Source organism: Leucoraja erinacea, chromosome 14 (genome assembly GCF_028641065.1).
Source record: "Leucoraja erinacea ecotype New England chromosome 14, Leri_hhj_1, whole genome shotgun sequence".
Taxonomy (NCBI): Eukaryota; Metazoa; Chordata; class Chondrichthyes; order Rajiformes; family Rajidae; genus Leucoraja; species Leucoraja erinaceus.
Window position 1 is genome coordinate 50,906,550 of NC_073390.1, and position 288,358 is coordinate 51,194,907.

At 44.6% G+C, this 288,358-nt stretch overlaps 1 protein-coding gene across 1 annotated transcript; it reads left to right on the forward strand.

Moving 5' to 3' along the window:
- The first annotated feature begins 95,179 nt into the window (after nt 1–95,179).
- Nucleotides 95,180–233,832, forward strand: epha4a (eph receptor A4a). The gene is made up of 18 exons (XM_055646415.1): nt 95,180–95,451; nt 97,691–97,758; nt 103,233–103,896; nt 155,990–156,145; nt 165,982–166,317; nt 193,862–193,986; nt 195,182–195,341; nt 197,379–197,490; nt 203,853–203,917; nt 209,126–209,239; nt 213,374–213,559; nt 216,740–216,801; nt 216,930–217,139; nt 217,464–217,613; nt 218,467–218,663; nt 222,501–222,656; nt 226,657–227,496; nt 232,775–233,832. The coding sequence occupies exons 1-17, from the start codon at nt 95,358–95,360 to the stop codon at nt 226,769–226,771; spliced, it is 2,970 nt and encodes a 989-aa protein (XP_055502390.1). The 5' UTR covers nt 95,180–95,357; the 3' UTR covers nt 226,772–227,496; nt 232,775–233,832.
- The last annotated feature ends 54,526 nt before the right edge of the window (nt 233,833–288,358 follow it).

A 288,358-nucleotide genomic window follows, 5' to 3' on the forward strand; every position in this document is an offset into this window, starting at 1 on the left:
CTCCAAACTGTGTCATTCTGACCAAATAGCCACCTCTTTACCAAGACCATCGATTTTCATCCCCGTCAAGATATTATGCACGACATTGTCTTTGCCTTCTCCTCAATCTGTTGCTTGTAACTTTCTGGATAGATTTAAATTGTTATGTCTGAAATTAGTAGATGGCTGCAAAACAGACTTGTTCAGTGTGGCAACAAGATGGATTTTGGGCCTGGAGATCCCGACCGAGTCCTAACATCAGAAAATGTGAATGCAGCAGTGAATACAAACCATGTTCAACCTGAAGAAGAGTCTCGACCTGAAACGTCGCCCATTCCTTCTCTCCAGAGATGCTGCCTCACCCGCTGAATTACTCCAGCATTTTGTGACAACCCATGTTTCTTTAGCCTGTCCACAGAATTTAACCCGTTGAAATTCCATTAAAGTTACACAATACTCAAGGGACATTGCACTCGTTTCACCTTGAATCAGACCCCAAACCATATGCTCAGTCATCGACCAAAAATCAGCATCCCGTTACTTTGGGCTTTGGGTTATTTACAGGCATTACATTAAACAACTGCACCTTGAATGATTTGTTCAGTATTGAGAATGCCGCACGGTGTAATTCCATTAGCAAATGCAATGGAAGTGCCGCCAAGAACCTCATTATTCAATCCTTTCATCAGTTCAATTACACACCTCTCCAGCCAAGGAAGATAGATGGGGCTCATTTGGGACTTGTAAAGCACAATCAATTGAATACAAATCTATTATGGTCTTAGACTAATTTACACTTGTACTCCGCCTTTCTTAAGGAAGAGACTCCAAATTGAAATGCAAGACCAATGAATGAGAAACCCTTTCCAGTCTCCTTCCTCTTACCAAGATTTTAAGTACAGTACTGATTAAATAACCTGTAAAGACCATAATAAATAATAATAATAATAATAATTTTATTTATAGAGCACTTTAAAAACATTACTGCTGCAACAAAGTGCTGTTCATCAAAGATGACAAAAAATTTATGACAACACACCAAATGGATACAATCAAAAGAAATAGTGGTGAGAAACACCTGGAAAATATTGCGTACATCAAAAACCCCACAAACAGAGCAAAGCCTCAGGCATTGCCATAGCCAGGGAGTACAAATGCGTTTTACCAGACTGGATTTGAAGATGGACAGTGAGGGGGCCTGTCTGATGTGAAAGACTGGATAGACTTGGGGTTTCCAGAGTGCCTAGAGCAGCAAGATTGAGAAGGCTCTATCCCCTCTGAGCCTTACAAAAGACTTAAGGGGTTGGACAGGCTAGATGCAGAAGATTGTTCCCGACCTAAGGAAGTCCCGGACAGGAGTCACAGCTTAAGGAGCAGCTCAGATCCTTTAAGGCGGGGCGAGCCCATTCAGAGATTTAAAAACAAATAACAGTACCTTAAAATGAACTCGAAAGTGCACCAGAGGCCAGTTGAGGCCAGGCCATTGGAATTTAAGAGGGTGTTCTCTTTCGAGTCCCTGTTAAAAGGCCATAGGGATACAACCCATGTAAAAGCAATGGGGAAACCATCACATTACTGTTGGGAAAAGCTTCTGAAAGATGACAAGAATTTATGACAACAATGAAAATGGATATCTTCAAAGAGATAATAGGAGCTGTGGAAGACCAGTTGGCTCCTCAAGCCTGCTTCATCATTCAACAAAATCATTGCTGATGTTTTCCGAAACAGTCTTTTCCTTTTCCATCCCCTATCCCTTGACTTGTCTAACATCTAAAAAACTAGGGACATCACTTTTCTATAGAATCAATGAACCACCCTTTGTAATCTTGAGAGGTATTTCTATGGTTAAGGCATGGTTCCTAATAAACTTGAAGAAAACTGGCATGAAGTTCCAGTGGCTTTGGTGATAAAGACTCACCATTTTCTCTCGTCTCCCATCAGTAGAGGTCTTGGTGTCCAACAGTGATGATGTAATTGAGTTGGCTGAGCAGCTGATGGCATTAAGAGGTCTTGGTCTCCAACAGTGATGATGTCATCAAGTTGGCTGAGCAGCTGATGGCATTAAATATTTCTTAAAGTTTGCAAACCAGGAAGGAAGATACACAATATGCATTTCCTATTTATTACAAAACACAACATTTAAAAAAAAACTTTAAAATTGCACAGATGAAGGAGAAATTGAAAGATTTAAATGTTTTAATTTTATAAGGTCTAACACTAAGCCATAGTTGCTGCTTAGCAGATTGCCCAGAAACAAAGACAATAGTTTGTGCTTGTAGATTTTCATTTTCTGATATAAATATCTGAAACAAACAGAGAATGCTTGGTAATCTTAGCAAAGTTATAAAGCACAATCAATCTAATATCAATCTATTATGGTCTTGTGGTCTAATCCACATTTGTTCTTTGCCCTTCTCCAGGAAGAGACTCTAATTTAAATGTAAGGTCAATTAATGAAACACCCATTCCGGTCATCTCCCGATTACCAAGATATTAAGCAGAGTACCGATGAAATAACCTTGCAACGGCAGAGTTGTATGTTCTCTCTGTGACTGCGTGGGTTTTCTCCAGGAGCCCCTGTTTCCTTCGACATTCCAAAGATATACAGGTTTGCAGGTTAATTGACTTTGGTAAGAATTGTAAATTATCCCTAGTGTGTAGGATGGTGCTAGTGTACGGGTGATCAGTGGTCAGTGCGGACTCAGTGGGCCGAAGGGCCTGTTTCCTCATTGTATCTCTAAACTAAACTAAACTAAATTAAACAAATGTTCTTCCTTAGCATTCAGATTTTATATGTTTTTAATATATGTCAATATATATACATGCTAATTAAAGCAAGAAATACCTTTAATGAGATGACATTGTACCAGTAAGGAGTTAACTCTGGGCAATGGCTTTGTCTGAGGTATGAGAATGTGGCTATCCCACTGAATACTGTGTGAGACTCAGGGGAATGCACTATTTGAACAGCCAGCAATCCCCACAATACATATCAATGAACATAAGAAATAGGAGCTGTGGAAGACCAATTGGCTCCTCAAGCCTGCTTCATCATTCAACAAAATCATTGCTGACATTCCCCTAAACACTTTTTTCCTCTTCCATCCCCCATTCCTTGACTTGTCTAACATCTAAAAAGCTCGGCACGTACGTTTTCTACAGAATCAATGAACCGCTGAGTTCTCCTGAGTTCTAGAGATTCAGAGTGAAGAAATCACATCTCATTTCAGTCCTCAATGGTCTACCCTGTATATTGAAGCTGTGGTCCATGATTTTAGACTCCTCAGCTTGATGGGCTTTCATCCGCTATCCATCCTGTTGAGAGATCTGATTTTATGTATTTCGATGTGATCCCTTTTCATTCTTCTAAATTAAAGAATGTAGGACTAGTGAATCCTAGGTTCTATAGCCACCCCTGCCACCCCAGGAACTAGAGAATGTAGAAACAAGAAAATGCAGATGCTGGTTTACATAAAAAAGCTCAAAGTGCTGGAGTAACTCAGTGGGTCAGGCAGCATCTCTGGAGGACATGGACCGGTGACGTTTCTGGTTGGACCCCGCCTCTAGATTGATTGTTATGGAGGGGTTGGGGGAGAGACCAGGATGAGTGGAGGGGCAGGACAAAGCACACGAGACACAAGAAAGGGCAGATGCTGGTATCATGAGCAAAATCGTGAGGAACTCAGTGGGACAGGCAGCATCTGGCGAGGGAGTGGACAGTCTGACAAAGAGGTCGTCTGTCCGTTCCTTCCCATATGCTGAGTACAGTACAGGAACAGGCCCTTAGGCCCAACATGTCTGCATAAATTTAAATTAATCCAATCTGCCTGCATATGGTCCTTATAACTCGATTCCTTGCCAGTTTAAGTGTCTGTCCAAATACATAGTTAAACATTGTTATTGCACACAAGCCTTTTATTCCAAATTACAGAATTAATTGAGTTTACATTTCAGGCAGATCAGTAACGTAGACCTGCAGATACTGCTCCAGTAATGTAAACACAATACTTCAAACCCCTTGTGGAAAGTACCAACACTATGCATTGTATAGGATTCGGTGTTAGCCCAATGCATGATTCTAACATAGAGCCATAGAGTGATACAGTGTGGAAATAGGCCCTTCCCACACCGGCCAACATGTCCCAGCTACATAAGCCCCACCTGCCCGTGTTTGATCCATATTACACCAAACTTGTCCTATCCATGTACCTGTCTAACTGTTTCATGAATGTTGGGTTAGCCCCTGCCTCAACTACCTCCTCTGGCAGCTTGTTCCATGCACCCACCACCCTTTGTGTGAAAAAGTAATGCCCCTGTCTCACTTAGGAAACCTGAACGGAAACCTCTGGAGACTTTGTGCCCCAGGTTTCCGTGCGGTTCCCGGAGGTTCCCGGAGGTTTTTGTCAGTCTCCCTACCTGCTTCCACGACCTGCAACCTCCGGCAACCACCTGCAACCTCCGGGAACTGCACGGAAACCTTGGGTGAGGCGCAAAGTCTCCAGAGGTTTCCGTTCAGGTTTCCTAAGTGGGACAGGGGCATTACCCCTCAGATTCCTATTAAATCTTTTCACCTTCACCTTAAACCTATGTCCTCTGGTCCTCGATTCACCTACTCTGGGCAAGAGACTGTGCATCTAATAAAATCTGGGCTTTGAGACTTTATGCATGTGTGAATTTTCTAAACCACGGGCAAATCTGGGGAGATATGAGAATCCCAGCTGTATATATTTAATGGGGTTGTGTTTTGGTCAATCTCTCGGCTTCATCAAGAAATGTTTTGTATTAATTTGCATATGGAAAATAAATGGCAAGAAAACCTAGGGCAAGGGAGGAACTTAGTGGATTTAAACTATTAAAACATTTAACTGCAAAGATAAAGGAGCCAAGGCAAATATTCACATCATGACCTTAAAGTAATTGGTGCAGAAGCTGCAGATGCATTAGTCACAATTTTCCAAATAAATCTCACTTCTGGAGCTCTACACTGGTCGGAAAATTTGAAATATTGCGTTAAAAAAGCAGCTGAAAAGCTGAAAGCCAATGTTAACTTTTGGAAAGCTGCACAGAAGACCCACAAGAGACAGAATGACTGAGAACTTGCACAGGAACACCCCATCAGAGATTCTGCGTGAATTTGTGCAAAGATAGCTCCCGTCTGATTTCCATAGTTCCATAGTTTTTATTTTGAGGAGGGTTCTTAGCTTGGGAGACACAAAAGTCTCCATGGTTGTTACATGTGTGCAGCTGCAAAAGACGATCGATAAGGTTCTGCCTGAGAGAATACCAGCAAAATGACTGGCACTTATATCCAAGTCTGGTTATCAATATAATTTAAGAGGCACAATGTGTTTATGGAAGCCAACAGTCACAGAGGCACATGGAGAGACAAGGTGCATCAACAACATTGGATTAAACAAAGATCATTCGGGGGAGTGAGATAACAAGGTGGGTGAGTGTGAGTTGTTTACAAAACCCAAATGTCCCTCATCAAAAAATAATAATTTGGAGGAGAGGATGAAAGATATATTTTCAGATTTGTTGGTAATACAAAGCTGGATGATAGTATTGGTTATTGTAGAGTAGGAATATTTATTTATCAGGAATATTCGCTGGCGTTCAGAAAGATGAGGGGAGAATCTCATTGAAACTTACCTAATAGTGAAAGGCCTGGATAGAGTGGATGTGGAGAGGATGTTTCCATTAGCAGGAGAGGATAGAACCAGAGGCCATAGGCTCAGAATAAAAGGACGTAGAAAGGAGATGAGTAGGAATTTCTTTAGTCAGAGGGTGGTGAATCTGTTGACAGATTCTGATTAGTACGTGTGTCAGGGGTTATGGGAAGAAGGAACAAGAATGGGATTGAGAGGGAAAGATAGATTACCCATGATTGAATGGCAGAGTAGACTTGATGGGCCAAATGGCCTAATTCTGCTCCTGTAACGTATGAATTTAGGAAGTTATATCCAAGTTATTTTCAGATTGGAAGGTTGGGAAAAGTGCGATGTGACTGTGGTTGGAGCTAAGGACCCATCAGTAGTTTAGACTAGGGGATAAGTGTACATTTTTTTACAAATCTGTTGATTAAACAAAGCTAAGTGGCATTGTTGCCCGAGAGGGAGATGCAGAGAGATGTCAGAGGGGATATATACAAATCAATGGAAAAGCAGAATGGAATACATAAAGGAGAAGAAGGTTCAAGATTCAAGAGAGTTTATTGTCATGTGTCCCTGATAGGACAATGAAATTCTTGCTTTGCTTCAGCACAACAGAACATAGTAGGCATTGACTCCAGAACAGATCAGTGTGTCCATGTTAATTTATCTACTTTGATAGAAAAAATAGAAAGACTGGGTATTTTTTAAGTGGTCGTTGGATCTTACAGCGTGAAAATAGGTCCTACAGCCCAACTTATAATAATAATAATCTTATTTATATAGCACATTTTCAGTCAACTTGCATTGACCCCAAAGTGCTTCACATAATTACATTACATTACACACAGGCAAAGGGAGGGTGAAGTGTCTTGCCCCAAGGACACAACGACAGTATGCACTCCAAGCGGGATTCGAACCGGCTACCTTCCGGTCTCCGGTCGAACACTTAGCCCATTGTGCCATCTGTCGTCCCACTTTGACCACTTTGACTTGACCCCATTGACCAACATGCACCATCTACAATAGTCCCACCTGCTGGCAGTTTTCTTATATCTGTCTGAACCTATCCTATCCATGTACCTGTCTTAATGTTTCTTAAACGTTGTGATCATGCCTACCTCAACTACCTTCTCCAGCAGCTCATTCCACATGCCTACTACCCTTTGTGTAAAAAAAAGTTACCCCTCAGTTTCCTAAAAGTTGCTCCACAGGTTCCGTGGCGTTAGATTGAAAGGCATTAAGGGCCTGTCCCACGGCGATTTTTTTTGGGCGAACATTTCAAAATCCAGCGGCGACAAAAAATAAGTCGCCACGGCGCATCACACGCAAATTTTACGTTTACCTGATATGTCAGGCAGTGATGCCGGCAGTCGCCGAAAAAGTCGCCAAGTGGGATAGGCCCTTTAGTGTGTCGAGGATGTCACTGAAAAGCAACACGCGGGTACACCAAGCGATTAGGAAGGCAACTTGTACATTGGCCTTTATTGTGACAGGATTTGACTATGCGACTAGATATTTCTTGTTCCAATTATGTCGAGCCCCAGTGAAATTGCATCTGAGGTATTATTTCCCAGTCTGATCTCCCTACACGAGGAAGCATATACTTTTAATAGCAGGAGTGCAGCAACAATTCACCAAGTTGTGTCCTGGGATGATCGGTTTGTCATATGAGGCCAGATTAAGCAGACTGTGTCCACTGTGTATCTCTTCAGCGTGGATTCCAATGAAGCATCTAAGATTCTTATGGAGTTTGACAAGGTTGAAGTAGAATAGACATTGCTCCTGCATTGAGGATTAGAACCAAGGTCAGAGTCACAAAATGAGGGGTCACTAATTTAGAACAGCAATGTGGAGACAGTTCTTCACTCAGTGAGTAATGAAGTTTTGGAATGTTCTACCCAAGAGGGTTGTCGAGACAGTCACTGGGAGTATTCGAGAAAGAGATTGACAGATTTTTAAATGTTAAGGCATTTCAGGGGATATGGGGTTAGTGTAGGAGAGTTGCACTGGGACAAATAATCAGCTATTATCTTATTATGAAGGAGAAGAGCAAAAGGGCTCACCCTACTTCTAACCCATATGTTTCCTATAATTTGCCTGAATGCAGCTAATGATGCTCCATTGTTAACTGCACAGCTCCAGATTCAGAGACAGTTTCTTCCCAGCTGTTATCAGGCTGAACCATCGTATCAACATCTAGAGAGCAGTCCCGAACTACTATCTATCTCATTGGAGACCCTCGGACTATCTTTAATCGGACATTCCCAGCTTTATCTTGCACTAAACGTTATTCCCTTTATCATGTATCTGTACACTATGGGTGGCTCGAATGTAATCATGTACTGTATTGTCTTTCTTTCTGTTGACTGGTTAGCATGTTGCAAAAACTTTTCACTGTACCTCGGAACACATGACAATAAACTAAACTCAACACATGATATCTGTCATGATAGAAAGGCCAGCTCAAAATAAGATTCCTTCATGTTGTATACCTTTCTGGCTTTTTGCTCAAATATAAACATGAATTAAAATGCAATATCATTAATATTCTAATTCTAATCCATATTGCCAATCTTCTAACAATAATTTTGCCATACAATATTGCAAGTAGACTTTTCATGTCACGTAATTGTCACTTCATCTGGAACAGAGTGTTGGTGTAAATAACTACTTTTGGTTGAAGATAGAACATAGAAAATAGAAAATTGGGCGGCACAGCGGTAGAGTTGATGCCTTACAGCGCCAGAGACCCGGGTTCCATCCTGACTACGGGTGCAGTCGGTACAGAGTTTGGATGTTGGCCCTTTGACTGTGTGGGTTTTCTCCGGGTGCTGCTCCAGTTTCCTCCTACACTCCAAATACGTACTGGTTTGTAGGTTAATTGGCTTGCGTGACTTGTAACTTGTCCCAAGTGTGTATGATAGTGCTAGTGTACGAGGTGATCGCTGGTCAGCACGGACTCGGTGGACCGAAGGGCCTCTTTCCACGCTGTATCTCTAAAAACAGGCCCTTCAGCCCACAATGTTTGTGTCAAACATGATCCCCAGCTGAACTGTTGTCATCTGCCTGTACATGATACATATCCCTCGATTCCCTACACTTCCATGTGCCTATCTAAAAGCCCCTTGAACACCACTCACCACTTTTGTTTTTGAGGTCACCACTTCCCCCAGGCAATGCATTCCACCACTTCCCCCACTCTTCTCCATTATACTTTCCCCCTCTCACCCTAAAGCATTGAATATCTAATTGGATCGAAGCGAATTCTATTGCAAAATACATTTTATTATCTATTTAAATAAAGGCTATGAGACAAGCCTGACTTTCTATATTGTTTTTACTCCCAACTAATGGTTACAAAGTCCATCTTATTTATGAGCTATTTGATTATTTGTAAAATGTAGGGTTGCTAAGGATATTTGGAAACATTTTAGAGTTTGGCTCTGTGCCTGAAGAATTCCGAGCTGAAATTCCAGAGCTACCCATTACTCAACTGCGCTTTGCTTAGACATACACTACTTGTCAAGCAGGGCAGCTGCCTGAGGGAATTTTATCTCAGGAGGTTGGGTTGGTGTTGGAGAGAGGTGGTTAGGGAGAGATTGTATTTTACTTGACGTTTATCATCATCGGGATTATCCCAATGAATAAGACTTATGGCATTTACCATGGTTGAACAAGGCCCGCAGTACATATGCTGTATTATCATGCACTGTAGTTTAGTTTAGTTTGGAGATACAGTGCAGAAACAGGCCCTTCGGCCCACCGAGTCCCCACCGCCCAGCGATCCACGCACCCTAACACTGTCGTACACGCACTAGTCACAATTTAACCTACAAACTTGTACGTCTTTGGAATGTGGGAGGAAAGTGAAAATCTCAGTGAAAACCCACACTGACACAGGGAGAACGTGCAAACTCCACACAGACAGCACCCATAGTCGGGATCGAATCCGTGTCTCTGGCACTGTAATAGACAATAGACAATAGGTGCAGGAGTAGGCCATTCGGCCCTTCGAGCCGGCACTGCCATTCAATGTGATCGTGGCTGATCATCCCCAATCAGTACCCCATCCCTGCCTTCTCCCCATATCCCCTGACTCCGCTACTTTTTAAGAGCCCTATCTAGCTCTCTCTTGAACGCATCCAGAGAACCTGCCTTCACCATCCTCTGAGGCAGAGAATTCCACAGACTCACCACTCTCTGTGATAAAAAGTGTTTCCTCGTCTCGGTTCTAAATGGCTTACTCCTTATTCGTAAACTGTGGCTCCTGGTTCTGGACTCTCCCAACATCGGGAACATGTTTACTGCCTCGAGCGTGTCCAAGCTCTTAACAATCTTATATGTGTCAATGAGATCCCCTCTCATCCTTCTAAACTCCAGAGTGTACAAGCCCAACTGCTCCATTCTCTCAGCATATGACAGTCCCGCCATCCCGGGAATTAACCTTGTAAACCTACGCTGCACTCCCTCAATAGCAAGAAGGTCCTTCCTCAAATTAGGGGACCAAAACTGCACGCAGTACTCTAGGTGTGGTTTCACTAGGGCTCTGTAAGGCAGTAACTCTACCACTGCGCCACCCAACTGTAGTTGAATAATAAAAGATCATGAGAAATCATGTCTTCAGCTCAGTCTGGCTCCTGTTTCCCTACATTGTCACACTCCCCTTGAACTGGAAGAAGGGAGGTTGCTGCATATTTCTCTCCATTTCAGTGAGAATGTCATCCATCAAAAGATGACATGTGGATGATACAGGATAAAATCATGTACATTAGATCTCACCTTCCATGTTTTGAAGAATGTTTTCCACTTTCCAAATGTTCTCCATTCATGGCATCTTCTCAATAGAGAGGAGCTTTTGAAAGAAACGACTGGCGAGGAAAAATAGAGGGAAGTGTAGCCAAATCTGAGGAAGGACATTATTGCCATAGAGGGAGTGCAGAGACGGTTCACCAGACTGATTCCTGGGATGTCAGGACTGTCTTATGAAGAAAGACTGGATAGACTTGGTTTATACTCTCTGGAATTTAGGAGATTGAGAGGGGATCTTATAGAAACTTACAAAATTCTTAAGGGGTTGGACAGGCTAGATGCAGGAAGATTGTTCCCGATGTTAGGGAAGTCCAGGACAAGGGGTCACAGCTTAAGGATAAGGGGGAAATCCTTTAAAACCGAGATGAGAAGAACTTTTTTCACACAGAGAGTGGTGAATCTCTGGAACTCTCTGCCACAGAGGGTAGTTGAGGCCAGTTCATTGGCTATATTTAAGAGGGAGTTAGATGTGGCCCTTGTGGCCAAGGGGATCAGAGGGTATGGAGAGAAGGCAGGTACGGGATACTGAGTTGGATGATCAGCCATGATCATATTGAATGGCGGTGCAGGCTCGAAGGGCCGAATGGCCTACTCCTGCACCTAATTTCTATGTTTCTATGTTTCTATGTTTCCCACCAAAGATAGACACACAGTGCTGGTGTATCTCAGCGGGTCAGGCAGCATCTTTGGGGGAAAGGATGGGTCAGGGCCCTCTTAAATATAGCCAATGAACTGGCCTCAACTACCCTCTGTGGCAGAGAGTTCCAGAGGCTGAAGACCCTTCCAGACTGGAGGCGGCGTCCCGACCCAAAATATCATCCATACCTTTCAGCGGATATTTTTAAGGCAGAGATAGATAGATTCTTGATTAGTACAGGTGTCAGATGGTATGGGAACAAGACAGGAGAATGGGGTTAGGAGGGAGAGATACATCAGCCATGATTGAATGGCGGAGTAGACTTGATAGAAACATGGAAACATAGAAATTAGGTGCAGGAGTAGGCCATTCGGCCCTTCGAGCCTGCACCGCCATTCAATATGATCATGGCTGGTCATCCAACTCAGTATCCCGTACCTGCCTTCTCTCCATACCATCTGATCCCCTTAGCCACAAGGGCCACATCTAACTCCCTCTTAAATATAACCAATGAACTGGCCTCGACTACCCTCTGCGGCAGAGAGTTCCAGAGATTCACCACTCTCTGTGTGAAAAACGTTCTTTGATGGGCCGAATGGCCTAATTCTACTCCTAACCCTTATGACCAGCAGTCTGTGTCCATCTTTGGTACAAAACCAACATCTGCAATTCTTTGTTTCTCATTTTCTCTCATTGTGGTTTTCTAGATTTCGTGTGATCTTGTAATTTTCCGCTAACATCTGGATGTTGAGGTATATGCTGCACGATCAAAATGCAATTGTGTTGAGTAAACATTGGTTTCTTGCATTGTGCAATAGTACATTTGCAAGCCCTTTAATTACCCCAAAATAAATGTTGTTCCCATGTTAGAACTCACAATGTTTATGGTCGTTAGGCTCCAATTACCTGTTCTTTTCAAAGAATAGACATCAGAATAAACCTGGTGTTTATGATAAGCTTCGTAAAATTTTATTGCACTCCTTGATTAAACTGCAAACCTTATTTTGCAGTTCTTCTGACATCAAAGTGCTTCCAATCTTAACTTATTGATCTGGCGACAAAGAGGTCGATCAATCCATCAAGATATGTGTCCTAATAAAAAGAGAAAATTGTGGAAATTCGCACCAAGTTAGTCAGTTGAGAGTAAAGCTGAAATGAAGGCAGAAAGTGCTGGAGTAACTCAACGGGTCAGGCAGCATGTATGGAGAACTTGGGCAGCTGACTTTTTGAGTTTGGACCCTACGAGGGTCGCAACCCAAAACATCACCAATCAATGTTATCCCGCTGAGTTACTCCAGCATTTTATGTCTTTTTTATTTGTAGACCAGAACTTACAGTTCCTTGTATCTAGGAGAGAAAAGCAGATTTAAGTTTCAGGTCACCGATCCATCACTGGCCCAGGAACCTCCAGCACTTTTGATTTTTACTTTAGATTTCCAGCATATGCAACGTTATGCAACTTAATCTCTGTGCTATTCTCTCCCATTATGTAATTGATATAGGGTTAGGGCCACATGGTTGAGCAGCTGCCACACAGTGTGAGAAGCTCTAATTAATCCTGACCTCCGATGCTGTTTATGTGGAGTTTGCATGGTCTCCTTCAACTGCATGGGCTTCCTTCCGCGTGCTCCTGTTTCCTCCCACTCGCCAAAGACGGCAGGTCGATAGATTAAATGACCTGCTCTTGCATTTGAGCAGAATGACAATTGGAATCAATATAAAATGAGTGCAATTGGTGGTTTGAAGTGGACTCAATGGCCGACCCACCTGCTTGTATGCTCTATTTCCCTTTAATTAATTGAATTCAATGTTGCAGCAGCTGAAAATGTTCACAAATCCACCGTCCATATAACCATATAACCATATAACAATTACAGCATGGAAACAGGCCATCTCGGCCCTACAAGTCCATGCCGAACAAATTTTTTTTTTTCCCCTTAGTCCCACCTGCCTGCACTCATACCATAACCCTCCATTCCCTTCTCATCCATATGCCTATCCAATTTATTTTTAAATGATACCAACGAACCTGCCTCCACCACTTCCACTGGGAGCTCATTCCACACCGCCACCACTCTCTGCGTAAAGAAGTTCCCCCTCATATTACCCCTAAACTTCTGTCCCTTAATTCTGAAGTCATGTCCTCTTGTTTGAATCTTCCCTATTCTCAAAGGGTAAAGCTTGTCCACATCAACTCTGTCTATCCCTCTCATCATTTTAAAGACCTCTATCAGTCCTTTGATTTATATTCTGTACTATTACTAAATTTAAGTTTAGTCTTAGTTTTGAGATGCAGTACGGATAAAAGGCCCTTCGGTGACCATAAATCCCCGTTACCCTATCACTATCCTACCCACGAGGGACAATTTACAATATTTACCAAAGTCAATTAACCTCCAAACCTGTACGCCTTCGGAATGTGGGAGGAAACCGGAGCACCCAGGGAAAACCCATGCTGTCGTGTAATGCGCAAACTCCGTATAAACAGTACCATCGCCAGGATCGAACCTGGGTCTCTGGCGCTGTAAGGCAGCAACTCTACCGTTGTTCCAACTGTGCTGCCACAAAGAAAGAGAAATAATTGTTGACTAATTTCTTGCTCTTTATTTCGTGATTGCAGCTGGAAGAAAAAAAACACAGCCTTTGTGCAACGAAGGACAAAAGAGCTGGATTCCAGTGGGGAGGTGGGATGGGCCACGTCAAGGCATCAGATGACTAACTCACAGAGGCCTTGTAAAACAATAAATAAAAGTTGTCATAGAGTCACTCAGCACAGAAGCCCCATGGCCCATGTTGTCCATGTCCACCAGGTATTATAGTCAATAGTCAATCAATAGTCAATAGTCAATTTAATTGTCATTTGGACCCCTTGAGGTCCAAACGAAATGCCGTTTCTGCAGCCATACATTACAAACAAATAGACCCCAGACACAACATAATTTACATTTTACATAAACATCCATCACATCGCTGTGATGGAAGGCCAAAAAAAACTTCTCTCCACTGCACTCTCCCCCCCCCCGATGTCAGAGTCAAAGTCAAAGCCCCCGGCTGGCGATGGCGATTGTCCCGCGGCCATTAAAGCCACGCCGGGTGGTGCGAGGTCGCACACCGGGTCTTGGTGTTAGAGCCCCCGGCGTGCGCTCGCAAAGTCCCGCGGCCATTCCAAGCCGCGCGGGGCGGTGATGTTAGGCCCCGCTCCAGGAGCTCTTCGACCCCGCAACTCGGGCGGGAGAAATCGCAGTTGCAGAAGCCCTGAAAAGCGGTCTCCCTCCAGGGACCCGCGGGCTCCCGGTGCTGCCGTCCGCAGACCCGCAGTAGCAGCCTCCTAATCTCCGGAGGTCGGGCTGGGCCGCAGCAGTGGCGCTTCACCACCGCTCCACCCGCTCCGGACTCGGCCAGCTCCACGACGGTGACGGTGAGGTGAGTCGGCACCAGAGTCCCTGGCTTCTTCTGTTGCAGGCCGCTCCTCGTTGCAGCCCCAACGACAACGGAGACCCGACAAGAAAAGGTCGGGTCTCCCGTGCAGGGAGAGATTTAAAAGTTGCCCCCTCCCTCCCACCCCCCCCACACACACACCCCAACATAAAATAACAAAAACTACATAGAAACATAGACAGAAAATAATAAAAACGCGGACGGGCTGCAGAGGCCGCTGCTGACCAGAGTCGCGCCGCCTACCGGGAGTATTATAGTTGAGCTAGTCCCATCTGCCCACGTTGGGCCCATATTCCTTTCCTATTCATGAACGGCCTCAATGTCCTTATCTTAAATATCTTAAATGGTGTAATTGCTCTCACCACCACAGTGTTCTCTGGAAGCTCGTTCCATATAGGCATCACCTCCCTAGAGACAATATTGCCCCCTCAGGGTCTCTTTGAAATCTTTGGGAAGTCGGACTTGGTATTGGAGAGAGGGGATGTCCATATTTGATATGACATGGAAGGAGGCTATTTCAGCAATCCTATTCCCAACTAATTTTCCTGTAAGTTTTTCGGCCCACATTCCCGACACCTTCTTCTCGGATTCTACCACTCACATACACGATGATGCAGTGGAAGAGATTCTGCCTTATAGCACTTGCAGCGCCGAAGACCCGGGTTCAATCCCGACTATGAGTGCTGTCTGTACGGAGTTTGCACGTTCTCCCCGCGACCCATGTGGGTTTTCTCCGAGATCTTCGGTTTCCTCACACACTCCAAAGACGTGCAGGTTTGTAGGTTAATTGGTTTGTTTAAAGTGTAACTTGTCTCTAGTGCATGTAGGATGGTGTTAATGTGCGGGGATCGCTGGTCGGCGCGGACCCGCTGGGCCAAAGGGCCTCTTTCCGCAGTATCTCTAAACTAAAACTAAACTGTACAACAGTGGCAATTTAGAGTCAATTAGTCCATCAACTCATGCAACTGGAATGTAGGCAGAGACAGGAGTAGCTGGGGAATCACATGTGATCCCAGGGTGAACATGCAAACTCCTCACAGACAGCACAGGAGGTCAGGACTGAATCTGGATCGCTCGAGCTATGAGACAGCAGGTTTACTAGCTGCACGACTGTGCAATTTATATTTTAATAGATCCACGAACTGACTAGAATTATCAATGAACAGGTCATTTTAACATAGAAACATAAAAACATAGAAAATAGGTGCAGGAGTAGGCCATTCGGCCCTTCAAGCCTGCACCGCCATTCAATATGATCATGGCTGATCATCCAACTCAGTATCCTGTACCTGCCTTCTCTCCATATCCCCTGATCCCTTTAGCCACAAGGGCTACATCTAACTCCCTCTTAAATATAGCCAATGAACTGGCCTCAACTACATTCTGTGGCAGAGAATTCCGGAGATTCACCACTCTCTGTGCAAAAAATGTTTTTCTCATCTCAGTCCTAAAAGATTTCCCCCTTATCCTTAAACTGTGACCCCTTGTTCTGGACTTCCACAACATCGGGAACAATCTTCCTGCATCTAGCCTGTCCAACCCCTTAAGAATTTTGTAAGTTTCTATAAGATCCCCCCTCAATCTTCTAAATTCCAGCGAGTACAAGCTTTTTAACACTAAAGAGCACACCATGGGTGACTGACCAGGTAATTCAATAAAATAGAATTTAGAGATGACGGTTTACCTCTAAAAGCATTGTTGAAAGGGCACATCGTACATTTCCAGGCCAACCAGACCCCTAAATACTTGGTGTAAAAATACTGTATGTTTTAGGCTGAAGGAGCTACTGTTTCGAACACACTCGTGAATGAAAATTACCAGGCACTGTAGTCTCTTCCTGTGGAACATAGAATGTTCTGTTCAAGGGGGTGCGTGAATAAATAATGTACAGTATATCACCATCACGCTGCCGAGAGGAGAGAAATTTGCATTGCATATTGAACAATGGAGGGAGATCCAGAATAATGCCAAATTAAATTGTTTTAGAAGCACAGAGTAATAAATAAACCTCTTACATACAGATAGTTTGCTTTTAGTACTTCATCCAGGCAGGTTGCATGCTTTATTTTTTCAAAGCGAGAGTCTTTGCAATTGCTTAGCGTTAGTGTAGCAGTGAACATCTTTCTGCAGGAGCCCAGACGCCCTGAGGCAACAAAGACAGATTTAGCAGTGCATTCAATTTCTTTCTCCTGTTAATTAATAACTTTTAAATGCAGCATTTAAGGCTTTCTTTGCAACACTTGTACACCAGTTGGAGGTTATTTCAAGAACTGACTGTCTTACACTTAGGGTAATAAATCTTTGTCCTCATCCAGCAGAATAGATTCATACATTGCAGCTCGTGTAATGCGTTCAAGCATGCACATGTGGTTCTCATCAGTTCACCACCAAACTAGAGGTCACGAAAATGAAACCGGTGAGCCATATCCAGTCACCAGAAAATAAGCGGTGTGGCTCCAATTATGGTAACATTTTATGGTAAACAGTTTCACTGCATGGTATCTTTTTCATGCAGTGCTGTTCTCTCAGGGAAATCGTAGGTAGACAGTACATCCTATGGCCTAGATTTTGCAGTCAGTGATGAAGTAATGGGATATCTCACTGACCTTGAAGAAGTTAGCACTAATATATCTTGTGATGAGCTCAGTGCAGCTTTCCTCCTAAAGGACACAAAGTGCTGGCGTAACTCAGAGATTCAGCCAGCATCTCTGGAAAACATGGTTGGGTGACGTTTTGGGTCAGGACCCTTCTTCAGAAGAAGTCTGGAGAAGGGTCCCGACCTGAAACGTCACCTATCCACGTTCTTTCCCGACATGCCACCTGACCCGCTGAGTTACTCCAGCACGTTGTGTTCTTCCGTGTCAACCACCATCTGCTGTCGATTGTCTCTGCAGATTTCACCCTACTTGACAATAGTCCTGTTCGCCATTGGTTCTCCTATCCATTAGCAGAGCTGCCATGAAACAGGAAGATAGACACAAAAAGCTGGAGTAACTCAGCAGGTCAGATAGCAGCTCTGGAGAAAAGGACTAGAAACATAGAAAATAGGTGCAGCAGTAGGCCATTCGGCCCCTCGAGCCTGCACCGCCATTCATTATGATCATCCAACTCAGTATCCTGTACCTGCCTTCTCTCCATACCCCCTGATCCCTTTAGCCACAAGGGCCACATCTAACTCCCTCTTAAATATAGCCAATGAACTGGCCTCAACTACATTCTGTGGCAGAGAATTCCACAGATTCACCACTCTCTGTGTAAAAAATGTTTTTCTCATCTCAGTCCTAAAAGATTTCCCCTTTATTCATAAACTGTGACCCCTTGTTCTGGACTTCCCCAACATCGGGAACAATCTTCCTGCATCTAGCCTGTCCAACCCCTTAAGAATTTTGTAAGTTTCTATAAGATCCCCCCTCAATCGTCTAAATTTTAACGAGTACAAGCCCAAGCCAAGTACAAGACGAGTACGAGTACAAGCCAGTATCCAGTCTCTCTTCATATGAAAGTCCTGACATCCCAGGAATCAGTCTGGTGAACCTTCTCTGTACTCCCTCTATGGCAAGAATGCCCTTCCTCAGATTAGGAGACCAAAACTGTACGCCATACTCCAGGTGTGGTCTCACCAAGACCCTGTACAACTGCAGTAGAACCTCCCTGCTCCTATACTCAAATCCTTTTGCTATGACTAGGTGACCTTTTACTAGGTGACCTTTCGGATGGAGACCCTTGTTCAGACTGAGAAAGTGTGTGCGAGTGGCACACTTTCACAGCTCATATAGCCACTGCGTCACAGTGCTAGAGACCCGAGTTTAATCCTGACCTCGGGAGCTGCCTGTGTGGAATTTGCACATACTCCCTGTAATCACTTGGATTTGCTCCAGGTGCTCCTGTTTCCTCCCACACCCCAAAACGTGTGGGATTCCAGATTAATTGGCCTTTGTAAATTGCTCCTAGGGAGTGAGAAAGAAAGTGAGATAACATAGAACTTGTATGATTGGGTGATTGATGGCCAGCATGGACTCGATGGGCTGAAGGGCCTATTTCCATGCTACATCTCTAAACTAAAGTCGACTAAACAGCTAATCCCATTGAAGACTCCTGACAGGCAGCAAACAATGTACACACCGTTAACTGATATTTTAACAGTTTACAGGAATGAAGTTAAAAACAGAATCACACACCTGAAGTTGTAGAAGTTAAAATGTTACAATTTGACACGATGATAACATTAAATAATTTGTGAATAACTGTGGAAGTTAAAATTGTGTGCAAAAAGAATAACAATCTCCAAATGGAAAATTCAATTTTTGAGGTCACAGAGGTTGTTATGCAATAATTCTGATTTACCATGGCATTAGAAATTAGTTACACCCTCTGCAAGAACATAAGAAATAGAAGCCAGCATATGTTGTAAGACTCCTTGATCTGATATCATGACTTAAATCAAGTTTGCGGCATGATCCTCATTTCTTATATTGCCCTAGGTATATAAAACTCCAGCAGTCTCAGGACTGAATACACTCACTAAATATGCACCCACCGTCCACTGAAATAGAGGCTTTGGAAGATTTACAACCCTTTGCATGAAGACATTTCTCCTGATGTCAACACTGAAGCATCAACTGAAGAAAGGTCTCAACCCAAAGCGTCGCCTATTTCCTTCCATCCATAGATGCTGCCTCACCCACTGAGTTTTTGCCAACCCTTATCTTGAGACTACTTTCACTAATTCTACCTTCTTCACAAAGATGAAGCCGCTTCTTGGTATCAAATCTATTTCTCAGAACATTGCATACCTCAATGTTCACTTTTAGTGTGTGGCCACTCTTATTCAATCTCCCATGAAAGGACCTTTTAAGGTTTCGTTTATTATCATTGACACGTCTACCGAGGTACAGTGAAAATCATTTAGTTGCGTGAAAAGACTTTGGGGTCAAGGAAATGTTCAATAGGTGCTGGAGTAGGCCATTCGGCCCTTCGAGCCAGCACAGCCATTCGATGTGATCATGGCTGATCATCCCCAATCAGGTTGAGACCACCAATCATTCCACCACCATGCACAAGAATCACAAGAAGCACAAGGCAGACACCGTTGTATGCAGATGCAGTGTGTGGACCCGATCAGAAGAAGACTGTACATGATTACAATCAAGCTTTCCACATTGTACAGATACAGGATAAGTGTATTACATTTAGTGCAAGATAAAGTCCAGTAAAATCCAGTTAACGATAGTTCTAAGGTCTCCAATCAGGTAGATGGGAGCTCCAGCTGGTTAGAGATTGTTCAGTTGCCTGAATAACAAAACAATACAATACAGTTTATTGTCATTTGAACCTCAAACAAAATTTGGTTTCTGCAGTCATACAACAAGAATAGTCGGTTTGTACTCGTTAGAATTTAGAAGATTGAGGGGGGGATCTTATAGAAACTTACAAAATTATTTTAGGACCGAGATGAGGAAAACATTTTTCACACAGAAATTGGTGAATTTCTGGAATTCTCTGCCACAGAGGGTTGTTGAGGCCAGTTCATTGGCTATATTTAAGAGGGAGTTAGCCCTTGGGGCTAAAAGGATCAGGTGGTATGGAGAGAAGGCAGGTACAGGATACTGAGTTGGATGATCAGCCATGATCATATTGAATGGCGGTGCAGGCTCGAAGGGCCGAATGGCCTACTCCTATTTTCTATGTATCTATAAAGTAGCTGTGTGTAGGAAGGAACTGCCTCAACTTAAGAAAGACACAAAATGTTCAAATAACTCATCGGGACAAGCAGCATCTCTGGAGAGAAGGAATGGGTGATGTTTCGGGTCGTGACCCTTCTTGAGAGATGTTTCTATATCTCTCCCCTGCTTTCCATTCTTCTCCCGATGGCAAAGCCCCCGGCGGTCGATGGCAAGTCCATTAAGTCCGCGCCGGGCGATGTAAGGCCCCGCTCTGGGTTGTTTTCAACCCCACAACTCGGGCGGGAGAAGTTGCCGTTGAGGGAGCTCCGAAAAGCGGTCTCCCACCGGGGACCCGCGAGCTTCCAACGTCACCGTCCACCGGACCTGCGGCTGGAGCCTCCGAAGCTCCTAAGTCGGGTCCAGCCGCATGCTCCACCACAGCTCTCCACGCTCCGACGCCGGCCAGCCCACGATGGTGAGTCCACAGGTCCTCCCAGGTCGTTCCGGTTGGAGGCCGTTCCACGGTGCTAGGCCCCAACGACAACGGAGACCCGGCAGGGAAAAGGTCAACTGGGAAGAAACTGTCTGAATCTGGAGATATGTGCTTGTTGCCTCTTCCCTGATGAGAGAAGGGAGAAGAGAGGCTGACGGGGTGGGACTGGTCCCTAATTACGCTTACATTTGGATGTAATACTCTTTCCCAAGATAACAACTACAACATATTATTCAGGTTCATCATGAAGCAAATCAGCAAGAGCAAAGATCTCTAAAATGACCAATGGGCAGGAAAATACCAAAATCAAATTAATATCCTTGTGCAGGAAGGAACTGCAGATGCTGGTTTACAATGAAGATAGACACAAAGTGCTGGAGTAACTCAGCGGGACAGCTGGAGAGAAGGAATGGGTGATGTTTTTGGGTCGAAACCCTTCTTCAGACTGAGAGTCAGGGGAGAGGGAAACTGGAGATATGGAAGGGCAAGGTGTGAAAATGGCAGACGATGGTCTAGGAAATGTAGAATGGTTCACTGTTGGCTGAGGGGATGATGACAACGAGGCACACTATCTTAAAATTAATGTCCTTGCTTAATTTGACCAACTATTAAAATGTTCCGCAAATTTCCGTAATTGATCCTAAAATCATATGTGATTGGAATTGAATTAGGCCATTCAGCCCATCAAGTCCCCGCCATTCAATCATGGCTGATTCATCTCTCCCTCCTAACACCATTCTCTTGCCTTCTCCCCATAACCTCTGGCACCCATATTAGTCAAGAATCTATCTATCTCTGCCTTAAATATATCCACTGACTTTGCCTCCACCGCCTTCTTTGGCAAAGAATTCCACTGATTCACCACCCTCTGACTAAATAAATTTCTCCTCATCTTCATAAAATAACTTCTTTTAATTGACGATTGATCCCTCTCCTCTCTTCCTTCCCCGTGTCCTTCCTTTCATTCTATATTCATATTCATTTGATTGCTTAAAACACTTATTTTATAACATAAAATGCCTCAACTCCAAAACATTATTCTTTTTTCTAAAATGGAATATGACACTATTGACTACAGATTAATGCTCTTCTCCGTGGATTGTCACCTTGTCGTGGTGGAGAAGCTTGTGTGGTCCTGAGGTCCTGAGAGCGATGCCGTCTGGAGCTACGCTGCTGGTAGGGCCACCCATGGCGGTAAGGTCGAGGGAGAGGTCTAGTCTCTGACAAAGAGCAATCCAACCAAGACCTCAACGGTGGAACAGGTGGAGGATGATGGCTGACCCTAGTGGAGCGTCACAACGGCTGGGAAGGCGGATGAAGGCTGCAGCAGAAAAGGGTCTCCGGTCGTCTTGGACTCCATGCTGCTGGATCCTGACCCAGATCTGTCAAGGACCGTGGGGTGGCTGTCTGTGCACCAGTCTCCCCACATTAAACAAAGTCACACACAGGCGTCCACCAACCCTGGAGACACCCATGGTCAGCCATGACCTAAGAAGAAGAATCCTAGAATAAAGTAATGGAAAAACTATCATTTTTGGTTTTGACACAAACAATTCACGTTAAAAACACCTCATAGACTTGCCTTTGTGGAGACATTCATAGAAACATAGAAAATAGAAATTAGGTGCAGGAGTAGGCCATTCGGCCCTTCGAGCCTGCACCGCCATTCAATATGATCATGGCTGATCATCCAACTCAGTATCCCGTACCTGCCTTCTCTCCATACCCCCTGATCCCCTTAGCCACAGGGGCCACGTCTAACTCCCTCTTAAATATAGCCAATGAACTGGCCTCAACCACCCTCTGTGGCAGAGAGTTCCAGAGATTCACCACTCTCTGTGTGAAAAAAGTTCTTCTCATCTCGGTTTTAAAGGATTTCCCCCTTATCCTTAAGCTGTGACCCCTTGTCCTGGACTTCCCCAACATCGGGAACAATCTTCCTGCATCTAGCCTGTCCAACCCCTTAAGAATTTTGTAAGTTTCTATAAGATCCCCTCTCAATCTCCTAAATTCTAGAGAGTATAAACCAAGTCTATCCAGTCTTTCTTCATAAGACAGTCCTGACATCCCAGGAATCAGTCTGGTGAACCGTCTCTGCACTCCCTCTATGGCAATAATGTCCTTCCTCAGATTTGGAGACCAAAACTGTACGCAATTCCTCTGTTTTCATTATATGCTTTCAATGATGTTCTATTTTGACAGCATGTGATGAACATGCTGGACAGTATAATTAAATCACACCCACCTCCACCACATAGACAAAACCTCATTTACACTGAGCAATCCACACCAAATATTCATGCAATGGTTGTGTTCACTATAGCCTTGATGTTCCCCATGCACAATAATGAAACTCAATTACATCTATTTTTCATCAGTTGCCCAGTGTAACCTCCGATGTTGTTTTAGCAAGAACTATTTTTTAGGTGAATGGGATAATGGAAATAAATTAAAAACAGAAGATGTGCATACTTTCATAACGTGTCTGTTTTGGGTTTCTCAGCCGAAAACAGCAGGAGGGAGATGAAAATGATCTGAGTAAGTGAGGTCTAAATGAAGGATTTGAAGAAACTCAGCAGCACTTTCTCATTCCGAGCCTTCTTATATTCTGATAATAAAAGGCATGTTTGCAATAAACCTGATTTAATCATTAAGGAGTTATGTTATTTATCTTTGCATTTAGTTGCAGAACACAAAACCAGAGCAATAGTTTAGTTTAGTTTAGAGATACAGTGTGGACACAGGCTCTTCTGCCAACCGAGTCCTCGCTGGCCAGCGATCCCCGCAACCTAAAGGGGCTGTCCCACAGTACGAGCTAATTCAAGAGTTCTCCCGAGTTTCCCCTGATTCGGATTTGGAGAATTACGGTAATAGACGCTCGTCGGTACTCGGGGCTCTCGTGGACATTTTTCAACGTGTTGAAAAATCTTCACGCGTCTTCACCAGTTTACCGCGTTTCCCGAGTACCTACCGTTAGTGTTACGAGCCGCTGTGAGCTGTCCCCGAGCTCCGACGTAAACCGCTACGTACATTCTACGTGCTTACCATGAGTTTGATTTTTTTTTTTAAACTCGGGAGAGCTCTTGAATTACCTTGTATAGTGGAACAGGCCCTTTACACTTACCAAGCCAATTAACCTACAAACCTGTACGTCTTTGGAGTGTGGGAGGAAACTGAAGATCTCGGAAAAAACCCACGCAGGTCACGGGGAGAACGTACAAGCTCCGTATAGACAGCACCCGTAGTCAGGATCAAACCCGGGTCTCTGGCGCTGTAAGGCAGCAACTCTACCGCCACCTCACAGTGCTGCCCCCCAAACAATACATTATATGTAATGGGACTGTAGTGAGGGTAGACACAAAATGCTGGAGTAACTCAGTTGGGACGGGTCTGCATGGACCTGATGGGCCTGTTTCTGTGCTGTATCGCTAAAACTAAAAATCTGGAGCAACTAAGCAGGTCAGGTAGCATTTCTGGAAAAAGGAATAGGTGACATTTCGTGTCAAGACCCTTTGTTTTATTGCCTGCTTGACTATTATCCAAGTCGTTCTGTGACACAGGGAAGGCTTGCTTGATTTACTGTGGAGTCATGATTGAAATAGAACCTTGTGCAGTCGCGAGGGAACATCTAGTAAGTAAGTAAGTAAGTTTTATTTATATAGCACGTTTTACTACAACTCGCATTGACACCAAAGTGCTTTACATAAACTAAATAATAAGTTCCATTACAAACCATAGAAAAAGGTTAAAAATAAAAATGAATAAAATGGACACAACACGTTATAGAGTTCAACACAAACGTCCCCCCACAGCAGAATCAAACTTTCCACTGTGGGGAAAGGCATCAGAAAGTTAAGTCCTCTTCCTCTGTGAAACACCCGAGGTCGGGGCCCATTTGTGGCCGTGCAGCCAGTCCGATGGTTTTCAGGGCCCTCTTGCCGTGAAGATGGAACTTCGGCGTCGGGTGAAACATTCCTCAGCGGCTTGGAAAAGTCTGGAGCGGCTGCCTCCTCCCTGGAGACCGCGGCACTCGTAGTCCTCAGCCGCGCCAGTTGGAGCTCCGACCCCGGTGAACTCGATCCCTGGCTCTGTGGCGCTCCAAATCCAGCGCCGCCCGCGGCCGGACGCCCGCAGCCCCAGCTCCGCGATGTTGGGAGTCGGCAGCCACAGCGCTCCGGAGCCTACCGCACGGCGACCCGGCAAGGCATCGCCCCGCTCCGTGTTGGTATCCCAGCGCTGCGCCACCGCCGCCGAAGCTGTAGTCCCAGCCGGTCCCGACAGGAAACGCCGCTCCATTCTCGATGGTATGCCGTGAGGACGGGGCAAAGACGGGGCATCTTGGAGGGATGCTGCCTCTCCGACCAGGTAGGTGACTAAGAAATAAAGTTTCCCCCTTCCCCTCCTCCACCCCCCACAAGACCTCCACTAACATTTTTTAACAGGACTTAAAATAAAAAAAGGTGTAGAGACGGACCGCCATTCACAGACGGCACCCACTCCCGCACATCCGCCATCTCCACTTTGTCTTAACCGGAACTCAATTTTGGCCTCCCTTCACTGGCTCCCAGTGCACTTTCGAGTTCATTTTAAAATTCTTTTATTTGTTTTTAAATCGTTGAATGGGCTCGCCCCGCCTTACCTCTCTGAGCTGCTCCACCCATATGCTCCTGCCCGGTGCCTCAGGTCAGCTGATCAGCTGCTCCTTGAGGCACCAAGGTCTAAGCGAAAGCTCAGAGGGGATAGAGCCTTTTCTGTTGCTGCTCCGGCACTCTGGAACACCCTTGCCGTTGCACATCAGACAGGCCCCCTCACTGTCCATCTTCAAATCCACCCTGAAAACTCATTTTTATTCTCTGGCTTTCGACACTGGCTGAGACATTGCTCCTGTTTTTAGTGCTTTTAATGTCTTTTAATTTCTACTGTTTTATAGTCCTTTGTTTTACGGTTTTTAATGGTTTGTAATAACTTCTTGTCCATGAGTTCTCATGTACAGCACTTTGTGGCAACTGCAGTTGTTTAAAGTGCTTTATAAATAAAGTTATTATTATTATTATTATTATTATACTATATATTGTGATGTAAGGGAGGTCCACATTTAACCAGCAGTAGATGCCAGTCTATACCTGAGCAAGCCCTGCAGTGGGGACTGGAATGATTGTGCCATTCTTATGTGCCAATCTTGACTCCAACCACTCAAGTGTTTTCCTTTCCATGTTCACTGACATCTATTTTACGAGGTCACCCGAATGCGGCATTTAGTCATCGGGTGCCTTGACATGGTCCACCCACCTCACCACTGGAATCGAGTTATTTTGTTCATCTTAATACATAAGCTGTATTCATTCTTCCAGCCACAACCATGCAAAAAAAAAGGAAGACATTTGTCAAAATTATTTTATCTTTCTTTGGGATGGCACGGTGGCACAGCAGTGGAGTTGCTGCCTTAGACCCAGATTAGGTCCGTGCTGTCTGTACGGAGGTTTGTACTTTCTCCACGTGACCATATGGATTTACCCCGCGTGCTCTGGTTTCCTCCCACACTCAAAAGATTACAGTACAGATTTGTAGGTTAATTTGACTTCGGTAAAAATGGTGCACTGTCCCCAGTGTGTGTAGGACAGTGCTAGTGTTTGGGGATTGCTGGTCGGTGCGGACATTGTGGGCCGAAGAGGTTGTTTCCGCGCTGTATCTCAAAACTAAACTAAATCAATTTCTCTACTATTTTCTATTATTACTTTCCAAGTGTTCTGGTAACATTTCCTTCACAATATTTTCTGTAAAGCTGATGTCAGGCTAGTTGGGCTATAGTTCTTGATTTTCTCTCTCTCTCAAATATCCTATTTGAATTATTTCCTCCTTTGTACCTTGGTTTAGATCTGACGTTTGCCAAATCAAAATGATACAATGAGTCATGAATTTAATGGGCAGAATCGCCCTGTGCCATTAGCAACTGCGCATGGAACAATTTCAAACAAGTATTTGAGATATATTTTCCTCTCGTTCATTTTCCACCTAAGTAAAGAATGTAGATTCTGGAGTTGTTTGCTGCTGGGTCTGTATCAGTATATAAGTAAATACCCAGGAACTGAACACCCAGGAATGGAGGAGATGACTGAGGGTGGTAGATACTGCCTGGCCCATTACAGGAACTGATCTCCCGACCGTTTAAAGGATCTACAGGACGCACTGCCTCAAAAATTGCCAATATCTTCAAAAACCATGTCTGCTCATTCCACGTACCATCTTTAAGAAGGTACAGGAGTCTGAAAACTGTGACTGACAGGTTCAAGAACCGCTTCTTACCAATAAGTAAGTAAGTAAGTTTATTGGCCAAGTATTCACATACAAGGAATGTGCCTTGGTGCTCCACCCACAAGTAACAACATAACCATCAAGCTCTTGACAACTGTCTATGGAGCGTCTTTGGTTGCACTAAAGACTGCAGGGGTGGCACGGTGGCGCAGCAGTAGAGTTATTGCTTCACAGTGCCAGAGACCCAGGTTTAATTCTGACTACTGGTACCATCTCTACGGAGTTTGTACTCTCTCCCCATGACCGCGTGGGTTTTCCCCGGGTGCTCCGATTTACTCCAAAGCCGTAACAGTTTGTAGGTTAATTGGCATCAGCAAAGTTTGCAAATTGCCCCTAGTGTGTAGGATAGTGCTAGTATATGGGAATCGTTGGTCTGCACGGGCTCGGTGCACCAAAGGGCCTGTTTCCATGCTGTATCGCTAAACTAAACTAAACTACAGGTTATTTACACTGGTTATTATTTTATTGAATTTTTCATGATATGTTGAGTATAGAAGCTGGGATATAATGTTAAAATTGTACAAGGCATTGGTGAGACCAAATCTGGAGTATGGTGTACAATTTTGGTCGCCCAATTATAGGAAGGATGTCAACAAAATAGAGAGAGTACAGAGGAAATTTACTAGAATGTTGCCTGGGTTTCAACAACTAAGTTACAGAGATAGGTTGAATAAGTTAGGTCTTTATTCCCTGGAGCGCAGAAGGTTAAGGGGGGACTTGATAGAGGTCTTTAAAATGATGAGAGGGATAGACAGAGTTGATGTGGACAACCTTTTCCCTTTGAGAATAGGGAAGATTCAAACAAGAGGACATGACTTCAGAATTAAGGGACAGAAGTTTAGGGGTAACATGAGGGGGAACTTCTTTACTCAGAGAGTGGTAGCGGTGTGGAATGAGCTCCCAGTGGAAGTGGTGGAGGCAGGTTCGTTGGTATCATTTAAATTAAATTGGATAGGCATATGGATGAGAAGGGAATGGAGGGTTATGGTATGAGTGCAGGCAGGTGGGACTAAGGGAAAAAAAGTTGTGTCGGCACGGACTTGTAGGGCCGAGATGGCCTGTTTCTGTGCTGTAATTGTTATATGGTTATTATATGTTATAATGTGCATAAAGGGCCTGTCCCACGAGCATGCGACTGCATGCGGCAAGCGCGACCAAACCAGAAGCGGAGGCCGCGAGGAGGGCGAGTGAGTGGCATGAAGTGCGAACAAAGTCCGCTGGAAGTTCGCGCGTGACGTACGGCGTTGAGGCGGCTGCGGGCCGGCAGGCCGTTGCCGCGCGGAATATTTGAACATGGTCAGTTTTTCGGAGCCCCGCGCGATGTCGGGACCAGCTCCGCACAACTCCATACGGCTCCGGCGATCGAAGTGGGACCAGCTCCGCGAGACCGTACGGCTCAAGCGACCACGTTAGGTCGCGCTTCCCGCATGTAGTCGCTTGTTCGTGGGACAGGACCTTAAGTCCACTCTCCGCCATTCAATTATGGCTGATCTATCTTTCCCTCTCAGCCCCATTCTCCTGCCTTCTCCCATAACCTCTGACACCCGTACTAATCAAGAATCTATCAATCTCTGCCTTAAAAATATCCATTGACTTCTGTGGCAATGAATTCCACTGAAGAAATTCTTCCTCATCTCCTTTCCAAAGGTACGTCCTTTTATTCTGAGGCAGACCTCTGATCCTAGACTCTCTCACGAGTGGAAGCATCCTCTCCACATCCACTCTATCCAGGCCTTTCACTATTGGATTCAATCTTTCTTTCTGTAAAATAATGTTCTTTTTTTTTTAAACCAATGTGATTATGAACCCAGGAATTCATACAGAATAATCAGGTCAAAACTTACTGCACTCCAGTTCACACTTTTATGCCCAATCGACAAAAACATTTAGAATTTTCAGTATTGTACTGACTGTATTGGAAAAAGCTTACAGCTTCTGTATTCATCTTATAATGAATGTTTTTGAAGTGAAGTGAAGTGTGGTAAAGGGTCTCCCCTGATGCTACCACTGCAGATAAATTGCTCTTGGGCATACGAAAAAAAAAGCTGAAATTATATATTCCCATCCCTGTGGAAATTCCCAAACAGACCTGGAAGATAACTTTAAAGAGATGGCCTAAAACTTAAACAATAGCCAGGATCTCGCAAAGCTTTGAAATGGTAAAGTGTGTTTGGAGGGTGTTTTGAAGATTTATATCAGGTTTAAGTCTCCATCCCCAACAACAGGCTCAAACAAGAGAGTTGGGGAAGTGGGGAATTGAAGAGAAGATATGGGGAAAATTGAAGACAACAGAGATGAAAAAAATAATTAAAATTGAAGATATTAAAGTTGGGGAATTAGTGTTTAGAGTTTATTTTTTGCTAAAACATACCATATAACCATATAACCATATAACAATTACAGCATGGAAACAGGCCATCTCGACCCTTCTAGTCCGTGCCGAACACATAATCTCCCCTAGTCCCATATACCTGCGCTCAGACCATAACCCTCCATTCCCTTCCCATCCATATAACTATCCATTGATATTTTTAAGGCAGAGATTGATAGATGCTCGTGAACACATCATCAGTGATGTAACCTGGGGTCATTGGGTGTTTCGGGTCATCAACATCAGACACCCGCACCCAGGCGACCCAGCCGTGGTTGATCAGACCACGACTTGTGTTCAGATGGCATTCGCTCCTCCCCATGGACCTTCTCTCCAGCGGCCTTCTCCGCTGCCTCTTGATGGCCCTTCTCCTCGCCACTCCGTTGATGCCCAGCGCACTCAAGGCTTTGTAGAGCGATTGCCCTGCAAAACCTCTGCAGCCAACCTCGATGGGCGTACACCTTGCCTTCCAGCCCTGCTTGCGGCAGTCTATGACCAGCTCTTCATACTTGGCCATCTTCCTCTCGTGGGCCTCCTCCAGACGGTCCTCCCACGACACTGTCAGTTCCAATCAGACGTTTAGAGATACAGCGGTGGCCCTTCAGCACACCGAGTCTGCACCGACCAACACCAGTGTGTAGGATGGAACTGCAGATGCTGCTTTACACCGAAGATAGACACAAAATGCTGGAGTAACACAGCAGGACAGGCAACATCTCTGGAGAGAAGGAATGGGTGACGTTTCGTGTCGAGACCCTTCTTCAGACACCCTTAAGGCCCTGTCCCATGAGCATGCAACTGCATGCAGCAAGCGTGACCTAACGTGGTCGCTTGAGCCGTACGGCCTCGCGGGGCCGGTCCCACTTCGATCGCTGGAGCCGTATGGAGTTGTGCGGAGCTGGTCCCGACATCGCACGGGGCTCCGAAAAACTGACACTGTCCAAAAATTCTGCGCGGACTTCGCGGACTTCGCTCGAACTTTCCGTCAACTCGTACGGGATCACTCGACCTCGGCGCGGCCCCCGCTTCCGGTTTGGTCGCGCTTGCCGCATGCAGTCGCATGCTCGTTGGACAGGCTCTCAACACCAGTTTTATTCTATACACAAGGGACAATTTACCAAAGCCAATCAACCTGCATGTCTTGGGATGTGGGAAGAAACCGGAATAGGCGGACAAAACCCACGCCGTCACAGGGAGAACGTGCAGCAACTGAGGTCAGGATAAAACCTTGATCACATGAGGCAACAGTTCTACCAGCTATGCCACTGTAACGCCCAGATTGCGGACACTATTTTAATCTCAATTGTATTCTCCATTGCAAAATTGGATTCATGATATTTTGGTCTTATTACTGGTAGGAATCGAACTATCAAAAGGTTATGAAAACGGTTTTGTAGTTGACTTCAGTGTTTAATTCTTAGCTAAATTCTCAGGGAAACACACGATTGTAAAATATTCATACACAGCAATGAGGCCATGCGTTTCCACCATATTTACCCATCGTACAGTGTATGTATCGAGTAACAAAATAAATAGTGGCTGTGCTCTGAGGAGCATAACTAAACCTTGAAGTTTATTGTCAGGAGCTGAATAAATAAGAAACATTATGATTTTATTGCTGGGTGTGTGAAACGCAGCAGCACTCTGTGGTGGAAATTACTTGCAGAAAAATGCCATCACCTTTAAGTTTAGGTTCGTTTAATTTAATTTGAAGACACAACAAGGAAACAGGCCTTTCGGCCTCCCGAGACCGCATCGACCAGCGATCCCGGCTCACTAACGAAGGCCAATTTACAATTGTACCGACCTACAAACTTTTGGAGCGTCGGAGATCCTGGAGAAAACCCATGCAGGTCAAGGGGAGAAAGTAAAAAACTCGGTCCACCAGTAGTCAGGATTGAGCCCGGGTCTCTGCGCTGTAAGGCAGCAACTCTACTGCTGCGCCACTGTGCCACACCTTATTTACAAGAGGACAACAACAGAACAATAATGATTTCTATGTATATACAGTTACATGACTTTTCTGTGTCTGGATTGCAGTGCGCTAGAACAAAGCATATTTTGTTTCAATTTAATGGCATTTATTGCTGTTAAAAATGTTATTTATGTATTTGCACTCGTAAGATGTCCATGCACTGCACATTATTCTGTGGTCAGGAGGGCAGGATTTGGGAAATATTCCCAAATGTGTGCCTGTACTAGTTATGAACTATAAACAGCTTGCCAAAATGTCTTTAGGCCACTTGTTCTCTAATTCATCATTGATCCTTCTGGAGATGTGCCAAGATTTGCTCTGCATTTTATTCTTGACAGCTTGGCTGTGATTAGAAGCTGTCATGGAGCGAACATGTTCTACTATCTACTGTTTGGCTTACTCAGATAGCATGGATTGAATTTCATACCATTGTAAATCACAGCATGAAAATAGAGAATTTATAATGGGAAGCAAAGAAATCACAGAGCAACTCAACAAATAGTTTGAGTTTGTCTTTGTGAAACAGGACAAAGAAACAAATTCTCAGATATTTTGGGAAGCAACATCGGGGAGTGTGGTGGCGTAGTGGTAGAGTTGCTGCCTTACAGCTCCACAGACCCGGGTTCAATCCTGAATACGGGCATGGGCGGAAATCCGGGGGGGGACATGTTTTGAGAGGTGGGGGACAATCCCCCTCCATGTTTTGTAATCCGGATTTTAAAACTTGGTGAAAAAATCTCCGCCTTCCCGCGAGACGGTGGGGGGGTTGGGCCTGATGATCGAGGGCGCCGATTGGACGAGGGAGACGTTGGTCAGCAGGCAATGGGGGCGGGACATGATGAATCAGCGCAGTGATTGGAGGAGGGAAGGGTCGGTCAGAGGCAGAAGTAGGTGGGTGGGACTGAGGATAGAGCGCGGTGATTGGAGGAGGGAGTAAAGACCACAGAGCGGAGCTTGAGTCGGCCCGTTCGCGGGGCTTTTCATCGCCCGGCCCGGCCCAGGCGCAACTTAAAATCGGCCGCGGGATCTTCCAACCCCCCCCCGCGGTCAAATTGCTGCCTCGCGGCGATTGAGGCTCCTGATATTGAAGTCCCCGCCGGTTGATGAAAGGCGCCATTGAAGTCCCACGATTCGGGGTGGATGAAGCTGCTGTTGCTGGAGTTCGGAGTCGGTCACCAACCAGGTCAGATCCCGATGTTACCGTCCACAGGGTCAACGGCTGAAGCCTCCAAAGCCTCGCGCACGTGTTTATGCGCACGCGGCACTAAGAAATTGTGTCAACCACCATGTTTTGATAGCGATTTCCACCCCTGACTATGGGCGCTGTCTGTACGGAGTTTGTACGTTCTTCCCGTGACCTGCGTGGGTTTACTCCAGGATCTCCGCTTCACTCCCGCACTAATTGACTTGGTGAAATTGTAAATCGGCCCTAGTGTGTGTAGGACTGTGTTAGTGTACGAGAGAGGGGTGGAGGCAGGGTGGAGGGGGGGGAGGGGGATAAATCACTGGCCGGCCCCCGACAGAAACTGTAGCCCCCCCCTCCTCTGCCCAGAGTACTAAAGAGGTCACTATGCGAATAGTGGACGCAATGATTCTTCCAGATATCTTCCAAAACTTCCAAAGGAATGGAGGGATATGGATCATGTGCAGGCAAAGTGAATCAGTTTAATATTGCAACATGTAGCACATGGATACTGTGGGGTGAAGGGCCCTTCACTGTGAAGTGTGGTTCTATGTTTCATGTACTACATCTTGTAGATCAGTTTCTGCAGGGTGATGGGTGGCAGTTGTAACTCTTCTGGTTAAAAAGGGAGGGAGAGAGAAAACAGTAAACAGAAAACTGCTTAACAACGGGATCGGGGAAATCGTCAGTCTATTGTAAAAGATAAGACAAGAGGACATTTATGAATTGTCAATGGGATTAGACAAAGTGAACATGGATTTATGAAAGAGAGATCATCTCTGACAAGGTAGACAAAAGTGTTGGAGAAACTCAGCGGGTGCAGCAGCATCTATGGAGCGAAGGAAATAGGCAACGTTTCGGGTTGAAACCCTTCTTCAGACATCTTTGACAATCTTGCCAGAGGTTTTTGATGGGGCGACTGCTGGAATAGATGAGGGAGTATGCGTGGATGAGGTGAATTTGATTTTCAGAAGGACTTTGATAAAATACTGAGTTAGAGATCAAATTCCTTATATTGCTTCTTCAGTTATTTTAACTCACTGCAAGTATTATCAATTTTTTGAGAAATTCTCTCCATACTCTGCCTATTACCCTTCATATTAGACTCCATACTCTGCATCTTTTCCAGTGTAATATTAATTGTAGCAGTCAAATCTAAAAGCATTTGCTTTACCTCCTTCTCCTTCTTGTCTGAGCCGCTGTCTGAAAAAAGCTCAGAGAATTGCTAAGGACAAACTGCACCCCCTCCACATACACCTGGATCTCCTGCCATCAGGCAAGAGATATCGAAGCATCAAAGCCCGGACTACAAGACTGCTAAACAGCTTCCTACCACAGGCTGTGAGGCTGCTAAACAGTCACTCTGTACTCACAGTCACTTGATTCTGCGGCTGGCACGGACACTTTAATAACTGGCACTGGCCACTCAAATCAGCGGCCCCGGACATTTTTTTTATGATTGGTTTATTGTATTTTAACATTGTGTTTTACCTGCTTTTAACTATTTATACTGTTCCATCAGGAACTGGATTGTTTTTTAGTGTTATTATGTGTGGAATGTTTTAAATTTCATGTGCGATGCTCCGCTATTCACTGGGAAACGTCTTTTCATTTTGCACTGTACAACTGTTGCTTGCAAGATGACAATAAAGGTTGATTGATTGATTGATTGATTGTCTCCTTTTGTAGCCATTTCAAGCAGAGACCCTTGGCTGTAAGATTCTTCTTCTTCTGAGCCTTCTTCTGTCGTTTGCAGAGTATCCAATACTTTCTCGAGCTGGAGACTTATGGTGTTCTTCTTTGATGCCCGTGAGCTCATTTGAAACTCCCGATTTTTACCGTTAAACTCCCGATTTCCGTGTCGCCTTCTGATGATGTCACCTTTACGTGACGCCAAGCAGCTCCGGTGAGTTTTAAAAAAAATCGGTACTGACTTTAAAACGGCTTTTTTGCGATTTTTGCAGGAGAGGAGCTCAAAGCTGCGCCTTAGTGCTCTATGGCGCCACCGGAAGTCCTCCGTGTTAGAGATTAGTGAGGAGAATTAAAGCGCCAAATAGAGGGATAACGTACTCAGACTGTGGTAAAAGTAGGCGGAAAGTGTTGGAGTTACTCAGCGGGTCAGGCAGCATCTCTGGAGAAAAAGGATAGGCGACGTTTCATGTGTTGAGACCCTTCTTCAGACGGGAGTCTGGAGTCCGAAGAAGGGTCCCGACTTGAAACGTCACCCATCTATGTTCTCCAGGGATGCTGGCTGACCCGCTGAGCTACTCCAGCATTTTGTGACTTTCCTATATATATGTACCACTACAAAAATATAGGGATTAAAATCCCCCCCAAAAAACAGCAGATGTTAGAAATTTGAATGTAAACCAGAAAATGTTGCTAACACTCAGTGAGGCCGGCAGCTTCTGTGGAGAAAGAAATAGAATTAACACTGCAGGTAACAAATCCTTTATTGGGACAGGCAACTTCTGATGACCTGAAATATGAATTCTGTTTTTCTTTCCACAGATGCTGCCGAACCTGCCGAGTGTTTCCACCATTTTTTACTTTGAAAAAAATGAATAGATTTTTTTTTTGAAACTAGACCTGGCTTTCCCCTTACACTTGCCTGCTTAGTGCCAATATTCCAAAAGATCTCATCGAAACTAAAATGATTTGCATGGGTGATAAATAAAGAAGCATGTTGAAGTCACAGAGTCATAGTCGTACAGCGTGGAAACAAGTCCTTTGGCCCAACTTACCCACACCGACCAACATGTACCATCTACACTAGTCCCACCTGCCTGAGTTTGGCCCATGTCACTCTAAACCTGTCCTATCCACGTACCTGTCTAATTGCTTCTTAAACGGTGCGATCGTTCTTACCTCAACTACCCCCTCTAGCAGCTCGTACTATACATCCACCACCCTTTGCGTGAAAAAGGTGAGTCCTCAAGTTCCTCTAAACATTTTCTCCATTCACCTTAAACCTATGTCCTCTGGTTCTCGATTCCCCACTCTGGACATGAGACATGTGTGTCCACCAATACTATTCCTCATATTCCGCCTGGGGACCTTGCGTCCGGATGACATTAACATTGAATTCTCCCAATTTTGCTAGCCCTTACTGCCTCCTCCCCTTCCTTAACCCTCTAGCTGTCTCCTCCCACCCTCCCATCCGCCCGCCCTCGGGCTCCTCCTCCTCCCCTTTTCCTTCCTTCTCCCCCCCCCCCACCCCCCATCAGTCTGAAGAAGGGTTTCGGCCCGAAACGTCGCCTATTTCCTACGCTCCATAGATGCTGCTGCACCCGCTGAGTTTCTCCAGCAATTTTGTGTACCTTCGATCTTCCAGCATCTGCAGTTCCTTCTTGAACACAATACTATTCCTCTCATGATTTTATACACCTCAATAGATCAACCCCTCATCCTCCTGCGTTCCAGGGAATAGAGTCCCATCCTATTCAACCTTTACCTATAGCTCAGACTCTTTGAGTCCCAGCAACATCCTCGTAAATCTTATCTGCACCCTTTCCAGCTTGGCAACATCAAAGTCCTAACATCGTTCCGCGCTGCGAATGCACTGTCTCATGGCTGGAGAATGCATCTAACCTTTGTGATTACCGGTTTATTATTAAAAAAAATAAAGTTGTCCTCTTAATTTAAGATGTTGGTAAACCCTTTGAAAATAAACAGGGATAACATCAAACTTGTATCAGCTGATTTATCTGGGAAGACTTGTACTTGGATCAAAGGAAAATGCTTTTGTGATTTATATTTTTGTCTGGTTATATTCTTACTTGTATTTCATTTGTTCCAGATTGATCGTCCTTCCCAAGCTTGGACTCGTCATCGAGTGTGCCCGGTCTTTCTAAACAACTTATTGTTTGGCGAAATGTTCACAAGAGCCACAACAGTGTTAAATGCAAGAAACAGATTCACTGGCACAATCCGGTGTGAATTATCTTACTTGGGCATGTTTATGAATAAATGAGGAGAGGCAGCCCTACTTCAAGTTCCTGAATGATAACTAAAATCATAATTAACACAATATCATTATTTCAGGATTTGGCTTGCATCCCACTTTGAAATCTTGCCAAGGCTCATCATGAACTGAAGACATGGCTACCCACTGCCAAATAATTCCCACTTATGAATTACGAATTATGATGTTATTTTAGACTACTTGATTGAGGATGCAGTGGGGGGGGGGGGGGGGAGGGTTGGGGGGGGGGGGGGGGGGGGGGGGGCAAATTCATCTTCCAAATGAATGCTTGAAGCCTCACAATATGTCTCCCATTTACACACTTGCTTATCAATCAAAGGTAGACACAAAATGCTGGAGTAACTCGTGGGTGATAAGGTCATAAGTGATAGGAGCAGATTTGGCCCATCAAGTCTACTCTGCCATTCAATCATAACTGATCTATCTCTCCCTTCTAACCCCGTTCTCCTGCCTTCTCCCCATAACCCCAGACACCAGTACTAACCAAGAAGCTACCTATCCCTGCTTTAAAAATATCTATTGACTTGGCCTCCATAGCGGTCTGTGGCAAGGAATTCCACATATTCACCACTAAAGAAATTCCTTCTCATCTCCTTAAAGGAATGCCCTTTAATTCTGATGCTATGACTCCACCAGTGGAAACATCCTCTCCACATCCACTCTATCCAAGCCTCTTACTATTCGCAACTATTTCAATGAGGTCCCCACACGGTCTCATGGAGAATGTACAAACTCCATGCAGAGAGCACCTGTAGTCAGGATCGAACTCGGGTCTCTGGCACTGTACGGCAGCAACTACTGCTGCCCCGCTGATGTGGGAAAAGGGGGAAATAGTAAAATGATCTCCATTGTTGAAGTCTTCTTTGTCCTTTCCTGATTTGCTAAGGTGACAATCCACACAACTGCCACCACCACCAGCTCTCTGAGCTGATGGTCCCTCTGTCCCGGCCTTCCTGTAGGATATCAAGGTCAGCAAAATAAGTTTTTATACATCTGTGGATTGACACAAAGTGCTGGAGTAACCCAACGGGATGGGCAGCATCTCTATAGAGAAACATAGAAACATAGAAATTAGGTGCAGGAGTAGGCCATTCGGCCCTTCGAGCCTGCACCGCCATTCAATATGATCATGGCTGATCATCCAACTCAGTATCCCGTACCTGCCTTCTCTCCATACCCCCTGATCCCCTTAGCCACAAGGGCCACATCTAACTCCCTCTTAAATATAGCCAATGAACTGGCCTCAACTACCCTCTGTGGCTGAGAGTTCCAGAGATTCACCACTCTCTGTGAAAAAAGTTCTTCTCATCTCGGTTTTAAAGGATTTCCCCCTTATCCTTAAGCTGTGACCCCTTGTCCTGGACTTCCCCAACATCGGGAACAATCTTCCTGCATCTAACCTGTCCAACCCCTTAAGAATTTTGTAAGTTTCTATAAGATCCCCTCTCAATCTTCTAAATTCTAGAGAGTATAAACCAAGTCTATCCAGTCTTTCTTCATAAGACAGTCCTGACATCCCAGGAATCAGTCTGGTGAACCGTCTCTGCACTCCCTCTATGGCAATAATGTCCTTCCTCAGATTTGGAGACCAAAACTGTACGCAATACTCCAGGTGTGGTCTCACCAAGACCCTGTACAACTGCAATGGGTGACGTTCCGGGTCCAGCCCCTTCTTCAGACTGAGCGTCAGGGGAAAGGGAGTCTAGAGATATGGAGGGGTAAGTTATCAAAGCAGATGATGATTAAGTAGAATGGTTCACTGTTCGCTGAGGGGAAGGTGACAATTGGCATGCAATCAGGAACATTAATCAGGACAGTGAAACTAGTTGGAGAACTAGGGTGGGGGGAGGGATGGAGAGAAAGGGAAAGCAAGGGTTACTTGAAGTTAGAGATATCTAACTTTGTACCGCTGTGTCGTAAGCTGCCCAAATGAAATATAACACTGCGACTTATGTTTACACTGCTCACACAGATTGGTTCTCTAATGAGCAAGGGTACTACTGTCGACGGTGTCTGTCATCTAGATCAGAAGATCCTAGGTTTGCACCTTGTCTTGTCTGATGCCTCAGCTGAGATGCAGTTCGAATATTATAACAAAACTTCAACATCAAGGTTCCCGCTCCTAATTGCTCTTCAGTATCCCAGAAACGTGTCTGGATGTAAGAACATCACGTTAGGTCTCTTGTGTATTGTCACCTATAATCAAATAGTTTACCAAACCAGTGTCTGTATTTCTCAGTGTTACACAGGGATCATCATGCAAAATGTTATGCTCAACATGTGTGATTTGAGAAAAACAAAGACATTTCATGTTATTATGTAGATTATGTTTTTAAGAAGGAACTGCAGATGCTGGAAAATCGAAGGTACACAAAAACGCTGGAGAAACTCAGCGGGTGCAGCAACATCTATGGAGCGAAGGAGTTTCGGGCCGAAGGGTCTGGAGAAGGGTTTCGGCCCGAAACGTTGCCTATTATCCTTCGCTCCATAGATGCTGCTGCACCCACTGAGTTTCTCCAGCATTTTTGCCTACCTTCATGTTATTATGTCATAGGTTTAAAAAAAAATGAAAGGAGAGGGTGAGGTTATCAAGTTGGCCTAATATTGTGTAGGAAGGAACTGCAGATGCTGGTTTAAACCGAAGGTGGACACAAAATCCTGGTGTAACTCAGAGGTACAGGCAGAATCTCTGGAGCGAAGGAAATAGGCAACGTTTCGGGCCAAACCCTTCTTCAGACTGGTTCGATAAACGGGTCAAACGACCTGTTGTACAGGCCGACTAACTCTATGCCTTGAGTGCCATGCACAACGAGACAATTACATCCTTACAAGTGTTTTGTTTCCTCTTTAAATAATTGTAATTCAGGTTCATTTAGGCCACAGGGATGCAACCAGCCAAAACCGGCACCAAGCCACGTTGTTGATTCAAGCAAACAATGGATGAGTCAAAGAGATATGTTGAGAGGAGAAGCTTAAAGGAGGGGCGAGGAAAGTGGTAACAATGTTTGGATGTTGTAGCTGAAGGAACAGCCTTCAATGAAGGGTTATAGAGGCACGTGAGACTTGAATGGACTAGTCTGACGCAGCAAGGTTGGTCTGAGGAAGGGCATCAACCTGAAACGTCACCTATTCCTTTTCTCTGGGGATGCTGCCTGACCCACTGAGTTATTCCAGCATGTTGTGTCGATTTTAAGAGAAACCTATGGTTCACCACTGTGTAAGTGTCGATTTCCACTACTCATTCCAAATCTTCCCCTAACTCTGGGGAACTCATTGTCAGCTAAATGTTATGCCCCTGTCCCACTTAGGAAACCTGAACGGAAACCTCTGGAGACTTTGTGCCCCACCCAAGGTTTCCGTGCGGTTCCTGGAGGTTCCCGGAGGTTTTTGTCAATCTCCCTACCTGCTACCACTACCTGCAACCTCCGGCAACCACCGGCAACCTCCGGGAACCGCACGGAAACCTTGGGTGGGGCGCAAATTCTCCAGAGGTTTCCGTTATGGTTTCCTAAGTGGGACAAGGGGCATAAGCTAATAAGAATAGTTAGCAACTGTTTAATCCACCATGAACTTTGACTTGGTGACAACCTGGCACAATCTCAGACAAAAATTAAACATATGTGTAACGATTTTTGTTTTTCTTTAATAATGCAACACAGTGATTATTTTAAAGAGAAATGTATGTTTTTCTCAGTGGGTCCGGCTGCTGTTTCCAATGCCAATTTTGAACTTAACTGAAAGGAAGTTTGGATTATTGTTTAAATCTTTGTTCATTGGTGATCATCTTCACATAGGCCAAGTTTATACTCCCAGCACTGGTTTTTGCAGTCTATCGTGTACAGATTTTATCCAACAGCTGGGATTGCCATAGATCCATGATTTGCTATCTCCTGCATCTTCTCCCTTGCGATGAAAAGGAAGCCTTCAACCCATAAGATCGGATGAAACCAGGGACTCATATGGATGATGGAGAGATGATCCATTCTCCCAAAGAGATAGTGCAATTCGAAAGAAATTGAAAATTTATACTCATAATAAATAATGCACAAAACCTTTTACCTAGGGTAAAGGAATCAAGAACCAGGGGACATAGGTTTAGAAACATAGAAACATAGAAAATAGGTGCAGGAGTAGGCCATTCGGCCTTTTGAGCCTGCACCGCCATTCAATATGATCATGGCTGATCATCCAACTCAGTATCCTGTACCTGCCTTCTCTCCATACCTCCTGATCCCTTTAGCCACAAGGGCCACATCTAACTCCCTCTTAAATATAGCCAATGAACTGGCCTCAACTACCTTCTGCGGGAGAGAATTCCAGAGATTCACCACTCTCTGTGTGAAAAAAGTTTTCCTCATCTCGGTCCTAAAAGATTTCTTCCTTATCCTTAAACTGTGCCCCTTGTTCTGGACTTCCCCAACATCGGGAACAATCTTCCTGCATCTAGCCTGTCCAACCCCGTAAGAATTTTGTAAGTTTCTATAAGATCCCCCCTCAATCTTCTAAATTCTAACGAGTGGAAACCGAGTCTATCCAGTCTTTCTTCATATGAAAGTCCTGACATCCCAGGAATCAGTTTGGTGAACCTTCTCCGTACTCCCTCTTTGGCAAGAATGTCTTTCCTCAGATTAGGAGACCAAAACTGTACGCAATACTCCAGGTGTAGTCTCACCAAGACCCTGTACAACTGCAGTAGAACCTCCCTGCTCCTATACTCAAATCTTAAAGTGAGGGGGGGGGGGCGAAGATTTAATAGGGATCTGAGGGGACAACTTTATTTTTGCACAAAGGGCTGTAGGTATATGCAATGAGCCACCAGAGGAAGTAGTTGGGGCAGGTACTGAAACAACATTTAAAAATGTTTGGACAGGTACATGTATAGGATAGGTTGAAAGGGCTATGGGCCAAATTCATGTAGGTGGGACTTGTGTAGATGGGGAATGCTGGTTGGCGTGCGCTAGTTGGGCTGAAGGGCCTGCTTCAAGGCTGTTTGACTCTCTGTCTCTCTATGACTCTAATAGAAACTTATTCTTCCGCACTTGTTTAGTTGAGTTGAGAGATGTAGCGCGGACACAGGCCCTTGTCCCAGCGAGTCCGTGCCGACCAGCGATTCCCGCACATTAACACTACCCCGCACACACTAGGGACAATTTTACATCGATACCAAGCCCATTAACCTACAAACCTGTACGCCTTTGGAGTGTGGGAGGAAACCGAAGATCTCGGAGAAAACCCATTTGATTTCAACACTTTCGCCAAAGGCTTAAAACATGCTGTTTATTTACCAGCCTATTGAACGGCATTGTGTCTTTACATGGCGAGGACACAACACCACACATCGATGCAAATTCTAAGTTAAACTCTGATATGATTCCCCTACAGAATTATTTTCATATTCTTTCTTTCGACTTGATTTGGTTTGACAGCCGAGAGGCTGAAATTTGTCATTTAATCTCATGACTCACTGAGCCCAGTGTACTAGATGAATGACTCTCTTCAGGAGATGATGAGAATGAATTAGGCCATTTCACAGTAAATGAGTTACTCAGTTTTCAACAAAACCTCTCAACTAAATTGGATGTCAATGGAAGGCAATTGCTAATGGAGGAAATAATGATCAATTCTTCAAATTCAGAACAGAATAGATTTCTTTATTTGTTCCCAATGCCGTGGCTGACAATAAATAAACTATAGTTAGTTTAGTTTAGAGATACAGAGCGGAAACATGTGTCCCCTCACCTCCTCCCCTCCCCCGAGTCCACGCCGACCAGCGATCCCCGTACACTCGCACTATCCCACACACTAGGGACAATTTACAATTCTTACTCAAGCCAAATGACCTACAAACCTGTACGCCTTTGGAATGTGGAAGGAAACCAGCGCTCCCGGAGAAATCCCACGCGGTCACGGGGAGAACGTACAAAGTCCGTACAGGTAGCACCCGTAGTCAGGATTGAACCCTGGTCTCTGGCGCTGTAAGGCAGCAACTCCGCCATTGATAATAATAATAATATACTTTATTGTCAGTGTAAATACACGCAACAAAATTTCAGGCGCACTGCCCGAGCGGAGCTCCAACGTATCTGATAAATAAATAACAACAATGAAAACAGAAAAAACGGCAAGAAAAACGTCGTCAAGTCAGAATGCGTCATATTTCTCAGTGTAGTGTTATAGCAGTACAAAATATTGGCTATGGGGGGTGTGTGTTCAGTGCAGTTCAGAGTGGTGATGGCCTTGGGGTAGAAACTGTTTGTTAATCTTGTGGTGTGTAACTTGATGGACCTGTAGCGCTTTCCTGAGGGCAGAAGGACAAACAAGTGATGTGTGGGATGAGATGAGATGAGTCCTTTAGGATGCGTGATGCCGTCCATAGACAACGAGAGCTGTAGATCTGTCACCACCGAGTAAATTGTTACAATGCAAAATATGAGCAAACTCTTGGTAATCTCAAATTATTCATCAGTACTGTTTTAACCATATAACCATATAACAATTGCAGCACGGAAACAGGCCATCTCGGCCCTACAAGTCCGTGCCGAACAACTTTTTCCCCCCCTTAGTCCCACCTGCCTGCACTCATACCATAACCCTCCATTCCCTTCTCATCCATATGCCTATCCAATTTATTTTTAAATGATACCAACGAACCTGCCTCCACCACTTCCACTGGGAGCTCATTCCACACCGCTACCACTCTCTGAGTAAAGAAGTTCCCCCTCATGTTACCCCTAAACTTCTGTCCCTTAATTCTGAAGTCATGTCCTCTAGTTTGAATCTTCCCTATTCTCAAATGGAAAAGCTTGTCCACATCAACTCTGTCTATCCCTCTCATCATTTTAAAGACCTCTATCAAGTCCCCCCTTAACCTTCTGCGCTCCAGAGAATAAAGACCTAACTTATTCAACCTATCTCTGTAACTTAGTTGCTGAAACCCACGCAACATTCTAGTAAATCTCCTCTGTACTCTTTCTATTTTGTTGACATCCTTCCTATAATTGGGCGACCAAAATTGTACACCATACTCCAGATTTGGTCTCACCATTGCCTTGTACAATTTTAACATTACATCCCAGCTTCTATACTCAATGCTCTGATTTATAAAGGCTGGCATACCAAAAGCTTTCTTTACCACCCTGTCTATATGTTTTATTTTGCTACTGTTTACAACTCTGCTGCCCTTTATTGGACATGAACTCAGTGTTAGTGGAAGACTCAGACCTTCGTATTTTTCAGGTGGGAAGAAATAGCAAAGGCCATTAAAGTCTCTTCCAGCAAGTCCAACTGCATGGAGATCCAGTTGACCTTGATGGCAGCAGCTTCGAGTAGTGTATATAATTCTGTAATTATATCAGTCCTGTGGACTGAGCTGACTGCAGCAAACAATGAGCCTTTGGTGCAGTTTCTGAGATGTCTTTACAAATATCCATGACACCAGGTTAGACGGATATCTGAAGGAGGGTCCCGACAGGATATGTCACCTATCCATTCCCCCAGAGATGTGTCGAAAGGAACTGCAGATGCTGGTTTAAACCGAAGATAAGACACAAAACGCTGGAGTAACTCAGCGGGTCAGGCAGCATCGCTGGAGAAAAGGAATAGTGAGTTACTCCAGCACGTTGTGTTTTGCACGAGGTCCCTGCATCTGCAATTACTATTGTTTATATAAAGATAACCTAAACGCCGTTGGTAGACAAAAGTGCTGGAGAAACTCAGCGGGTGCAGCAGCATCTATGGAGCGAAGGAAATAGGCAATGTTTCGGGACGAAACGTTGCCTATTTCCATCGCTCCATAGATGCTGCTGCACCTGCTGACTTTCTCAAGCTTTTTTGTGTACCTTCGATTATCCAGCATCTGCAGTTCCTTCTCGAACATCTTGTTAAAGGGTCACTGATCTCACCTGTATTCGACAGCAAAACTTACTATTGTTTGACCAATAATCAGATCTAATATTAATGTTGCTTTTCTTTCTGCCTGAGAACCAAACAACCTGACCCCAGCACTCCCCTGAATTTCAGCCTGAAGAAGGGTCTCGACCTGGAACGGCACCTATTACTCTTGTCCTGAGATGCTGCCTGACTCGCTGAGTTACTCCAGCATTTTGTGTCTATCTTCGGTGTAAACCAGCGACTGTCGTTGCTTCCTACACAATGTGACAATCTTCCTGGGTGCTGCTGGCAGAGGTTATGGGGAGAAGGCAGGAGAATGGGGTTAGGAGGGAGAGAAATAGATCAGCCATGATTGAAACATAGAAACATAGAAACATAGAAATTATGTGCAGGAGTAGGCCATTTGGCCCTTCGAGCCTGCACCGCCATTCAATATGATCATGGGCTGATCATCCAACTCAGTATCCCGTACCTGCCTTCTCTCCATACCCTCTGATCCCCTTAGCCACAAGGGCCACATCTAACTCCCTCTTAAATATAGCCAATGAACTGGCCTCGACTACCCTCTGTGGCAGAGAGTTCCAGAGATTCACCACTCTCTCTGTGAAAAATGTTCTTCTCATCTCGGTTTTAAAGGATTACCCCCTCATCCTTAAGCTGTGACCCCTTGTCCTGGACTTCCCCAACATCGGGAACAATCTTTCTGCATCTAGCCTGTCCAACCCCTTAAGAATGTTGTAATGGTGGAGTAGATCTAATGGGTCAAATGGCCTAATTCTACTCCTATTCCTTATGATTTTATGACTAACCTTAGTCCAATGTCCATGGTTTAACAGGGTGGCATGTCATTGAATGACCTGGCTCCCATTGAGTGCTGCAATGTCATTCCAATCATCCTTCCATATCTGAAAGCTCACAAAGCATAGAATGTAAAAACAGTCAACTGCAGATGCTGGTTTATACCAAAGATAGACACAAAGTGATGGAGTAACACCGTGGATCTGAAGAAGGGTCCCGACCCTAAACGTCATCTGTCCTTTTTCTCCAGAGATGCTGCTTAACCCCCTTGGTTACTCGGTTGTTCTATCTTAGCTCATAAACTATGGTGTCTGCGTCCAATCACTGGCTGTATTCCCAAGAAATCCGCTCATTGAACCCGTGTCAGAATAGACTTCATTGGTGACTCCATTCCAAGTCAAAGGAGAGGAGATGGAATGGAATCACTAAGTATGCACCATGTCTAACCTGGAATGGCAGTGAGAGTCGCCAAGCTTCTCCCTGGAGGCTCCGGACATCCCTATGATTTGGGTTGTCCCCATGTGCAGGAAGGAACTGCAGATGCTGGTTAAAACCGAAGAAAGATGCAAAATGCTGGAGTAACTCAGCGGCACAGGCAGCATCTCTGGGGAGAAGGAACGGGAGATGTTTCGGGTCGGGAACTTCTTCCGACTGAGAGCCATGGGGAGAGGGAGTCTGGAGATATGGAAAGGTAAGATGTGAAAACGACAGATCAAAGCAGATGATGACAAGGAAATGTAGAATATTTGTTAAAGTTAATGGTTTAATTTAGTTTGCAGTCACATGTATCAGGATACAGTGAAAAGCTTTCTTGTTGCGTGCTATCCAGTCAGTGGAAAGACTACACATGATTGTACAATCTAGCTGATCACAGTGTTCAGATACAGGATAAAGGGAATAACGTTTAATGCAAGAAAGAGTCGAGTAAAGTCCGATTAAAGGTAGTGAAAAATGCTGGAGAAACTCAGCGGGTGCAGCAGCATCTATGGAGCGAAGTAAATAGGCAACGTTTCGGGCCGAAACCCTTCTTCAGACTGGCTCAAGTCCGATTAAAGATCGTCCGAGGGTCTCCAATGAGGTGGATGGTAGGTCAGGCCCACTCTCCATTTGGTGATGACAGCTGGGAAGAAATTTCCCAGAGAAAAAGATGTGTGTGGTAATCCAAAGAGATGAATGCATTATTAATAAAAGATGGAACAGTCAAATATTTATGATCTAGGCAATAAAAATGGAATGTTCTTGTCTTTTCCTGCACAATGTGTACAGATGACAGCAGGGGAATCGGAGTTCGATTTCCATTGACCTGTGAGAATCAGATATCTTTCTTCATCTTCATAAACATGTCAAGCACAGAGCTGACAAAGTGAACTGACAGTTGTGACTGCAAGTGGAGACAATGGGAATCTGCCGAAATTGTCACAAATCCTTGCTGTGTTGAATTCGCTGGCACATAGTATCTGCTGGGGCCACTGCCCAAATGACACCGCTCAGAGTATCTGACGTTGCTATCTGCCCAGGGATGTTTAGCTGGCTGGGAAGAAAGATTAGGGCTGACAAAACACAGGCTAGATACAAAAGGAAAACGCTCTGTAAAAAGGTGAAGTGGAAATCAGCCCTGGGGGGTTTTAGTGTGCAAGATGTCAGTGAATCCAACATACAAAACATACAGATTAGGATCAGGAGAAAGACACTCACTTATCTCCTAAAGACTGCCTGCTCTTCCATTTAATAAAATAAATTGCTGATCGCATAAGACATAGGTGCAGAAGAAGTCCGTGTGGCCCAGGGATACTGTTCCAACATTTGAACGTTGATGGCTGATCTTTTCCATTCAACTACTTACTGAAAGTAAGCATGCAGGCACAACAGGCAGTGAAGAAAGCTAATGGCATGTTGGCCTTTATAGGGAGAGGATTTGAGTATAGGAGCAAAGAGGTTGTGCCTCAGTTGTACATCGCCCTGGTGAGACCGCACTTGGAGTATTGTGTGCAGTTTTGGTCCCCTAATTTTAGGAAGGACATTCGTGAGGGAGTGCAGCGTAAGCTCACCAGGTTAATTCCCGGGATGGCAAGACTGACATATGATGAAAGAATGGATCGACTGGGCGTATATTCACTGGAATTTAGATGAGAGGGGGTTTTATGGACGTATATAATATTCTTAAGGGTTTGGACAGGCTAGATGCAAGAAAAATGTTCCCCATGTTGGGGGAGTCCAGAACCAGGGGTCACAGTTTAAGAATAAGGCCATTTAGGACTGAGATGAGGAAAAATGTTTTCGAGTTATGAATCGGTGGAATTCACCTGCCGCAGAAGGCAGTGGAGGCCAATTCACTGGATGTATTCAATAGTGAGTTAGGGTTAACAGAAGCAAGGGTTATGGGGAGGAAGCAGGAACAGGGTACTGATTCTGGATGATCAGTCAGGATCATATTGAATGATGGTGCAGACACCAATTTTCTATGTTTCTATGTTTCTAAACCCATTCTCCCTACTTCTCCCTGTAATCTTTGATACCCTTAATAATTAAGAACCTATCAACCTCCACATTGAAAATACCCAATGACGTCCTCCACTGTCCCCTGTCACAATGAATTCCACAGATCCTCCACCCTCTGGCTAAATAAATTCCTTCTCATCGCTTTTCTAAAGGTACATCCTTTTACTCTGAGTGTGACCTCTTGTTTTAGACTCTTCCACTGCTGAAAACATCTTCTCCACATGGACTTTTTCCATGACTTTCAATGTTCAGTGAGTCTCAATGAGATCCCCCCCAAGGGCAGGGCTGTCAAATGTGTGCTCCCCATAATCATCCCTGGGATCATTCTGGTAAACCTCCTCTGCACCACACCAGCACCAACACATCCTTCCTCAGATATGGGGCTCAAATTGAATTCCAATTCCATTGTAGGTAGCATGAGAGTAAAACAAAACTACAATATTGACAAAGCAACAAAGGAAGATGAAAGGAGACACACGAGATTGCATATGGTGGAATCTTAAGCAAAATGCTAGAAGAACTCAATGGGTCTGTGGAGTTAAATGGATAGATGATGTTTTGGGTCGGTACCCTTCAATAGACAATAGACAATAGACAAAAGGTGCAGGAGTGGGCCATTTGGCCCTTTGAGCCAGCACTGCCATTCAACGTGATCATGGCTGATCATCCCCAATCAGTTCCCCGTTCCTGCCTTCTCCCCATATCCCCTGACTCCGCTATTTTTAAGAGCCCTATCTAGCTCTCTCTTGAAAACATCCAGAGAACCTGCCTCCACCGCCCTCTGATACTACTCTCAATCTTTTAGGAATCCTGCACTCGCACTCCAAAGTTCCTTTGCACCTCCGATTTCTGAATCCTCTTCCCATTTAGAAAATAGTCTATGTCTGTATTCAGACATGAGTCTGGGATGAGCATTTCATGGTCAGATAACCAGTCATCATTCAATCTTATATTACCATAGATGGTACAGGGGTAATATGAGGGGGAACTTCTTTACTCAGAGAGTGGTAGCGGTGTGGAATGAGCTTCCAGTGGAAGTGGTGGAGGCAGGTTCATTGGTATCATTTAAAAATAAATTGGATAGGCATATGGATGAGAAGGGAATGGAGGGTTATGGTATGAGTGCAGGCAGGTGGGACTAAGGGGGAAAAAAGTTGTTCGGCACGGACTTGTTGGGCCGAGATGGCCTGTTTCCGTGCTGTAATTGTTATATGGTTATATGGTTATATGGTTACCATATGGAATGTGTAGCTGGATCAATGCAGCTTTCAAACAGTACATTTGCTTTGTTTGCCAAATAAAGAATTGAAATAATTAGTGGGTGGTTGATGGGAGATAACCACACAGAATAAATGTAATTAAAATGTTTGGATTTACACCAACTTCACATTGAAAAACAATCTTGCAAAGTGAGTAAAAATGAACCTGTTCAATTTAGCCAAATGTTTCTTAATGAATTGAGATTCGAGTTTAGAGATACAATGTGGCAACTGGCCCTTCGGCCCACTGAGTCCATGCCGATCACCCATGCACTAGTTCTATTCTACACACCAAGGACAAGTTACAGAAGCCAATTAACCTGCAAACCTGCATGTTGTTGGAGTGTGGGAGGAAACCGGAGCACCCGGAGAAAACCCATGTGGTCACAGGTTCAACGTGAAAACTCCGTAGAGAGAGCACCCTTAGTCAAGATTGAACCCGGGTTTCTGGCACTTCAAGGCAGCAACGCTACCGCTGCGACACTCTGCCACCTAAATAATTATGCATAGAAATGGATGGAGCCATATTACTCTTGAGTATGATAAATAAAATGATTTCAACATTGTAGGCAACTTATTGGTTTCTGTTCAAATTATACCTCAGTCATCTGATCTATTAGCTCAGCATTCTGAGTTTAACCTGAAGATAGACATATAAAGCTGGAGTAACTCGGTGGGACAGGCAACATCTCTGGAGAGAAGGAATGGGTGACATTTTGGATCGAGTTGTGTCTTGACCCGAAATATCGCCCATTTCTTCTCTCCAGCGATGCTGCCTGTCCCACTGAGTTACTCCAGCGTTTTGTGTCTTACCGTGAGCCCACGTGTTTCCCTATTTATCTTCCACTTCTCTTCATTCCCTGACTGCTGGCATCTTCTTTGAACCCTTCTTCCTGCTCTCTCATGCCTATTTCCACTGAGGTGCAGATCACCCTGGTTCAATATAGTTGCTGCTGTTAACAGTTCCTTTCTCTTAGATGTCGATACCCTTCTGTCAAATATGATGCCTTCTCCTCTCCTTAGAAGGTGATAGTTGGTCAATGCATCCTTAAAAAAACACAGTATTTTGGCTTTGAGGATGGCACCAAGGCACAACGCTTGTTCCACAGCCCCAATGTTCCAGGTTTAATCCTAACTGTTGCTGCTGTCTGTGTGGAGTATGTACATTTCCCCTGCAAATCTAGTGGATTTCCTTTTAGTGCTATGGTTTCCTCCCACATCTCAAAGGTGTGCTGGTATATTCATTAGCTACTGAAAATGTTCCCTTATGTAGGTGAAAAGCAGTAGACATGGGGATGTTTAGAGATACAGCACAGAAACAGGCCATTTGGTCCGTCAAGTCGGTGCTGACCAACAAACCCCACACACCGACACCATCCTACACACTTGGGACAATTTACAATGTTTCGTTCCGTGGCCAATTGAGCTGCACATCTCTGGAGCGTGGGAGGAAACCGGATCACCCGGAGAAAACCCACTCGGACATGGGGAGAATGTACAAACTCCGCACAGACAGTAACCATGGCCAGGATTGAACCAGGGTCTCTTCCGCTGTAAGGCAGCAACTCTACTCCTGCGCCATCATGCCGCTCAAGTTGACGGGCAACTAAGGGAGAGTTGCCAAGAAAATGAGAGTGTATACTCTCATTGGTTTATACTCTCTAGAATTTAGGAGATTGAGGGGGGATCTTATAGAAACTTACAAAATTCTTAAGGGGTTGGACAGGCTAGATGCAGGAAGATTGCTCCCGATGTTGGGGAAGTCCAGGACAAGGGGTCACAGCTTAAGGATAAGGGGGAAATCCTTTAAAACCGAGATGAGAAGAACTTTTTTCACACAGAGGGTGGTGAATCTTTGGAACTCTCTGCCGCAGAGGGTAGTTGAGGCCACAGTTCATTGGCTATATTTAAGAGGGAGTTAGATGTGGCCCTTGTGGCTAAGGGGATCAGAGGGTATGGAGAGAAGGCAGGTACGGGATACTGAGTTTGGATGATCAGCCATGATCATATTGAATGGCGGTGCAGGCTCGAAGGGCCGAATGGCCTACTCCTGCACCTAATTTCTATGTTTCTATGTTTCTATGAGAGTGGGTATGGGATTGTTGCTAATACTCTGGAAGCCTGTATACACGATGGTCTAAATGTTCTGTAGTAAGAATATATGTGCATGCATGGCTTTGATTGGATCCAAGTGTTGTTTGCCTTTATATCAAGGTCTGCTGGAGAAGTGCCCTAAAGGATCTCAAAAGCATATGAAGGGTTCGGTGGCAGATGGACTGAGCTAGATTTGGTGCTGAATTATATATTATATTCTGGTGGTGTGCAGTCCCTTAATGGTGTTGACACCTAATTTGGCAACCAATAGAATGGTAAGGTTGTGGCCATATTAACTCAGCTTAAGATGGTCTTTTGAGACTAACAGTGAGTTGTTCACATGTGACTTCATCCAATTCTGGACAATGATGCTACAAATGTTTTTAAGTCCTTGCAGGAAATATAGGGGTAAATTACAAGAATGGATCTGGGGATGAGGAAATATGATCACATGGGAACCTGGATAAGCTGTGTATGATCACATTTAAAGATAGTAGGCTTAGAGAAGAACTGATTTTAAAGTCAAATAGTTTTACATGGAATAGAAACATAGAAACATAGAAACATAGAAATTAGGTGCAGGAGTAGGCCATTCGGCCCTTCGAGCCTGCACCGCCATTCAATATGATCATGGCTGATCATCCAACTCAGTATCCCGTATCTGCCTTCTCTCCATACCCTCTGATCCTCTTAGCCACAAGGGCCACATCTAAATCCCTCTTAAATATAGCCAATGAACTGGCCTCGACTACCCTCTGCGGCAGAGAGTTCCAGAGACTCACCACTCTCTGTGTGAAAAAAGTTCTTCTCATGTCGGTTTTAAATAGAATAAATAGAGAAAGAATGTTTCTTGTCAGTAACCACTAGTTGACCAGGGCTTAAAGATTCACATATATTGGCTGAATTGTTAGATGTACCAGAAGTGATAATGAGAAAGAAACAATGTACCGAGTGATTTGAATTGGAAGGTGCAGTGGACGCTCGTTATAAAGGACCTTAGAGGGTAGGGGGGAGAATGGTGTCTGTTATTGCTGATTGTCCGCTATAACAGAGTTATTGCTGTACACAGTCAACAGCTGTCTGAAGAAGGGTCTCGACCCGAAACGTCACCCATTCTTTCTCTCCAGAGATGCTGCCTGTCCCGCTGAGTTACTCCAGTATTTTGTGTCTGCAACAGAGTAAGGGATTCCTTCCAGCCTAGCGGACACTCCGTGAAACAATGAGTTGTTCTCAAATACCAAGTTCCTTTTAACTGCTAAAAAGTTATTTTTGTTACTGCAAGCTAAAATACTAACAGCTGTTTGTTACATTGTTTAATAGAGTTAAGTGTCAATTGATGCAATCGCTTGTCAATTTCAATGCCTTGTCAATTTTAATAGCCACCACAGTGTAACTCGCAGCCTGTCTTCTTAAAGAGACAGTCCGCTATAACCAAAATTCAATATAAAGAGGTCTGTGAAGAGGTTGTCTTATGAAGAGGTTAATACAGAATCATTGCTAAACTTCAGAAGGGAATTCGAGGAAATACATCTACAGGAATAAATGGTAAGTTATTGGTTCTGATTAGATTACTATCCAACAGACATGACTCAATGTTGTGGAATTGTCTCCTTCTGTGGGGAGCGATTCAACAATCCTCAAAGGAGTTGGTAGTTAGGTGCCAGGCTACAGAGATTGCTCGGGAAGAGGTACGTGGATGCAATGATAACAGTTGTTTAAGATGTTCTTCTGTTTTGCTGAAATAAATAAGAAACAAGCACTTAGATATTGACTGGGAAAGGTTGACATGAAAAATTCAGTGATAAAATTGAGCGTCCGCAGTATAGATAGTGATAACTCTGAAGGGCCATTAAATTATGGTCAATGACTTGCTAAAATGTTTTCATCTAAATCCAAAAATAATCTTCCGATCAACTTCATAGAATCCACTTCCAAGTTTTCTGCAGACCAGAAGAAATGTTTGGAGAAAAAAGGAACTGCAGATGCTGGTTTACAAAAAAACAAAAAAATACTCAAAGTGCTGGAGTAATTCAGCAGGTCAGGCACCATCTCTGGAGAACATGGATAGGTGACGTTTCAAGTCTGGACCCTTCAGCCTGAAAGACAAAGCGTTACCTATCCATGTTCTCCAGCCTCCGTTGCCATGCGGTGAGAACGGAGAGGTTGAGAAGGAGTTTCTTCCCAGAGGCAATTCGGACTGTAAACGCCTATCTCACCAGGGACAAACTCTACTGAACGTTTTTCCTTCCATTATTTATTATGTAAAAGAATATGTGTGATTGTGTTTATAATTTATTTGGTTGTTTTGTTGTTTGTCTTTTGCACAAAAGTCCGCGAGCATTGCCACTTTCATTTCACTGCACATCTCGTATGTGTATGTGACAAATAAACTTGACTTGACTTGACTTGACTCCATGTTCCTCAGAGATGCTGCCTGACCCACTGAATTACTCCAGCAGTTTGCATCTTCAGAAGAAATGTTTGATATTTTAAATCTTTTTCATATTCCAAGCTGCGCAGAGGAACCCCCTACAGTCTGTTGATAAGCAGCAGGTTGCATCTAAAATGGATTGAGCCAAGATTGTTTTCATATTTTTATTTATATGTTTTATGTATGGAAGTAAAATAGAGAGACAGCTTGTAGCAAAACCTTTTCAGCAATTCATACATGCAAGTGTGTTGGCTGGAAGGAGAGATTTGTGTTATCCAGGTGAAATTCATATTCCTTGCTGTTGAAATGCATGATGATCTATAGAACATGCTGATTGATATCCGTCAGCTGTGGGCTTTTTATCTGCACACATTAGATTGAGAACATCCGAATTCCGGATGTTTTGAGTCGGAGAACAAAATCAATGCATAGATTCTCCACCTCATATATCACCTCATTCAGAGTGCTGCCCTGTAGTCAGTTTTATTTAAAGGCTGCCAGGCCTAAAACAAATTGTTTGGGGCATCTATATATTTTTTTAAAATAGTCACAGCAGACGATCAAACTGGCGGCAGAGAAAATGGAATACCAAAATGTTTCAGACCAGGAATATAAAGCAAACAGAAACAGTTGCTGAGTTGGCCCCACTAGATTCATGGACTTGGCAACCAAGTCCTTCTGCAAACAGAGCCGACTCCAGATGCACGATTATCTGATTGAAACATAACTTGATCCAAGTACGGCATTTCAACATCAAATCACTCCCATTCCTCTCATCATATGCAATTCCTAATTCAGACATAACAATGATTTCTAGACAATTCACGTTTGTGATGTTTGATGCAAAGCAGTTCCCCCACTCCAATAAACGACGCTTGCTTTGATCAGACAAATAGCTTCTTGCAAGTTACTTACAATGAGTTTCTCTTTTTTAGTTTTTATTCTCATATTTTCTTCACATGGTGGCTAAATGGGGAACTGTTTCCCTTGCCCCAAATCCAATTGACCAGGTATGTCCACTGATGGGAATATTGCAGCAGGTTACACAACTCTCCATTAAACTTGTTGAAACAAGGAACTGCCGAAGCTGCAGTACCAGAAAAAGACACAAGGTGCTGGAGTAACTCAGCGGGTCAGGCAGCATTTCGGGAGAAAAGGAAAAACAGAAATTTTCAGGTCGAGACCCTTCTTCAGACTGAGTCGGGGGAGAGGGAAACTAGAGGTATGAGGAGGTACAAAGAACAAAAGAATGAAAAGGCATGAAAAGAACAGGTGGAGCCCACAATGGTACATTGTTGGCTGTGGAAGAGCAGCATCATCCGTGGAGAACATGGAAAGGTAACGCTTCAGATTGGGTTTGGGAAACCCTTCTTCAGATTGATTGTCAAAGAAAGGTCCAAACCCAGAATGTCAGCTATCTATGTTCTCCAGAGATGCTGCCTGACCCAGTGTGTTACTCCAGTACGTTGTGCCTCCATTATCCTTGCTCTGTGACAGCTGCTAGATGATATGCTATTGGATGAAACTTCTATCCTACCCCTGTTATAATGTTATAGGGGCGGCACAGAGGCGCAGCGGTAGAGTTGCTGCCTTACAGCACCAGAGACCCGGGTTCGATCCTGACTACAGGCGCTGTCTGTACAGCGTTTGTGCATTCTCCACATGGGTTTTCTCCGGGTGCTCCAAAGACGTACAGTTCATTTGGCTTCTACAATTGCAAGTTGTCACTAGTATGTATGTGAACATGATGCCCCTCTGCCTGCATGTAATCCACAGTCCTATCTGTCTGTGGCAACCTTTCAGCTCCCTATTTATCGAGAGGATTGCTATCACTACCTTAAAAATATATTCATAGATTCTGCTTCCACCACTTCCTGAGATCAAGTGTCCCAAAGTTACGCGACTGTCAGATAGCAAAAAAAAACCCTCATTTCTACCTTAAATGGGAAATTCCTTTTGTTTGTGATCTTGTCGTTCAAGGAGGAAAATTTATTGTGAAAACGCCCACCACCAGATTCAGGCACAGTTTCTTCCCAGCTGATATCAGGCAACTTCGTGTCAAGATCCCGCAGGATCATTTATGTTTCTATCAAATTTTCTCTCACTCTTCCAAACTCCAGCGGATAAATGTTGATGCTGTCTGGCTCTTTTCGCACAGGTCAACCCAACCATTCCAGGTTTAGTTGCATAAATCATCTCTGAACGACCTTCCAATGGATTTCCTAAAATGGGATCAACACTGCCCCTAGTATTCCAGATGGTTACAGTTTAGTTCATTGTCATGTGTACCGAGCTACATTGAAAAGCTTTTGTTGCGTGCTATCCAGTCAGCGGAAAGGCAATACATGATTCCAATCGAGCCATTTACTGTGTATAGATACATGATAAGGGAATAAAGTTTAGTACAAGGTAAAGCCAGCAAAGTCTGATCAAGGATAGTCCAAGGGTCACCAGTGACGTAGTTAGCAGTTCAGCACTGCTCTCTGGTCGTGGTAGGATGATTCAGTTGCCTGATATCAGCTGGGAAGAAACTGTCCCTGAATCTGATGGTGGGCGTTTTCACACTTCTAGTGTAACCTACCCACTTCTGTATTCAATTCCCCCAGCAATGAACAATAACTTTCATGTTATTCTTCCTAATTACATGCAGTACATGCAAGGGGAAGGATCAGGGGACTGCGTAAAAATAACAAACTTTGGAAAATTGACCAGCAAAAAATATGTCCGTACTTTTTATTCTGACTGTTGTATTAATGTGCAACCTTCTCCGTCCCCTACAGAGGTTCCCAGTGCCTGTTGAGAGGTTGTAGCTGCTGCATTATGTTATAACCATCGAACATAGAAAAGTACATCACAGGAACAAGCCCTTTGGCCACAATGACAATGCTGAACATTGCTAAAAATAAAACCAAGATAAAGGAATCTTATCTGTCTACACATGATCCACATCCCTCCATTCACTGCATACCCATGCGCCTGTTGTGGCATCAGGGTTCAACAGTGACCCCACCAACATTCACAGTAGGGTGAACACACGTGATAGATTTCATTTCCAGTGGTAAGGGAAGTCCAGGACTACATGAGACTGACTGTTGTCGCTCACGATCAGGGTGCAAGTGTGGTGGAGCTGGCAATCGCAGGCTTGTCCTGGCAGCTTGGTCCTGGTCTTCAACAGAGGAGATGAGTTGATCTCAGGCTTCTCCCCGCAGTTCATCCTTGCCTTGAGAGGAGGCGCTGGCCATCTGGCGATTGTTCTGGCGATTTTACAATTATGCGGCAACTCAGCTTTGGGCTTGAAGAGGCCACGTCGGCGATTCCTGGATTATCCTGGTGGCTCAGTCTTTGCTTCTGTGTGTGGCCACAGTCCCTTGTTGTCTGTGGGCAGAAAGAAGTGCTGGCGTCTCAGGCTTTGGTTATCCAGGGCTTCTCCCCAGCAGCTGAGTCTTTACCACACAGTGGCTTTGGTGGTCCCAGATTTATCCCTGTGGCCTTGAACTTCTTCTTCTTTCGTGTGGGGTGCACAGCCTAAAGTTGTTGGACAACTTGTTCTATTTGATCTTCCGTTTGCGCACGTCGAATTGATTGCATTAGTCGAAACAGGGCGGACCACGTGAAGGTTGCAATCTTCCACCCCACCTTGAACCTGCGACAGGGGAACACGGCTAGCAGGGTGGCGCCCCACTCTGTCTACCTTCTTCTCTCTTTTCTTTCTCCTTTCTTCCTTCCGCTTTCTCTCCTGCTTCTTCCCTCACCCTCTCCCTTCTCTCTCCCCCTCTCTCTCTCTGAACAGAATGCCTGGGTTTTATAGAGAGTAGGCAGACAAGTGGCCAGCCAACATCAACTAATTGGACCCAGCTATTACCAGTGATGCTGGGGATTGGCCTTTGTAAAGATTGGCCTCTATGGCTGTAAGAATTAATTATTCACTTAGACAATATAGACAATAGACAATAGGTGCAGGAGTAGGCCATTCGGCCCTTCGAGCCAGCACCGCCATTCAATGTGATCATGGCTGATCGTCCCCAATCAGTGCCCCGTTCCTGCCTTCTCCCCATATCCCCTAACTGCTATTTTTAAGAGGTCTATCTAGCTCTCTCTTGAAAGCATCCAGAGAACCCGCCTCCACCGCCCTCTGAGGCAGAGAATTCCACAGAGAAAATGTGTTTCCTCGTCTCCGTTCTAAATGGCTTACTCCTTATTCTTAAACTGTGGCCCCTGGTTCTGGACTCCCCCAACATCGGGAACATGTTTCCTGCCTCTAGCGTGTCCAAGCCCTTAACGATCTTATATGTTTAGCTGAGAAATAAGTAGGTTTGCTTATAAATAGTATAATATCTTTAAACTAATGAGAGTAGGCGGTGTACTGGGAAATCGCTGATCGGCATGGACTGCCGAACGACTTATTTCTGAGCTGTATCTCCAATGTTTGAAGCATTCCTTGGAGATTCTACAATGGCTGTACATATTCTGTGGTTTTCATATTTTAACTATATTCAACTCTGTGCCACCCTAATTTCTTGGAGAGGAATACATGGACATAAATAGAGACGGAATACTTCTGTGATGACTGCTGTGCACTTCTTACTCACGTTCCAGCCGGGAACAACAGCTCTTGTCTCACAATGTAGACAGACGTTGCTGTGATTTCCCTTCTGCCTTTCAGGAAACAAAACTTTACTTGTGCAGACCTTCACCCCCAAGGGGTACTTGTTAAATATTTCGAGACTGCAGGTGAGACCATCTGGCTTTTGCGCTGATTAGAAAAAAAACCCCTACTTAAAATAGATCACACTTAAAAATGTGCCAAGCAAGTCCAACATGGTGCGTTTTCATGTTTTAAGGCGTGTTTAATTCTGCACAAGGGTTGTACACCATGCTTAGTCAAGGCTGAGTGTGTTAGACAGCCTGCCTGAAAGGTGCTCACATCACTGTTTTCTGCAGTCATATCAGAGGATGAATCAGGCAGTTTGGGAACTTGGCAACATGTTTCACCCCCCTGAGCTGCGTTTTTGACAAGATCTTTTCCACCATCCACCTTTGCCCCGTTTCATTTCAACCGCTGCTAAAAATCTTTTGGTACATTTTACGATGCTTCTAAATTTGTCAATTGTAATCACATGGCTCGCCACAATGCACACTCAATACAACTTAATAATGGTCCAATGGTGCTTTTAATAGTGCCTGTATGAAGTGCAAATGAACAGTGGAATGATTTTCTTACAGTCAAGTAGAGCTTACAGTCAAGTAGAGCATTGCCATACCGAAGCACATCCCCGATTTGCAAAGTTGTACAGAAATTGTCGACTTATCCTGCGAGCGAGGGACACCATGTTTTGACACAATTTTCTTAGCTCTGAGGGCTAACGGAATCAAGGGATATGGGGAGAAAGCAGGAACGGGGTACTGATTTTGGATGATCAGCCATGATTATATTGAATTCCGGTGCTAGCTCGAAGGGCCGAATGGCCTACTCCCGCACCTAATTTCTATTTGTTCTATTTTTGAAGTCCAGTTCACTCTCTAGGTATTGTAAGCAGTGCCACTTCCAGGCAAGCCCCAGGCTACATAGAAACATAGAAACATAGAAATTAGGTGCTGGAGTAGGCCATTCGGCCCTTCGAGCCTGCACCGCCATTCAATATGATCATGGCTGATCATCCAACTCAGTATCCCGTACCTGCCTTCTCTCCATACCCCCTGATCCCCTTAGCCACAAGGGCCACATCTAACTCCCTCTTAAATATAGCCAATGAACTGGCCTCAACTACCCTCTGTGGCAGAGAGTTCCAGAGATTCACCACTCTCTGCGTGAAAAAAGTTCTCCTCATCTCGGTTTTAAAGGATTTCCCTCTTATCCTTAAGCTGTGACCCCTTGTCCTGGACTTCCCCAACATCGGGAACAATCTTCCTGCATCTAGCCTGTCCAACCCCTTAAGAATTTTGTAAGTTTCTATAAGATCCCCTCTCAATCTTCTCAATTCTAGAGAGTATAAACCAAGTCTATCCAGTCTTTCTTCATAAGACAGTCCTGACATCCCAGGAATCAGTCTGGTGAACCGTCTCTGCACTCCCTCTATGGCTACTGTGGGCCTCCAGCCATTGCCTTCCCTTGCAGTTGCGGGTCGATCTGTGAACCGACGTCCCTCTCCTCACCCGTTCACCTTTGTTACATAGAAACATAGAAACATAGACAATAGTTGCAGGAGTAGGCCATTCGGCCCTTCGAGCCTGCACCGCCATTCAATATGATCATGGCTGATCATCCAACTCAGTATCCCGTACCTGCCTTCTCTCCATACCCTCTGATCCCTTTAGCCCACACGGGCCACATCTTTGTTGCCCCGGGGCGCCTCCCACAGCTGACTTGGAGGGCACAGTTACACACAGTTACACACAGAGAGTGGTGAATCTCTGGAACTCTCTGCTGCAGAGGGTAGTCGATGCCAGTTCATTGGCTATATTTAAGAGGGAGTTAGATGCGGCCCTTGTGGCTAAGGGGATCAGAGGGTATGGAGAGAAGGCAGGTACGGGATACTGAGTTGGATGATCAGCCATGATCATATTGAATGGCGGTGCAGGCTGGATGGGCCGAATGGCCTACTCCTGCACCTAATTTCTATGTTTCTATGTTAGCCAGACACGGGTTCGCTCTCCTCTCCTACCCGCCTTGCTCCTCGCCAGTCAACTCCGTCGTTGTCACTGCTTCCATCCGCCTGCTCTCTGCGGACATGAACGGATCGGTTCGGTGGGCTCCCCCTTCCAAAGTCCGTGGAACGCCAGGTTGTCCGAGCATAGGGGCTCGGTGGCTCCCCCTGCAGGTCACGGTCTGTCGAGTCGTGCGTTCGGCCGCAAGAAACCGGCTCGGCGCTACCCCAGCGGCACTCTTTCCAAAATCCATCCAAAACTCTGTACCTGTTTCCGAACTGATCTAAATTTCACCTCCACTCATCACTTTTGGTGCCTAAGCTAATGGTACTTTGGGACAGAAATTTGTACCCCCTTATATACACAAAAGATGTGATATAGAAGTGTCTGTGATTTCAACTCCAGATCTGGAATCCCACTAAAGTTAGTATTATTAACATGCAGCACCATATCGTGCATTTAGCAAATGCATTTGAATCTTCATACTGATTGTCCCCTCTCCCTGCATCCATTGCTCTGATATCCGCCTTTTTCTGTAATGCATTGGCTCTCAGTTTCATTTGTTCCACTTTGAGAACCATTCCTTCAGCTGCCTGCCCCAAACACTTTATCAAACTCTCTGTCTCTCCATTGTCCTTATTCAAACCAATTCCGTAAAAACTACCTCAATGACAAAGCCATTTGTCATCTGATCTAACATGGGAAAGACACAAAATGCTGGAGTATCTCAGCGGGACAGGCAGCATCTCTGGATAGAAGGAATGGGTGATGTTTCGTGTCGAGACCCTCCTTCAGACTGGGCCTTGATATCAAATGTAGTCTCATTTAATCTTGTGGAGAACATTAATGCCCCGTCCCACTTAGGAAACCTGAACGGAAACCTCTGGAGACTCTGCGCCCCACCCAAGGTTTCCGTTCAGGTTTCCTAAGTGGGACAGGGGCATAAGATGCTTTACTACATTGGAGGAGATAAGTGAATGCCACTTGATATTCCACTGTCATTCTGAATTATTCCCAAGTACAACTAGAAAATTACTGAATATTTGTAATATATTGACAAATTCAGCCAGAAAGACTTAAACATTGGGAAATCGCTGCAAATGTATATGTAAAGCATTATTATTGGGGAACTTAAAAAAAATATGATGTTTACTTTACACTGTGAATGTTGACAGATGGCTTAGATAATTCCCCCTAGTCTCGAGATCTGTCTAGTTTGCTTAATACTAAATACTTTTTATAAATTGACAAAGACATCAGTTTGAAAGGGAGAAGGCATTTGAGTGCAAAAGCCTTGTTTTCTGCAAATTATTAAACATAGAAACATAGAAAATAGGTGCAGGAGTGGGCAATTCGACCCTTCGAGCATGCACCGCAATTCAATATGTTCATGGCTGATCATCCAACTCAGTATCCTGCACCTGCCTTCTCTCCATACCCCCTGATCCCTTTAGCCACAAGGGCCACATCTAACTCCCTCTTAAATATAGCCAATGAACTGGCCTCAACTACCTTCTGTGGCAGAGAGTTCCAGAGGTTCACCACTCTCTGTGTGAAAAATGTTTTTCTCATCTCGGGCCCTAAAGGATTTCCCCCTTATCCTTAAACTGTAACCCCTTGTTCTGGACTTCCCCAACATCGGGAACAGTCTTCCTGCATCTAGCCTGTCCAACCGCTTAAGAATTTTGTAACTTTCTATAAGATCCACCCTCAATCTTCTAAATTCTAGTGAGTACATAGAAACATAGAAATTACGTGCAGGAGTAGGCCATTCGGCCCTTCGAGCCTGCACCGCCATTCAATATGATCATGGCTGATCATCCAACTCAGTATCTTGTACCTGCCTTCTCTCCATACCCTCTGATCCCTTTAGCCACATGGGCCACATCTAACTCCCTCTTAAATATAGCCAATGAACTGGCCTCGACTACCCTCTGCAGCAGAGAGTTCCGGAGATTCACCACTCTCTGTGTGAAAAAAGTTCTTCTCATCTCTTACAAGCCAAGTCTATCCAGTCTTTCTTCATATGAAAGTCCTGACATCCCAGGAATCAGTCTGGTGAACCTTCTCTGTACTCCCTCTATGGCAAGAATGTCTTTCCTCAGATGAGGAGACCAAAATTGTACGCAATACTCCAGGTGTGGTCTCACCAAGACCCTGTACAACTGCAGTAGAACTACCCTGCTCCAAGACGCAAATCCTTTTGCTATGAATGCTAACATGCCATTCGCTTTCTTCACTGCCTGCTGCACCTGCATTTGCAGGAACAGAGAGATGTCCCACATCGCATGCTTTGACTTCCGTGAGAGTGAACTGAATGTAGATCAGGACCGTCCCTTCAACAAATATGAATTTGATGGGTTTACGGAATGTATTGTGCCATTGAATGTTCACCACAGACGGAATGAACATATCTATTATGTAGTCATCTAGAAAGTTTAGTTTATTGTCGCGTGTACCGAGGTGCAGTGAAAAGCTTTTGTTGCGTGCTAACCAGTCAGCGGAAAGACAAGACATGATTACAATTGAGCCATTCACTATAAAGGGAATAACGTTGAATAACTTTGGATATATATATACTGGAGTATATTGCAGATGCTGGTTTAAACCAAAGATAGACACAAAAAGATGGATTAACTCAGCGGGACAGGCAGCATCTCTGGAGAGAAGGAATGGGTGACGTTTCAGGTTGAGACCCTTCTTCAGTCTGAGGAAGTGTCTTTCTCAGCGTGCTCCAGTTTCAAAGACGTACCCACAGTCCAAAGACGTACAGGTTTGTAGGTTAATTGGCTTTGGTAAAATTGCATATTGTCCCTACTGTGAAGATAGTGCTCGTGTACTGGGATCTCTGGCCAGCATGGTCTTGGTGGGCCGAAGGGCCTGTTTCCGCGCCATATCGCTAAAGTCTAAAGTCTAATTGTTCCCAGATTGAATCCATTTAAAGAAGGGTCACGACCTGAAACCTCACCTATCCATGTTCTCCAGAGGTGCTGCTTGGCCCGCGGAGTTACTGCAGCACTTGGGTCTTTTTTTCCCCAGATTGAATGTTTTTTCCCCCCATGCATTGCTGAGTTATGTAGAATAATAAAGTTCTGGGTGTGATCGTTGGGTAATGGTGAGTTAGTCGACTGTGGCAGGCTGGCCGGATGACGAGCGTATCACAGTTGCAGTCACAGCCCTTCAATGCAGGATTTGGAAATCACCAGCCTCTGAGTCTGATGTTCATGAGTTTGAGTCAATCCCCAGAGACCTAAACACGGAATCTAGACTGACAACGCACCGCTGATAAAGCGCTGCTGTGTAGGAGGTAATGTCATTTGGATGAGATACTAAACAGCTTGGCATCTCAACAGAACGCAAAGAAGCTCATGAAACTATTCAGAGGAGTGGAATTCTTCCCACCGTCCAGACTGAAATTAGCCACTCAACAAACATCACTAAATGTGGATTAACTTGCCATTATCTCATTGTTGGATGCGTGCAAGTTAGATGCTGCATTTTCTACAACATATAGAGTCATAGTCTTACAGAGTGGAAATAGGCCCTTTGGCCCAACTTGCCCACTCTGACCAACATGTCCCATCTACGCTAGTCTCATCTGCCTGCATTTGGAGCATATCCCTCCCAACTAGTCCTATGTGTACCTGTCTAAATGCTTCTTAATCATTGTGATAGCACCTGCCTCACTACCTCCTCCGGCAGCTTGCTCCATGCACCTACCACCCTTTGCCTGACAAAGTTACCCCTCAGGTTCCTATTAACTCTTTCCCCTCTCACCTTTAACCCAGGTCCTCTAGTTTTCGATTCCCCTACTCTGGGCAATAGGTCTTCTTGATCAATTCCTCTCATATCGATGCCTGTGTTTTGTCAAAATATATCATTGGCTGTAAAGCATTTAAAGCATGTTGAGGTTGTGAAAGGTGCTGTATAAATAGACTCTTCATTGTAATCAACTGCAGTAGGAACCCTTGCCAAACTAGTCCTGTTGCCAAGTATCTACATGTGAACAGAGGCCAGAGAATACCAGCAACAAGCTACTGAAAGGAAATGTTCCAATACTGAGCAAGAAGATGCATGAACAATGAACTTTTCCAGAATTTCAAAAAGGGGTAGGAAGTAACTGCAGATGCTGGTTTACACCGAAGATAGACACAACATGCTGGAGTAACCCAGCTGGCCAAGCAACTTCTCTGGAGAAAAGGAATAGGTGACGTTTCAGGTCGAGCCCCTTCTTCACGGATTCTCTCAAACGTACCTTCAGGAGAGGGTAAGTGAAGTAATATTGGTGCAGGGAAACAAAACCTTGGCACAATAACTGAGAGGATGAGAGAATATTCCAACTCTAATAGTTAGTTTTTTTTTTTGTTTAGGCTAATTGGCCTCTGTAAATTGTCCCCAGTGCGTAGGTTAGAACTAGTGTACGGGTGATCGCTGGTCAGCACCGACTCAGTGGGCCGAAGGGCTCATTTCCATGCTGTATCTCTATTTAGCCTCTCTCTCTCCTCCCAAGAATTAGCCCAGTGAATCTCCTTTAAGCAATCCCCAATGCTAGGATACCGAGTTGGATGATAAGCCATGATCATATTGAATGGCGGTGCAGGCTCGAAGGGCCGAATGGCCTACTCCTGCACCTATTATCTATGTTTCTACTATATCCTTTAATTAATAGCGCAGAATAGAATACTCAATGGTTCGTTACTTTGCAAACAATTTTCAATTTAATTTAACCTCTTTCTAAAGGAAAAAGACTTACTAAGCATGTAACGTTCTCTCCCGGCCTTAGAATCAGTCATCTATCACTTATCTAGCGTGTGCAGGGAAATATCAAGAACAGCAAACAAAAACTAGATTAAAAATTGTGTTTTTCTGCAGAGAAATCCATCACAAATGGTGCTCCAGTTGTAACCTGCATATAGAATGAGTTGTTTTGAGGATGCTAATACTACAGGGAAAAACCCCGACCACTCTTCGCCGCAGACTCCCATTGAATAATGCATTTCCGACTTCATTTTCTCTGTAACAAAAGCTTCCATTTAACAGGGAGAAATAATCACGGACCACATGTTCTTATTTATATATAAATTTAATAAAAAAACATTGCCCGTGTCACAAAGCCTTTGCTGCCATCATTGCTGAAAGAATAACAGCCACAAATATGGCAACAGATGCTTGGGCGAATGGAAAAATTGCCTCTCCGACACAATGGAGCGGTTTACCAATGAAGCTTTCTTCCGCTGCACTGTGTTGTTGAATAGGTCTGACAGCTGCCAAGGAGCGTAGCGACACCTTAGCTGTGCCACCAACATTTTAATCAAGTTATTTTGCCGGCTGGAATATAAACATTCATTTTCAGGGTTCGTTTTTGTGTTTTATCCCAGGGTTTGTCTGAAGCTTTCACTTTTTCAGCAGCTCTTTTCAGGGAATTGTCATCTCGGTCCCTAGCAACCTGCTAATTAGACTGCGGAACAGTACAGCGCGGGAACAGGCCCTTCGGCCCATCGTGTCTGTGCCGAACGTGACACCAAGACGGACTCTTTTCTGTAAAAACAAGGAACTGCAGATGCTGGTTTACAGGAGAAAAAACGCACAAAGTGCTGGAGCGACTCAGCGGGTCAGGCAGCATCTCTGGAGAACGTGGATGGATGATGCTTACCTGCCTGCACATAATTCATATCCCTTCATTCCCATGTCCTTATCTAAAAGTCTCGTAAAGGTCGCTATTTTATCTGCTTCCACCGTCACCCCTGGCAGCTGGAACCCCTGTTCCAGACGTTCATCATTCTTGGTGTAAACACTTGTGCCCCTGTCCCACTTAGGAGACCTGAACGGAAACCTCTGGAGACTTTGCGCCCCACCCAAGGTTTCCGTGCGTTTCCCGGAGGTTTTTGTCAGTCTCTCTACCTGCTTCCACTACCTGCAACCTCCAGCAACCACCTGCAACCTCCGGGAACCGCACGGAAACCTTGGGTGGGGCGCAAAGTCTCCAGATGTTTCCGTTCAGGTTTCCTAAGTGGGACAGGGGCATTACTCTACGCAAACCTTACCTCTAACATCTTCAAACTACTATAGTAATTCTCTAGGGTTTGATATTTCCATCTCGGAAAGAAAGATTCTGACCATCAAGTCTCCTCTCAATCTCCTGTGCTCCCGAGAAAACAATTGCCAAAGAAACTTGGTAACGTCATACAGCGCGGAAGCAGGCGCTCCGGCACACCGAGTCCACGCTGACTCGCGATCACCCCATGCACTAGCACTATCCTGCACACCAGGGACAATTTTTACAATGTAAAATTAACCTACAAAACCTGCACGCCTTTGGAGTGTGGGAGGAAACCGGAGCACCCGGAGAAAACTCACGCAGTCACAGGGAGAACGTACAAACATCGGATAGTCAGGATCAAACCGGGGCCTCTGGCGGGCCTGGATGTCTTTTCCTCACAGGGATATTGTGGAATATCCATCATCCTTGACAATGTTGACACTTGGTTAGACATGGAAGTGTGGTTTGGGCAGGTTGTTGATGCAGTTTTCATCCATGGGAATGGGTTTTGTTTCCTTGCCAACTGGGGGAGAGTTACACATGTATGAGCACTATTAACATGCCTTTTTGTTAGTAAAATAGTGAAAGTGATAATGTTTGACCACTTTCTGGGCAGTCAATTGGCTTGGTATGAATGTAAAAAATTGTTCCTAGTGTGTGTGTGTGTGTGTTGGATACTCTTAATGTCAGGGGATCGCTGGTTGGTGCAGACCCGATGGGCCAAAGGGCCTGTTTCCGCGCAGTATCTCTAAACTAATCTAAACTAACAATGAAAAGGTTAATGAAATACCTGGTTTTAAAAATGATGAAAATATAAAGATATATAGTTAAATATGAAGACCATTAAGCAAGCTCAACTAATTACATGATGTAAATTACCTTTCACACATCCTTCTCTTTCACAGCTGTTCCTCGCTATTTAAATAAATGGCCTTGCTATTTCTGTGCTAGGTTTAACCTCACACGGGCTCATTTGGTAGATTCACAGCCAAAATCCTATGGAAGTACATCAAGTTCAGGCTGCACTGCTGGGTCAGAGTCCAGCATCGAATTATAATATAAAATCACCAGTGAGAGGTTCAGCCAACAAGTTAAAGATTTGTGCATTACATGGATAGGACAGGCTTAGAGGGATATAGGCCAAACGCAGGCAAATGGAACTAGAGAAGATGGGGTATGTTGGTCAGTGTGGGCAAGTTGGGTTTCCCCATTGTATGACTATGACTCTAAGACAGGGGTTCCCAGTCTTTTTCGTCCCGTTTAGCCCTGGCAATTTTAATAGCACAATGTTATTTCACTTATTTATGAACAACTAATGATGAACAGAACCAAACACAGTCAGTCAATGAGAAAAAATATGTACAAATCCAGAATCAACACATTTACCCCCTGGGTAAGTGAAATTTACCCCCAGGGGCTAAATGTACTCCAGGTTGGGAAAACCTTGCTCTAAGGGGATCCTCCGTACCTCGATAAATGTTTTGCTGGATAACACAAACAGTTGATCACAAATATGCTGACATTTCCCGCTGACTCCAATCTCATAGTGTTATAAACTGGTTCATTTTAGAATTACACAGGAAAAAAAGACTCTGAGGATGACCAGTATTTTCATTTCCTGAATCAATTTGAGCCTGTTCTGCAAGGACAAACAGATTGGATTTATGAGCAGACCCTAAAATGCAATTTTGCTGGGACCATTGAAGAACTCAAATCAATAGAAAAAATAAGCAACGATGACAATTCTTATTTATTGCTCGTGTTATTCTCAAACGGCACGGATCTGTCCGTTTTATTTATCATTTTGCGGGACGAAGATGGTATTGGCAAGGCCAACACTTATTGCATATCCCCAATGGGGCTTGGAAAGTTGGTGGTAAGCCATTTTCGTGAAACATTACAATGCTTGTGTTGAAGATTTATGCATGGTCATATTCAGCAGTAAACTAGTTCTGAAAAATGTTTTAATTTTTAAAGTGACATTGGGTCCAATCTAAACTCTCAATTGCAATTTTATATTATAAAGCCTTGACACAAAAAATACAAGATTAAAAGAGGCCAATTATATAGTTTATACTATTCATCTGCAGCTCAGAAAAGTCCATTGATGTCAAAAACCACCAATGGTATATGTTGATGAAAATTAATGCTTAGCACTAACATTATTTTGATCTTTGGAAATGCAATCTGAATCATTACAATTTCACTGAGAAATATGATTCTTTTATAATGTATATTTCTCAAATGTATATATTTAAATATTTGTACAATGAAATAGTTGCAATATTTTTTTTTTCCTGTAGAAAGCAGACCCCTGTACCTTAAGGAAGGAAGTGCAGATGCTGGTTTAAACCGAAAATAGACACAAAATGCTGGTGTAACTCAGTGGGACAGGCAGCATCTCTGGAGAGAAGGAATGGGTAAAGCTTCGGGCATCGACCCTTCTTCACACCTGCCTTGACCTGAAACGTCACCCATTCCTTCTCTCCGGAGATGCTGCCTGTCCCGCTGAGTTACTCCAGCATTTTGTGTTCATCTCCTGTTTCTTTAGTTTAGTTTAGTTTAGAGATACATCTCGGAAACAGGCCCTTCGGCCCACCGCATCCATGCCGACCAGTGATCCGTACATACTAGTACTTTCCTACACACACTGGGGATCATTAACAATTATACCAAGCCAATTGACCCACAGAACTGTATAGGAAAGAACTGCAGATGTTGGTTGAAATCCAATAACTCCTAAGATGCTGCCTGGACCCACAAAACTGTACGTCTTTGGTGTGTGGGAAGAAATCAGAGATCCCGGGGGAAACCCACACAGGTCACGGGGAGAACATACAGTCAGGATCAAACCTGAGTCACTGGCGCTGAAAGGCCGCTACTCTACCGCTGCGCCTCCGTGCAGCCATAAATCTAGTGACCCAGCATGCACACAAGCTTTTATTTGGCTTTAAGAAGTAGTCCAAAATATTACATTGAAATTCTACTCAGTTTGGAATTAAAAAATGCTACATTGGCCCCTGTGCATGAAGGAACCAGAATGAAACTGAAAACCTATCGTTCTTTACCGGTTTAGTTTTCCAAAGCCTTTTGCAATGTTTTAGAAGTGGGTTAAAAGAAACCTTCTCACAGAGAGTAATGGAAATCAAATGGGCTCAGGGTACAATCACACCAGGAGCTAATGTGTAGGAGAATCAATAGAGATTGGGTGCAGATAATCTGCTTGCCACCTCAGACAGGAATAATGCATCATGTATGATGAATGAGGGAGATAAAACAAAGTCTAAAAACAACCAACACAAACACTTTACCTCGCATTAGTTTGATATTATATCATCAAAAAAAAAGGAAAACAGGGAGAAAAACAATTCCCCCTGCATCAACTAGCTCACAACGCTGACTGTGTGGTACTGTAGACATTATTTTCCTGTGCTTTACCAAAGGTCTTGTTCAATTTATTCAGTGAGATGTTTGTTGAATAATTGTAAATCTGTGCGTAAATGAGTTGTTCGTCCCAGGTTCATTCCCTTCGGTGTGTGTGGTAGATACTCAGCTGAGTTCACAGTCCTGACATCCCAGGAATCAGTCTGGTGAACCTTCTCTGGCAATAATGTCCTTCCTCAGATTTGGAGACCAAAACTGTACGCAATACTCCAGGTGTGGTCTCACCAAGACCCTGTACAACTGCAGTAGAACCTCCCTGCTCCTATACTCAAATCCTTTTGCTATGAAAGATCTTCAGTTTCCTCCCACACTCCAAAGATGTATAGGTTTGTAGGTTAATTGGCTTGGTATAAATGTAAATTGTGTGTAGGGTAGTGTTGATGTGCGGGGATTGCTGGTCGGTGTGGATTCGGTGGGCTGTAGGGCCTTTTTCCGCGCAGTATCTCTAAACAAAAGCATAAATCAACCAATCAACCGAGGCAAACCGATAATTACCGATATTGATGCTCAGCCTGTATCATGTCTCAATGTATTTGACAGAGACAGAGACTTTAAGATTTTGCCTTCCACCACAGTGAGGAGGTGTTTGGTGAACTCACTGTGGTGGATGCTAAATTTGTGTTGATTGTGTGTTTTTGTCATTTTTTTAATTATATGTATGACTGCAGGGAAACAAAATTTCGTTCAGACCGAAAGGTCTGAATGACAATAAACAAATCGAATCTAATCTAATCTAATCTAATTTGTAGCATAATACTTTCTTTACGATGTACACATTTACGATTGTCCCAAACACAGCATGTTTACCAGACCACAGGTAGGCTTGTCAGGGATCCCAAACAAATATGAATTTCCAAAGTCATATAGATTAGGTAAATGAAAATGGGGGAAAAAAATGCTAATTATGGAAATATTAATTAAAATAGAAAATTCTAGAAACTTTCAGCTTGTCAGGCAGTATTTGTGGGAAGAGAAACAATTAACTTGTAGACATTAAGGAGCTGCAGATGCTGGTTTACCAAATAAAACTCAACGGGTCAGGCAGCATCTCGGGAGGACATGGATAGGTGACGTTTCGGGTCGAGACTCTTTGTCTGAAGATGGGTCCTGACCCAAAATGTCACCAAACAATGAAGTTTTCAGGTTGAGGACCCATTGTCATATTTCCTGCCATTGACAGAAATGTCATCACTTCTGCTGCCAATTTCCATCTTGCTCGTTACTCCTCATGGTCCTTGCCTGAATCTTCCCCTTCCTTTCCCGAACTTTACCTCTCCATCTCAGGGGAAAGCCCAGCCACAAACATCCTTTCCAGATTCTGATTTGTCTTGAATATTCTTCCTCCTCCCACCTGCCTCCTGTAAGGTAGACACGGAAAACTGGAGTAACTCAGCGCGTCAGGCAGCATCTGTGGTGAGAAGGAATGGCTGACATTTCGGGGAGAGGCCATGTCACCCATTCATAGAAACATAGAAACATAGAAATTAGGTGCAGGAGTAGGTCATTCGGCCCTTCGAGCCTGCACCGCCATCCCCTTAGCCACAAGGGCCACATCTAACTCCCTCTTAAATATAGCCAATGAACTGGCCTCAACTACCCTCTGTGGCAGAGAGTTCCAGAGATTCACCACTCTCTGTGTAAAAAAAGTTCTTCGCATCTCGGTTTTAAAGGAATTCCCCCTTATCCTTAAGCTATGACCCCTTGTCCTGGACTTCCCCAACATCGGGAACAATCTTCCTGCATCTAGCCTGTCCAACCCCTTAAGAATTTTGTAAGTTTCTATAAGATCCCCTCACAATCTCCTACATTCTAGAGAGTATAAACCAAGTCTATCCAGTCTTTCTTCATAAGACAGTCCTGACATCCCAGGAATCAGTCTGGTGAACCTTCTCGGCACTCCCTCTATGGCAATAATGTCCTTCCTCAGATTTGGAGACCAAAACTGTACGCAATACTCCAGGTGTGGTCTCACCAAGACCCTGTACAACTGCAGTAGAGCCTCCCTGCTCCTATACTCAAATCCTTTTGCAATGAAAGCTAACATACCATTCGCTTTCTTTACTGCCTGCTGCACCTGCATCCCTACCTTCAATGACTGGTGTTCCATGACACCCAGGTCTCGCTGCATCTCCCCCTTTCCCAATCGGCCACCAGTCCTGAGATACTGCCTGACCCGCTGAGTTACTCCAGCTTTTCCTGTCTATCTTCGGTGTGAATCTGCATCTGCAGTTCCTTCCTACACCTGCCTCCTCTCAGGAAACATTTAAAAAAAAAACGCGCTCACATTCAGTTTCATGGGCAGTTTCTTCCCGGCTGTTATCAGACAACCAAATCATCCTACCACAACTAGAGAGCAGTCCTGAACTACTATCTACCTCATTGGAAACCCTCAGGCTTTGATGGCCTTTACTGGCTTTACCTTGCACTAAACGTTATCCCTTATCATGTATACCGTGAGTGGCTGGATTGTAATCTTGTATTGTCTTTCTGCTGACTGGTTAGCACGCCACAAAAGCTTTTGTATTGCATTGTATTGTATTCAAATTTATTGTCATTGTCTCAATTTGAGACAACGAAATGAATTTCCCTTACAGGCAGTATCATAAAAAAAAAATTAAAAAAAAATCATTAAAAAAATAAATAAATAAAATAATAATAATAAATAAATAATAAAACATGTTAAAAATAAAATTGAAATTGAATTAAAAAAAAACACAAACACAGAAAGTCCACGACACAACATAACATAAGTGGCACCAAGGTGAGGATGGCACCATAGTCCAGCCAGCCTCCCCTCCGTGTTCATCCGTGGTCGGGGGCCTTCCGAGCACCCGCAGTCGCCGCCCCGGGTGGCCCGATGTTCAGGCCCCCACGCCGGGCTGGTGGAACGCCGACGCCGAACCCCGACGGTGAGCATCCTCCTCCTCAGCGGCCCGGACCTCCTGATCAGCCGCCTCCCGCTGCCGGAGTCTGCAGCTCCTGAGTCCTACAGGCCGAGCCGGGCAGAGTCACAGAACCCCGCGCTGTCCATCAGCGCCGCCCGCGTTGGGAGCTCCGCAAACCGTTGTACCTTTGTACCTCGGTGCACCTGACAATAAACTAACCTGAAACTGAAATTGAACTGAACTGAAACTGAGATCATTGAATTGGTAGGCTGAGAGGCTCACTTACATTGAAACATAGTGTTTAAGAAGGAACTGCAGATGCTGGACAATCGAAGGTACACAAAAATGCTGGAGAAACTCAGCGGGTGCAGTAGCATCTATGGAGCGAAGGAAATAGGTAACATTTCGGGCCGAAACCCGGAAGGGTTTCGGCCCGAAATGTTGCCAATTTCCTTCCAGGTTTCGGCCCAAAACGTTGCCTATTTCCTTCGCTCCATAGATGCTGCTGCACCCGCTGAGTTTCTCCAGCATTTTTGTGTACCTTACATTGAAACATAAATTGATCAGCAGATGGAGAATAACAAGAGTTAGTAACAGGAGTCTGGATTGTCTTAGACTGCTCATTTTCTGCTGTGATTTCCACAGGCCAGAGTACTACGTACAAGACCACAACCCCACTCCAAAACTTCTCATTCAAATCACAATCTGGGCAAATCAATACGAAATAGAATCATGGAAAGACATGCAACTTTTTGTTGTTTCCTGTGACTGCTTCCCTTCAATTCCAATTCAATTACACACAGACATATCTTAAACCAATACATATTGGCTCTATTGCTCTATTTAATCATTAATAGTTGGACACTACCAAGCATACATCTTATGTTAACAAAAATCTCCTTCTGAAGTGTTTATTGCTTTAATACTTTTAATTGAAATGGGCAGCACAGTTGTGCAATGGTGGAACTGTAGAGTTGCTATCCCACAGTGCCAGTGACCCAGGTTCGATCCTGACTACGGGTGCAGTCTGTACGGAGTTTGTACACTCGCCCCCCCCTGCAGGAACTATACATCAGAAGGTGCAAGTCCAGAGCCAATAAGATCATGGGAGACCCCCTTCCACCCCAGCAACGGACTGTTCCAGCTGCTACGGTCAAGCAAACGCCTCCGTTGCCATGCTGTGAGAACGGAGAGGATGAGAAGGAGTTTCTTTCCAGAGGCCATTAGCACTGTAAACTCCTATCTCTCCAGGGACTAACTTTACTGAACCTTTTTACTGTTGTGTGGTATCTTTTTTAAATTGCTGTTTTTTCCTTTTTCTTCCCTCCCCCCCACAAATATGTAATATGTGAATATGTGATTCTGTTCCATTCTGTTTGTAGTTTGTTTGTTGGGTTTTTTTTGCACAATCGCGAGCATTTGCCACTTTTCATTTCACTGCACATCTCGTATGTGTATGTGACAAATAAACTTGACTCGACTTACATCTAATCGAAGGTACACAAAAATGCTGGAGAAACTCAACGGGTGCAGCAGCATCTATGGAGCGAAGGAAATAGGTAACATTTCGGGCCGAAACCCTTCCGGGTTTCGGCCCGAAATGTTGCCAATTTCCCGAAGGTTTTCCCTGTGACCGAGTGGGGTTTTCTCCAGGTGTTCCGCTTTCCTCCCACATCCCAAAGACGTGCAGGTTTGTAGGTTAAATTGGCTACTACAAATTATCCCTAGTGCGTAGGATAGAATTAGTGCCCCGTGTGCTCAGGGAGCGGATACGAAATTGGAATAGCATAGAACCAGCGTGAATGGGTGACCGTTGGTTGCCATGGTCTCGATGGGCCGAAGGGCCAGTTTCCACGCAGTATCTAAATATGTTTCTCTATATTGTAGGTAGACATGCATGATTATACACTTTAACAACACAAAGGACTGTTGATGCTGGAGTGTAGAGCTCAAAACAAAGTTCTGGAGGAACTCTGCGGGTCAGGCACCATCTCTTGAGGGAAATGGAGTGTCAAAGTTTCAGGTCAAAATCCTTAATTTGAACTGCCCATATGAAGGGTGTTGACCCAAAATGTCGACAGCCCAGTTCCCTCCACATATGCTGTCTGATCCATTGAATTCCTCCAGCAGTTTGTTTAAATTGTTACTCTTTGACTTATCACAAATCATGTCTAAAGCATGCTTGAAACATTAAAAGCCCTGTCCCACGGTACGAGTTCATTCCAAGAATTCTCCCGAGTTTGCCCTGATTCGAACTCTGAGATTTACGGTAATGGCCACTCGTCGATACTCGGGGCTCTCGTGGACATTTTTCATCATGTTGAAAAATCTTCAAGAGTCTTCCTGTGCTTACCTGCCGTTAGCGAGTCATCCCGAGTACCTGCCGTTAGTGCTAAGAGACGTCCCGAGCTCCGACGTACCCGCTACGTTCATTCTCCGTGCTTAATACTAGTGTGATTTTTTTTAAACTCGAGAGAGCTCTTGGAATTAACTCGTACCGTGAGGCAGTGCTTTAACTCCTATGTTCGATGAAGGATCAATGATTTAAGGAAACAATTTAAAAAAAATTGAACTACTCGTAAAAGCAGAATATCTGTGTGACAAAATGCAACATGCAGTCTTTCAATTATCTGAATGAATATTGATCAGTAAACAAACATATGGTGAGGTTTTGCTGAAATCTTGAATAATGACCAAAATGATCTTAAATGATCTTAAAACCACATACAATTTGCAAATATATAACCTGTATTTAGCACGTGCATTTTCAACTGTGGACTCACCACAAATATCTATGTAATGGTTTTCATTTTTAAAGATTTTTCAACTTAACTTAACCTCTTAGTTAGCATCCCCTGGTGACATCAGGCGCAAGTTCCAAAGTCTTGGGGATTTTGAGTTGCAAGACTGAAACTTGTCTACAGGGGTTTGCTAGTAGAGTATTGATCACAAAGTAAAAGATCAACTAATTCCCTCTTAAAGCCACTGTGCACAATTGTTTTAAGGTGGGCTTTGATTGCATACTTTTGAGATGTGTCGGCTAATTTGAACAGCAGAGAAGTTAAGGGTCTTTGGAAACCTGCTGAGACCGATCGGAGCTCGAGGGGGCTGACAAACGGCTATGTGGGATGCAAACAATGCAGATGTGTGGGCAGATGCCATCTTGAGCACAGAGGCAAAAGTGGAACAAAAAAGGTGGAGGAAGAAGGGAATTTCTCAGAGAAATAATATAATAGTGAAGGACTGAAGAGTCATCAATCAGAAGGGCGACACAAATGGTGAAATACAACAGTGCCAATGCGGCCAGCGTCCCAGATGTCAGTATCACCCGCGGCGTGTCAGTCCACGGGACACCTTGGCTTTATGTGTTGTCCGCCCGATACGAAGCAAAGTTCACTTCCATTGGCCCACGCAACAGAGCATTGCTGCCTTCTCTTGCGCCTCCTAACACGATCTTTATCATTGCGCAGCCTTGTGTGCTTGGCGACATTTATCCTTTGACCGATCGTGACAGTCGCTTGTGAGGAGTATTCCGGCTCCACCAGATGTTGTGCGGTCCCACAATTACGTAGGGATTATTTCAACGGGGCAACAGCCCCTTGACAATGCCAATGCATTGTCCGGACAATGGAACATCTGAGAACTCAGGCAACTTGCACAATGCGTATTCTCCACAAATCTGCCCCAATCGCTTCTCCCTGACTACAGTTTTTATTTCTGACCCTTTTTTTTTATCTCCCTGGGAAATACAATCGCGGAATAATTTGAACGAAGACAATGCAATGCAAACCAAAAACTATCCAAGCCATTCTTCAGCCATAGTGTTTGCCTGACACTCTCCTTAGAATATGTTTGTGAGCTTTTAAACGCAATGAAGAATGCAAAGCTTGAATCCTTCCTTTTCAACATCTTAAAGGGATTTATCTTTGAAGGAAAATAATAGGGATAACGTCTGGGAGAAGAGAAATATCACATTTGATCTGAATATTTACCTTCAAATCAAGGAGTCAAGTAGATGTCCTAATCATCCTACAGGCACTACAATGAAATCGCAAATAATATTGAGTCCGTAGACAAGGACATGTGGAATTAAATACAAGAAACTGCTGTTTTTATATTTTGCCGGAGAACGGAAAACCAGTATTTTAAAGAGTTAAAAAATCTTCAATTTTTCAATCTAATTTTGGGCGAGTTTGTATCAATTACAGCACGGAAACAGGCCATCTCGACCCTTGTAGTCCGTGCCGAACACATAATCTCCCCTAGTCCCATATACCTGCTATCCTGGTATCTTTCATCAGTTTCTCCACTCAATAAGCTCTTTATCCAACTCAGTGTCCTGCAAGCACCTTGTACTTGGTGTGTACAACTGTATATCAATCTTAAAATGAAGACACTATTAACTGTGATGCAGTGTAATTGTGAGGAAGCTAGTAAATAGATTAACACAGCAAAGTGTAACAACATTAAATAGATCATTTTACTTATCGTGTAAATATAATAGTCGAATGTAGAAGCGATTTCAGTCAATACTTGTCAATTCCCTTGGTTGTTATCTGGCCACTGAGCAAAATCGCATGTCACTATGCTGAATTTTTTTCTAAGATTAGGCTGATAATCTAAAGCATAACCGAAACCTCATGGGCCAACTCCAGCCTGTGAAAGATATCGAGTCAATCTGAACTCATCACGGTCATAGGCCACCCAACTGGCTCACTCACATCGCTGGGACCTTCCTCCATGGTATTTCAATGCCGATTTGTCGAGGCAGGATTCTGACTTAGAGGTATTCAGTCACAACCCTGCAGATGGTAGCTTTGCCCATTGCAACGGCGGGCTTTACGAGCATCCCGGTGCCAGTCTCATGCCATGCCAAGCCTGACTAGGGGCCAGATTGAGCCTGGGGTTGAGGATGTCCGGCACAGTGGAGCAATGGTAGAGTTGCTGCCTTATGCCCCTGTCCCAATTAGGAAACCTGAACGGAAACCTCTGGAGACTTTGCGCCCCACCCAAGTTTCCGTGCGGTTCCCGGAGGTTGCAGGTGGTTGCCGGAGGTTGCAGGTAGTGGAAGCAGGTAGGGAGACTGACAAAAAACCTCCGGGAACCGCACAGAAACCTTGGGTGGGGCACAAAGTCTCCAGAGGTTTCCGTTCAGGTTTCCTAAGTGGGACAGGGGCATTACTCCAGCACTTTGTGTCTTTTTTGGTAAAACAGCATCTGCCCTTCCTTCTTTCATTATAACCAGTTCATTCATTATAACCACAACAGAAACAGCTATCACTGTGCCAGAGGGACTATCCTTTGTCACACTACTGTTAGCCCAAAAGTCCAATGTTGAGGCCTCTATAAGGCGCTGGTCAGGCCACATTTGGAGTACTGTCAGCAAATTCGGGCCCCGTATCTGAGGAAGGATGTGCTGGCTCTGGAGAGGGTCGAGAGGAGGTTTACAAGAATGATTCCATTAATGAGTGGGTTAGCATATGATGAGCGTTTGACAGCACTGGGCCTGGACTCGCTGGAATTTAAAAGGTTGAGGAGGACCTAACCTAACATTAAACTAACAGAATAATGAAAGGCAAAGGAAAGGATGTTTCCACTGGTGGGAAAGTCTAGGACCAGAGGTCACAGCCTCAGAATTAAATAATTTACTAGACTAAGTGGGACCCGTTGGGTCCCAGCATCACACAGGAGGGCTGGTCATCCAACGCAATATTCCACCTCTCCACCAATTCTAATATTGGTGGCCAGTTGGGGAGGGGGGCTTTCTGGAGCGCTAGTATGGGTGTTGTGGGCTGAAGGGACTGGTTTCCAGAGGGCTAGTATGCAAATTGTGCGCCAAATGGATTCTTGGGCTGGCGTCTCAGTCAATCAAGCCTGTTGTGCTGGCAACTCACTCACTCACGGCTGGTGGGCTGGTAGTTGACTCACGGCTAATCCCTGAAATTCTATTTCAAGCAGGGTATAAGGCCACCAAATTCAAGTGCAGTTTCATACCATTTGAAGTAGGGTGCAAAGCCACTAAAGACAGCGAGTCGTGACCTCTCCCTCCTCCATCTTGCAGAGACTGAGCCACACCCACATTTCCGGGTTTTATAACCCCTCCCCCCCACCGGAAAAGGTGTGGCTTTCATGGAGTGATTGACAGGAGAGAGATTCTCAACATTTTTTAAAAAAACTAATAACATTTTTATTTTTCATTAATGGGAAGAATTCTCTGCACCTGCTCAGCGGAGGGGGACTGAGTAAGATGGCCAAAAATCACAGCCGTAAGTGGTAGCATTTTATCTAAAATCAATATACAGTGCAAACAAGAAGTAAGTGCATTTACAGTAGTGCCTTTTAACTTCAAGCCAAACCACCCAAGCCACCATTTGCAGTAGGTAGTGCCTTTCAACTTCAAGCCAATGCACCCACACCCCCATTGGCAGTAAGTAGTGCCTTTCAACTTCAAGCCACACCCAAGCCATCATTTGCAGTAAGTAGTGCCTTTCAACTTCAAGCAAACCCCCCAAACCAGCATTTACAGTAAATAGTGCCTTTCAACTTCATGCACCCAACCATTTGCAGTAAGTGGTGTCTTTCAACTTCAAGCCACACCCAAGCCTCCATTTGCAGAAATTAGTGCCTTTCAACTCCGTCAAAGCTCCCAAGCCACCATTTGAAGTGCCTTTCAACCATGCCACCATTTGCAGTAAGTAGTGTCTTTCAACTTCCAGCCAAAGCGCCCACGCCTCCATTTGCAGAAAGTAGTGCCTTTCAACTTCGCCAAAGCTCCCAAGCCATCATTTGCAGTTAGTGCCTTTCAACTTCAAGCCACCATTTGCAGTGAGTAATGCCTTTCAACTTCAAGCCATTGCACCCGCCACCATTTGCAGTAAGTAGTGTCTTTCAACTGCAAGCCAAAGCACTCAAGCCACCATTTGCAGTAAGTAGTGCCTTTCCACTTCAAGCCAATGTACCCACGCCCCCCATTTGCAGTAAGTAGTACCTTTCAACTTCAAGCCACACCCAAGCCATCATTTGCAGAAGGAGTGCCTTTCAACTTCAAGTCAAAGCTCCCAAGCCACCATTTGCAATAAGTAGTGCCTTTCAACTTCATGCCACCATTTGCAGTAAGTGGTGTCTTTCAACTTCAAGCCACACCCAAGCCTCCATTTGCAGAAATTAGTGCCTTTCAACTCCGTCAAAGCTCCCAAGCCACCATTTGAAGTGCCTTTCAACTTCATGCCACCATTTGCAGTAAGTGGTGTCTTTCAACTTCAAGCCACACCCAAGCCACACCCAAGCCTCCATTTGCAGAAAGTAGTGCCTTTCAACTTCGCCAAAGCTCCCAAGCCATCATTTGCAGTTAGTGCCTTTCAACTTCAAGCCACCATTTGCAGTGAGTAATGCCTTTCAACTTCAAGCCATTGCACCCGCCACCATTTGCAGTAAGTAGTGTCTTTCAACTGCAAGCCAAAGCACTCAAGCCACCATTTGCAGTAAGTAGTGCCTTTCCACTTCAAGCCAATGTACCCACGCCCCCCATTTGCAGTAAGTAGTACCTTTCAACTTCAAGCCACACCCAAGCCATCATTTGCAGAAGGAGTGCCTTTCAACTTCAAGTCAAAGCTCCCAAGCCACCATTTGCAATAAGTAGTGCCTTTCAACTTCATGCCACCATTTGCAGTAAGTGGTGTCTTTCAACTTCAAGCCACACCCAAGCCACCATTTACAGTAAGTAGTGCCTTTCAACTTCAAGCCAAAGCAACCAAGCCACCATTTGCAGTAAGTAGTGCCTTTCAACTTCAAGCCAAAGCAAACCAAGCCACCATTTGCAGTAAGTAGTGCCTTTCAACTTTGTGCCACCATTTGCAGTAAGTAGTGCCTTTCAACTTTGTGCCACCATTTGCAGTAAGTAGTGCCTTTCAATTTCAAGACACACCCAAGCTAAGCCAACCAGGGGAGGAGGGGGAGTGTGCTTTCTGGAGCGCTAGTATGAACCATTTTAGAACCAATAGACATTTTTGCAAGTTTTAGAACCAATAGACATTTTTTGCAAGTTTTAGAACCAATAGAGACATTTTTTTGCAAGCTTTAGAACCAATAGACATTTTTTTGCAAGCTTTAGAACCAATAGACATTTTTTGCAAGCTTTAAAACCAATAGACATTTTTTTGCAAGCTTTAGAACCAATAGACATTTTTTTGCAAGCTTTAGAACCAATAGACATTGTTATGCAAGCTTTAGAACCAATGGACATTTTTTGCAAGCTTTAGAACCAATAGACATTTTTTGCAAGCTTTAGAACCAATAGACCTTTTTTTGCAAGCTTTAGAACCAATAGACACTTTTTTTGCAAGCTTTAGAACCAATAGAGACATTTTTTGCAAGCTTTAGAACCAATAGACATATTTTTGCAAGCTTTAGAACCAATAGACATTTTTTTGCAAGCTTTAGAACCAATAGACATTTTTTGCAAGCTTTAGAACCAATAGAGACACTTTTTGCAAGCTTTAGAACCAATAGACATTTTTTGCAAGCTTTAGAACCAATAGATTTTTTTTTGCAAGCTTTAGAACCAATAGACATTTTTTTGCAAGCTTTAGAACCAATAGAGACACTTTTTGCAAGCTTTAGAACCAATAGATACACTTTTTGCAAGCTTTAGAAGACATTTTTTTGCAAGCTTTAGAACATAGACACATTTTTTGCAAGCTTTAGAACCAATAGACATTTTTTGCAAGCTTTAGAACCAATAGACATTTTTTGCAAGCTTTAGAACCAATAGAGACACTTTTTGCAAGCTTTAGAACCAATAGACATTTTTTGAAAGCTTTAGAACCAATAGACACATTCTGCAAACATTTTAGAACCATTAAGGGCACTTACATTTGAGTTCAGTGTTATTCACAGCTCAGAGAAACGTGACCATCTGCCTTCCTCCATCTTGAAGAGACTGTGTGGCACACCACTTCCTGGTTTTATAGTCCCTCCCCCCTGCCGCCAGTGGGGGCAGCAGAGAGAATGGGGAATTTTGTAAAAATATTAATATCTCTGTCATTTTTAATCGACGGGAAAAATCCTCGGCACACAGGTGGCGGAGGGGGGTTCTGAGCAAGGTGGCCAAAAATGACGGCCGTAGGTGGCAGCGTTCTCTCGGAAATCGCAGCACAGATGGCCAAAACCGGTCAAGAACAGACTTTTAGTAATATATAGATTGTAGAAAGGAGGTGAGGAGGAACATCTTTAGTCAGAGGGTAGTTAATCTGTGGAACTCATTCCCACAGAGGGCTGTGAAGGCCAAGTCGGTAAATATTTTAATGCCAGAGATAGACAAATTCTTGATTAGAATGGGTGTCAATGGTTATGGGGAGAAGGCTGGAAAATGGGATTAGGAGGCAGAGATCAGCTATGATTGAATGGCGGAGTTGAATGAGTCAATGGGCCGAATGGCCTAATTCTACTCTTATAACTCGTGATTCCTTCTATTATCAAATTTTTAAATGTTATCCTTCGAAAATCTTGGACCGAGCTCACTCAGCAATTGTTGGTGTTTTGCAAACCAAAATAAACCATTCATTAAACAAACTCTTTCTGCTTGGCATGTGGTCTGCAGTACGTTTGAACAGCTTATGTGAATAATTGACTTGGAAACTTCCAGAGAAGTATTTAAATGCAAGGTTTTTTTGAAACTTTAATTTTGGAGTTGTGTATAATTTTTCTGACATAACATAAAAATAAGTAACTTGAATCTATTTTACTCGTGGAAGTAGCTGTTATGTTTTGGCTATTGCGTGGAACACCTTTGAACCGCAGGAATATAACCAGCAAACGAGGTAGAACAGAGTAACGAAGAAATGAGCAGAAAATAAGAGTGAAGTAAATGAAAGTGGTCTTTTTTTAAAGTGGTCTTAGAGAGACAGCTGAAGATAAAGGGAGAAAATATGACAACTAATCATACAAGATTGTAAAGTGTCCTGAGTTTGTGTAGGATAGTGTTGCTCCACACATTTTCCAAACCGCTGAGGAGTGTTTTACCCGATGCCGGAGTTCCAGCTTACCGGCAAAGAGGGCCTGAAAACATCGGACTGGCTGCGGAGGCCACAAATAGGCCCCGACCTCGGGCGATTCACAGAGAAAGAGGACTTAACTTTTTGTTGCCTTTCCCCACAGTGGAAAATCTTGATTCTGTTGTGGGGGGACGTTCTTGGTGAATTCTATAATGTGTTGTGTCATTTTTCAGTTTTTTAAATTTTGATATGGATGTATGGAAACTTTATTATTTATTTTATTATTTATTTTATATAAAGCACTTTGGTTTCAACGCGAGTTAATTTAAACGTGCTATATAAATAAAATGTACTTACCTACTTACTAGTGCAGGCTCAGTGGGCCGAATGGCCTGTTTCCACACTGTATCTCTAAACTAAACTAAACAAACTTTTTCAGAGCATTCTTACACTTTTAATGCTCTTTACAATATAATCATACATTGTGGAGTTATTTTATGCGATTGCAAATCATAAAGGGCAAAAATGTAATGAATCAAAAAATAAATAGTTTCATTTTTCCTGGAGATATGTCAGGCTGATTATCTGACATAACAAATCGACCTGTCAAACCTATCTATGTTGCCTTACCAAACAAACCAACATATGGTTTCTATTCCTTAATGCTCTTATTTTTGTCAAATTAATAGTCTGATGTGGATTATGAGCATAACTGAATTAAACATAGAGTTCATTCATGAAAGATCACATATGCAGGTTTTATCTTTTGTGGAAACACAAAAGATGGGACCATTTTACTTTCTAATCTATATGTTTTAACACTATAAGTAAAATACTTTAATTCACTGTTTTGATACAGGAGAATGCTTTGAAAATGTTGGTTTCAGTGAACATGTGAGTGAGAATTTCACTCTATACCCAAATTTGACAAAACCACAATGTAATGTCCATACTGTGATCTGTGATTTGGAGATTAAACTACACACGTTTAAAAAAAGAACAACTTATTCTTTGCTCAACATTTATAACATTTCCATATCCATTTTATCAGAGAAAACTACACAATTTAGAAACCCAAGTACCTTCGAATGTCAAGTTGCCAATGAATTTGGAAAATCACACTCAAAAAATAGAATTAGAAAATTATAAATATATTATTATTAATATTTCCAAGGCCAAGAGAGAGAGAGAGAGAGTGGAGAGAGAGTGGAGAGAGAGAGTAGAGAGATAATAGAGAGAGAGGAGAGAGAAAGGGAGAAAGAGAGAGAGAGAGGCAACATGGAAGGTGAGAGAGGCGGGAGAGAGAGAGGGAGAAAGAGAAAGAGAGAGAAAGCAAGAGGGAGAGTTAACAAACGAAATGGAAGAAGAGAGAGGTGTGGGAAAGGAGGGAGTATGTGAGAGAGAGAGAGAGAAATTTGATAATAGCATACAAAAAAATAAGCACTCAAGCATCATCTACCCAATCAGAATGTGAGATAATATTCTTCCAAATTTTCTCTTCAGAGTAATATACTTGAATGATTTGACAATGAGCGTGGATGGAGGAATAAACAGTAAATTAGTGGAGAATCCCCAAGCAATTGCTCTTTAACAGAGAGCATGAATAAATATCCTAGTGTTTACACAAGGTTACCAAAAGACATGCTCTCAAACAGTCATACAAAGAACTTAAGATAGACACAAAATGCTGGAGTAATTCATCGTCTCTGCAGCGTCTCTGGATCTCTGCCTGTCCCACTGATTACTCCAGCATTTTGTGTCTATCTTCGGTTTAAACCAGCGTCTACAGTTCCTTCCTACACATACAAAGAACTTGTCAGAGGCAAACTGTTTGTTTCAAAAGTTGAAGCATGTTTAAATATACACGGTAGAAAATTTACAAATGCCCGCAGCTGGAATGGATCAGGATCGGGAGATTCTGACGGATTCTAATCATCTATACGGATTGTGCTTTATGAAGGTTCAGGCCCAGTAAAACACAATCAAACACAATGTCCTCATGAAAATTGCTTTTCACTGTACCTCGGTACACATGGCAATAGTAATAAACCAAACTACTAACACTAGGTGAATTCTCTAACTGCATCTCCGCTCTTTCTTTCCCAGCCCCACCATAGTCACTGGACTAGTTTCACAGTCATCCTCGTGAGTTTCATTGTCCGTATAACTCGTTATCACCTAGCCCACAGCCAACAATGGACCATTGTGGGCTCCACCCATCCTTGATTTTGGTTATTTTTTTGCATATCTTTCATTTGATTGTTCCATATCTCTCTAATTATCACCGTCCATATCTCTCGTTTCCCTTTCCTCTGACCCTCAGTCTTAAGAAGAGTCACGACCCAAAACAACACTTATTCCTTCTCTCCGGAGATGCTGCCTGACCCGCTGAGTTACCCCAGCTTTTTGTGTCTGTTTTTTACTTCTATACCTGGTTATGAATATTGCATTTTAGGCATATGTTATCTTCAGATTAAAAAATCTTGTTACTGGATCACAAAGCTTTAAGGGCCTGCCCCACGAGCATGCGACTCCACGCGGCAAGCGCTACCTAACGTGGTCACTTGAGCCGTACGGCCTCGCAGGGCTGGTCCAACTTCGATCGCCGGAGCCGTATGGAGTTGTGTGGAGCTGGTCCCGACATCGCGTGGGGCTCCGAAAAACTGACCGTGTTCAAAAATTCCGTGCGGCAACGGCAGCCACCTCGACGCCGTACGTCACGAGCGAACTTCCCGCGGACTTCGCTCGCACTTCATGTCACTCACTCGACCTCCGCGTGGCCCCCGCTTCTGGTTAGGTCATGCTTGCCGCATGGAGTCGCTTAGGTCATGCTTGCCGCATGGAGTCGCATGCTCGTGGGACAGGCCCTTTAGGATTCTAAGCACTTGTTTGATTTCACTGTTATCATCAATCTTTACTGTTGAGATGTTCAAGCTATTTACCTCCTAGTACTAAGAAGGTCAATTGTTTGGTTGTAGCCCACAATGGGACATCTTATGCTGTACATGTATAATCCTATGTATTCTTATTAAATATAAATGATCTCCCTTATTGACATAGGTTGCTTGAAGATTGATTTGAGAAAATAAATATGCAAAAATAATTTTTGATGGTCTCATTTTAATACAGCATTGCTGGAAGGTGATGAGGAAGTATATGTAACCATTTTGCTAGCTCTTCATTCTTGTTTGGTTTCAATGCAAACAATCATTTCAGAAGACTCCTGATATTTTGTATTTTAAAAGCCGAGTGAATTTTATTATTTTATTTCATTTAGTCGATGTAATGTGAATGAAATGAGGTAGAGGTGAGTGTGTGAAGTGTTTGATTGAAAATTACCTCTAGACTCGAGCATTTTGATGGGTTGCCCACTTATTACAGTTCTATGATTTCCACTGTAGGCATTGGGTAAATGCTACCACATTCACAGTGTGAAGCTTTTATTGTTAATCATTTATGGATCCAGTTTTAATAAGCATGATCGTTTCCGCATTATGATCATTTACAAATGGGTAAATATTTTCAAAACAGAAGCAACTCTGGATAGAAGGAACGGGTGACGTTTCGGGTCGAGACCTTTCATCAGACCCTATTTTCAAAAATGCTTTGCAGAAAACCATGCAGCAATTGCATCTCTTACTTTAAAAAAAATCGACAACATGAAAGAAATCTGCGAGCATCTCAAAACGTAATCAGCTTTTCACCAACAAATCCGAGGCAATCACAGCCATTGTCTGACGGAACAACTGTACCTTCATTCATCAGGCATCGGAATGTATTTGGGGAATAGAGTGCAACAGGGTCAATGTGTGTAGGTGGTGAAATCGCCAAGCGGGCTCGACGTGGAGTGAATGATGTGGCTGCTTTGACACTTGGGAGTTTGTGAGATTGCATATCGTGGCAAATGCCTCTGTGTCTCTTTTCATTCATATTCAGGAATAGGCCAGGGGGAGGCCAGTGGACACATAAAGCCTCCCACTGGGCTGGTGCCTGTCATTGGTTGACAAGGCATCTACTGGGTAGATGTAACACTGTGTGTAGGAGGATTTCAGCTCCATCTAGAAGTGTAAGATACTGGAAGAAGACTTTTAAGAAAAGACATCAGCGCTCAGCTTCATTAGATTTTCAGTATAATAGAACCTAGTTTGCTCTCCTTTACCCCTTATCATCCTTTGTTTCCTTCATCATTCTCACATTTTTGCATATCTTTCATTCAAGTCTTCTATTTCACCGTTTAAAGAGAGATAATTTGAGGAGGGACATTCCTGCTATTTAGGGAGTGGAGCAGGTTAATTCCCGGGTTGGTGGGGCTGACATCTAATGAAAGAATGAATCGACTGGGCTTACATTCACTGGAATTTAGAAACATATAAAATCCTTAAAGGGATTGGACAGGCTAGATGCAGGAAAATTATTCCCCGTGTTGGGGAAGTCCAGAACCAGCGGTCAAACAGTTTAGAATAAGGGGCTGGCCATTTAGGACTGAGATGAGGGAAATCTTTCTCACCCAGAGAATTGTGAGTCTGTGGAATTCTCTGCCACAGAAGGCAGTGGAGGCTAATTCACTGGAGGTATTCAAGAGCGAGCCCACACAGACCAGCGATCCCTGTACATAACACTGGGAACAATTCACAGTTTTTACTGAAGCCAATGAACCTACAAACCTGGACGTCTTTGGAATGCAGGAGGAAACCTGAGCTACTGGAGAAAACCCACGCGGTCATGGGGAGAATATACAAACTCCACACAGATAGCACGCATAGGCAGGATGGAGCCCGGGTTCCTGGCGCTGTAAGGCAGCTGCACCACCATGCCACCCTATTTCTTTCTGCATTCACAATTCTGTGGTTGTTTAAACACAAATGTTATGCCACTAGGGGTGCTGCATTGTTGGCAGCCACTATCTACAGTTGTCTGTTTTTCTATCTTTTTTAAGTCCGTTTTTAGGTATGTTTTGGAGGTTTCTTTCGTTTTTCTATGTGGGGGAGGGGGGTAGGGTAAGGGGGAAACCGTTTCCCAGTCACTTCCTGGAGAGGACACGACTATTATCCGAGCCGCGTCCTCGCCCCCCCTCCTCGGGGCCTACCGCCTGGATTGGTGCGGCCTTTCCTGCCGGGGACCGGCCAAAGCTTCAGCAGCAGTGGCGCAGCGCTGGATCCACCGCGGAGCGGGCGATGTCTTACCGGGGATCGCCGCCTGAAGCTCCGGAGTGTTGGGCCTGTTGCTTCAACATTGCGGAGCTGTGGTTCATAGAGCTCCCAGCGCGGGCGGTGCTGACTTCAACATCGCGGAGTCCTGGGACCTTTTGCCGAGGGTCGCCAGCGTGAATCTCCGCCCGTGGATTTCGGGAGCCGCGCGCTCCGGTACGAAGTGGCCGATTCGGATGTCCAAGCCGCTGAGGTTGTTCTCCCGTTCCCAACGTCGGAGTTCCATCATCCCGGTGAACGGGCAGAACATCGGGCCGCCTGTAGCGGCGACAGCGAGGGGTTCGAGAGCCCCCCCGACCACGGGTGAACAACAGAGGAGAATGACTGAACTTTGGTGCCTTCCCTCACAGTGGGAAACTTTGATCCCGCTGTGTGGGGATGTCTGTGTTAAAGTCTATCGTGTTCTGTGCTCTTTATTATTCACATGGCTGTATGGCCACCACACATTTCACTGTACCAATCAGTACATATGACAATAAATGTCTCTTGTCGTGTCAGCAACAGAATTTGCTCGAACAAACCAATAACTAAAATCTGGGGCATGTTTGAAATTTTAGAAAAGATATTTTACAAAAATGCCCAAGATCGTCAATTGGTTAATTGTGTTTTATCTGTTTGGCCTTATCTCAGTTAGGGCAGCACAATTGGGCAACTGGTAGAGTTGCTGTTTCACATCCCCAGAGACTGCCTTTCATCCTGATCTCGGGTGCTATTTATGTGGAGTTTGCAGGTTCCCACTGTGACTGTGTGGGTTTCCTCTAGGTGCTCCGGTTTCCTTCCACATCGCTGAGATGTACAATTTGTAGTTTGATTAGCCTCTGCAAATGGCCCTGAGTATTTAGGGTGGAGGTGCAAAATTTAGGTACCAGATTGTGAACAGGTGATCGATGATCGGCATGGATCCAGTGGGCAGAAGGGCCTGTTTCCATGATGTATCTTTCCATCAATCTATAAAGTGCAAACCTCCCATAAATGACATAATTGATAGTGGCAAAACCAAAACCTGTCTGCAGTAAGTTTCTTCAGGTTCCCACTCTGATAAACAACAGTCCTTGTTCACTGACAGATCAGGTGGGTGTAAAGAGCCTGTCCCACTTACGTGTCCTTGGCATGCAAATTACACGACCTCGTGGTCGCATTGAGCCGCGACGTTCCCGCGAAGGTCGGGCGCGATTACATGCGTACACACAGCTGTCTGGAGCACGTGACGTCATTTGACGAGAGACACAAAGCTGGAGTGACTCAGTAACAGCGGGACCGGCAGCATCTCTGGAGAGAAGCAATGGGTGATGTTTTGTGTCGAGTCTCTTCTTCAGTCTGAAAAGAAGGGTCTCAACCCAAAACGTCACCCATTGCTTCTCTCCAGAGATGCTGCCGGTCCCGCTGAGTTACTCCAGCGGCCATACGATGCCCGTGCGCTTCAACGCGACCACGAGGTTGCGTAATTTGCGTGCCAAGGACACGTAAGTGGGGCAGGCCCTTTACAAATCCAGTTTCCTCTAAAACTATTCTGATTGAAGGTCCAACACTCAATCTACACTTTATTTCCCCAATGTTCCACGTCACTATGGGCGGCACGGTTGCGCAGCGGTAGAGTTGCTGCCTCACAGCGCCAGAGACCCGGGTTCAATCCTGACTGCAGGGTGCTGTCTGTACGGAGTTTGTACGTTCTCCCTGAGACTGTGTGGGTTTTCCGTGGGGGCTCCGGCTTCCTCCCACACAACAAAGATGTACAAGTTTGTAGGTTAATTGGCTTTGGTAAAAATTGTAAATTGTCCCCTAGTGCGTGTGCACGTGTATGGGGTGATCGCTGGTCGGCGCGGACTCGGTGGGCCGAAGGTCCTGTTTCCATGTTGTATCTCTGAAGTAAAGCCTAAAGTCTACAGAAAACTGTTAGTTTCTGCAACCAGGAATAAATCTGGACTGCTTTACCTGCTGAGGTCATGCTCAGCTCTCCATCCTCAGGCTGCCACTGATGATCTCTGCTACATCTTACAGTCTGCTGCTCACTGCTGCATTCGGAAGCCTTTTAGCCTTTCTACTCATGCTGAGACTACTCTATATATTTCATCAGCACACATAAATAGCAACCTTCCCCAATGAAAGGTACAACCTGGCAACAGGCCCTTCGGCCCACTGAGGCCATACTGGCCCTCGATCACTCATTCGCACCAGTTCTATGTTATCCCACATTCTCGCCCACTTCCTACACGTTAGGGGCAATATTCAGAGGCAAGCAAAACCTGGAAACCCGCACGACATTCGGATGTGGAAGTAAACCGGAGCACCCGGAAGAAAGCCCATGTGGCCATCTCGGGAAAACATGCAAACTCCACACAGACAGCACCCGAGGCCAGGATCGAACCCGGGTCTCCATTGCTGTGATGACATGCAGGTTTGCCGGTTAATTGGCTTCTGTTAAATGTCCCTTGTGTGTAGGATAGAACGAGTGTACCTGCCTCTGATGGGGACATGGAATAACATAGTACTCATGTGAAACGAGGGTCCCACTATGCCCATTCCTGGACTGCTACTGATAGCTTGAGAAAGACTTCCCTAATAACCTCTTACCAGGATCTAGCTGTTGGCTAGGAAAATGACAGTGACTCCAATGCACAATGAATGTGCTTTCCGGAGGTGTTTTTTCTCACCCCCCCCCCCCCCCATCCCCACTCATCTGTCTTTAGTTTCATCCATTTGTTCTGAATCAGCACTCCCTCATATTGGGAAAGGTGTTAGCTAGAATTCTTCAAAGTGCCTTCAATGGATAGTTACGTAGATTGCACAAGCTGGATTCCATGCTGAAAAGTGACCCAAATATAATAGTGATCACCTCACCTCCCCCCCCCCCCCCCCCCCGTCCCCGTCCCCGTCCCGTCCCCGTCCCCGTCCCCGTCCCCGTCCCCGTCCCGTCCCCGTCCCCGTCCCCTCCCCGTCCCCGTCCCCATCCCCCCCGTCTCCATCCCCGCCCCAGATTGTAATTGGTGTTGGTATTTGTTTATTATTGTCACGTGTTTATGGGATGCAGTGAAATATATTGTTTGCGTCCAATCCTGTCAAATCAAACTCTACCCGAGTACAATCCAGCCTTACACAAGGAAAGCAGGTAGTGCAAAGAGAAAAATACCAGAGTGCATAATATAGTACGACAGTCTAATAGTGTTCCATTTGTAGAGTAAGTACAGATTTTAAAAAAGTGCAAGGCTGCAATGAGGTAGGTTGGAAGATCAGGACATTATGAGGTGATCAGCAGTCTGACTACAGCGGGGAAGAAGATGTATCAAATCTGGTGGTGAAGGAACACAAAGCAATGAGGTTCAAGCCATTGGTGCCTGGCAGGGCAGTGTGGTTTTGCTCCACAGCATACCTCTGCAGCCACGTTGCCTAGACTGCTCCTCACAGATGTAACCACAAGTGATCCCTGAAGGACCTTCAGGGAAAGGACTTCCTGCTAGGAGCCCTATTCCCCTTGGACCTTCTCCCTCTTGCAGCAACAAGTCTTCCATGTTGTGCATCTCCCAGTCGCGTGGTCATTAAATTTAGTCTTAGTTTACTTCAGAGATACACATACAGCGCGGGAATGGGCCATTTGGCCCGCCTAGTCCGCGCCGACCAGCAATCCACATGCACTAGCACTCCCACACACACTAGGGACAATTTACAATGTTTTTCACCGAAGCCAATTATCGTACAAACCTGTACTTCCGTGGAGTATGGGAGGAAACCGGAGCACCCGGAGAAAACCTACACGGTCACGGGGAGAACGTATGGACTCCATACAGACGGCAGCTGTGGTCAGGATCGAACCTGGGTCTCTGGTGCTGTAAGGCAGCAACTCTACCGCTGTGCCCATTGGTGGAGGATGGGGGCAAAGATCAAGCTACCTGTCGTCAAAACTCGGTGCTTCTGAACTGTCCAGATTCTCACTGCACTTCGGTACACGTGACAATAAACGGGACTAAACTAGCTAGAAAATGTTGTGTCCTTTAATTTGCTGAAGCGAGTTATTGGGACGTACATCCAACCCAAACCGCTGTCCGCACGGCGAGACCTCTGGATTCCGAATCTCGCCGAATCCAATCGCATATCTCCAGAGAAAGACTGCAACGACCAGGTTCAGGAATAGCTACTCCCCCACAACCATCGGACTATTCAACTTGGCTCGGACAAAACTCTGAACATTGATAGCCCATTATCTGTTATGTTCATGTTATCAGTTTATTTATTAGAAACATAGAAAATAGGTGCAGGAGGAGGCCATTCGGCCCTTCAAGCCATCACCGCCAATCATTGTGATCATGGCTGATCGTCCCCTATCAATAGGGTGATTTCACGAAAGGTCACTGGAGCGTAGATCCGCACCCACGTGACCGAAAATCTCAAGTGGAGGACATGCTAGACATCCGGTACATGTTAGTGGATGGGAAAACATGCACTTTCCCACCCGTTAAAAACATAGACAACGGCCCGGTTTTGATCTGCAATTTATTGTGCCGTGGAGATTTAAAGGTCCAAAATATCGGGAATTATCGCATTTGCTCGCTGGATTTCATCAAAAGTAAGGCATTATTGACTTACTTTTGATGAAATTCAGCGAGCAAACGCGATAATTCCCGATATTTTGGATCTTTAAATCTCCACGGCAAATGTCCGCTGTTCACTTCCGCTGGATTGGCACCTTCAGCTCCCTCTTTAATTTACCTTAGTTTCTATCTTTTTTTTAAACTGTAAATCTAGGTAGCTGTGCCTCACGGTCACCCCGACTGGCACAATAAATTGCAGATCAAAACCTGGCCGTTTTCTATGTTTTTAACGGGTGGGAAAGTGCGTGTTTTCCCATCCACTAACATGTACCGGATGTCTAGCATGTCCTCCACTTGAGATTTTCGGTCACGTGGGTGCGGATCTACGCTCCAGTGACCTTTCGTGAAATCACCCTATAACCCGTGCCTGCCTTCTCCCCATATCCCTTGACTCCACTTCCTATTCATGTGTGTATTTACGTATATAATGGTATATGGACACACTGATCTGTTTTGCAGTCAATGCCTACTATGTTCTGTGTGCTGAAGCAAAGCAAGGATTTCATTGTCCTATCAGGGACACATGACAATAAACTCACTTGACTTGACTTGACTTGACTTGAAAGGTGAAAGCGATCGAACTGGGATCGTCCTACCGGTTCCACTGGGTGGCGCTGGTGGGTCACCTGTTAGACAATACGCGCTTGTTCGCCCTCTGGTTCATTTTCTTTAAGGAAAGCAAAGACTATTACTAAAGTTGTCTACTTTGAAGCTCAAAATCCACCCGTCTGTCTCACGGACGGAATATGTGCAAAAGAACAACTTGAGAAGGCAAGGGATAAACGGAATATGTGAAAGGAGGAACAGAGATTGGGTGTTTAAGAAGGAACTGCAGATGCTGGAAAATCGAAGGTAGACAAAAGTGCTGGAGAAACTCAGCGGGTGCGGCAGCATCTATGGAGCGAAGGAAATAGGCAACGTTTCGTCCCGAAACGTTGCCTATTTCCTTCGCTCCATAGATGCTGCTGCACCCGCTGAGTTTCTCCAGCACTTTTGTCCACCAACGGAGATTAGGTTATCTTTATAGAAACACAAGTAATTGCAGATGCTGGGATCTCGAACAAAACACAACGTGACTCTCTGTTACTTTCTCTCCAGAGATGCTGCCCGACCCGCTGAGTTACTCCAGCGTTTTGTGTCTTATCTTCGGTTTAAACCAGCATCTGCAGTTCCTTTCGACACATCTCTGGGGGAATGGATAGGTGACATATCCTGTCGGGACCCTCCTTCAGATATCCGTCTAACCTGGTGTCATGGATGTTTGTAAAGACATCTCCGAAATTGCACTAAAGGCATTGTGTTTGTTTAAACATTGCTATATTTAAGAGGGAGTTAGATGTGGCCCTTGTGGCTAAAGGGATCAGGGGGTATGTAGAGAAGGCAGGTACGGGATACTGAGTTGGATGATCAGCCATGATCATATTGAATGGCGGTGCAGGCTCGAAGGGCCGAATGGCCTACTCCTGCACCTATTGTCTATATCAGTGGTTCTCAACCTTGTTTGCCCCATGTACCCCTTTCACAATATGTCAGAATGTCATTCCCCCCCCCCCCCCCCAAAGGCATAAAAATTCAACAAGATTGTTTGCTAATCTGTGGCCCAAAGGCTGAAATAAAAACATCAACATAGAAACTAACAGAAATTTGAGGCCATTCGGCCCTTCGAGCCTGCACCGCTAATGATCTGGTGATCATCCAACCAGTATCCGTACCTGCCTTTTCTCCATACCCTCTGATCCCCTTGGCCACAAGGGCCACATCTAACTCCCTCTTAAATATAGCCAATGAACTGGCCTCAACTACCCTCTGTGGCAGAGAGTTCCAGAGATTCACCACTCTCTGTGTGAAAAAAGTTCTCCTCATCCCCCCCCCCCTGGGGGGAATTCCCCCCTGCTCGAGAACCCCTGGTCTATGTTTCTATTGTCGGTGTAAACCAGCATCTGCAGTTCCTTCCTTACACGTTCTGGTCTTTTATCTCAGCTCCGGACTTCTTATGGATTGAAACGATAATTTATTCCTTAATGTCGCCTTCGTATGAACATATACAGGGCCTGTAGTGCGGGAGTGATATTATAGTGCCACAAACCACCAAGGCTGGCGAGAGACTCCACCGTTAGCATTCTGTTGCTGCAATGGCAGAGTCCGTATTGAAATATTTATTGGGCTCAAGCAAGAGAATAAGAGCGCCAGAGCTTTTTGCATGACAAAGGTCGAACACTCTGAACGAACAAACGCATTCGGCAGCCTTGTAGTAAGTCAATGGATATTGCCCGGATCGGATTCCTTAGAAGATGGCTGTTTTGATGTTTCACGTTGTAAACTTATTTCAAAGAAGATTTTCACGACTTTTAACGTGGGTGCTTTAGGTTGGCGGTGGCAGGTACAAACAAGACGGCGACAGAATGAGGTAGCGAGGACGGAGTGAGATAGATATTGGATGAGATTCCCGAGACGACACCTCGCTTCCACAACACCGCACCAAGTGCAAATACCAAGTCCCGGGACTTGAATTCGCTGTACAGGATCTTTGAAGGTTTTTTTCCCCCCCACACAAACAGTGCAGAAAGTTGTGATGCTGCCAGTTCTGAATACACAGCCCTGGAAGATGTTGCAAATGACAATGACATCACATCTGAAATGTCCTGTAAAACTGAAAGTACACTTCTTGCAAGCTGCTGTGTGTGTGTGTGTGTGTGTGAGTGTGTGTGTTACTGCCAAGGTGGCTGTCTCTCTAATTAATGATTCGGAGAGTGGTTGGGAGGGGGTTAGCTGTTGCAATAGACGCCCCGTTTCAGACTGAAACGTTGCTTCAAGCCGCCAGTTTTTCTTGAGGCGCGGTGGGGGGAGGTGAAGGGTTTTTGTGTCCCCGGTATTTTGACTGGATCTGTCTTGTTGGACGGCTGACGTCAGGCGCTAGCGCCGCCTCCTCTACAATGTCTTCGAGCCGCAGTTCACCAAATCCACTCGCTATTCCACCGGGAAAGAGCGGTCTGAAGTGGGAGCTCCGTCGGCAGGAGTTATTAACAAGGACAAGAGTAGGGGGGGGGGGGAGAGAGAATAAAACCCCCACAACAAAAAACTAGGTGGCGAGATGGCCCGGACTCTGCAGTTAATCATCTGTGCTCTGTATTTCTTGGGGATTTCGGCAGGTTTTTACATTTCAAAGAGCCACCCGCCTAACCAAGGTAAGTTGGTGACAAGGTCGCGTTGCGGGACCGTCCGAGCAAAGGGTGGAACTTAACTGGGACTCTGCACCGCGCTACTGTCAAAGGACATAGAAAATAGGTGCAGGAGGAGGCCATTCGGCTCTTCGAGCCAGCAGGGCATGGGGGGTTGGGGGGGCTTCTGTTGCAGGGGCAAGGACAAGGCGCTGGTGAAGCCGGGGACAGGCTGCCTAGTAAAGGCAGGTGTGCGAGCCCTCAGTTCCACAGCCAGACCTCGCCTGCTTCCCTGCACCTCGCTGAAAAAACCTTTCCATTCCCCCACCTCGGGTGGCCGTTCAGTTTTTATTTTAAGCCGTCGTCAAATTTTTTTGTTTAAGTCATTGCGTCCACTTTTGTTGGGAGTTTGCGTCTGCCGACCTCCTCCCCCCCCCCTTCCCTCCTCCATCCGTGGAGGGGCGGCTGGGCTGGGTTGAGCTGGGCTGGGCTGAGCCGAGCCGGACATCCCCAGTGTGACAGCCACACAAGTGTATCATTAGACCCTGTGAGATTGCGGAGAAGTCGAATATCGCCGCCGTTCACCCAACTAACCCCCCCCCCCCCCCCCCCCCTCCCTCCGTCACTCCTCGCTGAACTGAAAGCATCTACTGAAGGCATGTACTCGCTCCCCAGAATAAAGAATTAATTCAGAGTGAAATGAGGGAGAAACTAAATAGTGCTGAGTTGTGTTTTTTTTAACGGGGTCATTGCTCAGACCGTGACCTGAACGGGGACGGACTGGTGATTCTAATGGACTTCTTCTTTCCTCCCTTAAACGCTCGCAAAAACTGAGCAAACTTTTATGACCTAGTGTTTTCTTTAGCGATGAGAATTGACGCGGCTCTTAGCATGCAGACCACGTCTTTGCCCCTCTCTAGAAGCCTGCGATCGAGCGCTTATTGTCCTGCCGCAGTGGGATCTACCAGAGATTCATCCGAGCGCTTGTGGTGTGCAGTTCGCTGCACGCCTCTGCTGCAGAGCGAGGGGTGGGGAGAGGGAGGGAGAGATGTTACATAGCTGTCCCGGTTCTTGCCTCTCCCTGTAAACCCCAGGGAGACAGCACCCTTCAGAAGTTAGCCCCAATAAATCCTAAAACAAACAGGTCGCTTCGCGTGTTTCGCGTTCTCTGACTGAGAACATTAAAATAAAAACTTAGGAAAAACGGACTGGTTTAAAACACAGATTTTTTCCCCACTATTCCCACCTTGTTTTAGGATTTTTCCTTTTTTTTGCAAAGGAATGAGGCATTACAAGGTGATATTTGGCAGAGAAATCAAACAGGGGAAAGTATCCCTCTTTAAATGTCCGCTCCCCTCCCCCTCGCCTTCCAGTTGCTAAACTCCAGTGAGCCTCGCTGATCGTTACCTGAGCTAACGTTCGAGCCAGCCCACCCTACATCAGTCTGAAGAAAGGTTTCGGCCCGAAACGTTGCCTATTTCCTTCGCTCCATAGATGCTGCTGCACCCGCTGAGTTTCTCCAGCATTTTTGTCTACCTTCGATTTTCCAGCATCTGCAGTTCTTTCTTAAACACGCTAATACCATCTCCATCTCCTGAATGTACAACCCCGCACTTGTCACTAACATTAACCAGTAAAGTCGAGGCGCTGGAGCACATCAAATAAACATTTTACTCGAATTTAAAAAAAAATACGGATTAGCTCCACTCGAGTGTTGGTAATGTCCAGTTTAGACTTAACTCCCTGATTTATAGCGAGCCAAGTCATTACTCCAAATTCAAATCCAGTCACATTGCAAACGCGATACATGTCCCCAACAATCTCACCGAATGCACATTCCTCTTTCAATACCAGTTGACGATAATTAATAATCGGTGATACAATCCAGTGTCGTACGCACAGTAGTTGTTTAATTTCTGAAGTTTATTAACTATTAAGGGAAAGTTTGTGAACAGTGTTCGCTGTTACTGCTCCCCCTAATGAGAGCACTCACTCACCTCTCCTAATGAGAGAGCAGTCCTGAACTACTATCTGCCTCATCAGCGACCCTCGGACTGTTCCCGCTGAGTTACTCCAGCTTTTTGAGTCTATCTTTGATAGGACTTTACTGCCTTGACCTTGCATTAAACGTTATTCCCCACACTGTGGACGGCTCAGTTGTAATCACCTATTGCCTTTCCGCTGGCAACACGAGCCTTTTCCCTGTACCTCAACACACTGGACGATAAACTAAACGGGACTAATGGCCTTCTTTAACTCTCCGCAGTTACGCTGCTGGATTCCCGGTCTGTCCAAGGCGAACTAGGCTGGGAAGTGTTCCCTTCTGAAGCCGGGGTGAGTATTAGAACTCGGGGCCGTGTCGGGAAGTGTTCGATTGTGGTCCTAGTTAATGGGAGCGTTTTGAGTAGATCGAGCCGGGAAGGTCAAATTTCCGCAGTGCTCCCGTGAACTGAATTGCTCTTTGTGCGGGGTAACTATATACTCCCATCGGTAAGATGCAGCCTAGAGAAGTGGAAACCGACAGGGCAGCGGTTCAGGGGACAGAGTTAAGTTGCGAACGGATAAAGATCATTTTTACTGGTAACTTGATTCAGAAATCTACCTCCGCTGCGGGGAGAAGCCGGTGAAGGGGGCTATTGTTCGCACCATCTTGTGTCTAGATGCAGTGAGTGGTTCGATGGTCGAAACTGTCCCAGAATTTGGAACACGGACAGAATGCGCAGAGCCGCGGTTTAGTGGCGGGGTTAGTCGGGGCCACAAATAGCAAACGGCCTTGCAAGCCGCGGGGATAGGTTTGAATGTGTGGCCATTCCTTTTCCCGACAGAAACGGGCTATCGATCACTCAGTATGGGAGGTGGAAGATCAGATAGTGTGTTTGTGTGTGTGTGTGAGAGAGAGAAGGGAGAGGGATATAGAGAGACATGGGGGAGGAGAGGGAGGAAGAGGGGTGTGTGGGGGGGGGGGGGGGGGGGGAGGGAGAGAGAGAGGGGGGGGGGAGAGAGAGAGAGAGGGAGAGAGAGAGAGAGAGAGAGAGAGGGCCAGGAAAGAGGATTAACGGGAAGAGCTGATCTGCTGTAGCAGCTAGAACTGGAGCCTGTTTGATCGATGGGATGAGCACAAGTGTGCGCGCAGTCTCCATTTCCAGATAAGTTAAAAATGTCAAAACACAAGGAAACGCGCGCTTGAGATGTCCCACCAGCGACCTGGCTTCTGACTGGCACCGCCAAGCAACAACTGAAACAACGCGGCTGTGTGTGTGTGTGTGTGTGTGTGTAATCAGCGGCCAGATCCACTTGACTCAAACCACCCAAGTGTTTTATTTCCAATTACCCCAGACATTTTTTTTCAAATAATCAAGACGCGTTAAACATCCGTTTGTATCTGGCAGTTTCCCCCCCGAAGTAGTCAGTATAAGTAAATTAAACAAAACACTTCCTCTTGAATCTATAGCATGGATTACATTACTCAGTAATTCAATAGCAAATCATATAACAGGGCAAATAAGTAAATGCAGGAATATTATTAATGCTTGTCTTGCAATGACTTGAACATGAGATGCTATCATTTTTTTTGTACTGTGAGCTTTCACACACTGATCATCCTTGGGTCATTTTCCTGTGTCCGAATTGAATTTAGAATTTAATTGGTTCACTGCCAATGTCTTGCAGACAAGGCTGGCAGAGTGGTGCAACTGGTAGAGCTGCTGTCATAGTGCCAGAGACCCGGGTTCGATCCCGACCCCACCCTCCCCCTTGCTGTCTGTGTGGAGTTTCCACGGTTCTCCCTGCAACCGCGTGGGTTTCCACCGGGTGCTCCGGTTTCCTCCCACATCCCAAAGACGGGTGGGGGTTTGCAGGTTAGTCGGCTTCAGTAAATTACCCCGAATGCGAAGGGAGTGGATTAGAAAGTGGACCATAGAATTTGGTCTGAAAGGGTGATCGATGGTCGGCGTGGACTCGGTGGGCCTAAGGGCCTATTTCCTTGCCCAATCTAATTGAATATTAAATTAAATAACCCACAGATTGCCAGCGACCCCCCCACCCCCATTCAATAAATATTGGGGAATAAGTACAAGGTTTCCAATTCAGGGAAAGACACAAAATGCTGAATTCACTTAGAGGGACAGGCAGCATTACTGGGGAGAAGGAATGGGTGACATTTTGGGTCGAAATCCATTCCTTTTCTCCAGAGATGCTGCCTGACCCGCTGAGTTACTCCAGCACTTCGGGCCTATCTTCGGTTTAAACCAGCATCTGCAGTTCCTTCCTACACATTCCAGTTCAGGGACTTCTCACCAAACCCAATACCCAGGGAAAGACCATTGGTTGCAACGATAAGTCGCCCCTTTGCATTGACGACCAGCCTAGAGAGATTGAGAGAACCAAGATAGGCACAAAATGCTGGAGTAACTCAGCGGGACAGGCGGCATCTATGGAGAGAAGGAATGGATCGAGACCCTTCTTCAGACTGGAACCAAGTGCAGTCTGCAGCCGCTGGCTACCTAGAGGGAACCGGAGAGTGTTGGCTGCGATTGTACGGTGACCACATACACAGCTACAGCTGCTAGCGAGGAAGGCATCTACAGAGCGGCATTTAATGTTGAACCGCTCTCCGTTCAATTGAACATTAGTTGCTTTCAAAACCATGCACTCGAGTTCTATCTATAAACCTCTGTCAAAAAATAAAGACCCTCGCCCTTGCTTCTCCACCGCTCAAAGTGCTCTTGAAGCATTTATTCAGATGACTCTCAGTCAATGTTTTAGTACAGAATGGTGTACAGGAAAATGCTTGTTTTAATTTTGAAATAGAACTCACCACACTAACGTTGATTTTTTTTGCAACAGGGGACATTTTGCATGCTTTGAGAATATGACTTATCAGTAAACGATAAATAAATATTTAGAATTAAAACCGCACCTTTTCGGGCTGGGTGAAAATCGCGAACGTATATGGGGCGGCGAGGCGTTGAATTCGATTGACACCCTTGCTCTGAAAGTCAGCCTCTAACGAGAATGCGTCTTTCCGTGCCACCAACAAGTTTTAGCACATTGAGCTGGTAAATTAAATACTGAAAGCCCGTCCCCCGGGAGTTCAGAATCTCACGATGGCCGCGGAATTGCTATTAATTCCCAGTCAGGTCTTAAGTAATCTTAAGTAATCACCGGGATATCATGGGGCTGACATGAGGATTCATGTTTGGCGATCTCGGAAGGCGGCGGGCGCTGCTCGCAGTCTTTACTTTCGCTAATTAAACGTAAACAGCCACATTGACAAATGTAGAATGCAGGATTTTACAATTAAACACTATCCAGCGTCCGTCTCCATTCTCCCAATGCACACCAGTCGCCATTGAAATACGTCTGCAGGGAGGAACTGCAGACGCTGATTTAAACCGAAGATAGACACAAAAAGCTGGAGTAACTCAGCGGGTCTGGCAGCATCCCCAGAGAAAAGGAATATGTGACGTTTCGGGTCGAGTCCCTTCTTCAGAAAAGAAAAGACTTTTATACAAATCAGCCAATACAATATGTGAGCCTTTAGTGTAATTTCCGAGATATCTTTAAACCTGGTTAGACGGATATCTGAAGAAGGGTCCCAACCCGAAATATCAATGGTAGACACAAAATGCTGGGTCAGACAACTCAGCGGGTCAAACAACATCTATGGACATTTCCCATTTATCTTCTCCAGAGATGCTGCCTGGCCCGCTGAGTTACTCCAGGATTTTGTGTCTACCATTGAAATAAATGCCTGCAGAGGGATTAGAGTGTGTGTGTGTGTGTGTGTGTAGTGTTGGGTGATCAGGAATTGTTTATTCCCGTAGAAAGTAAACAAACCCGACACATTTATAATTAAAGATCACTTTTTAATGGGTTGGAAGCAAGTTACTGGTTATTAAATCATGGGAAACTGGATTTGCTCCATCCTAAATGAGGTTTATGTCTATATAGGAGGGTGTTGCCAGGACTGAGTTATAGGGGGAGGTTTGGCAGGCTTGGACTTAATTCATCAGGTTGCAGGGAGGATGAGGAATGATCTTCTGGAGGCGTATACGATCTTGAAAGGGAATCGATAGTTCATATTTCTAGGAGCTGAATTAGGCCATTTGGCCCATCAAGTCTACTCTGCCATTGAATCATGGCTGATCTATATTTCCCTCTCAACCCCATTCTCCTGCCTTCGCCCCAAAATGCCTGACACCCGATCAAATTAAGAATCCGTCAATTTCTGCCTTAAAATATCCACTGACTTTTATCACAAGACACCCTCAGCCGAGGCAGGCCCACCGCAGGGTGATCAGACCTGGGTGTGTGTCTTATGGTTTGCCTCTAGATGGTCACGTGGCAGCCCAGACAGCATCTTTCCTCTTCAGCCACAGCCAGTGACTGCTCCGTTTGGCGGCATTGGCAAGTTCTTTCATTGCCCTCCTTTGTGCCTGCCCTTTGACTCCTACTTCCCTCAGGAGCCTTGCGGTGGAACTGGCTACAAAGCCCCTGCACCCCACCTCCACTGGACACACCCGATTGCCCCTGTCCCACTTAGGAAATCTGAACAGAAACCTCTGGAGACTCTGCGCCCCACCCAAGGTTTCCATGAGGTTCCCGGAGGTTTTTGTCAGTCTCCCTACCAGCTTCCACTATCTGCAACCTCCAGGAACCGCACGGAAACCTAGGGTGGGGTCGCAAAGTCTCCAGAGGTTTCCGTTCAGGTTTCCTAAGTGGGACGGGGGCGTTACACTCCAACCTCTCTCCTCTGCCTCTGCTGCAAGGTTTGAATATCAAAGCTTTTTTCTTTCATAAGCCTCGTCCACAGCCTCCTCCCAGGGGACCATCAGCTCATATACAGTTTATCAGCATTGAACTGTAACAGTTCCTATAAAAGTCCAATGTTCACAATGAGGTAGATAAATACAAACATCTTCAGACTTTAGAGATACAGCGCGGAAACATGCACTTAGGCCCACTGAGTCTGCGCCGACCAGCAATCACCCCCTACCCTACCACTATCCTACACACTAGGGACAATTTACAATTTGTTTTACCGAAGCCAATTAGCCTACAAACCTCTACATCTTTGGAGTGTGGGAGGAAACCGGAGCACAATGCAGTCATAGAGAGAACGTACAAACTGTACAGACAGCACCCATGGTCAAGATTGAACCCGGGCTCTGTAAGGCAGCAACTCTACCACTGCGCCATAGTGTCACCCCCACAGATCGGTTGGCATCTGTACATTTATATGTGCTATTAGATAGCAGTTTCCCATTCTACTTAATTTGCCCTATCCTAGCCTAGTCTCACCCCTAGCTCTGTGCATTCATTGTAAGTATCATAATCTAAAATCAAAATCCTCTGACTTCTTGCACATTCTACCTAACCTTAACAATAGTCTCCTGACTGTCAGAAACTTTCTCCCTAATCCCTCTGCATTAAAGTCCTCTCCCCATTTTGAAGTGCTTTCTCAATCTGTTTGAGATCAATTATCTCCCTTAATCTTTTATGTGACTTGGCATTTGCAGTCCATGATGAATCAGTAATCAAGTGACCATTAAAGCTGAATATCCATTTCATTAATAGTACAATGTAAATGCACACCATCTTAATTTCAGAATTTTAGCTAACTGCTTCCATTTTAGCTTCCATAAGCACGTTGCAGAATTAGACCAGCCTTGCGAGATACAGATAAGCGCTGTTGTTTGGTGCATTAAACGTACATTTTAATCACTGGTGTTAAATGGTGTTTGACGCGAATATGTTCCCCTGGAATAAAGGATGTGTGTTTGTGTGCGTGTGCTTTCTTTCAACAGTGGGAGGAAGTGAGTATCACGGATGAGAAGAATACTCCGATACGTACCTACCAAGTTTGCAACGTGATGGAAGCAAATCAGAATAACTGGCTCCGGACTGACTGGATCCCTTGTGAAGGAGCCCAGAGAGTGTACATCGAAATTAAATTCACCCTCAGAGACTGCAACAGCCTGCCGGGCGTCATGGGAACATGCAAAGAGACCTTTAATCTGTTTTACTTTGAATCCAATAATGATAAAGAGTGGTACATCTCTGAAAACCGCTACATAAAGATAGACACCATCGCAGCTGATGAGAGCTTCACACAAGGGGACATTGGTGACCGGGTCATGAAGCTGAACACTGAAGTTCGGGACGTGGGGCCCCTGACCAAGAAGGGCTTCTACCTGGCATTCCAAGATGTGGGCGCCTGCATTGCCTTGGTATCCGTGCGTATCTTCTACAAAAAGTGCCCGCTGACCGTGCACAACCTGGCGCAGTTCCCCGACACCATCACGGGGGCCGATACCTCATCCCTGGTGGAGGTGCGTGGCTCCTGTGTCAACAATTCCGAGGAGAAAGATGAGCCCAAAATGTACTGTGGTGCAGATGGAGAATGGCTGGTGCCCATAGGCAACTGTCTGTGCAACACTGGCTATGAAGAGCAGTCTGGAGAGTGCCAAGGTAGGACAAGATGTTGTGTTTTTGACATCATTTCATTAAGCCTTTATATGCAAGTTATTTAATTAGTGTTGGGAGAGTATGGTGTAAACAGTGCCAATTAACCTGGCCACTGCAACATCAAAGGCAACTCAGTGATTCACAATTCTGTCAGTTCCATGTGGTGTCTCTTTACTCCATGGTGCAATGGGCAAATCCACACACACATCCAGCGACTTGTTTGCAAACAATTTTGACAACCTCAGATGAAATGTGTAGGAAGGAACTGCAGTTTGCTGGTTTTCAACGAAGATAGACACAGATTGCTGGAGTAACTCAGCAGGTCAGGCAGCATGTCTTAAGAAGGGTCTCAACCCCAAAACATCATCCATTCCTTCTCTCCAGAGTTGCTGCCTGTCCCGCTGAGTTACTCCAGCAATGTGTGTCTATCTTCATTGGCAGCATCAGACTATAAAGATTTTTATTTTTTTATTTTATCATCTCACAAACTAGTCAGACAGAGGGTAGACACAGAGTGGTGGAGTACCCCAACTTGTCAGGCAGCATTTTTGGAGGAAAAGGATAGACTGTCTGAAGAAAGGGTCATGACCCAAAACATTATCTATCCTTTTGCTGCAGAGTTGATGACTGACCCACTGAGTTACTCCAGTAGTTTGTGCCTATCTTTGGTATACACCAGCACCTGTGGACCTTTGTTTCTTTATTGAGTCAAAAATGAATTGTCTGTGTAGGAAGAAACTGCAGATGTTGGTTTATACTGAGGATAGACAAAAAATGCTTGAGTAACCCAGCGGGTCAGACAGCATCTCTGAAGAAATACAATAGATGATGTTTCTGGTTGAGACCCGTCTTCAGATTTACATCAGGCATTGTTTGTCGTATGTGACTAGTGCACCAGTACATAGAAACATATAAATTAGGTGCAGGAGTAGGCCATTCGGCCCTTCGAGCCTGCACCGCCATTCAATATGATCATGGCTGATCATCCAACTCAGTATCCCGTACCTGCCTTCTCTCCATACCCCCTGATCCCCTTAGCCACAAGGGCCACATCTAACTCCCTCTTAAATATAGCCAATGAACTGGCCTCAACTACCCTCTGTGGCAGAGAATTCCAGAGATTCACCACTCTCTGTGTGAAAAAAGTTCTTCTCATCTCGGTTTTAAAGGATTTCCTCTTTATCCTTAAGCTGTGACCCCTTGTCCTGGAAATGTAGTCTTATAGTAAATATGTAGTCTTATAGTAAATACCGACTTCAATGCCAATGATATGGCTTACATCTCATTCCTATCATTAACAATGGCTCTGGGGCTCCTTAGAGAAGGTGATAACAAGGCCATCAGTCAGATAGACCCTCAGGATTGTAACATGGTTGTTTCTGCTCTGGAGCCAAAGCATATCTAGGGCAGGTACAACATGCAGATCTCGACCATGAGATATCACTGAGTAGCTTGTTGTGGGGGGACAAAAGAAATTGTCCACTGAAGTTCCCATAACTGATGAAACACCACCATGAAGAACAACAATTTTGCAATAAAAACTGAGATCAATGATCACAACAAGAGATCGCAGACCATCTGGTCCACCCATCGATCAGAAGATGAGCCATGCATTCTTAGGGCTTTCACCATAACTAATCTGCAAGCTTCACATTGCACCGATCATTGGAAGGTCATATGTGATAGGAGCAGAATTAGGCAATTTGGCCCATAAAGTCTACTCCACCATTCAATCATGGTTGATCTATCTATCCCACCTAACCCCATTCCCCTGCCTTCTCCCCAGAACCCCTGATCCCATACTAATCAAGGATCTCTCTACTTTGGAGACACAAAAGCAGCAGACGCTAAAATCTGGAGCAAAAAAAACAATCTCATTGGCGGAACTCAATGGGTCAGGCAACATCCATGGAGGGACTTGGACAGTTATGCCACTGTCCCACTTAGGAAACCTGAACGGAAACCTCTGGAGACTTTGCGCCCCACCCAAGGTTTCCGTGCGGTTCCCGGAGGTTGCAGGTGGTTGCCGGAGGTTGCAGGTAGTGGAAGCAGGTAGGGAGACTGACAAAAACCTCCGGGAACCGCGCGGAAACCTTGGGTGGGGCGCAAAGTCTCCAGAGCTTTCCGTTCAGGTTTCCTAAGTGGGACAGGGGCATTTACGTTTCAGGTCAAGAATCTGACTCTGGACTGAAAGTGGAGGGAAGATAGCCAGTAGTTGTAAAATGTCGGTGGATAGACTCATGAAGAAGAGGACTCTTTATAGTCACAGTATATAAATAATCCTTATCTCTAATGCTGTATTGGAAAGGGCAGAACAAACAAAGAATTTCTAGAACCTCAATATTATTGCAAAGTGAACAAGTTAAGGTACAGCATTTATCAAAATTAGACTGGAACAGAAGAGCTTTATAACAATTAAGTTGCAAGATAACCACAGTCCTCAATAATAGACTAGAGTAGTTAATGTCCACTTCTGGCCATGTCGCAAAACTACTGGTATACTAAAGTAATAATAAGCCCACTTAGTGTCGATAGCTGCAAACTTCTCATTGAGTTTTCACTGCAGTTAATGTGTCTGCAGGGAAGTATAAAGCTGGAGTAACTTCCGATCGGAAACTATAAAGTGAACATCGTACTGATTTAGATTTAATAGAAATATCACATTGATACTACGTTACATTTCATTCAGCCAAACATATTCTGTTCTTTTCTTTGAAAAATATACAGAATATAAACTGAAAATCAACAAGAAATGGGATGGAATGTAACTTTTCTTGGTTCATGATATTTTTAAGTATGATTGTAATTTTATTGTGAAATTCTAAATGTGCTTAGTCAAAACATAATTCATTTGAACGTAGAGGAAACCCACACCTTAAGAAAATGTCAAAAATATTGAATTAAAAAAAAAACAATTGAATTAAATGAAAGCCTTAACTGGAAAAACGGTGGATTTTCTCATTTAGTTCTCAAATTTACATATTTCCACTTTGTCTTTTCTCAAAGGCAGTATTATGCTTATTCATCTGAATATCAATATGATGAAGGAAATGGGAGCCATCATTTATGTATCTATAGGCGTTATACAGTATGTAGGAAGGAACTGCAGATGCTGGCTTAAGCCGAAGATAGATGCAAAATGCTGGAGTAACTTAGCGGGCCAGGCAGCATGTCTGGAGAGAAGGGATGGGTGACGTTTCGGGTCGAGACCCTTCTTCTCTCCAGAGATGCTGCCTGTCCTGCTGAGTTACTCCAGCATTTTGTGTCTATGATCATTATGTGATCTGTTTGGTTTCGTCACACCAAGTTTACTCAACAAACTCATTGGGTTATCTTGATTAATGGGAGAATAACAGAGTTTTCTTGCTTTTGTGCCTCCTGTTTGGTGCAGCTAATTACATTGCTTTGTTCAATAAGAGTCTTTTGATAAGTTTGACTGATAAACAGTATTGTGATTAGAGTCACCAACTTTGGTCATCTGTTCAGTGACTAAGCCCAGCACATAAGTGAAGCTACATCACTGCCAGTGTTGCTCTCTGAGTCTTGCTTTTATCACCACCTTATCTTATATCAATGATATATCTTTAATAAACAATTTCCCATTTTAAGGCCGTCCATTCCAGTTCTTACAAAGGGAAAACAAACAACAATAAAGGGAGTGACATCACTGATATTTACTAGATTTACTAGAATGTTGCCTGGGTTTCAGCAACTAAGTTACAGAGAAAGGTTGAACAAGTTAGGGCTTTATTCTTTGGAGCGCAGAAGGTTAAGGGGGGACTTGATAGAGGTTTTTAAAATGATGAGAGGGATAGACAGAGTTGACGTGGAAAAGCTTTTCCCACTGAGAGTAGGGAAGATTCAAACAAGGGGACATGACATGAGAATTAAGGGACTGAAGTTTAGGGGTAACATGAGGGGGAACTTCTTTACTCAGAGAGTGGTAGCTGTGTGGAATGAGCTTCCAGTGAAGGTGGTGGAGGCAGGTTTGTTTTTATCATTTAAAAATAAATTGGATAGTTATATGGATGGGAAGGGAATGGAGGGTTATGGTCTGAGCGCAGGTATATGGGACTAGGGGAGATTATGTGTTCGGCACGGACTAGAAGGGTCGAGATGGCCTGTTTCCGTGCTGTAATTGTTATATGGTTATATGGTTATATGGTTATATGATATTACAATGCATTACACTGTATTCAAATTGTAATGATTTTTATCTTACTGTGTCTGAACTAGGCTGGGTAAATCATAGTGCACATTCTTGAAAGGCCAAGGCTGATTTTCAAAATCTTTAGTTTGGATTGTGGTTATAGAAAGATAATAGACATTATTAGTATTGCCTTGTGATACAAAACTGAGATGGTGTTACCGCAGGGAGCCAGGATCTTCTGCTCCAACCACTGCCATTTGATTCAAGTAACGCTGAATGTGTTTGAATCTTTGTGAATAGGAACTGCCCCCATTGTTTTGCATGGGTGAACTCTGACGGGACAATTATGGAGCCGGGGGCCAAGGGTCACTTACTTCCTCATCCATCTTCCTCCTGTCACTGGGGGTCAGCGTTAGATTGATTAAGATCTCATGGTGTGACAAAGCCCTGGCAATCAGCAGTGGTGGGTGCTCATTGTCATCGGAGTCACCAACGCTGGTCATCTGTTGGGGCCTGAGACCACTCGGGACAGACTTACATTTCCTCTTCCAGTTGTCACCTTTGGCCGAATGTGTTAATACTTGAAAGAATTGAAAGATTGGTAGGGATGGATCCACGGTTTCAAAGTGGCAGATTGCTATTGTCTGTGCCACCTGCAAGTTCATTTGAAAGGAGCAATGATGTCTGACTGACTTCCTTGCAAGTTAACAAGTGGAATTGAGTTGCAATGTCAATGCAACACTAAATATGTATTAGTAAAAAAAATAATAAAAAACCCTTATTTTAAACAAGATCTAACAACTTTGCTGCCCTGCAAAAAAAACATCTCTGGACTTTACCCTGGTTGGTTTTAGCATGGTTTTTAAACACAATTTTGATTTACTGCATGCTGTTTGATTTACTGCCAGTGCTCTGATTGATTCCTCTTTAATTATTGCCTCATTGAGATAATCCTCACATCAACAGCAAATTGTGACGATGTATTGAATACATTTTGTTCATCCAAATACGGTAAAAGTCATCCAGTTTTGTCGAGATACAGAACAAAACCTTAAATCTGTTTTTGTCAAAAATAATTTTTTTTGGTTTTGAAAGGACAAATGCAACTTGTTTTGGCTGTTTAGAAGCATTTTAAAGAATGTGCTATGGACAAAGTATGTCATTGTTAGCAATGGAACTAACTTGCTGTCATTGCCACATTTGGATTTAGTGACAGACAAAAGATTTGTATCCATCACCAGCACAATAAGCTGGGAGCTGCAGCCTTCATTTCCCTATTTTAGTGAACTCAAAGATGCATTGACTATTTTAGAAATGTCCAGTATTTATGTGCCTGAATTTGAAAATTCTTGATTGTGTTCTATGAAATCCTTTTGATCCTGGCATTTGATATGATGATGAGAATTATCATCAATTTTCAAAAGATGCCTTTATTGTCACATTGTTTTCATCTAGCACACAGCTAACAATGGCCTGTTCCTTTATCATCATTATAATTTTGCATATCTTTCATTCATTTGTTCTATATCTCTCTATATCACCGTCTCAATCTCTCGTTCCCCATTCCCCTGACTCCCAGTCTGAAGAAAGGTCTCGACCCGAAACGTCACCTATCCCTTTTCTCCAGAGATGCTGCCTGACCCGCAGAGTCACTCTCACCTTTTTGTGTCTATGTCTTTAATAGAATTGTTCTGTTATTTGAATTGAATTGAATTGAATTTCCTTTATTGTCATTCAGACCTTACGGTCTAAACGAAATTTCGTGCCTCGAAATTTTGACGACTACTTATATTTACTGACACAAAGGTGGAGCTGCTCAAATGTATTTTCATGAACAGGGTAGGTCTTTAAAGGCATTTCAACATCTTTCTATAATGACAACCCCCAAATAGCAGCCAACCCAGCCTATTTCTGTCTCTTTGATACCTGCTTCATGAGAATTTATTTCGAAACAATACATCTCTGCTTCCATCTTAAATTTTAGACAAACCAGACAGAATATAATATAACATGTAGGAAGGAATTGCAGAAGCTTGCTTATACCGAAGATGGATGCAAAATGCTGGAGTACCTCAGCGGGTCAGGCAGCATCTCTGGAGAAAAGGAATAGGCGATGTTTTGGGACTGAAGAAGGGTTCCGACCCGAAACGTCACCTATTATTTTTCTCCAGAGATGCTGTTTAACCCGCTGAGATACTTCAGCGCTTAGTGTCTACCTTTGTTAAGAAACATAGTTGATTTATTTATAATTCTGTGGAAATTCGAGAGAATCCTCTCTTTTTTCTTGTCAGTAAGTTTTTCAAAATCTCATATCTATATAACTTTATTTTGTGATTTAGAGATATTTATTTTTCTTATTAAGCAACAAACCATCAGAAAAACGAAGTAGAGGCCAAATGATATTGTTAATGTACTTTGGAGTTTAATATAGAAAGGTTGCTTCGTCACTGAATAAAGGCTGGATTCAGAGCATCTGTCAAATTTTATAACCAAGTTAGCTTTGTGCGACTGCAACTATAAAGTGCTGAGAGTTGGAAAAAAATCCCCTGAACTCAGTATGTGGCATTCACATGTACGGCATCTGTGTTTTACTGTCAATCAGTGGTGAAAGATCAACATGATTTCCCTCAATGTCATCATCACACGGACAACAGCAACCCCGGCCATTCATCTGTTGCAGTGAGCGAGCATTGTCAAAACGGCCGGCCATGTTAACTCTGCAAATTAAATGCACTGGTTTGCATGACTCTGTGTGGAAAATCTGCAAAACGGGGAAGATCAGTTTCCTCATTTGCAGATTTTCCACACAGAGTTATGCAAAATAGTACATCTAATTTAGTGACTCGCAAATCTCGATTGTAATCGCGCATTCTCTTTCTGCTTGCTGGTTAGCACGCAACAAAAGCTTTTCCATGTACCTCTGTACACGTGGCAATAAACTAAACCTAACTAAACTGAAGTCCTTGCAAATTAAGTCCAAGAAGTCCAACAGAAGATGTAAACATATTACACAAAACGCTGGAGTAACTCAGCGGGAACGGCAGCGTCTCTGGAGAGATGGAAAGGGTGACATTTCGGGTCGAGACCCTTCTTCAGACCCGAAATCTCACCCATTCCTTCTCTCCAGAGATGCTGCCTGTCGCGCTGAGTTACTCCAGCATTTGGTGTCGATCTTTGGCGTATAACCAGCATCCACAGTTCCTTCCTACTCAAAACATATTACACGTTGCCTTGGGTTATATATTTGAGACATAGCATGGAAACAGGCCCTTGAGCCTGCAATGATCATTAACCACCCATTTATAGTAATCGGTGTTTAATACAGTGGTTTGCTGGCATTACCTAGTGTAAGAATGGTGCTTGCGGAGCGTATGCAGTGTGTTGGTTAGAAACATAGAAACGTAGAAATTAGGTGCAGGAGTAGGCCATTCGGCCCTTTGAGCCTGCACCGCCATTCAATATGATCATGGCTGATCATCCAACTCAGTATCCCGTACCTGCCTTCTCTCCATACCCCCTGATCCCCTTAGCCACAAGGGCCACATCTAACTCCCTCTTAAATATAGCCAATGAACTGGCCTCGACTACCCTCTGCGGCAGAGAGTTCCAGAGATTCACCACTCTCTGTGTGAAAAAAGTTCTTCTCATTCAATGGTTGTATTAGCATTGACCCGGAATCCCAAAAGCTCGCTATCCATCGTCATTGCAATAACTTGACTTCACTTACAACTGACAGTGTTGGTATGGAACCGGTTTGTTATAGTCACGTGAGCTGAGATACAGTGCTTGTCAAATCATACCATGCATGAGTACAAACAAGTATAACAGGTAATGCAAAGAGGAAAATATCAAGAGTGGAGAATATAGTGTTACAACATTAGAGTGCCGCAGTTGCACAGAGTGCAGCGAAGAAAAAAATGTTAAGGTAGGTTTGGAGATTGTGTTGCACCCATGTTACGAGAGTACTGTTCAGTAGTCTGGTAACAAGCGGGGAAGAAACTGTTCCTGCATCTAGTGATATGTGGTTTCAAACTTGTGTATCTTCTGCCCAAGGAGAGAGGGGAGAAGAAGGATTGACTAGGGTGTAAATAGTGTTTAAGAAGGAACTGCAGATGCTGGAAAATCGAAGGTACACAAAAATGCTGGAGAAACTCAGCGGGTGCAGCAGCATCTATGGAGCGAAGGAAGTAGGCAACGTTTCGGGACGAAACGTTGCCTATTTCCTTCGTTCCATAGATGCTGCTGCACCCGCTGAGTTTCTCCAGCATTTTTGTGTACCTAGGGTGTAAATAGCCCTTGATTGTGATTGTTTTGAGTGAGGATGATGGGGATGGTGGCCGAGGTGGTCATGTCAGTAATAGTTACGGAGTCTCTATTTGGTTGGGAAGCCCGGAATAGTAGTTACATTGCAAGCCCACCCAAACAAGGATGGCTTTGTTTTATTCAGCGTCAGATTAGTAACTGATTGGAACATTCATATTCTGCTGCATGGAAGGTGGGCAGTGAGAATTAAGGGGGGGGGGGGGGGCTAATCAAAACAATCGTCTTTATTTCCTTCCTGATTTATTGTCGGTGCATTTTTTAAAATACAATTGGCTTGGAGCTCCTGTAGTCTTTGTGGCCAGTGGTCAAAGTGGCAAATCTGTTTGTTGTTAAGTGCAACATCTGGGGTATTTGCATTTGCATTTGCATGGCATACCTACAATTTGTGTCCACTGCAACCCAATAGCTAATGCAAAGGACAAAGTGGTGGAGTAAGTCAGCGGGTCAGGCAGTATCTCTGGAGAAAATGGATGGGTGATGTTTCGGGTCGGGACATACGCTTCTTCAGACGGGGTAGCTAATGTACCCTGAGGCTAATGTGAACAGGCTGACTGAGGAGAGGGTACCTGCATATTTGTTTTTAAATCTCTGAATGGGCTTGCCCCGCCTTACCTCTCTGAGCTGCTCCACCCATACGCTCCTGCCTGGTCCCTCAGGACAGCTGGTCAGCTGCTCCTGGAGGTACCGAGGTCTAGTCGGAGGCTCAGAGGGGATAGAGCCCTCTCTGTTGCTGCTCCGGCACTCTGGAACACCCTGCCGTTGCACGTCAGACAGGCCCCCTCACTGTCCATCTTCAAATCCAGTGTTAAAACACATTTGTACTCCCTGGCTTTTGACCATGCCTGAGACTTTGCTTCTGTTTTTGGTGTTTTTAATGTTTCTTTATTTTACTTGTCTTTTCCTACTATTTCTTTTGATTGTTATTTTTGGTGTGTATTAACTTTTTTTGTCAATGATTAGTGATGTACAGCACTTTGTTGCAACTATGTTTGTTTTTAAAGTGTTCTATAAATAAAATTATTATTATTATTATTATTATTATTATTATTATTATTATTATTATTATTAAATTGGAATGATCATGAGTTCTGATTAGTTTACACAACTCTGAGTCACAGAGTGTACAGGACATTCCCCTGAACATGCAGTGGGTGGCTCAGGTGATCTGAAAGTCTGGGAAACTAAAAGGTCATCGGGTGTGAATGAAGATGCCTCATGAGAGTGAATAAGAAACAATTTTCTTACTTTTAGACAGTGTTTTGGGTTTACGGGTAACTTGCTTCCACTCCATTTCTGTGGTTTCTGATATAGCTCATGTGGCCATAATGGAGATGGATGTACGATCCACATCCACAGGCCAGTCTTATGGTGTTTGACAGGGTGGTTGATAGACAGTTTGGGGTAGTGCCTTCCTATCTGTTATTCACACCGGGCGTCTGTGGTCCCTTCACATGGACCCACGTTTGGCAATGCAATTCTGAATGCTCCTCTATTTTCAAAGATTAAGGACCATGGACTCTCATTAATTTGTGGGAGCTCTTGAGAACATCCTTGAGTTGTTTCCTTTGTCCACCTAGTATTGTGTTGGTACTTGGAGTGAAGCTTGGGGCTCTGGTGCCTGAGCTAAGAACCTGCCCTTTGGAGTCAATTGTGTGTAATAGGGCCTCAGTACTAAAGAGCCTAACCTGAGAGAAGATGAAGGGATTGTGGCTCTTATCCTGTCAGTGAAAGAGGAGGACGGAGGGTGCTTTGGTAACAGTTATCCAGCACTAAAGCTCCATAAGGTGAGAGGAGAAATGCTTCAAAGAAACATAGAAACATAGAAAATAAGTGCAGGAGTAGGCCATTTGGCCCTTTGAGCCTGCATCGCCATTCAACATGATCATGGCTGATCATTTAACTCAGTATCCTGTACCTTCCTTCTCTCCATACCCCCTGATCCCTTTAGCCACAAGGGCCACATCAAACTCCCTCTTAAATATAGCCAATGAACTGTGGCCTCAACTACCTTCTGTGGCAGAGAATTCCAGAGATTCACCACTCTCTGTGTGAAAAATGTTTTCCTCATCTCGGTCCTAAAGGAATTCCCCCTTATCCTTAAAGTGTGACCCCTTGTTCTGGGGACCTCCCCAACATTGGGAACAATCTTCCTGCATCTAGCCTGTCCAACCCCTTAAGAATTTTGTAAGTTTCTATAAGATCCCCTCTCAATCTTCTAAATTCTAGCGAGTACAAGCCGAGTCTATCCAGGGAAAACCTCAGGGGTGAAGGTTTCATGCGGAGGATGAAGGGTTTATGGAACAAACTGCCACAAGAGGCAACAATTGCAATAACAACATTTCTAAGATATCTGGGCACATACTAGGAAAGCTTTAGAGGGGTGGGAAAGAACTGCAGGTGCTGGTTTAAATCAATGATAGACACAAAGTGCTGGAGTAATTCAGCGGGACAGGCAGCATCTCTGGAGAGAAGGAATGGGTAACATTTTGGGTCAAGACCCTTCTTCCATTGGGCATCTTGGTCAGCATGGATGATTTGGACCGAGTGGCCTTTACCCATGCTGTACGACTCTATGACTCTGTTGAGCTGTTATTGAAGGTAGTGTCCCTCAGAAGTGGACAGGGGAGAGCAGGTTTATGCCTCGTTTGAGTTTTTGATATTCACACGTTATTTTACAAAAGCTGTGCTGCTGCACCGATGGCAATGGTGAATTGCCAACTGGGTCAGCATGGACAAGGCGGGCCGAAGGGCCTGTTTCCATGCTCGTAGCTCATGCTGATCATGTGGTACTTCACCTGTGCTCCTTGTGTGACGTTATGATTATGAAATTTGCAGTTTTCATTTGTAAAGAATGAATCATGCACTTTGATCCTTTTAGATTGGTATTGTTAAGTCTGGTATAGTTCTGGATTAAAAATGAGGCTTGGATCACTAAATAACCTATATAATCAAAAATTAATCTTGTTTATGTTTCGCTGCACGTCTCTTGACCAACGTGTGACACTGTTACTCTCTTTACTGATGTCGATAATCCCACTTGCTTTACTGCTTCCAGGTTAAATGCAAACACTAACAGTAATTCTTGGAGATTACAAAGCATTTTTGTGAGCAGTTACTTTAACTTGTGAGCAATTGAAGATCAAACCATACAAGATACGGAATAAAATTGCTGTCAATTGTCTTGTTCTGGTAGTTTGGTAAATGTTGATAATCCAGAATAAGATTTAGTAAGCGATAAGGCTTCTGCCCCAAATCAAGTGCTTCTATAGCTGATTTTTTTTTTCTCTCCCCTGAGTTTCCAGACCATTTTTCATGGTCTGGGTTGTGTCAATAGCCGGAGCATCATAGATACTGTCCACTATAGAATGCCAAGTGTTATTTTGACAGTCTGCTCCCCCGCCGTTCACCATTTGACTGTGTCCTGACATGGCTCCCGATCGGCCCTTTGTTTCTTTCAGCTCAGAGGGTGAGAGGTTAACTGAAAACTCATTTTTATTCCCTCAGCCAATGACAATTCTGGAAGTGGGTAAATATTCAGTTATTCGGTCCTTTTATTTCAGATTGAACTGGGGCAGAACTCCAAACATGAATATTTGTCCCACACCTCATTTTTTTGTTTTGTCATAGCAAAATAATTCTCTATTTTTTTCTTTAAAAACTTAGATTTGATTCAAAGTTTGACTGCTAAATTGCATTTGAGTTTAATCTACACGATTGCCGCAGGCTCTTTTTTGTCTTTGGTGCTTGTGGCATTGTTCCTGCTAACTTTGACCATCAAATTAATGATTCCCATATCAATCTCAGACTTTCTTGAATGCGTAAAATCCTGATTATATTTAATATTTCATTATTATGTGATTAAATGAAACAGGCTTTTTTACATGCGTTTGCCATTTCTCTACTTTTCTCCAATGGTTTTCTCTTGGTGCAAAAAAAAAGGATATTATGAAAAACTTTTTTTTACTTCACAACAAAAGAAAAGATTTGTAACCGAATTATCCAAAAATTATCCGGCCATTATACTTGGCAGTAAAATATTGTTTTGGAAAAGAAATGCACTCATGTTGAAAAAGACATCGCAGCTTTGAAAAATGTCTCATTTTGAAGTGTGCCTGGTTGGGAGAGTGATTAATGCAGTCGCTAGGCAAATTAGCATGTCAAAAGCTTTGAATCAATACCAGTACTTTTTGTGTTGGCTGGACAGACTGGGAAAAGCCTGAGAAGCACCAGGAAGCTCTTGACAGCTGTGGCAATCTGCAAAAGAGACTGTCCATGGTGATGCAGACATGGAAAGCTAGATCTATCAGCGACGCTAATCCCCAAAAACGGCTCGAACAGATTAGTTGAAAACTACTTCAGTGTGTCTAATTGCTTCAGCCGTACAAGGTGAAGAAATTAAGAACAGAGCAAAAAATAATCAGTGATCTGTATAGTGCTAAGACTAGATTTATTTTCTATTAAATATTTTAATCCATTCATTAAATAGGACTATTCTCCAGAAAGAGTTAGACATTAATGTCTTTAGTCTACTGTTAATGGGCAAATATTTAATTCATACCTTTCAGAATGCACCTTAACTCAAATGTCTAGCATTGATAGACCCAATTTAGATACTATTTAATTTCTGTCTTATTGAAATTCAATTTTTAATATATCTTTGAAATGTAATTTGCTGTTCTGTTGTAGCACACTCTTTCACGAGTTTTCATTGAACTTGGATCAAGAATTCCTTGCTTGGTTGATAATAGCAAACTTTCAATTGATTGCAGTTTATTTAAATACTCCAACACTATCCTTCCTAGAAGATATTTTTTGAGCTGAATATTTTACTAAAATGCTACAGACACAGGGCTCCTGAACAAAGTGATTTGGACATGGTGCATACAGGGCCTGTGCTTAGTGACCTGTGTGACTCTCGATTATTAACACCTCCGTTTTAAAATGGTTAGCCTTGTGTTCAGATTCCTGCGTGGTTTCAATCCTGCCTGGCCCTGCAAACAGCCACGGTCCCAGCCCTCTCCCAGAACAATGTGTCCCTCCAGTTATTCACATTCGCGCATTCACTCATGTGGACCTTAAACGTTAAAATTTCCCATCGAATCTTCTGCACCATTTGGACGGGTGCAGTGGCACGGCAGTAGAGTTGCGCCCTTACACTTACAGCGCCAGGGACCCGGGTTCGATCCTGACCACGGGTGCTGTCTATGCAGAGTTTGCATGCACTCCCTGTGACTGTGTGGGTTTTCTCTGGGTGCTCCGGTTTCCTCTCTCATTCCAAAGACGTGCCGATTTATAGGTTAATTAGCTTCAGCGAATTGCCCCTAGTGTGTAGGATGTGAATGTGGGATAACATAGAATTAGTGTACGATGATCGTTCGTCAGCCTTATCATGTATCTATACAATGGCTCGACTGTAATTATGAATTGTCTTTCCACAGACTGGTTAGCACGCAACAAAACCTTGTCACTGTGACAATAAACTAAACTAAACTGAAGAGATTCTCGAAAGATTCTCTGGTGTCTATAACTATTTGAAAACATAGATCTGGTCAATCCAGGGTTAAAATTACCCCTCCCCTCCATCCTCCCCATAGTCTCGACTCCACAAGGAAATAACACACTCCACTTTAAATTGCCTATTTTTGCTCCAGTTGCGATAAACAGATGCGGGTAGATAAATATCAATGCATAAAGCCGGCAACACAACTACAGGCTGCTCTTAACAAACAGCCTGTCAAAGCTGCCTTATGATAAGAATTATATACAACTGTTAACAAAAGCTATGACTTAAACTATATCTTATCAATTATACTTCAGTGTTGAAGCCCGAGGAGCTTAGTATTTGTCAGTCTTGAATGGAGAAACAAATGTTGAGTGAAAGCATCCTGTAGTTTGCTGTGTTATACCCTAGGGTTAGAAGATCAACTCCTGATTTAATCTGATGTAGACACAAGGATCTGTAGGCGCTGGTTTACAACATAAAAAAGACACAAAGTACTGGAGTAATTCAGGGGGGGGGGGGGGTCAGGCAGCATCGCTGGCGAACATGGATAGGTGACGTCGGCTCAAAACACATCACCGATCCTTGTTCTCCAGAGATGCTGCCCGACCCATTGAGTTTCCCCAGTACTTTGTGTCTTTTCCTGATTTAATCGGTTCTTGTTACTTGCTATAAGTAATAAACAACTCTTTGAGAATTATCTGGTATTACAGCCAAAGTTGAATATTTTAAAATCAGATGCAAAGCACCTCTTACATATTAACAATTGAAATTTAAATATGGTAAATGCTTGTCACATGTGACAGGCCACGGTGAAATTCTTGGCTCAAGGTATGCAAAGAGTGGCCACATAAAGGGCAGCGACAACGTCACAAACTATCCCCCGCCAGGTTCTCCTTTGTTCTACCTCCCCCCGCATGGCAGCCCCCCCACACCGGCCCCTCCTTTGTTCTACCCCCCCTTCATGGTGGTTCCCAGGTAGGAACAATGTTCATTCATTCAATTTCCATGCAAATTCATGGAATTTACATTCCCTAATTGTAAATGGGAAGAAAATGAGATAGATTCATACAGCATGGAAACAGGCCCTTCGGACCAACTTGCTCACACCGCCCAACATATCCCATCTACACTAATCCCACCTGCCTGTGTTTGGCTCAGATCACTCTTAACCTAATCTATCCATGTACTTGTCTAAATGATTCTTCAACATTGCCACAGTCCCTGCCCCAAACATCTACTCCGGCAGCTCGTTCCATACACCCACAACCTTTTGTGTGAAAAAGTTACCCCCTTGAGTTCCCATTAAATCTCCCCCCCCCCCCTCACCTTAAACCTATCTCCTCTGGTTCTCGATTCCCCAACTCTGGGAAAGAGACTCTGTGAATCTACCCAATGTCTTACAGTATGGGTTCAAAAGTTCCATAAAAGTGATGGCGATGATGTGTAAATGGCAACATATTTATACTTCAGAGTGTTGGCTGGGTGGATATTGAGGAAGGTACGTGTTTTGGTCTCCAAATCTGAGGAAGGACATTATTGCCATTGAGGGAGTGCAGAGGAGGTTCACCAGACTGATTCCTGGGATGTCAGGACTGTCTTATGAAGAAAGACTGGATATACTTGGTTTATACTCTCTAGAATTTAGGAGATTGAGAGGGGATCTTATAGAAACTTACAAAATTCTTAAGGGGTTGGGCAGGCTAGATGCAGGAAGATTGTTCACGATGTTAGGGAAGTCCAGGACAAGGGGTCACAGCTTAAGGATAAGGGGGAAATCCTTTAAAAACAGAGATGAGAAGAACTTTTTTCACACAGAGAGTGGTGAATCTCTGGAACTCTCTGCCGCAGAGGGTAGTCGAGGCCAGTTCATTGGCTATATTTAAGAGGGAGTTAGATGTGGCCCTTGTGGCTAAGGGGATCAGAGGGTATGGAGAGCAGGCAGGTACGGGATACTGTTGGATGATCAGCCATGATCATATTGAATGGCGGTGCAGGCTCGAAGGGCCGAATGGCCTACTCCTGCACCTAATTTCTATGTTTCTATGTTACACTGGTGCTCCTGTGCATCCACAGCCCATTTTCTGAAATGAAATGGGGCAGCTTTCAGGCTTCATTGTCAGTGTACAGTACAGAGACAACGAAATGATTTTTAGCAGATCTCCCTTGAAAGGGGACACATGGGGCGTCGCGGTGATGCCAATCTGGCTGCCGCCACCATCATTACATTCCCATTACAGGCTCACAATGTGGGTGAAGTGTCTTGCCCAAGTTTTGCAACGACAGTTAGTTGCAGAGATAGAAACAGGCCCTTCGGCCTAACAGGTCCGCGCAGACCAACGATCCCCGCACACTAACCTTATCGTACACACACTAGGGGCAATTTACATTTATACCCAGCCAATTAACCTACAAACCTGTACGTCTCTCCCGGTGGGGCAGGAAACTTCAGGCTTCAGAAGTGTTACAGTAAAGGCTGGATGAGGTAGCAGAGTGCATTTTGTTGAGGGTACATGGTGGAGTGCATGTGATGCCAATCTGGCACATCTAACACCATCAGAACTTCCCATTTTGCTCACAATGTGGTTCTATAGTCTCGAGTTTTACTTCGGTTTAGTTTAGAGATAGAAACAGGCCCTTCGGCCCAACAGGTCCGCGCAGACCAACGATCCCCGCACACTAACCTTATCGTACACACACTGGGGCGCAAAGTTTACAGAGATACCCGTTCAGGTTTCCTAAGTGGGACAGGGTCATAAAAGTGCAGGAGGAACTCTACCGCTCGGCGCCACCGTGTTTTACTTCTGTCTCGGGAAATCTCTGCAACTCCGCACAAAAGCACCGTGGTCAGGAGACCAGGCTCAGTGCTAAAATGTCTTCCCCCTGTTGGAACTAGGAAACCTGAACGGAAACCTCTGGAATGGATTGCGCCCATTCATAATGAGTGGTTCCGTGCGTCGTTCCCAGAGGAATCATGTGGTGCTCCCACACCTGTAAAAAATACCTGCAACTGGACGAGGGTTGGTCAAGGGAACCGCACAATGAAACCTTTTCTTGGGGCGCTATTTTCTCTCCAGAGGTTCCTCCGTACTCGTTTTCTTTCTGGGACAGGGGCATATAAGACAGCAACTCTATCCGCTGCGCTTCTTTTTCTTACTCCCATCTTTTTTCAATGTAACAAAAAAAAAAAAGAAGTTGTACATAAAATGTATTCTGAAAATATATATTAGGCACTTTGGTGCCATATGACTTTGCTTACTTCTAATAAAATAAAATATAAAAAAAAAAAAAAAAAAAGAAAGCGATGAAAACAATATTTATGCCAAACATGGTCCCATTTAGAAACAACAGGATGGCAGAACAAGGAGAATTTTTGTCGCTATTAATGTGTTGTGAAAGAGCCTCTGGTAATGCGAGTCTTACAGCGTAATTACACTCCATCGTTTTATTTTTGTTGGTAAATTTTCCTTTCATTATCTGTCTTATATCAACAGAATCTGATTCCTTTCAATTCGCAAAAATCACAGTGTCTGATCCATCAAGAAATCAGTTAGCAATATTACAATAGAACAAAGAAGTTATCGTTGTTTCGTCTCTTCTGTGTTACTCTGTTTACCTGTGAGAGTCTGCTTTCTTCGGACGGGTTTTTGTAAGTACGTATTGTTCGGTGGGGAAGGATTAACGGATCCTCTGTTGACATTATTCCCACACAATATCAGATTAGTTTCTTTCAATTGCTGGAGAATTCAATGCCATGGTGTCGTGTTTTTGCCCGAAGAAACTTAAGCTACAAGGAAGACGGTAATTATTTCCAGTTTTTATTAAATGTGCTGGATTTCTTCAGTGTATTGGCCTGGATTTTGTGTTCAAGAAGGAACTGCAGATGCTGGAGAATCGAAGGTAGACAAAATTGCTGGAGAAACTCAGCTGGTGCGGCAGCATCTATGGAGCGGAGGAAATAGGCAACGTTTCGGGCCGAAACCCGGAAGGGTTTCGGCCCGAAACGTTACCTATTTCCTTCAGGGTTTCAACCCGAAACATTGCCTATTTCCTTCAGGGTTTCGGCCCGAAACGTTGCCTATTTCCTTCAGGGTTTCGGCCCGAAACGTTGCCTATTTCCTTCAGGGTTTCGGCCCGAAACGTTGCCTATTTCCTTCAGGGTTTCGGCCCGAAACGTTGCCTATTTCCTTCAGAGTTTCGGCCCGAAACGTTGCCTATTTCCTTCAGGGTTTCGGCCCGAAACGTTGCCTATTTCCTTCAGGGTTTCGGCCCGAAACGTTGCCTATTTCCTTCAGGGTTTCGGCCCGAAACGTTGCCTATTTCCTTCAGGGTTTCGGCCCGAAACGCTGCCTATTTCCTTCAGGGTTTCGGCCCGAAACATTGCCTATTTCCTTCGCTCCGTAGATGCTGCCGCACCCGCTGAGTTTCTCCAGCAATTTTGTAGGCCTGTATATTGTGATCAGCTGTGGAGTAACTGCACTGCACTGACTAATGGCCAGAGATCTGTTCCAGCACTGGAGACCTGGTTTCGATCCCGACCACGGGTGCCGTCTGTTCGGAGTTTGGACGTTCTCCACGTGACAGCGTGGGTTTTCACCGAGATCTCGGGTTTCCTCCCACATTCCAAAGACGTACAGTTCTGTAGGTTAATTGGTGTATGTGTAAATTGTCGCCGGTGGTCCAAAGGGGCTTTTTTGTGTGTGTGCTGTATCTCTAAACTCAACTAAACTAAACATAGAAAATAGGTGCAGGAGTAGGCCATTCGGCCCTTCGAGCCTGCACCGCCATTCAATATGATCATGGCTGATCATCCAACTCAGTATCCCGTACCTGCCTTCTCTCCGTACCCCCTGATCCCTTTAGCCACAAGGGACACATCTAACTCCCTCTTAAATATAGCCAATGAACTGTGGCCTCAACTACCTTCTGTGGCAGAGAGTTCCAGAGATTCACCACTCTCTGTGTGAGAAATGTTTTTCTCGAAACTGTGCTGTCCTTCGCCAGGAATCTGTGGCATACAAGTCAAGTGGAAGCATTCAAACAGGGAGCAGCGGTAGAGTTGTTCCTTACAGCACCAGAGTCCCGGGTTCGATCCTGACTATGGGTGCTGTCTTTACTGAGTTTGTACGTTCACCCTGTGAATGCGTGCTTTTTCTCCGGGTGCTCTGGTTTCCTCCCACACTACAAAGACGTTCAGGTTTGTTGGTTAATTAGCGTTGGTAGGTTGTAAAAATTGTCCCTAGCGTGTTGGATATGGTTAGTGTATGGAGTGGTCGATGGTTGGCATGGACTAGTTGGGCCGAAGGGCCTGTTTTGTGGTGTATCTCTGAAGTCCAAAGTAAATGGAGGGTATGCCCAAAAATGTTAAAATATCAAATCCATGCCCCGACCCACTTCTAAATGACCTACTTTCATTTTTAATTAATGTAAATGTGGGCAGGCAAACATTCACCAAAGCAAGGCTGCTCATTCAATTATAATGAGATACTGTGCCTCTGATACAACTCCATTTTCAATTCAACCCGGCACTGATCATTGACCGATGCAGCACTGCAACAGACCCTTCGGCCCACCAAGTCCATGCTGACCATCAATCACTCATTCATACTAGTCCTGTCTTCTTCCACTTCCACGTCCACTCCCCACACACTCGGGCCAATTTGCAGGGGCCAATTAACCCACATGTCCCTAGGATGTGGAAGGACAAGGGAAGCACCCAGAGGAGACCCACGCATCGCTGGGAAATTGGGAAATCTACGCCGATGGTCCCACGAGGTCAGGATGGAAGCCGGCGTCTCTGGTGCCGGGAGGCAGCTGCACTACCAGCTGCGCCACTGTGCCACACCAACGGGGTTTGTACGGTCTCTGGTCACAGAGCATGCAGTAAGGGGTGGGCACTACTGCACCCAGTGGGTTTCAAGTTTTCTCACACACCTACCAGACCCTGTAAACAACTGGCCCTTATGATTTCCCCTGTGATGTCCCTTTGGGAACCCTGCTACTTTCTCTCCTAAGCCATCTCCACCTGTGTAAAGCCTTTTTGATTATCTCAGCATCTCCCACTCAGAACGTGTGATTTCCCCCCCCCCCCCCCCCCCCCCCCCCTCCCTGTTTCACCGCCTTGTTGCAGCATTGTGACTGACAGCCAGCGACTCTTGGATCTGGGCTCGGAAACAGACCAACAAATACAAATGAGGTCCAGTTATTAAAAAGGGAAGGGAAAGAGGAAGAGAGGGGGGGGGGGGTGGAGGGAGGAAAAGGGAAGAGAGAGGGGGGAGAGAGGAAGATCGAGAGAGGGGGGAAAAGAGGAAGAAAGGGAGAGGGAGAGGGTAGAAGATAAAGAGGAAGCGAGAAGGGGGAGGGGGAGAGAGAAAGGGAGAGGGAAAGGGAGGGAGAGAATACTATCATTCCTGTTTTCTCAAACTCTACAACCTATCCCCTGCTTTCTCCCACCTCGAAGGATTTACTGGGGCCACCAGTCTCAATAAATGAGTATAAATTAGGTATAAATTACTGTAAAATCAGATATAGAAAACCTAGTACAACTTCAAAAGCAAAAATAGGATTCGTAGAGGTAAAACTGACAAGAGATAATGTGGGATACTGTCATTTCCACTAAATCGTGTATACTATGTACATTCAAAATTAATGAGAATACCCTCTTGTGAAGGAATTTCAGAATTTAAACTAGGAAGTATAATTTTAATTCAAGTCATGCACAGAGTGCAAATCAAAGACCAGTATGGAAGAAAAACATTGATGCAGAGAAATAGGAAACTAGAAATATTTAAAGTTAATAATAATAATAATAATAATAATAATAATAATAATAATAAATTTTATTTGCGGGCGCCTTTCAAAGTCTCAAGGACACCTTACAGAGATTAACAAGAGTGAAAAAACATATCATCGGAGAAAAATAAATAATAAAGACATCACCAATACACAAATTAAAGACAGAATTTGCTCCAAAGACAAAAAATCAAAAACACAATGTGAAGAGAGAGCAGCGGCAGCTAAAGCGTGCCAGCGTCCACTCTCCCTTCCGACAGCTATCTTGGACACAGACTAACATATTAACTTACACACCAAAAAAAATCATCCCCCCACAATGATTGCCACTGTGGGGGAAGGCACAATGTCCAGTCCCCATCCCCAGTTCTCCCAAAGTCAGGCCTATTGAGGCCACCGCCATTGCCTCTACGGAGGCCCGATGTTCCTGGCCGTTCTGGCCGTGTGGTGTTGCCCCGGCGTCGGGAGAGTCCTCTCAGCGGCTGGGCCACCTGGAACGGCCGCTTCGTAACTGGGGACCGCGGCTCCCGAAGCCGACAAGGCCGCGCCGGTTTGGAGCCCCCAGGCTCCCGATGTTAGAGTCAGCACCGCCTGCTCCGCTCCGCACACCCGCAGCCCGGAGATGTTGAACACAAATTAAATTCTGAGAGAATGAGTCACCATATGTGTAAAATAATTTGATTCTCTTAGAATTTCAGTATCATATTCATTGATAGGTACTTGCGGTCGGTGCTGGCTCGAAGGGCTGAATGGCCTCCTCCTTCACCTATTTTCTAATATTTGAAATAACAAGACAATTCAATCAGAAACTTTTTTTTTTTTTTTCTTGTTTTAAGTGCACTGCAATTACTGTTTTTTGTTAAAGTCCCAATTTGTTGTTAAAGTCCGATTAAAGATAGTTCGAAGGTCCCCAATGAGGTAGGTGGGAGGTCAGGACAGAACATCCTCTCACCAGCTGGAGAGCGGCCCTGACCTCCCATCTACCTCATTGGAGCCCATCAAACAATCTTTAGTTGGACTTTATTGGACTTTTATCTTGCACTAAATGTTAAAACCCTTTATCCTGTATCTGGACGGCCTAATTGTAACCATCTGTGGTCTATTTTTCTGACTGGATAGCATGCAACAAACATCTATTTATTGTACCTTGATACATGTGACAAAATAATAAGACGAATAATAGAAACATAGAAACATAGAAAATAGGTGCAGGAGGAGGCCATTTGGCCCTTTGAGCCAGCATCGCCATTCATTGTGATCATGGTTGATCGTCCCCTATCAATAACCTGTGCCTGCCTTCTCCCCATATTCCTTGACTCCACTAGCCACTAGAGCTCTATCTAACTCTCTCTTAAATCCATCCAGTGACTTGGCCTCCACCCTCTGTGGCAGGGAATTCCACAAATTCACAACTCTCTGGGTGAAAACGTTTTTTCTCACCTCAGTCTTAAATGACCTCCCCTTTATTCTAAGACTGTGGCCCCTGGTTCTGGACTCGCCCAATACTAGTCTAAATTGTTTCCAAATAACAGTGAGAATTATTGCACTTACCATTGCGCTGAATATAAAATATTGGCTAGTTTGGCACGTCACTACTTTTGTGAGATTATAAAATATGTTACTTTGTGAAATTGTGTATTTTACAAGCACTTTGTGCTCCCAGTATATCCTCAAAGCCACCTTTATCATCTTGGCAATAATATTTCCATTCGAACATGCCATCAAAATATTTTTCACAATGATGTTGTGTGGTCAGTTCATTGTGAAAGGTTAGTGGGTGGCGATCCATAGATATCTTTACACAACCATTTCCTTGTCAAAGTCAGAGTCGTAAGCATAGGGATCGATAAACTGGCTGTAAATGGGTTTCAGTGAGAAGCGAAACATTCCCGATACTGGGCCAGAGAGAATTGGGACCAAGACTAAATATAATCTCCCATTAGGTTTTACACCATAAGTGTTCATTGCAATGAAAATCAATACATAGTTAACAGCCTCTGATAGCCTCAAAAAAGGAGGAGTTACCAAGACAATGCTGAGTAAAGTAGATCGTAATTGCAGTGGTATGCAGTAATGTGAATAAGTTGGGTTTAGTATTTAATTACCACATCCTTCTGCTAAACGACATCAGATTTATCTCTGTGTTTCATTTGGCTGATTCCCGACTCGTCCAGATTTCCAAGAACATTATTGTTTCCAGCTGTTGAAAAAAAATCCAAAAGATTATTGAAAAAAAGTTTTGATTTGGCAATGAGTTGAAGCAAATACGAAGGGGGGGGGGGGGGGGGGGGGGGGTGGGGGAGGGACAGTGGGGTGCAGGGTGTCCCTGAAACGTTCAATTTTGCATTGGTCACGTCGGATGCACCAGAATTAAAATCTCATGCTTAATTTAACATGTCTCCAATTGTAACCATGCATTCATGGCAACAAATCAAACGAATGTATAGTTTACAGAGAACTCTCCTTTGCTGAAGTTAAGGTACATGTTGATATAAGAGAGGCTTGGCCTTCATCCAAATAAAGTGGTGCAAATACATCATAGATGATACAAACGCATCTTGATTGTTTTTTGGATGTCATCTGAACCTTGAGAATGGATTACAGCCTTCAACTATTCCCTAGATGTTTATTGTTTTTGATATAATGTAGTAATACTAAACTGAATAAAGTTAATCACATTGACGTGCCAGCATGTGGTTCTACAGTTGGGGAAAGGGGATATTTGATTAGAAGATGTGGAACTTCTTGTGATTGATGCGGCTGTAACTCAAACGTACACCAATGCCTCTACTGTCTCAGAAGGCTGAGGACATTCGATATGTCCCCACTGTCTCTTTGCAACTTTCACAGATAGATCCAACAAAACAACCTATCTGGATGCATGGACCGACACAAAAAGCTGGAGTAACTCAGCGGGGCAGACGGCATCTCTGGAGAAAAGAAATAGGTGACGTTTTGGGTCGAGACCCTTCCTCAGACTGAGGGTCAGGGGACAGGGAAATGATAGATATAGGTGGTGGTATAGAGAGATATAGACAATGCAAGAGTAGGCCATTCGGCCCTCCGAGCCAGCACTGCCATTGAATATGATCATGGCTGATAATCCCCAATCAGTACCTCGTTCCTGCCTTCTCCCCATATCTACCTTTAAGAGCCCTATCTAGCTCTCTCTTGAAAGCATCCAGAGAACCGGCCTCCACCGCCCTCTGAGGCAGAGAATTCTACAGACTCACAACTCTCTATGTGAAAAAGTGTTTCCTCGTCTCCGTTCTAAATAGCTTACCCCTTATTCTTAAACTGTGGCATCTGGTTCTGGACTCCCCAACATCGGGAACATGTTTCCTGCCTCTAGCGTGTCCAAACCCTTAATAATTTTATATGTTTCAATAAGATCCCCTCTCATCTTTCTAAATTCCAGAATGTACAAGCCCAGCCGCTCCATCCTCTCAGCATATGACAGTCCCACCATCCCGGGAATTAACATTGTGAACAAATGATTGAAAGATATGCAAAAAATGTAACGATGATAAAGGAATTTGCTCTGGTGAAGGCGCTGTGCACACAGACGACAGTCGCTGGTCTTTTTCTTTTGTTTTCACTTTTAATTTCAAGTTTTTGTGTACCTTGTGCGTTGTGACTGTCGGCAAACCAATTTCCCTCCTCCCGGGATGAATAGGGTTGTATTGTATCGGAAACAAGCCATGGGCTAGGTGAAAATGTGTTGCAGACAATGAGACTCAGCAAGATGACTTTGAACCCAATACGACGACTTGGGTGGGAGAGGGACGGAGATGTAAGGTTTACTCGAAGTTAGAGAAATCAATATTCATAAGCTGCCCAAGCAAAATATGAGATGCTGTTCCTCCAATTTGCGTGTGGCCTCATTCTGACACATCACAGGTTGGGTATCGCAACTGCTCTGTCCAAGATCGGCAGACATCGCAGAGAGTTGTGATTGGTGCCCAGTTCATCCCACAAACCAGCTTCCCCTCTCTCGACACCATCTACACTTCCTACCGTCTCAGGCAAGCAGTCAACAGATGCAAGAGGCCCTTTCACATTCTCTGCTCCCTTCTCCTGTCAGGCAGAAAGTACAAAGGGTTGAAAGCATGTACCACAAGACTTGAGAACAGTTTCTTCTCCGCTGTAGCCTGACTCATGAACCCTAACCCTGACCAGTTCCCTCACATGCTAAGATTAATTCTTGATCTCCCCACCTACCTCGTTGCAGCCCTTGCACTTTTTGATCTGCACTTTCTCTGTAGCTGGAACAATGTATTACTCCATTCTCTTTTTTTTCCGCCTGTTGTGCTCCCTGATGTATAATGTTGTTCTAGTTGGATGAAATACAAAGGTTTTCACTCTAGCCAGGGGGTGGTGAAACTATGGAATTCATTGCCACAGACGGCTGTGGGGGCCAAGACAATGGATATTTTTTAAGGCTGAGATTGACAGATTCTTGTTCAAGAAGGAACTGCAGATGCTGGAAGATCGAAGGTACACAAAAACTGCCGGAGAAACTCAGCGGATGCAGCAGCATCTATGGAGCTCCATAGATACTGCTGCACCCGCTGAGTTTCTCCAGCAGTTTTGTGCACCTTTGACAGATTCTTGATTAGTGCGGGTGTCAGGGGTTGTGGAGTGAAGACGGGGGAATGGGGGTGAGTGGGAAAGATAGATCAGACATGATTGAACAGTGGGGTAGACTTGAAGGGCCGAATAGCCTAATTCTGCTCCCAGAACTTATGAGCTTAAGAATTTATATTTCAATACACATGGCAATAATTATAAACTAAATAAACTCATACAGACAGAAAGGCTATTAATGGTGGATGGAGTAGTACCTGCAAGGAGTGCAATGCTGAGAACTCTTTATCTGCCGAAGGCTATGATGAATGACATCTCCCACGCACTGCTTTCATAAAACATAAAATGCATATTTTGTTTAATTAGTCTCATATCTTAGACTTCAGAGATACAGCGTGGAAACAGGCCTTTCGGCCCAACGAGTCCATGTCCACCAGTGATACAACCAAGAACCTCGTGCACTAATGCCCCTGTCCCACTTAGGAAACCTGAACGGAAACCTCTGGAGACTTTGCGCCCCACCCAAGGTTTCCGTGCGGTTCCTGGAGGTTTTTGTCAGTCTCCCTATGCGCTTCCACTACCTGCAACCTCCGGGAACTGCACGGAAATCTTGGGTGGGGCGCAAACTCTCCAGAGGTTTCCGTTCAGGTTTCCTAAGTGGGACAGGGGCAATACACTATCCTACACACACTAGGTAAATACATGGTAAATGGTAGGGAATTGAAGAATGCAGGTGAACAGAGGGATCTGGGAATAAATGTGCACAGTTCCCTGAAAGTGGAATCTCATGTAGATAGGGTGGTAAAGAAAGCTTTTGGTGTGCTGGCCTTTATAAATCAGAGCATTGAGTATAGAAGTTGGGATGTAATGTGTTAAAATTGTACAAGGCATTGGTGAGGCCAATTCTGGAGTATGGTGTACAATTTTGGTTGCCTAATTATAGGAAGGATGTCAACAAAATAGGGAGAGTACAGAGGAGATTTACTAGAATGTTGCCTGGGTTTCAGCAACTAAGTTACAGAGAAAGGTTGAACAAGTTAGGGCTTTATTCTTTGGAGCGCAGAAGGTTAAGGGGGGACTTGATAGAGGTCTTTAAAATGATGAGAGGGATAGACAGAGTTGACGTGGATAACCTTTTCCCACTGAGAGTAGGGAAGATTCAAACAAGAGGGACATGACTTGAGAATTAAGGGACAGAAGTTTAGGGGTAACATGAGGGGGAACTTCTTTACGCAGAGAGTGGTGGCGGTGTGGAATGAGCTTCCAGTGAAGGTGGTGGAGGCAGGTTCGTTTTTATCATTTAAAAATAAATTGGATAGTTATATGGACGGGAAAGGTATGGAGGGTTATGGTCTGAACGCAGGTATATGGGACTAGGGGAGAATACGTGTTCGGCACGGACTAGAAGGGTCGAGATGGCCTGTTTCCATGCTGTAATTGTTATATGGTTATATGTTTATAGGGACAATTTTACATTCATGATCGATCCAATTCACCTACAAAACTGTATGTCTTAGAATAGGTGCAGGAGTAAACCAAAGGCCCTTCGAGCCTGCACCCATTCAATAGATCATGGCTGATCGTACCAACTCAGTACAGACAACCCCCCTTCTCTCCATACCCCCTGGATCCTGGAGCTGTAAGCAACAGCACACCGCAAATGCCAAGTTTTAAATATAGTCAATGAAGGGCCTCAACTACCCTCTGTGGCATTGAGAGTTCAACAGAGAGAAACCACTCTCTGTGTGAAAAAAGACTTTTCTCCATCTCAGTGAGGAGGAGGATTTCCCCCTTATCCTGTAAGCTGTGAATTAAAGTTGTCCTGGACTTCCCCAACATCGGGAACAATCTTCCTGCATCTAGCCTGTCAAAACCCCTTAAGATTGTTTGTAGTGTTCTATAAGATCCCCTCTCAATCTCCTAAATAGGAGTATAAACCAAGTCTATCCAGTCTTTCTTCATAAGACAGTCCTGACATCCCAGGAATCAGTCTGGTGTGCAGCACTCCCTCTATGGCAATAATGTCCTTCCTCAGAATTTGGAGGAACAAAACGGGTACGCAATCTTTCCAGGGCAGTGGGGGGGTCACAGACCCTGTACAACTGCAGTAGAACCTCCCTGCTTGTATACTATCTCCGGAGAGAGGAGGAAAGCTAACATTCTAGTAGCATACCTTGAGGAGCTAACAAACCTGTATGTCTAGACAATGTGGGAAGGAGGAACAAAGATGCTGGAAAAAAAAGGTACGCAAAAATGGGGAGAAGAAACGAAGCGGGTGCAGAGCATCCCCCATAGTCAGGAATAGGAACTTGGATCTCTGGAGCTGTAAGGCAGCAGCTCACCGCTATGCCAAGTTTCCTCGGGTCATTAAGGGCGCTAAATATGCTTTGGTTATGGTTATTGGGTTCAACATCGGGAGAAAAATGGAGAGCAGGGGAGAGAAAAGACTTTGCCTTCCATTACAGTGAGGAGGAGTTCACTTTAAACATTTCTAAAGCTAAAGAAACATCCACGGTAAAATAATAACGATAAGCAAATAAATAAAAATCAGAGACAAAGCACGCATACACACCCAACCCTCCATCCTTCTGTTGATATTCACCGTTACCACAGAAACCTTAGATCTGGAAAATCGCCCCTGCGTTCCTTGCTGGAGAAATTCAGTGCGGGTGCAGCAGCATCTATGGAGCGAAGGAAATAGGCGACGTTTTGGGCCTATTTGTCCTTTCTTTGGAGGGTAGGGGGCCTGACGGCAGAGAGTTCAAACAGGGAGTGAGAGGGGTTGTGGGAGATGTCCCGGAGAGAGGAGGAGAACTTTTTTGGTGCAGGGATTCCTTGAGGAAAGGTTTCGCAGTGGAGTAGACAAAGTGTTTAAGGAGGAACTGCAGATGCTGGAAAATCGAAGGTACACAAAAAATGCTGGAGAAACTCAGCGGGTGCAGCAGCATCTACGGAGCGAAGGAAATAGGCAACGTTTCGGGATAAAACCCGGAAGGGTTTCGGCCCGAAACGTTGCCGATTTCCGTCAGGGTTTCGGCCCGAAACGTTGCCTATTTACTTCAGGGTTTCGGTCCGAAACGTTGCCTATTTCCTTCAGGGTATCGGCCCGAAACGTTGCCTATTTCCTTCAGGGTTTCAGCCCGAAACGTTGCCTATTTCCTTCAGAGTTTCGGCCCGAAACGTTGCCTATTTCCTTCAGAGTTTCAGCCCGAAACGTTGCCTATTTCCTTCAGAGTTTCGGCCCAAAACATTGCCTATTTCCTTCAGGGTTTTGCCCCAAAACATTGCCTATTTCCTTCAGAGTTTCAGCCCGAAACGTTGCCTATTTCCTTCAGGGTTTCGGCCCGAAACGTCGCCTATTTCCTTCGCTCCATAGATGCTGCTGCACCCGCTGAGTTCCTCCAGCACTTTTGTGTACCTTGTATTGTATTGTATTGTATAGATGGATCCTGAAACTTGATGGATCTTTGGATCAGAGGGTGTCCTACAAACAGTTAACTCGAACAGCAATGTGTTTAACTACCCTTTTGGCATTGCAAGCGTAGCTTTATAGATGCAGAATCTCATACCCTTCCTGCAGAATCTAATCAGTGTTGGCGTTTTGGCTTAGAAATATTTTTTTCCCTTCCTTTTGATCCAGTTTTCCAGACCATTTTTTTTTCCCTTCCTTGGCAATAACCTTATATTTTACAGTTTTAAACTTTGCATTTTTGATGCTGCATTTCAGGAAAGCTGACTTTGATTTAAGAGCTTTATTGTGCTCCAGCCTGCTCATTGACAACAGATGCCCATGTGCCAAAACAGTCGCAGGAGTTGAAACATTTACAGTATATTTAATGCCTGGACCACTGCTTTTAAAATCGGAGCCATTGAAACGTGTCTGGTTAAAAAGGGAAAGAATTTTAGATAATGAATTTCAGCTTGTTTCAAAGCATTTTTATAACCCGTTATGTACCTATAAACAGCAACAGATATTATGAAGTGCTGGTTAAAGACCCTATTATTTCCAATGATAACTCACAGTCATTCTTCATGTAAACAAGCCCTTCAGTGCAACTCATTATTGCCAGCCAGCATTTATAGTTGAGCTGGTTCCACTTGCCTGTGTTTAGCCTATTTCCCTCTGAACCCTTCCTATCCATGTACCCGTCTAAATGTCTTATAAACATCATTATTCTATCTACTGCTTTAGCAACTCCATTCTATATATACACAACACCCGCTGTAGAAACATAGAAAATAGGTGCAGGAGGAGGCCATTCGGCCCTTTGAGCCAGCACCGCCATTCATTGTGATCATGGCTGATCGTCCCGTATCAATAACCCGTGCCTGCCTTCTCCCCATATCCCTTGACTCCCTAAGCCCCTAGAGCTCTATCTAACTCTCTCTTAAATCCATCCAGTGACTTGGCCTCCGTTGCCCTCTGTGGCGGGGAATTCCCTAAATTCACAACTCTCTGGATGAAAACGTTTTTTCTCACCTCAGTCTTAAATGACCTCCCCTTTATTCTAATACTGTGGCCCTGTGGTTCTGGACTCGCCCAACAATGGGAACATTTTTCCTGCATCTAGCTTGTCCAGTCCTTTTATAATTTTATATGTTTCTATAAGATCCCCCCCTCATCCTTCTAAACTCCAGTGAGTACAAGCCTAGTCTTTTCAATCTTTCCTCATATGACAGTCCCGCCATCGCAGGGATCAATATTGTGAACCTACGCTGCACTGCCTCAATCACAAGGCAATTGTCCCCTCTGCTCTTTTAAATCTTTCTCTTCACACTGAAAACTATGCCCTCTAATCTGGACTCCTCTACCCTGGGAAAAAAGACTGTGAACATTCATCTTATCAATGCACCTCATGATGCAATGTACAAGGTCGCACCTCAGCATCCGATGTCCCAGGGAAACAAGTCCCAGCCTATCCAGCCACCCTGTATAACTCAAGCCCTCAGGTCCTGATACTATCCCAGTGATATTTTACAGCTTGACGTCATCTTTCCTGTAGCTGGGTGATCTGAATTACACACAGTACTCCAAATGTGGCCTCACCAATGTGTTTTACAGTTATACGTCCCAATTCCTCTTCTCAATATGCCTGAAGAAGGGTCTCGACCTGAAACGTCACCTATTCCTTCTCTCCAGTGATGCTGCCTGTCCCGCTGAGTTACTCCAGCATTTTGTGTCTCTCCTTGCTTATGAAGTCACGCATGCTAAGCGCTTCCTCAACACCCTGTTTACTTGTGTTGCCACTTCACCTCCTCACTTACCTGCAACTCGTATCTAGTCTGTCGCAACTGTAACCTGGAACATTGAGCTGCCAGTCCTGCTCCTCCCACAGCCATATGTCTGTTAGGGCTATAATATCCTAGTTCCATGTATCAATCCACACCCCATATAAAATAGATTGAAGATATATTACCAATGTGTACAGAGATACAGTCAATATGCTGAACAAGTCACATAAAAACATGTTACAAAGCCTTTACTCTGCTTAAAATAACCCCAAGTGGAAGTAGAGTATACAACTCTTCAGAATATATCTTGTTTCCCTTAGGGTTACAAATCTTCATGGTGTCAAGGAGTTACATGTTCCACAAATTAAATCTGCGATGAAGAATGACATTCCCTTGCAGAATTTAAAAGATGAATTTTCTGGTGTTCTGAAGGGTGGAAAATTGGTTTATTCACTTCTTCAATCCTTGACACATTTCTTTTCCTTACTTCACCCCGGCCGGCAGTGCTTTACGCAGAAGCATGAGAAGGGAAAAATCGTATTCTCATGCATTGCCAAATCGTGCCAATTAAGAAGCTTATCGCGGAGTTGATAGTCCTTCCGTCTAGGCTGACAGTTAGTTTCAGCAGTAACAAGTGAATCTCTGGTAAAAAGGTGTGTCCTAGATTGGCATGTGGCACTCTCCAAAAAGTTGTCATCCCAACAAACTCTTTAGCGTAGTAAATATGCACTTAAATCGCACCCTTTATAATGCCAGGATGTTCCAATGTATGTTAAGCTGCTTTGAAGTCCAATCACTATTATAAAGAAACAGAGATGACAATGATCTTCGGGAGGCATGAGAGACCCGGGTTCCATCCTGTGAACTGGTGCCGTGTGTATGGAGTTTGTACCTTCTCCCTGTGACAGCGTGGGATTTTCCCGGATGCTCCGGTTTCCTCCCACATTCCGAAGCTGTGCAGGTTTGTTGGTTAATTGGCTTCTGAAATTGTACTATAGGTTAGAACTCATATGCAGGTGATCACTGGTCAGCATGGACTCGGTGGGCCGAAGGGCCTGTTGCCATGCTGGATCTCTAGCCTAAGCTGGATGGGTTTGTGGGATGGAATTAGGTGGGTGAGCCTTGGTTCTGAATTCTGAAGAAGGGTCTTGACCTGAAATGTCACATATTCCTTCGCTCCATAAATGCTGCCTCACCCGCTGAGTTTCTCCAGCATTTTTGTCTACCGTCGATTTTTCCAGCATCTGCAGTTCCTTCTTAAACACTTGGTTTAAGTTTAATTGGAACAAATGAGGTTTGAGCACTGGGTTCAAGGTCCAATTCAGCTCTCCCTTGTATTTTGTATTCACAAGAGGAATGCATTAGAAGTTCTTGTACTGTCCTGTTTTGCAAGGACTTTTATTTCTTTGAGTCCAGATTTTTGTATTGTTGGATTATCTTCAAAAGGTTTTTCAGCTGAACCTTTATCCCAATTATACTGTACTAAATTGCAAACTCCCAATTTAGGGCCAAACCATAGGCGGGTATGTGAGACATAAGAGATGCATACAATTATCAGAGTTAACTGCTGTCTTGAGTTATATAAGGAATGCAAAGCGGAACCTAACACACCTTACCATGAGGATAGACCAAGCTGATCTGACAACCTGGTTACAAGACAATTGACCCACCCCTCCTTTGATCTATTTTGAAACTTCCTGCTAAGTGATTTAGGGATTTGTTTGCAACACATCCAACCAATCTTGTCAAACCAGTTCCTATTTTGATAGAAACGTTCCAGTACTAGAAACATAGAAAATAGGTGCAGGAGTAGGCCATTCGGCCCTCCGAGCCAGCACCACCATTCAATATGATCATGGCTGATCATCCAACTCAGTATCCCGTACCTGCCTTCTCTCCATACCCCCTGATCCCCTTAGCCACAAGGGCCATATCTAACTCCCTCTTAAATATAGCCAATGAACTGGCCTCAACTACCCTCTGTGGCAGAGAGTTCCAGAGATTCACCACTCTCTGTGTGAAAAAAAGCTCTTCTCATCTCGGTTTTAAAGGATTTCCGCCTTATCCTTAAGCTGTGACCCCCTTGTCCTGGACTTCCCTAACATCGGGAACAATCTTCCTGCATCTAGCCTGTCCAACCCCTTAAGAATTTTGTAAGTTTTCTATAAGATCCCCTCTCAATCTTCTAAATTCTAGAGAGTATAAACCAAGTCTATCCAGTCTTTTGGTTGATCATCCAGAATCAGTACCCTGTTCCTGCTTTCTCCCCATATCCCCTGATTCCCTCAGCCTAAGGAACGATATCCACCACACTCCACAGTTTCACAACTCACTGGGTGAAAAGGTTTCTCATCATCTCAGTCCAAAATGGCCTACCCTTATTCTTAAACTATGACCCCTGGTTCTAGACTGCTCCAAAATGGGGAACATTTTTCTCGCATCTAGCCTGTCCAATCCCTTAATAATTTTATATGTTTCTATAAGATATCCTCTCGTCCTAAATACCAGTGAATATAAGCCCAGTCGATCCATTCTTTGGGAGCTCCATTACTGTGCTTGTTAGGGTAATAATTTTAATATTTAATGCACGTTGCAATTTGGATAAAGGGCCTGTCCCACTGTATGAGGTAATTCAAGAGTTCTCCCGGGTTCCCCTGATTCGAACTCGGTGAATTATGGTAATGGCCGCTTGTAGGTACTCGGGGCTCTCGTGGACATTTTTCAACATGTTGAAAAAACTTCACCAGCTTACCGCGTTTCTCAAGTACCTGCCGTTAGCGTTACGAGCCGCTAAGAGACGCCCCGAGCTCCGACGTACCCGCTACGTATTTACCACGCGTTTGATTTATTTTTAACTCGGGAGAGCTCTCGGGTAAACTCGTACAGTGGGACAGGCCCTTTACTCTTCCTGCAACTGCTAGAATGGACAGGCTTGTCCGTCTATCACTGGGTTGATTGCTGTGTTCAACCCTTCAGACTTTACACTCCAGATATACAGCACGACACCAGGCCCTTCGGCCCACCGGATCCACGCCGACCAGCGATCAACCCTTAAACGAGCGCGATCTTACAGACGAGCAACAATTTTTTAACCGGTTAATTAATCGACAAACCTGCACATCTTTGGAGTGTAGTGCAAAACCATGCAAAAAGACAAAACCAATGCCGCCAAATCCATGCCATTCAGAGTTTATTTGAGAGCCCCTGAATCTCAGTTTGAAGAAGGGTCTTGACCCAAAACATCACCCATTCCTTTTCTCCAGAGATGCTGTCTGACCCCCAGGGTTACTCCAGCTGTTTGTGTCTTTCCCTGGTTTAAACCAGCATCTGCAGTTCCTTCCTACACATTATTAGTGTTTAATAGCCTGGTGGCTGTAGAGCACCTCACATCTCTTTAAGGACATGCCTAAGCACTGGGGACAATGAGGTCCATTCACAGTTGTAATGTAGGGAATGAGGTGTAGCAATGTCCACCAGCAGCAAAGTAATAACGACCAGATCATTTGCATTTTGTTGTGGAGCGGAGGATAAATATTGGCCGGCACGTTGAAGATAAATCACTTGCTCTCCATTGAAATGATTAAGTTCACTGAACCAATTCCAGGGCAAACCTCATTGTAACACAATTGGAAACTTGCCACTGAACGTCTGGGCACGTCCTGAACTTCCTCATTCTCGCACAGTTGCTCAGAAGATCTCTACTTCCTGACATTTACACAGGGAGATATGAGACTGCAGTTCTGGTCACTTATTCCCACGGTGACATTTTACCATGCAGAATGTGGCTGCCATTTGTCCTACACTTAAATTGCCTAAACACTTCAAAAAATAAGTTCAAGTCGCCACTGTTTATTCAAACTACAGGTGTCGTGGTGGCACAGCGGTAGAGTTGCTGCCTTACAGCACCAGAGACCCAGGTTCGATCCTGAATACGGGTGCTGTCTGTACAGAGTTTGTACGTTCTCCCCGTGACCTGTGTGGGTTTTCTCCGGGTGCTCCGGTTTCCTCCCACACTCCAAAGACATACATGTTTGTAGGTTTGTAGCTTGGGGTATCATTGTAAATTGCCCCTAGTGTGCGTAGGACAGTGTAAGTGTGCGGGGATCGCTGGTCGGCACGGACTCGGTGGGCCTCAGGGCACTGTGTCTGTATCTCTAAACTAAACTGTATTTGCTATATTCTTATATTGCTCAGGAAGAAGCGGATAAGGATATTGTAGAGGAAGTAAGTTCCGCTGATTTCCCAACAGATCATGGGAAAATAAGTTTGGAACCATGTCCTATGTAAACACTTCGCAGAAAAATGGGATGTTTGGCAAGCGCTCCGATTTCCAGCTAAAGATAGTAATAGATAAAATGGAAAGTCAAATTTGCCAGCAATGTCATGTCTACATTTCTGCCCCTTGGTTACTAACGACATTAACACGTGTGAGGCATGAAACTTCCGCCTGTTAAATTAAACCTGAACTCAATCCACTGGGAAACTTGTATCACTGCCCATTCATTGTAAATGGAGAAGCAAAATACACTCTTTGTTCTGGCATCATTGTCTTCCCAAATTGACACGATAAATAAAGAGCAGAGCGCCAGGTTCATTGTTTCAATTTACTAGCTGCTGAATTTAGCTGCTTGTGTTTGACTGCAGAGGTACCACAGCTGTGTTACTACTGATGCCCACTGCTCTCAGGATGGCTGCTACACAGGGAAGTTGCTTGCCCACCTCATCGCAGAGTGTGGATTTACAGATCGCCACATGAGATCCTTCTTCCCTGTGGCTATCGAACTGTACAACTCCTTCCCCTTCTGTTGAGGGGTAGACTGACTCCCCTCCCCAATCTTTGCACATCCCCAATCCTTTCCACTCGTCACTTTCATTTCATTTTTCATGTATTTTGTACTTTATGACTGTCGGCAGATCAGTTTGGTAGGATCTTATAGAAACATAGAAAATTATAAAAGGACTGGACAAGCTACATGCAGGAAAAATGTTCCCCAATGTTGGGCGAGTCCAGAACCAGGGGCCACAGTCTTAGAATGAAGGGGAGGTCATTTAAGACTGAGGTGAGAAAAAAACGTTTTCACCCAGAGAGTTGTGAATTTATGGAATTCCCTGCCACGGAGGGCAGTGGAGGCCAAGTCACTGGATGGATTTAAGAGAGAGTTAGATAGAGCTCTAGGGGCTAGTGGAGTCAAGGAATATGGGGAGAAGGCAGGCCCGGGTTATTGATAGGGGATGATCAGCCATGATCACAATGAATTGGCTGGCTCGAAGGGCCGAATGGCCTCCTCCTGCACCTATTTTCTATGTTTCTAATTTCCCTCCTGGGATTAAAATTCGATCATATCGTATGATATCATATTTGCGAAGAGGGTGTGGAAAATGGTGCAAGGGTCCTTGTCAGGATTCATAACAGAGGTCCTTGTCACTGCTCCGTAACTGAGGACTCCCTGCAATACAGGCTGATCTCAGGGACATATCCAGAGACATATTCCTCAGGTGCTGCTGGAAGGTCGTCAACTCTTTGGTCTGCCCGTAGCTTGATGGTCTCCCAGCGTTGCGAGATGCCCACCCATGTTGCCGACTGCCCCGCTCTAGACTGCAGGAGCATGTGCCAACGGACCCACTGAAGCTCGGTGCAGCCAACGCCAAGGCTCTGTGGGAGAGGACCACTGCTGGACATTGAGGCACAGAGCCCAGTGGAGACATCCCTCAAACAATGTCACCCCAGGGGTCACATGAATGGCAGGGGTGCTTTGTGTGCAGATAGTTGTGAGCTCTACTGAATATACAGCCGTTGAATGTACAGACACTGGGAATGTGTGAAGAGATTTTGCACAGTTTTTATTTTGGATCTATTTTTATTCAGAATAATGTTTACCTTTGGAAAAAAGAATCTTTGCAGCCGAAAATTTTATTTGTAGCATTGACAAGTTCCCGTTTATTCCTACACAATTAACTCTTGTATGTGCAGTTTCCAAATGAGATCTAAAAACACTGCATTTGTTCAGACACCAGAGACCCAAGTTTGATCCTGCTGTCATAGAAACATAGAAACATAGAAATTAGGTGCAGGAGTAGGCCATTCGGCCCTTCGAGCCTGCACCGCCATTCAATATGATCATGGCTGATCATCCAACTCAGTATCCCGTACCTGCCTTCTCTCCATATCCCCTGATCCCCTTAGCCACAAGGGCCACATTTAACTCCCTCTTAATTATAGCCAATGAACTGGCCTCAACTACTCTCTGTGGCAGAGAGTTCCAGAGATTCACCACTCTCTGTGTGAAAAAAGTTTTTCTCATCTCGGTTTTAAAGGATTTCCCCCTTACCCTTAAACTGTGACCCCTTGTCCTGGACTTCCCCAACATCGGGAACAATCTTCCTGCATCTAGCCTGTCCAACCCCTTAAGAATTTTGTAAGTTTCTATAAGATCCTGTCTGTGCGGAGTTTGCACGTTCTCCCTGTGGCCATATGGGTTTTCCCCGGGTGCTCCGGTTTTCTACCGCGCTCCAAAGACGTGCAGTTTTGTAGGTTAATTGGCTTCGATAAAGATTGTAAATTGTCCCTAGTGTGTAGGACAGTATTAATGTGCGGATAGTGTTAGTGTTAGGCCCCTGTCCCACTTAGGAAACCTGAACAGAAACCTCTGGAGACTATGCGCCCCACCCAAGGTTTCCGTGCGGTTCCCGGAGGTTGCAGGTAGTGGAAGCCGGTAGGGAGACTGACAAAAACCTCCGGGAACCGCACGGAAACCTTGAGTGGGGCGCAAAGTCCGTTCAGGTTTCCTAAGTGGGACAGGGGCATTAGTGAACTAGCGTGTGGGTGGGCGATCGCTGGTTGGCGCGGACTCGGTGAGCCGAAGGACATGTTTCCGCTCTGCACCACCAAACTAATCTAAATATGTTTGTGTCATTTGGGCCACATTTCAGGAACTCCCCACCTGACAAGTCTGCATCACTGTAACTTTCAGATGGGCGCTGAAGTTAGTCAGTAAATTCTGCACCTGATAGTGACATCCAATGAATAAAATAATTCTAAAGCAGTATGACTGAACACAACCCGTACTTTTGTGTAGTATATAATTAATCACATTGTGCAACTAAATGTGGAATGTAGATCTCTTTTATCATTCCCTCTTTTGTGCAGAAGAATTTATTTATTTATTTTTCAGTTGGTAAGGTGACCCTGTTATTGATATGCTGAAGCTGTACTCTCAAAAACCTTTCAAAGCGTTTGGCTACAATCAAGCCATTAGTAACATGGTGCCAAAATAGTTTCAGTAAATTAATCATGCATCGGTCAGTCGATAAAAATTCGCATGAATTAAAAAAGATTAATACCTTCCTCATGTTGAAATAAACCAAGGTAATGTTTCATTTAAATTCTGATTATTCCAGCATAATAAGAAATCTAGAATTTCAAAAATAAGTACGCATATAATGGCGCGTAAAACTCGCACAAAGTTGAGTAACAGCAGGTCAGGCAGCATAGACACAAAAAGTTGGAGTAACTCAACGTGTCAGGCAGCATCACTGGAGAAAAGGAATAGGCGAGGATTTAGGTCGAGACCCTTCTTCAGTGAGAGTCAGGGGAGAGGGTAACTGGAGATGGCAGCATCTCTGGAGAAAATGGATAGGCAACATTTCGGGTTTGGACCCTTCCTCAGTCCTGACGTGAAGTGCCACCTATACATTTTAAGGTCATAAGTGACAGGAGCAGAATTAGGCCATTCGGCCCATCGTCTACTACGCCATTCAATCATGGCTGATCTTTCTCTCCCTCCTAACCCCAATCTCCTGCCTTCTCCCCATAACCCTTGACACCCGCACTAATCAAGAATCTATCTACCTCTGCCTTAAAAACATCCATTGACTTGGCCTCCACAGCCTTCTGTGGCAATTTTCTCCAGAGATGCTGCTTGACCCGCTGAGTTACTCAAGCATTTTGTGTCCATCTTTGGCTTACCAGCATCTGCATTGCCTTCTTATCACATACATCTCACACGTGGATTCAAAGATAGGCAGCTACTTATTGTTGGGGAACAAGCTGGGAATGGTAATAATTCTCTTACTAATGTTAATCAGGCAACTGAAGAGCAGGTGGATAGCCGTGTTTTATTGGAGTTCAACGTCATCTATTGGGATTCATTAAAAAAAATTCAGCCATATTTTTGCCTGGAAATAGTATATCAATGAAGAGGAATTTTATTTGTAGATTTCCAGGGTATTTTATCCTCACCGACAGAGATGGCAGCCACACGTTTGAGAAACGGCAAAACAACCTGCTGGATGTCATGAGGGGCAATGTGCTGGGAAGATTAATGGTCTCTTCAAAAATCAGATAGAGTTGTTTCAGTCTGCATTGTATGAATCAAAAGATTATCATAGAATTGGAATTTACCTGCTGGCGATATTGGCCAGGGGCCCATTCCCATGGAGCAGCTCCATTCAGAGAACTATGTAAACCTGCCAACAAATATATATGCTTATTTAACCCTAAGGTGACAAATCAAAACACTTCAGCTATCAGTTACGAATGACTTACAACAGTATCCTGTAAGTACTTAACCTGTTCAGCGACATCATTTTGCAATACTGACACTCTGAAGAATGGCTTTCATTCATTTTCACCTTTTGAAATGGGCGGAAACTTTCCTCTGAGTGAAGTGAGTATATCAGGTCTCAAGATGGCAATTGATTTGAGCCACTCTCTTTAGTCACTTTATCTTGTACTTAAAGCTTTGCCCTTTACCTGTTCGCTGTGGACAACTTGATTATAAGAGGTGGGGCTCATCTCTGGGGGGGGGATGAGTACGCCCACAGGGATGAGGTGGAACAGCTGACAGTGTGGTGTGGAGAGAATAACCTGCTCCTCAACACCTCAAAGACCAAGGAGCTCATAATAGACTACAGGAAGAAGAAAACGGACATTACACCATTAATCATCAGAGGGGACTGTGTGGAGAGGGTGGCGGATTTCCGCTTCCTGGGAATCCACATGGAGGAGGACCTGACATGGAGCGTGAACACCTCTGCGCTGCTGATAAAGGTCCAGCAGAGACTGCACTTCCTGAGGGTGCTCAGGAAGAACAACATCACCCAGAGACTGCTGCTGTCCTTTTATCGGTGCTCCATAGAGAGCATACTAACATGCTGTGTATGCGTGTGGTACACCAGCTGCACAGCGGCTCAGAGGAAAGCGCTCCAGAGGGTCATTGACAACGCCCAGAAGATTGTCGGCTGCCCTCTCCTTACCTTGGAGGACCTACACAGTTCCCTCTGTCTCAAGAAATCCCAGAGTATTATAAAGGACATTTCCCACCCCGGACACTCCCTGTTTGAACTGTTGCCATCAGGCAGACGGTACAGATCAATGAGGACAAGGACAAACAGACTCAAAAACAGTTTTTATCCCACAGCAATAACTACACTTAATATAGCCACCAAATGAGCGCAGGTGCACTACATACCGAAGGGATTGTGCAAGCGACAGAAGAATGTATGGTTGTGTGTTTATGCTTGGTTTTTTCATGTTATTTATTTTAGTTGTTTATTTCAGATATTTCTCTTTTACGTATCGTTAGCTTTTAGATAATGTGTGAATGGTGCACTGACTGGTTGGCATTTTTAATTTTGTTGTACATGTTTACATGTTATAATGACAATAAAGAACCTATACCTATATGTACTGTCCTTCCCATCAACTGCATAACACACAACAAAAGCTTTTCACTGTACCTCAGGACACGTGACAATAACAAACTAAACCACACCACCAAACTACCTGTGTAGGAAGGAACTGCAGATGCAGATGGGGTGATGGGCACAAAAAAGCTGGAGTAAGTCAGCAGGTCAGGCAGCATCTCTGGAGAAAAGGAATGGGTGATGTTTTGGGTTAGAACCATAGAAATATAGAAACATAGAAAATAGGTGCAGGAGTAGGCCATTCGGCCCTTCGAGCCTGCACCGCCATTCAATATGATCATGGCTGATCATCCAACTCAGTATCCTGTTCCTGCCTTCTCTCCATACCCCCTGATCCCTCTAGCCACAAGGGCCACATCTAACTCCCTCTTAAATATAGCCAATGGCCTCAACTACCTTCTGCGGGTTGAGACCCTTCCTCAGACTGTGCACTGAAGAAGGGTAATGTCCCAAAACTTCACCTGACCCTTTTCTCCAGAGATGCTGCCTGACCCGCTGAGTTACTCCAGCATTTTGTGTCTATCTTCACCAAACAACCCAATATCACAGTTTAAGGATAAGGGGGAAGTCTTTTAGGACCGAGATGAGAAAAACTTTTTTCACACAGAGAGTGGTGAATCTGTGGAATTCTCTGCCACAGAAAGTAGTTGAGGCCAGATCATTGGCTATATTTAAGAGGGAGTTAGATGTGGCCCTTGTGGCTAAAGGGATCAGGGGGTATGGAGAGAAGGCAGGTACAGGATACTGAGTTGGATGATCAGCTATGATCATATTCAATGGCGGTGCAGGCTCGAAGGGCCGAATGGCCTACTCCTGCACCTAATTTCTATATTTCTATATTTTCAGCATATGTTGGCACTATGTTACTCTTCTCACTCAAATGGTGGTTATATGGGGTTACGTATAAAGTCCACTATTGGGTGGATTAGGTGAGTTACTGTACATAACACGGAGTACTTAATATTGACATGCAACACATCTCAATGGAAATGTCCTTCATCTAATAGTTATAAATCTTATCCACAGAAACTCCAAATTGTTCACCTAAAAACGTGAAATGTCTACTGATACCGAAGTGTTTGATTTCAAATACAAGGCATTTTGTTAATATATGAAGGAAAAATGTCTTGTAATTTAATATTATCATCCATTTTATGTTGGGCATCTATTCATTGCATCCTCAACTGAATGCATATTTGCTCTCAGGATTTTGTTGGGGAAATGTTTTCAAGAATTATTTTTATTGCATCGTCAGCTGAATGCACATTTGCAGCCAGCATTTTTGTTTATCGGAAATATATTCAGGATTGAGTTTAACTTAACATCAACTAATTACACCAATCAAAATTTGCAAAGAACGTTGCATTAAATTAATGTTCAATCGAAAATTTGTCTGAGGTAACTACATAGTAGAGAAAACATTCCTGATTTGCAGCTGTTCCGAATTATCTGACATCTCTTCTTTCAATAACTGCGCTCCAGCCATGGTTTTGAGCTGAAAGACGAGGTAACAAATCCAGTTAAAAATGAGAATAGCATTTTATATTTAAAAAATCCCATGACTTGATTCTGCAGGTGGCAGACATTTGCTTTTACTTACCACCACGGCCTATCGTTCACTTTTAGATTAGCCACAAAACACATGGGGTTTTAAGAAGGTTTAGTTTGTCAAAATTGTTTTATGAGTTTGCTTTTGTAGAGTTTCATCTGATTTTCTTGGGATGGCCTTTCTCCTTGCAAGTTGCTGTAGGTTTCTCCATAGAACAACGCACACTCGGTCTGCCTTACCTAATTTGAACACACTTGATAAATGCCTGCATACTTTGCTGTCCACACCTAGTTAAAATCATGTCTGCTGATGGAAATTGTGGGCAAAATTTGCCTTTTTATAAATGATTACAGTGGTGACATGTCAGTCTCACTATGATTAATCCCACCTTCTAACATCAAATATAAAATGAATGTTTGCGGCTATAAATAAAGTGAGCACGTTGATTTAAGATCTAAATTGAATGTTTCCTGCTGTTTTTGTCTGTAGTTAATTAATAGTCTCATGATTGTCAATTTCATTCAAAAAGTTAACAAAAGCCTAACAATCAGTAACGAGTCTCCTGTGTGTAATATTTAGATATAGTGAGCAACTTTGTGCCATTTTTTTTGTGTTTAATTTTAATTGTGGCTGGAGGTCAGAAGCAGAATTTTAACGTTGGTGTCACAATACTGTGGTTCGAAAAGACCATTATTATTAGCTACATCATCCAGCCTTTTACTATTTATCCTCTCACATTTGAAGATGGTATCTGGATAGATTCGGCTTGTACTCGCTAGAATTTAGGAGATTGAGGGGGGATCTTATTGAAACTTACAAAATTCTTAAGGGGTTGGAAAGACTAGATGCAGGAAGATTGTTCCCGATGTTGGGGAAGTCCAGGACAAGGGGTCACAGTTTAAGGATAAAGGGGAAATCCTTTAGGACCGAGATGAGAAAAACATTTTTTTCACACACAGAGAGTGGTGAATCTCTGGACCTCTCTGCCACAGAGGGTAGTTGAGGCCAGTTCATTGGCTATATTTAAGAGGGAGTTAGATGTGGCCCTTGTGGCTAAAGGGATCAGGGGGTATCGAGAGAAGGCAGGTACAGGATACTGAGTTGGATGATCAGCCATGATCATATTGAATGGCAGTGCAGGCTCGAAGGGCCGAATGGCCTACTCCTGCACCTATCTTCTATGTTTCTATGTATTCTTCAATTTGAAGATAGACACAAAAAGCTGGATTAACTCAGCGGGTCAGGCAGCATCTCTGGAGAAAAGGGATAGGTGACGTGTCGGGTTGAGGCCCTTCTTCAGACCCGACCTGACCCGAAACGTCACAATCCAGAGATGCTGGCTCAAAGGGCCGAATCGCCTACTCCTGCGCCTATTGTCTAACCCGCTGAGTTAGTTACTCCAGCTTTTTGCGTCCACCTTTGGTTTAAACCAGCATCTGCAATTCCTTCATATACACAATACACAATACAATTTATTTGTCACTTGAACCTCATAGAGGCTCAAGTGAAATGTTGTTTCTGCAGTCATACATACAAGAAAAAAAGACCCAAGACACAACACAATTTACACAGACATCCATCACAGCGCATCTCCTCCTCGCTGTGATGGAAGGCAAAAAAACTTATCTCTCCCCTGCACTTCCCTCTCCCCCCGATGTCAGAGTCAAAGTCAGAGCCCAAGTCAGAGCCCCCGGCGGGCGACAACAATTGTCCCGCGGCCATTAACGCCGCGCCGGGTGGTGCAAGGCCACGCTCCGGGTCTTGTTGTTGGAGCCCCGGGCGGGCGCTAGCAAAGTCCCGCAGCCGTTGAAGCCACGCCGGGCGATGATGTCAGGCCCCGCTCCAGGTCATCCTCGACCCCGCTACTCGGGCGGGAGAAGTCGCCGTTGCGGAAGCCCCGAAAAGCGGTCTCCCAGCAGGGACCCGCGGGCTCCCGGTGTCACTGTCTACCAGACCTGCGGTTGGAGCCTCCGAATCCCCGGGGTCGGGTCACAGCAGCGCGCCACCACCGCTCCACCCGCTCCGGACTCGGCCAGCTCCACGATGGTGAGTAGCTCCGCAGCTCCGTGACTGGAGCCCCAGGACGTTCCTGCTGGAGGCCGCTCCACAGTGCAGCCCCAACGACAACGGAGACTCGACAGGGAAAGGTCGGGTTCTCCGTGCAGGGGAAAGATTTTAAAAGTTATATCCTTCAATCTCAAGATAGACACAAAAAGCTGGAGTAACTCAGCGGGTCAGACAGCATCTCTGGAGAAAAGGAAAAGGTGACGTTTCGGTTCGACTCATCTCTGTTCCGTTAACATAGCTGTGTAAATGTGTGGATGTAATTTAAAAGTATTACTTTCTGCACTCCAGTAATGAATCTCACGAGTTTTTAAGCATTTATGGCCATGGACCGATAGCAGTGCGAACTGTATCCTTGAAAAGTAATTATTCCTATTTTAATAATCCAGCCACGTTACTTAGATCCATCGCAGCTGCTTTTTGAATTTGGGAGTTAAGTGGCTTTTTAAAGATCAGTAAAGCTTAAAAGATGAGAGATAATCTCAAGCAGACCCGTCAGGTCTTTAAGATATAGATCTGTGCTTCTCACACTTCTCATTGTTTCAGGAGACAAGTCAATGATTCTCTTGTCACAAGTGTGAGATCAGTGTGGTTCCAGGCAAGTGAGTTATTATTGCACGACATTGTCAATGGGCAGTATACAACCTTTTATCCGAAAGCCTTGGGACCAGACACTTGTCGGATTTCGGACATTTTCGGATTTCCGAATGGAAGATTTTTAGCGTAGATTAGATAGGTAGCGCGGGCGGCTTGAAAAGTCTGGAGCGGCTGCCTCCTCCCCGGAGACCGGGGAATCATTGTAAATCATTGTATAAATGTTAGTCAGTTAGTTTGGAGGGATTTTATGTGGTGGTGGTGGGGTGGGTGGGTGAAGGGGGAAACTTTAATTCTTAGTCCCCTACCTGGTCGGCGACTCCCAACATCGCGGAGCTGGGGGCTCCGTCCGGCCGCGGGCGGCACCGGTTGTAGCTCCGACCCCGGCAACTCTACCCCTGGCTGCGAGGCTCCAAATCCAGCGCCGCCCGCGGTCGGACGCCCCCCACCCCAGCTCCGCGAATGTTGGGAGAAGGCGGCACAGCGACCCGGTAAGGCGTTGCCCGCTTCCCGCTGGTATCCCAGCGCTGCGACGCCGCCGACCCGGTAAGGCATTGACCGCTCCCCGTCTCTCCGACCAGGTAGGGGACTAAGAATTAAAGTTTACCCCTTCACATAAAAGCACTCCAAACTAACTGACTAACATTTAAGCAATGATTTACAGATGTTTAAGTGTCTCCCCGGTCTCCGGGGAGGAGGCAGCCGCTACAGTAGTACAGACCTGGGTTGACCGTGGGCCGTTTCGGGTCAAGTTTGGCGCCAAACGCTAGCTTTGGTGTGCAGACGACATCTGGAAAAAATGGCCGGTTTTCGGAGTTTTTCGGTATCCGGAACACCGGATAAAAGGTTGTGCACCTGTATTTTATGAAACAATATTACCGGTTTAAGCAATATTTCAGTATTTATGCTTCTTTAACTTGATGCGATGAGAGTCTCCAACAGATATTCCACTGATGGATGGCCAGGATTATATTGGTGAGAATGGAGACACAAAACGTTGGAGTAACTCAGCGGGTCAGGCAGCATCGCTAGAGAAAAGGAAGAGGTGATGCTTTGAGTCGAGGCCCTTCTTTAGTCTGAGGGTCAGGGGAAAGGGAAACAAGGGATATAGACGGTGATTTCGAGAGAGATAGAACAAATCAATGCAAGATATGCAAAAAGCAATGGTGATCAAGGAAAAGCGGAGCTCATAATGGTCCATTGCTGGCTGTGGGCTGGATGATAACGAGTTATACAGACAGTGAAATTCGGTGAAACTAGTGTGATGGCTAAGGGGGGGGGGGGGGGGGGGGGGGGGGGGGGGTGGGGGTTTTAAAAGCTGCCCAAGCAAAATATGAGGTACTGTTCCTCTAATTTGCATTTGGCCTCCCTCTGACAATGGAGGAGGCCCAGGACAGAAAGGTCAGTATCGGAATGGAAAGGGGAGTTAAAGTGTTTGGCAGCCGGGAGATCACGTGGGCCAAGGCGGACTGAGCATAGGTGTTCAGCGAAACGATCGCCCAGATTCGCCGATATATAGGAGTTCACACCTGGAACAGCAGATACAGTAGATGAGGTTGGAGGAGGTGCAAGTGGACCTCTTCCTCACCTGACCGGACTGGCGGGGTCCCTGGACAGAGTCGAGGGAGGAGGTGTAGGTAACAAGCACAGCCGTGGCTTTCTGGTAACTACTGATTTCACACAGTATAATGAGTCCACTGGTGTTCAAGAAGGAACTGCAGATGCTGGAAGATCGAAGGCACACAAAAATGCTGGAGAAACTCAGCGGGTGCAGCAGCATCTATGGAGCGAAGGAAATAGGCGACGTTTCGGGCCAAAGCCCTTCTTCAGACTGATGGGGGGTGGGGGGGAGAAGGAAGGAAAAAGGGAGGAGGAGGAGCCCGAGGGCGGGGGGATGGGAGGAGACAGCTCGAGGGTTAAGGAAGGGGAGGAGACAGCAAGGGCTAGCAAAACTGGGAGAATTCAACGTTCATGCCATCCGGACGCAAGCAACCCAGGCGGAATATGAGGTGCTGTTCCTCCAATTTCCGGTGTTGCTCACTCTGGCAATGGAGGAGACCCAGGACAGAGAGGTCGGATTGGGAATGGGAGGGGGAGTTGAAGTGCTGAGCCACAGGGAGTTCAGGTAGGTTATTGTGGACTGAGCGGAGGTGTTCGGCGAAACGATCGCCCAACCTCCGCTTAGTCTCCCCGATGTAAATCAGCTGACATCTTGAGCAGCGGATGCAGTAGATGAGGTTGGAGGAGATACAGGTGAACCTTTGTCGCACCTGGAACGACTGCTTGGGTCCTTGAATGGAGTCGAGGGGGGAGGTGAAGGGACAGGTGTTGCATTTCTTGCGGTTGCAACGGAAAGTGCCCGGGGAGGGGGTGGTACGGGAGGGAAGGGAAGAAATGACAAGGGAGTTATGGAGGGAGCGGTCTTTGCGGAAGGCAGACATAGGGGGAGATGGGAAGATGTGGCGAGTGGTGGGGTCACGTTGGAGGTGGCAGAAATGGCGGAGGATTATGTGTTGTATTTGCTGGCTGGTGGGGTGAAAGGTGAGGACTAGGGGGACTCTGCCCTTGTTGCGAGTGCGGGGATGGGGAGAGAGAGCAGTGTTGCGGGGTATGGAAGAGACCCTGGTGTGAGCCTCATCTATGGTGGCGGAGGGGAATCCCCGTTCCCTGAAGAACGACATTTCCGATGCCCTGGTGTGGAACGTCTCACCACTGGTGTTATGTTGATATGTCCTGGCTAGTTTAACAGTATTGCACCAAACCTCATTCAGGAGCCCAGCAGAATGTCAGAAATGTAGCTTCCTCATTCTTTTGGCCTTGATGCTTCCTAAATCTCTCCTGCCCTCAAGCTTTTTAGATTTTACCATGATATGTGAAGTGACACAGACAGTAGCAACACAGTGAGTACAATGGTGTTCTAGCTATTTCCTTGTTAAATCCACTCGACACAAATCTTCCTGACTCGATGCACTTGGAGGGAGGAGGGGGTGGAATGGAGTTGGTTATATAATGCCTATAAGATTGTGCAATGGATGATTGCAGCAATATTTTTTAGTTGGTTTCCCAATTGCAATTGGCGCCCGACGAAGAACACAGATAGGTTATGAAACCTCTGAAACCGGATTGGCACGAAACCTCTTCTGTTTCAGAGACATTCTTACCGATAATGGAGACACGGGGGAATCTCGGATGCTGGTTTACCAAAAAAAATTAGAGTGCTGCCGGAAGTCAGCGGGTCAGGCAGCATCTCTGGAAGACATTGACGGGTGACACAAAATGTCAAGTCAAGAGAGTTTATTGTCATGTGTCCCAGATAGGACAATGAAATTCTTGCTTGCTGCACCACGACAGAATATTTTAGGCATAAATACAGATCAGATCAGATCAACTCAGCGGGTGAGGCAGCATCTATGGAGAGAAGGAATTGGCGATGTTTCAGGGTCGAGACCCTTCTTCAGATTGATGTTTGAAGAAGGGTCCCGACCCAAACTGTCGCCCATCCATGTTCTCCAGAGGTGCTATCTGATCCACTGAGTTAATCCAGTACTTTGTGCCCTTTTTTTTGTATAACCAGCACCTGCAGTTCCATGCGTGCTCAAAACAAGTGAATCCGATCCTAATGGAACAAACCTCACTTTCCTATGCACTGATTTCTGAGTAAATTTCTGTTTGGTTTATTGTCATGTGTACTGAGGTACAGAGAAAAGCTGTTTGTTGCGTACTAACCTGTTAGCAGAAGCACAATACATGATTACAATCAAGTCATTTACAGTGTATAGATACATGATAAAGGGAATAACGTTTAATGCTCAGCAAAGCCAGCAAAGTCCTAGGGTCATCAAAGGTAGATAAGATAGTAGGTGAGCACTGCTCTCTGGTTGTGGTAGGATGAGTCAGTTGCCTGAATCTGAATCAAACCCCATTACACCACCCATTTTTGGATCGCTTGAGGAACTCGGATAGGCGATGTTTCGGTCTGAAGAATGGTCCCGGCCCGGAGCGTCGCGTATCCATGTTCTCCAGAGATGCTGCCTGACCCGCTGAGTTATTCCAGGCACTCTGTGCCTTTGCGTGCTTTGGGCCTCGGGCCAACATCTCATTGCATTGATTAATTAGGGCTCCAGATAAGGCTTCAAACTAAATAGTTGGGGCGAGAACGAGAGAGAGAGAGAGAGCGAGACGAGAGAGAGAGGGTTATGGTGAAAGGAAATGTAGAAAGTTAAAAGAAAGGACAGAGTGATAGCACAAGGGAATACAATGAGTAATGATCAATGGAATCTGTCATTGAGGAGACCTTGCATGCAAATGTAACGTGTTCAAGCAAAAGTCAGACTATGGAAAAATACAAGATAGAAACATAGAAACATAGAAATTAGGTGCAGGAGTAGGCCATACGGCCCTTCGAGCCTGCACCGCCATTCAATATGATCATGGCTGATCATCCAACTCAGTATCCCGTACCTGCCTTCTTTCCATACCCCCTGATCCCCTTAGACACAAGGGCCACATCTAACTCCCTCTTAAATATAGCCAATAAACTGGCCTCAACTACCCTATGTAGCAGAGAGTTCCAGAGATTCACCACTCTCTGTGTGAAAAAACTTCTTCTCATCTCGGTTTTAAAGGATTTCCCCCTTATCCTTAAGCTGTGACCCCTTGTCCTGGACTTCCCTAACATCGGGAACAATCTTCCTGCATCTAGCCTGTCCAACCCCTTAAGAATTTTGTAAGTTTCTATAAGATCCCCTCTCAATCTCCTAAATTCTAGAGAGTATAAACCAAGTCTATCCAGTCTTTCTTCATAAGACAGTCCTGACATCCCAGGAATCAGTCTGGTGAACCGTCTCTGCACTCCCTCTATGGCAATAATGTCCTTCCTCAGATTTGGAGACCAAAACTGTACGCAATACTCCAGGTGTGGTCTCACCAAGACCCTGGTACAACTGCAGTAGAACCTCCCTGCTCCTATACTCAAATCCTTTTGCAATCCTTATTAGAATGCATAGGCCGTTAATAAGATGGATGAAATATTGGCACAAGCAGAAATAAATGGCTGTTATGTTATATTTCTAACATTGCCGGTGTATGAAGTATCTAGGTGCTTTGAATGTGGCTCATCTCCATGTCTCACTGCCAGCTTCTACAGAAGTGACTAGCCGTGTGAGTTTCCCCTTCACCTTGAACTGTAAATGAAACTGACATCGCCCAACATAGTGTGCTGGTTTGGGGCATGTTTCTTCTCTTTGATTTAAGAGCTTTACTGGTATTTAAAGTTAATCTTGAAAAAAAGAAACTATTTAGAAGAAAAAAAATGTGCAACACCAAAACAAACATTCAGAAACTCTTCATACACTCTCAGTGTCTGTACCTTCAATAATATCATACTCAATCTTGTTTGTATCTGTCTGTAATCAAAACCCCATTGCCACCTATGTGGCCCCTTGGGCTGAAATTCCTTTCTTGGTTTGAGGGGTGTTCCTACTGGACATGGACCCTCAATGTATCGATATTTAAGGTTGAAAAGCCCCTGACTATCAGTTTGAAGAAGAGTCTCGACCCGAAACGTCACCCATTCCTTCTATCCAGCTGCCTGTCCCGCTGTGTTTCTCCAGCATTTTGTGTCTATCATCGTGAAAAATATTCTGCAGTTGAGTGAATACTTGTGAACACTTGTCACTTGTTCAGTCTTTGGAGATACAGAGCGGGAACTGGCCCTTCACCGCACCAGGTCCCCGCCAACCAGCGATCACCCTGCACGCTAGCACTATCCTACGCACAAGAGACGATTTCCAATTTTATCAAAGCCATCTAACGCACAAACCTGCACATCTTTGGCGTGTGGGAGAAAACCGCAACACCCGAAGAAAATCCACGTGGTCACAGGGAGAATGTACAAACTCCGTACAGACAGCGCCTATAATCAGGATCGAACCCAGGTCTCTGGTGTTCTGAGGCAGCAGCTCTCACGCTGTGCCACTGTGCACAATACTAGTCTGAGGCAGGATCTGAACCTCAACACTCGTAGTTCACCGATGCAGGCGGATCTTTCAAATCACAACATCTGCAGTGTTATTGCTCTGTTCCTGTGATAAAAAGGAGCGCTCCAATTAGAATTGGAAGGCTTTGGATATGAAAGCAATCCTTTGTATGCTTGGTATAAACTTGCTTATCAATCAGACCTTCATTTGTGGATGGAAACCATTGAGATTGGCTGGACACAAAATGCTGGAGTAACTCAGGGGGACAGGCAGCATCTCTGGAGAGAGGGAACGGGCGACGTTTTACATAGAAAGATGGAAAATATGTGCAGGAGTAGGCCATTCGGCCCTTCGAGCCTGCACCGCCATTCAATATGATCATGGCTGATCATCCAACTCAGTATCCCGTACCTGCCTTCTCCCCATACCCCCTGATCCCTTTAGCCTCAAGGGCCACATCTAACACCCTCTTAAATATAGCCAATTAACTGGCCTCAACTACCTCCTGTGCCAGAGAATTCCACAGATTCACCACTCTCTGTGTGAAAAATGTTTTTCTCATCTCGGTCCTAAAAGACTTCCCCCTTATCCTTTTGGGTCGAGGCCCTTCTTCAGACCCGAAACATCACCCGTTCCTTCTCTCCGGAGATGCTGACTGCCCCGCTGACTTACCCCAACATTTTGTGTCTTATCTTCCGTTTAAACCAGCATCTGCAGTTCCCTCCTACACAAGATTGGCTGGAGTTTGTCCAGTCAATGTAGTCTGGCAACGGGATTCGACCAGAGAAGTTACACATGAGATTTCATCGCATCAAGTTACTTTGCATGCATTATTTTCTTGAGAACTCAGCAGATGAATGATGAGGAATGCATGAGCAACTGTGCCTTTGGTGTTGGAACACAGCTGTTACAATCAGTGCCTGGAATGCTCAATGTTAACAGAATAGTGTGCCCCACACTCTCCACTTGTTTAATCTGACAGGTTTTTTTCTTTGCGCACTTGAGCTATTTTGTTTGTTTTGCCGATTGCGTGGTTTGATGTTGAAGGACGGCTTTGACCCTTGTACATTATCCTTTGCTGCGGTCATGATCATTTTAGTCAACGGGGCATCCTGAAGCTGCCGCACTGCAATCGAAAGCATCTTTCAACCTCGTATGACAATGGTGGTTCCATAAATCTCAGGCATCTCACTTAGGGATTGGAAGGCAATCTTTAGGTGAATTGATAGCTGTGGTTAATCTATATCTGCACCAACAGAAGAGGTTTATCTCGCCAATTAAAACTCGCGATAATTTTCGATCCATGACGGAAGATAAGCAACCACAAAGGATGAGTTTGTAATCTCCGTGTGACATGTGTTTTAACTCTTTTTTTCTGCAAGTGACGAAAAGAGTGATGACATACAGAGCGGTGGAACTTTTAAACCTGAGACGCAGAAACTGATGGCGTGTAAATGTTTTGAATTCCAACTCCTCAATCCTCTGGTTATTTACATTAACACTCCATTTCTCTTCCATTAAAAGTCAAGTGTGTTCCCACTAGGGGGGAAACTTCAAAAAAATGTCACTGGAGGAGGCGGTACACAGATTCTACAAGTAACACCTTCCATTCTTTCTTCCAGCTTGTATAGTTGGATACTACAAGGCCTTGTCGACTGATCCAAGCTGCACCAAGTGCCCACCACACAGCTTTTCCACTCGTGAAGCTTCCGCCTACTGCATCTGTGAAGAGGGTTACTTCAGAGCTGAAAACGATCCGTTATCCATGCCGTGTACAAGTGAGTGTCACGTTGGCTTTGAAATGTTGGCCTCGGTGTTTGATGTGTGAAATGCCATTAGATCGCCATTTCAGCTGACAACAAGTTGTTTAAGAAGGAACTGCAGATGCTGGGAAATCGAAGGTAGACAAAAAAGCTGGAGAAACTCAGCGGGTGCAGCAGCATCTATGGAGCGAAGGAAATATGCAACGTTTCGGGCTGAAACCCTTCTTCAGACTGAAGAAGACTGAAGAATCTGAAGAAGAGTTTCGGCCCGAAACTTTTCCTTCTCTCCATAGGTGCTGCCTCGCCCACTGAGTTTCTCCAGCATTTTTGTCTACCTGCAGCTGACAACAAAGCAGTTTTAGTCCAGAATGTATGGCAGATCTAACATTAATGTAACCCTGAGCTTTTGGTGTTGATTTACTCCACAGTCACTCTGGGCTGTGGGAAATAACTGGTCTATAGTTGGGTTCTTCACTTGTCTTTAATCACAGTAAGCAGGTAACTCGACATGCAATCTCCACAGGGACTTCCTACGCTGCACTAAATAAGTCCCCGATACAACAGTTGGCAGTAGGAACCAACATTAAATTGGGCCAACGATAGACACAAAGTGCTGGATGGGGGAGGGACGGATAGAGTCCCTTGTAAGTCAGTGAGTCATTGGTGTGGAACTGTTCACTTCTCGCTAACTTGTTCCCTCTGCATGCTCGGGTTCCCTCGTGAAACCCAAAAATGGGCTACTAGATTAATTTGGCTGTTATAAATGACCCCGAGTGTAAGTGGGTGGAAGGAGAATTGGGGAGCAGAGAATGGCCATGCGATTCAATACAGGCTATCGAGGAATGTGAGGAAATGGGATTGCTCTGAGACCAAGCACAGGCTGGATGGGCCAAATGGCCTCCTCCTCAGAACTCGACAATAAGCCAACCTGTAAAATGCATTCATTAGTTGTGATCGTTTGAATTTTCTGTCTCCCTCAATGGAAGTTGAAGCTACTGGAGGCTCCAAAGAAACCAACACATGAGAGGAGCTGTTTGAATGTTACTGACATGGAGATTTTAAACCATGGTTAGAGGTTGGAAATAAAGAGCAGTCCAGTGCTAGTAGTTGCTCCTGCAGTAGAGCAACAGGTTTCTAACTTAAGCCAGAGTGAGCACTAAAGAAAATCAAAACTCAGACTTCACATTTCACCAATGTAAATTCAAGATGTTAACTGGAGCCTGGACACTGTATTATCGTCTCACTAAAGGCGTTATAGATCTATAAAATGATCATGATTTGTGCCGTAATTAAATGCAAACACAAATTTTTATTATTTGTCAAGAAAGGAAATGATAAATATATCAGGCATGATAAATATATTGCAATCGATTAACTTGCTCTCAGCTTATCAAACAATTTTGGAATAAATTACTTGCACTAGACGGTAACAGTTAAAAATGCACTTAATTAGGGTGTATAAAATTATCAGAGGCTGAGATAAGGTGAACAGGCAGGGCTTGTTTTACTAAGCACTGAGTTTAATATCCAGGAGGCATGGATTTATAATAATTGGTAGAAGGATTAGAAGGGAGACAAGATTTTTTTTCTCCCCTCCAAAAAGGAAAGGTTTTGCATATTTTTTCCCTCTGTGTTTCATGCCCAGAAGGATGTTAAAAGCAAGGACATTTGCCGCGCTGAGAAACTACCTGAAGGGCTGTTTTAAGAGTCGAGTCATAACCTACAAGACTTTGAAACAAGAGCAGGTGAATCTCTGGAACTCTCTGCCACAGAGGGTAGTTGAGGCCAGTTCATTGGCTATATTTAAGAGGGAGTTAGATGTGGCCCTTGTGGCTAAGGGGATCAGGGGGTATGGAGAGAAGGCAGGTACGGGATACTGAGTTGGATGATCAGTCATGATCATATTGAATGGCGGTGCAGGCTCGAAGGGCCGAATGGCCTACTCCTGCACCTAATTTCTATGTTTCCATGTTTCTATAATGGGATTAACCCATTGGCTAGCACTGACACACTTGGCTGAATGGCCTCCTTATCCGCCATTCATTTCTAGTACTGTTAAAGGCAAACTGATTTCTAAATCAGCATACAGAGGTCGCTGGTCAGCACGGACTCGGTGGGGCGAAGGGCCTGTTTCCGTGCTGTATCTCTAAACTAAACTAGTGTGAATGGGTGATCAATGGTCGGTGTTGACTCGATGGGCCAAAGGGTCTGTTTCCATGTCATATCTCCAAATTAAATTAAAGTAGACTAAACCAAACTAAAGCATTCCTGTGAATATGAATGATAGTGAACTAGAGAAGTATGTTAGATTGTTTTTGTTGCTTTCCTGACAGATCCACAAATCACCAATACTAACAGACCTCTTTCAACAGATATGGAAAGTGTTTAGTTTGCTGGAGGCCAGTTTATTCAAACAGTGGTGCTCAAATTACATTACCTGTTAGCAATGGTTACTTAGGCATTCTGCATCATTTATCATTCTCCACGAGCAGCAGATTTACGTTTAATGTTTCAGGTTGGAAAGGAATAACAGATTTGTATCCAAACTACAGAGACAAAAAAGACATGTGCATTAGTCCTTGTAGTCAATTTAGCGACAACTAAACTGGCTTTGGGCAGGGAAAGATCATTTCAACTTATGTTGCTGCTCTGACAGTGAAATTATTACAGAGGCTGGAGAAAGTGAATCGCGGAGATCAGGGTTTAATATCAAATAATTAATTACCCGAGAAGACTGACTTTAGTTTAGTTCAGAGATACAGGGCGGAAACAGGCCCTTCGGCCCACCAAGCCCATGCCGACCAACGATCCCCGCACACTTACACTATCCTATACACACTACGGGCAGCCTGCAATTATACCAAGTTAATTTTACCTACAAACGTGTAAGTCTTTGGAGTGTGGGATGAAATCAGAGGACCCACGCAGGTCACGGGGAGAACGTATAAACTGCGTACAGACAAGCACCCATAGTCAGGATCGAACCCGGGTCTCTGGCGCTGTAAGGCAGCAACACTACCACTGGGCTGCCAGTTTTATGCTATCATATATTCTCATCTACAACCTCCACACACTTGGGGCAATTTACAGAGGCCAGTTAACCTACAAACTTGCATGTCATTGGGAATATGGGAGGGAACCAAAGCAACTGGAAGAATCCCATGTGGTCATAGAGAGAACGATACGATACGATACGATTTAACCCAGGAGGGACATTGGTCTGTCAACAGTCACGAAACATAATGAGATGCATGAAACATGAAATCAAAGTAATGGGGAGGAGGGGGAAAGGGGAGTCAGTCTACCCCACAACAGAAGGGGCGGAGTTGTACAGTTTGATAGCCACGGGGAAAAAGGAACTCCACGCAGACCACACCCAGGGGTTTAGGATTTCCATTTTAAACATTCATCAAGATTTATCACGTAATTGCATTGATGACAAGAACCCTCCCTTACCAGTGTTGACCAGATGTAATGATGTCGAGGAGATACTGAAGCCATTCATAACATCAATTCACAAAGCAAGCTTCAAGAGCACGCCTCTCGCCCCCACTATTGAGATAAGACAGGGATACAAGAAACATTCTGATAGAGATATTCTCTCTTTGCCATCAAAAGCTTGCAACTTTATACCTGGAACTATTTTCTCCGCTACCCCAATTGCTGCTCACATTTACAGGCAGCCTTCAGTATCCTGACCAGTCTTCATATTTGACCCTGGTTGAACATGTCTGATGCTATCATTATTATGGCCAATCTCCGTTGAGGGTGACTGACTAGTATTTATAATTATTCGCTACAGTTCATAATCCATAGGAGCAGAATTAGGCCATTCGGCCCATCAAGTGTACTCCACCATTCAATCATGGCTGATCTATCATTCCCTCTCAACCCCATTCTCCTGCCCTCAGCCCATAATCCCTGACACCTGTACCAATCAACCTCCGTTTTAAGAATATCCATTGACTTGGCCTCCACGGCCCTCAGTTCCAGCAGCCAACCATTCAAACAGCAGGAAGTAGCTTGCTCAACATTATATGGGGCTGAATCCAAGCTAGGGGGGTAATTTTGTACCTAATGACTTGCTATTTACCTTCCGATGTGGCAGCGTTATTCCAAATTTCTTATGGCTCAAATTGGCTCTAAATGGCCTTGGGATATCTCAAGATTTCGAAAGGCATTATATAAATGCAAATTTTCCCCATTAAGCCATCTGGAGCCCAATAAAACATTATTTTTAAAGCACATTATACCACATTAAATTGGGATTGATTCCTGGAAGATAACATTTCAAACAATAACACCATTCATCCAAAATAAATCAGAGGGACTTAGTTCCACTCAGCGCTATTTCTACAGCAATAGCTAATGTATTTTTGTTAAATTTATGTTTAGACATTTTAACAGTCATTAATCCATTCAAAATAAGCATAATGTGTGCGATTAAAAATAGTGAATTGAGAATCATTATCTCCAGGTTGTTGGGGCAAGGCAACAAATGAGTGACTTGTTCTGTTTTGTATATCGCCCTGTTTCTATTCGTGCTAGATGGCAACATGTCCCGTTGATACCATTTGAAAGCATTCCGTGTTAATCACCTTTAAGTTGTTAGTTCAGCTTAGTTTGGAGATACAGTGCACTTCGGCCCACCGAAGTCCACACCAGCCAGCGATCCCCGCACACTAACACTACCACACACACTAGGGACAATTTACAATGTTACCGAGCCAATTAACCTACAAACCTCTGCGTCTTTGAGTGTGGTGGGAAACCGGAGATTCTGGAGGAAACCTACGCAAGTCGCGAGCAGAACGTACAAACTCCGTACAGACAGGCGCCCGTAGTCAGGATCGAACCCGGGATTCCGGCGCTGTTCTCCGTTCTCTCCCAACGAAGTCCAGCACCAATAAGAACGGCGCAACTTTTCCACTGATTTTTACGCTTTGAACCATCACAACACAGAACAGGTGCGAGATATTCTCAGGCTGTCAGGGTTTTCCAAGATCAGCCTCGTTGATGTCCCTGCTGCATTCATGTGTAAAGTACCCTTCACGTCTACCTTGTATAGTTGGCAAAGGAAGAGGAGTCAGATGGCTGTGCAGCAGGTAGAGCTGTTGCCTTAAATCTCCATTGACCTAGGTTCAATCCTGCCCCTTGGTACTGTCTGCGTGGAGTCCGCATGTTCTCTCTGCATGGTACAATGGTTACATTTACAATAGGATTGTGGCCAATAAGTAATGCCAAATGTGTGGTTTGTGAAATCTGTTCAATTAGTTCCGGATCTTCCACTCATCTAAACTGTTAGCACACGGAGGCGTTCGGACATGTGGCGTTGATCAAAAGCATGCAAATATCTGTGGATCCCAAAAAGAAGGAGATTTCATAATAAACATCAGGCCTAATGCAACAATTCCTATCAGGAATCCCTCGTCAAACTTCCAGCAGGTGGAAGCTGATGCTTGGAAAAGGCACAGTTGAGTGTCCTTTAAGTAAAAAAAAGTTAATGTTATTCCTTGTATTCTCCATCACTAACGTGGGTTGAATGTGAGCTCCTACCCACTATTCTATTACAGCTAGAATCCATTAAGATTAAGATCTCATCTTCAGCGGTGCCATCCCACTGCCTCCTTCCTAATGATCTAATCCTCAAGTGCAGCACAGTGGCTTGGCGGTGGAGTTTCGTTGTCTCTGTACTGCATTTTGTTGTCTCTGTACTGTACACTGACAATGACAATTAAAATTGAATCTGAATCTGAATCTGAATCTGAGTTGCTGCCTTACAGCGCCAGATACCCGGATTCGATCCAGACTGCGGGGCGCTGTTGGCGCGTAGTTTGCACGTCCTCTCTGTGACCGCGTGGGTTTACTCCAGGTGCTCTGGTTTCCTCCCACATTCCCAAGACATACAGGTTTGTAGGTTGCAATTGGCTTCTGTAAATTGTAAATTGTCCCTAGTGTGTAGGACAGTGTCAGTGTAGGACGTGGCGCTGGTCGGCACAGACTCGGTGGGCTGAAGGGCCTGATTCCACGCTGTATCTCTAAAGTCTGCAGATTCCTTTCCATACTGATGCCCCTTCCCCTGGATCTCTCTCTGTTGTTGCCCCACCCCTACCCCCAACAATCTGCAACCCACCCGACTTTCTCCACCTCCACTCACCGATCATTTGACAACTGAGTTCAGGAAATACCTTTGTGCTTTAAACAACTTATTCGGTCACAAAAGTACTTGGTTCCTTCTTGTAACAGTGGCCCAGTTTCCAAGTCATGCACTGTCCTACTGCACATCGCAGGTTTGATGCACCTTTCCCAGTGAGGCGTGATTGCTAGCCAAATAAATCCTGGCAAACAATTTGCACTTCACCACCACTGATTATTCCACTTTGTAAAAAAACATTGTTTTAAAAATCACATTATCGGAAATGACATGCTTTTGTGAAAAAGCATGTCAGATTTGGAGCAGGAGCAATCCTTTGGCTCCATCATTCAATAAGATTAGGGCTGACTTGATCGCAACCATTCTACATTCCTATCTATTCTGGGTAAACTTTCATCCTCATTGTTTGGCATGTATTTGAATAATAGCACAAGGTGTAATTAATCACTAAGGGATATTAACCATATCCCCCACTAGAGCGAAAATAGCCTGAGAAAAGCAAGTGGCTGAGTTTTCTCAATCTTACTGTATCCATATTTTATTTCCAAATAAATGCTCGGTCAAACTGCATGGTTCCACGGCAAGATGAGGCTTGGTCTCATTGTTTCAAAATCCTCTCAAATACAAACTGCGCTGTCTGGCAAAGAAACGGACAGGCTTTTTTTTCCCCTAAAAAAAACGTCAATATGATTGCTTTACTTAATATTACACGGTGTAACTATGGCAGAACACCAAAAGGAGGATTTATTTCCTGCACATTTAAAATCTATATTGAATTAATAATGAGGCAATTGCAACAGGGAAAAGCACACAAGTTCTGAGCTGGCTTAGAAAGGAAATTGTTTCCCTTCACTGCAGTGTGTTGCATATTGCAGATTGTCCTTATGGGGAGCTTCATGCTTCTACTTTGTTGCATAACCATGTCTCTCCTCTCCAGTGCACTTTTCCGCAACTCATGCCTGCATCTGGGGCACAGCTTTATGCCTCGTCGGTTTCATGTTTAGACATCATCATGCCCTGTCCCACATAATCATCATTCACCTTTGCTTGCAAGCTTCGTATTCAGTGGGGGACATTTTCCCCGCATGAACACAGAGCAGTCTGTTCGGATGCAGAGAGGAGTTCATTGCACAAAATGTACTAACATAGAAATTAGGTGCAGGAGTAGAGGCCATTCGGCCCATCGAGCCTGCACTGCCATTCAATATGATCATGGCTGATCATCCAACTCAGTATCCCGTACCTGCCTTCTCTCCATACCCTCTGATCCCCTTAGCCACAAGGGCCACATCTAACTCCCTCTTAAATATAGCCAATGAACTGTGGCCTCGACTACCCTCTGCGGGAGAGAGTTCCAGAGGTTTACCACTCTCTGTGTGAAAAAAGTTATTCTCATCTCGGTTTTAAAGGATTTCCCCCTTATCCTTAAGCTGTGACCCCTTATCCTGGACTTCCCCAACATCGGGAGCAATCTTCCTGCATCTAGCCTGTCCAACCCCTTAAGAATTTTGTAAGTTTCTATAAGATCCCCTCTCAATCTCCTAAATTCTAGAGAGTATAAACCAAGTCTATCCAGTCTTTCTTCATAAGACAGTCCTGACATCCCAGGAATCAGTCTGGTGAACCGTCTCTGCACTCCCTCTATGGCAATAATGTCCTTCCTCACATTTGGAGACCAAAACTGTTCGCAATACTCCAGGTGTGGTCTCACCAAGACCCTGTACAACTGCAGTTGAACCTCCCTGCTCCTATACTCAAATCCTTTTGCTATGAATGCCAACATACCATAACACAAGAGAATTATTTCTTACCGACCTCCAACTGTAGTTCTATTTAATCGATTGATTTTGCAAGTGTGATTCTTCTGCGTTAGAATTTAGAGATACAGCACAGAAACAGGCCCTTTGGCACACCGGGTCTCTGCCGATCAGTGATCCCAACACACTAACACTATCCTACACACACTAGGGACAATTTACAATGAAACCAAGCCAATTAACCTACAAACTTGTATGCCTTTGGAGCGTGGAGGAAACTGGAGAACTGGAGAAACTCCACCCAGGTCACAGGGAGAACGTACAAACTCCGTACAGACAGCCCGCGTAGTCAGGATCGAACCTGGGTCCCTGGCACTAGATAGATAGATAGATAGCCTTTTATTGTCATTCAGAAATCTGAACGAAATTGCAGCAGTCATACATATAATACCATACAATAAAACAACAATAAACACACATTAACATCCACCACAGTGAGTCCACCCAGCATCTCCTCACTGTGATGGAGGCAAAAGTCTTAGGTCGCAGTCTCTTCCCTCCTCTTCTCCCTCTGCGCTGGGGCGATCCCCCCCCCGGGCGATGTTAGAACAGTCCCACGGCTCAAACACCGCGGCCCGGGGTGGTTGAAGCTGCCGCCCACCAGTTCTGCAGAAGTAGCTGCTGGCCCGCGGCCGAACCCCGGACTCAGGCCACCGCCGCCAGAACACCGTCCCAGCCACCCTCACGTGAGTACTGTGCCGTCTTCAGCCTCGGGCTGGGCCGCCCCGACATGGGCGCCGAACCTCCCCCGGACCGGGCCGCCCCGACTTGGGCACCGAACCTCCCCCCGGACCGGGCCGCCCCGACTTGGGCGTTGCTTCTCCCCCCGGACTGGGCCGCCCCGACTTGGGCGCCGAACCTCCCTCGGGCTGCCAGCGCCGCACCTTCCCGAGCTCGGCCGCTCCGACGGGAGCCTCGTTCCACCCTCGGGCTGGCCGCCCTCACGGGAGCGTCCCAACCGCTTCCAGCCCTGAGCCGGACCACCCTCACGGGAGCGAGCTCAGAGCGAGTCCTGATGGTGCTCTGCGTCCGGAGCCTCGAGGTCGTCAGCTCCATTAGGCCTCAGCGCAGACGGAGGCAGAGAAGGGAAATACGACAAAAAGGTCGTATTCCCCTGCAGGGAGAGACTGCAAACCCTGTTTCAACCCCCCCCCCCCCAAAAACACAAGCTAAACCCAAAAACTAGACTAACCAAACAAAATAAACAACATAAAAAACACAAAGACAACGGGACCGCCGGTAAGCCGCTGCAGCCAGAGCCGCACCGCCACTCCGAATGCCACTATACGGCAGCAACTCTACTGTTGTGCTAGTCCCGCCCGATTCTTGCAGTGGTGCATCAAATACCTTGAAAAGGTTTATTGCTTACAATTCAGAATGCCACGGCATTTACTAATGGCCATCAATTGTTACATCGGAACCCTGATTGATTTGCAGTAAATTTATGCTGTGTTTTTGTAGGCGAGGTTGTAAGGGCACATACAGCAGAAATAGTTAATTTATGCATTGGGTCTTTAAAATGGAAAGTTAGCAGCCAATTCTGATGTCATTGGACACAGATTATATTCAGTACTTGTAACTATATCTTGGCAACTTTATAGTGTCGTGAAACTTGTTTTGCCTGTGGCTACCATTTAAACCATTGGTAATCCAAGATAACCAAGTTACTATAAATGAACTGGAAGGAAGTAGAGCAGCCAAAGTGATTAAAAAAAATGCTTTGTGTCTTTCTCTTAAAATATTTTGACATAATGATTTATTCTCAACAAATGCCCTTAAGATGTCTTAAAACGGATTAAGTAGATTGAATATTGTGCAGATTTAAAAAAAATGAAAATGCAATCAAGTTGTCATTCACTGTATTTCTCCATTCTAACTAGAACCACCCTCTGCTCCGCTCAACCTGATTTCCAACATTAACGAGACGTCGGTGATCCTCGAGTGGAGTCCTCCTCAGAACAACGGGGGCAGGCATGACGTTACGTTCAACGTGCTCTGTAAGAAATGCAACAGTGACCTCAGCCGCTGCCGGCCATGTGGGAGCGGGATTCACTTCATCCCACAGCAGACGGGCCTGAAAAACACCAAGGTCTCCATCACCGATCTCCAGGCCCATACCAACTACACCTTCGAGGTATTCTCTGTGAATGGAGTCACGAGACAGAATCCGAGCCAGGACCTGTCGGCCTTAGTCACAGTCACGACCAACCAGGCAGGTAAGATGATCAACGGCATGATAAACGCTGCAATGGTCACCTTGGTATTCGAACATTCACACCTCGCTGTTTGCCAGCCTCATCGTTGGCAAGCTTGAGAAATCACTAATTCAGGGGTTCGTCTCATTTCAAACCGCAAGTTTTCCTGATATCGGGCAGCGGGCAGCCAGGTGCAAGATAAGGAACATTGTATTGTCCAAATATCGGGTGTCAAAATCCAATCCAATTGCAAGAAATCTCGCAAGAAATTGCACAGAATTGTAGATGTGGCCCGGTCCATCACAAGGGCCAGATGTCCCACCATTGAGTCTATGTGCACCATGCCTTACAAAAGCAGCCAAAATAATCAAAGGCTTGTCCCACCCCAGACATTCCCTCTTCTCCCAGTTTCCATCAGACAAAACAAAAGGTACAGAAGCGTAAAAGCACACACTACCAGACTCAGGAACAGCTTCATCCCCTCTGTTAGCAGGCTTCTGAATGGTCCTTCCATAAGCTAGGGTACAGTCCAATTCCCCACTGTGAACCTTGGGCTTTGTATATAAAACTGATTTGCTCCGTTGCAGAGAACTATATTCTGTACTTGGTATCTTCCGCTTTGCTCTGCCTATTGTACTTGAGTTTGAGGAAAAGTTGTAGGAAGGAACTGCAGATGCTGGTTTAAACCAACGATAGACACAAAATGCTGGAGTAACTCAGCGGGCCACAGTTTAAGAATAAGGAGTAAGCCATTTGGAACGGAGATGAGGAAATACTTTTTCACACAGAGAGTTGTGAGTCTGTGGAAATCTCTGCCAGGTCAGAGGGCGGTGGTGGCCAGTTCTCTGGATGCTGTCAAGAGAGAGTTAGGTAGAGCTCTTAAAGATAGCAGAGTCAGGGGATATGGGGAGAAGGCAGGAACGGGGTACTGATCGTGGATGATCAGCCATGATCACATTGAATGGCGGTGCTGGCTCGAAGGGCCGAATGAGCCTACTCCTGCACCTATTGTCTATTGTCTATTGACTGTACAGTTGCCTGATAACAGCTGGGAAAAAAAATTATTCCTGAATCTGGAGGGATGCATTTTCAAACTTATGTATCTCTTGTCTGATGGGAGAAGAGGGGAGAGAAAGCTCAGCATCAGCATGATATTTTTTTTATCTCATTTCCTAAACAAACCTGAAGTATACCTCCTGTGAGATTATCAGCTAGAAGCAGTTTTGCCCTGTTGATCTCATTCATGTTTCCTGAATTCATTCACATTAGCAAGCAGAGAAGTTTAACGGAGCCAATTGAAGCTTTAAACTGTGTCAAACCTACTGGGCTATACAGACCCACGGTGCGAGGAGATTGTAAAAGAGATTTATTTGGAAATCTCAGTGAGATCAATTTGGAACCTAACATACAGGAAAGAATTGTAACCTAAACCATATTAAGAATCTTAATTATTTGCCCTGCACTTTGGATCACCAACCAGCAACACAGTTAAAAATAATATTCTTTTAAATAAGTAAAATAAAAAAGATAGACAAACTGCCTTAATCCTGAGATTATTTTGTTAAAAAGATAAAGAAACTATAAATGCAATCTATAGCATCAACGTTTTCCTGCATAAAACAATTTTGAGTAGAAACAGATAAATTGGTAGAATTAAATTTATGCCTTCAATAGTATAAAGACACATCTGCTTATTTACAAAGAAAATCTATTACCTTCCATCCTTCATGTAATTCAATGTAAAAATAAATATTCAAACCAATGAAACATTTTGAAACCAAGTTTCCAACATGTACTGAAAGTGTGGGTTTTCATGAAAGCTCAGTAATGCATCAATTTCTTATTGATTTTACACAGTCTAGACTGCTGTAGTCACTAGATGTGGTTTATTTTTTACCAAATGCAGTTAGTAATTACTGTTTAAAGTACAGGTTATTTTAAAACACAATGGCATAGATGCTGATTGATTTTGTTTCTTAAAAAAACCAAAGCAGTTTCATTTTTGAAACAGAGAAAGACCAACTAGACAGGACTATGATCAGGTGTTTTCTTAATGGGCCTGTCCCACTTACGCGAATCTTTTCGGCGACTTGCCAGCACCCGTCATTGTGGAAGCAGGTCGCCGAAAACGGTCAACATGTTGAAAATCCAGCGCTGCATTCGCTGTAAGACAGCGACTCTACCGCTGTGCCATTCTACCTGAGCGCCCTTAATGTAGGGGTGATTGCAAGCTGACGTTAACTCGGTCGGCCAAATGGCCTGTATCTGTGCTGTATCTCTCAACTAAAGTATACTAAACTAGACTAAACTAAACTAACCAGGTAGTGGTTAGTGTGGAAATTCTCTCAACCTCCTTCCCTCCCTCCTCACCCACACCCACACCCACACCCACACCCACACCCACACCCACACCAATCGTTCGTAAGTGCTGAGGGGTAGAAATGTTTTTCGTACAGCCAATGAGTACAAATGTGCGGAAAACAGCCTTCCAGATATATACTGTGCAGACTCAATATCTGAAACAATTTCACTGAAGTATTGTGTTCCCTCCAAAGTTTGCATCCTGTTGATCTATGATAAAATGGAACATAAATTTGGCTGCTTTGACTTCCACGTAATGTTACACAATAACTATTAAAGGAAATAGTGCAATTGAATTATTAAGTATACACAGACATTCCCAAAAAAAAAAAAAACCCAACATTGAATCAAGTTACTGATGGATTTGGCTTCTGGTCATTTTTCCTTATCTTGAAGATCGACAATGTACCCTTGTACACTGTTTCAAGGCCTTGCATATAACGGGAACTACTTTGTTAACCTTTTATAGCTAACTACCAGTGCAGGATGTCATTTCTTCAGACTTCCAGTAGACCTTAGGAGGAGTTCAAGTCTGGACGAGCCAGACTTCAAACTAACTGGAGGCTGAGGATGGATTTTAAAATCTAAGCTCCAAGCATACATCAAAAAACCTTTAAAATATCTGTACACTGTGAATGGCTCAATTGTAATCATGTATTGTCTTTCCACTGTAATAATAATAATAATAATAATACATTTTATTTATTGGGCGCCTTTCAGACATCTCAAGGACACCTTACATAGATTAACAGGAATATAAACATATAATCAGAGTAAAATAAATAATAAAGACATCACAGAGCCACAAACTAAAAACACTGTACCTCGGTACACATGACAATAAACTAAAACTGATGACTTCATGTACTGGTTTGTGATAAGTTAAGACCAAAAGAAGGCCTGTATTGATAAAGTGTCCTTTGCAGTCTCAGGTGGTCCAATGCACTTTACAGCCTTACATGGTTGCTTTTGAAATATGTGCAGACGATGAGATTCCTTTTGGGCAGAGTTGATCGAGGGATAATATTGATGGTCACCATGGGCGACCTGTCCACTCAAAAGTGTCATTGGATCTTTTTTATTCCCAAGAAGTGAGTGGGGCATCAGTTTAATGGCTCACCCAAAGGACAGTGCCTCCAGCCCTTCAGTACTCAGCTCAATTGTCAGTTGAGAAACTGTGCTTAGGTCTCAAGTAGCACCTTACTGCACAATGATTTGTATGTTACGTTTAGTTTAGTTTGGAGATACTGCACGGAAACAGGACCTTTGGCCCACCGAGTCCATGCTGACCTGCGATCGATTTCCAGCGGTCCCTATTTACTGCAGGTTGGCAGCATTTACACAGGTTGCTCTCAGGTACACTCATCCCTACCCATGCATGCCCCATCCCCCGACACATTCCCCAACCACCGTAGGAGTTGCGGCACTGGCACTTACACCACCTCCCTCAAAACCATCCGGGGATATAAACAGCCCTGCCAACCGAGGTAGTGTTTCAACATGGAATTCTCCAGTTTGAAGTAAGTCAAGTCAAGTCAAGTCAAGTCAAGTTTATTTGTCACATACACATATGTGCAGATGTGCAGTGAAATGAAATATTTACTAATAAATAATTGTTGACTTTTGTGCAAAAGACAAACAACAAAACAACCAAACAAATTATACACACAATCATAACACACATATTCTTTTACATAATAAATAATGGAAGGAAAAACGTTCTGTAGAGTTAGTCCCTGGTGAGATAGGCGTTTACAGTCCAAATTGCCTCTGGGAAGAAACTCCTTCTCAACCTCTCCGTTCTCACCGCATGGCAACGGAGGCGTTTGCCTGACCGTAGCAGCTGGAACAGACCGTTGCAGGGGTGGAAGGGGTCTCTCATGATTTTGAACCTCTAACAACTCTATATCCACGGACCTACGGACTCGTGACGAACATTCTGCGAGTTTGAAAACTCGGGAGAATTCGTCAATAACTCGGGAAAGTGGGACCGGCCCTTATCTCTTCTCTAATGATTCAATATTAACATGACTACACTTTAGATCTGATTATTTTGCCCATTCCCTCACACAAACTTAGTCAGCGGCTAGTCACACTCTTAGTCTGAGGGCAGTTAACCTGTGGAACATTGCCACAGAGGGCTGTGGAGGCCAAGTCAGTAGATATTTTCGAGGCAGACAAATTCTTGATTAGAATGTGTGTCGATGGTTATGGGAAGAAGGTTGGAAAATGGGATCAAGAGACAGAGATCGGCCACGATTGAATGGCGAAGTAGACGCGATAGGCCGAATGGGCCAATTCTACTCCCATAATGGGAACTTGTGAACAAACCTTAATGCCCATGTATGCTGCGTGTTTCACAACACAGAGGGTAGTTGGGGTTAGCTACATAACACCTACAGTTGCAGCTTTAAAACATCCACAGTTATTGGATGCCTGGAATATGAACACACCAGCTTTTCATCGCAATGTGTAACAGCTCAAGGAGCCCTAATGGAACATCAGTCGATTGCAACTTCCACTGAGGTAGCTCCACACCTTTACCATAATTGTCTCGTTAACTTTCGAGAAGTTGAGCCACATAAGGAAGACACAGGAAGCAAAACACAGGAAGTTAGAGTTCAATTACGCGTATTCTATAGCTGCTAAAATGCAAATATTTGAATCATATGACCAATCGCACATTATAAACAAATAAGAAAAGTTACCAGGTCAATAATGCCATGCAACAAATAGGCAAATTAACTTTTAATGTGGTATAATTCATTTAAGGCATTTTATTAGCATATGCCCAAATACGAACAATGAAATTCTTACTTGCAGTAGCACAACAGAATGTGTAAACATAGTACAAAGGGAAAAAAATGTTCAGTGTGTATATATTTATGCAATTATTTATATAATATATATGTTATTATATATTGTATATATTGTATATGTATGTATTATAATACTAGACTAAGTGGGACCAGCATCACACGGGAGGGCTGGTCCTCCAACGCAATATTCCACCTCTCCACCAATTCCAATATTGGTGGCCAGTGGGGTGGGGGCTTTCTGGAGCGCAAGTATGGGTGTTCTGGGCTGAAAGGGCTGATTTCCTGAGGGCTAGTATGGACATTGTGGGCCGAATGGATTCTTGGGGTGGCGGCTCAGTCACTCAAGCCTGTTGTGCTGGCAGCTGCATGGCCAGGGTTGATTATCACAGTCGGAACATTCACCTGCGCATTTTTGTTCCATATTTGCAGGATTTGCTTAGGGCTTCTTTCTGTTGATTCTATTTGTCATCAGAAAGATTCCCAGCACAGTAGGTGCTGGCCTCTGTACATTGTGACATGCAGCAACGAATGTTTGCAAATAAAGTGCAAAAGGCACAAAAGGAAGGAGCTCAAATGCCCAACGAAAGCGTTTTTATGAGCCTTTTACTGGTCATGTTTGATTCTGGGAGTGCCACCGCAAAAATCTGTGTGTGAAACTCTGATTTATATTCACTGTCTACTGCACCTTGATGTTGGCCCACTTAAAGTTGATGTGGTAAATTCAGACACTCACAGGCACTTGACACTGGAAATCCCAGAGCTAAGAAACTATGGGATCCCATTACCATGAGAAAACCTTTACCTGAGTGCACTGGTGACAACAGGCAGTAGAGTCATACAGTGGAAACAGGCCCTTCGGCCCAACTTGCCTACATCGACCAACATGTCCCATCTACACGCCCCATCTGCCTGTGTTAGTCCCATACCCCTCTAGACCTACCCTATCCATGTACTTGATATTTGTTAAACGTGCCTCAACTACCTCCTCCGGCAGCTCGCTCTCATGCCCAACACCCTTTGTGGGGAAAAATGACCCCTCGGGTTCCTATTTCCTCATGGAATAGAATGGAATGGAATGGAATGGAATGGAATGGAATGCTATTTATTGTCATTCAAACCTAGGTTTGAACGAAATTACATTTACTACAGTTGTTTACATTACAAAAAAAAAACCAAGACCCACACTTAACACAGTTTACATAAACATCCATAACAGTGAGTCTCCAACACCTCCTCACTGTGATGGAAGGCAAAGTCTTATCTCTTCCCTTTGTAAATGGAGTAATGCTGCCTTACAGTGCTGGAGACCTGGGTTCAATCCTGACTGCAGGTGCTGTCTGCGTGGGGTTTGCATGTTCTTCCTGTGACTCATGTTCAACCTATGTTCTCTGGTTCTCGATTCCCCTATTCTGGGCAAGAGACTCAGTCCCCGATCTATTCCTCTCATGATTTTGTACACCTCTATATGATCAGCCCCTCATGCTCCTGCCCGCCAAGAAGGAATAGAGTCCTAGCCTGCTCACCATCTCCCTATAGTTCAGGTCCTCGAGTCCAGGCAACATTCTTGTAAATGGAGCAATGCTGCCTTACAGTGCTGGAGACCTGGGTTCAATCCTGACTGCAGGTGCTGTCTGGGTGGAGTTTGCATGTTCTCCCTGTGACCGCGTGGGTTCCCCCCCCACATCCCAAAGACGTGCAGATTTGGAGGTGAATTGGCATCTGTAAAAGTGTCCCGAGTGTGTAGGGTAGAACTGGTGTATGGGTGATCATTGGCCAGCATGGACTTGATGGGCCGTAGGACCTGTGTCCATGCAGTATCTCCAAGACTAAACATAGACAAGCACCGCACTGGAACAGAACCTTCGGCCCCCAACGTCTGCGCTGACCATAGACATAGAAACATAGGAATTAGGTGCAGGAGTAGGCCATTCGGCCCTTCGAGCCTGCACCGCCATTCAATATGATCATGGCTGATCATCCAACTCAGTATTCTGTACCTGCCTTCTCTCCATACCCCCTGATCCCTTTAGCCACAAGGGCCACATCTAACTCCCTCTTAAATATAGCCAATGAACTGGCCTCAACTACCCTCTGTGGCAGAGAGTTCCAGAGATTCACCACTCTCTGCGTGAATACCATGATACCAGTTTTAACTCATCTCGTCTGTTTGCAAGTGGTCTATGAAGAAGGGGTTCGACTCAAACCTCACCTATTCCTTTTCTCCAGAGATGCTGCCTGACCTGCTGAGACACTCCAGCATTGTGTTCATCTGCGGTGTACTCCCTGGCTGTCAAAATGCCTCTTAAACGTTGCTATCACATCTTCTTCTATCACCTTCCCCGGCAGCATGTTCCAAACACCTACCACTCTCTGCGTTATAAAAAAAAAAAGTTGCCTTGAAAATCTCTGTTAAACTTCACCCGTCTCATCTTAAATCCATTCTCTCTGGTATTTGACATTTCGACCCTATGGAGAAAAGTACTGACTATTTACACTCCCATAATTTTATGCTCTTCGATCAGGTCACCCCTCACTCAACCTTCAACACTCTAGAGAGAACCATCAAAGTTTGTTTGACCTCTCCTTACAGTTAATACCTCCTAATCCACGCAGTAACCTCTTCTTTAGCCTTTGCAAAGCCACAGCACTATCATCAGCACCCTTTCCAAAGCCTCCACATCTTTCCCGTTGCATGGCAATCAGAGCTGCACACAATACCCCAAATGTGGCCAAACCAAAGCTTTATACAGCTGCTACATGACTCTCCAACTTTTATACTCAAAGCCCTGATCGATGAAAGCAAGCTTTAGGGTGAGAATGAACACTGTTCCACCCTATCCAGTGTTGGCTGGTATTGCCTCTTATTTAATTATTGTCACGTGTATCACGAAACAGTGAAAACTCTATTTTACGTATGATTCCAATCAAATCATACTATACATGAGTGCAGACAAAAATGCTGGAGAAACTCAGTGGGTGCAGCAGCATCTATGGAGCGAAGGAAATAGGCAACGTTTCAGACTGAAGAAGGGTTTCAGCCCGAAACGTTGCCTATTTCCTTCGCTCCATAGATGCTGCTGCACCCACTGAGTTTCTCCAGCACTTTTGTCTACCTTCGATTTTCCAGCATTTGCAGTTCCTTCTTAAACACCATACATGGGTGCAGTACAAATCAAACACACATAGGCACACAAGGTAGTACAAAGCGAAAAAAAATACATAAGAGTTCAGTCTATAGTGTTAGAGGTACAAAGCAAGTGCATGGGGAAAAAAAGTGCAGGGGCCGCAACAGGGTAGATTGGAAGATCAGGACTACACCCTTAGCTTGTGAGTGGTCTGAGAATAAGCTGTTCCTGAATTTGGTGGTGAATGCTTCAAGCTTTTGTATTTTCTGTTTGAAGGGAGAGCGGATAAGAGGAATTGATCGGGTGTGAATGGTCTTTAATTATGTTGGCTGCTTTCCCGAGGCAGCGTGAACTGCAGATGGAGTCAATGGAGGGGGGAAGGAAGGGGAGGCTGGTTTGTGCAATGGATTAGGCTGTATAATTTCTTGCAGGCTTGGCCAGAGCAGTCGCCAATCCATTTGTAATGCATCATGAAAGGATGCTGTCAACGGTGCATTTGTCAAAATTGATGAATGTTACTGGAGATGTGCTGAACTTTGTTAGTCTTCTGAGGAAGTAGAAATGCTGGTGAGCTTTCATAAGTGATAGGAGGAGAATTAGGCCATTCGGCCCTTTAACTATACTCCACCATTCAATCATAGCTGATCTATCTCTCCCTCCTAACCCCATTCTCCTGCTTTCTCCCCATAACCCCTGATACCCGTACTAGCCAAAAATCTAAAGCTCTCTGCCTTAAAAATGTCCATTGACTTGCAAGGAGTTCTTGGCCATAGTGTGAATATGGTTGGACCAGGACAAATTATTGGTGAGAATTATTCCTAGGAATTAAGCTTTAAACCGTATACTTTGATGTTGCCTTGATTCCTCTTTCATTAATGCTCCTCGCCATGAGGAGTTAGCAGTTGAAAGAGTCCATCGTTGACTTTCTAATACCTAAAAGGTGGTTTCTGGCCTGTTTAACTGGGAGTGAAGATACCATTTAAAAGTAAGAGTGGAACTGATGGGCCATATCATGTATCAACCTTCATCGAACCTTGCACTAGTCCTAATTTCATCCCCACAGCTCGACTGATCCTTTGCACGTTCTAGAGTCCAGAGGAGCTGGGGACCTAGCTGCCATGTCAAGCAGGGTGGTCCATGGTTAGGGACTCAGCCTCCAGCATGATGGCGCAGCGATAGAGCTACTGGCTCACAGCACCAGAGACCCGGGTTCGATCCTGACTAGTCTGTATGTTCGCTCGGTGACGTGCATGGGTTTTTTTTGCAAGATCTTCGGTTTCTTCCCACACTCCACTGTATCCCTAAACTAAACTAAAATAAACTGGGTGATCCTGAACCTGTGGACTTCCCAATGGTTGATTGAAAACTTGTGCCATGAAAGATATTTTCAACTGTTTCTAAACATCTCTGATCATCAGAAACATTTGAAAAAAATTGTAGATTTAAATAACTCAAAACGTTAACATTTATTTCAAACGTTCAAACCATGGGAATAATATTTAATTGGAAAAAAATAATTAAAGCCATTAATTTATTGAATATACACTAATGATATCTCCAGTTATCTTTTTCCACTATGCAGTTGTACAGAGCCCTAGAGAGACCACACCTGGAGTATTGTGTGCAGTTTTGGTCCCCTCATTTGAGGAAGGACATTCTTGCTATTGAGGGAGTGCAGCGTAGGTTTAGAAGGTTAATTCCCGGGATGGCGGGACTGTCGTATGCTGAGAGAATGCTGAGAGAATGGAGCAGCTGGGCTTGTACACTCTGGAGTTTAGAAGGATTAAGAGCTAGATAGGGCTCTTAAAAATAGCATAGTCAGGGGAAATGGGGAGTAGACAGGAATGGGGTACTGATTGGGGATGATCAGCCATGATCACATTGAATGGCGGTGCTGGCTTGAAGGGCCAAATGGCCTACTCCTGCACCTATTGTCTGTTGAAACAAGGAACTGCAGATCCTGATTTACACAAAGGTTACACATAGAATAACTCAACAGGTCCGTCAGCATCTCTGGAGAAAATGGATAGGTGAAGTTTTGGGTCGGGACGCTCCAATCAGTCTGACGAAGGATCCCAACCTGAAACGTCACCTATCCATGTTCTCCAGAGATGCTGCCTGATGCATTCAGCTACTACAGCCCCTTTTTGCTCTAGGTCAGGCATCACCATTCATGTGGTTGGGCTTGTGCTATCAATGTCAGCACTAACTCTTGTTCAGCTGAGTTTCCGAATACAATGTGCATCTTGTCTCTCAGTTCAGGAGAACTGAACTATACCTGGGGACTGAGCACTGAGTCCAGTGTCCAGTTTTGTAGCTGGAGCTCAGGTCTACCAGCATGTTCTACACGTTCATGCTGCAATTCTTCACTACACAAGTCAGGAACACACTTGACCCATTGCAATCCTCTTTGCTGTGTAGAAAGGAAGTGCAGATGCTGGTTTATACCAAAGATAGACACAAAATGCTGAAGTAATTTAGCAGGTCTGGTAGCTTACCTAGAGAGAAAGGATGGGTGACGTTTCGGGTCAGGACCCTTTTTCAGAGCAATCTAGTCCGGGGTGGCAGGGTGGCACAGTGATAGCGTTGTTGCCTTACTGTGCCAGAGACCAGGGTTCGATCCTGACTATGAGTGCAGTCTTTACGGAGTGTGTACGTTCTCCCTGTGACCGTGTGGGTTTTTCCTGGGTGCTCTGGTTTCCTCCCACACTACAAAGACGGTGAAGACGTTCAGGTTTGTAGGTTAATTGGCTTCGGTAAAGATTGTAAATTGTCCCTAGCGTGTAGGACAGTGCTAGTCGGCACGGACTCGATGGGCCAAACGGCCTGTTTCCACTCTGTATCTCTAAACTAAACTAAACTAACGGTCCCAAACCGAAACTTCATACATCCTTTGTCTCCAGTGCTGCTGCCTGACCCGCTGAATTACTCAAACACTCTGTGTCTATCAATCCGTTTACATGTTGGTACTCTCTCTAGAACTGCCAGCTCAAGACTCAAGAGCGTTTTATTGTCATATGTACTGAAACGGAACTATGAAATTCTTACTCAGGCAAATTTCAGCCAGTGTCTTTTAAATATTAAAAAACAAATCAATGTCAGGTGGGATTCCTATGTTGATCTACAATTGCAAGGCAATGTGCTGATGAAGCCATTCCTGCACTAGCCGCTAAACCAGCCCTGGAAGCTTTCTTCATGCTGAGATGCAGATGTGAGGTGCTAATGTCCCACAGGGATATTGCTGGAGTGCCTGTTTCATCTGCGAGACGGCCAGGCCAGGCCGTGAGTGTCAGGAAACAAATTGATGGCGGACATCAAAGCCGTGCACAATCCTGTCCTCATTCGCTGCCCTCGCAGGCCATTTTCCAGCAGATGTTGCGGGGAGAGCTATTGCAGGCAGACATTTCACTCACTGCCTTCCCAGCAAAAGGTAAATTGAAACCAACTGGTGTCGGCACCACAAGCAACGAGCCGACAACTCAGACCCGGGTCGGAGGGGCCCGCGGTGGGTGTCGGAGGTCGGTCGAGGCCATTCCGCTGAGAGAACAAAGATGAACCCGGCATAGGAGGAGGGGAGTGTGATGTCTGGGCACGAAATGTAATATATGTAATATAAATATATATGTGTAATCTAAGGTGGAAGCTCGTACCTGAGCCTCGGGATTGAGGCCAGGTGACCTTTAATTATAAAAAGCAGTGATTGCTGAATAAAGAGGCTCTTTACTCTAACTTGGTGGTGGACGTGTCCTCTTGTGCTAGTCACCACCAAGCCTTGCCTTCAACAGAAACCTTTACAGGGAGGGTCGATGACAAAGAGAGTGGGGGGAGCTGTCGAGAGAATATAGAAGGACCCGGCATGGGGTGGGGGGGGGGCCACTGAGAATGAAGAAGGATCTTTGAGATAACACTGAAGACTTTGTAACTGTTTCGACACCCTATCCATGGTGACTCTTTGCATACTCTGTGTACAGTAGGCAAAAACAAAGAATTTCACTGTGACAAGAATCATTCATTCATTCAGAAGGCTCCCGTCCCAAAACACTACCAATCCTTTACATCAGAGATGCTGCCTGACCCGCAGAGTTTCTCCAGCACATTGTGCCCATCTTTGAAATTATCCTCTCTGTTTTCAGTTGCGCAAACTCGAACGTCAGCCCAATTAACACTGGGGTGAGGCCCAACACAACGCGTTTAGATTTTAGTTTTAGTTTTCAAGAAACAGTGCCCTTTCAGCCCAACGGCTCTATGCCGACCATCGGTCTGCCGTACAATAGTTTCATGTTATTCCACTTTCGCATACTACACGCTTGGGGCAATGTAGAGAAGACAATTAACTTACAAACCTGCACGTCTTTGGAACGCACCGGAGGAGGTAGTTGAGGCAGCAGAAACTATAACAGGTAGATGGACAGGAAAGGCTTTGAGGGATATGACCCAGATGTGGGTTGGTGGGACTAGATGGGACACCTTGGTCAGCATGGTCAAGTTGGGCCGAAGGGCCTATTTTCCTGTTGTGTGTCTCTTTGACAATTATTATACCTCCAAGAATCATATTTGGATGTGTGTCCATATGGAAGCACAATGGATAAGTAAAACACTGTTCTTACATCAATAAGAATTCTGCTGGGAATTCAGCGAATTTTAAACATTTTGACCAAATTCTATTCCCAATTTTTTTTTGTCCCATTGACTGTCACTACTGGAAAATCAAAATGTATTTGAACTAAAAGCCTCTCGTTTATCCTGCTTGAAGTAGTTAATGGTCTTCTGAGTTTCACAACAATTGGGTTCTATGAATACATCAACTCGGGCTGGAGCCTGTCCATTAGTTCACTGTCAAGTTTATCTCACTACCCCGGTCATCCCAAATATCTCCGTTTTCCTGGCGTAATGGAAATTTTATTGCTTGTAAAAAGGCTTTGTGCCATTTAACTACAAACAGAACAGATGGTGGGATGGTTTGAGGCTAAATGTAACCACATTCCGCAGAGTGCACAGGCTATCATTAAAGAGGAGGTGATAGAGTTGCCAGACTAAATTATTTTATCTTTCCCTTCCTATCATGCATTCCTTCAGAAATGAATCAGTCCCTGGGGCATTAGATTACAACCAATTACCTGGGCATGGTTTATATTGCAGCTCAATGTTCCTGACGGCAGAACAACTAAGAACTCTTGTTTAAAGGGGAATATACTTACAAACTTTATACAGTAAATTGTTCTAAAAGTAATTTTGTACAATGCAGATATCTCGACGGAATTCTTTCCCTTTAACTGTGGCCCCTTTAAAAAAAACCCTACATTTTCAAGAAATATTTTCACGCAGCCAAAACCTGCTCTGAGCACGATCAGGAAGGAAGCAAGGGATTTGCATATAGACTGGATGTATTCTAAAAAAAGAGTATTCTATGCGACTAGATGGTTTATTTTCCAGTTAGCATTCTTGCATTAGGTTCTTAGCAGATCAATAGTGCTGAATAAATTTAGGGCAGCACGGAGGGGCAGCGGTAGAGTTGCTGCCTTACAGCACCATAGACGCGGTTTTGATCCTGACTACGGGTACTTGTCTGTACGCAGTTTGTACGGCCTCCCCGTGACCTGCGTGGGTTTTCTCCGGGATCTCCGGTTTCCTCCAACACTCCAAAGACGTACAGTGCCCTCCATAGTTTTTGGGGCACAGACCCATCATTTATTTATTTGCCTCTGTACTCCACAGTTTGAGATTTGTAATAGAAAGAATCACGTGGTTAAAGAGCACATTGTCAGATTTTATTAAAGGGTATTTTTTATACATTTTGGTTTCACCATGTAGAAATTACAGCTGTGTTTATACATAGTCCCCCCATTTCAGGGCTCCATAATGTTTGGGACACATGGCTTCACAGGTGTTTGTAGTTGCTCAGGTGTGTTTAAATGCCTCCTTAATGCAGGTATAAGAGAGCTCTCAGCACATAGTCTTTCCTCTAGTTTTTCCATCACCTTTGGAAACTTTTATTGCTGTTTATCAACATGAGGACCAAAGTTGGGCCAATGAAAGTCAAAGAAGCCATTCTGAGACTGAGAAACAAGAATAAAACTGTTAGAGACTTAGGCTTACCGAAATCAACTGTTTGGAACATCAGAAGAAAGAGAGCACTGGTGAGCTTACTAATCGCAAAGGGACTGGCAGGCCAAGGAAGACCTCCACAGCTGTTGACAGAAGAATTCTCTCTCTAATAAAGAAAAATCCCCAAACACCTGTCCGACAGATCAGAAACACTCTTCAGGCGTCAGCTGTGGATTTGTCAATGACCACTGTCCGCAGAAAACTTCATGAACAGAAATACAAAGGATACACTGCAAGATGCAAACTGGTTAGCTGCAAAAATAAGATGGTCAGGTTACAGTTTGCCAAGAAGTACTTCAAAGAGCAACCACAGTTCTGGAAAAAGGTCTGTGGACAGATGAGATGAAGATTAACTTTTATCAGAGTGATGGCAAGAGCAAAGTATGGAGGAGAGAAGGAACTGCCCAAGATCCAAAGCATACCACCTCCTCTGTGAAACACGGCGGTGGGGGTGTTATGGCCTGGGCATGTACGGCTGCTGAAGGTACTGGCTCATTTATCTTCATTGATGATACAACTGCTGATGGTAGTAGCATAATGAATTCTGAAGTGTATAGACACGTCCTATCTGCTCAAGTTCAAACAAATGCCTCAATACTCATTGGCCAGCAGTTCATTCTACAGCAAGATAATGATCCCAAACATACTGCTAAAGCAACAAAGGAGTTTTTCAAAGCTGAAAAATGGTAATTTCTTGAGTGGCCAAGTCAATCACCTGATCTGAACGCAATTGAGCATGCCTTTTATATGCTGAAGAGAAAACTGAAGGGGACTAGCCCCCAAAACAAGCATAAGCTAAAGATGGCTGCAATACAGGCCTGGCAGAGCATCACCAGAGAAGACACCCAGCAACTGGTGATGTCCATGAATCACAGACTTCAAGCAGTCATTGGATGCAAAGGATATGCAACACAATACTAAACATGACTACTTTCATTTACATGGCATTGCTGTGTCCCAAACATTATGGTGCCCTGAAATGGGGGGACTATGTATAAACACTGCTGTAATTTCTACATGGTGAAACCAAAATGTATAAAAATGGCCTTTATTAAAATATGACAATGGGCACTTTAACCACATGTGATTTTTTTTCTATTACAAATCTCGTATTGTGGAGTACTGAGGCAAATAAATAAATAATGGGTCTTTGTCTCACACATTATGGAGGGGACTGACTGTACAAGTTTGTAGGATAATTGTCTTGGTGTAATTGTAAATTGTCCCATTGTCCCTAGTTTGTGAAGGATAGTGTTAGTTGCGGGGATCGGCGGGCAAAGGCCGAAGGGCCTGATTCTGTATCTCTAAACTAAACTAAACTACCAAACTGATTTTTGGGCATTTTCAGTTCAGTGACTTGTTGGTCGAGTTCGGAAATAGATCCAGCTTTGAATTAGTATTCCACGGGGAAACATTCCAATTTTACGATTGCTATCCTACTTTGACTGAGATACTCCACCTGATGTGGATAGTGACTGCATAGCTGCCCTGCTCATTTCCTGAGAATTAACAGAACAGACAGGTTTCCGATAGCCCATAAAAGGTTTAACGTGAAGAGAAATCAATGAGAAGCTCTGTACTCTAAGAAAACTATCAATTTAGATTTTTCTATTTGTGAATTAGTCATAGCCATAGAGTGATACAGTGTGGAAACAGGCCCTTCGGCCCAACTTGCCCACACTGGCCAACAATGTCCCAGTTACACTAATCCCACTTGCCAGCGCCTGGTCCATATCCCTCCAAACCTCTCCTATCCATGTACCTGTCTAACTGATTCTGAAATGATGGGATAGTCCCAGTTCCAGCCTCAACTACCTCCTCTGGCAGCTTGTTCCATACACCCGCCACCTTTTGTGTGAAAAAGTTACCCCTCGGATTCCTATTAAATCTTATTCCCCTTTCCTTGAACCTCTGTCCTCTGGTCCTCGATTCCCCTAATCTGGGCAAGAGACTCTGTGCATCTACCCGATCTATTCCTCTCATGATATTGTACACCTCTATAAGATCACCCCTCATCCTCCTGCACCCCATGGAATAGAGACCCAGCCTACTCAACCTCTCCCTATAGCTCACACCCTCTAGCCCTGGCAACATCCTCATAAATATTTTGTGAACCCATTCAAGCTTGACAATATCGTTCCTGTTACATGGTGAATTGTGTTGGTGTGTGTCTTGGTTCTTTTCTTGATGTATGACTGCAGAAACCAAATTTCGTTTGAACTTCATGTGAGGTTCAAATGACAAATAAACGGCATTGTATTGTATTGTATTAGTGTATTGATGGGCCGAATGGCCTAATTCAGCTCCTATCACTTATGACCTCATGAGCACCGTACCAACTTCTGAAAAAATATTGAAGTGAACAAGTCTTGCTGAGTTTAGTTTGTAAATATGAAGTGTAATTGTGGAAACTTAGGCAAGGATTTGCTTTTAGGCGTTTCACTCACTGTGTTTTTTTCTTACTAATTACGCATCTGGCCTTGTGCCTTTGAGAAATACACCACATTTAATGCAACCAAACAAGGAAAAAAAAAACAGAATCAAACAATGGAAGACATTTCCATCCTTAAAATATCACGTTGCTTGGAATCTTAATAGCCTCCCTCAAAATTTTTGGGGAATATTTACCTCAAAGCGTAGAAAGAGTTGTTCTTTATTGAAAGGGCTATGGAAACTAAACCCTCCTGTAACTGTTCAGGATATAATAGAAGGCCAAATGTTTACAGATTTATTTTAATTGGAAAAACCATAAAAACATTCAGTTCCTTAATTAACAGAATTGCTTTTTTTTTAATGAGACACCGTGTTTTATTTTCGACATGTAATTAAAATTGATATTATTTAATAAAATTTAGACTAAGAATACTCAGTCATCTCTTCTGGAAATATTTTCAACACTTTTTAAAACTTAAGCAGCATAAATTCAGAGCTGGTTCCAGACCCTAAAAGCCCTGCCCCACTGTACGAGTTCAATCAAAGAGTTCTCCCGAGTTTGCCCTGATTCGAACTCGGAGATTTACGGTAATGGCCGCTCGTCGGTACTCGGGGCTCTCGTGGACATTTTTCAACATATTGAAAAATCTTCACGAGTCTTCCCCAACTTTCCGCGTTTTGCGAGTACCTGCCGTTAGCGTTACGAGCCGCTAAGAGACGTCCCTGAGCTCCGACATACCCACTACGTCCATTCTACGTGCTTACCACGAGTTTGATTTTTTTTTTAAACTCGGGAGAGCACTTGAATGAACTCATACAGTGGGACAGGGCCGTAAGCAAGTCTTTGACCCAGAGTATGGGAATCAAGAACCAGAGGACATAGGTTTAAGATAAGAGGGGGGGAGGGGAAACCAAGGGGCAACTTTTTTACACAAAGGGTTGTGGGTACATGGAACAAGCTGACGGAGGAAGTAGTTGAGGCAGGTATTATCACAACGTTGAAAAAGCATTTGGCCGGTTACATTGATAGATACAGGAGAGAGGAAAATGGGTTCATGCAGTTAGGTGGGACCTGTGTAGATGGGGCATGTTGCAAGTTGGGATGAAGAGTCTGTCTCCATGCTCAATGACTCCAAGGTCACTGCCCTGAAGAATTATTCCAGAATTGTTATCGACCTGAGACAACTGATCTCCAGCAACTACAATTGTTTTCCTTTGTGCAAGTCAAGGCTTCAATCTCTGGAATGTATTTCCCTTCACGTCCATTCATAAGTTCTCTAGGAGCTTAATTAGGGCATTTGGCACATTATGTCTACTCCGCCATTCAATCATGGCTGATATATCTTTCCCTCTCAACCCCATTCTCCTGTCTTCGCCCCATAACATTGACACCATTACATTGACTCTAGGTTTACTGAGGCTCCTGGGTCACATGCTGCTTTGGTGTTGGGGGCTGGCATTCTCATCTCACCTCACATTGAAGCTGCAATGAGTTCTGGAGCCCAGTTATTCTGGCAAAACCCACTCTAGCAATCGAGGATCAAGCTACTGGAGAGAAAGCTGCCCTTGTATCACACTTTCATGACACTTTCCATGACTTAGCTGCTGATTTTGATGATTTTGGGCGGTTGGTAACCTACTTTAGATTTGTCTTGCTTATTGTGACCAGTATGGTCGGGTTGAAGCAGTAACAGCCTGGAGAGAGATGCAGCGAGTTGTCGACCACAGGTCTTCAGAACCACAGCCAGTGTGTTGGCTGGTCCCATGGCCTCTGCTGTGCTCAATGCCCCATGCGTAAATATTAAATTTCTCTTTATGCAAGTTGTAATTTCGAACATTGCAAATCAATGAAAAATGCATTTACCCTCTCTATTTCTGTCATGATCTTATAAACCTTGGGTCAAAAAACTTTCAGTACTTTATCAGTGACCTTCCTCCAATCATAAATTGAGATGTTAGCAGATGTATATGAAGTATTGAGTGCCATTTTCAATTCAGCAAATAAAGCAGTCCCCACTCACATGCAGCAAGACCTATTCAATCACGGGCTGACAGATGAAATATAATATTTGTGCCACAACAGCGCCTGGCAAAGACAATCTCTAACAAGAGGGATTCTAATCACTTAGCCTCATATTTCAATGCCGAGTCCCTCAACCATCAACAACCCAGGGATCACTACCCAACAGAAACACAGCGTAAATACTATGGTTACAAGAACAAGGCAGAGGCTGCATATTCTACAGCAGGTGATCTATCATCTGATACCCCAAAGGCTTTGCACCATCTACAAGACATATATGAGAATGTTATGGAATAATTTCCACCTGCCTGGATGAATGCAGTTTCAGCAACGTTGAAACAGTACATCATAATAATCCAGAACAGAGCGATTGTATTGATAGGTACCAGAATCACCATCCTAACTATCCATTGCCACCGATGCACACTGGCTCCTGGATACTGGCTGATGTTTCCATGAGTGGGAGAGTCTAGAACTAGAGGTTGTAGCCTCAGAATAAGAGGATGTTCTTTTAGGAAGGAGATGGGGAGAAATTTCTTTAGGTGGTGAATCTGTGGAATTCTTTGCCACAGAAGGCTTTGAGAGTAGGGAAGATTCAAACAAGAGGACATGACTTCAGAATTAAGGGACAGAAGTTTAGGGGTAATAAGGGGAATTAAACTTCTTTACTCAAGAGTGTGGTAGCGGTGGGCAGGCCATGTCAGTGGATATTTTTAAGGCAGAGATAGATAGATTCTTGATTAGTACGGGTGCCAGAGGTTAGGTTATGGCGAGAAGGCAGGAGAATGGGGTTGGGAGGGAGAGATAGATTGAATGGCGTAGACTTGATGGTATACTTCAAGTCACACACTATCCCAACTTGGACGCATAATGCCTTTGTCATCATTGGGTCTAAATCCCAGAACCCCCGATCCAATAGTATTGTGGGATCATCTTCATCAAACCATAGCAATGGTTCGAGAGGTGACTCACCAAGACCTTTCAAAGGAAGTGAAGAACAAGCAATAAATGGTAGCCCTACCAGCAAATGCCCATTTACTAAAATATCATTACTTTATATATAAATAAGCATGATTTTGAACTGGGCCTGGTAGGAAAGTCGTAGTGTTGATTTTCAACTTGCGCCTAGTTGCGGCACGGTGCTGCAGTGGTAGAGTTGCCGCCTTAAAGCACCAGATGCCCCAAGTTCTATCCTGACTACGGGTCAGTATGGAGTTCTTCCTGTGACCGCGTGGGTTTCCTCCGGGTGCTCCGATTTCCTCCCACACATAGAAACATAGAAACATAGAAATTAGGTGCAGGAGTAGGCCATTCGGCCCTTCGAGCCTGCACCGCCATTCAATATGATCATGGCTGATCATCCAACTCAGTATCCCGTACCTGCCTTCTCTCCATACCCCCTGATCCCCTTAGCCACAAGGGCCACATCTAACTCCCTCTTAAATATAGCCAATGAAGTGTGCCTCAACTACCCTCTGTGGCAGAGAGTTCCAGAGATTCACCACTCTCTGTGTGAAAAAAGTTCCTCTCATCTCGGTTTTAAAGGATTTCCCCCTTATCCTTAAGCTGTGACCCCTTGTCCTGGACTTCCCTAACATCGGGAACAATCTTCCTGCATCTAGCCTGTCCAACCCCTTAAGAATTTTGTAAGTTTCTATAAGATCCCCTCCCAATCTCCTAAATTCTAGAGAGTATAAACCAAGTCTATCCAGTCTTTCTTCATAAGACAGTCCTGACATCCCAGGAATCAGTCTGGTGAACCGTCTCTGCACTCCCTCTATGGCAATAATGTCCACACCACAGAGGTGCAGGTTTGTAGGTTAATTGGCTTCTCTAAATGTTCCCTGGTGTGGGATAGAACCAGTGCACGGGTGATTGTTGGTAGTCGTGGACTTCCTGGGTGGAAGGGCCTGTTTCCACGCTGCATCTCTAAACTACACCGAGTTACTTGATCTTAGTGGGGTGGTGTAAAAAAAGTACGTAATAAGTCAACATACATGGACTGAGCAGGTTGGAGATTTGGGTCCTGTTTCCCATTTACGATCATAACGCACTGATTCTTGCTTGGAATGTTTCAATGAGAAGCACAAACAAGGATAGCATCTGAGTTGGGTTAGCTGCTGGAAATGACTGCTGGAAATGACCCAGTCAATTTACTGTGGAAGAAATGGTTTATTGAAATGGCCAAACTTCAAGATATTAGCTTCAATTCCTGTCTCTGGGTAACCGGTGCCAAAACAAAAAAGGAAATCAACATTCATCTTATGCATTTCTGACAGAAAAATTCGATACCCTAACCAGCAACTGGTAACCAAGCACTTATTTAAAATGCTAGAGCACTACACCTGCATCAATAATATTGGCAGTGGTCGTTCTGCTACTGGAAACCGGGTGTTGTAACTGGAAAGTGATTTCTGCTTCCTTCCTATATTCACATGGAGGTTTATGTAATTTTGGTACAGATGGCAGATTAACTATCCAAAGTTTCAGTAGATTTATAACGCTGTTGAGTTGGATTGTTAGGTTCAAGTGTTTGTACCGTATAAAATACAGTGTGTTTGAGTAAAGCCTCTGTCCAACTTAGGCGGTTTTTTTTCGGAGACTTGGCTGTTTTCACATGGTCGCAGGGTGACATGATCGCCTGTATGGTCGTAAGTAGTCTCCTCAAGTCGCCTAAAAAGTCGTAACGTTTTTCTGGTCTGGATTTTGAAATGTTCAAATCTTTTTGGCTACTGTGGGCTTGACGTAGCTGGTCTTCTCCTGCCGTAGGTGCTGCCATAGGTGGTCGCCAGGATGACGTAGGTGGTCGCCAGGTGATGTTGGTTGTCGGCGGGCGCTGACTTTTACCTACGTCAACCTATGTCAACCGGCGACAGGTACCGGCGACTGAATTGTCTTCAGTTGTCGCCGACAGGTTCATTGCTTGTTGTAGGTTGACTTTGGTTGTCGTAGGTTGTCATCTGTGTGGTCTTAGGTTGTCGTAGGTGTGCTCATTGGTGGACGTCCTAAGTCGCGATGATTGGCCCGCCGGTTGTCGGTAGCTTGGTAGCTTGCCGTCGACTAGCTGGTAGGTTGTTGTAGATTTTGTCATAGGGGGATCCAGTCGCATTCTTTCAGTGACCTGCTACGACTGTGACAGTCGCCAAATAAAACGCTTAAGTGGGACAGGCTCATTACTCGGAAGGTCAGGCAGCATCTCTGAAAAAAAAGGATGGGTGATGGTTTGGGTCGGAAACCCTTCCTCGTACAGGAAAGAACAGAGTCTGAGGGAGGGTTTACGACCGAAAACATCACTCATCCTTTTCCTCCAGAGATGCCGCCTGACCTGCTGAGCCTGTGTCTATCTTCGGTATAAACCAACATCGGCAGTTCATTCCTGCACAATGTGTTTAACATCAGCTGAACTCATCGAATGCAAGTTGTGTCAAAAATACCCAAGGCATACATTCAATGACACCACCTTGCTCAAGTCGTGGATCTTTATGAACAAATATTAAATTCTTACCCTTCTTAAGAATTAAAGAAACAAGTAGAAGGGGAAGCAACAGAAAAATATGGGGGGTGTTTAAGAGGGAACTGCAGATGCTGGAGAATCGAAGGTTACACAAAAAAGCTGGAGAAACTCAGCGGGTGCAGCAGCATCTATGGAGCGAAGGATAGATCGAAAAATATGGGGGGTTCAGTTAATGCTTGGATATGGCTCTGAGTTCACATAATGCTTTCTGTTATCTGAAAGCTTCACCCATTTAAAGCCCCACCCAACCTGCCCATTATTCCATGTCCTTTAACCAACAGCAGCAAGTCCGTATCGACAAAAGTGCTGTAAGTGAACACTGTATTATGCACGATATAGATAATTACTAGAATTAACATGGGATCCAGGGGAACGCACCACACAGGATCAATGTTCAAGAAACATGAACATTGCTAAAACCAGCCCTGCGCTGATCACTCATAGTAAAAGTCTAAATTATTATATACTTCCCACGTCTCTGGAGGTTCTCAAATTCATTTTTTGTTGATTTGTTTTGACATGATTGATTTGAGAACACAAATGGACGTGCTTAATTGTTAAGGATAGCCATAACACATTAGAAGTACAGATGACATATTTCGACCAAATCTATTTACTGGAATAGAACAGCAGTTCCAGCAAAATGATCAATGAGCTGGACGTCTTGATGGAACGGTTCGGTAAAAGGTTAACTCCTTACTTCTTTAGTTTGTGTGAGGATTCCCCCCCCCCTCCCCCCCCCCCCCCCCCCCCCCCCCCCCCCCCCCCCCCCCCCCCCTCTCTATTTAGCAGTGCAACTACTTTTATTTGAGAAGCTAGAAACTTTAATGAGTTTGCAATTTCATTTAAGCAACAAAAAAATATATTAAAAAATCCTGCACTGCAACTTTGCATTTAATTTTTCTGGTCAATGAGTTAAAAATTGGGTCCACGTGAAACACAAAATTAATATGGCAAATGCCGTTTATCTTTAAAACCTGTCACTTGCAAATTGCTTTCCAGCAGAATGCTTTGTTTTGATGTTTAGATTGGAGGCCAACTCTGAAGGAAATATATGCAGTAGCATGCCATGTTTGTCTTGGCAGGTCATAAGTCTTCATTACCAGATTTTAAGAAAACACACGCATTTGATGAATTGAAGGCAGAAGCAAATAAACACTGTTTTGTTACGTAGAAATACTTTTTACTCTTGGAATTTGAAAACCCTTTCAATTAATATCTGAAACAGAAACAATGTCAAAACGACATTTACTCTTACATGTTATTGCTGCTGCACACATTATACAGTCAGATTTTAGTTTAGAGATACAGAGTGGAAGCAGGTCCTTTGGCCCACCAAGTCTGCACTGATCAGTGATCCCCGCACACTCACCCTATCCTACACACACTAGGGACAATTTACATTTATAGCAAGCCAATTAACCTACAAACCTGTACGTCTTTGGAGTGTGGGAGAAAACCGGAGATCCCGGAGAAAACCCGCGCAGGTCACGGGGAGAACGTGCAAACTCACGGGGATCTAATTGAAACGTATAAGGTTGTTATAGGCTTGGACACGCTAGAGGCAGGAAACGTGTTCCCGATGGTTACACAAAAAAGCTGGAGAAACTCAGCGGGTGCAGCAGCATCTATGGAGCGAAGGAAATAGGCAACGTTTCGGGCCGAAACCCTTCTTCAGAAGGGTTTCGGCCCGAAACGTTGCCTATTCCTTCGCTCCATAGATGCTGCTGCACCCGCTGAGTTTCTCCAGCTTTTTTGTGTAACCTTCGATTCTCCAGCATCTCCAGTTCCCTCTTAAACAACGTGTTCCCGATGTTGGGGGAGTCCAGAACCAGGGGCCACAGTTTATGAATAAGGAGTAAGCCATTTAGAACGGAGACGAGGAAACACTTTTTCTCACAGAGAGTGGTGAGTCTGTGGAATTCTCTGCCTCAGAGGGCGGTGGAGGCAGGTTTTCTGGATGCTTTCAAGAGAGAGGTAGATAGGGCTCTTAAAAAATAGCGGAGTCAGGGGATATGGGGAGAAGGCAGGAACGGGGTACTGATTGGGGATGATCACATTGAATGGACAATTGTCTATTGTCTATTGTCTAAACTCCGTACAATAGACAATAGGTGCAGGAGCAGGCCAGTCGACCCTTCGAGCCAGCGCCTCCATTCAATGTGATCATGATCAATGTGATCAATGTGATGATACAGACAAGCACCCGTGGTCAGGATCAAACCCGTGTCTCCGGCGCAGGAAGGGAGCAACTCTACCGCTGCGCCACATTGTGACAGTAACATTTCGTATTCTAGCACTTACTCAATTCCAGTTAAATACAGAGGGATATATAATTGTAAAGCCCAATATATTTGATGTTATTCCACAATTTCTGTGTCAAGATACTGTACATCAGGCATATTTTACTGCAGAAATAGTTTTGAAAGCAGTTGAAGGGGATCACGGGATATTCTCCATATCTTTGTTATTCAATAAAAATTTGAAACATTATATTCCTCTTCCTCTCCTATGAGTTGAAAGACCTGAGTAATTTTGATCGACAAGAACCACCAATGTTTCGCTACGCAGAATGGGGTGGGGTTAGATATAGGGTCTAATCATATCTATGCTGTGGCAATGTGTTTGTTGGGTCAATAATTCAATTCAAAGATACTTAATTGTCACATGTACCTGGATGCAGTGAAATTCTTTATTTTTGCATACAATTCACAAAGTACGTATCTGGCGCTAACAACATACTCAGTTTAATACCAATGACCCCTCTATGTTCTCGGCTTTGTTTGGAGGGCGGCAAGGTGGCATGGCGATAGAGCTGTTCCTTACAGCGCCAGAGACCCGGGTTCAATCTTGACAGCGGGTACAGTCTGTACAGAAGGTGTACATTCTCCCTGTGACCGTGTGGGTTTTCTCCAGGTGCTCCACTGTCCTCCCACACTCCATAGACGTACAGGCTTGCAGGATAATTGGCTTTGGTAAAATTGAAAATTGAAAATTGTCCCGAGTATGTAGGATAATGCTAGTATATGGGGTGGCGGGCCAAAGGGCCTGTTTCCGCATTGTATCTCCAAAGCCTAAACATGGAATATTTTGCTTGTAGCTTTATCATAAGTATTTGTAAACTTTGCTTGAAGATAATCCACCCAAAAACAAGCAATGTGACTGGTAGCACCATTAGAAATATTACAAAAAACAATAAAATAGCCACCAATATATCCTCTGTATCATAGCAAAAGATATCAGAAAAGTTGCTATAACCATTTGAATTAACATCTTAATTGCTCAGTTCAAGTCAAGAGAGTTTATTGATAGGACAATGAAATTCTTGCTTTGCTTCAGCACAACAGAACACAGTAGGCATTGACTACAAAACAGATCAGTGTGTCCATATACCATTATATACGTAAATACACACATGAATAAATAAACTGATAAGTTAAGATACAACTTACAATAGACCCTTTGGCCCACAATGCTGTTAAACTAATCTCTGCCTGCATATGCTCTATATCCATATCCTTCCATTCATTGCATATCATGTGCCTATCCAAAATCTTTTTAAATGCCACCATCGCACTTGCCTCCCCCATCACTTGTGGCAGTACGTTCCATGCAACCACCAAATACTGCGTCAAAAAAAAAAAACTTGCCCCATGCATCTCCTTTAAACTTTGCCCCTCTCACCTTAAAGCTAAACCCTCCAATCTTTGACATTTCCATCCTGAGATAAAGTTTCAAACTGTCTACCCTAGCGGTCGACCTTTCATAATTTTATCTACTCCCATCAGATGTGTCCCCTCAACCTCTGATTCTGATTCTCCAGTGCAAAAAAAACAAGTTTGTTGAAATCACTGATCTATTTAATAAGACTGTAAAAAAAGCCTTTCATTTACAAGGCTTGAAAACATTCCTTAAAGCGAAGATAGACACAAAATGCTAGAGTAACTCACCGGGACAGGCAGCATTTCTGGAGAGAACAATTGGGTGACATTTCGTATCGTGACCCTACTTGTGAAATTTGAAGAAGGGTCTCGACCCGAAGAGTCACCCAGGCCGCTGGAGTTACTCCATCATTTTGTGTCTTTCTTCAGTTTAAAACAGCATCTACTGTTCCTTCCTACACATTCCTTTAAGTGATTTGTGGCCAATTAACTATTTGTTGAAGTGTTGTCATGTAGCAATCTATTTGTCCAGAGCAAGTAAAGGTCCCAGAAATGGAGTAATAAGATCATTTGGTGATCATAAGATAATTTTCTTTAGTGATTTTTATTGAGGGTTTAATATTGATAGGAACATTGTAGATTATTCCCCTGCATTTCTTTGAAGTAGTGCAATAGGGTATTTTATGTCAATCTGAGAAATCCAGAGAGGACCCACATTTGACAGCTCATTATACAGATAGCTCAGCGCAGCACTTCATTCCCCCAGTGCAGCTCTGAAGTGTCAACTTTGATTTTTGAGCTCAAGTTGCGAGACTTGAACCCACCACTTTCTGTCTCGGAGACAAGAGAGTTGCGGCAGACAGCACCGGAAGCGGTGACAATCGATGTCGATTTAGCTGTGCTTGGAAGTTGTGGCCTTCTTAGCCGGAGTACAGTCGGAATCAATGGCAGCTCGCTTTTGGTACGAAAAAAAATGGTCCTGCGAGACAAATTGTTGTCCCCCATTTATTCCGAGGACATCGCTTCATCTCGTGAAATTGGCAAATCACAGCTGGGGCACGGCCTTTCGTGACAACACGAATCAATCTTCAATCAATGCGAAATCATTCGCACAGGCAACAGAAGGCCATGTTCTCACTTGACCTGCAAATGGATTTCCTAAGATTCATCATTCTTAAAACCGAAAAAGCTAGCATATTTTACCCCTGTCTTCCTTTTTAAAATCACATTCACATTTTGAAGCCCGATGTCAAAAACGTGTGAAAAAATGTACATAAATGTACATAAAATTATGAATCTCTGGGAAAAGATAAATCATTACGCATATGAACTTATTGCATTAACTTGTCAAGAATGCAGCTGAGCTGGAATCCCCGGGTATATACAATAAGAAAAGGGATTGCATGCCTCTGAAATCATTTAAAAAATGCCTGCACAATGCATATGGGGGATTATTTGTGAAGTCTTTCGTTTAGCTGGGGGATTAATTTCCAAAAGTAAACTGATGTATTTATTCCTTTCAGCCCCATCTTCTGTTGCAATAATCCAGGCCAAGGAGGTAACAAGGCATGGTGTCACTTTGTCTTGGCCAGAACCTGAGAGGCCAAATGGTGTAATCCTCGAATACGAGATCAAGTACTACGAAAAGGTTTGTGATCATTTACGGACGTATATAACATTACAGATCATTGAGTGTTCAATACTGTATATCACCAGAGTTTACAGAGTTCACGTGGAAAAGCTTTTCCCACTGAGAGTAGGGAAGATTCAAACAAGGGGACATGACATGAGAATTAAGGGACTGAAGTTTAGGGGTAACATGAGGGGGAACTTCTTTACTCAGAGAGTGGGTAGCTGTGTGGAATGAGCTTCCAGTGAAGGTGGTGGAGGCAGGTTCGTTTTTATCATTTAAAAATAAATTGGATAGTTATATGGATGGGAAGGGAATGGAGGGTTATGGTCTGAGCGCAGGTGTATGGGACTAGGGGAGATTACGTGTTCGGCACGGACTAGAAGGGTCGAGATGGCCTGTTTCCGTGCTGTAAATGTTATTGTTATATGGTTATATGGTTATCACCATGTACAATTGATGATTGTAACTATGCCTTAATTTTGTTGTCGATTTAAAAATTATCTTCCTGTTTGCTCCTTAAAAACAAATGAAGATCTATAGATGACTAAAGATGCAGCTTGCAAGGCAAACTCCCATTGCAGTTCCACTAAGCTCTGAAGGATTGTGTCAGTAAACTTGCTTTTACCATCCCCTTTCTTCATAATTCAGCACATCCTTGATACTGAACTAAAGCATCTTGTGTTAGTTTAGAGATACAGCATGGAAACAGGCCCTTCGGCCTAATGAGACCACGCCGACCATCGATCATCAGTTCGCACTGATTCTATGTTATCCTACGTTCACGTCCACTCTCTACACACTGGGGGAAATTTTACCGAGGGCCAATTAACCCACAAACCCGCACGTCTTTGGGATGTGGGAGGAAACCGGAGCACCCGGAGAAAGCCCACACGGTCACGGGGGGAGAATGCGCAAACTCCGCACACACCGCACGAGAAGTCAGGATCGAGCTTGGATCTCCGGTGCTGTGAAGCACCAGCTGTGTCACCATGCCGCCCATCATCTTATTCAAGTTTGAGAGCTAATTCATAACTTATAGCAGCAGAATGAAGCCATTCGGCCCATCGAGTCGAGTCCGCCATTCAATCAAGGCTGATCTACCTTTTCCTCAATCCCATTCTCCTGCCTTCTCCCCTTAGCCCATTGTTCAATTCATTTATTGTTTAATCGGTTCATTTTTTAATATATTACGCCTTATTTCTACACACAGGATCAGAATGAACGTAGCTACAGGATTGTTAAAACGCTCTCAAGGAATGCGGAAATCACAGGCTTGAACCCGCTAACGGCCTACATGTTCCATGTTCGTGCCCGCACGGCAGCTGGATATGGCGAGTTCAGTGCTCCGTTTCAGTTTATAACTAACTCAGGTATTAAGCAATTCAGACATTGTTTCAGTCAGTGCTTGGTTTTACATAGATACATAGATACGCATCAGATAGATGCAGGAGTAGGCCATTCAGCCTTCCGAGCCTGGTCATGGCTGATCATCCACAATCAGTACCCCGAGCCTGCCTTCTCCCCATATCCCTTGATTTCTCTAGCCCTAAGAGCTCTTTCTAACTCTCTTTTGAAAGTATCCAGTCAATCCACCTCCACTGCCTTCTCAGGGAGAGAATTCCAAAGATTCACAACTCTCTGGGTGAAAATGTTTTTCCTCATCTCCGTTCTAAATGGTGATACCCCTTATTCGTAAACTGTAGCCCCTGGTTCTGGACTCCCCCAAAATTGGGAACAATTTTCCTGCATCTAGCGTGTCCAATCCCCTAATAAGTTTATATGTTTCAATAAGATCCCCTCTCATCATAAATTCCAGTGAATACAAGCCCAGTCGACCCATTCTTTCATCATATGACAGTCCCGCCATCCCGAGAATTAACCTCGTGAACCTAAGTTGCACCCTCTCAATAGCAAGAATGATGTCCTTCCTCAAATTAGGAGACCAAAACTACACACAATACGCCTGGTGTGGTCTCACCGGGGCCCTGTGCAATTGTAGAAGGACCTCTTTGTTCTTATACTCTCTTGGTTTAGAGATGCAACGTGAGAACAGGCCCTTCGACCCAACAATCCGCATCGACCAGCGACCACCCCATACACTCGGGACAAATTTTTTTTCCACAATCTTTGCCGAAACCAATTAACCTACAAACCCGTGGAGTGTGGGAGATAACCAGATAAAATTCATGCTGCTACGTGGAGGGCGTACTAACTCCTTATAGAGAGCACCTGTAGTCAGGATCGAACCCAGGCCACTGACGGTGAATCTACCGCTGTGCTACCGTGCCGCTGCTGTGCTGTTCCCATCGATTGTCTTAAGTTACTTTGCACATCGTATTGAGCCAAGCTGAGCTCACATCTGTAAGCAACTTCCTCCCATAGATAAGCATCTGTGTCCCTTTGACAATTTGCAACACTCGTGCAGCAGTGAGTACCAATAAGCTATTGTCGGGAGGAACTGCAGATGCTGGTTTAAACCGAAGATAGACACAAAGTGCTGGAGTAACTCAGCGGGCCAGGCAGCATCTCTGGATAGAAGTGATAGGGTCGAGACCCTTCTCCAGACTGTCATGGGAGAGGGGGGGTACAAAGATAAGGCAGTGTAAGGTGTGAAAATGAGACAATGGGGATGGAGATCAAGGAACATGTAGAATAGATCATACGTAGACACAAAATGCTGGAGTAACTCAGCGGGACAGGCAGCATCTCTGGAGAGAAGGAATGGGTGACATTTCGGGCCGAGACCCTTCTTCAGACTTGATAATAGATCATTGTTAGCTTGGGGAAGGTAACAGCAAAGAAACAGAGATAAAATGTAAACGAGGACAGTCGGACTAGTCGGAGAACTGGGAAGGGGGAGGGATGGAGAGAGAGGGAAGGCATGGGTGTCAGCGGATGTCCTGGCTGAGCCTAGATGCGTTTAACTAACAGAATTAACTCGGGCAGATGTGATTATATTCTTCTGAAATGAGCCAAGTTAACATTAAAAATAAGACAAAAAGTGCTGGAGTAACTCAGCGGGTCATGCAGCTTCTCTGGAGAACATGGATAGGTGACATTTTGGGTCGGGACCCTTCATCGGACTGAAGGCTCGTAAGTGGTTAAGGCAGCACCTTTGGAGAGCATGGATAGGTCGCATTTCAGGTCAGGACCCTTCTTCAGTCCTGACCCAATATGTCACCCATCCACGCTCTCCAGAGATGCTGCCTAACCGGCTGATGTCCTCCTGCACTTTGTGTCTTTTTAAAATCCTAAACCAAGATTTGCAGTTCCTTGTATTTACATTTGATTTGATTAAATTCAACGCTATCTTCAATGCTCCTTTACATATTAAAGCCAGTGTCTTCTTGAAATAGAATCCTGTCTATAGATTAGAAAAGTAACTTGAACATTCTGTCCTTCCCCAGCTCCATCGGCTATCATTGGAGAAGGTGCCAGCCCGACAGTTTTGCTCGTGTCTGTGGCTGGAAGTGCAGTTCTGCTTGTCATTCTGATCTCAGCCTTTGTTATAAGCAGGAGGTAAGATTGATTATCTTTAACTCTGTGCATCAGGACCACTGCAAAGTAAAGACATGCCATTGACTTTTTCTTTCTTCAGACACCTGCTATAAAGCTTTTAAGCAAAGCCAGTATCTATTGTGTGGGAAGGAACTGCAGATGCTGGTTCAAAACCGAAGATAGACGCAAAATGCTGGAGTGACTCATCGGGACAGGCAGCGTCTCTGGAGAGAAGGAATGGGTGTCGTTTCGGGTCAGAACTGCAAATGCTGGTTAAGGGAAAAAAAGCACAAAAGTGCAGGAGTATCTCAGCCGGTTAAGAAGCATCTCTGGAGAGCGTGGATGGGAGACACTTTGGGAGGGGACTGAAGAAGAGTCTCGATGTGAAACGACACCCATTCCTTCCCTCCAGTAATTATTGTCTATTTGTAAAGTCCCTTGTACAGGCAGTGGTGTGTTGACTTGTTGGACCACTGCACACCTTGTGGGGAGGTTGCACCTTACGTGGTGGAGCAGGGAGCTCCAAGACTTAGACTCAGTGACAGGCAATGGGACAATCGCTGACTTCCAAGTCTAGATGTTGCTCGACCTCAAAGGCTGTTTAATGGCGAGAGTACTTTTAGTTTAGAGATACCATGTGGAAATAAGCCCTTCAGCCCTCCGAATCATCACTGACCAACACTCACCCAACCCAGTACACTAGCTCTATTCTACACACTAGGGACAATTTTTACAGATAGCCATTCAACCTACAAACCTGCACATCTTTCAAATGTGGGAGGAAGCCCGTGCACCCAGAGAAAAAAAACCCTGTTCCCAGGGAGAACGTACAAACTCTGTACAGACAGCACCCATAGTCAGGATTGAACCCGGGTATGGGTCTCTGGCAGTGTAAGGCAGCAACTCTACCGCTGCGCCACTCTGCTGCCCTTTGTACCCACTGCCCTCTCGGTCGTTGCGATGCTATTGAGGAAGTGCTGATGATTTTATGCTGCCCATCTTGTTGTTACACATCGCCACCAGAATGCATGAGTGGTAGAGAATGTGAGCATTTATGTTGGTGGATAGAGTGGATAGCTTTGTCTTAAATTGGCTAGCTGTTCCAAAGATATTGGAGCCACATTCATTTGGGGACATGGGAGTGTATTCCAAAGATATTGGAGCCACATTCATTTGGGGACATGGGAGTGTATTCATTTTGTTTTAAATGTATTTTTATTTATTAGAAGTGCAGTTAGTTACAGTAGTACAAGCCACACGTACCTTATTACATTTATTGTACCCCTTCATTTTTTACGCTTTAAGGTAAAGATAGAAATAAAGAAAGTAAATAAAGTGAGAGAGAGAGAGAGAGAGAGAGTCGTGTTAGTGTGAAAGAGTGATCAAAAAGAAAAACCATTAAGCAAAGAGTTAGGGGAAAAAAAGTTCGGAAATAGACCATAGAAAAGAAAGCAAGAAAAAGAAACACAAGCTGCGCAAAAAGGGATATACCAACCTCGTATTTTTCATCCCCCCTTACCAGATCCTGACACCATTTCTTTTTTTAAAGTATTGTTGCACCTTATACTTGGAGTAAGTCGATAAATGCAGACCACGTCTTTTGGGAGAGCATTCCATAGCTCTTCTGGACGTTCGTTGTGGATGGTGGAAGGGCAGATAATGGGGTTTCAAGAAGATGGGCGCAAAATGCTGGAGGAACTCAGCGGGAGAGGCAGCATCTCTGGAGAGAAGGAACGGGTGTAGTTACGGGTTGAAACCTTTCTTGAGACTCGATCCAAAACATCAACCATTCCTTCTCTCCAGACCCGTTTTGTGTCTTATCTTTGGCGTAAAGTCAAGTCAAGTCAAGTCAAGTCAAGTTTATTTGTCACATACACATACGAGATGTGCAGTGAAATGAAAGTGGCAATGCTCGCGGACTTTTGTGCAAAAGACAAACAAAAAAACAACCAAACAAATTATAAACACAATCATAACACACATATTCTTTTACATAATAAATAATGGAAGGAAAAACGTTCTGTAGAGTTAGTCCCTGGTGAGATAGGCGTTTACAGTCCGAATTGCCTCTGGGAAGAAACTCCTTCTCAACCTCTCCGTTCTCAGTGCATGGCAACGGAGGCGTTTGCCCTGACCGTAGCAGCTGGAACAGTCCGTTGAAGGGGTGGAAAGTGTCTCCCGTGATTTTATTTGCTCTGGAGTTGCACCTCCTGTTGTATAGTTCCTGCAGGGGGGCGAGTGAAGTTCCCATAGTGCGTTCGGCCGAACGCACTATTGTCTGCAGAGCCTTCTTGTCCTTGGCAGAGCAATTCCCAAACCAGATGGTAATGTTCCCGGACAAGATGCTTTCCACCGCCGCTACGTAGAAGCACGAAGAAAAAACCGGCATCTGCAGTTCCTTCCTCTGCATCACATCAAGCTGAGTCACTCACCACAGAATATCCAAAGATAGAGTCTTGATGCAGATAGAGTCTTCATCTGATCTGATAGGGTCACATGCAAAACAAAGCATGACAGTAATAAACCTAAATCTGGGCTTACGTAAAAGGGAATATTTCTGATAGGGTGACGTTAATGTAGCTGAGCTGATCCCAATTTTAGTGGAGCTGTCTTATCATGGTAACTTTGATCAACCTTGTTTTAAGGTTGACCATATCTCTATCTTAATAACAAGGCACCAAAATTACTCAGGGCCAGAATGGGAAGTAGCAAATCATGTTTTAAACTCCACTGTATTTTCCTTTCTTCTAGAGTGAAGATCAGTGGTGTTGTAAACTAGGCTAATGACAAGGGGAGGAGAGGGTAAACATGAAATTACATTTCCAGTGGGAGAGAAGAAAGTTGAAAAACAAAACAAAATGCCTACAATCTACCTATTTGTCCTCTTCTTCATCTTGCGTATGGCGAGCACAGCCTAAAGTTGTAGGACAACCTGTTCTATATGATCTTATTTGATTGAGCACGCCATCCGGGCTGATTGCATTCGTTGAAACAGGGCGGGCCACATGAAGGTTGCAGTCTTCCACCCCACAACATTTGTCTGATATTTCCAAAGGAAAATTCCATACATTACAAAAAAATAATAATCTGAAACTCAAGACTTCAGTGTTCATTAAATGTCCCCCCCAGGGTTTATGATACAATACTAATTTGCACTGACCTGGGAATGAATATTACAGCAAAATATAACTATACTCTGATCGCTTCAAATTTCCAAAATACTCTGCAGGTCGCTGGTATTTCTTCTTGCCATGCTGCAACTCTAATTGGTAACCTTGAAACATCTGTCAGGTTATATTATTTTGAGTAAGGCATCATGAATAATAATTTCACAGAGACATTGTAACCTGAAGCTGTTTCGGGGATGAAAAGCAAAAAGTAACAGACAGCATCATTTGGTGAGAAATCTTTATTAAGAGCCACTGCAATGGGATGCATCCATGACAGGCCTGGGCGCTCAGTAGCTGGTCTATTTGTTGCGATGGCCTCATTATTTAAGACAGGATTGACGGCATTATTCATTGGGATTCTAATTATGACATGCCCACGAAGGAACATTGAGATTCATTGAGTGTTGAGGCTGATAATTCTGTATGCTGTAAATACTGCCATAATTCTGCCTTTGGTAAACGGGATCTGGTAAAACGGACCGCTGCTTCGAAAATGAAACGTCAACCTTTGGCCTCATTGATTTTGTTCGTATCGGGCAGAAAATTGTCAAAGAGGGGGTAACCAGTCAGGGGCATATTTGCCACGTCGGGAGAAATCTTGTGCATTCGATGTTCAAAGGCAGACCACTGTTTTTAATGCTGCAGAGATGCCGTAAATCTGGCGATAACAGGCGTAAACTCGTAGATTGCAATAAATCAGGGAGAGAAATCAATTGGATTCTGCCTCTTGCCGTTTTAAAAATTGCTTTTTATTTAGAAGTCCTTCATCACTGTTTACTCAAGGGAGAGACGACTAATCTGTCAAAAGTTAAAATTGACAGCAGCACTAATCTGTAATAAACTTGGGGGGGAAAAAAATAAATAGGGTATGTTTGCAGGGCTGTGGAACAAGTCGATAGTGAAATAAGTAATAGCATTGGACAGGGATGTCATGGGACTAATTTCATTTAAGAAAAAACAATCACACACAGGTTTCCTGTGCCTCGTCGCTGTACAGTGGATGATAAAACTGAACAGGAACAAGTTTATTCAAGCTCACTTCCGATTCCTTTCACTTGACTCAATATTAGGATTTGGGTGTGTTGTGTAGAGAATTAATTTTGGATTAGGATTCCAGGCGAATTTAAGAGTTGAGCGTGTTACATTTCTGATTTTTTTTTTTGAGGACCGGCACAGTGGTGCACCAGCAGAGTTTTGCTGCCTCCAGAGATTCAGGTTCGTTCCTGACTACAGGTGCTTTCTGTACGGAGTTTGCACAATTTCCCTGTGACCGTGTGGGCTTTCTCCGGGTGCTCCCACGTTCCAAAGATGGGCAGATTTGTAGGTTAATTGGCTTCTGTAAATTGTCCCCAGAGCGTAGGTTGGAACTAGTGTTGGTTGGCGCGGACTTGGTGGGCCGAAGGGCCTGTTTCCATGCTGCATTGCTAAAAGTTTAAAAAAAATAATGCATAACAAAAATGGGCTTGGATGCTACCCATTGCACTAATCACTGCCAACATAAAGCTGATACCCAATGAAAAGAAGCATTCTATAAATAGCTAACAATGGCCTGTTCTCTTTATCATTGTTACTTTTTTGCATATCTTTCATTCATTGTTCTTTATCTCTCTACATCATCGCCTATACCTCTTGTTTCCCTTTTCCCTGACCAGTCTAACCATTCCTACAGCATTTTATAAATGATCTTTTACATAGAAACATAGAAAATAGGTGCAGGAGGAGGCCATTCGGCCCTTCGAGCCAGCACCGCCATTCATTGTGATCATGGCTGATCTTCCCCTATCAATAACCCGTTCCTGCCTTATCCTCATATCCCTTGACTCCACTAGCCCCTAGAGCTCTATATAACTCTCTCTTAATTCCATCCAGTGATTTGGCCTCCACTGCCCTCTGTGGCAGGGAATTTCCACAAATTCACAACTCTCTGGGTGAAAAAGTTTTTTCTCACCTCTGTCTTAAATGACCTCCCCTTTATTCTAAGACTGTGGCCCCTGGTTCTGGACTCGCCCAACACTGGGAACAGTTTTCCTCCATCTAGCTTGTCAAGTCCTTTTATAATTTTATATGTTTCCATAAGATACCCCTTCATCCTTCTAAACTCCTGTGAATACAAGATTACCTCAGATTGAATGCTCACGTGACACATGACAAGTGCAAATTAAGTTGTCTCAGGTTGAAGGAGGAACACCCTCCTCTGTGGCATTTGCCTAGCTCAATAATAAAAAGTCACAAACAAAGGTGTCATATCCACCATATCGCATATTCCAATTTTAAAACATTGCATGACTTTTTAGATTCTTATTTCCCAAATGAGCAAGAGCTCTTGACTGTCAAAATCAATGGTAGGATTTTCTTTTAACAGCTTAAATCTCTTCATTCCTTTCACTATATCCTGGTCAATGATCTGTGCTAAATAATGATCTCAGTAATTAGTCTTTCATCAGCTTTCTGCATAATTCAACAGGTTTTACCTCTTCTGTCGATGCTTTAGCAGGAAAGATGAAAGCAAGGGGCCTGACAATATTATCAGTGAAATGTTTACTTATTGCCAATGCTCCTTTTATTCTACTCACTATCTTGGCTTTAAGGAAAAAAGTGATAATTGAACCAGCAACAACAAAGCACTAGGGCTCGAGGCTCCCACTGTTTTGCTACATTGAGTGAATCCACAAACATCATGTTAATACTGGGCTTGTGTTATGCCGTGATACCCTGCAGAGAATGCCCCCTCTGTCTCACCCGTAACCTGCCCACTCTTCTGACCCCTGCTGCTTATCAAAGCACTCTCTACCTGAGCTCTGTCATTCCACATAAACCTTTCTAATTACATAATTCAAACTGTTACAAAGGCTTCCTTATTCTCTCCGGGCTTTCGTCAGGTAAGCCATCTCCAAACATCAATTTATTTTCCAAGCCTGCAACTGGCTATTAGCATTCATTTCCCTCGCTCAATGGCGGGCTAATGAGTTCTCCAGCTTTCTCAGTGGTTAATGATACACGGCTGTGTCTTTCCCCAGGCAAGGTTCAGCAGGGTGACAGTCATATAGGTATGGACTGGGGGGAGGATAGCCAGACCTATAATTACCAGGCAATAAGGTACAATTGAATGTTTGAACAGCGAGATTCAGTGCATTCCCAGCCAAGCAGGTGGTCTTGAATTCTTAATTCCCTCCATTGTCATTAATCTTCATGCTTTATTCCCTGTTCCCACAGGCGAAGGAAATACAGTAAGGCCAAGCAAGATGCAGATGAGGAGAAGCATTTACATAATGGACAAGGTATGTGATAGTGGGCAACATTTTATATCAGAAAGACAATGCAGGTATTTGCATTTGAACACATAGCCCTTTGTATAATTCTGCCACACTAGGTAACGATGGTATTTCATCCTGAAAGGACACAAAATGCAGGAGTAACTCAGTGTTTAAGAGGGAACTGCAGATGCTGGAGAATCGAAGGTTACACAAAAAGCTGGAGAAACTCAGCGGGTGCAGCAGCATCTATGGAGCGAAGGAAATAGGCAACGTTTCGGGCCGAAACCCTTCAGGGTTTCGGCCCGAAACGTTGCCTATTTCCTTCGCTCCATAGATGCTGCTGCACCCGCTGAGTTTCTCCAGCTTTTTGTGTAACCTGCAGGAGTAACTCAACGGGTCAGGCAGCATCTCTGGAGAACATGGATAGGCGATGTTTCGTGGTTGGGACCCTTCTTGTATCCATGTTTTCCAGAGATGCTGCCCGACCTGTTGAGGAAAGGGCCTGTCACACTTGGGTGTCATTCGTGCGTCATTTACGTGTCACGACGCGTGCGTGGTGACGTGCACGTGATGCGCGCATGGTGTGTGGTGACGTAGGCAATGACGCCCAGTCGCGCGCGGCGCCACAGGATTTTGGGATGCTCAAAATCTTCGCTCGCCGTCTGCGTGATGCACTAATGGCGCCCAAGTGGGACAGGCTCTTTCCTCTGTATGTTTCAGTCTGATGAAGGGCCTCGACCCGAAACGTCGCCCATTCCTTCTCTCAGGAGATGCTGCCTGTCTCGCTGAGTTGCTCCAGCATTTTATGCCTATCTTCGAGATACTCCAGCATTTTGTGTCCTTTTATGACATCCAGGATCCCAGAAAGGACACAGGACGGGAAGTATCTCTGGAGAACGTGGATAGGTGACGTTTCAGGACAGGATCCTTCTTCTATCCATGTTCTCCTATCACCTATCCATGTTCTCCAGAGATACTTCCTGACCTGTTGAGTTGCTCCAGCACTTTGTATAATTCTGTGGCAACCAGGATCTACAGTTTCTGGCATGTAGCCATTTATCCTGGTGGGGTTTTATTTTTAAACTTAATTTAGTTTACGATATAGCGTGAACTACATTGTGCACTATTATTGTCTATTTATTTGTCAATTTAAAAAAATATATATTCTGCGCTTTTTTGTTGTTTATTATGGGTTTTACGGAGGTCCATCTTCACGTGTCTGCTGCTGCAAGACAGAATTTAATTGTTCCGTTTCAGGCCATATGACAATAAAACATTCCTGATTCTCGAAACAGGCCCTTCGGCCCACTGCGTCCATGCCGACCAACGATCACCCATACGCTAGTTCTATCCGACAGACTAGGGACAATTTAAGGAAGCCAATTAATCTACAAACTTGCACGTCTTGAGGTTGTGGGGGGAAACTGGGGCTCCTGGTTGAAACCCACGTGGTCACAAAGAGAACATGCAAACCATTTGTACGGGCAGGAGCCTGTATTCGGGATCAAACCCGAGACTCTGGCACTGTAAGGCAGCAACTCTGCTGCCACCCCAACTCTGGACTAATATCCATTTTCAGCTCTGTAAACACTGGATGTTATCTTATGTGCCTTTTATCAAAGATTGAAACAGTTTTAAACTTACGGGACATTTTACTTTCATCAACAAATTATCATAAGTGAAAGGAACAGACTTAGGCCAGTCGGCCCATCAAGTCCATTCCACCATTCAATCATGGCTGATCTATCTCTCTCTCCTAACTCCATTCTCCTGCCTTCTCCACATAACCTCTGACACCTATACAAATCAAGAATCTATCTATCTCTGCCTTAAATATATCCACTGACTGCTTCCATTGCCTTCTGTGGCAAAGAATTCCACACATTCACCACCCTCAGTCTAAAGAAATTCCTCCTCATCTCCTTCCTAAAAGAACATCCTTAAATCTTGAGGCTGTGACCTCTAGTCCTAGACTCTCACACCGGTGGAAACATCCTCTCCACAAGACTGGATAGACTTGGTTTATACTCTCTAGAGTTTAGGAGATTGAGAGGGGATCTTATAGAAACTTACAAAATTCTTAAGGGGTTGGACAGGCTAGATGCAGGAAGATTGTTCCCGATGTTGGGGAAGTCCAGGACAAGGGGTTACAACTTAAGGATAAGGGGGAAATCCTTTAAAACCGAGATGAGGAGAACTTTTTTCACACAGAGAGTGGTGAATCTCTGGAACTCACGGCCACAGAGGGTAGTTGAGGCCAGTTCATTGGCTATATTTAAGAGGGAGTTAGATGTGGCCCTTGTGGCCAAGGGGATCAGAGGGTATGGAGAGAAGGCAGGTACGGGATACTGAGTTGGATGATCAGCCATGATCTTATTGAATGGCGGTGCAGGCTCGAAGGGCCGAATGGCCTACTCCTGCACCTAATTTCTATGTTTCTATGTTTCTATCCACTCTATCCAAGCCTTTCACAATTCTGTACGTTTCAATGAGGTTCCCCCCTCATTCTTCTAAACTCTAGCAAATACAGGCCCAGTACCAAACGCTCATCATAGTTTAACCTACTCATTCCTGGGATCATTCCGTTAGCCCTAAGAGAGGGGATCCCAACCTTTTTCGTCCAGTTTACCCCTGTCACCTTTAATAGCATATAACAACGTTTTTCACTTACTTATGAACAACTAATGATGACCAGATACCAGTGTACCAGAACCAAACACAGTCAGTCAATGAGAAAAAATATGTACATCAATCCAGAATCAACAAATTTACCCCCTGGGTAGGCAACACTTACCCCCCCTCCCCCTGGGGGGTACATTTACCCCAGGTTGGGAACCCTTGCCCTAAGAGCTACATCTAACTCTCAATTGAAAATTGAAAACATCCAGTGAATTGGCCTCCACTGCCTTCTGTGGCAGAGAATTCCACACATGGATCTGAAGGATCTCCGGATAATAATTGCACTGTCCTGAAAGCAAAATAACAGGGCTCCTCTCCTCTCCTCTCCTCTCCTCTCCTCTCCTCTCCTCTCCTCTCCTCTCCTCTCCTCTCCTCTCCTCTCCTCTCCTCTCCCCTCTCCTCCCCTCTCTCCCCCCCTGCCCCCGCCGCAGCTGCACTGAACTGTGCAGACGTCCTCACGCACACATCGTCTCTCCTCTCCTCTCCTCTCCTCATCTTTCCTCTCCTCTCCTCACTGGGCTCAGGGGGCCTCTACTCCTGCACCTATTGTCTATGTTTCTATGTGTCTCTCTCCTCCCCCTCCTCCCCTCTCCTCTCCTCTCCTCCCCTCTCTTCTCCTCTCCTCTCCTCAGAGTCATGAAGAGTCAATGATATTCTGAGGTTAGGAGAAGCATGGAGAGGTCGGTGCAATCAGATGGCTTCCTCTAATCACCCACATCAAATTCAGGGCAGGGGCACCCTGCTGCTCTACACTAAATGTCATGCACAGTCAACCCAATGCTTTTGATTGAACACTTGTACGTATGTTACTTCAGATTCAAGTGGTTTTGCTGTGGCAATACCCACTTGCTGCCAAGTTTATGCCATCATTGATACTCATTCAGATCACGAGCTGTATCATTGCACTTGAACTCTCTTCCTTGACTGCATTATAAAATCTGCTTTTATAACAGCGCAATTATACCGAGATCCATCCATGCCTCTCAGATGCTGAATCAGACAGCCTTCCTCTCCGTGGCTTTTCACAGCTATTTAACAAACATAAGTGAAACGCGCGGCCAAATGTTGCTGCTGAGAAAAGGGTCAAGAAACTATATCTCACGCCTCACAGTATCCTGGCACACAGATAAAAGCATTAGCTGATCTAGAATCTCAGTGGATGTTGATCTGTAGTAGTCTCAGTTAAGCAACTTCAAGAAACACAATTTTCCCCAGGCCTTCAAAGAAGAAAGAACTAGGGTTCAACCTCCAGATTTTTATCCCGTTACTCAAGCTACATTCTGTCACTTAACGTCAGAACCACAGTTGTTACAGTCTTTTAGTTTAGTTTAGAGATGCAGCGTGGAAACAGGCCATTCGGCCCACCAACTCCGCGGCTAGCAGTAATCTCCGTACGCTAACACTACACATACTAGGGCCAATTTTACAATTATACCCAGCCAATTAACCTACTGATCTCTCCACCTTTGGAGAGTGGGAGGAAACTAGCGATCCGGAGGAAATCCCATTTCACGCAGGTCACGGGAAGAACTCGGTACAGACAAGCACCCATAGGCAGGATTGAACCCGGGTCCGTGGCACTGCAAGGAAGCAATTTTACAGCTGTGTCGCCCTGCTTTCCTTGAGTAAATAGCTGACTGACACATCTGCAGTTCCTTGTATCTACATGAAGTAATTTGCCAAAAGACACAGAGTGCTGGTGTAACTCTGTGAGTCAGGCAGTATCTCTGGAGGACATTAATAGGTGACATTTTGTTTCTGGAACCGACTTCAAACCCTTCCGAGGAAGGATGGTGATCCGAAACGTCGCTATTCATGTCCTCCAGAGATGCTGCCTGGCTCGTTGAGTTACTCCAGCACTTTGAGTGTGTGTGTGTTTTTTATCTGTCAGCATCTGCACCACTTGTCTTTACATAAGGAATCAAGTATTGGAGGTATGAGGATTTGAGCTTCATCTAAACGGAGATGAGGGTGGAAGGATTTGCGAGGATAATATCATCTGAATCAATGCTCTAATAATATGTTGACGGATGCATTATAATGGTGCAAAAAAAATGTTTTGGTGCTTTTTTGGGTCAAAATAAAGGATGTACACAGGTCTACCACCAATTTTCCGGCAACTAGTGGTCCAGCACCTCCCTTAATCCGCACACTTGAAATTCCCTCTGGAAGACCGCCTGAAAATGTGGCGCTTAGGTCAGGTGAGGTGGCTGGTCTCGACCTTATGGGGACTTCCTCACTGAGTCGAAATTGCCCCCTGTAGCCAGGGGTCTGGAGCTCTGGAACTGGCCTGGCTGGAGCCGGCAGATCTGTCCCCATAGCCGACTTCCGAGACCGACTTTGTGTGACGGCATCTCAGCGGCTGAGGCGGACTGTTCCAGTGCCGTTGGTCTCCTCTCGGAGGCAGTGACCTCTGTGTTCCGGCAATATGGATAATCCAGAATGGCTCTGGAGCCAAGGATGCTGGAAAATCGGTGGTGGACCTGTAGCTATTTACTGGTGTTACACAAAATGAGGCGTGTTGTTGAAGAAAGATTCTTGTATATTTTAAAGGGGTGAAGACATATGTTGATCCATTTACGTACGAGGACCCCAATCAAGCCGTCCGTGAATTTGCCAAAGAAATCGATGCTTCTTGCATCAAGATTGAAAGAGTGATCGGTGTAGGTAAGTTATTGGGATGACTTTTATAAATAGAACTGGAGAAGATTTACGATCAATGTTCTGCTTGGACAATATGACTCCAAACTCTCTTCAGAGGGTTGTGTGATAATAGCAAGGCTGCAGCTGCTCAGGGATGAAACTGTTTTGCAGAGCAAGGTACAAAGGGATTTAGTCGCAGAGCAAAGCCTCCTCTTCTGCAAACCACAACTTTGTCAACAGATTGTGTAATGGAATGTTTTAGAAGGAACTGCAGATGCTGGAAAATCGAAGGTACACAAAAAATTCTGAGGAAGGGTTTCGGCCCGAAACGTTGCCTATTTCCTTCTCTCCATAGATGCTGCTGCACCCGATTGTGTAATGGACTCTGAAGAAGGGTCCCGGCCCAAAATGTCTTCAATCCATTCCCTCCACTGATGCAGGCAGACCCATTGAGTTCCTCCAGCACTTTGTGTTTTGCTCTGAATTCCAACATCTGCAGTTCCTTGTGCCTCCACTTTTATATAATCATTAATGTTTATGTCAAGTCAAGTCAAGTCAAGTTTATTTGTCACATACACATACGAGATGTGCAGTGAAATGAAAGTGGCAATGCTCGCGGACTTTTGTGCAAAAGACAAACAACAAAACAACCAAACAAATTATAAACACAATCATAACACACATATTCTTTTACATAATAAATAATGGAAGGAAAAACGTTCAGTAGAGTTGGGGAGGAACTGCAGATGCTGGTTTAAACCGAAGACACACACAAAAAGCTGGAGTAACTCAGTCAATCAGGCAGCATCTCTGGAGAATAGGAATCGGTGACGTTTTGGATCGAGAAGATCTCAACCTAAGACATCACCTATTCCTTTTCTCCATGGATGCTGCCTGACCGGCTGAGTTACTCCAGCTTTTTAGTGTCTGTCTAATGTTTATGTCAGATATATTTTGGTCTCATCTTAGAAACTCTAATAATAGTTGAGGTTTGATCTAGATGTTCATGGAATCTCCACCAACAAGCTGGTGTTTTTAATTATCTTTGACATTCATCATTGGACCTGATGAAACAGGTTTTTGATCTGATCCTTTCGGTGTACCATTTATTAGCTCTGTTCTGGAGGACCGATTCTCCTGTGGAGACGTTAGAGATACAACGTGGAAACAGGCCCTTTGGCCCATCGAGTCCATGCCGACCATTACTCACCCTGTACACCAGCCCTATCCTGCATACTAGGAACAAGGTTTATTTAAAAACTGATGCTAATTAACCTACAAACCTGTACGAATTTGGAGTGTAGACAGAAACTGGAGCACCCGGAGAAAACCCACGCGGTCACAGGGAGAAAGTACAAACTCCGTACAGACAGAACCCGTAGTCAGGATCGAACCAGGGGTCTCTGGCACTGTATGGCAGCAACTCTACCACTGCACCACTGTGATGCCCCCAAGATAGACAATAGACAATAGGTGCAGGAGTAGGCCATTTGGCCCTTCGAGCCAGCACCGCCATTCAATATGATCATGGCTGATCATCCCCAATCAGTACCCCGTTCCTGCCTTCTCCCCATACCCCCTGACTCCGCTATTTTTAAGAGCCCTATCTAGCTCTCTCTTGAAAGCATCGAGAGAACTGGCCTCCACCGCCCTCTGAGGCAGAGAATTCCACAGACTCGCCACTCTCTGAGAAAAAGTGTTTCCTCGCCTCCGTTCTAAATGGCTTACTCCTTATTCTTAAACTGTGGCCCCTGGTTCTGGAATATAGTGTGGCGATAATTTGTGGTTCATCTTCATCACTTTGGTCGCCTATTTTTTGCAGTTCTTACCGCTGCTTCTAACATGCTGTTGTGTTACTCTATTTAATCAGGCTGTACCTCCCCTACTTTGCAGAGGAAGGGCTGTACCATATTGAGGTAGAAAATAGTTCTGCAGTTGTGAAATGAGCCATCCCCTACTGTATTTGCATGGCCAATTTCATCCAACATAGGATCCATATGTTTCTTGTCTGGGTTAGTATTTAGGCTGTTAGGATAAGTGCTTTGTGAAACTGAACAGAAATACAAATGAATAAAAATCATGCTACAGAATTGCAAAACATTGGCCAGACGTCAACTGGGAGTTTTGTGTGTGAAGATACTACGAAATAGGAAGACTATTGTGCCCTGGCTGGAGATGTGGTATGGTAGTACAAGAAAGATACTTGCACCGTCGGGTTAAATTACCTGGAGAGACGACAGAAACTAGGATGGAGTTCTACTGCATCTAGAATGCTATGGATGATCCTTGTTGAATATTTCAAGATACAGAGGGAAATTGACAGGGTAAATCGAGATGATTCGAGAATCCAGGACTGGGGAGAAAACTGAAATTTATTGCCAAGACTTTCAGCACCGAAACATAGAAACATAGAAATTAGATGCAGGAGTAGGCCATTCGGCCCTTCGAGCCTGCACCGCCATTCAATATGATCATGGCTGATCATCCAACTCAATATCCCGTACCTGCCTTCTCTCCATACCCCCCTGATCCCCTTAGCCACAAGGGCCACATCTAACTCCCTCTTAAATATAGCCAATGAACTGGCCTCAACCACCCTCTGTGGCAGAGAGTTCCAGAGATTCACCACTCTCTGTGTGAAAAAAGTTCTTCTCATCTCGGTTTTAAAGGATTTCCCCCTTATCCTTAAGCTGTGACCCCTTGTCCTGGACTTCCCCAACATCGGGAGCAATCTTCCTGCATCTAGCCTGTCCAACCCCTTAAGAATTTTGTAAGTTTCTATAAGATCCCCTTCTCAATCTTCTAAATTCTAGAGAGTATAAACCAAGTCTATTCAGTCTTTCTTCATAAGACAGTCCTGACATCCCAGGAATCAGTCTGGTGAACCTTCTCTGCACTCCCTCTATGGCAATAATGTCCTTCCTCAGATTTGGAGACCAAAACTGTACGCAATACTCCAGGTGTGGTCTCACCAAGCTTGAAAGTTGTTCAAGAAAGGAGTTGTTGAACCGAGGAAATGATGCTAAACTTGTTGTTAATGTCGACAATTTCCCATTAAGCAAAGGTATGAATTGATCAAGGGAGAAGGCTTAAAAATTGAGTTAGAAGTGATCTTGGAAGAAAGCTTGTTAGGGTGATAGATCCAAACAGCATGGAAACAGGCTGATGTTGGGATGGTCTAAAGCAATTATCCTAAGTAACATATCAGGAACTAAATGTATAAAATTAAACTCAATTTCAATTAGAATAGAGCAGGTAATAGAATTAGAATAGAGCAGGTATTTTTGGTACAGTAAGCGAGTGAGTGAAAAAACACAGCATCGCTGAGTTTACAATGTAAGGAGATAGACAAAAATGCTGGAGTAACTCAGCAGGTGAGGCAGCATCTATAGAGCAAAGGAAATAGGCAACGTTTCGTGTTGAGACCCTTCTTCAGCCGGAATACATTTCAGTCTGAAGGATGGTTCTGACCCAAGACCTCACCCCATCCTTTTTCTCCACAGATGCTGCCTGACCTGCTGAGTTACTCCAGCATTTCTGTGTCTCCCTTGTTTATTGGTGTTCGGTCTATCTCGTTTACTGGTGCATAGATATAGAGAGTTAGATGTAGCTCTTAGGGCTAACAGAATCAAGGGATATGGGGAGAACGCAGGAACAGGGTACTGATCCCCTTCCCATCAGAACTGCCCCCTCCATCGACTCTTTTAAGTCTAGACTAAAGACGTATCTATACTCCCAAGCCTTTCCAGACTCCCTCTGAGTGAGGGCTACATGTATATATGTATGTAGTCTGTTTTGTTGTGCTATTCTTATAACAAATGTAAAGCACTTTGGCCAACGAGAGTTGTTTTTTAAACATAGAACATAGAAATTAGGTGCAGGAGTAGGCCATTCGGCCCTTCGAGCCTGCACCGCCATTCAATATGATCATGGCTGATCAATGTGCTATATAAATAAATGTGACTTGACTTGATTCTGGATGATCATATTGAATGGCAATGCTGGCTCGAAGGGCCGATGGGCCTACTCCTGTACCTATTTTCTATGTTTTTATGTCACAAGTTAAGATCTTCTGGTCCTGGGATGCCAAGTGCCCCGTTCCTGTTCCGATGATCCAGAGTTTGAATGTTACATCATCTTCCCATTCTTTTCCCGCAGGTGAATTTGGTGAAGTCTGCAGTGGTCGATTGAAAATGCCTGGCAAAAGGGAGATCTGCGTCGCCATCAAGACTCTGAAAGCCGGCTACACGGACAAACAGAGACGAGATTTCCTGAGCGAAGCAAGCATCATGGGCCAATTTGACCATCCCAACATCATCCACCTGGAAGGGGTTGTCACTAAATGTAGGTCCAGGATGAGGCTGAGCACACAGGCTCCATATATTCACATAAAAATGACAGATGGAACACCGACTGACAAAAATAACGAGGGAGTAGCCCTGGAATACAAGTCATTAATCTTCATGGCAGATTTAAATGAGTTTATGGTGCAAATTGACATCCTATCCTTGGACAGCTTGTACTAAGATTTGCAGTGAAATTAATATCTCGGTCTATTTAGGCCAGGATATTTTTTTGAAACTGACAGACTTGGCAGGGTGTCATGGGATAGGTGAAAACAGATGGCAAGGAACTCGATATTACGCAGGAAAAAAACAATTCCTTTTTTCCCTTAAATTCCTGAAGCATATCTAAGGCGACCCGCGCTTGCTAGGATGAGAAATCGTAGACGGTCATGCTCAAGAATTCCTTTCTTCCCAAGTGACCAATGTGCTGAACTTCTCCAGATAAATGTGCACCATAAACCATTGCAATCCATCCAGGAAAAGAAAATCTACAATAGCAGGTTTTCAGTGCTTTTTATTTTCTTTAAACTGCCCTTTAAAATTTTGAAGAACATGAAATATGACCCACTGTGGCCCGTTGCTCGAGACCCAGCAGACAGTGTAGGCTATAATGAGCACTTTTTCCCCTAAGTGCCTGCTTTTCTAATGACTGCCACTTAATGCAGCATTCATCTCAGCTGCTGGTGTCAGGACTTTGATAGGAAGAATAAATGACAAATTAGTAAACAAAAATTAAAATGCAAATTAGCTCCCATTGTTTTCAGACTTGATTCCAAGCTGTCACTTCAGCACGTCTTATTCCCGACTTGAATATCCACCTGGACCTAAACAATTTGGATTACATGCCATGCATATAACCATATAACCATATAACAATTACAGCACAGAAACAGGCCATCTCGGCCCTTCTAGTCCATGCCAAACACTTACTCTCACCTAGTCCCATCTACCTGCACTCAGCCCATAACCCTCCATTCCTTTCCCGTCCATATACCTATCCAATTTATTTTTAAATGATAAAATCGAACCTGCCTCCACCACTTCCACTGGAAGCTCATTCCACACAGCTACCACTCTCTGAGTAAAGAAGTTCCCCCTCATGTTGCCCCTAAACTTCTGTCCCTTAATTCTCAAATCATGTCCCCTTGTTTGAATCTTCCCTACTCTCAATGGGAAAAGCTTATCCACGTCAACTCTGTCTATCCCTCTCATCATTTTAAAGACCTCTATCAAGTCCCCCCTTAACCTTCTGCGCTCCAATCCACGAACTTTAATATAGTCAGCTTTCCCTCGTTGTCTTGGTTTAGTTTAGAGATACAGCGTGGAAACTAACCCTTTGGCACACCGAGTCCGCAGTGACCAACAATCACCCCATACACTAGTTCTATTCTACACTCTACAGCCAATTTACATCACAATGAAAGTCATGAAAGGTGTTTTCTCAAAACCTAATGTCCTCAAATGGAGGAAGTAGCTTTTGTTATTGTGTATGGAATGCAAAGGAAATTATAATTGCTCATAGTTTTTGAATTTCTAATCATTTTTCTTTTGTGTAAAACTATTATTTAGTTTGGTTTATTTTGGAGATACAGCGTAGAAACAACCCCTTCGGCCCCCCGGTTCCACGCCCACCAGCGATCACCCCGTACACTCGCTCTATCCTACACACTGGGGATAATTGACTGAAGCCAATAAAACTACAAACCTGCAAATCTTAGGGATGTGGGAGGAAACCGGAGTTCCTGGAGTAAACCCACGTGGTCACAGGGAGAACGTACAAACTCCATACAGACAGCACCGCGGTGGGCGGTCGCGGTGGCGCCACGGTAGAGTTGCTGCCTTACAGCGAATGCAGCGCCAGAGAACCGGGTTCGATCCCGACTACGGGTGCCGTCTTCACGGAGTTTGTACGTTCTCCCCGTGACCTGCGTGTGTTTTCTCCGAGATCTTCGGTTTCCTCCCACACTCCAAAGACGTACAGGTTTGTACAGGCTTGGTAAATGTAAAAATTGTCCCTCGTGGGTGTCGGATAGTGTTAATATGCGGGGATCGCTGGTCGGCGCGGACCTGATGGGCCGAAGGGCCTGTTCTGCGCTGTATCTCTAAACTACCCTAAGCTAAACGCCGTCAGGATTGAATCCAGCGCTGCATGTCTGGAGCTGTAAGGCAGCTGCTCTACTACTGCACCACCATGCCACCCATTACTAAGTTCCATTGAAAGAGCTCCCAGACCTGAAAATCATACTATTCCTTGCAGATTAATCGTCTGAGTAACACAAGCATAAAACACAGTAGGGATAATTTACAATTTTTACCAAAGACAATTAACTTACGAACCTGTACGTCTTTGGAGCGTGGGAGGAAACCGGAGCTTGCCGGAGAAAACCTACGCAGGTCACAGGGAGAACGTACAAACTCTGTACAGATAGCTCCCGTAGTTAGGATCGAACCCGGGTCTCTGGCGCTGTAAGGCAGCAACTCTACCGCTGCCCCAGGTTGGAAGCAAAATATTTCGGTAGTGCCTTTTAAAAAGGATTATCCTAAGAAATGTATCAGGAACTAAGTGTGCAAAATCGGACTCCCTTTCAATTAGAATGGAGCAGGTATCGGTGGCACGCTAAGCGACTGAGTGAAGAATCACAGCATCGCTGAGTTTACAATGTAAGGAGGTAATTTTCACTGTTGCTACACTTGTTACAGTGATCTTTGGGGATCAGCAACATGGTGTGACTTATGTCTGAATCTCCTCCACTGCCAGTGTCAAAGAGTAGACCCAGCGAATAGACGCAGCTTCAAAGAAGACCTGTGAAATCAATTTGGCAACATGTCACGTCTTACGAAAAAAAAAGGTGCAATTATCTTCCCTAGAGCCAGCTAAAAGCACTGGTGGGAAAGCAGAGCTTATTTCAAGCAGCTAAACTCCAGAGACATGCTCAAAACTACACAAGACCTTGCAAACATATCACTAGTAAGGGTTAATTTGACAGATGGCGTCCAATGTGCTCAATAAATCATCCAGACTACCGTGCAACTAGGGCATAGCTTTTGACATTTTTAATTAAATTAGATCTCTCAAGATGAATGAACGTACAGCCACGGTAATTCTCTATATCTCATTTTCATCTCATTAATGGAAGTGTTTGGCAAGTAATTCTGTTTTGTTTTTTTGAAATTCTAGGTAAACCAGTAATGATCATAACTGAATACATGGAAAATGGGTCCTTGGATGCATTCCTCAGGGTAAGTCATCCATCAGACTCGGTAGAAAACGCATTTCTCAGGAACAGGCACTTTCTGAGCCGTGGGGTGGTAATCAGTAGTTTGTTGCGTTCCATGCACGAGGTGATCTTGCTTTGTGTTATTCGCAGAAGAACGATGGCCTGTTCACGGTGATCCAGCTGGTGGGCATGCTTCGAGGAATTGGCTCTGGAATGAAGTACCTCTCCGATATGAGCTACGTGCACCGAGATTTGGCTGCCCGCAATATCCTGGTGAACAGTAATTTAGTCTGCAAGGTGTCAGACTTTGGCATGTCCCGAGTTCTGGAAGATGACCCAGAGGCAGCCTACACCACACGGGTATGGACACACTAACGCAGATCGTTGTGTAGGAAAGAACTGCAGATGCTGTTAAACCTCAAACCGAAGATAGACACAAAAACCTGGAGTAACTCAGCAACGTCCGGCAGCATCTCTGGAAAGACAGCATGGCCGAAGAAGGGTCTGGTCCCAAAACGTCACCTATTCCTTTTCTCCAGCGATGCTGTCCGACCTGCTGAGTTACTCCGGCTTTTTGTGTCCATCTCATTGTTTGGAATTTTGTGCAAGGAATCAGTGCAAGATGATTAACAGCCAGAGGCAAGAGCACAGACCTCAACCTGATGATTGAATTCTTGCTTGCAGGGTGGAAAGATCCCGATCAGGTGGACAGCGCCCGAAGCGATTGCGTATCGCAAGTTTACTTCATCGAGTGACGCTTGGAGTTATGGCATTGTGATGTGGGAGGTCATGTCTTATGGAGAACGGCCTTACTGGGATATGTCCAACCAGGATGTAAGTTTACTTCATGTGAATTATTTGTGACCGGGGGGGGGGGGGGGGGGGGATAAAATAGTGGGCGTTGCCTCCAAATAATGCTACACTGATAAAATAATGGGCGGCACAGTGACACAGCGGTAGAGTTACTCCAGATTTCCAGAGACCCGGGTTCGATCCTGACTACGGGTGTTGTCTATGCGTAACCATATAACCATATAACAATTACAGCATGGAAACAGGCCATCTCGGCCCTACAAGTCCGTGCCAAACAACTTTTTTCCCTTAGTCCCACCTGCCTGCACTCATACCATAACCCTCCATTCCCTTCTCATCCATATGTCTATCCAATTTATTTTTAAATGAAAGTTTGTGGTTGTTTGTGCATTCTCCCTGTGACCATGTGGGTTTTCTCTGGTTGCTTGTTTCACCCCCCATTCTAAAGCCATACAGATTTGTAGGTTAATTGGCTTCTGTAAATTAAAGGGATCAGAATCTATTGCAGGAAGATGGAGCTGTGGTCTGCTATGATTTTGTTTAGATCACCCGAGCACTTGTTCCATCCTACATGCTGGGGACAACTTACAGAAGACAATTAATCTTCAAACCTGTACGTCTTTGGAAGGTGGGAGGAAAATTGAGCATCCGGAGAAAACCTTCGCGGTCACAGGGAGGACGTGCAAACTCCGTACAGACAGCACCCAGAGCCAGGATCGATCCCGGGACTCTGACGCTACGAGGCAGCAACTCTACCGCTGTGCCGCCCCGATCGTGAATGGCGGCACGCTGGCGCAGCAGTAGAGTTGCTGCCTCATCGTGTCGAGAGGTCTACACCAACTCCGTATAATTTGGTGTCATTTGTTCCCCCCAGGTGATTAAGGCAATTGAGGAAGGTTATCGATTACCTCCTCCCATGGACTGCCCAGTCTCCCTCCATCAGTTGATGCTGGACTGCTGGCAAAAGGAACGCAATGACAGACCTAAGTTTGTGCAGATTGTCAGCATGCTGGACAAGCTGATTCGAAATCCAAGCAGCTTGAAAAGAACCGCAGTGAACGAAAATACAAGGTCGGCTTTCTATTTAAATAAACATGTTGTTTGAGCTCAAAGACAGATTTCAGATATCACTCCTCAAATTATTTAATAGTGTCTATGTTGCCTGGGTTTCAGCAACTAAGTTACAGAGAAAGGTTGAACAAGTTAGGGCTTTATTCTTTGGAGCGCAGAAGGTTAAGGGGGGACTTGATAGAGGTTTTTTAAATGATGAGAGGGATAGACAGAGTTGACGTGGAAAAGCTTTTCCCACTGAGAGTAGGGAAGATTCAAACAAGGGGACATGACTTGAGAATTAAGGGACTGAAGTTTAGGGGTAACATGAGGGGGAACTTATTTACTCAGAGAGTGGTGGCTGTGTGGAATGAGCTTCCAGTGAAGGTGGTGGAGGCAGGTTTGTTTTTATCATTTAAAAATAAATTGGATAGCTATATGGATGGGAAGGGAATGGAGGGTTATGGTCTGAGCGCAGGTATATGGGACTAGGGGAGATTATGTGTTCGGCACGGACTAGAAGGGTCGAGATGGCCTGTTTCCGTGCTGTAATTGTTATATGGTTATGTGGTTTGTGTTGCAATAGTCAGTGTGAATGGCTTACTTCCAATTATACGCTACTTCTAATGAAGTAGAAATATTCAGCTGATATTTGTCTCAAAATAACTAGTGATTCTTATTGAAGGTAGACAAAAATGCTGGTGAAACTCAGCGGGTGAGGCAGCGTCTATGGAGCGAAGGAAATAGGCAACGTTTCGGGTAGAAACCCTTCTTATTGCTGCCATTAGTAAGCTAAAGTCAGTTATAGCATCAACCTCACTCTCATGCTCATTCATACTATCTTGTTCAGTCATAGACCTTGAACATTTGGGGTTCAGTTCCATTTGACATGCTCGAGTCCACAAGTTGTGGGCCGATAGGGATAGTGATATGAGATATTCAAGATATTTCAAGAGAGAGAGATTTAGCTCTTGGGGCTAAAGGAATCAAGAGATTTGGGGGGAAAGCAGGAACGGGATACTGATTTTGGATGTTCAAGCATGATGATCATATCGAATGGCGGTGCTGGCTGGAAGGGCCGAATGGCCTATTCCTGCACCTATTTTCTATGTTTCTATATTAAATCAAGATGGTATTGGAGGGAAGATACTAGCCTGGATGGAGGGCTGGCTGGAAGACAAAGATTGGGAATAAAAGGGGGCTTGTTCTGGTAAGCTGCCGATGATCAGCGGTGGTCCGCAAGGGTCGGTGCTGGGGTGCCACTTTTCACATTGCATATCAATGGTTTGGATGAGGCGATCGAAGGCCTTGTGGCCAAGTCTGCGGATGATACGAAGATAGATGGAGGCGCGAGGAGTGTAGAGAAAGCAGGGACTCTGCAGATGGACTTGGACAGGTTGGGAGAGTGGGCAAAAAGGTGGCAGATGGAATACAGTGTAGCAAAGTGTGCAGTCACGCATGTTGGTAGTGGTGATAAAGGCGTGGACTATTTTCCAAATGGGGAGAAAAATCAGAAATCAGTGGGGCAAAGGGACTTGGAAGTGCCGGACAGGATTCCCAAAAAGGTTATGGGATGAAGGCAGGATAATGGGATTGATGGGGAAAGATAGGTCAGTCATGATTGAATGGCGGAGTAGACTCAATGGGCCAAATGGCTTACTTCTGCTCCAATGAAACATGAACTCAGGAGATCCTACTTCTTCACTCAAGTATATGCACAGGATCCTAGGATACTTTTATGAAGATGGACAGTGAAATAATTTCCAGTTATTGCACAAGCTTTATTCTTTAAGCAACATTGTTCATCAAGACATTACCATTTGTGTGAACTTCCCTGCATGAAAATTGACAGCCTGTTCTGACGTTATAACAGGAAACTGCGTAACTGGGATGTCCTTCTACACACCGCTGACTGGTTAGCACGCAACAAAAGCTTTTCACTGTACCTCGGTACATGTGACAATAAATTAATTAAACAACTAGAAACCTTTTTGTTTTCCGACCATTAGCTACTCGCAAATTAAATCCCTAATTCTTAAAATTAATCCTTTATTTAATGAATTCAACAATGAAAAATAAGATTCAGTATTTACTGAGTGTGGGGGCTGTTGTTTGACTTTTATTAATGTTTTAGTAAGCCATATTTAATTATTTTGTGCCCGGTGAGATGTTAGGGGTGATTATCCACATAATGGATGGTTATACTGTACATGAGCACCACGAGGCAGGCCCTTTTTGCTGATGCCGTCGTTTTACACAGCAGTTACTGATCATTACGAGATATTATTGACCTTTACGAGTTGAATGGGTAACTACCACCTTGGGGCTATTAGTTGGCACATCTTCCTTCAAATTGACGTAATTGTGGCAGGCTGGAGGCCCACAACACATCCACATGATGTAAAGTAATCATTCAGAGAGTCTGAAGTTATCCAGTTGAATAGCTAAACCTGTAATCCTGTCTTGTCCCATATCCCAATGCATCCTGCATATCATATTCAATATTACATGTGGAGTATCGACTATGAATATCTGCTTCAGAGTTATAGAGTCACACAGCCACAGAGTGATACAGTGTGGAAACAGGCCCTTTGGCCCAATTTGCCCACACCGGCCAACATGCCCCAGCTACATTAGTCCCACCTACCCGCGCTTGGTCCATATCCCTCCAAACCTGTCCTATACAAATGTTCCTACATTTCTGCTCCTTGAAACGAAACACAATATCATCTGAAGATATATCAATTTTCATCAGTCATTTTAAAGTATTTCTAGAAGAGGTGACAGAATGGAAGATAACCTGATGAGTCAATGGGTTCTAAAGATAACATTGTAATGAGAAGTCTGAAGGCCATAAGATTTATATCATTTACCTGTTAGTATTATTCATGGGAAGCGCTGGCTTTCAGTACATATTGAGGCCTGAAAGAGGTTGGAAGACATGTCAAAAGACGTGCAGGTTTGTACGTTAAATGGCTTGGTAAAATTAAAAATTGTTCCTAGTGTGTGTAGGATAGTATTAATGTGCGGGGATTGTTGGTCGGCCCGGACTCAGTGTGCCGAAGAAACATAGAAACATAGAAATTAGGTGCAGGAGTAGGCCATTCGGCCCTTCGAGCCTGCACCACCATTTAATATGATCATGGCTGATCATCCAACTCAGTATCCCGTCCCTGCCTTCTCTCCATCCCCTCTGATCCCCTTGGCCACAAGGGCCACATCTAACTCCCTCTTAAATATAGCCAATGAACTGGCCTCAAACTACCCTCTGTGGCAGATAGTTCCAGAGATTCACCTCTCTCTGTGTGAAAAAAGTTCTCCTCATCTCGGTTTTAAAGGATTTCCCCCTTATCCTTAAGCTGTGACCCCTTGTCCTGGACTTCCCCAACATCGGGAACAATCTTCCTGCATCTAGCCTGTCCAATCCCTTAAGAATTTTGTAAGTTTCTATAAGATCCCCTCTCAATCTCCTAAATTCTAGAGAGTATAAACCAAGTCTATCCAGTCTTTCTTCATAAGACAGTCCTGACATCCCAGGAATCAGTCTGGTGAACCTTCTCTGCACTCCCTCTATGGCAATAATGTCCTTCCTCAGATTTGGAGACCAAAACCCGTGTTCACACTGTATCTCTAAAACTAAACCAACATTAAAACTATAACTTCATTGATATTAATTGACTGAGTTTTAAAAATAACTTTATTAATAAAACCAATTAGTTTTTTTATTTACGATCAACAATTTGAATTGATGACATCTAACCACCCCGCCTTAGTCTAGAATATAATTGTTCCGTGCAATAACGTCCTGTCTAAACGAGTATATTTTATGATTTTCTTTTTAAATGTTTGCATTTACAGACCTTCCACTGCGTTGTTAGATCCTGGCACACCTGACCTCTCTGCTTTGGACTCCGTTGACGACTGGCTTCAAGTTATTAAGTTGGACAGATACAAAGATAACTTCACAGCAGCGGGCTACACCTCTCTAGAATCTGTAGTACACATGAATCAAGAGTAAGTGTATCATGACTTGGAGTGAACTCTACAGTTGTCACAGAATTTCTGTTTACTTTAAAATGCTGCAGGGCGGCACGGTGGCGCAGCGGTAGAGTTGCCACCTTATAGCACCGAGAGACCCGGGTTCGATCCTGACGGTGGGCGCTCATCCGTACGTTCTCCCCGTGACCTGCATGGGTTATCTCCAGAAACTTTGGGTTCCCTTTTAAGAATAAGGGATAAGCCATTTGAAACGGAGATGAGGAAATATTTTTTAACACAGAGTCTGTTGAATTCTCTGCCTCAGTGGGTGGTGGAGGCCAGTTCTCTGGATGCTTTCAAGAGAAAGTTAGATAGAGCTCTTAAAGATAGCAGAGCCAGGGGATATGGGGAGAAGGCAGGAATGAGGTACTGATTGGGGATGATCAGCCATGATCACGTTGAATGGCGGTGCTGGCTCAAAGGGCCAAATGGCCTACTCCTGCACCTATTGTCTATCGAGTGTCTCCCACACTCGAAAGAACTGCAGGTTAGTCGGTTAATTGGCTTGGTAAAATATTAAATTGATCCTAGTGTCTGCATAGGGTAGTGCAGGGGATTGCTAGTCAGCACGAACTTGGTGGGCCGAAGGGCCTGTTTCCATCCTGTGTCTCTAAATCAAACAAAAAAAATTATACTTAAGTATAAATTTTAAGCTATTTGGATCACCTGTAAATTTCCTCATCAAAACTATATATTTAATCCTCTTATATGATATAATGACCCAGGAAAGAGAGTTTACCACATCGATCAATTGGATGCAGACACACGGATCTGCAGCAGCTCGTTTACAAGAAAAAATAACATTCAAATTGTAACTCAGAAGGTCAGGCAGCATTTCAGTTGACATGGATAGATGACAGTTTGAATCGGGACCCTTCAGACTAGTAAGGGGAAGAGCGCTGAATAATAATCTGAGGAAGGACATTATTGCCATAGAGGGAGTGCAGAGAAGGTTCACCAGACTGATTCCTGGGATGTCAGGACTGTCTTATGAAGAAAGACTGGATAGACTTGGTTTATAGTGCATTTCGTTGTCTCTGTACTGTACACTGACAATGACAATTAAATTGAATCTGAATCTGAATCTGAATACTCTCTAGAATTTAGGAGATTGAGAGGGGATCTTATAGAAACTTACAAAATTCTAAAGGGGTTGGACAGGCTAGATGCAGGAAGATTGTTCCCGATGTTGGGGAAGTCCAGGACAAGGGGTCACAGCTTAAGGATAAGGGGGGAAATCCTTTAAAACCGAGATGAGGAGAACTTTTTTCACACAGAGAGTGGTGAATCTCTGGGACTCTCTGCCACAGAGGGTAGTCGAGGCCAGTTCATTGGCTATATTTAAGAGGGAGTTAGATGTGGCCCTTGTGGCCAAGGGGATTAGAGGGTATGGAGAGAAGGCAGGTATGGGATACTGAGTTGGATGATCAGCCATGGTCATATTGAGTGGCGGTGCAGGCTCGAAGGGCCGAATGGCCTACTCCTGCACCTAATTTCTATGTTTCTATGATTCTATAAGTGGGGGCAGAACAGAGTGATAGGTGGGATAGGCACAACATGCTGGAGTAACTCAGTGGGACAGGCAGCATCTCGGGAGAGATGGAATGGGTGATGTTTCCACTTGAGACCCTTCAGACTGGCACAGTTGAGGGGGACAACAGCTAGAGATGAGTACTTTGTAGTGGATGAGGATATGCGAGATATTGATAACAGTGTGAGGGTATACTAATATGCTAAATGCCACGTGTGAAAAGGTGAATATATCCCCAGGTCCTGACGGGATCTATACCAGGTTGTAGAGAGAGGAAAGAGAGGAAATTGCTGGGGCCTTGATCTTGAGTCAAGATCTGTATCTCCTCTTACCACAGGCCATGTCTTGGAGGACTGGGAAATAACCTGTGTTGTTCTTTTATTTAAGAAGAAAAATAAAGATACACCAGAATATTATGATCCAGTGAGCCCCATGTCAGTGGTGGCGAAGTTATTGCAGAGGATTCTTCAGGATACGAATTGCTTGCATTTGGAAGAGAATGGGTTAATAAAGGACAATCAGCATTGCTTTGGGCAGGACAGGTCATGACTCATAAAGTTGATTGATTTGTTTTGAAGAGGATAAGATAAGGAAGTGGTTGTTGTCTGCATGGAGTTTCAGGCCAATAGGCCCATCATGGTACACTGACCAAATTTAATTTACAATTGATTTTTCCCACCCTCTTGATTGTATTCATTCTTTGAGTATGGATATCACTGGCAGCGAGAAATTTTTTGACCGTTCTTGATTGCCCCTCAACTGAACCCAATTATGGGTCAACAACATTGATGGGATTATGGATTTAGACTCATATGGGTCACACCAGGTAAAAATGGCAGATTTTGTTACATAAACATCATTAATTTAAAAATGTTTTTGCTTTAAATGCCACTCTGGAGATTTCATAGTTATCAATATGAAGACAAGCTTTATTTCTCTATTGAATTTTTAAGTACCCCTGCTGATCTCCCCTCCCCCAACTGTTATGGTGGGATTCAAACTCCAATAATCTATTCACTATACCACCATATGTACCCAACTTGTTGTCATGGATAGGATATTTTCCATTCTCCTTCTGCCCAGAATCTGTGCGTACCTTTGCCTGTAGGTGCTTTTATTTCCAAGCTAAACAGATTATAGGTACACAAAAATGCTGGAGAAACTCAGCGGGTGCAGCAGCATCTATGGAACGAAGGAAATAGGCAACGTTTATTTTTCTATTGAATTTTTTAGTACCCCAGGTGTGGAAACGTTGCCTATCTCCTTCGCTCCATAGATGCTGCTGCACCCGCTGAGTTTCTCCAGCATTTTTGTCTACCTTCGATTTTCCAGCATCTGCAGTTCCTTCTTAAACAGAATAAAGATGATATCCGGTGGGATACATCCTGTGGAGTCTGTGTACACGGATTTAATTTTCGACCTACTGGGTTGTTTAGTTTAGTTTAGAGATACAGCGTGGAAACAGGCCCTTCAGCACACCGAGTCCACGCCGACCTGCGACCATCCATACACTCGTTCTATCCTTCACTGTAGGGACAATTTACAGAATGAAATCAACCTACAAACCTGCACGTCTTTGGGGAGGGGGAGGAAACCAGAGCACCCGGAGAAAACCCATGTGGTCACGGGGAGAACATACAAACTCTTGTACGGCCCAAACCCGTCGGCAGAATCGAACCTGGATCTCTGGCGCCATAAGGCTGCAACTCTACCACTGCATCACTGTGCCACACAAAGTTGGTACAAAACCCAGAAATGATTACCTTGGGATTAAAGGCAATATTCCTTTGCTGTAAAGTCAGCTGTGCCTTAGTGGGAATAACGTCACCAAAACTCCAAATGAAATCAAATGGTGCAAGCTGTAGAGAATAGCAGCATCCAATGGTATGGTGTACAGGTCTATGGTAACAGAACACCGTACCATTCATTATGTTATGTTATGGTACACATAACCATATATAACCATATAACAATTACAGCACAGAAACAGGCCATCTCGACCCTTCTAGTCCGTGCCGAACACGTATTCTCCCCTAGTCCCATATACCTGCGTTCAGACCATAACCCTCCATACCTTTCCCGTCCATATAACTATCCAATTTATTTTTAAGTGATAAAAACAAACCTGCCTCCACCACCTTCACTGGAAGCTCATTCCACACAGCCACCACTCTCTGAGTAAAGAAGTTCCCCCTCATGTTACCCCTAAACTTCTGTCCTTTAATTGTCAAGTCATGTCCCCTTGTTTGAATCTTCCCTACTCTCAGTGGGAAAAGCTTATCCACGTCAACTCTGTCTATCCCTCTCATCATTTTAAAGACCTCTATCAAGTCCCCCCTTAACCTTCTGCGCTCCAGAGCATAAAGCCCTAACTTGTTCAACCTTTCTCTGTAACTATGCATTTGAAAAGAGCAGTTTTCTGATTTTGTTTACCCGTTTCCACAGCGACCTGGTCCGAATTGGAATCACAACAGCGGTGCATCAGAACAAGATCCTGAGCAGCATCCAGGGAATGAGGGCCCAGGTGCAGCAGCTGCAGGGAAGGATGGTTCCTGTCTGAGCCAGCGCTAAAACTCAATGAAATTTGTTTACCTCATCCATGCACTTTAACAGGAAAAAAAACTGCACTTTTTAAATAAAAACTCTTAATTGTTGCCCTTTGGTATACGGATATTTTGTCAGTGGTTTTGCCTGATTTGAGGACAGAATGCTGAACTTCACGATCGTCACGGAGACCTTCGTCCAACTAAGTGAAGACCGGATCAGATGTACATTTGTTTTTGAACTCCTGTTCCTCATTGGATAAACAATTACGAAGGAGCCAATCTGTTGATGCCATTATCCACACCACGCCCGCAATGAATTTCTCAAAATTATCACTGGATACAAGATTACTTTTCACACGGCTTGCTAACGAAGGATTTGTTAAAGCGGATTTGAAGCTCTACAACAAGACATTCCTGCAGACATCGTCCTGACTGGAGGGGCGCATCGTGAATGGCCAATTTCTTCCAATGACTGCATCCCAAGTGGAGGTTTCTGAAAACTGTCCTTCCGAAACTTTGCTGAATTGAGCAGGGCAGCCTTGTGGATTACAGTTTGAAAGATAGTGACTTAGACTGCAATGTAACATAGAGTGATTGCCAACACATAATGTGGTGATTCTTTCCTTGGAGAAATGTCTAGATAGTTTTTAATAGAACAGATGGCCATCATATGTTGATGAAGGAAAAGACAATTAACAATGAACTGACTTCATTGCAACATACAACAAAAGATTATGAGGTAAAAAATTTTTTTACTTTGACCAAACTTAAGTCATTAAAATCATATGATCATTTGAAGTTGGGGAACTTACTGCAGTATATTCTGATGTCTGTAGGCTTTGGTTGCCAGTCAGCAGGCAGTGGAGGCCAATTCTCTGGATGCTTTCAAGAAAGAGTTAAGAGCCTGTCCCACCAGCATGCGACTGCACGTGGCGAGCGCGACCTAACGTGGTCGCTTGAGCCGTACGGCCTCGCGGGGCCGGTCCCACTTCGATCGGCAGAGCCGTATGGAGTGCGGGGCTGGTCCCCACACCGCGCGGGGCTCCGAAAAACTGACACTATCCAAAAATCCCGCACGGCAACGGCCTGCCCGCAGCCGCATTGAGGCCGTACGCACCGCCTCGCGGGCATCGCAGCGTCTCGATGCTGTACGCAGCGTCTTGAGCGTGTGGCGCCTGAATGCACGATGACGTCATCGCCCGGCGTGCCGTTGCGTGATGACGTCACCGACCGACGCCGTGCGACGTCCAAATTCAGTCGGCCCACCTCCTGTCCAGCTGATTGGTGAGTATGATGTCGGGACCAGCTCCAGACGGCTCCGCGGTTGGAAGTGGGACCAGCCCCGCGAGGCCGTACGCCTCAAGCCACCACGATTGGTCGCGCTAGACGCATGCAGTCGCATGCTGGTGGGACAGGCCCTTTAGATGGAGCTCTTAAAGATTGCAGAGTCAAGGGATGTGGGGAGAAGGCAGGAACGGGGTACTGAATGGGGATGATCAGCCATGATCACAGTGAATGGCAGTGCTGGCTTGAAGGGCTGAATGGTCTACTCCTGCATCTATTGCCTATTGTCTAAATCTCTCCTGAGTGTCAGGGGGCATTATTAGGTTACATGCCCAGTGTTTCCACATCACCCTTTGCTTAGCTTAAATGTGGCCAATGTTTTATACCTACTAAATTGTCTTGATGCTGTCTGGATCCAATTCTCTATCCAGTACGAGGTTTAAAAACTGCCAAGTTTTCCTTGCAATGAAATCATTATAGTGTGGCCAAACCAACTATGTGCCAAAGACGGAGAAAATGTTGGAGTGACTCAGCGGGTCTGGGTTACTTTGGAGAAAATGTATAGGTGACGTTTCAGGTCGGACTCATAGCAGGGAGAGCTGGGAAACAAAAATCTGGGAGAGAAGAAGAGACGGGCCACATCGTGACCTCAGGTGAGGGGGGGGGGGCTCCCAGATAGGCATGTTGTTGGTTGGAAGCAGGTGTGATCCCAAAAGAAGTAGATAGATGCAAAATATAAAACGTGTTGAAGGAACTTTGGTGCTGAAGGAGAAGAAACCAATGCAAGGGTCTCTCCCATCAGGCAAAATATATAGAAGTGTGAAAATGCACACCTCCAGATTCAGGGACAGTTTCTTCCCAGCTGTTATCAGGTGACTGAACCATCCTACCACAACCAGAGAGCAGTCCTGAACTACTAGCTACCTTATTGGTGACCTGAGGACTATCTTTCATTGGTTATTACTGGCTTTACCTTGCACTAAACGTTATTCCCTTATCATGTAAACGGCTCGATTGTAATCATGTATTGTCTTTCCACTGACTGGTTAGCACGCAACACAAGCTTTTCACTGTACCTCGACACACGTGACAATAAACTAAACTAAAGTCAGCTAGAGTTCAGGGGGAAAAGGAGTGACGTGGAAATAGTGGGGGGGGGGGGGGGGAGGTCATATGTGATAGGAACAGAATTAGGCCATTCAGTCCATCAAGTTTACTCTCCCATTCAATCATGGCTGATCAATCTCTCCCTTCTAACCCCATTCTCCTGCCTTCCCATAACCCCTGACACCTGTATTAATCAAGAATCTATCTACCTCAACCATAAAATAGTCCATCCAGACAGCCTTCTGTTGCAAATAATTCCACAGATTCACCACCCCCCGACTAAAGAAATTCCTAGACTTTCCAACTAGAGGAAACATCCTCTCCCCATCCACTCTATCCAAGCCTTTCACAATTTGGTTTGTTTCAATGAGACCCACGCCCCTCCCCCCCGCCCCTTCCTCTCTTCAAAACTCCCATTGTGTACAGGCCCAGCGCCATCAAACACTCATCATATGTTAACCTATTCATTCCTGGGATCATTCTTGTAAACCTCCTCTCGACCCGCTCCAGAGCCAGGACATCCATCGTCAGATATGGTGCCAAAATTGCTCACAACATTCCAAATGCAGCCTGACCAGTGCCTAAAGGCCCTGTCCCACTTACGTGTCCCTGGCACGCAAATTACATTACCTCATCGTCGCGTTGAGGCGCACGGGCTTCATATGGCCGCGCGGGGCCGGTCCCACTGAGAAGCGTGGAGGGGTATGTAGTTGTGCTCCGAAATTTTGAAACAAACAAAATCTTCGCGCGCCACCGGCTGTCGCATAACTGACGGCCAAAGTGGGACAGGCCCAAGACCCCGGCGTGACGCAATGTCTCACCTCCAACAGCAGCAGAAGCGGGCAAACGATCGCCGAGCTCGGCCTGGGGCTCACGGCCGTTGCGGTCCGGATCCGCCCCCACTTCTACTCCTAGAGCGGGGCCAAGAAAATTGAAGATGGACACAAAATGCAGGAGTAACTCAGCGGGACCGGCAGCATCTCTTACAGACTGAAGAAGAGTCTCGACCCGAAACATCACCCAATGCTTGTCTCCCGAGATGCTGCCAGGCCCACTGAGTTACTCCTGCATTTTGTGTCCCTCTTCAAATGACGTCATGCGCTCCAGGCGGCTGTGTGGACGCATGAAGTCGCGCCTCAACTCGACCACGAGGTCACGTAATTAGCGTGCCAGGGACACGTAAGTGGGACAGGGGCTTCAGAATTACATCCCTGTTTTTCCAATCTACCCTCTTGAAATAAAGCCTACAGGAGAGAAAGAGAAAAAGGGGGTTGTTTGTAGAAATTGCCTAAAATTGCCATATGCAATATATATGCAATATGCTGCCTACATTAGTAGGGATTCAACTCTATCTACAAAGGAAGGCCAGCCTGAACCAAGTGCTTAGTAAAACATCTCAGAAACCACAAGGCATCAGAGAAAGGTCGATCATTCTTACTTTGTACAAGAGCATTGGAGCACTCAGTTCATTATATTCTTGCAAATTAAATGGGTCAGAACTGCACTGGATTTCTTGTGCAATAATCATATCAATTCCCATGTGTTCTTTTTATGAAACTGCTCGGTAATGAGTTTTGACATTCCATCTGAAATTTCATCCAATAATAAAAATAGCTCCATTCTTTTCCTCCACCCTAAAAATCACAAAGGAGAGTTCACCCAGTACAGTTTGTACGTATTGATTGAATCAATGAAATGGCCCCGGCATGTCTCCCTCTCCCTGAGTGTCTCATCAGGTGGTTACATTGGCATCCAGACCCACATTCGTGGCCATAGAGTGATACAGTGTGGAAACAAGCCCTTTGACCCAACTTTCCCACCACGACTAACATGTCCCATCTACACTAGTCCCACCTGCCCATTTTGGCCCATATCCCTCCAAACCTGTCCTATCCATGTACCTGTCTAACTGTTTCTTCAATGTAGTCCCTGCCTCAACTGCCTCCTCTGTCAGCCCATTCCATACACTCACCACCCCTCCTGTGAAAAAGTTACCCCTCTGATTAGTATTAAATCTTTCCCCTTCACGTTAAACCTATGTCCTCTGGTCCTCGATTCACCTAGTCTGGGCAAGAGACTTTATGTATCTACCCAATGTATTCCTCTCATGATTTTATACACTATTATAAGATGCCCCCTCATCCTCCTGCGCTTCAAGGAATAGAGGCCCACAATACTCAACCTCTCCCTGTAGCTCAGACCCTAGAGGCCTGGCAACATCCTCATAACTGCCTTGCCTGAACAGTGAGCACAACAGCCACTTCCATTAGTGGTGGAGGATTTGGGAGTAGGGACAACACAAACACTCGCCATGTAATAAAAAGGAACCGCAGATGCTGGTTTATATCAACGATAAACACTGAATGCTGGAGTAACTCAGGCAACATCTCTAAAGGGAATGGATAGGTGGCATTTCGGTTCGGAACCCTTCCTCAGACCCATTGCAGGAGGGGAGTGGGGAAAAGTGGATGGGCAAAGGATTTCCAGATGGGCAAAATGGATGGCGATCACGGCTGGATGCTTTTTCTCCTCTGGAACCAAAGCAATTCAAGATTACTTAATTGCCTTCTTGGGCAGAGACCACCTCACACGGTGAAGGTTGCAAGTCAAATAAGACGCAACCTCCTGTCTGAGTGCCTTAGCTTTTCAGTTAACATTTTCAGCTAACATTTGTTGAAACCAACTATTTATAATTTTAGAGAAGAAATATTGAAGCTACTATTTTGCTGTTTCTAACAGAAAATTTGACTTAGTGGTAAAGCGTGGAAACAGGCTCTTCGACCCACCGGCCGAAACCTACCTGAAGTTTTACGACTCTAGTTATGACCTCTTCATAATCTTTGTCTATGCCAAACAGAATCCTAAACAGTCTTAAAGTTCCATTGAACTCAATCAGAATAGATTGGGAAGACACACCCCCAGAGTCTCTTGCCCAGAGTTGGGGAAATTGAGAAGCAGAGGACATGGTTTAAGGTGGGGGGGGAGGGGGGAAGGGGGGGGGGAGGAGATGTAATAAGAACCTGAGGAGAAACTTCTTCAAGCAGAGAGTGGAAGGTGTATAGAATGAGCTACTGAAATTTAGGAATCATTTAGGCTGGTGAATGGATAGGACAGGTTTAGAGGGATATGGACCAAACTCTGGCAGGTAGGACAAGTCTAGATGGGACAAGTTGGCCGGTATGGGCAAGTTAGGCCAAAGAGCCTGTTTCTATGCTGTAAGACTTTATCGTCTTTAGGGGAGAAAGGGAATGTAATCTACATCCCCTTTCATTAAATGCACTAATGTGGCCCAGTGTATTAGTGACTGCAACTAGGAATTATGTTTTCAAAAAGTTCCCTAGTTCCCTTTAAGAACTTGATTTCCGGGGGGGGGGGGATACAAAAATCACATGATTTGTACTCATTGTGATTAAAAGTAGTGACATTGATTGATGACAAATTTGGGATTATATCTCGTCGATAAAATTGTTTCATACGAACAATATTCTATAAAGATGGATTTGAAAGAGAAATAGTGATAAACCAAACAAGACTGATCTAATCTTTGAATATAATGTGCCATCATCATTACTGCATTATGCAAGAAGAAAAATATAATAATTTATTATCCCTTTGCTTTGCTTCAGAATCAATTGAACTGCCGAATAACCTCATGTTAAGTACTGGGAAGTCGGAACAACAATGAACATGGAAAATCCCACAGTGGCTATTCCCACGAAGATCAGAAACAAGGAAGGAACTTAGCTTCAACAAAACACCAGCTTCAGACAAGCCCAAATTCAAAGCAAAAAAAAAAACAAAAAAAAAACACTAAGAAGGGGAAAACTCTCACAAGCGTACAAAAGTTCAGCATCTGTTCTGGAAAATCACGAGTGGAATGTACTGTGTAGGATAACTAAACTTTGTGGACTTCTGCATGTCACTGCTATGCCTAATGTGACAACCTGTTCAAAAATACTGTTATTAGCTATTAATAATGTATGGAATCTGCTATATAGGAACAGATCCGTGGACTTGTCACCGAGTTGTACATGTGTGTTTTATTGAAGTAGCATTTCAAACTGTGCCATTAGATCCCATCATTGTTTTATATACATTTGATAATGTCAGAAAACTCTCAATCACGTGACAGCTTTGGTCATTTTTTTCCTTTCGGGCCATCTTGCTCGAAATGTTAGCAGTTTAGTGCATACATTTGTTATAACAACACAATTATAACATCATTATCTCAAAGATGTCATGAACTGTAACTGATATTTTCATTTACATTTTAACATCCTTCAGTCCTGAGCAGTATTCTCTTAAATGCTAATTTTAAACAAATGACATAGATCTATTTTTTGTATTCTTGTTTGAACACAATTGAGTAAAAGCAAGACCGGCTGTGGTCTTCTGAATTAAAAAAAATGTACAGTGTATTTTAATTTAGTTCAAACTGGAATCCTTCTAGCAGTCCAATATTTTATTTTCCTTTATACCATTTTTTTTCGATGAGTTAGGCATAGATTAAATTTTTTTTGCCGTTTCATTTTTGTATTTTTTTAATTTGAATTTTAGGTACATGTAACTTATGTCATTTATTTATGGTCTTGAGAATCTTTTTGTACCTAGTTTGTACATTGTAAAATAATAGTTACAAAATGGTGCACAGAGAGTGTACACAAAATAAAGTAGTTACAGCACAGTTCTTGGTTTGGGAGAATGATTAATACACCATTGGTTTTTATGCTTTGATTCTTTGCAATACTAGTTCCCGTTCTAATCTAGGCCACGAGTGAGATAGAGGACTCCTTGCTGCTGGTGGTGCAACATTAGAAACATAGAAACATAGACAATAGGTGCAGGAGTAGGCCATTCGGCCCTTCGAGCCCGCACCGCCATTTAATGTGATCATGGCTGATCATCCAACTCAGTATCCCGCACCTGCCTTCTCTCCATACCCTCTGATCCCCTTAGCCACAAGGGCCACATCTAACTCCCTCTTAAATATAGCCAATGAACTGGCCTCGACTACCCTCTGTGGCAGAGAGTTCCAGAGATTCACCACTCTCTGTGTGAAAAAAGTTCTTCTCATCTCGGTTTTAAAGGATTTCCCCCTTGTCCTTAAGCTGTGACCCCTTGTCCTGGACTTCCCCAACATCGGGAGCAATCTTCCTGCATTTAGCCTGTCCAACCCCTTAAGAATTTTGTAACTTTCTATAAGATCCCCTCTCAATCTCCTAAATTCTAGAGAGTATAAACCAAGTCTATCCAGTCTTTCTTCATAAGACAGTCCTGACATCCCAGGAATCAGTCAGTTGCTGCCTTAAGAGCCTGTCCCACTTATGCCTCTGTCCCACTTAGGAAACCTGAACGGAAACCTCTGGAAACATTGCACCCCACCCAAGGTTTCCGTGCGGTTCCCGGAGGTTTTTTGTCAGTCTCCCTACCTGCTTCCACTACCTGCAACCTCCGGCAACCACCTGCAACCCGGGAACCGCACGGAAACCTTGGGTGGGGCGCAAAGTCTCCAGAGGTTTTCGTTCAGGTTTCCTAAGTGGGATAGGGGCATAAGGTGATTTCTTAGGCGACTACAGGAGACTAGACGGTCGCCACCCGGTTGCCGGGGTGTCGCCTGAACGGTCGTGAGTCGTCTCCTCAGTCGCCCAAAGAGTCATAGCGTCTTTCTGGTCGCCGAATAAATTTTCAACGTGTTATCAACGTTATGCCTATCAACATTCCCCCCTCCACCTGTATCCACCAATAACTCACCGGGCCTTGTCCTACTTCTCCTCTCTTCCAGCTTTCTTCCCGTCTCCCCCACCCCTAGCCGTCTGAAGATAGGGTCACGACCCAAAACGTCACCCAGCCATGCTCGGCAGAGATGCTGCCTGACCCGCTGAGTTACTCCAGCACTTTGCCTTTTTTTTTTGTAAACCAGCATCTGCAGTTCCTTGTTTATCCCCAAAATGGAATTGACAGATGAGGTTAGATGGAGCGCGATCAGCGAAGGCAATTTTAAGAGAATAAGGAAGGAAATTAAATGCAGATAACATTGTGAAAGTTTCTTTAAGGATTAAGAGCCAAATCATAAGGGATAGGAGCAGAATTAGGCCATTCAGCCCATCGTCTACTCTGCCATTCATTCATGGCTGATCTCTCTCCCTCTCAACCCCATTCTCCTGCCTTCTCCCCATAACCCCTGACACCTCTACTAATCAAGAATCTTTCAAACCCTGCCTTAAAAATATCCATTGACTTGTCCTTCAAATCAAAGATAACAACTTTAAACCTGAGTCTAAGGGACTCAACCTGAAACATCACCCATTGAGACTAAGGAAGGGTCTCGACCTGAAACGTCACCCATTCTTTCATTCCAGAGATGCTGCCTGTCCCCCTGAGATACTCCAGCGTTTTGTGTCTATCTTCAGTGTAAACTAGCATCTGCAGCTCCTTCCGACAACTTTAAACCTTCAATGGACTGGCCTTATCGTTTTGGGTGTGATCTACTGACCAAGGCATCTGCCTGCACTCACCTGATCAGGATACAAATCGGTGAACAAAGGACCTCCTGAGAAACCTGATGTGAGGAGAGTTGTGACCAGACTCCAGGGGACTCTCCTTTGCAGACCATCCTGATGTTTGGCAACGCCACCGGCCTTGGAATTGTTTCCATTGACTTGCAGAATGTAAAGAACAATGAAGAAACCACATACCACCATTTCCTTTCACCTGGTGTAAAATAAATGAGACGGATGCAAAGTGCATCCAGTCCCTCTCATTGCTCCACCTAGATACTGAGCAGAGTCCAGAGGCAGAGATGATGGTTTGAATGATTGATTGAAGGATAGGTACGGCATGGAAACAGGCACTTCAGCCCCGTTTCACATGTTGACCATCGATGGTCCACACCGGCCATCAATCACACAAGTTAGCTCGTGTTTGCGCCCACTCCCTGACCACCAGGAGCAATTTACAGAGTCCGATTAATCTATAAACCCAGAAGTCATTGGCATCTTATCCGCAGCTTGTCACCGACTTCTGCATTGCAGTGCACAAACTCAGAGACCAAATCTGAGGAAGGACATTATTGCCATAGAGGGAGTGCAGAGACGGTTCACCAGACTGATTCCTGGGATGTCAGGACTGTCTTATGAAGAAAGACTGGATAGACTTGGTTTATACTCTCTAGAATTTAGGAGATTGGGAGGGGATCTTATAGAAACTTACAAAATTCTTAAGGGGTTGGACAGGCTAGATGCAGGAAGATTGTTCCTGATGTTGGGGAAGTTCAGGACAAGGGGTCACAGTTTAAGGATAAGGGGGAAATCCTTTAAAACCGAGATGTGAAGAACTTTTTTCACACAGAGAGTGGTGAATCTCTGGAACTCTCTGCCGCAGAGGGTAGTCGAGGCCAGTTCATTGGCTATATTTATTAGGGAGTTAGATGTGGCCCTTGTGCCTAAGGGGATCAGAGGGTATGGAGAGAAGGCAGGTACGGGATACTGAGTTGGATGATCAGCCATGATCATATTGAATGGCGGTGCAGGCTCGAAGGGCCGAATGGCCTACTCCTGCACCTAATTTCTATGTTTCTATGTTTCTAAGAGTTGGTCAGAGATGTGGACGTCAGTGGCATTCTCCAGAGACCCATCAGCTACAGGGCGTGCTGGACCTGTCCATGTACATGTGTACTTTCCAAGTGGATTACTGATCGAGGAATCAATAAGCTTCCAGCTGCCCCATATCCTACGTGGTGGATTGGATGAGGGGGGTTGAATGGCCTCTATTTATTTCCATTTACCCGACTTTGGTTTAGTTTAGAGATACAGCGCTGAAAAACGCCCCCCCCTCCGCGCCAATTTACGATCCCCGCACATGGGCACTACTCCACACACTCGGGACAACTTACATTTATACCGAGCCAATTAACCTGCAAACCTGCACGTCTTTGGGGTGTGGGAGGAAACCGAAGATCTCGGAGAAAAAACACACAGTCACAGGGAGAACTTCCTAACTCCACACAGAGAGCGCCCATCGTCGGGATCGAACCAGAGTCTCTGGCGCTGTAAGTGTTATAAGGCAGCGACTCTACTGCTGCAACACCGCGCCGCTCTAAGTTGTTGAAAAATATACTTTTACCGTAGCCTTCAGAACAAATGCTTTTCTAATAACTTCTTGTTTTGCACCAATAACATTTGCCCCTAATATTTATCCCATTTCTCTCTTTAAAGATGCAAGAGTTTTTTTTTCCCCTCAAGTTGGGGCAAAATATACTTGTTACCGCAGCCTTCTGAGTAGAGAAGTTCCTCATAACTTCTCGTTTTTCTCTGTGTGAGGATTTTAAATTGATGACTGTTTGTCACTGGCTCCCAAGTGAGAGGAAATGGCTTTTCCTTAATCACTGTCAAAAGCCTTCATCATTTTGAAAACCTCAATTAATTTTCCTCTGCACTTGCCTTTCTCCCGCAGTCTTGTCGTAGCCCCATCCTGGTGACTCGGCACTACCTGCAGATAGCGCTTCTGTTCTCCATGGTTTCAATGTCTTTGCCATAATTGAATACTCGACTTCATAACTGCTTTAATTATTGTCCTGAACAAGTTTGTCTTAATCTACTTGGCTCTCTTTATCTATGCCTGTGTTTATGAAGTACAAAACGCTGGTAAATTTTGCTGTGAATTTTCAAGTTCCAGTTATAAGTTCATTTCTCATATGGGTGGCATGATGGCGCAATGATAGAGTTGCTGCCTTACTCTGCCGGAGACCCGGGTTTGAGCCTGACTATGGGTGCTGTCTGTACAGAGTTTGTAGGTTCTCCTCTGTAGAGATACAGCATGGAAACAGGCCCTTCGGCCCACCGCATCCCTGCTGACCAAAGCCAATTACCCTACAAACCTGCACGTCTGTGGAGTATGGCAGGAAACTGGAGCACCCGGAGAAACCCCATGTGGTCACGGGGAGAACGTACAAACTCCGCGCAGACAGCATCCGTAGTCAGGATCGAACCCGGATCTCTGGCCCTGGGAGGCAGCAACTCCAACGCTGTGCCACCGTGCTGCCCTAGGGATAATTAACCAAGAGCGATTTGCAGGGCTAATAACCCTACTAACCAGCGTGGGTTTGGAGTGTGGGCGGTAATCAGATCACCTGAGGAAACCCACGGGCCAGCAGTGAAAAGACACATGCAACCTCCACAAAGACAGCACCAGAAGTTGTGATTGAGCCCCAGGTTCGCTGAAGGGGGAAAAATTGATTGGCCATGAATGAATGGTGGAGCAGACTCGATGGGCCGAATGAGCTAATTCGGCTCCTATGTGTTATGAACCCTTATGGTCACAGGAAATGCAAGACAACTGCCTTAACGGCTGGACTCTGTGCTGCCACCTCATATGCAGTGTTTACCTCACTTGTATTAGTTGATAAAAATAAGCCAGTTGCAATCAGAAGAATGGGGGAAATCTGAGCATAATGTCCGAAATACAAATGCAGTCTACTGTGTTTAAGAGGGAACTGCAGATGCTGGAGAATCGAAGGTTACACAAAAAAGCTGGAGAAACTCAGCGGGTGCAGCAGCATCTATGGAGTGAAGGAAATAGGCAACGTTTCGGGCCGAAACGTTGCCTATTTCCTTCGCTCCATAGATGCTGCTGCACCCGCTGAGTTTCTCCAGCTTTTTTGTGTAACCTGCAGTCTACTGTGTATGTGCGTTTTATATAATTGGTAATTGTGTGATTGTTCGGGGCACAATTTTTGTTAGTCGAGTAATAGTGATGTATAGATATAGCAGGCTTTGCTTTGGTTTTCTCCCACATTCCAACGTGTGTTGCTTTGAGAATAAATGTGCCCATGTTACAAAAGCTAAACAACAAAAAAACAACTGTGAACAACTTTGATATCATGCTCTTTTTTTTCCTCAGCAATGTTTTGATATTGCCTCCAAAAATACATTAATAAATCGACAAAGAAATGGCCAAGTATACATCGTTGAAAGTATCAAATAGTTTTGCATGGATTTATAGGTTATTTTAAGCCATTCGGAAAGGTAAAAGACTGAACTCCCCATGAAATAAAACTGCACCAGCTCCCAAATTAAATTTGGGTTATCCCGTTATGGAACAAAAGAATTAATGCACACTTTCAAGTGTCTTAAAGAACCATTTTTGGGAAGATTTTACATTTGCAATCCTCAAAATGAAAGTTGGTTGAAATTTCAGTTCAGAATTTCATTCACTAAAATGGCGGTGGACACACACCATAATCCGACATGATTATTCTGCGTTCAGCTGCTATTTGCGACACTTTCTCCCTATGCACACATTAACCATGAGTGATTGTAGGAATCCAGGCCTCCAGCTGACACTGGCAAGCATTAACTCGTATCACACCTGCACCTCTTAAAAGGAGGTTTGTGCAGCAAAGTCCAGCTGCTGCTGAAAGTGATTGTGTACCTGGGGGAGTATTACAGAGAACCATGTCAGAGCAGGCCGCTATTGCACTAACAACACCTCCAGATCGAAGAAGTGGACACCTGGAGCTCGATACTACACACTTGAGGACGCGGAAAGCCCATCGAGGCTGAGGCAAAAGGGGAAAAATTGGATCAGAGGTCATTGTCGATAATAACTCTTTGCACGGTGGCACAGTGTTAGAGTTGCTGCCTTTTGGGCCTGTCCCACTTGGGTGATTTTTTAGGCAACTGCAGGCGACTAGTTTGTCACCACATGTTCACCGATGGTCGCTGGGAGTAGTCTCCTCAGTCGAGCAAAAAGTCGTAGCGCCTTTTAGATCGCCGCTAAATTTTCAACGTTGAAAGTTTTTCGGCGACAGTGAGTTTGACGCCAATGAGCATCGCTTGTCTTCTCCTGACGTAGGTGCTGAAGTAGGTTGTCACCAGGATGACGTAAGTTGCCACTGGTTTTACGGGGCCCGGCTACGACGATGACAATCGCCGGCAGTTGCCCAAAAACCCGGCAAGTGGAACAGGCCCATTACAGCGCCAGAGACACGGGTACAATCCCAACTGCGGGTGCTGTCGATACAGAGTTTGTACGTTCTCCTTGTGACCTGCGTGGGTTTGCTCCGGTTTCCTCCCACATTCCAAAAACGTCCAGGTTTTTATGTTAATTGGCTTTGGTAAAATTGTAAATTGTCTCTAGGTGTGAAGGTTAGCGTCCGTGTACGGAGTCACCACAGACTCGTTGGGCCAAAGGGCCTGTTTCCGTGCTGTATCTCTAAACTAAACACAGTATAGCACTTGTTCACAGTGCTATGGGTTCATGGATGGTCAAAGGCAGTCTAAGCAGCAACATAACCCATGGCCAAAAACTGTCCCGCCATATCTATACATCTCCACTCTTACCCAACTAACAAACATTGTGTTCCGAACAATCACATAATTAACAATTATATTAAACGCACATAAACATATCTTATTCCTTCCACACCCCTTTTTGGCGTTCAGCCATCAGAAATATACATTGTAGTACAACCACTAACACTTTGATTCCCATTGCAAGGCAAAGTGGCAGGGAGTCCACGCCTTTAACAAAAAGAGTCAAGAGAGAGAGAGTCAAGAGTCAATTTAATTGTCATTTGGACCCCTGGAGGTCCAAACGAAATGCCGTTTCTGCAGCCATACATTACACACAAATAGACCCCAGACACAACATAATTACATTTTACATAAACATCCATCACATAGCTGTGATGGAAGGCCAAAAAAACTTATCTCTGCACTGCACTCTCCCCCCCCGATGTCAGAGTCAAAGTCAAAGCCCCCAGCTGGCGATGGCGATTGTCCCGCGGCCATTAAAGCCACGCCGGGTGGTGCGAGGTCGCACACTGGGTCTTGGTGTTGGAGCCCCCGGTGTGCGCTCGTAAAGTCCCGCGGCCATTCCAGCCGCGCGGTGCGGTGTAGTGAGGCCCCGCTCCAGGAGCTCTTCAACCCCGCAACTCGGGCGGGAGAATTCGCCGTTGCAGGAGCCCCGAAAAGCGGCCTCCCTCCAGGGATCTGCGGGCTCCCGGTGCCGCCGTCCGCAGACCCGCAGTAGCAGCCTTCGCATCAGCAGCAGCAGCAGCCTCCGACTCAGCAGCGGCATCGGCAGCAGCAGCAGCAGCAGCAGCAGCAGCGCTCCTCCACCGCTCCAACCGCTCCGGACTCGGCCAGCCCCGCGACGGCGACGGTGAGTAGCACCAGAGTCCCCGGCTTCTTCCTGTTGGAGGCCGCTCCTCGTTGCGGCCTCAACGACAACGGAAACCCGACGAGAAAGGTCGGGTCTCCAGTGCAGGGAGAGATTTAAAAAGTTCCCCCCCCCCCCCCCACCCCACCCCCCCCCCCCACACCCCCCACACAAACCCCAACAAAAAATAACAAAAACTACATTAAAACACAGACAGAAAATAATAAAAACACGGACAGACTGCAGAGGCCGCTGCTGGCCAGAGCCGCGCCGCCTATCAAAAAGCTGCAATGGGCTTGTATCATAAGCAAAGGCTTCCCTTGGTTCATCATTAGCCTCTTCAAAAGGCTTGCCTTTAGCTCCTTTATACCCGCTACTGGTTGTACCGGAGACCAAATAAACATAGAAACATAGAAAATAGGTGCAGGAGTAGGCCATTCGGCCCTTTGAACTAGCACCGCCATTCAATGTGAACATGGCTGATCATACAAAATCAGTACGCCGTTACTGCTTTCTCCCCATATCCCTTGATTCCATTAGTCCTGAGCTATATCTAACTCTTGAATACATCCACTGCCTCTGTGGCAGAGAATTCCACAGATTCACAACTCTCTGGGTAAAAAAGTTTTTCCTCATCTCAGTCCTAAATGGCCTACCACTTATTCTTAAACTTCCTAGTGGACTCCCCCAACATCGGGAACATTTTGTTGCATCTAGCCAGTATAATCCCTTAAAAAAAATGTATAGGTTTCTATAAGATTCCCTCTCATCCTTCTAAATTCCAGCGAATATAAGCCCAGTCAAACCATTCTTTCGTCATATGTCAGTCCCGCCATCCCGGGAATTAACCTGGTGAACCTATGCTGCACTCTTTCAATAGCAAGAATGTCCTTCCTCAAATTAGGAGTCCAAAACTGCACAGGTGTGGTATCACCAGGGCACCGTACAGCTGCAGTAGGACCCCCTTGCTCCTACACTCAAATCCTCTCGCTATGAAGGCCAACATGCCATTAGCTTTCTTCACTGCCTGCTGAATCTACATGCTTACTTTCAGTGACTGATGTACAAGCTCACCCTGTTGCACCTCCCCTTTTCCTAATCTGACACCTTTCAGACAATAATCTGCCTTCCTGTTCTTGCCGATAATAATCTGCCTTCTTGTTCTTGTACATACAACTTTTATTTATGCGAGAATAGAAACGTAAGGGGCCGACACAAAATATTGAAGTAACTCAGCGGATCAGGTGGTCATCTCTGGAGAAAAGGAATAGGTGACGTTTTGGATCGAGACCCTTCTTCAGTCAAGATTTCTTGACCCAAAACCGCTCCTATTCTTTTTCTCTAGAGATGCTGCCTGACCTGCTGAGTTACTCCAGCTTTTTGTGTCTGTCTTCAGTTTAAACCAGGATCTGCAGTTCCTCCCTACACAAAATAAAAGCAGAGTCTGAAGAAGGGTCCTGACCCGAAACACCGCTAATCTGTGTTCTCCAGAGATGCTGCCTGACCGGCTGAGTTACCCCAGCATTTTGTGTCTTTTTTTTTAATGAAAATCAGCGTCTTCAGTTCCTTGTGTCCAAATAAAGTAGAAGTCCTCCCAATATCCTCAGAGACCCGGAATTTCACTCCAGAAAACTTTGCTTTAAGAAAATCCCCAACAAATCTGCAAATAAATGATGATTCCTTTAAGTAGCACAGCTGCAGTGCATGTTCCTACTGCTTCGACCCAATTTGCTGCCTGTAGCCCATACTGTGTGTTAATTACAGGGGAGCCATCAATTATGTCTTAAATGCTGACTGACATGATTTCTGCACGTGCTTCTCTGCGCTTGCTACGAGCACCGGAGCATGATTTAATCTCTCGTTATTGCAAAAATAAAATGCTCAATAAGCAATTAATAGGAATCTACAATTATTGTATGCCATGATTCAAGTCCCTTGGCACCTAAATATCATGTGTGACACGATTGAATTTTCAGGCCCAATATAAACAAACCAGCACTACGAGCCTAGGGGTGGGGGGGGTGTGTGTGTGTGTGTGTGTGTGGGGGGGGGGGGGAAGGAATATGCAAGGGACAGGCAGTAGATAGCACTGTTCAGTACTTTTGCACCTTTGTCTGTGCCAAAACGTGCCTAGGTTGTATCCAAAACAAAGCATTTCACTATGCCTAGGTAGAGTCATAGAGCCGTTACAGTGTGGAAACAGGCCCTTCGGCCCAACTTGCACACACTAGCTACACTAGTCCCACCTGCCTGCATTTGGCCCATATCCCTCCAAACCCGTCCTATCCATGTACCTGTCTAACGGTTTCTTAAACGTTGGGATAGTCCCTGCCTCAACTACCTCCTCTGGCAGCTCGTTCCATACACTGACCACCCTTTGTGACAAGATTTCGCAGTGGAAGATGCTTCCATAGATGCTGCCTCAACCGCAGAGTTTCTCCAGCATTTTTGTCACCCTTTGTGACAATATGTCACAATAAATTATCACTCATTCATATTTTGTACATTTTGGGCGCAATTCCTTACGACAAACAAATCAGTCTCTGGGCCTCCAAAGCCGCTCACCTAAATCTACATCCTGCATCAAATTTGTCTGAGGTTTATGCTCCCATTTCTCATTTCCTCCTGCCAAGGTGAAATGCCTCCCACTTTGCACATTAAATGCCACTTTGCTGAAAAACGCCTTCAATGTGTTCCTGAAGGAAGTGCTTTATGATCTGCACGGCTTTTTTCCCCCAAGCCACCTACATTTACATCAGGAATTTTTTATCTCGTGTCCCATGTGCTGAAGCACAGTCATCTAAAAGGTCAGAAGTGAATCCTGCATTAATTACTGGAATGCATCACTTCCAACTGATGTCCAGCACTTACAGACTCACACAGTGTGTTCCCTTTCACTCATTTTGAAGCTTCTCTTCTCACCCCACAGGCAAGATTTAATTTTTAATTACAATCCCCCTTGAATCACCTAATAGATATAGATATAGATAGATATGCCATTTATTGTCACTATACATGTACAGTGAAACTGAAAGCTGCTCGTACTCAGTGCGTACATACAATTTAGCACAAAAAACAAGAAACAGAAAAAACAAAAAACAGAAGGGAGATGGGGGGGGGGAATAGGTGCACACATTCTGCGGCGCTACATACATATATACATATATACAGATGGAAGTCCGTGGTGTTGGGCGGTGTAGTCAGTGCATGTGTGAATTTGAATTTATAGTAGATATAATTCTCGGAAAGCAACTATTCCTGAGTCTGTTTGTCCTGGATTTGATGCACCTATAGCGCCTTCCAGAGGGCAGCAGGTCGAACAGTCCAAACGCAGGATGGGAGCTGTCTTTGGTGATCTTCTTTGCCCTGCTAAGGCAGCGGGAGGTGTAGATGTCCATCAGGGAGGGGAGAGGGCAGCCAATGATCCTCTGCGCTGTCCTGGTTACCCTCTGAAGCCTCTCCCTGTCTGCCATGGTGCAGCTGCCATACCATGCTGTAATGCAATATGTCAGCAGGCTCTCGAGGGACGAGCGGTAGAAGGTCAGCAGCAGGTTAGAGTCCAGGTTGTGCTTCCTGAGGACCCTCAGGAAGTGCAGCCGCTGCTGAGCCTTCTTGATGACCGCCGTCGTGTTGTCCGTCCAGGAGATATCAGCAGCGATATGGACGCCGAGAAACCGGAAGGTGTTGACCCTCTCCACACACTCGCCGTTGATGTGTAGGGGGGCTAAGTCGGTGCTGTGCCTCCTGAAGTCGACAATGAGCTCTTTTGTTTTCCTGGTGTTCAGAGCCAGATTGTTTTCTGAGCACCAGGTTGTCAACTTCAGGACTTCCTCTCTGTAGGCTGCCTCGTCTCCCTTCGAAATAAGTCCGACCACAGTAGTGTCGTCAGCAAATTTGACGATGCGGTTGTTGTTGTGGGCTGGGCTACAGTCGTAGGTGTAGAGACAATATAAGAGGGGGCTTAGCACACAGCCCTGTGGGGAACCGGTACTCAACCTGCGAGTGGAGGAGAGGTGGGGGCCGAGTCTCACAGTCTGGGGCCGGTTGGTGAGGAAATCCTTTATCCAGGCACATGTGACAGTGGGGAGGCCGAGAGTGACCAGTTTACCAATGAGAATGTCCGGAATTCATGAAAGTCTAATTGTGAAGGTCTTTCTCTTTCCATTTCTTGCCACCTCTTCAAACAAATCGTCTTGTCTATAACAGACGTGTAGGAAGGAACTACAGATGCTGATGATAGACAGAAAATGCTGGAGTAACTCAGCGGGACAGGCAGCGTCTCTGGAGAAAATGGGGAATGGGTGACACTGAATGGGTGACGTTTCAGGTCACTGAAGTCTGAAGAATGGGTCTTGACCCAAAACAAATCCTATTCCTTCTCTCCAGAGATGCTGCCTGTCCCGCTGAGTTACGCCAGCATTTCGTGTCCATCTTCTGCCTTTAACAAATATGTCGATAATCATACATGTAACTTTGCAAGCAATTTACCAGCAATGTGGGAACTTTTATGTACTGCCTCTGTATGCGAGGTCTCAGATTGTCACATGTTCTAGGACATTCAACCCATCCAGTCTACTCTGCCGTTCAACCATGGCTGATCTATCGTCCCCTCTCAACTCCAATCTCCTGCCTTCTCCCTGTAACCTCTGACACCTGTACTAATCAGGAATCTGTCAATCTCCACCTTAAAATTATCCATTGCTGTCCTCCACAGCAACGAATTCCACAGATTCACCATCCTCTGGTGAAAGAAAGTACGCCTCATCTCCTTTCTGAAGGCACCTCCTTTTATTCTGAGGCTATGCACTCTGGGTTTAGACTCTCCCACTCGTGGAAATATTCTCTGCACATCCACTCTATCCGGGCCTTTCACTATTCGGTACATTTCAATGAAATCTGCACAGAACCCTTTGCTGAATCCATCAGGAAGGCCTGGTGATGATATTGCCAGGCAGTGGTGGCACTCACATCACGATCTCCTTGTACATGGACGAGTTCATCTACTTTTGCTCAGATACACAGTCGGCATGCAGATTAATCAGCATCTGCGACCAGTTTGAGTTGGCATTGGGAGCCAGAATCGACTGCAGGAAGAGCGAGGCCATGCTCTTTGTCAACTGGCCCAACCCATCTTCTGTCCCCTTCACCATTACTGAATGGGCTCGCCCCGCCTTACCTCTCTGAGCTGCTCCACCCATACGCTCCTGCCCGGTCCCTCAGGTCAGCTGGTCAGCTGCTCCTGGAGGTACCGAGGTCTAGTCGGAGGCTCAGAGGGGATAGAGCCTTCTCTGTTGCTGCTCCGGCACTCTGGAACACCCTGCCGTTGCACATCAGAAAGGCCCCCTCACTGTCCATCTTCAAATCCAGTGTTAAAACGCATTTGTACTCCCTGGCTTTTGACCATGCCTGAGGCTTTGCTTCTGTTTGTGGTGTTTTTGATGTTTCTTTATTTTACATGTCTTTTCCTACTATTTCTTTTGATTGTTATTTTTGGTGTGTATTAACTTTTTTGTCAATGATTAGTGATGTACAGCACTTTGTTGCAACTATGTTTGTTTTTAAAGTGCTCTATAAATAAAATTATTATTATTATTATTATTACCTGAAGGGTTTTAGTTTGTTTTAATCTGTTTTTAAGCTACACAGCGTGGAAACGTGCCTTCGGCCCACCGAATCTGCACCGACCAACACTCATCCCTGGCACCAGCTCCATCCTAAACACTAGGGTCCCCTCCCAGTCAGATCCTTCCTGCACTGTCGGAACCTTATGCTGCCCTTGGGATGGCTGCCAGAGAGAGAGAGGATGGTTGCCCACCTCTTCACAGAGTGTGGATTTGCAAAGAGTCCAGTGAATGATGCAAGGGTCCTTGTTACGGTTGATCCCAACCATCTCCATAACAGAAGACGCTCAGATTTACAGGCTGTACTTACAAAATTCTTAAGGGGTTGGACAGGCTAGATGCAGGAAGATTGCTCCCGATGTTGGGGAAGTCCAGGACAAGGGGTCACAGCTTAAGGATAAGGGGGGGGAAATCCTTTAAAACCGAGATGAGGAGAACTTTTTTCACACAGAGAGTGGTGAATCTCTGGAACTCTCTGCCACAGAGGGTAGTTGAGGCCAGTTCATTGGCTATATTTAAGAGGGAGTTAGATGTGGCCCTTGTGCCTAAGGGGATCAGAGGGTATGGAGAGAAGGCAGGTACGGGATACTGAGTTGGATGATCAGCCATGATCATATTGAATGGCGGTGCAGGCTCGAAGGGCCGAATGGCCTACTCCTGCACCTAATTTCTATGTTTCTATGTTTCTATGTTCTCAGGGACACATATAGAGAAGGACATCGTGACATCTTCCAGATCATCAACATGGGGAAAGACACTCTTTGGTCTGCCTGAAACCTGTTGGCCTCCCAGCAGAGCGAGATGTCCCTCAGGAATGTTGCTGACTCTCCCGCTCCAGACTGCAGGAGTACTTGCTGAGGGACGCAGTGAAGCTCGGTGCAGCCAACGCCAAGGCTCTGTGGGGGAGGACCACAGTCAAGGACCGGTCCACTGCTGGATATTGAGGGGCAGTCTGGTGGCGACAACCGCTCAAACAAGGGAAGGAGCAACATGGGTTGTAAAGGTCTGAGGAAGGGTTTCGGCCCGAAACGTTGCCCATTTCCTTCGCTCCATAGATGCTGCTGCACCCGCTGAGTTTCTCCAGCATTTTTATGTACCTTGGGTTGTAAAGGTGTTTTGTTTAAAGAGAGATGCAAACATTACCAAATATTGAATGTATAGACGCCGAGAATGTCTTCCACTGCAGTGATGAATGCTGTGGTTGGTTTTTTTTTGTTAAATTTCTAGTGTGTTTTTGTGTGTTTTTTATCATTGTACTGCTGCTGGCAAATTCATTTCACTTGCACTTCATGTGCAATGTGACGTCTAAAACTGATTATATTGTATTGCAAGAGTTTTTGCACAGTGTCTGTTATATAGAGTTTCACAGCAACTACAGCGACTACTCTGTCATCACGTGTTCACCTTCAGTCGCACAAAAAGTCGTAGCGTCTTTCTGGTCACCGCTAAATTTTCAACATGTTGACATTTTTCAGCGACAGTGGGTTTGACGTCAATGGGCGTAGCTTGACCTCCTGACTTAGGTGCTGTCATAGGTTGTCGCCAGGGTGACGTAGGTTGTCGCCAGTTTCCTGGTGAACTGCTACGACTATGACAGTCACCGGCAGTTGCCAAAAAAATTGCCATTAGACATTGCAATAGCATCTGCCTCAACCATCTCCTCCGGCAGCTCGTTCTATACACCTACCACCGTTTGCATAAGAGTTACCCCTCAGGTTCCTATTAAATCTTTCCCCCCCAATTCTGAATATGGTTTATGTTTGGACATTAAAAAACTAAAATCAGATGTCTTACATATTAGTTCACAAGGAGAGAAGACTTGGCCCTTTGATTGTTGTTTGTGGGATTTGTGCCGTGCTTATGTTTTCTCCATTACCACAATGGACAGATTTAACTGGTTTAAAGTTCTTTGGGCTTCCAGGTTACAAGAATATATAAATGCAAGTATTTTCCCAATGGATTTATAAACTCATTAAATCTGTATTGAAATATACCAACTATGAAAAAGTTCAATTAAAATGACCCATGGTCCATTTCTTAATGGACAGAATGTAAAAATAAAAGTATTTAACTGGCTTAAAGGTTCTTTGGGCATCCAAGTTACAAGAATATATAAATGCAAGTATTTTCCCCAATGGATTTATAAACTCGTTAAATCTGTACTGGAATATACCAAATATGAAAAAAGGGTCATTTTAATTGAATTTTTATTAGCTGATGACTTTTTATCTCAACCAATTGCCTTTTGTGACGGAAATAAACTTGTGCAAGAGCAAAAACAGACGAGGATTTCATTTTTGTGTTTTCCTTGCCAGAAGACAAGGTTAGTGTTACACCTCCCCTCTAAATTCTTTAATCATATAACATTATTTCCATTTCATTGCTGCAATTATTTGATAATTAAACTATATCCGTTGAAATTGTGCGTCAGATTTAACAGTAAACGATTTATATTCTATTAATGTGGAAGGATTAAAATGCAAGTTTATTAAATGTATTTTATTACACATGGGAACTGGCTTTATGCTAACTATTGAAACAATCCAATGAATAGCAGAGAATGAAAGTAAAACAGGGGGAGATTACCTCTGTAAAATGAGCAAAAGCATAAAAAATGTGTTTTATTAAAAGTTTAGAATTTCACTGCCGCCAATGAACAGGGGGAATAAAAATCTTCACCCATATTCAACGAGAGGACAACCATAACATTCATTTCATGTTACTTATGTTTCATTTTTTTGTTGAGTGTTTGTTGATAACATTTTTTTTTTTAACAAATTTGTTTTTAATCCGTATTTTTTTCCTTCCAGGATGGAATTCACTCAGGAATTTATTGATTCTGTTTTTGTCAAGTGCAGCAGATGTCAGATTTAGATGCTGGGTAGGAAATGCACACACACACACACACGTTCCCTGGCAGCTCAGCAGTAAGTGACCAACAAATATAAGTCACCTGTTCTGTCAGGTAAAACATTAAACCAGCAATGATTAATGCTGCATTTCACTTCGCTTTCAAACCTTTCACTAGTCTGCAGAACAATAAATAAATGAAAGACACTCTGCAACAGAAAATACAGTTATGTGTGAAGTCTAGGTGTTGCAACGTTTAAAAGATGTGTTTTCATTTCTCGGTTCAAATGCGGGTTGCTAAGAGTTTTAGTGGACGAACTTTGATTGTACGCGATCCGTTTTCATGCGGGTTTAGGTTCACAACGTGGATCTGCCGCCAGCTCAGCACCAGAGGTTTGGGAAGCGTTTGAAGACAAGAGTAATAATGGCAAAGAAAATTGGGACGGAATAAATTCAGGAGGAGTCGTTCTTGGGTAGTGATTCTTCATCTGGTGAAGGATAGAGAAGAGGATGCGAGCTAATTCTTCCAGTCACTGGAAGGGCTCAGTCGGAATTCAAGCAAGCTGTTCAGGAAGGTTGAAGTGAGACTCGAGAGGTTTTGCGATGCAGAGGTACAAATGGATTCCCTGAAGCACAGAGGCAGGAGAGGTTTGCCTAGAAAATAGATTGCACGGCAACCTGGAATAAATTGCGTCCGACAAAATCACATCAATTGGACTGGGCACTTCTGGTCAGAATTCGCAGTATTATGTCTGAATACTTCCTAGTATCAGACATTACATCTCATGATGTCAATTGTTGTGCAAGGAGCGTTTGAAGCTTTCCCAACTGAACCGGGGTTTCAGAGCCAGAAAACAACTAGCATTTGGCAGCCCTACAAAAGCAAACACATTGTGCTGCAATGGAGACACTTAGAGTCCAAGAGGAGATGGAGAGTGGGGGTGGGATGGTACACGAGGGTGGGGAGGATGTGTACCTGACGGTCCATCCAGGTGAGACACAGGTTCACCTGCATCTCCTCCAACCTCATCTGCTGCATCCGGTGTTCCCAAGGTGGCCTCCTGTACATCTGCAAGACCAAGCGTAGACTCGGCAACCGTTTCACCGAATACTTGTGCTCAGCACGCCAAGGTCTGTTAGATCTCCTGGTTGCGAACCATTTTAACTCCCTTTTCATTCCCACACTGACCTTCCTGTCCAGGGTTTCCTCCATAGCAAGAGTTGAGACCGCAACCAAACTGAACGCACAACATCTCGTATTCCAGTTGGGCAGTTTGCAACCGGGCAGTATGAGCAGCGTTCTAGGACTTTTGGTAACCCCGACAAAACATCCCCTTCCCTTCCCCTTCAGGGAAAGGTTCAGTAGGCTTGGACTCTATTCCTTGGAGCATAGGAGGATGAGGGTTGATCTTATAGATAGATTCTTCATTAGTACAGGTTTCAGAGGTTATGGGGAGATGGTGGGAGAAAGGGGTTAGGAGGGAGAGACAGATCAGCCATGATTGAATGGCAGAGTAGACTTGATGGGTCAAATGGTCTAATTCTACTCCTATCACCTATGACCTTATAGAGGTGTATAAATCATGAAAGGAATAGATCGGGTAGATCCACAGAAGGAGGGTCAAGGGCCAGAGGACATAGGTTTAGGGGAAGGGGAAAAGATTGAATTGGAATCTGAGGGGTAGCTTTCCCCCCACAAAGGGTGGTGGGTGTATGGAACAAGCTGCCTGAGGAGATGGTGGAGGCAGGGACTATCCCAACATTTAAGAAACAGTTAGACAGGTACATTGATAGGAAGGACAGGTTGGGAGGGATATGGGCCAAACGCAGGCAGGTGAGACTAGTATAGTAGCTGGGATATGTTGGGTAAGTTGGGCCCAATGGCCTGTTTCCATGACAATAATGCTAGCTGGCAGAGTCGCAGATCATCGGGTATTAATGGAGGGTGTGATATGGTTGGAGACAAGGATAGAGTCATAAGCAGTGTGTATTTGGAGTGGAATTCCAGTAGCTTATGGGGAGAGGAGGAGTGCCAGGCTGATGGAGTAGGTGCGGAAGCACAAACAGGCAGCGTCCCAGTGGCAGAAAAAGCCACTGCAGCAATCGCCAGAGGACGAGGTTGAAAATACAACTCTGTCTGGAAGCAGGACGTCAAGGATTGTAAATCACCCGCCTGTTGTTCAATGGAGACAGCTGGGCAGGTTGAATGAATCACGGCCAGAACTGCGCAAATCCCCACAGGAGCCACAAAACGATGGCTTCTCCTTTGCCAAGATTGGAAAAGAAATTAAAAAAAAAAAAACTTCAGCTCACCCAGAATCTGATGTAGGACAAGCAAGTGGAAAACATTGATTAGTACTAAATTAGCGATCACAGCCTGGAACTAAAGCATAAAAGTCAAAACGACCACATCGGCGGTGGAGGCAGCCTTGTACTGAAATTGGATTGGGATAAATAGTCAACACAGGGTAGCGGAACTTTTAAGCTGCACCTATTTAAATCAAAAAGAGTTTTTAATATGATTTAATACTTTCAAGCCTGCATAATTTCAATCTCGTTTCACTCCGGCTTGTTAGAGTGCTCTTCAGGGGCTGAAATATATTAAACAAATAAATCAGGATTTTCGAACCCATTGAAAATGGTTTAGCAGGCAGAGATTTACAGAGTGATCCTGCCGACGTGAACTCCAGCAATAAGTAAAACACTTCCCTTCGGCTTCACTGCAAATGCTTGTTCTTTGCGGAAATATTTAAATTGTTACCCAAAAGTCAAATCTGGACGATTACGAACTTTATGAAGTGCTGGGGCTGCACAGTGGCGCAGCGGTAGAGTTGCTGCTTTACAGCGCCAGAGACCTGGTCCGATCCCGACTACAGGTGCTGTCTGTACGGAGTTTGTACGTGCTCTCTGTGACTGCATGGGTTTTCCCCCGGGTGACCTGATTTCCTCCTACACTCCAAAGCTGTACAGGTTTGTTGGTTAATTGGCTTTGGTAAAATTGTAAATTGTCCCCTAGTGTGTAGGGGCTACACGGAATGATATCGAGGGCTGGTGTGGGCTCGGTGGGCCGAAGGGCCTTTTTCCACATTTACTCCCCCCCCCCCACACCCCCTCCTGACCGTCGAATTTTGCACAGTGGGCTCTGCCAAAATGAAAAAATTATCAAAAGGATTGCCGAAGATCTAATTTTAACACAGGTATGAATCAGGCAGGCAGGGGTGAAGAGGCTCCATGATGTTGGCAGCCTAATGAACACAAAACGTTCACTCCAGGGTATGTCTGCTGATGTGCCATCCTAGTTAAATCATGCTACAGGCAGCCTGCCCAATTGCTACCTGTAATTTCCAGGGCTATAACACAGCTTCTGAAAGCAAGATTAACGTTTTTCATTGCACAACACCTCTCACCTGCCAACTACTAATTGGTTCAACTGCTGCTGGTAATATAGAAACAAAGAACTGCAGAGGCTGGTTGATACATATAATGTCCCACACCACCGTGGCCATGCTCTCATTTCACTCCTGCCATCGGGAAGCAGGAACAGGAGCCCAAAAACTGTAACGTCAGGAAAAGCTTCTTCCCTACAACCATAAGGCTATTGAACAATACAACCTCCAAGTTGGCTTCAAACAATATAGACTTTGGGGTATAGAAGTTTGAGTATAGAAGTTGGGATGTAATGTTAAAATTGCACAAGGCATTGGTGAGGCCAATTCTGGAGTATGGTGTACAATTTTGGTCGCCTAATTATAGGAAAGATGTCAACAAAATAGAGAGAGTACAGAGGGGATTTACTAGAATGTTGCCTGGGTTTCAGCAAACTAAGTTACAGAGAAAGGTTGAACAAGTTAGGGCTTTATTCTTTGAGCGCAGAAGGTTAAGGGGGGACTTGATAGAGGTTTTTAAAATGATGAGAGGGATAGACAGAGTTGACGTGGAAAAGCTTTTCCCACTGAGAGTAGGGAAGATTCAAACAAGGGGACATGACTTGAGAATGAAGGGACTGAAGTGTAGGGGTAACATGAGGGGGAACTTCTTTACTCAGAGAGTGGTGGCTGTGTGGAATGAGCTTCCAGTGAAGGTGGTGGAGGCAGGTTCGTTTTTATCATTTAAAAATAAATTGGATAGTTATATGGACGGGAAAGGAATGGAAGGTTATGGTCTGAGCGCAGGTATATGGGACTAGGGGAGAATATGTGTTCGGCACGGACTAGAAGGGTCGAGATGGCCTGTTTCTGTGCTGTAATTGTTATATGGTTATATGGGGTAGACAAAAATGCTGGAGAAACTCAGCAGGTGAGGCAGCATCAATGGAGCGAAGGAAATAGGCAATGTTTTGTGTCGAGGCCCTTCCAATATGGGGGGATTATTTTTACACACACGCACACACGCACACACGCGCACACGCGCACACGCGCACACACGCACACACGCACACACACCTGTAAAACACAAACAGGAAAGTTATTTTTGTTTTGTTTATCATGGGTTTTATAGTGGTCTGTGTTTACATATGTATTGTGCTGCTACAAGTAAGAATTTCATTGTTTTGTTTCAGGACAATAAAACACTCTCAACTCTTGAAAGTGCTGGAGTAACTCAGAAGGTCAGCCAGAGTCTCTGGAGAACATGGTTTGGTCACAAAAGGACAAAACGTGCTGGAGTAAAAAGGGTCGCAATCCGAAACGTCACCTATCCATGATTTCCAGAGATGATGCCTGACCTGCTGAGTAGCTCTAGCAATCTGTGCCATTTTGCTGCTGGTATTGCCCACATCATCATACCAATATGATTTCATGGAGTTCACAGCACAGGAGCCCATGGCAACCACACACATTGTTCAGTGATAAATATAAAACAAAACGTGTGAATTAATCACTTGGTAACTCTGGCAGGCAGCAGTATGATCCACTGTGCTAATACTGAAAGCTCTTCATTTGCAAAGTCAATAGCTCCCATACACAAAATTGGCCAGATTGTCTATTCTACATTACCCTATCCAGCCTGTGTGTAAATGATGGTTGTTCTGGGTGAATGTACCACTTATACTCATTGTCAACGTTCACATTCGGTTTACATGTGATGAGCGTTTGGCAGCACTGGGCCTGTACTCACGGGAGTTTGGAAGAATGAGGGGGATCTCATTGAAACATACCGAATAGTGAATAGCCTTGATAGAATGGATGTGCAGAGAATGTTTCCTCCGGTGGGTGAGTCTAAAACAGTCCCCTAGGGCATAGTCTCAGAATAAATGGACGTACCTTTCGAATGGAGACGAGAAGGAATGTATTTAGTCAGTGGGTGGTGAATCTGTGGAATTCATTGCCATAGATGGAGGTGGAGTTATTTGGTATTTTTAAGGCAGAGGTTGAAAGATTGGCAAGGATGTCATGTGTTATGGGGAGAGGGCAGGAGAATGGGATCGAGATGGACAGATAGATCAGCCTTGGTTGAATGGCAGAGTAGATGGTCAAATGGCCTATTTCTGCACCTTTGACATTAACAAGATAGAGACGAGAACTTGTGGAAATATAGCCGATTTGTAATCAATATCTTTCAGAAGAAGAATTGAAAGAAAAATACTGAATGACGGGACCGATAAAATGCAATTCACAGTGGAGATTAATTACAAGTTTAATTCTCCAGGATTGCATTTAACAACCAGTTCTTTGGAAGAGATCTTAGTTAATTTAGAGATACAGTGCGGAAACAGCCCTTTCGGCCCACCGAGTCTCTGCGCTCCCCGCTCATTAGCACTCTCCTGCACACACTAGGGACAATTTTACATTTATACCAAGTCAATTAACCTACAAACCTGTACGTCTTTGGAATGTGGGAGGAAACCGAAGATCTCTGAGAAAACCCACACAAGTCACGGGGAGAACATACAAACTCCGTACAGACAGCACCCGTAGTCAGGATCGAACCTGGGTCTCTGGTGCTATAAGACAGTAACTCTACCGCTACACCACGGTGCGGCTCATAAGAGATTGTGGAGCTCTGTCACTGCTATAAGACCCTCCTATTCTATTGATCTATATGTCAAATTTCCTGTCAAGAGTCACTTGATAATTGTCACTGAAAGCTTGTCATGGTCTTTGGATCTGAATGGAAAACTGTCTGTTGGTAAACCCATCCATTTCAGCACAGAATGTCCATGGTCAAAATGAGATTCATATTTTCCACCCCACGGAGGGTGTTCTCCAAAAGCATATCATTCTGATTGGGGACTGATTGGGGATGATCAGCCATGATCACATTGAATGATGGTGCTGGCTCGAAGGGCCGAATGGCCTACTCCTGCATCTATTGTCTTGATTAGTATGGGTGTCAAAGGTTATGGGGAGAAGGCAGGAGAATGGGGTTAGGAGGGAGAGATAGATCAGCCCTGATTGAATGGCGGAGTAGTCTTGATGGGCCGAATGGCCTAATTCTACTCCTATTCCTTATGACCTTATGATCTGCATTCTTGTCACAATGGCACAACCGTAGATTTGCTGCCTTGCAACTCAGGAGACCCGGGTTTGATCCCGACTATGGGTGCATAACTGTACGGAGTTTGTACGTTCTCCCTGTGACCACATGGGTTTTCTTTGGGTGCTCCGGTTTCCTCCCACGCTCCAGAGAAATGTAGGTTAATTGGCTTCTGTAAATAGGCCTTAACATGTAGGATAGAACTAGTTCACGAGGATCTCTGGGCGGCACAGACTTGGTTGGCCTAAGGGCCTACCGTATCTTGAAACAAAACTAAGATGCAGAATGGAATATTGATTAATGGAATCTGGAGCAGCAACAGTTGTTGCTCAACATTTTGGAATCTCATATAGATAGGGTGGTAAAGAAAGCTTTTGGTATGCTAGTCTTTATAAATCAGAGCATTGAGTATAGAAGCTGGGATGTAATGTTAAAATTGTACAAGGCATTGGTGAGACCAAATCTGGAGTATGGTGTACAATTTTGGTCGCCCAATTATAGGAAGGATGTCAACAAAATAGAGAGAGTACAGAGGAGATTTACTAGAATGTTGCCTGGGTTTCAACAACTAAGTTACAGAGATAGGTTGAATAAGTTAGGTCTTTATTCTCTGGAGCGCAGAAGGTTAAGGGGGGACCTGATAGAGGTCTTTAAAATGATGAGAGGGATAGACAGAGTTGATGTGGACAAGCTTTTCCCTTTGAGAATAGGGAAGATTCAAACAAGAGGACATGACTTCAGAATTAAGGGACAGAAGTTTAGGGGTAATATGAGGGGGAACTTCTTTACGCAGAGAGTGGTGGCGGTGTGGAATGAGCTCCCAGTGGAAGTGGTGGAGGCAGGTTCATTGGTATCATTTAAAAATAAATTGGATAGGCATATGGATGAGAAGGGAATGGAGGGTTATGGTATGAGTGCAGGCAGGTGGGACTAAGGGGAAATTTTTTTTTTTATTCGGCATGGACTTGTAGGGCCGAGATGGCCTGTTTCCGTGCTGTAATTGTTATATGGTTATATGGTTATATGGTTAACCTGTTGAGTTTCTCCAGCAGATCGAGTGGATGTGGAAAGGATGTCTCCACTAGTGGGAGAGTCTAGGACCAGAGGTCAGAACCTAAGATTAAAGGAAATTTGTTTAGGAAGGAAATGAGATGGTATTTCTTTAGTCCGAGGGTGGTGAATCTGTGGAATTCATTGCCACAGAAGACTGCAGAGGCCAAGTCAACGGATATTTTTAAGGTAGAGATGGATAGATTCTTGATTAGAATGGGTGTCAGATATTATAGGGAAAAGGCAGGAGAATGCGGCTGAGAGAAAGATAGATCAGCCATGATTGAAAGGCGGAGTAGACTTGATAGGAGCATAATTAGGCCATTCGGCCCATCTCATTGGTACTTTTGGTATTATGTTACATTGGTATTATGCTATTTTTTGGTTGATGAACACGCAATGAAAGGAATACACTGAGGAGAGGGTCAATGGTCAATGGTGCTTTAATTGTCCCATTTGCAAGTACACAGTGAAATTAATTTTTGCATTTATTACACATTCGGGTGCCGACATTATTGTTGCCCTTATTGAAAGCCCAAAGTCTAATCGTCCCACTCGTTCGGATAACTGTAGCAGTTCCCGTGAAACAACGTCCCTCTCCTGGTCGATACCGACCATGTTTGTGTCTTGGGGGCACCTCCTGCAGCCGACCTGAAGGCGCCAGAGGCATTACCCCGGTCCACCCTCTCACCAGTCTTTGCCCCACGTGCCCGACATCTCCAGCTCCCTCCAGGTTATGTCGTCTGCCGAGGATTCGACCCGGGTTCCCGATCCCGTCAACTGCCGGAACTTTGGGCGCGGTCCCACTGCCCACGCATCTTCGAGTTGGGAAATGGATGACAGGTGGAGGTGGCTATGAATAGCTGCATTGTTCATACACAGAGCCAGTACACACACACACACACACACACCAGAGGGCAAATGGCTTCCTTCCAACCTGTAGCCATTCCATGATAGAATAGATAAACCTATACAGGATGACAATGATTACATGACCTCATCTAACTGCGTTGGCGAGCAGATTCAATCAATCTTCTTTGGATACCCTTTTTCTGTCAATGCTGTCTCTCTGCGGCCATCACATCCGCTGCTACTTCGATAATTGTGTTTGTCGTTTCGTAAATATATGGTTTAAACTTCGATGGGTTACCGGCAGCTGTCTCTGATGTATTCATTCACTTCTTGAACAAATAAACGGAAGTTAAGTCTGGTTTGGTGACTATCTCAAAAGATTATCTCATCACTTGGATTCATGTAATATCATGTACCTTCGCTGTGCAATTACCAGACCACAAAGATGGAATCCAGAATAAAACTATCCTCTATCAATTTATTGCACTTTGTGGGTATTCGCTAATCTTTGCAACAGGATAGTTAATCTTTGCAGTGTGGAAGACGACTTGGAAATTAACTTTTCCTGATGTTACTACTGCCAGATTGGACATTGGCAAGTGTTTCAAAGATAGGCTGTTTACACCCAACTTCCTGAAGGCACCTCATCAACAGAACTTCAAGTACATGGTTCGATAGATCAAAAGAGCAGAGGTCGAAAATTAATTGCACCCAACTTTATGGAGATGGCAATAATTAAAAGAAAATGTCTTTAGATTCCGTTTAGTTTATCGTCACGTGTACCGAGGTACAGTGCAAAGCTTTTTGTTGCGTGCTAACCAGTCAGCAGAAAGACAATACATGATTACAATCGATCCATTTACAGTGTATTGATACATAAGGGGATAACGTTTAGTGTAAGGTAAAGCCAGCCAGGATAGTCCGAGGGTCATCAAAGAGGTAGTTCAGCACTGCTGGTACACAAAATTGCTGGAGAAACTCAGCGGGTGCAGCAGCATCTATGGAGCGAAGGAAATAGGCGACGTTTCGGGCCGAAACCCTTCTTCAGACTGATGCTTTAGCACTGCTGTTTGATTGTAGCGGGATGATTCAGTTGCCCGATAACAGCTGGGAAGAAACTGTCTCCGAATCTGGTGGTGTGTGTTTTCACACATCTATACCTTTTGTCTGATTGAAGAGGGGAGAAGAGGGAGTGGCCGGGGTGGGGCATGCCCTAAATTATGCTGCTGGCCTTGCTGAGGCAGCGCGAGGTATAAATTGAATCAATAGAAGGGAGGTTGGTTTGTGTGATGGTCTGAGCTGGGTCCACACTTCGCTGCAATTTCTCGTGGTCTTGGATGGAGCTGTTCCCAAACCAAGCTGTGATGCATCCTGATAAAATGCATTCTATGGTGCATCTGTAGAAGTTGGTGAGAGGTGTAGGGCACATGCCAAACTTCCTAAGCCTTCTAAGGAAGCAAGGGGCGTCGGTGATCAAAACTCTGAACACTGCAGTCAAGGCACAACTAAAGAATAGCTTTTGAAACGTGGGCAATATTACATGAAGCAACGGTGAGAATAATTTCTCTGCACAGATCTGCATGTGGCCATCTTTATAGATGGGCATTAGATTGCAATTTGAAGAGTAATGGAAACAAAGTTAAAGACTTGGTTGTGTAGGGAAGAACTGCAGATGCTGGTTTAAACCGAAGGCAGATACAAAGAGCTGAAGTAAGTGGGTCAGGCAGCAATTCTGGAGAAAAGGAATAGGTGATGTTTTGGGTTGAGACCCTTCTTCAGACCGAGAATCAGGGGAGAGACTTGGCTGGCTGTTACACTAGTTGAATTTACAAGTGCTGCTTTCTTTAATTTCAAAAATAAACTTTATTCAGTATAAAATATATACACAAACCAAAAATAGTGAAAAAAATTGGTATCTATACATTCCATAGTGTCATACTCAGCCCATTGTTATAGCAAACACTCTTGTCACTCCTCAATGTCCAACAGCAGAAGGACTATGGTGTTCCCCCACAGAGCCTTGGTGTTGTCTATTCCAAGCGTCTGTGTCCCTCAACACATCAGTTTAGTTTATTGTCACGTGTACCGAGGTACAGCGAAAATGTTTTTGTTGCGTGCTAACCAGTCAGCAGAAAGACAATACATGATCACAACCAATCCATTGCAACCCGGTGAATAGATACATGATAAGGGAATAGACACAAAAAGCTGGAGAAACTCAGCGGGACAGGCAGCATCTCTGGAGAGAAGGAATGGGTGAGGTTTCAGGTCGAGACCCTTCTTCGTTGCGTCTCGACCCGAAACCTCACCAATTCCGTACATGACAAGGACCCTGCCTGAGAACTGTACAGGTCTTTGAAGGCGATGGCACATTTTTGAAAATGCCATTGTTTAAAAAAAAACTAACTTAGATTACTATCCTTACCAGAATCAACCATCGTAAATAGTTCCTGGAATTTTAGTGGCTTTGATCAGTTAGGATTCATTCCTCATGACTGAGTACACATTCCCCCATTGCATTAACATTAGAAACATGAAGCAAAACAAATCAAATAATAGTTTCAGAATTAATTTCACCTCAGTGACGGGATTGGACCAGCTCTCCAACATGCCTTTGGGAGGAGGCGGCACGAAATGTCAGCCAACACAGAGGTGTCATCAATATGTGTCTGCAGATGCAGGGATGTGGGTGCAATGGTGGCACTGCATGGAAGTGTTTGCAATGCATTCCCCTTCAGTGGAAAATTACTGAAAACACGAGCTTCAAGATAGTAACCATCCACAAATAACCTTGGATTTTCCCTCGGATTCCAGGTATCCAACAAATGAGAATTACGATCACAGTTCACAAGATGCAGTGTTTTAAGTAGGCATAGCCTTTACAGATACCCTCACACGTTTGATTCATTTTCATTTCTCCACATCCAGCTGGTTGTATGTCATCCGAAAACAGATAGTGTAGAAGGCCATGACCTGACAAGTCATCTGTCCATTCCCTCCACAGATTTACGGCTACACAGTGGTGCAGCGGTAGAGTTGCTTCCAAACAGGGCCAGAGACCCGGGTTCGATCCTGACCACAGCTGCTGTCTGTATGGAGTTTGTACGTTGACTCCGTGACCACGTGGGTCTTCTCTGGGTGCTCTGGTTTCCTGCTACACTCTAAAGGCCTATAGGTTTGTAGGTTAATTGGCTTTTATTAAAAACAAAAACGGGATCTCCCTGCTCATTTTCAAATAATTCCACAAGTTCATAAACTTTTTGCCTTCCTAGGGGGCTTGGAGATGTCCCTGCATAATATTTGTATACACACACATACACATATACAAATATAAGAAACAGTTAGGCAGGCACAAGGTTTGGAGGGATATGGACCAAACGCAGGCAGGTGGGACTAGTGTAGCTGGGACATGTTGGCAAGTTGGGTCGAGGGGCTTGTTTCCACACTATGACATATATAGATTTATATTTGTGTGTGTGTGTTTGTGCGCGTGCAATCATCATGCAGGGACATTAGGTATATACATACACACACGTGTGTGTGTGTGTAATATATACAGGCACATACATATAAACACACACACATGTATGCATATATTATATTAATGATGCAATTATATATACACCTGATACAGCTATTTATACACATACACACATTATGCAGTTATATATATATACACACACACACATCCATGCAACACACATTTATATATACACATTATGCAGATAGATACACACACTGCTATTGATATTTTATATGTGGAAATACATATTTGCACTAAAGGAATAGCTGGAGATGCCCCTCAATGCATCAAATGCTTCAAGAACTCTCTCCATACTGGGAGATACAAGATCCTTATATAACTAGCACACTGCGAGAACTCCGTATGCAATAGACAGTGCCAGATATCTCTATGTGTGCAATATGAGCAATGTCTCTCTGTACATAATGAGCATTTGGAGATATCATTTCCAAACAAAAAAACACTTCAGGCATCTCTTTGTATGCACTGGGTGCTCAGATATTTCTACAGAATGAGATGTTGTACTTCTGCATGTAACGAGCATCTTAAGACTTCTGTGTTTGTGAAGAGCAGTTTGTGATCTGTCTCGATGTAATGCATGCAAAAATATATGCTGTTGCTAATTTGCAAGGATAATTGGTTTTGTGATGGCTTCATTCCACAGCTCAGTGTACAGCTCATTTGGTTTTATGAAAATGCCTGTAAGCATTTGCATTTTTAATTAAATAAAGTGTGACTAGTAATTAAATACCAACCAAAAAGACTGGTTAAGTTATAATCCTATGTCACTGAATTCAAGCACTTTACCGCCGACCAACATCCGAGGAGCTGTGGCTGCGGAGCACCAGTCGCAGGCTGCGCTGGATTTAAACACTGCGGAGCCTAGGATTCGAGATCAGAGTCGGAGCTCCAACCAGCGCGGTCTGAAGACTTCGGGAGCCGCGGTCTCCGGGGAGGAAGTGGCCACTCCAGACATTTCCAAGCCACCGAGGAGTGCTCACCCGATGCCGGCATTCCAGCTTTCTGGCAAGAGGGCCTGAAAACATCGGACTGGCTGCGGAGGCCACAAATAGGCCCCGACCTCGGGTGATCACAGAGGGAGAGGACTGAACTTTCTGATGCCTTTCCCCACAGTGGAAATTTTTTATTCTGTTGTGGGGGGACGTTTGTGTTGAATTATACAATACGTTGTGTCATTTTTCTTAATTTTAATTTTTCTATGGATGTACAGAAGCTTAATTATTTTTTTCTATGTAAAGCACTTTGGTCTCAACGCGAGTTGATTTAAACGTGCTATATAAATAAATTTACTTTACTTACTTTCTAAAAAAAATCAGTTTTATAGAATATTTTAAATGAAAACCATCATACATGGCGTTTGTGTAACCCAATATTATCACAACAGAAAATAACTGATTAGTGACTTTACACTTCTCTAGCCGAGAACAATTCAACACATTTGTTACTTAATGCATTTATTTGTATAATTTTTTTCAAGTGTAATTGCTCAAAGTCAAATTAATACTGGAGGATTTGCTCACAGTTTTTCGGTTTCATACCATTACCAACATTTTCCTTTTTCCTTCGCGATGCACAATTTTCGATCAAACGTTCACCACAGTCCAGAAATACCATGCAACCAATGCAATGAGACTCAGTTTCATTCTTTCAGGACAATGTTGAGAAAGAATTGGCCTGGATTTTCTTCTAAACATTTTGCCAGCACTGTGGAGGGACTGGTTACATGATCAATGGAAATCAGGTTGTGAAGCCTGCTACCACTTTCCCTCCCCAATCACAATTTCATATCCACCATTACTTGTCTCTTCCCCGTCGCTGGGATCTGGAGGGGAAGATTGGAAGGTCCATTGTATTATTTCCCCCCTGTGCTCTCATTGCCAATCATCAGCGCACAAGACCAACTGGTCAAAAAATAAAAGCCATGTAAACACAGGGGAACAGTGATGATGGTTCGAATCATTGTAAACAGCATAAAGGACAAAGTGGTTGAGTAACTCAAGGTTTGTTTATTGATGCATGTACCAATTAAGGTGCATTGAAATGCAGATTGCCATACAGTCATACCAATACAGACCAACAAGACACCCAAATTCATTTTTAACATGAACATCCACCACAGTGACTCCTCCACATTCCTCACTGGGACGGAAGGCAAAAATAAGTTCAACCTTCTTCCCATCTTTGCAGATCGGGCAGCATTTTGGGAGGGGATGGATAGGCGGCTGGATCTAAAGGAGGGTCCTGACCTGAACCATCAACTATCCATTCCCCCCACAGATGCTGCCCGACCTACTGCATTAAGGGCCTGTCCCACGAGCATGCGACTCCATGCGGCAAGCGCAACCTAACGTGGTCTCTTGAGCCATACGGCCTCGCGGGGCCGGTCCCACTTCGATCGCCGTATGGAGTTTTGCGGAGCTGGTCCCAACATTGTGCGGGGCTCTGAAAAACTGACCATGTTTAAGAGTTCCGCGCGGCAACGGCCTTCCGTCCTGCAGCCGCCTCAACGCCGTGTCACTCATTCGACCTCCGCGCGGCTCCCGCTTCTGGTTTGGTCGCGCTTGCCGCATGCCGTACGGCTCAAGCGACCACATTAGGTCGCGCTTGCCGCACGCAGATCGCATGCTCGTGGGACAGGCCCTTTTGTGCTTTACTCAAGATTCCACCACAAGGTTCCTTGTGTCTCCATTCTAGAAAAATGTTATTGGCCTTGTGATGGTTTCACCTATACGCTATTTTGTTGGTATGGGTGTCCTAAGCCATGTGACCTCGTTATTCTTGTCTTCAATTGCCTCAACAATGACATCAGGCTACTGAGCCCCATAATAGTGAGATAGAAATGAGAAGGAGGACATTGGTCCCTGATGGGGTAATGTGGGGATTGTATTTCTAGCTCCAACCATACAGAATATAAGGAATACATTCTGAAACATGCAAGTACCAAACCAGATTTTTTTTATTTTTAAATCAAGAGGATTTTAATATCTTAAGTGTTAGCAGGGATAGTATACAATGGAACATTTGAAAGACGAATGGGTCTGTCCCACTTAGGCGACATTTTAGGCGACTGCAGGAGACTATGCATCCGCCACGTGTTCGCGGATGGTTGCCGGGGAGTCGCCTTCGTGGTCGTGAGGAGTTCCCACATTCTGGGAACTAGTCGTGCCCTCATTATGGTCACCGTGAATTTTTCAACATGTTGAATAATTAGCGATGACTAGGATGAAGCCGCCACGGAGAGTAGCGAGAATTCTCGTGCCGTAGGTGGGTGGCCAGGATGTCGAAGGTTCTCGAAGGTTCTCGCAGCTTCTTGTAGGTTGTAGCATGTGCTGACCCTGTGGATTTCACTCAGACAGCGCTCCCCCTGTCCTCCGCTTGCATAACTGGCTGGTGAACGAAGTGATGTGTGTGTGTGTGTGTGTTCCACTCTGACAGTCGCCAGCAGTCGCCTGGAAAATTGCCTAAGTGGGACAGGCCCATTATCCATATTTACCGCATTCACATTGATACAAATTCACGGTATTTTTCAATAGCCGCCAAGTTCATAAAGAAACAAATAAAAATAAGCATCTTCCAACTTCATTACAGCATGGGTAAACTAGAAGCAACAGAATAAGGACATCCCATTTTCATTCAATGCAAGTTCCAAACAATAAAACAAAATTTCTCAATGTTAAGACAATCCCATTTTATATCCTCAAGATGGGCTCAAAAATAAGTGCATTACTCAGCACACACCAAACCGCTCTTTATGTAAAAACTGACAGCAAGATATTTATGGTTCACTATGGCTTAGAAATCCTAAATGAAATATTCCTTTGAAAACAAAATGGCCACTCACCCTTAGCAGCTGCTTGTAATGGTGAACACTTTAATACAAGCCTGCTCTCAATCCAACTCTGTTAAAACACTCTCTCATCAAATATGCTAAATGCTCAGAATGACCAGATAACAATTGACTAATTAGTTAAAGGAATGGATCAAGCATGTTCACCTGTGTTGGAAAGAACTGCAGATGCTGGTTTAAATACAAGATAGACACAAAATGCTGGAGTAACTCAGCGGGACGGACAGCATCTCTGAAGAGAAGGAATGGGTGACTTTTCGGGTCAAGACCCTTGTTCAGACTGTTCACCTTTTTCATGTTCACCTAATCGGTAAAACAAGTTTGAATTCTGCTCGGAGATCAAAGATATCAAAGGTATTTTATTGGTCACATTCACATACGCCCAGGTGTAGTGAAGAGAAATGCTTTTTGCCATTTTGCAGTACACAAAAGAACTCAGACATAACACCAATGAGAGTCTTAAACACATAGAACATCCCCCCACAATGGCTCCCACCATGAGGGAAGGCACAAAGGCCAGTCCCCAACCCCAGTTCACCCATAGTCGGGCCTATTGAGGCCTCCACAGTTGCCTCTACGGAGGCCCGATGTTCCAGGCCGTTCTCACCGGGTGGTGGTGCTCCGGCGTCGGGAGAGTCCTCACAGCGACTTTGGACACCTGGAACGGCCACCTCCGTACTGGAGGCCACGGCTTCCGAAGCCAACAAGGCCGCGCTGGTTGGAGCTCCACAACTGGCGAGATCCCAGGCTCCCGATGTTAAGTTCAGCGCCGCCGCCCGCAGCTGGTCGCTCCACAGTCCCGCAGCTCCGCGATGTTTTACCCGGCGGTCTCAGCTCACCGGAGCTCCAGCGCGGCGACCCAGACAAGGCATCGCCCGCTCCACGATAGCGCTCCAGCGCTGTGCCGCCGCCGAAAACCGTGGTTCTGGGCGGTCCGCGACAGGACAGCGCCCCATGTCTAGGTTCACGTAGCCCAGGAAAAGCTGTACATTTACTTTCTGCTCATCTGACCTTACACACCCACCACCCATCCCACCCCTCAACAATGAATCTGAAACATCATGCCCTTGCTTCACTTTTCTCTTAAGCGAGTCCTCCCTCCCCGCTCATATGCCGACACAGGGTGAAGGCCAGTTTGGGGCGATTTCCTGACAAGCAACCTATAGTTAAGCTCCAATATGAAGGTGGAACTTGGAACAAGTTCAGATACAGATGCCACCACTGAATTGATGATGTTATTTGTGCATTTTAGTCACATGTTGATGGGCTGGTGACAGAACATTTGAAAAGCAAATTAACCCTCTTACAGCTTTGCTACAATCCATACTTGAGCCAGCCACGTCCGTTGAACTTCAGTGGTTACTTTTTGCAGTTAGAGAAATCAATAGGCATACATAGAAACATAGAAAATAGGTGCAGGAGTAGAGTCCATTCGGCCCCTCGAGCCTGCACCGCCATTCAATATGATCATGGTTGATCATCCAACTCAGTATCCTTTATATCTGCCTTCTCTCCATACCCCCTGATCCCTTTAGCCACAAGGGCCACATATAACTCCCTCTTAAATATAGCCAATAAATTGGCCTCAACTACCTTCTGTGGCAGAGAATTCCACAGATTCACCACTCTCCGTGTAAAAAATGATTTTCTCATCTCGGTCCTAAAAGACTTCCCTCTTATCCATAAACTGTGACCCCTTGTTCTGGACTTCCCCAACATCGGGAATAATCTTCCTGCATATAGCCTGACCAACCCCTTAAGTTTCTATAAGATCCCCCCTCAATCTTCTAAATTCTAGCGAGTACAAGCCGAGTCTATCCACTCTTTCTTCATATGAAAGCCCTGCCATCCCAGGAATCAGTCTGGTGAACCTTCTCTGTACTCCCTCTATGGCAAGAATGTCTTTCCTCAGATTTGAGTATAGGAGCAGGGAGGTTCTACTGCAGTTGTACAGGGTCTTGGTGAGACCACACCTGGAGTATTGCGTACAGTTTTGGTCTCCAAATCTGAGGAAGGACATTATTGCCATAGAGGGAGTGCAGAGAAGGTTCACCAGACTGATTCCTGGGATGTCAGGACTGTCTTATGAAGAAAGACTGGATAGACTTGGTTTATACTCTCTAGAATTTAGGAGATTGAGAGGGGATCTTATAGAAACTTACAAAATTCTTAAGGGGTTGGACAGGCTAGATGCAGGAAGATTGCTCCCGATGTTGGGGAAGTCCAGGACAAGGGGTCACAGCTTAAGGATAAGGGGGAAATCCTTTAAAACCGAGATGAGAAGAACTTTTTTCACACAGAGAGTGGTGAATCTCTGGAACTCTCTGCCACAGAGGGTAGTTGAGGCCAGTTCATTGGCTATATTTAAGAGGGAGTTAGATGTGGCCCTTGTGGCCAAGGGGATCAGAGGGTATGGAGAAAAGGCAGGTACGGGATACTGAGTTGGATGATCAGCCATGATCATATTAAATGGCGGTGCAGGCTCGAAGGGCCGAATGGCCTACTCCTGCACCTAATTTCTATGTTTCTATGTTTCTAACCCTCTTACAGCTTTGCTACAATCCATACTTGAGCCAGCCACGTCCGTTGAACTTCAGTGGTTACTTTTTGCAGTTAGAGAAATCAATAGGCATACATAGAAACATAGAAATTAGGTGCAGGAGTAGGCCATTCGGCCCTTCGAACCTGCACCGCCATTCAATATGATCATGGTTGATCATCCAACTCAGTATCCCATACCTGCCTTCTCTCCATACCCCCTGATCCCTTTAGCCACAAGGGCCACATATAACTCCCTCTTAAATATAGCCAATGAATTGGCCTCAACTACCTTCTGTGGCAGAGAATTCCACAGATTCACCACTCTGTGTAAAAAATGATTTTCTCATCTCTGTCCTAAAAGACTTCCCTCTTATCCTTAAGCTGTGACCCCTTGTTCTGGACTTCCCTAACATCGGGAATAATCTTCCTGCATCTAGCCTGACCAACCCCTTAAGAATTTTGTAAGTTTCTATAAGATCCCCCCTCAATCTTTTGAATTCTAGTGAGTACAAGCCGAGTCTATCCACTTTTTCTTCATATGAAAGCCCTGCCATCCCAGGAATCAGTTTGGTGAACCTTCTCTGTACTCCCTCTATGGCAAGAGTGTCTTTCCTCAGATTAGGAGACCAAAACTGTACGCAATACTGCAGGTGTGGTCTCACCAAGACCCTGTACAACTGCAGTAGATACCACTGGGGTGTTAGCTGCCCAAGCAAAATATGAGGTGCTGCTCCTCCAATTTGCGTTGAAGGTTCACCAGACTGATGACAGGGAGGGGACTGACAATATGAAGAAAGACTGGATTGAGAGACAGACTAGAATTTAGGAGATTGAGTGGGGATCTTATAGAAACTTTACAGAAATTGCCACATCAGTTGGACAGGCTAGATAAACTAAATTCTCTGACACGGTTGGGGAAGTCCTGGACTAGGGGGATGCTGCTTAAGGATTAGGGGAAATGGCCCTGTTCCCAAATCGCAGAGAAAACTTTTTTACACACAACTGGAGAGTGCTGCCCATCTTGAACTCTCTGTTTCAGAGGGATCGAGCCACCATTGGCTACACAGCAGAGGGAGTTAGATGTGGCCCTTCGGCTTATTTCAAGGGGTAGGCAGAGAAGGCAGGCTATCGGAGCTGATTGGATGATCTGCCATGATCATATTGAATTGCGACTGAGGGCACACACAAACTCGAACAATACCTCGTATTCTGCTTGGCCTACTACATGATCCTCTCCAATTTTATGTTTCTAACCCACAAGTTTCTAATAGGAAACATAAAACTGTAGAAAATACTCCAGGAGTAGGTCATTCGGCCCTTCGACCCTGTACAACTGCAGTAGATACCATGGGGGTGTTAGCTGCCCAAGCAGTAAATGTACCTGCCTTCTCTGCTCCCCCTGATTTAGCCACAAGGGCCTCATCTCTGACAGTGAGGGTAGCTGATGAACTGGGTACTTTCTGTGGCAGAGACAGACAGATTCACCACTCTCTGTGTGAAAATTTTTTTTTCCTGCTCTCGGTTTAAATTCAAAGAATGGCCACATCACATACACCCAGGTGGGATAAACTAAAATCCTCTTGACACGGCTGTCTGCAGCACACACCTGAACTACAGACAGGATGCTGTAACTCTTTGCCACATGGCCATCCCCCCCAAATGGCAGAGAAAAGGAAGGCACACAAACTGGGACTGCAACCCCATTTCACACATAGTGTTTCATTGAGGCCACCACAGTTGCACACGGAGGCCCGATGTTCCAGGCCGTTCTCGCCGGGTGGTGGTGCTTAAGGGGTCGGCAGAGAGACCAGCGGCATGGGAATCGGAACGGCCGCGTCCATACTTCTGGCCGCGGGGCGAAGCCGACAAGGCCGCGCCGGATGGAGCTCCACAAACAAATCTCGTCGCGAGATCCAAGGCTCCTGGTGTAAATTCTGCTGGCCGCTCCACAGTCAGCGCAGCAACTGTGATGTTGTTCCCGGCAATCTCAGCTCACCGGAGCTCCAGGTGGCGACCCAGACAAGGCACAAGGCGGAATAGAAACGAGAGCGCTCCAGCGCTGTGCCGCCGCTGAAGGAGAGGCCATCGGGCGGTTCGCGACGGGAACCGCCGCTCCAATATGATGGTAGGCGCGATCATCCAACTCAGGCTCCTGTAACTGCCTTCTCTCCTCCGACCAGGTAGGATCCCTGAAAGCCACAAGGGCCACCCCCCACCCCACTTAAAAAAGTCGACTGGCCTCCAAACAAAACCCTTTAACAGAACTAAAAATAAAACCAAACTCTGTGTGAAAAGACAGACTCATCTGATCTTTCATAATAGATTTCCCCCTTATCCTTAAACTGTGACCCCTTGTTCTGGACTTCCCCAACATCGGGAACAATCTTCCTGCATCTAGCCTGTCCAACCCTTAAGAATTTTGTAAGTTTCTATAAGAATGGTGGCATAGCGGTTGAGTTGCTGCCTTACAGCGGCAGAGACCCAGGTTGGATCCTGACTACGGCTGCTGTCTGTACGGAGACCCTTCTTCAGGCTGATCAGAGATGCTGCCTGATCCGCTGAGTTACACCAGCACTTTGTGCCTTGTGTTGAGGATCGTGTTAGTGCAGAGTCTGTGGTTTGTTATAACGTTCATGCTTCGTTATAGGAGGTTTGTGTCACTGCTGAAGTCTTTGTGCAAGAGTTACTATACAAAGAAGAGCATTTTCCATAATCTGTGCTCCCATTTTTGTAGTTCATCATATATTTATCTTGCGCATGGATTTAAATGAGTTGCATTATACAGATACTGGGGAAGTACCATCAGGTTGGAAATAGGCTTAAAGAATTTGCAGGTAGACACAAAATGCTGGAGTAACTCAGCGGGGTGAGGCAGCATCTATGGAGAGAAGGAATTGGTGACATAGAAACATAGAGAATAGGTGCAGGAGGAGGCCATTTGACCCTTCGAGTCAGCATCGCCATTCATTGTGATCATGGCTGATCGTCCCATATCAATAACCCGTGCCTGCCTTCTCCCCATATCCCTTGATTCCACTAGCCCCTAGAGCTCTATCTAACTCTCTCTTAAATCCATCCAGTGATTTGGCCTCCACTGCCCTCTGTGGCAGGGAATTCCATAAATTCACAACTCTCTGGGTGAAAAAGTTTAATCTCAGTCTAAAACGGTCTCCCCTTTATTCTAAGACTGTGGCCCCTGGTTCTGGACGCCCAACATTGGGAACAATGGGCCGAATGGCCTCCTCCTGCACCTATTTTCTATATTTCTATGTGCTGCCCTGTGGCACCTGTTGCCACCCATATGGTGCCCTGTGCCACCCATTCAACTATCTATGTCTTTGAGTTTGTTATGTCAAACGTTTAACATCTTATTTGCTTCTTTTCCACTGCGTGCTGTCTCCCACCCTCACCCACACACATCAGGCGGTTTTTATTTGGTTTGGCTCTGGTAGTGAAGGCCCAAGTTCATTGCCAGAGGTACGGCTCGCCTTTCTTCAGCACATGTGGTTAATGTGGACCAAAGAGTAGCTGGCATGACATCCCAAGGAATCTCAGAGCTACAGAGACCACAAGGAAACAACATCACTGCCCATGTACATTAAACTTTATACATTAAACATTCACACACTTTAAAAAAAAAACCCCAGCCTGTATAAGTGAACATCACACTTAGCTGCAGCTGGAATCTCGATGAACGACGTTACCTATAACACACATACTGTAGAGCTTTGCTAAATGCAATCTTCTAAAAAAAACAAAGGAAATAATTGTTTCTTTAGAAGTTCTTTGAATTGCCAATTCCTCCGCAAAGAACATAATCTTTACTGGAATCCCGAGGTGTTAGTTGCCTATTCATATCCTTTGGTGCCTTTTGCTTGAGCCCAGTGACATTCTTTTTCCTCTTTAACTTCATATTTATCTGTATCAAGTTACTTCTGCCACCTGTCGCTCATTCCATTCAACTATCTATGTCTTTGAGTTTCTTTTTAAGTAGCACCTCCTTGCTGTCTGTCAAATCGCCCACTGTTGTGTCAGAAGCAATTGCAAGTTCAAATCATTGAATCATTCAGTGAGAAAGTGGTCCCAACATTCATCTTTGGAATAACTTGCTATCTTTACGACCAGCACTAATTAAACTGTGAAGAACAAACTGCCTTTGTAGCACAAACTACAACACTTGGTGTGTTGGAAGGAACTGCAGATGTTGGTTTACACCGAAGATAGACACAATGATGCTGGAGTAACTCAGCGGGACAGGCAGCATTTCTGGATAGAAGGATGTCTCTTGATCTCATCCCCTTCGATATCTCATTTTCACACCTTACCCTTCCATATTTCTGTGTCTCGCTCTCCCCTGACTCTCAGTCTGAAGAAGGGTCTCGACCCAAAATGTCATCCATTCCTTTTATCCAGAGATGCTGCTTCCTGCATTTTGTGGCTATCTTTGCTGGCACTAATATATCTTTTTTTAATCATTGAATTTTTATTATTTATTATGGGGCAGTTTCTTCCCAGCATCCTATCATATAACCATATAACAATTACAGCACGGAAACAGGCCATCTCGGCCCTTCTAGTCCATGCCGAACACTTATTTTCCCCTAGTCCCATATACCTGCACTCAGACCATAACCCTCCATTCCTTTCCCGTCCATATAACTATCCAATTTATTTTTAAATGATAAAATCGAACCTGCCTCCACCACTTCCACTGGAAGCTCATTCCACACAGCAACCACTCTATGAGTAAAGAAGTTCCCCCTCATGTTACCCCTAAACTTCTGTCCCTTAATTCTCAAGTCATGTCCTCTTGTTTGAATCTTCCCTACTCTCAGTGGGAAAAGCTTATCCACGTCAACTCTGTCTATCCCTCTCATCATTTTAAAGACCTCTATCAAGTCCCCCCTTAACCTTCTGCGCTCCAAAGAATAAAGACCTAACTTGTTCAACCTTTCTCTGCAACATAGTTGCTGAAACCCAGGCAACATTCTAGTAAATCTCCTCTGTACTCTCTCTATTTCGTTGATATCCTTCCTATAATCAGGCGACCAAAATTGTACACCATACTCCAGAATTGGCCTCACCAGTGCCTTGTACAATTTTAACATTACATCCCAACTTCTATACTCAATGCTCTGATTTATAAAGGCCAGCACATCAACAACTAGAGAGCGGTCCTGAGCTATTATCCACCTCATTGGAGACCCTTGGACTATCTTTAATCATACTTTATCCTGCACTAAGCTGTATTCCCTTTATCCTGTGTCTGTACATTGGGAACAGTTTGATTGTAATCATGTATAGTCTTTCTGCTGACTGGTTAGCACTCAACAAAAAGCTTTTCACTGTACCACGATACACGTGACAATAAACTAAACTGAACTGAACTGAAAGTAAACCTAAGGGAGACACAAAAAGCTGGAGTAACTCAGCGGGCCAGACAGCATCTCTGGAGAGAAGGAATAGATGACGTTTCGGGTCGAGACCCTTCTTCAGACTGAACTAAATTAAAACTAAACTAAACTAAACTAAACTTAACTGTGAGTACTGTGTTTACAGACCTGTTAGTAATAATTCCATACTTCCGTTTCTCAGTACAGATGACAATTAAACATTCCTGATCTTTCTCCTCTTTCACAAATACCCATTTCTTCTCTACACAGTTTAGGCGGGTTTAATGCAGAATCAGCAGACTCATACACAATATTTATGGGTTACATGGACATATCTATGAAGGCTACAGACAAGATTTACAGTAGCTTGTATTTAACATACATTCAACGTTGAGGAAAGAAAAAAGTACATACATTTTATTAATTAAATCTTTTCCTGACATTATAAGAGACCAACAGCATTTTCATTCTTTTCACAGTTTGAATACAGCTGGGGTTAAAATTTTCTGATTTAGAAAGCAATATAGTTAGATTAATTTACATGTCTCAGCTAGCATTCCAGGAAAGTTCCTTGCAATTTTCATACCTTATAACATCGCAGAGGGTGCATGCCAACACTAATAGTAAACTTTAGGGAAAAGAATTCAACACTTCTGTAGATAAAGCTGATGTCAGCTCTTTCAGCAAATCCTAATGGCGCAGGCTGATGGATTTATACGCCACAAGTCATCTCGTATGTGCCATTTCAATTTAAAAATATATAAAGGGTAATAGTCCATTAACAAATGTTATAGACGCTACCTATGATTCCCATATTACACTTCAGGAGTTTAGTTTAGTTTAGAGAAACAGGCCCTTCGGTACATCGAGTCCGAACCGACCAACACATTAACACTATCCTACACATACTAGGGACAATTTACATTTATACCCCAAGCCAATTAACCTACAAATCTGTACGTCTTTGGTGTGTGGGAGGAAACTGAAGATCTTGGGGGAAACCCACTCAGGCCACGGGGAGAACGTACAAACTTCATACGCTTCTGCAAAAAAATGTATCTTCCAAACTTAACAAAAAAAAAATCATTGGAAAGCAAATTTTACGCCTTAAGGCCTGACTAATGGGAAGATCGTGCGGTGATAAACTCTGCTCTGTCACACTGAAAGGTGAACATTTGACTCCTGCTCAGGTCTTTCATCAGGGAGTTTAATGATCAATTTATCGGTAGTGAGATTATTATTTGATAATAAGGCAGAGTTATATATCTTATGCCATCTCATGCACAAGAACAAATTCAATAACACCAACACATGGGCAATTGGTAGCTAAACTGATGCATAGTTTAGTTTAGTTTAGTTTAGTTTAGAGATACAGCACCGAAGCAGGCCATTCAGCCCATCCAGTTTGCTTGGACCAGCGATCCTTGCACATTAACACTGTCCAACACTAGGGACAATTTACATTTATCCCAAACCAATTAGCCAACAAACCTGCACGTCTTTGGAGTGTGGGAGGAGAGTGAAGATCTCAGAGAAAACCCACGCAGGCCATGGGGAGGGGGCACAAACTCTGTAGAGACAAGCACCAGCGGTCAGGATCAAAGCCGGGTCACTGGCGCGGGAAAAAAGGTAGTCGCCATAGTTCGGATAGATAGACTGAACATTGGCATAAATGAGTAAGCACTTAGAAGTTTACAGGAAGAAATGAAGGGATGGGAAGACACGTCCACAAATAGATGGGTGGCACAATATCTCAGCTAGTAGTGCTGGGACACAAGGAAATACAGATGCTGGAATCTGAAGCAAGATTTAAACAGGGAAAACAGAAACTGGGTAAAAGAGGACGAGGGTGCAGGCTGGGTGGAAGGGAAGGTATAAACTTACCCTGATGGCGGTAGGCGGCGCGGCTCTGGTCAGCAGCGGCCTCTGCAGCCTGTCCGCGTTTTTATTATTTTTTGTCTGTGTTTTTATGTAGTTTTGTTATTTTATGTTGGGGTGTGTGTGTGGGGGGATGGGGGTGGGGGTGGGAGGGGGGGGGAAACTTTTGAATCTCTCCCTGCACTGGAGACCCGACCTTTTCTTGTCGGGTCTCAGATGTCGTTGGGGCCGCAACGAGGAGCGGCCTCCAACGGGAAGAAGCCGGGGGCTCTGGTGCCGACTCACCGTTGCCGTCGCGGAGCTGGCCGAGACCGGAGCGGGTGGAGCAGTGGAGGAGCGTTGCCGCTGCCGCTGCTGCTGCTGCTGCTGAGTCGGAGGCTGCTGGAGGGAGACCGCTTTTCGGGGCTCCTGCAACGGCGACTTCCCCCGCCCGAGTTGCGGGGTCGAAGAGCTCCTGGAGCGGGGCCTGACACCACTGCCCCGCGCGGCTGGAACGGCCGCGGGACTTTGCGAGCGCACACCGGGGGTTCCAACACCAAGACCCGGTGTGCGACCTCGCACCACCCGGCGTGGCTTCAATGGCCGCGGGACAATCGCCATCGCCAGCCGGGGGCTTTGACTTTGACTCTGACATCGGGGGGGGGGGGGGGGGAGCGTGCGGTGGGGAGATAAGTTTTTTTTAAAGTTTTTTTTGGCCTTCCATCACAGTTATGTGATGGATGTTTATGTTAAATGTAATTATGTTGTGTCTGGGGTCTATTTGTGTGTAATGTATGGCTGCAGAAACGGCATTTCGTTTGGACCTACAGGGGTCCAAATGACAATTAAATTGACTCTTGACTCTTGACTCTTGATGTCCAGGCACCTTAATAGAGAGTTATAACATGGAACAGTACTGAACAACCATAAGAGGGGTACAAAATCATGAGAGGAATAGATAGGGGGAATGCAAGTCTTTTATCCAGGGTAGGGGAATCAAGAATCCGAGGACATACTGCAGTTTTAAGGTGAGAAGGGGATAGATTTATTAGGAACCTGAGGAAGACACATCCACAAATAGATGGCTGGCACAATATCTCAGCTAGTGGTGCTGGGACACAAGGAAATACTGAAGCAATTCACTCAGATGATAGTGGGTGTCTGCCCGAGAATGTAGATGAGGCCGGTACTATATCAGCATTTAAAATACACTTGGACAGGAACATGAATTGGAAAGGTTTAGAGGGATGTGGGGCAAACATGGATGGGTGGGATCAGTTTAGATGGGGCATCGTGGTTGGCAAGGCCAAGTTCACAAGTGAAAAGAGCAGAATGAGGCCATTCGGCCCATCAAATCTACTCTGCCATTAAATGGCCGATCTATCTCTCCTTCCTAACCCCATTCTCCTGCCTTCTCCCTGCAACCCCTGATACCCGTACCGATCAGGTTGGGCCAAAGAGCCTGTTTTTGTGATTCTACCAGTGGAAAGAATCTCCCACTTTCTCCGTTGCCCGTTACTGTCTCAACGAGTGGCAGCCATTTCACAATCTGTGGGATGTTATGTAAAAGGGGGGGGGGAAACTTTTTAAATCTCTCCCTGCACTGGAGACCCGACCTTTTCTCGTCGGGTTTCCGTTGTCGTTGGGGCCGCAACGAGGAGCGGCCTCCAACAGGAAGAAGCCGTGGACTCTGGTGCTACGACTCACCGTCGCCGTCGCGGGGCTGGCCGAGTCCAGAGCGGTGGAGGAGCGCTGCTGCTGCTGCTGCTGCTGCTGCTACCGGAGAGTCGGAGGCTCCAACGACAGGTCTGTGGACGGCGGCACCGGGAGCCCGCGGCTCCCTGGAGGGAGACCGCTTTTCAGGGCTCTCGCAACGGCGACTTCCCCCGCCCGAGTTGCGGGGTCGAAGAGCTCCTGGAGCGGGGCCTGACACCACTGCCCCGCGAGGCTTGGAATGGCCTCTGGACTCTGCGAGCGCACACCGGGGGCTCCAACACCAAGACCCGGTGTGCGACCTCGCACCACCCGGCGTGGCTTTAATGGCCGCGGGACAATCGCCATCGCCAGCCGGGGGCTTTGACTTTGACTCTGACATTGTGGGGGGGGGAGAGTGCAGTGGAGAGATAAGTTTTTTGGCCTTCCATCACAATGATGTGATGGATGTTTATGTAAATTATGTTGTGTTGTTGTGTCTTGGGTCTATTTGTTTGTAATGTATGGCTGCAGAAACGGCATTTCGTTTGGACCTCAAGAGGTCCAAATGACAATTAAATGTATCTTGTATCTAAAAGGAGTGATTGTTGGTCGCAAGTCTCCAGCTGGGAGTAGATCACTTTACCCTGAGGAGGGAAGCAACTGGGGGATCAGGCAGTGAAACGGCGCTCGCTAACGGTGACCTCCAAACGCTTGTGACATTCGGGATGAGAGTTAGAAAGGTACGGAAAAAACCCAGCTCTTACGAGATCAAATGCCTCGAAAATCAGGGCCCCAGGACTTTGTGCTCCTAAGTAAGTAACAAAGATCACAGAGCTGCCACAAATTGGCACCGATTCAATAATCAGGAAGATATGGGACTGTGAGCTGCAGAAACAGCCGATCACCGCTGCAGGAAATTGCACTATTCCGAGAATGGGGGTGAGGCCCAGTCAGATGCAGGTCAATGTTACAACCATCTGTTGCTCCAGTGACCTAGAATTCCTCAGTGTTATCGTCGTACACGAGATGGGAAACAAAAAAAAAAATTTTTGCTGGAGCTCTGTGTGGAGTTCAGGAATATCTCGAGAGATGAAGGTTAAAGTGAACATGGGATTCAGAAGTCAATGAGTGTGGGAAACAGAGGCCCTGTGGGTTGAAACTGAGCAGGCACACATGTGTTGGAGAGAACCAGAGTGGTAGTTAAACTCACACCCAGTTTATCTATGATTTAAGACTAGGGCAACCGTGATTTCCTGATGTCGGGAGGGCAAATTTCCACTGGGGTTTTCCAGGAGGCCAGGATAAGGCAGCCAGGCTGAATAACTGGCAGCAGGGATGTTGTGGGGACTGCTGGGGTGGGAGAAAAAGCCAAAGGTACTGAAGAGGGAAAGGAAGCTGGCTGGGTCAAAGAGGGGAGATGGTGTTTGAGGGAGCAGGGGGTAGAGAGGGAGACGACCCCTTGTCCGGGCCTCCCTCCATCTGTGGCCACACTCACTTGGGGGTGGAGAGGGAGGGAAGTGCTCAGAGCTAGGAAGGAACGAGAGCATAAGAGGCCAAGTTCACGGGGGAATGAAGGGCTGTGACGGGGTCAGTCTGAGGGAGAGTGCGTAGATATGACAGGGCCCGGACACTAACAGAGCGATTTAAGACGCAAAAGTAAATATTTGGAGCGGCTTGGTGGCGCAGGGGTAGATTCGCTGTTTCAGGTTTTAGTTTTAAATATACAATGTGGAAACAGGCCCTTTGGCCCACTGAGTCTGACGAAGGGTTTTGGCCCGAAACGTCGCCTATTTCCTTCGCTCCATAGATGCTGCTGCACCCGCTGAGTTTCTCCAGCTTTTTTTTGTACACCTGAATTCGGGATTGAACCTGGGTCTCTGGCGCGGTAAAGTAGCAATTCTACTGCTGCGCCACTGTGCGATGTTTATAATGGAAAGAGGCCATTCAGCCCATCAGGTTAATGGGAGTCTCAGGGCAGCAATCATGTTAGTTTCATCCCCCTCTCCTTATTTATTTCCCTGTACTTCTGCAACCTGTTTAGTTTAGTTTAGAGATACAGCGCAGAAACAGGCCCTTTGGCCCACCGAGTCCGCACTGATCAGTATTTTTTTTACATTTACACCAAGCCAATCAACCTACAAACCTGTATGTCTTTGGAGTGTGGAAGGAAACCGAAGATCTCGGAGAAAACCCACGCACGCGGTCACGGGGAGAAGGTACGAACTCCGTACAGACACGCACCCATAGCCAGGATCGAACCCGGGTCTCTGGCACTGTATTGTATTGTATGGTATTCAAATTTATTGTCATTGTCTCAATTTGAGACAACAAAATGAATTTCCCTTACAGGCAGTATCATAAAAAAAATCATAAAAAAATAAAAGAAATAATGAATAAATAATAAAACATATTAAAAATAAAATTAAAATTGAATTAAAAAAAAAAAAGGCAGCAACTGCAAGGCAGCAACTCAACCGCTGCGCCACCGTGCTGCCCTATTCTCTCAAACATGCCCACCAACTCTCCAGCACCCTGGGGAAAGTCCTATAGTCACAGAGAGAATGTGCAAGGTGCACAAGGTGGGTATGGAACCAATGTCCCATGAGCCTGTAAAGATGTCGTTCGGGCTGGTCTTTATGATTGATTTGAAAAAGCTGCCTTATTTGATTATGGTGAATCCCAATTAATTATAAGAAGAGTTTAAGAAGGAACTGCAGATGCTGGAAAATCGAAGGTACACAAAAAAAGCTGGAGAAACTCAGCAGGTGCAGCAGCATCTATGGAGCGAAGGAAATAGACAACGTTTCGGGCCGAAACCCTTCTTCAGACTGAAGGGTTGTTCTGAAATTTCAGTAGATCTCGCATTTTTAACGGAACATGTTCAGCGATATGCTGAACTTTCTGCCCTAACTGTTGCAAAATCGAAATGCTGCAGGATCTCAGCGGGACAGGCAGCATCCGTGGAGGTGAACAGACAGATGACGTTTCAGGTCACGATCCTTCTTCAGTCCGCTGTGTTTCTCTAGCGCTTTGTGCTTTTGCTCAAGATTCTGGCATCTGCTGTCTCCTGTGTCTCCACTCTATAAATGTCGCATGCTTTCAAATGTAGGAGATAATATAAATGTTCTGTTAAGGATTATTATTTGGTGGTGATGCAGAAAACTAGTACACACATTATACCCGCAAATCAATTCAACAAATGGATACTCGATCAAAACCTTATCCCTTCAGGTAATGCAAGAAAGGTGCATTTGACAGAGTGTATTGAACATGTTATTTATGATACTACAGCAGAACGTTCAATATTGCAGAACGTTAGCATTGCATAAATTTGTAAACACAGATTACTTTTCAGAAATGAAGTTTTATTCTCCACTTAGCCCGAGATTAACATATGTAAAATTGAATCTACTTAGCATAACCCATTAATATGCATCTCTAATATATCAATTATATTTGTCAGGTTATATAAATATTGCTAATGTGGATGACAGCAAAGAGAAAACTTATTCACCACTTAATTTGTACAGATAAATTATATTAGAATAATTCTTTGAAATGACACATGAAATATAATTTTCCATTTACAGTTTAATGAATCAAGAATTCCAATGGTTCACGTTTGTTACGTGTTCTTAAAATGGTAATCGTTCATTAAGAATCCAATACAAAAATTCTTCAAGAAAATGTCTGCTCAATTGCGCTAAATTTTAAAAGCTTTCAACATACTATCATGCTTTTATGCACCAGAGGAATTTAGTCAAACATTGAGCAAGTGGCTATTGCACAATTGTATTACAACAATAGATTTGTATTTGTGCGTAGGTAAAAAGGTTCCCAGCTAAGTACAATGCTATCAGTCAATGTGTAAAATATGTATTGAAGAGATTTGCAACATACATAGGTAGGTATATGCATGGTCTGTGAATAAAGGCCATGGGAGATTCATACAGAAGTAGGCTTCAAAAGGCAGATTTGTTTCCCCCACCTGTAACAGGCCAAGTATGGTCAAGTCCATCACCAAACACTGTTCAGCAAGATCACCTTTAACATTTTACTTAGACCTTACTCCATTGCCCTTTATGTTTCACACCTGATTGCAATCTGGTTTCCAAATGCTCTACACCCACTGATCTCTTGACCAAATATTAGACTACAGTCTCTAGACTTTAGAAATACAGCGGGAAAATACACATAACAGTTCTATTAATGCAAGACATAATTTAATTCAATTCAAATTATTACATAGACTATATTATTCAAAAACGAGGTTGAATAAATTTTATCCAAATGTCTCTCCCAGATGCGATAAATGTTCGTTCCAAAACGCTAATATAACACATTCATTTGTAGGATGTACAAAGTTGAATAAATTTTGGAGTGATATATTTGATATATTTACAAAGCTTTTCAAGTCAAGAATAGAACCCAAAACGGAATAGATTATATTTGGAATAATAGGAGAAGATACCAATTTAAATAAAGATCAAAATGTTTTTTTTAATTATGGGTTAATAATTGGAAAGAAATTGATACTTAAATTTTGGAAAAATACAACCACGCCAACTGTTAAAATGTGGATTAGGAATATGATGGTATAGCACGCCTTGAAGAAATGAGACTCCGACTAATAGATAAATATGACCAATTCTTAAGGAGTTGGTCTCCTTTCATCGACTTTTTGGAATCATGTGATGCAGCGGTACCATAAAGATTGCTGATTTCAGTTCATGACGCGGATAGATCTACATCTCCGAATACAAATTTGAAAAATTCTCTTTTAAGGGGCCTTCTCTTCTATTTCTACTTTCCACTTTCTCTCTTCCTTTTTTATTTTTTATATACACACTTCACGTTTTTCTACTCCCTACCATCTATTTTTCCACTTTTTCCTCTTTCTATTGTTTTCTTTTTCTTGTCTTGCTTACTTCCTTCTCATAACATAAAACTAGAGGTTGTACATAGAATGGATTACGGTATTACATAGTTGGCACCTAAAATTAGGTTCCACTGTACTGTTTTGCGCTGTATTAACTTCTAATAAAATAAACAAAAAAAAAAACAAAAAAAAGAAATACAGCGGGAAAACAGCCGCTTCGACCCACTGAGTCCGCGACCACCAGTGGTCACCCTGTATATTAACACCATCTTACACACTGGGGACAAATGACAATCTTACCAAAGCCAATTAACCTAGAAACCTGTACGTCTTTGGAGTATGGGAGGAAACTGGAGCACCCAGAGAAAACCTACGCGATCACAGGGAGAATGTACAAACACTGATCAGAGTGCACCCGTAGTCAGGATCGAGCCAGGGTCTCTGGCACTGTAAGGCAGCAGCTCTACCGTTGCGCCACTGTGCCACCGTAAACACTCACAAGGTCCCAATTCTCCAAAGCTTCATGCCGGACCTTGTCTATTTTCACAATCCTAGAAGCACCAGACTTTTCCCAGCTACAATCTCTCCCCTGCAATCTGCAATCTACTCTGCTTTGTACATCAGTTCTACAATGATAGTCCCAACGGAAGGCGGATCCACGGTCTTAAATTGGGCTGAGGGTAGAGAGATTGATGATGGACACACCCTGACTCTCAGTCTGAAGAAGAGTCTTGACCCGAAACCTCGTCACCTATTCCTTTTCTCCAGAGTTGCTGACTGACCCTCTGAGTTACCCCAGCTTTTTGTGTCTACCTTTGGTTTAAACTAGCATCTGCAGTTCCTTTCTACACAAATGGCATTGGTTGACTCTCGAAACATCGTTATGTAAATGTACTTTTTGTTACATGGAACAATTTGATGCTCTTTGTCTATTCTCCTCCTTTTAAATTCTCTGCAGCAATATATTATATCACCACTAGGATTTCCATTTAACCAGAGGTTAAGTGATACTAGAGGCCGGCCATTTAACCTACAATGTGAATTTCCTGTTTTGTCCTTCAGTGAGCACTCTTCTCCACTGCCTTCCTTTTCCCATTAAAAGCACAGCTGTAATCACATACTAATGGGTAGAAATCTTTGTTTTACTATTTTCTCCCACAGCTGAGGGACCATGGATTGTGCCACCATGCTGTTCCGGTGCACAAAATGGGGCTTACTATCCCAAACATTTAAAAATATCTCAGAAAAAAAAAACCTTTAAGACTTTTGACTTTCGATATACAGAGCGGAAACAGGCCCTTCAGCCCACCGAGTCCACGCCGACCAGCGATCACCCCGTACAGTAGCACTATCCTACACGTTCGGGACAATGTACAATATCTTAAGGGCCTGTCCCACGAGCATGCGACTGCATGCGGCGAGCGCGACCAAACCGGAAGTGGGGGGGTCGCGCGGAGGTCGAGTGATCCCGTACGAGTTGACGTGATGTTCGAGCGATGTCCGTGGGAAGTTCGCGCTAGGCGTACACCGTCAAGATGCTGCGCACGCCGTCAAGATGCTGCATATGCCCGTCGAGGCGGTGCGTACGGCCTCAATGTGGCTGCGGGCCGGCAGGCCGTTGCCGCGCGGAATTTTTGAACAGTGTCAGTTTTTCGGAGCCCCGCGCGATGTCGGGACCAGCTCCGCACAACTCCATACGGCTCCAGCGATCGAAGTGGGACCGGACCCGCGAGGCCGTACAGCTCAAGCGACCACGTTAGGTCGCGCTTGCTGCATGGAGTCGCATGCTCGTGGGACATGCCCTTTACTGAAATCAATTAACCTATAAACCTGTACTCCTTTGAAGTGTGGGAGGAAACCGGAGCACCCGGAGAAAACCCACGCGGTCACAGGGAGAACGTACAAATTCTGCACAGGCAGCACCCGTAGTCAGGATCGAACCCGGGTCTCTGGTGCTGAAAAAACTAATTTATAATAGTTCACAATTATATCAGTATAAACCATGTAATGAGTATTTCTTCTGTCTTTTGGTTTGGTGAATGCAAAACTCATTAGTAGGAAATGACTAAAAATACTTTATGTTTCCCCAACGATCATCAAGGCTGCTTTGATAAAGTTATTTGCAAATTGCACTAAATTTTTAACAGATTTCCACAAGTGGTATTTATATTAAATTGTTTTTTTTCTGTAAAATCAAATGTATGTTTCCAATTAAAAGCTTGTTCTGTGGATACTTGCTAAACTTAAGAATGGGCTTGATGAAGTAGCTTTGGCCAAATTAACTCCTTGGGGTTTATCCATTTCCCAAATGCCAAGTCAATTTGAATCATTGACTTACAGACCAGTTGCAAACAGAGATCTTTCTTCTTCATAAGGGTTTAAAAAAAACCACAGGGATTTATTTGGCCAGCCCCCAATATTGATATCGAACCACCTGCCTATCAAACAGCCGTGTTGTAGGAAAGATGTTGTCAAGTTGGAAATGGTGCAGAGAAGATTTACGAGGATGTTGCCAGGATTTGAGGGCCTGAGCTACAGGGAGAGGTTGAGCAGGCTAGGACTTAGAAACATAGAAACATAGAAATTAGGTGCAGGAGTAGGCCAGAGGGCCCTTCGAGCCTGCTTCGCCATTCAATATGATCGGCTGATCATCCAACTCAGTATCCCGTACCTGCCTTCTCTCCATACCCTCTGCCCTTGGCCACAATTTACACATCTAACCCCTCTTAAATATAGCCAATGAACCTGGCCTCAACTTTGGTGTGGCAGAGAGTTCCAGAGATTCACCACTCTCTGTGTCAATTTAGTTCTCCTGTCTCGGTACAGTAAAGAGACAACGAAATGCATCCTTAAGCTCTGACCCCTTGAAAGGGAGACACCCAACATCGGGAACAATGCCCCTGCATCTAGCCTGTCCAACCCCTTAAGAATTTTGTAAGTTTCTATAAGATCCCCTCTCACTAAATTCTAGAGAGTATGCAGTCTATCCAGTCGGGATTCATAAGACCGGCTGACATCCCAGGAATCAGTCTGGTGAACCTTCTCTGCACTCCCTCTATGGCAATAATGCCCTTCCTCAGATTTGGAGACCAAAACTGTACGCAATACTCCAGGTGTGGTCTCACCAAGACCCTGTACAACTGCAGTAGAACCTGCCTGCTCCTATACTCAAATCCTCTTGCTATGAAATCCAACATACCATTCGCTTTCTTTACTGCCTGCTGCACCTGCATGCCTACCTTCAATGACTGGTGTACCATGACACCCAGGTCTCGCTGTATCTCCCCCTTTCCCAATCGGCCACCATTTAGATAATAATCTGCTTTCCCGTTTTTGCCACCAAAATGGATAACCTCACATTTATCCACACTTTATTCCTTGGAGTGCAGGAGGATTTATTTTTAGAGATACAGAGGGGAAACAGGCCCTTCGGCCCACCAAGTCTGCACCGGCCAACGATCGCCGTACATTGACACTATCCTACATGCATTAGGGACAATTTACACCTTTACCGAGCCAAATAACCTACAAACCTGTATGTCTTTGGTGTGTGGGTGGAAATCGAAGTTCTCGGAGAAAAAACCCATGCGGTCATGGGGAGAACGTGCAAACTCCGTACAGACAGCACCTGTGGTTGGGATCGAACCGGGTCACTGGCAAGCGCTGTATGGCAGCAACTCTACTGCTGAGTGTGTGGCCAAGGTGGTGATGATTTTGAGGCAGCGACTACGATAGATCCCTTCGACGGTAGGGAGGTCAAAGCCGGTGATGGGCAGGGCAGTGGTCACAACTTTATGTAGCCTTTTTCATTCCTGGACGTTCAAGTTGCCGAACCAGGCCATGATGCAAGCAGTCAGAAGGCTCTCTACTGTGCCCCTGTAGGGACCCTTTTTCAGACTCGTCCTAGAACAACTCTGACCCCAAGACCATGAGAATTGCAGATTTTGTGGACTTCTTTGCCCTTTCTGTTTCATAGTATCCAGACTCCCCACCATTGTCCTCCATCTGCAGTAATTCACATCCTGCCTCAGAAAAGCCTCCTAAAAAAAAAAGATTTTTTCACCCATCTCCCCCCTTCTCTTCGTTCCTGCAGGCAGAAGATGCGCGCATGATCAGACACAGGCGGAGCTTCTTCCCTTGTGTTGTCAGTCATCTGAATGGTTCTTCCATAAGCTGGTACTGTCCAATTCATCTCAACTGTGTTGTGAACATTGGCTTATGTCAGTGGAACTGGTGCACTACAATGCTGAGAGCGATATTCTACACTCTGTATCTTCCCCTTTGTACTTGAGTTTGATTTGGTTGTACTTATGTACAGCGTTAACTGAATTGATTCGACAGCATGCAATACCAAGCTTGTCACTGCACCTTGGTATATGTGACAATAAAAAACTTAAACCTAAACTTAAAAATGGGCTGCCACTTTTGTTGGACTTTCTGCTGTTCCCAGCCAATTTCCCTTCACAGTAAATATTAAATGTGTAAAGATCTCTTTTAAAACCTAGTTTGAGCTGCCAAATTCACACTTCACTTTTACAAAATGCCACAATATTTTAAAATCTGCAAGATTTTCAAGTACACTTTCCCAAAATACAGAGCCTTTCAGCAAACCTAAGACGTGGAAAAAAAAATAGCTCCCCTTTTTAAACGGGGAAGCTCCCTGCGAGCGCAACGCTGATCAAGACTGGACTCAACCTCCAGCCGCTACGGACAGGGACGAGCCCGGAGGCCGGAGTTGACCATCAGGAACTAGGGTGGACAAAGGCCGGCGACAAAAAGGGACTAAACGAGGGCCAGGTGGCCGACAACTATCCCTCCCCCACCCAAGTCACACCAGTTTCTTGTTGTCACCCAACAAACAGCTAACAATGGCCTGTGCAGGAAGGAACTGCAGATGCTGATTTAAACCGAAGATAGACACAAAAAGATGGAGTAACTCAGCGGGGCAGGCGGCATTTCTGGAGCGAAGGAATGGGTGACGTTTCAGGTCTTCTGAAGAAGGCTCTCGACCCAAAATGTCACCCATTCCTTCCCTCCAGAGATGCTGCCTGTCCCATTGAGTTACTCTAGCTAACAATGGCCTGTTCTCTTTATCATCATTACTTTTTTTGCCATATCTTTCATTCATTGTTCTTTATCTCTCTACATCATAATCTACCTCTCATTTCCCTTTTCCCTAACCAGTTTGAAGAAGGGTCTCGACCGAAATGTCACCCGTTCCTTCTCTCCAGAGATGCTGCCTGTCCCGCTGAGTTACTCCAGCATTTTGTGTCTGTCTGGATTGAACCAGCATCTATATAACCATATAATAACCTATAACAATTACAGCAATGAAACAGGCCATCTCGGCCCTACAAGTCCGTGCCGAACAAAAATTTTTTTTTTCCCCCCTTAGTCCCACCTGCCTGCACTCATACCATAACCCTCCATTCCCTTCTCATCCATATGCCTATCCAATTTATTTTTAAATGATACCAATGAACCTGCCTCCACCACTTCCACTGGAAGCTCATCCACACCGCTACCACTCTACTGAGTAAAGAAGTTCCCCCTCATATTACCCCTCATTGTTCTTCTGTCCCTTAATTCTGAATCCATGTCCTCTCATTTGAATCTTCCCTCAAAGGGAAAAGGTTGTCCACATCAACTCTGTCTATCCCTCTCATCATTTTAAAGACCTCTATCAAGTCTTCCTTTAACCTTCTGCCCTCCAGAGAATAAAGACCTAACTTATTCAACCAGCATCTGCCGTCTCTTCCTACGCAAGAAAAAAAAAGTCGTGCCGCAGAGAACGAAGGCCCATTGGCCAGGTGCGGGGGAACATGGAACCCCACAGATTGGAGAGTCGAATAGGGGGGAGCCGCTGGAGTTGACGGACAGGAGGAGTGGGCTGGTAGGAGAGGGACCGAGGTATTACCTCCAGCGCCTTCAAGGGCGGCTGCAGGAGGCACCCCTGGTACACAGGGGCTGTCGGCAGAGGAGAGGGACATCGGGTCGGCCTTACCTAGGCTTACTTGGATCGGGGGCGCCACTGGACTTCCAACATACACTGCAATATACTGGAATTTAGAAGGATGAGAGGGTATCTTATTGAAACATATAAGATTATTAAAGGATTGGACACGCTAGATCACGGCTTCCTAACCTTTTTCGTCCCATTTACCACTGGCAACTTTAATAGTACATAACAATGTTATTTCATTTATCTATGAACAACTAATGATGAACAGATACCAGAACCAAACACAGTCAGTCAATGAGAAAAAATATGTACAAATCCAGAATCAACAAATTTACCCCCTGGGTAGGCGAAATTTACCCCCAGGGGTAAACTTACCCCAGGTTGGGAACCCTTGCACTAGAGGCAGGAAACATGTTCCTGATGTTGGGGGGAGTCCAGAATCAGGGGCCACAGTTTAAGAATAAGGGGTAGGCCATTTAGAATGGA

What these genes read in the sequence shown, in the direction of transcription:
- epha4a (XM_055646415.1), top strand. Translation starts at nt 95,358, where the DNA reads ATGGCCCGGACTCTGCAGTTAATCATCTGTGCTCTGTATTTCTTGGGG. An exon ending in GAGCCACCCGCCTAACCAAG is followed by an intron (nt 95,452 to 97,690) that starts GTAAGTTGGTGA and finishes AACTCTCCGCAG; the next exon opens with TTACGCTGCTGGATTCCCGG. An exon ending in GTTATCCATGCCGTGTACAA is followed by an intron (nt 156,146 to 165,981) that starts GTGAGTGTCACG and finishes CATTCTAACTAG; the next exon opens with AACCACCCTCTGCTCCGCTC.